This window comes from Ursus americanus, chromosome 24 (genome assembly GCF_024610735.1).
Source record: "Ursus americanus isolate L20-20 chromosome 24, mUrsAme1.1.p, whole genome shotgun sequence".
Classification (NCBI taxonomy): Eukaryota; Metazoa; Chordata; class Mammalia; order Carnivora; family Ursidae; genus Ursus; species Ursus americanus.
The window spans coordinates 23,827,714-24,116,071 of NC_142150.1; the positions used below are offsets into that span (position 1 = coordinate 23,827,714).

Consider the following 288,358-nt stretch of genomic DNA (forward strand, 5'->3'; position numbering starts at 1 on the left):
AGCAACTTCCATTTGATAGTATTTTTAAACATCAATTACTTGCATGTAACATTTATTTATATAATTTTTCAAAAGGAGATATTTCCACTTATTTTGGTAGAGATTCTCTTTCTTAATTACACATAGCTTAGTGTATTATCTATCCTTAATATATTAGCCAACGTGGCTTTTCTATGTATTGCCTGAAAACATACCAGTCAGGCAGTTGGATACATGATCTGAGGTTAAAATGCTTAGTACATGGTTGAGTAAAGTGTTTTTTTTTTTTTTTTTGAGGCTTTATGTCTTAAAAAAAAAAAAGCTCACAAATTGTGTTTTACAGTATAAGAGCTAAAAAGTCCTATTAGTGACACTTGAGGTTTTATAGTAGCTGCTCCTTGCCAGTGATCATTAAGGGAATAAAGCATCCATCAGTGGTATGGAAATCAGCCCTGTTCATAAATCATCCTGCTCAATCTGTTACCAGAGGTGAGCTAAATGAACATTTTAGGAACATCTATAAAAGTTTAAGACCAGGAACAGGAGTGATTTTCTCAATCTATTTAGTAGTCAGTCCTGATAGAAGTCTTACAAGAAAAATTTTGTCAGTTTCTTCATTTTGCATAGCATATGATCTAAACAAGTAAATTTCTTCTTGCAAATGCCATGACTTTAATACAGAGTAAATTTGCTTTCCTTAGACTACTTTCATGAGTGAGAAAAGTGTTCAGTTGGAGACTAAATGGCACATGCCTGTCTCTGTGCTTGGGTTCCTTTTCCTCCTTATTCATCACTTCTACTCTACCCCAACCCCATCCCCAGGACCCCCGTGCCCTCATACACTTTTGATTAGCATAGAAGGCCCTTATCAGGTGCCCAGAAATTTCTGTTTACTTCTAACCCAGAACATTCTTTGTAAGATTTTGAAATTAAGTTCCTCATGCTTGCCTAATCTGGGTGGTACCCTTGTCTAACTTCACAGACGGTGAGAGGAAGACTGTCTGACAATGAGCTAGGTAGGCTTACACTTCCTACTGAGAAGTTTCAAGTCTCCGTTTTGTTTTGCTGGACTTTCCCATCACAAAACATCTGGGTTTCCTTCTTGACTATTTTAAAGACATTCTGAATAGAAACTGGACTAGTCCTAACCATTCTTAGATCATTTATTTAATCTTTCAGAAGTTATAATTTGTTTTCCTTTATTTTCACCAAGTAATCAAAACTTTTTTTTCTTTTTTACATCTCTCTTCTCCTATTTCCCATATTCTGTACCTTTGCTTCCCCCTACAAAATCCCTCATGATCTTCACCTTTTCTGTCCACCAGACTTCAGAAGGAAGGATAGGATATCTTGTCACCAATTCTTAGAGAGTAGAAATCACTGGGTCAGCTAGGTCCTTTCCAATTAACACTCCAAATTACATTTGTGAGGTGTGAGCTTCAGTGCTATGTTCTCTGCTGTCAGACCTGGTAAAAATAGTCCATCAAAAATAGCCTCAGAGATTCACATGACCTTGGGTATCATTGAAGATGTAAATGCTTTTTAAAGTGTTTAGGAAGAAATGACAAAATGCTTCTCTGACTAGAGCTGAAACCAGTAAATCATGATTTTATTTTATTTCATTCCCCTGTTGTGATTTTTTTTTTTTTTAATCTTGGGGTAGGAGGGAGGAAATGGCCCATTCCCAGGACAAGCAAGAAATGACAACTGTGACCAACAGACAGAAATATTCAAGCATGAGGTACCTCCATTTTATAAGAGTAGTTTGGAATCCCAATTTAAAAGTGAAATGTTTTTCTCACAAATAGGCAAAATGTTTTATGGAGTAATGAAGGGAGTAGAGTATCCTGTAGCTGTTGGATTGAATTACATTACTCTGTTGCTTTATTGCTTTGAGGAAGTATTAGCCAGATTTCTTCTGTATGTCCTTGAAAAACAAGCATTTTTTTTTTTCTTACTACTATTGGGGGAAAAAATGAGAGGAGGTTGTGTATCCAAACATAGAAGAATAAAAAAAAAAAATGCATGCATTTATTTAAATCTTACATATCTGCATATATTTGTAACAGGTCCTCAGGTTGATCTGCATGTGATTTTCTATGTGTTTCACTCTTGTGCCCCTCTGTGCCTTTGCAAATGCTATTTTCTTTCTGACATTGCCTCTTTTTCTTTTTTGCCCTGTGTGTTCTTTCTCTTTCTTAGAGACTGCACTCAAGTATTCTAACATCTGTGAAAGCCTCCCTTGCCTCCTTTCCATAAATATCCTGCACATCCTTTTCCTGCACTGCCATAGATTGTTAGGTAAATCACCATCAAAGATTGTTTACTGAATGCTCTAATACTGGTTAATGTATTCATCTTCCCACACTGACACTACACTCCGTAAGGCCAGACTATATATTACTTTCCTTCACATGTTCATCTTTCTAGCACATGTTACACATTTCATAAATACTTCATTGAATGTCTACATATAGACATATAATACAGCTGTATTATGTGACCTTTTATATGCAAGTGTGTGTGTGTGTGTGTATACATACATATAAAAGGCAGTAGAAAGAAGATGCTAAGATAGAGATATAAAAATACAAAAGATATATAGAGATATGGAAGGACAAAAAGAATTCATCTGAATAATTTTAGGTTCATCACTGTTGCTTAACTGTAGCTTGTTAAAATCTATCACAGCTCAGAGAGAATGCTGTAGTTCAAAAACATTGCAGCATCAGGCTCATATTCTGTTGCTTAGAGAATTAAATTTCTCGACATCAAGTCAAGGAGCTAAATACTTGGTTTTCCCACTCAAACATACATTTTTTTTCAAGTGCTGCTACAATTTGTTACCACTATCTCTTCATTAACTTATCTGAGAAAAAAAAAACACGTGTCTAATAATCTCCTTAGTAATCAAATCAGTAGACAGAAGGACAAAGAAGGAGCCTACTTGGTTACTACTGATCCACATTTTTTCCTCTTAAATTCCACCTACTCTGTAGCCCACTGTTAATTTTATATTTGGTTGTATGCTCTGCTCTCTCAAGATGCCTTTATCCTGTTTCCTCTGATGTTAATAGTTAGGGCTCCTCGTCTATCCCGTAAGGCATACACCTTACGTAGAGTCCGTACTACAAAGTTAATATGCAATATGTCATATTTCATTCTGAACTAGGAAAAAGACCATTGACCCTTGTTCCTATGTAGCACCTAGGCCATTTATATTAGTTTAATAATTGGTGATTTTTTCCTACCTTTGTTCAAATGATTGTGAAGCAGAATATTTTCATGGAGATATATATTTATCAATTCTAATGGTTGCTCTCATCATGTCTTGATTATAAGACTAATTCTTTAGGAAAAAATGTTTTCAGCTATCCTCTCCTATGATCTTTTTTCTGCTCCTTCAGAGAATGCAGATTGAGCACCTCGTCTGTCGTAGGCTACGTGCTAGGATCTAAGGAAATAGATAGCGATGTCCAGTCCGTACACACCCAAGAGATTGCTCTCCTGACGGTTACAGGCTCACAGGCAAGCAGTTTTATATAAGAAGCATGACATCACCTAGGAGAGAATATCAGTCAAGACTTCCTAGGGAAATTGATGATTTCGTCCTCATGGTGTTTTTACTTACAGAGCATCTTATATCTTCTAGATGATGTTCTTTCTAGTAGCGTTACCATTCACATTGTGAAGGACAAAAGCTAGTGGAAGAATGAGGAAAAGCTGAAAGCTATACAATTAAAATCAGATGCTCTTTCATGTATTTAGTATCTGACTTTATTATTTAAAATGACTTCCAGGTAAATTCTAAGAGTTTTAGATAAATTGTTGAAAATTTGGAAACTACTTTTAGAACACCGATGAAACTGTTGTATCGATAGCTATCGGTACAATTATAGCCATCTAATATATCTATAGGCACATGTGGATGCCCTTACACACAGATTCATATTTATGCAGAGTGTTATTGATTAGAATATAGAAAATAAAACCAACATGTACTTAGGTAAATATATTGGCACTGGTCCACTTTTTTTTTTTTTTTGAAGACCAAAGGGTAGAAGAGAAAACTAAGACTAGTATGAGCACGTGTGCATATGCACAGACATGTACATCCATGTACACACATGCAGGTCAATACCTAGAAACTTTTATTTCTAGCCCTGGCCATGTATGAGTTTTGTTACTGATTTATAGAAATCATATTCCAATGCTGAAATGCTCTGAACTTCCTTGGCCTAGATTAGTTACTGTCTGATAATAATTTAATCATACCATGGGTTATCTGTGCAGTTTAATTTTGCATGATATTGTTGATTAAAATCAATGTTAAAGAGATCTAAGGGCAAGGAAAATCTCTTACTGATGTTCTTTCCAATATTTAAGAGAACTTGATAGCGAGCTAAAACAATATAGAAAGATTACTGAAATATACGAAGTCATATGGTCCTGGAAAAAGTCAGATTTTCAGGGTATATTGAGTGTATTCTACAAGATACCTTGTGCTGTATTCATAAATTATGTTAAGGACCAGCACTCTGTAAGATATCCTTGTGTAACTTATATTATCTGAGTGTAGAACATTGTTTTAAAGATTTTATTTATTTATTTGAGAGGGAGCATGAGAAAGAGAGAACACAAGCAAGGAGGAGGGGTAGAGGGAGAAGCAGACTCCTTGCTGAGCAGGGAGCCCGATGTGGGACAACATGGGACTCGGTCCCAGGACTGTGGGATCATGACTTGAGCTGAAGACAGATGTTTAACCGCCTGAGTCACCCAGGCATCCCTTAGTGTAGAATATTTTAACTGTAATGTTCTAATCTATGGGTGTTGGTTGGTACATGCTTAATGGTGTTTTAAAAGAAATGGTTTAATGCAGCTCACATATATTTCTTTTTCCATTTTGGTCTCCAATCAGGAAAATAGTCTTCTCACAAATTGAGCCTTAGCGTTGTAATGCTTGCTAAGAGAACAGAAGGTGGCCTAGTTGAAGAATGGACTTCATTGAAAAGTTCACATTTAGAGGCAGATTTATGTCATAAGGCAGACATTATGAGTATTACAGTCAGTGATCAGAGGCTCTAGTTTGAGGCAATGTAAAGATAAAGTCTAAAACATAGCAAGAAGGGCCTGAAATAATATGCTGATATCTCAGTCAGATTACATGGGGCAAAAATAGCATGAGAAACAAATCAGTATCTAGAATGGATCAGAGTTATCACCAGGTACTTGAAATATACACTAGGGAGAATTAACATTGATAAGAAATTCTCTATAGGTCATTATCAATAGCTGTGGACAGTCAAATATATAATAAATTAATTTTTAAATCAAATTCGTGGGTGTTTAACCAAACTTTATACTTACCGTGTCATATAAAAATGTTTGGAATGGATGGTCCCCATTTTCATATTAGAATTAGGATTCTGGTACTCATATAAACAGGTAAGGGGAACCACTTCAGAATTCTGTCTCAGTACACCACATTATTGCATTAGTTGCAATTAAAGCAATGAACAAGAATTCATGTTAAATTTTGGAATCTTTTGTCACAATCCCTTGTGGCCAAGAATCTATTATATAGGAAAGAACAAACTTACTTAATGGCTTAATATGACTAAGAAAGGGTGAAAAGCTAACTAGTCTCTACAGACATCCAAACTAGAACACTTGATTTAATTGCTGTGTAAACTAAGACATCAAAGATAATTAGCAAAACATACATTAAAAATGCAAGATTAATGGTAAAAAAATCACATTTCTTTGGCTTATGACTTGCTTATATTTTGGCTGATAATTGATATGCAAAAATGGGAATACAAAAAAATAGAGGACCAGCATTCAGAGTTTAGGTATCTTCCCTATATTTGGACAGTTCTCGCACTAATGTTTTTGTTCTTTTTTTTTTTTCTCTCATACTAATGTCCATGTGATATTAAAAAAAACTGAAATATTTTAAAATGGGGTAAAAGATTGCCGGGTATCCTATCTAATATTCCAGATTATCTCTACCTTTCATTATATTTGAGCTATAATAAAACTCTATAAGTTGTAGAAAATTGATAGTAATGCCAATGATTAGTTTTCATAAAAATGCAAATGGATGTGTCCAATTGCAGTATGACTGGTCCCCCTCACACCAGGCTTGAATTCATAACCAATTCATTTCTTGTGAAACTATTCCTGGTTTCCTGTGTATGTGTGTTTACTCTGAATTATCTTTCAAACTAGTTTTAACAGTTTAATTTTAACTTGAGCTGCTTTCGTACTGGCTAACTAAAGAGTTAAATAAAATCTTTGAAATATATTCAGTTTATGTTTTGATGAGAGTCATTTTTACCTTTTAAAAATATATATGACCGTGAACAGATAATATTTAAGATCTGTTATGAAATATATACATTTCTTCAACCTTCAACAAATTATGAACAGCTATGTGCCACAAACTTTTAAAATTTTATGCTTTCATGGTGCTTATTTTCTAATGAGAGAGACAGACAATAAAAATGTGAATATATAATATATTTTCATTTAGTAATAATTTCAGTGAAAGAAAGTAAAGGAGGATAAGAAGATAGCAAGTGTCAGTAAACATTATGAAAGACTTTGAAGTGGGGAAAAAAAAAAAAGACTACAGAGAGTCCTATCAGTGCATTCTTCCAGGTAATCTCTTCCTTTCATTGCCTTTTAGCTAACTTGCAACTCTAAAATGTAGAAAGCTGGTAATAATAAAAATTGCATTCATAAAAATGCAAATAAATTGTATGTGGCAGAATGCTATTGATCACTGCCCTGTGGATAGACAGGTAGACTGGTTTGGCATCTATTTATAAATTTATTTCAGAATTACTTATTGTATATATATGTATGATTTAAATTTTTCTTTGAACTACTTATAACATTTTGCTGGTTCCCCCCCCCCAATTAATGAATTAAATGTAATCTTTGACATGTTATTATATTTTATTTTTTTAGGAAAGTCTTGATTTTACCTTTTTTTTTTTTTTAAGGGAAATGGAGAGAGGGAGCCATGTGTTGAGGATATGGCTGAGCAAAGATTTGCAAGAAATGGGTGTGGACTATGTGAATATCGAGGGAAAGAACATTTAAGTAAGAAGGAAGAAAGTGAAAAGACTCTAAAGTAGAAAAAGTTAGGTATGTTTGAGGAGGCATCAAGAAAGAGTCAGTTGGAAGAGATGTAAGCCATAAAAAACAGAGGTAGGAGGTGGCTCAAGAGAGGTGAGCAGCAGGGAGGCCAAATCAGCCATTGGATGCCCACATCAAGAATTGGTATTTTCTACCTGCAATGGAATGGAGCAAGGGAAGAATTAGATTTTACTTGCCTTTGAAAAAGATCACTGAGGATGCTGTGCTGGAAATAGATTTCAGATAAGAATAATGGAAGAAAAAAGCCCCCAGGGAGACTATGTTTGTATTTTGCAAGAACCGTGGTTGCATGGTAGACTAGGGTGGTAACAAATGGAAAGGGATGTTCTGATTTATGGTACATTTTGAAAGAAGAGCCAACAGTGTTAAAAAATTGGATGTGGTATGAGAGGGAAAGAATTAAATGTGACAGTGTTTCCTAAATGTTTAGACTGAGTCACTAGGTGAATGATGGTGATCTTTATTGATTAATAGAAGACCGATGAAGGGGGAAAAAAGTTCGAGGGTGGCTTCAAGAGCTGTTCTGGCACTGTTCAACTTGGGATATGTGTTAGACTTCCAAGGATAGATGATAGGTAAGTAAATAGACACCTGGGTCTGGAGCCCTGGGCAATGACATCCAGGTTAGAGGGGAAAAACTGTGGTAATTAATAGCATATACCAGAAGTGTAACGCCACGGGAATGAAAGAAATGACTCAGGGAGTGAATACAGTCAGTGAAGAGAAAAAGGCAAAAGATCCAGAGACGGAGCTGACAGCACAGAAAGAGGACAGACAGGAGCATGTAGTGTCCAGACCGCTGAGTGAAGCAGGTGTTCTGAGAAGGGGGAGGAAATCAATTGTGTCATCACCGCTGAGAGGTCCAAACATATTGGCAAGATGAAAATTCTTGGCTGCAATCGCAAGAGCTCTCCCCCGCTTCTCAGTAGTGTTATCGGGATGGAAGTATAATGTGACTGACTATTGAGAGCAATGGGGCAGGTCGATGGAAATCACTTTCAGTGAGTTCTGCTACAAAGTGAACTAGATAAGGAGAGGAGATGGGGAGTGGGTGAGAATTAAGAGTGTTTTTCTCCCTTAGATGAGAAATATTGCAGCATGTTTATATGATTACAAGAATAGTCACTGTGGACACATTGATGATACAGAAAGAATGGGGAAATAACTGAATGATAAGCAGAGATGGGGGTGGTGATTTGAGTGGGTGTTTAAAACTGAGATTGTATGAGGAACAGTGCTGTCTCACCTGGGAGCAGGTGGCTGATGAAAGGTGGAGGTAAATATTGTTAAAAGTGGTCAACCGAAGGACCTGAATGACCAAGATGTTGGATGGACGGTACAGTTAAAATTATTAGCCATTAAAATCACAACCAAAATAGTGCTGGAGAAAGAAATAGTGAACTGGGGGCACCTGGGTGGCTCAGTTGGTTAGGCATCTGCTTTTGCTCAGGTCATGATCCCAGGGTCCTGGGATCGAGCCCCACGTCCAGCTCTCTGCTCAGCGGGGAGCCTGCTTCTCCCTCCTCCTCTGTGCTCTCATGCTCTCTCTCTTGCTCTCTCTCTCTCTCAAATAAATAAAATCTTAAAAGTGAACTGGATAATATAATTTTCAAGAAAGGAAAAGCGATGATTGAGAGATTACTAGATAACCACATAAGCGTACAGCATCTCCGTGGTATAGTGTGAGGTTATGCCTTTTAGGAAGGAAATGACATTTTGAAGACCAAGAAAGACACCTGCTTCACCCCAGGCTGCTTGGTAAGAGAAATGGTGGAATAATCCGCACTGGAGGTATTTGCAGCTAGGTTTCAGATGGAACAGAATGGTGAAGGGAGCATGTAGTGTTTGGGGATAGTGTACAGTTCGCTGATGATGGCTCACGTACATTCCAGAGGGCATAACAGAAGGGTTTGAAAAGTTCAGAGGGTGGAGTCCCACATGTATTTAGTTTAGTGGCTGGAGACATAGGAATAAAGACCTGTTTTATGCGGGGCAGTTATTGGTAGAGTGAACATATGCCTGGTCCCATTTGTGCTTGTTGGTTCAGTTTAATTCTTAATAGTGTTTCTTCCACTTTCCACAGTGGCCTGATTTGGAAGATAAAGTATAAGATCACTCTACTTACAAATGACTGAGGTAAACAGGAATAAAGACCAATGGGCTTTGTGCTGATATATGAAATAAGTGGTAATCAGCTCTAATTAATAGATTTCTTTTTATAATTGGTCCTGTAAGTAGTTGGTTTGCAGAGATCGAGCTGGCAGTGCCAACACCAGGGAAGGGGCAGTCCCAGCAAAAGCACATGGAGTCTGGGGTGTCTCTTATGTGCTGCAATAGATAATATGGGTCCTTTGGTGGGAGCATATGAAGTAGTATTACTAGGATTTAGTGACAAATGGAAAACTGAATTAATGTTAGCTTTTAAAATGATTTGCCAGCTTCATTTTCAAGAAGTGTTTTCTTATATATTCTACTTTATAAATGCAGATTATAATGGTTTGAGCAATATCTCCCCAAATTCATGTGACCCACAACCTTAAACTGTGATTTTATTTGGACATTCAGTCCTTGCATATGCGCTTCCTTAAGAGGAGGTCTTATTGGATTCGATGGGCCCTAAACCTATGACAGGATCTTTGTAAGAGAAATGAGAGGGGGATTCAGAGACGGAGACATAGAGAAAAGAAAGCCATATAAAGACATAAAGAGAAAAGAAACCTTGTGAAGACAGAGGCGGAGATTTAGCTTAAAGTGGTTGTAAGCCAGGAAATGCAGGAATTTCTGGGATCTGCCAGAAGCCAGGAAAAGGCAAGTAAACCTTCTTCCCTAGAGCCTTCAGAGGGAACAGGGACTTAGAGATACCTTGATTTGTGCTTCCAGTCTCCAGAGTTGTGAGAGAACAAATTTCCGTGGTTTGAAACTACCCAGTTTGTGTTAATTTGTTATGACATCCCTAGGACACTAGTACAGAGGCCAAGAACTACTTTTTAAAAACAATTTATTTCAATTTGTATCCTTTTTTAGAAATCCTTTTTGTTTCAAGGGGAAAGACTACAATCTTATTTTCATATCTTTAAAGAAATTGCCAAACTGTTATTGTGAATGTAGTTTCCTTATCACTTTGCTTTTCTTCGGGAAAGATGTATGGTGTAAACGTGGCATATGGCGAGGTGAATTCAATGTATTAATTAGGTTTCTTCCCGAGGCACATTTAAAAGTAAAGAAACTAGGGGTGCCTGGGTGGCTCAGTTGGTTAAGCGTCTGCCTTTGGCTCAGAGGATCCCAGGGTCCTGGGATCCAGCCCTATGTCAGGCTCCCTGCTTGTGGAGAAGCCTGCTTCTCCCTCTCTTTCCTGCTCTCACTCTCTCTCTCTCTCTCAAATAAATAAATAAAAGAAACTTATAGTCATTAATTCTTATAGAATAGACAGTACCGTGGAATTTTAGATAAACCGAAAGCTAAATACTATAGAATAGTGATATGTTGTTACTTCACACATCAGACGGAATTATAGTATGTATAAGTCGATAAGTTTTGAAGCTCCAGTCCTAAATTAAAAGCTATTCCTTGACACAGCTAAGTGAGAAAAACAGAGAGGTTTCCTTTAATTACAAGAATATTTGCTTCTAAAAATCAGAGCATACTCACTTATCGGGGGTGGAGATCTTGGGGCTATAATCAAGTATATTCAAGAGCTAAGGCAATTTAGTATGCTACCTGTCAATCAAATTGGGAGAAAACACAGAAATTTAAAATATGCCAATGCTAGAGGTGACATAATGTAGTTGTCAAAAAAAATTAGATCCCTGATGTGTTTCAGTCCCTTTAGCATGCAACCATATGTGTCTGAATTCAAAGGCTATGACAAATTACTGAGGGTGGTAAGATTAAGCAAAATGGAAAAATAATTAATGATATATGAAATGTCAGGAAAGTCACCTTGTTAAAGTAGCAGCAAGTTGGGGTTTAGCTTCAAAAGTATAAGGGAGGAAACTTGCCTCTACAGGGCATTCCAGTGCTTCCTTGGGCAGCAATGACTTATTGATAGGGTATTATTAATAGCACAGGGTGTGAAAATAAGTCTTAGAATGTTCTTTGAAAACGTTAACTACAGTTTTGTTTTTTTTTTGGTCCCTAAACTCCATTTTGAGCTTTCTAATGTATAGCCATGAATAGAAAACAAAACATCTGATGGTTAAGATCGTGATTTCTTGTTAGGTAGTACATTTCTAAAGTCTGGCAAATTTATGTAAAGATAATATTTTATAAACTGGCATGTTTCTTTAAAAATTATAATTAAGTTTACCACAATTAGAAATAAAAGTGAATAGACTCGATTCAACAATGATAAATGACCAGCTAACTGCAACTCATTTTGGATTGTAATAAGCCCAAAATAAATATTACCCAATAATTCTATTAAAAATGTATTGGGTAGTAAACCATGGGTCACAGTTGGAGGAAAAAGTGATAAAGGGGACAGGGAAACAATGGAGAAATTGAGAACTAATAAGATTCATGATATGCTCAGTATCCCCAATTTTTTCTCATCTAACACTCAATTTACTGGTATTTTAGGAAGTTTTCTCACACTCTTAAGAAAACCACCATATATATGTGTCTAGGCATCCTTTCACACTCAGTTAAAGATGCAAATGAATTGTATCCTAAATTAGAAGAAAGTCCTACAACACTTCATCTTAGCATATGTTGATACATTAAACAAACCACATATTATTTTATAAATATCAACTTCCTCAGTAGTACAACTCTACAAACTTTTTCTGTTTTCCTTTACTTTTTATTCACTATTTAATTAATGCAACAAATATTTCTTGAGCACTCACTAAGGGCATTGCATTCTTCTAGGCTGATGGAATACTAATAAAATAAAGATTTCTGCCCTCTGTCCTTGCTCCCTGAGTCACTCTATGGAAAAGGCTCCGATCTGCCTCAGATATGACCAAGAAATAATATTTATTGTGATATTTTTGGGTAGTTTATTATAACAACGTGGTATAGCTTACTCTGGTTAATATAGGGATGAAAAATAATTTGTAATTCTACAATTTTATAACCATCCAGATTTACATTTAAATGTGAGAAGGTAATAAAAAGGCCCTAAGGCATACTAGATGTTTGATGTCTGGCAAACAGAAATCTGTTTTGAAAATACTTTTGAATGAAGTTTTATTTTTTATTTATTTTTTAAAGATTTTATTTATTTGTCAGAGAGAGAGAGAGAGCACAAGCAGGGGGAGCGACAGGCAGAGGGAGAAGCAGGATCCCTGCTGAGCAAGGAGCCCAATGCAGGATTCGATCCCAGGACCCTGGGATCATGACCTGAGCCGAAGGCAGACAGTTAACTGACTGAGCCACCCAGGCATCCCTTGAATGAAGTTTTAAAAATAGATAATTAAATTCAGGTGTGAAAAATGATATAGGATTAAACATCAATCAAATAATTTAAGAAAGTATATTGTTGTCCAAAAGCTTCTTATTCCAAAACAAGAAAGTATATAAATAAAAACTCAGAAAATAAAATTTTAACAATATTTCAGAATGATACTTAAAGGTAAAATGAGAGAATAGTCTAGTAAATATATTATTGCACAATATAAGTATTGATTAAACAAATCAGTGGGTAAAATGACTATAAGTATTAAGAGAGTAACTGAGAGAAAAATAATAAAGATCTTAAGTCAGAAGAAAAACAAAGCAAAACAAACAATAAAACACAAGAAAAGCAAGGAAACAGAAACCAATGTTGAAAGTGAGTTTTGATACACTAGTACTTACATAAATATAGAAAAAATTTCATGAAGTAGAAAACAAGTCTTTCAAATTAATTTTTAAAATTTCAACAATATGTTGTCAAAATATAAAAAAAGAATAAAATTTGAAAAAAACTGAAATTTTAGAAAATAGGATACAGATGGAAAATAAGAAACAAAACAAAGTTGGGTTTCTAATTGTATCATGTAATATTATTTCATTCAGATAAAAAAGGGGAAAAAATCAGGAAAGAATGAAATAGAAACCAATAAAAGAACAACTGAATAAAAAAAAACCATCATAAAAAATGCAAATAACAAAATATTAATATATATATATGAAGCATCAACAGACAAAGCTCCAGAGAAATGTAGATAAATTAAGAAGTTTTTTTAAAATATTTTTTTATTATGTTAGTCACCATACTGTACATCCCTGGTTTTTGATGTAAAGTTCGATGATTCATTAGTTGCGTATAACGCCCAGTGCACCATGCAATACATGCCCTCCCCACCACCCATCACCAGCCTATCCCATTCCCCCACCCCCCTCCCCTCTGAAGCCCTCGGTTTGTTTCTCAGAGTCCGTAGTCTCTCATGCTTCATTCCCTCTTCTGATTACCCCCCCTTTCTTTATCCCTTTCTTCTCCTACCGATCTTCCTAGTTCTTATGTTCCATAGATGAGAGAAACCATATGATAATTGTCTTTCTCTGCTTGACTTATTTCACTTAGCATTATCTCCTCCAATGCTGTCCATGTTGCAGCAAATGTTGAGAAATCATTCTTTTTGATAGCTGAGTAAGAACTTGGAAATACTTTGAAATTTTTAGCACAGCATTCTCAGAAACTAGTGGATAGAGAAGAGAAAGAAAAGTAAGTGGAGAAGCCTAAAGATCTGAATAACGAAATAGCATTAAAATTTTATTTTTATTTAGAATTCCACACTTGATAATATGCACCTTTTGAATATTCATGGAACATGTTAGGGGAAGATCTTATGTTAGTCTCTGATAAAATTTAAAAAATATATAAATAGAAAAAAGATATATGTAAACAGTAAATCAAAAAAGACCTAAAAACCTGGGTTATAAACCAACTATTATGATATAACTTAATTATACAGGAAATAATAAAAGAAATTAAGAAATGCATAGAATGATACATATATTAAATGATAATAAACATTCATGTCAATATATTGTAGGACACAGCTAAATGAGTTAGACATAAATGGTTTATGATCAGAAATAATAGGTTTTTTAATTTATTTTTTAAATAACTTATGCGCTAAAATAAAGGAGCTGAGAAAAAAGCAATAGAACAAAATAAACAAAATAATGAGAAGAAACACCCTTGGTATTATCTATATTATTTATATTAATGAAATAAAGAACCTCCCACACCCAAAAAATAGTGAAGATTAATAAACTAAAATGAATCTGTACAATAGATACTTCAAATACCTTAAATGCTAATAATGAAGAAGAGGAAAACACTCACAAAATATAAAATGAAATTCATTTATTGAGTCACTGAGGAAGGAAGTGTTGAACCACAAAGCCACTGGAAGGGTGTGGATACAGTAAGACCCTGAAAATACCTGGGAACAGGGATGCTACTGGTAACAGCATATTCTTAACTGTTAACATATTCTTACTCCATTATCATATTTTCGGCTCCCCTAATTTAGCATTAAATTATTTTTGTTAATTCTCCGACAGCCTATATATTCAATATGTTTTTTCCCATCCAAGAATCACATACCACAGATAACATTGCCCCCCTTTTCCAATATAAAAAATATAAAGACTGATCACTCTCATTTTAATAATCAGTTCTTGATGACCATGTCCCAGTTTTTATCTGAGTTATTCAGATTAAAAAATAAAGGAGAAGGAATGCCTGGGTGGCTTAGTCCGTTGAGAGTCTGCCTTCGGCTCAGGTCATGATCTTAGGGTCCTGGGATTGAGTCCTGCATCTGGGCTCCTTGTTCAGTGGGGAGCCTGCTTCTCCCTCTACTGCTCCCCCTGCTTGTGCACTCACGGTGCTCTCTCTCTATCTGTCTCTGAAAAACAAACAAACAAACAAACAAACAAACAAACAAACAGACTTGAAAGGATAAAGGAGAAGCTCTCAGAAGTGAATGAGTGGATGCTGGTAAGATAATCCTCAGATGTCTGCTTTAGGGCTTTTCATTTTCTTCTACAGGAATTAAATTGGATGAATCAGAGTATTGTTCTTTGTATAAAACCATTTCAAAATAGCTCTTATTCTAACTCATTCATTCTTTCAAACTGAATACCTATGAAAAGTATATTTTCCAAAATATTCTAAACAACGGTCTTATTTTTTCTCTCTTTCATTGCTTTATAATCATTGAACCGATGTTGCCCTCTAACCTGGGGGTTAGCAATCATCAGAATTTCCTCACCAGGATGTTTACCTGTGCTTGGTCACCCTTAGAAGATTTGTCCTGCTTCCCTTATGACTCTGGAATTATGCAGTCAACACTTTCAAAGATGAAACAGTGCTTTCTACTTTTCTTCAATCTAAATAACTCTAGAAGCCCCATGGTCTCAAGTCCAAAAAGGTATGACACTCAGAAGCTTCAGTCTCTTTGGTATGGCCGGTGACCTCCTCGGCTTAAGAAGCGAAGCAAACCAAATGAAATCACAACAAAACTCTAAACATAAGATCAATTCATATCCGAACTCAGATTTACACGATGATTTATCGGATTGGTATCTCTGAAACCAAATGCTCACTTTATCGTTATTCAACATGAGAATTCTAAAGAGAACTGTAACACACTTACCAAATGAGAGAACAATCATGAAAAAATTACAAAAAGTCCACTATTTTTTTTCAAAATCCTGTCTTCCTCTAAGCAAATTTGCTTTATATTTTTGATTATGCAAAGCTAAATTTTAAAACACAGAAATTTTTAGGAAATTATGTGGAGCTAAGTTTCAAACAAAAACTAAGTTTAAAACAAATGAAAATGAAATCCTGCTTTTATCTCCATCAACAAACTGAAATGTCTTAAAAGCAGCTAGACATAGATGGGAGGCTACAGTGTCTCACAGTGAACTAAAGCTGTGGTTGATTTTCCCAGTCTGGCCAGTTGAGGTAGCTTCCTTTCCTCCCCCCAGTCGTGATTCATGGTCCTTCAGAATCTAATGCTCTTACATGGTAAGAAAAACCCTTCTAAAAGAAAAAGAAAAAAAACGTGAACATTTTTTAGACTTTATGTGGCTATGCTTCTAAAATACATATTGTTAAAATATGCTAGAAAGAGTGGAAAAGTAAAATACATCCTAGAGAAGCAGTAAGAATGAAAAAAAAAAAAAACACCTACATTTCACACATCTCTTTTGTCTCCACAGAGGAAAAAAATTACCATTCACATCTGGTTTATCTCCAGGTTTGTCACAATTTCATTTCTGTGCTTGTTTTTCCAAATTGAAATGAGGCCCCAGAGTACCCACCCTGTTTAAGACAAACACACGTGAACACACCCAGAAACAATTAGAAATTTATTTACCGTATCTGCATCTGCTACCACACTGGCCGGTTACAGATATCCCAGACTGTCAGAGCTGACAAGCGAGCTCTGTAGGTAGGGCTGAGGATGGGCTGCAGGTGGGGGAAATACTAAAAAGGGAATAAATTTGGGTCACTACAAAGCATACATGTAGGGGTTTTGCCTAGTTCCTTCACAGGGACGATCACTATGTGTGATTATTTTCTTCATTTATTGGCTTAATGGCTTTTTATCCCACCGTCCCACTAGAACTGTTTAAGCTGCAGGAAGATGAGGACCACCGTGCTCGCTGCACAGGTGCGGTCGCAAAGGAAGGCAGTCAGTAAATCATCTTTGAATTCAAGTCTCTCAGTTTATGCTGCAGTATATCTCTCTTAAGATGCTTCATTCCCAGTCTCCTCCTTTTAGTTTCTCTTAAATGCCATTTTTAATATAACATATAGGACAGTTTTATAGTTTTACAGAATTATCATAAAGATAGTACAGAGAGTTTGTGCATACCTCACACCCGTTTCCTCTATTATTATCTGGCACTAATATGGCACAACTGTCACAATTAATGGACCAATATTGATATACTGTTATCAACTAAAGTCCCTATTCTATTAAAAATTCCTCAGTTTCCCCCTCATGTCCTTTTTCTCTTCTAAGGATGCCATCCAGGGTAACACATTGCATTAATAGTCATATCTACCAAGAACTCCTTGGCTGACACAGTTTGTCAGACTTTCCTTGACAGTTTTGAGGCGTACTGGTCAGATATTTTATAGAATATCCTTAAATTTGGTTTGTTTAATGTTTTTGTTATGGTCAGTCTGGAACTATGGGTTTTTGGGGAGGAAGACCACAGAGGAAAGTACCATATTCTTCACATCACATCAAGAGTGCAAACTATCAGTATAACATACGGGTGCAGATTTAAACCCGATCAGCTGGCTTGAGATAGTGTTAGTCATGTTTTTGCACTGTAGGTTGTCTCTCTTTTTTTTCCTGTCTCTGTCCGTACTGTAATCTTTAGAAAGAGGTCACTACACACAGCCTGCACTTAAGTAATGGAGAGCTATGCTTCACCTTGTTAAAAGCAAAGTATTGACAAAAATTATTCAGAATTCTTCTGCATCAGAGATTTGTCATTATTTATATATCTAATCATTTATATCTATCACTATAGACTAATGGATTTTTTTTTTTTTTACTTTGGGTTTAAATGCCCATCATATATATATATATTTTTTTCTTCTTGTCTCTGGAACTTTATATAGCCTTTTGCTTTTGCCTAAATATCCTGCCCACCCTCCCCAATTAACATGCATGTTTGAATTCTCTGACTTTGGCTTTCATCTCCTCACAGAGATATTGTCTTGATTGTAGGACTGCTGAAGAGCCTAAGCTTCAAAATGAATTTGAATTTCAAAATTTTAGAGTCAAAACTGTTATTTGAGCCATATTGCACTAAGATATGTAGACCTGAAAAATGTTTGGACCTTTTAGACTAACTGATATATAGGGCAATGGATAAATTCACAAAGGACTAAGGGATTCACATGTAACTTAAGTAAATGTATCCTTTTCCCAAAACAATTATGTTAACAACTAAATGAGCGATGTAATTTGTGGTTTTGAAATGCTCTGGTATGTATATAGGCATTCCTAGGATGATAAAAAAAACTTTGTAATTAACAATTTTTTTATATTGACATAGACACTTTGGAGACTTAAATGAGACCTTTAGTATAGAGGGCCATAGAATATAAATATTCTCCAAACTTTTCTTACTGAAAAAAAATAATAATTCCCACCTTATACTGAATTCTTAGTATCATTTTAACCAACAATGCTCTCTGGATCTACTATAATTTTTAGAAGCCCAGTTGTTGGCTTTTTTTTTTTTTTTTTGCTCTAATTAAGGTGTGATTAACATCCTTATACCTACATTATGTGCAAAGCTTATACCTTTGTTTCAGAATTTTTAAAAATGAAATTTCTTGGGCAAAGGTTTATTTATTTATGCTTATGTTCACCATTGCAAATTTTCAACCAGAAGTTTTCATGCCTAGCTACATTGTTTGATAACGTCCTCCACTTTGAATTGTGTACTTATATGAATTCTGGGGCTTCAGAGTAAACACATTTTGGGGGTTTCCTTCCAGCTTACAATGCCCCCTTCCATATTTTCTTATCTTGACTGATCTCCTGTCAGGTATGATGGTACAGTTGACTAAGCCCAGTATTGACATTGGGCACAAGCTGGGCAAATGAAATAATCAATTTTGGATATCTGGAATTAAGATGAGGAAATTCTCATTTAGTGTGAATGGTTTCTTGAGGAAAGATGGGTAGCCTTCTTTTACCTGCTGTGTATAAGAGCAAGGAATGGTCATGTTCTGGAAGAGATGTTGGTAGCACTGCAGAGAGAAAGAGGTAGAGTCAAAGGTTGAAGAGTTCAGCCAATGTTTCGGTTTTCATTTCTGGTCCCTTGCTAAGGTTCTACTGCCATCCTATTGTTAGACACTAGGAATCAGCCTCCAAATCCTTAAAATAAATTCTGCTTTTCTGTTTACACATCGTCAAGTTGGTTTGAATACTTGCATCCAGAGAATCCCATTGAATGTAGACAACTAGTTCCTCTTATATCTGGACTGAATTTGTAGTATTCAAAACCCTTATAAATAACCCAAAAGGGGTACCTGGGTGGCTCAGTTGGTTAAGCATCTACCTTCAGATCAGGTCATAATCTCAGCATCAGGCTCCCTGCTCAGAGGGGGGTCTGCTTCTCCCTCTTCTCCTCTGCTCGTGCTCTCTATCGCTATCTTTGTCTTTCTCCCAAACAAACAGACAAACAAATAGATAAATAAATAAATAAATAAATAAATAAATAAATAAATAAATAAATAAAATCTTAAAAAAAAATAACCCAAGACATCTTGGCTTGTGTTTAAAATTCTGCCTTCTGAATATTACTATATACACTTATGGGTATTTTAAGAAATGACTTTTGATCCATGATGAAGAGCTATTTCTATTTCTGATTCTCTTTAGTTGCACTCTCCAGTTGACCTTGTCTTGTCCTTTGCTGCCCTTAATGCCTCTTTCCCCAAGCATGTGTGCCTAAAACACACTAGACATGAAAAGAAATCTCATTTTCACATGACTAGCAAAAACAAAGCTTTACGTAAATGCAGTTGCATTTTCATAATAGTAAAGAGCTATATAAGAACTAGGGTTATTTTTAGGAAAAGAAAAAATAAATGAAGAAAAGAAAAGATAAATGACAGAATTTCTGAAAGAAAGCAAGCTATGGGAATTAATCATTGCCATCAAAGGATTGTAAGTCCTTGACTTTCATGATGTTCTTTTAATTTATCCTTTTTTGGGTAAATTGAGTCTTTCTTACTGAGTTAAAAATTGAGAAAGAACTGATTAATTTGTTGGTGGGTAAAGATATGACATTGGAAAGAATAAGCTAGTATTTATTTGATAATTTACATTTTTCTATGGTCTACTTTCATATTCCCAAAAAAGAATACAACTCTCTATGATAATATTGAAATGCAAATAAAATACCCATTTAACAGCTTAGATGTCGTTAGAAGACAAACATCCATGTTTATTTAAAATGCTCTTTATATGTTTACACAATGCTTTATTTTGAATTCATTAGAGAAATTAAATGATTTAATAAAACTAGTGGGCCACTTTGAATAAATGACAAGAATTTCTTACTCAAACATATGGTGTCAGTTGCCCAAGATTCTCAGCCAATTTTGGAAGTTTTCAATATGGGTAGGCTATGTTGTTAAATTAATATGGCAATAAAAATTAAATGACTTGTGGTTTACTTGAAATGTTCTAGCCAAATTGATCCCATGACACTGACCTTAAATCTTTTTCCTTTCCTTTCCAAATGTAAGTGCTTATTCAGGCATTCATCCACTGGATAACTGCTTACTGAACGTTTCATGCAAAGCACTATGCTGGTCAATTTAAGGGACCAAAAATCTGAAATCCTCTTATTTGAGTGCATGTTTATAAACAATTATAATGCAGAACAGAAACTAAGAGTGTCCTAAGGAATCTGCAGATACACAGTTTAAAGAGATAAGAGGAAGAATGACACAGAGAAGATGGAGGCAAGTTTAGAGATAGTCTTTAAAGTATGAATGAAATTTCCAGGTAGAGATATGTTAAGACGGGAATTTCTGGGAGGATCGCCGTTCTAGATGCCAGAAAATGCAGGCAATACAAGGATGACTCCAGGAGCATCCTATGACTAGTAAATACTAGGAATGCAAGAAGGAAAAAAATAATGCATTTAAACAGGCAATCTTTCATCCTAAGAACGCTCTTCAATTTATGACCCAAGTTTAAATATATGTTATAGACTAAGGGTTAATAAAGTATGGCCCAACCAAATCTGCCCCGCTGCCTGCTTTTGTAAATTAAGTTTTATTGGAACACAGTGCTGCCAATTAATTTACATGTTATTCATGGCTGGTTTGGCACTTTAATGCCAAAGTTAAATGGTTGCAACACAGACAAAATGGCCTGCAAGGCTTAAAATATTTATAAACTGGCCTTTTATGTAGATACCTGGGTGGATCAGTCAGTTAAGCATCTACCTTCAGCTCAAGTCAGGATCCCAGGGTCCTGGAATCAAGTCCCACATCAGGCTCTTGCTCAGTGGGAAGTCTGCTTCTCTCTCTCCTTTTGCCTGCCACTCCCCCTGTTTGTGCTCTTTCTCTCTCTCTCTGACAAATAAATGAAATCTTAAAAAAAAGAAAAGAAAAGAAACTGGCCTTTTAAAGAAAAAGGTTGCTGAACACTGTCCTGGATTTCTGTGCAAATATCAATGAGGGACTTGGTATTGGCAAAATAGCTACATGGTATGCTGAAGTTGTGGCATATTTCATTCACTGTAATAGTATCATAGATCCCTTGGGCAATTTCTTCATTTTTCAGCACCAAATGCAAAGGATGATTTAGAAGAAGAATCACATAATTGTATTCTAATGCATCGTTAGTCATATTTGAAGTCTGAAAAGATGTCTTCTAAATGAGAGAATGTTTTTACATTCTGGACTTTAGAAATCACAGAAATGCTATTTTTTCCAATTATTTTCTGATGTTATTAATTCAAATATTATAACTGAGTATGTGAAAAAAAAATAGCCTCTAGAACTCCTCTCTGTCTCTTCACTCACAGTTTAGGTTAGGACTGTTTTTGAGCTCTGGATCCTCTAAGGTATAATTTGCACTGGTCGCTTTTACCTACTTTGAAAGTATATCCTTTCCCCAGTGCCATCAACTCTCTTTTATCAGCAATTCTCACACTTCTGAGAGCGCTCATTCTCACCATGTGGCTGTGAATCTTCTATGTGTATCACATAGTTTGGGGGCAGCTAGCAGTGATGCCCTGGGGTTATTTTCTTTGTGATAGAGAGTTAGGACTCCTCGGAGTCTATTTCCAAGGTGAACTTGGTTCCTGTGGTTATCCACCTGCCTCCTTTAGAATTGCTTCTAAGTCATATATACGATTGCTTCTGAATCCTTCAGAAGACCACTGTGGGTTCTGCAAAGAAGGTTTGAAAACTTCTTAAAAAATGTTATTGGTAAATGTTTTTTTAGGAAATTTATATATATTATATAGTTAGCAATGGATAATAATATTAAAAACAAAACCAAATGATAATCAAGTACAAGTATCTGAGAATGACATGATACTAGAGAGAAATTATTCTCTGAAAGCTTAACGTAACACAATTAAATGATCCCGTTGTTTCACAAGACTGATTTTAAGTTTTGAAAATTGTTCCTTTGGCAATTTGTAGACTGCTGGCAAAGGCTATTAGACGAATATTAGAGCCATATACACGTCTTCCTCAACTTATGATGGGGTTACATCTGATAAATCCATCATAAAATGAAAATAACCTAAGTTGAAAATTCCTAACCTGAGCATAATTGCCTAGCCTAGTCCACCTTAAACATGCTTAGAACACTTACATTCACCTATAGTTGAGCAAAATCATTTAATACAAAGCTTATTTTATAAATTCGTGTTGACTATATCATGTAATTTATGAGTACTGTACTGAAAGTGAAAAGAGAAAGTTGTATGGGTACAGGATAGTTTTAAGTATATCTGCCTTTGGCTCAGGTCATGATCCCAGGGTCCTGGCATCGAGCCCTTCATCGGGTTCTCTGCTCAGCGGGAAGCCTGCTTCTCCCTCTTCCACTCCCCCTGCTTGTGTTCCCCCTCTCTCTGTCTCTCTCTCTCTATCAAATAAATAAATACAATCTTAAAAAGAAATGGACAGAAGATCTGAATAGACATTTTTCCAAAGAAGATGTACAAATGGCCAACAGGTACATGAAAAATATTCTACATTGCTACTCATCAGGGAAATGAAATAAAATTTTTGCCTAGAGAGTGGCCAGGATCCAAATTTTGCTCTGCTAGAAACTTTGCTGTAAATGTCCCAAGTGCTCCACATCCATGAAGCTGGTGAGTAGACAACAGAATGTGGAAACTAGGCCACTGCCAACATCTACACGCCGTGGAGGCCACTAGTCTACTGATACCGCTGGAGAAGGGTGGCATCAACCTCCACATCCACCTTTCAGAACTTATGCTTTCTAACTAATAGGTACAACCCCATTCATGTTAAGAGAAGGGAGAAATTTAGATTTTTTATCTTCCCAACCACTCTGAACAGGAGAGTAAAATAAAGATTGAGAAAGCCTTTGTAAGCATGTGAGACTAAGAAGTTGCTAAAGAAGATATATGAATGGTACATTCTTATGAGAAAAAAAATGTTTAATTTTACTTCTCATTAAAGAAATATAAATTAAAGCCAAAATAAAAATAATTTTCTTCTAATATTTAACGATGAATTCTGAGAAGAATCCAGTGAGATGACAATTCCCATGCACTACAAAAGAAGAGTAAATTGGTAACAGTGTATTGAGTGGTGATTTGACAATGTATTGGATGGCCTTAAAAATGAGTCCTTCCTTTGATACAGCAATCTACTTCTAGGTATCTAGCTTAGGAAATAATGTGGTCTCCAGCTTATGATTAGGAATATTGGTAGTGGCAGCTTTTTTTTTTAATAAGTGTGAAAAATAAGAAAATAACTAGTGCCCAACAAAAAGGGAATAGTTAAATAAGTTATATTACTTCTACATAATCACTTATAGTAAAGCTTTGTAATGACATTGGAAAATGTTCATGCTAAGTGAAATCAAATGGGACACAAAAATATAAAATATGGAGCTAAGTTTACTGGCAAAGAAAGAATAATAATATTGTCTGCTTCTGTTCTCGAACACTTTTTATAGACTTTTTATAAATGTCAGTATCAAAAATAATTTATTTTTTTAACTCATCATTGTTTGTAGCTGGAGGTTTATTTTATTTTATTTAGCCACTGATAGGTTAATAGATTGGGGAAAAGGGAAGTTTTCTATACCAATAAAACCATTAATTGGATCTAAAGCAAAGCATTTATTTATAGGGATATGAACAGAAACAGGATAAAAAAGCTAGTTCATAATCAACATAGACTATGTTAATTCTCATCTTTTTCTCAGGTATTGGTGTTTGCAAGTTCTGCAGGTTACTGTAATAGTAAATTGTTACTCGCTTTTTCATTAAATCATTAGGTTCAATGACCATTTTAGAAAAAGTTGTATGATTTTAGTATTTTAATTTTATTTATGGACTTTTCTAGAAAGCCTAGAGAGACTTTCCTTTCTTTTTCCTTCCCCAGCTTTATTGAGGTATAATTGATAAATAAAATTGTAAGATACATTTAAACTGTATAGTGTGATAATATGGTTTGATACACAGTGAAAGGATTCCCATCCACCCCTCATTGAGTTAACATATCTTCACCTATTTATATTTATTTATTTATTTATTTAGTATTGGTTAGAACATTTAAATTCTATTTAGAATTTGCTAGCTACTTTTTTAAACCTGATTTTTTTTTTTCCCAAATAGAATGCTAGTGATGTTGGAGCTGGTAGTAGGAAGAAAAAGAAAAATCACTGGGCTGAGTGATTTTTCAAAGTTACAGTTATGGTAGGTAGTGTGACATTCACCTGTGTCATTCCTGGTACCTTAATTTTGATCTTTATCTAGAAGAAAGGAGAAATAATGAAGCACAGATCCAAAAATGCAGGGGGAATTCAACTTCCCAAATGTCAGAGAGAATTGAGATTTAGTAACTCAGGTATCCATGGATTCCATTTGACCAATAGGAGATTCTCATTTGTAGAAGGGCCTGCAGTATCTGGGTGAACCAGCATCAGAGAATTTCATTTTGTCTAATAGCCTGTTTTTATTTATTTTATGGACAAGAGCAGTCCTCTCAGAATATATCTTAGTTATGTGGGAAATGTATTTTGTACCTTTGGATTCTGACTGGCTGAAATGAGCTGGTTACCCAAAGCGACCTCATCACACATCAGGGTGGGTAGAAAGATTTCCCTCATAGTGTGTGTCCTGTGGTATATCAAATCTATCCCCTGCCACAGACACCTTCGGGGTGTAAGAGATGCTTAAAACTACCCATGACAACAAAAAGACAAGCCAGTGTTTCTTAGCAGTGAAATGCAATGTCACAGGTGAGAATCAAGACTATAGATTCTTAGTGTGGTTTTAAAGGACATTCTAATGCTGTGCTATGAAGAACTCAATAATAGCAAACTCAGGAGGGGGCAGGATGGCAGTATCAGTAATCGTAAAAATAATGTCTTGGAGACACTGTTTCCTTTGCAAAGAAGTTTAGAATAAAAAATAAAAAACAGATACTGAGTTTGGAAATGTGTTTTGTGATGAGACACATACTTCCAATGGTTCTCTTATATTTCTGCACATGATTTTGCAAAGAGGCATTGATGATTTTCTCCAAACTATCTTTTTAAGGATATTTTTATAGCAAACAGCTTTCAAAGATAGAGATAGTATCTCCCTCTGGGGCAGAGGGCAGATCTCTTCCCTGAAGGGTATGATAAAAATAATGTCTCCCTTTGGAAACACATTTTGGGCAGTTTTGCTAGAAGCCCCCAAAGATATCAGTTTTGTGAACTCTGGGTCCCAGGGCCAAAACTGCATTCTCTGCCTCACCTCTGTGGGACTCTGCGGGACAAGGGGACTAATGTGAATATGAAGCTTATGCTGTCTGCTGGGTCATGAGTAATAAAGATCTTTGCTTCTGACCCACAATCATGTGTCTTCTGACAACATTTGTGAAGCTGTGGCAGGCTAATGGCTTAGCTTACAAGTAGAGAAAAATTTTAGTCTCAACAATTTATAGCTATTAATTTTTAAAGATTTTTTTCTGATGATAAAAACAATATTTTTTGTGCCAGGAATTTGAAAAGTAGAGAAGATACTTAAGAAGGAAAAGAAAAATCCGTAATCTCCACACCTAGAGAAGGGTTATATTTTGATCTTAGCACAAATCTCAATATTGCTCTATATGTACAGACATCATATTATGTATACTTGCAAATAGCATAAATTGCCTTCTGCCTGCTCCTTTTGTCCCCTAAAGTTAGGATGAATATTTCATTAATTTTTTAAACATGATTTTGAATATCTGCCTAGTATTCTCTTTTATTACAACTAAATCATTATTTATATAATCATTCTCTTATTGAATATTTAGGTAATTTAGAGCTTTTAGTTATTAAGAATAATAATTCTACAGTAAGCATCTTTTCATACTCATAGTGTACTTCTCATTTCCATGTAAAAAAGTCTACAAGATAAAATTGCTAGGTCTCAGCAATTTTTCATTTAATATTTCTTCACATGTGCTTTGGTTCTCTCAGGGTTGAGCCAGAAGTTTCACATAATCCGAATCGGCACAGGAGGTGGTTTCTCTAATCCTTAACTTTGTTAGGCTCTTTCTGGGTAAATGGCTTTTGTGGTTTCCTTCTTTCTGGTGGTTTGTTCCAGACGCGTTGATCTGTTTCGTAGGTTCCACTGAAGTCATACTTTTCACCCTTTTCACCAATCACACATCAAGGCTCATCCAATTTCTCTCCATTTCTCTGGCCTCTGTTGAAGATTTCCCTTCAGCCTTTCAAAATAGAGGCACGTGGATATGGGGCAGTAGATTTACTACAGGATCCTGTCAAGATCTACTCTTTAGTTCCTTGAGCTCTTAACATTTTTAGATAGCTATCACTGATAGGAGTTTGTCTCCTCATGGCTTTAGAATGGATAAGTTGTTTCTTATTCTAGAACTAAGGTCATAGTGAATATGCTTTACCAAATTATTCATTCTAGATAATACCATCTTCGGTAAAAAACTACCTGGAGAGTACTCTCATTTTCTATACCTCTCTGATGGCTGTCACATCATCTAAAGTAACAAATGTGACTTCTCTAAGAAAGTTGACTTATCATTTTGCTAATGGGTGGTACATCATGATAGCTTAGGTCATATATCCTAGAGGTCAAGTTTAGGCTCTAATAGACAGGATCTAATTTTACAGTTGTATCAAATTCAAAATAACGGTGACTTTGCCTCTTCCCAAATCAGTATGAATGGCCATAGGGTCGTGTGGCTGACATCATTTGGGGGTAGCACACTGCTGTTCCATCAGCAACGTCCACATAAAGCTTAAATTAGATTTCCCTCTCCACGAAGTGATGAACAGAAAGACAAACCACCTATTCAGCTTTGTGTTTGCATGCTCATATCTGAAAGGAATATAAATGAAGCAAATAATTAAATGACTACAAAAAAAGTAAATAAAAGCTCTTCTCTTCTCCTGACACGAAAATCATCATAAAAAAAAAACAGCCTTCTGAAATTTCTGTTTGCAGCTTTGAGAAGAGGGTTTGGACCCTTTTCAGGCATCCAGCTTAAACAAGCAAAACAAGCAAAAACAAACAAATGAACAAGATAAATAAATCAAAATAAACAAATGAAAAACTCTTGAGTAAATCATGAGGCTCCAGATTGTGTAGTCTTTGTCTCCCAAAGGAATCTTTACTTCCCACGTGTACTTTATAAATACAATTTAAAGATTTCAGGCTATTAAAATATAAAGAGCAAGAATATTTCATCATTTAATCCCAGCACTCCAAAGGCTCTTGTGTGTGCCAGACATCAAACACACATTTATGGGATTAATGAAAAAATTAGAGTTCTGAATCAAGGAATGATGAATGAATGATGGCTGTGTTTTCTTATAAAGATGCAAAATGTGGATGCATGTGTCAAGGGAAACACTACACTGGACAAAGTTAAATAGCCAAGGAAGGCTTTATTCAAGAATATTGCAATAGAGGGGCACCCGGGTGGCTCAGCTGCTAAGCGTCTGCCTTCAGCTCAGGTCATGATCCCAGTGTCCTGGGATCTAGCCCCGCGTGGGCTCCCTGCTCGGTGGCTCCCTGCTCGGTGGGAAGCCTGCTTCTCCCGCTCACACTCCCCTTGCTTGTGGTCCATCTCTTGCTGTCTCTCTCTGTCAAATAAATTTTAAAAATCTTAAAAAAAAACAAACAAAAAACTCCCCAGAATATTGCAATAGAGGAAAGAGGCCAGAACTCAGTCTGGCTCAGTTCCACTGAAACAAAAGGTAACGGGTTTGTCTTCTCTCCACCCCCTGTCTCTGTATCTGTGTGTGTGTGTGCCTCTCTCTCTCTCTGTCTTCTCTCTCCCTCTCTCTCCTCTCTCCCTCTTCTCTCTCTCCTTAACACTAGGGGGAGCTAGTGTAAAGGATAGGAGAGGTTGACTAGTGGAATGTGTCCACCATGTTGAATTTTTCCTGAGTTTGCAAAATGATTTTCTGTATGAGTAGGCTTGCTCACTGGCACCCACAGAAATTAGGCTCCTACTTTTTTTTTTTTTTGAAGATTTCATTTATTTATTTGACAGAAAGAGACAGCAAGAGAGGGGCCACAAGCAAGGGGGGTGTGAGAGGGAGAAGCAGACTTCCCACCAAGCAGGGAGCCCAGGCGGGGTTCGATCCCAGGACCCTGGGATCATGACCTGAGCCGAAGGCAGATACTTAACAGCTGAGCCACCCAGGCGCCCCTAGGCTCCTCCTTTCTTAACAGAGATGTGGAATACATGTTCTAATCTTCCTTGGTGATTACATTTCAAAGGAATTGCTCCCAAATTCTTGATAAAGACAGTCCTGGGTCACAATACTGGCAAGATGATTTTTAAAAATCTGCGTATACCTCAAAGGGGCAAAGAAGAATTTACAAGTTTTCCAAAATAAATGCTCTACAAAAAGGGACGTTTCTTTGGTTGGGAAGAAGACTGTCTAAAGTTTAGTCAAGCTGAGGAGAATGTTAAGGGTTTCTTTGCCACGTGCATCTTCTTCATTTGATAGAAATTGATTACAAGGGAAAATTTCTTCTTCTCCCAGTGTATGAGAACTGGTAACTATTTCCATTATATGAATATTCTGGGAAGGTCAAATATGAGAATATCATTACATGAATTCAGTGAGAATTAAAATACAACTGTTACTTTTTCTCAATGGATTTGCCGCCAGAACACAGGTGTCAGGAAAACCACCTCTAAACCTACACCAGAATGGGAAAGGAAAAGACTCATATCAACATCATTGTCATTGGACACAGATTCGGGCAAGTCTACCACTACTGGTCCTCTGACCTACAACTGTGGTGGGATTGACAAACTATCGAATAATTTGAGAAGATGGCTGCTGAGATGGGAAAGGGCTCCTTCAAATATGCCTGGGTCTTGGGTAAACTGAAAGCAGAGTGTGAATGTGGTATCACCACTGCTATCTCTGTGTCACATTTCAAGACCAGAAAGTATTATGTCACCATCACTGATGCCCCAGGATACAGAGAGTTTATCAAAAACATGATTCCAGGCACGTCTCAGGCCGACTGTGCTGCCCTGATTGTTGCTGCTGATGTTGGTGAATTTGAAGCAGTTATCTCCCAAAATGGGCAGACCTGTGAGCATGCCCTTGTGGCTTACACACCAAGTATGAAACAACTAATTGTTAGTGTTAACCAAATGGATTCCACTGAACCACCCTACAGCCCGAAGAGATAGGAGAAAATCATTAAGGAAGTCGGCACCTACATTAAGAAAATTGGCTACAACCCTGACACGGTAACATTCGTGCCACTTTCTGGCTGGAATGGTGATACATGCTAGAGCAAAGTGCTAACATAACCTTGGTTCAAGGGATGGAAAGTCACCCATAAATATGGCAAAGCCAGTGCAACCACGCTACTTGAAGCTCTGGATTGCCTTCTGTTGCCAACTGGTTCAAATAACAAGCCATTGCGTCTGCCCCTCTAAGACATCTACAAAATTGGTGGTTTTGATACTGCCCGTGTGGGCCAAGTAGAGACTGGTATTCTTAAACCCAGTATGGTGGTCACCTTTTCTCCAGTCAATATTACAACTGAAGTAAAGTCTATTGAAATATACCATGATACCTTGAGTGAGGCTCTTCCTGGAGATAGTGTGAGCTTCAATGTCAAGAATGTATCTGTCAATGATGTTCGTTGTCACAATGTGGCTGGTGACAGCAAAAATGACCACCAGTGGAAGCAGGTGGCTTCGTGGCTCAGGTGATTATCCTGAATCATCCAGGCCAAATCAGTGCTGGATATGCACCTGTGCTGGACGGTCACACAGCTCACATTGCTTGCAAGTGTGCTGAGCTGAAGGAGAAGATTGATCATTGCTCTGGAAAAAAGCTGGAAGATGGCCCCAAGTTCTTGAAATCTGGTGATGCTGTCATCATCGATAGGTTTCCGGGCAAGCCTATGTGTGTTGAGAGCTTCTCTGACTAGCTGGGCCGTGTTGCTATTGGTGACATGAGCCAGGTGGTTGCTGTCGGCGTCATCAAAGCAGTGGACAAGAAGGTAGCTGGAGCTGGCAAGGTCCCCAGGTCTCCCAGAAGTTCAGAAGGCTAAATGAGCATTATCCCCAATACCGGCCACCCCAGTCTTATCCGTGGTGGAAGAACGGTCTCAGAACTCTTTGTGTCAATTGGTCATTTAAGTTTAATAGTACAAGACTGGTTAATGTTAACAGTGCATCATAAAACCTTCAGAAGGAAAGGAGAATGTTCTGTGGGCCATTTGGGTTTTTTGGTGTGTATGTGGCAGTTTTAAATTATCAGTTTTCAAAATCAGTACTTTCTAATGGAAACAATTTGACTAAAAATCTCTCACAAAATTTTGAGACCCATTAAAACAAAAGTTTAATTAGAAAAAAATGTATAACTATCGAATAACAAATCACTTATGTGTTATTTAATAGAAAAAGTTTTGTGCGTGAAGTATTTCTGTCTTTAATCAGCTGGTATTAAATACTAATCCCTTAATCTTTTTTAATTTTTTTTTTTTTTATCCCATTGCTTCTGTTGGTGATAGCCATGCTGGATTGCAGCCCCTGCTGAGTCTCCATGCTACAAAACCTTTCCTCTGATTTGAAGCCTGAGGCATCAGAGGTAAGTGAGAAGTGGGTTGTCATTTATGTCAAAACTTTTCATCTTTGTCATTGTTAGATTTCACACGTTGTCAGTTCATGTCTCAGCTTTTCTTGCCATGCCTCTTGTATGGCTCTTCCTCTTTTCTTTTTAACAGGAACCAACTTGTTCCTGCATCTTCTTCTTGGCCATAAGCAGACATGCTTAAATATATCATGGATGAAGGTGAAACTAAAATTTCTGATCATCCCAGATTGGTTACACATTGTGTCAAATATAAGAAAAGTACTTGAAGGACAATATACTTTCTAAGATGATGACAGTTCATTGTATGGATGAGATTTCCATTTGAGTTGAGTAGAATGTTCTTTACACATGTGAAATTAACTTAATTAGCATATGGTTTTGTTTTAAAACTATAAATGATATAAATTTAAAATGCTCATTTTGAAATAAAATGAGCACACCTTTTAAATTTATGAGACAACATATTGTCATTGAGTAAGGTTTATTTTTTCAAAGGAAGTTTCCAAAGCCTCAGTTTTACCTTCTGTATAATAGAAATAATGTTTGATGATAAATGTTGTATTAGAACAGAGTGGATGCCTTGCATTAGGAAAATGCAAGAGTATATGAGAAAGAGACCGTGATGAAATCTTAGAAAGATAAGGATTTTTATTTAAATGTGAAGTTTTCACAGTGATATCTCTAAAAAATAAAAAAAAATGGTATCTAAGAGTAACTTATTTTCAAATGCACTTAAATCATTAGTCAGGTGGCACTGCGTTTATCGCATGATTATAGATGCTACATCAGAGGAAAAACAGCTTGCCTCCCTCAGATAAAGATATGTGCTCTCTCCGTTCCATGAAGACAATTGCTTCTGGCTTTGTTGTAAATAATCCTATGTTACTTGTTTCTTATAATTCTAAAACATAAGTAATTTTTTACTTTAATATAACTACAAACATATAACCCTAATTAAATTGATTTGCAGATATAAGGTAAAACTTGAGTATTTATAGAAAGATTTTCAGGACAGTTCTATATGGATAATCGAACTGAGCTGGAGATGTGCATTACCAAGTGCAACATAAAGTGGGAATTTTGATAGAGTCATAGGTGCCACAATGTGGCCATAATTTCCTCAACACATATCCTTACACTGGGTCGGAGAAAATGCATGCCTCCTAACATAGCTAAAAAGCATCTACCTGATAGGAATTCAAATAAGAACTAGACTGTTGTACTACATCCAAAATCAAATTTCTATCAAATCAATTACAAACTAAGTTGAAATTACTTAGAATGTTTAATTTGCTCTTTTCAAAATTTCATTCAATTTTCTTCATTTTTTTATTCAGCCAACAAACATAGAACTGAGTTAGAGTTCAAATAGAATTAAGGTATCATTGGGGTACCTGGGTGGCTCAGTTGGTGAAGTGTCTGCCTTCCGCTCAGGTCATGATCCCAGGGTCCTGGGATCAAGCCCCTAAGTCCGTGTCAGGCTCTCTCAGCGGGGAGCCTGCTTCTCCCTCTTCCTCTGCCTGCTGCTTGTGCGCTCCCTCTCTCGCGCTCTCTCTGTCAAATAAATAAATAAATAAATAAATAAATAAATAAATAAATAAATAAAATCTTAAAAGAATTAAAGATATCATCATATGAAATTAGAAAGTTCTACATTTGAATTATAGCTCTGTATTCTATAAATTATGCTACTGTTTTTTGTGGTAATTAGATGACCATTAATTGTCCACTGTTATCTGCTGAGATGTTTTATTTGAATATGAGTAAGTCAAGGCTTACATGTGATTGACTCTAGGATACAGTTCAGTCTTTAGTATGTCTTGTGTTTTCCTTGGTAGCTGGAGTCTATTCTACTGTGCCTTGGCACCTGGTATTCCCAGTATTGTGATAACCCTTTGTCATTTCATGCTGTCTTTTGGAACACAGAAATTATTCTACTCTCTCCACATCTTGCTAGAGTCATAGGGGAACCTCAATAAAATCAAACCAGGACCATATAGCCATTCCAACTATGGGTGTTTTGCTTCCTTCCTGGGCTTTACCTGAGAGAAGCAGCAAAAATCCCCTGTCCTTGGATTTTAAAAACACTAGTTTTGATCATTACCTTACTCTAAGCTGAGTCAGGGTGGAAAGGGGCATGGGGAGAATAGATGTAGAGTGGAGGACAGTTCCTTTTTAGAAACCTGTAAGCATTTATTCACTCCATATTTCAAGTTGTAGAAGGAGAACTAGTAGTTCTTCACTAGTCCTCCAAGTCATAGTGTAAATAGTGAAAAACTAAGGAGCATAACCCATTAATAGGTTTGTGTTTATGACTGTGTCACAGGTAACACAGAATTAATTGAAGAATCATTTTAACTGCTTAGTCATGAATTATTCTTCTGGTGGCAAAATCACCAAAGACCAGGAGATGCTGGTTAACCTAATTTCTGCAGCTTGTGATTGATCTGATGGTTACAATGTGATTCTTAAAAAAATTATTTAGCTTCTCGTTAAAGACAGTACTGAACAAAATTAATTGCTACTTTGAGGAATTACTGTAACCTAGCATAATATTCTTAATTTCAATAAGATACCTTGTTTCTTTGTATATAATAAAACAAAGGCTTTAATATCTCTCTCTGTGTGTGTAAGAAATGGATAACCCATAGTAATTTCTAATAACTTGTAAAGTTTAGTTTTGTTGAGCATTGTTCTGAATCTTAGAAGATTTTTGGTATTTGACTAAATGAATTCTTTCAAGTAGCAAGTAGTCTTCCCCTGACACTAGGCAGAAAGATAGACATTTATGTCAGAATAGCCAGGGGGAGGAAAAAAAAAAAAAAAGAGGTAAGGTTAAAATAAATAAATAAATAAATAAATAAATAAATAAATAAATAAATAAATAAATAAATTTAAAAAAAAGGAAGAGGGTTATAGAGACCTCTGGAGTAGAAGTTGTCTATGGCATTGTTCCATTCTGTTGGAGGTTCCTTTAAGCTAATTATGCCACCGATTAGAGAGCCAAGTAGCAGAACAACCACCGTCACCTCACCCCACACCTACTCCATCTACTTTGTTGGGTTACATTACCCAGACCCTTCACTGCCCACTCCTACTTATTCACTGAGTCACCGCAAACGTTGCATCTTTGAACACAAAGCACAAGGGGTAGTGTTAATATGTTTAAGAATTTGAGGTGGCGGGGCGCCTGGGTGGCACGGCGGTTAAGCGTCTGCCTTCGGCTCAGGGTGTGATCCCGGCGTTATGGGATCGAGCCCCACATCAGGCTCCTCCGCTGTGAGCGTGCTTCTTCCTCTCCCACTCCCCCTTCTTGTGTTCCCTCTCTCGCTGGCTGTCTCTATCTCTGTCAAATAAATAAAATCTTTAAAAAAAAAAAAAAAAGAATTTGAGGTGGCAAGATTTTGAATTGACATTCTCTCTCCTCATCTCCAACGCCCAAAAGAGCTAAGCAACTAGACATAAGTTCTAAGGAATACAGGACGCAATTATAAAACACCTAACACATTTCTACTTTTAAAGTTGAAAGGTAGTTTGTTCCTCAAATACTCATCAATATGTCTCTTTTTCTATGCATTTCTACTTGCAGCATTTGATAATGTTATTCTGACTTGATTTTGAATGCCCCGTCTTCTTTCTTTTTATCTTCTTCTTGTATTATCATTTTTATATTATATGATTTATTTCCTCAGGTTGCATACACATTTTGACATAAAAAAGATTAGAAAAACAATAATCAAATAAAAAATCTTTTGAATCTTGGAATGTGACTCAGCATATTTTCCAAAACCTTAAGGGTTTTATCATATTAGATTTTGGAAGTCAGTTTGTGAGATAGGAAAGTAATTATTGGTGTACCTGTGTATTTCTTCTTCCGTTTATATAGGACCCTCGAGGCCATCCTGAAGGTGCTAAGTAGTTTGAAGTATGATGAAAGACATAGGGAACAGCATCTTTTTATCTGCAGGGATACCCTTGTCATAATGTTGTACAGACTTTGAAAAGTCAAGGTTAAAGCCAATTTAGTTAACATTGGGGAGTGTAGCTTTCATTAAGTCTTGAATTTTCATTCATACCATTTTACAAGTGGGACAGATAGCTCTGTGACAATTAGGCAAGCAAAATGGATGTGTTTTTGAGTGAGCTACTTATCAGAAGACAGTAAGCATTTGTTTTATGAAGGACACATTGCTGTCAACCTAACATTTAAAAAGAATAAGTTTATGAGTGTCTCTTTTTTTCAACAATGATGTAAACAGTGTCTAATTTCTTTCAACCCAAGGGTCTGATTTATCAGCATTGCACTCATTAGTTGTTGCTGTTGTTGTTTTTTCTTTAATAGTTTTGCTTGGTACAGCTTTCCAACAGCATTTAGGGAACTCTAACAAAGACAGTGTCTCCAGAAGAATCGTTTGCGGGCATTTCTGCTGTCGCAGAGTTAGGCAAAGCTTCCATATATTTGCTGCTAACAATTAGTACTTATCCTGGTAAAATCACAAAACCTATTTGCTAACCTGATATTTACTATAAAGTTTCCACTCCAGTAAGGAACACACCTGGTATTGTTTATGTTCCATGGTTCTATCCTCACCCTCCCCACAAAACGCTCCCAAATCAACTTCAGAATAATTCTGCAAGAAAAGAGTTATATGGGGATTCTATAAGCCCCATGACTTCCATCCATGAAAAAAAAAAAATACACATGCTCTTTATACTTCTATCATGTTAAAGGAAATGGACTGAAAATAAAAGCATTGAGTATTTGTAAGGTTTGTTTTCCTGAATTATGTTAACTGTCAGCTTCAATTTTTATTTGTTTTTAAGACACAATTTGGAAAGTATTCAAGGCCTATAATTTTCTCCCAGAACACCTTTCTTTAAACACATTGTATTTATTTCATTTTATATTTGTGGAGGTAAGATGCATGGTAAAACGAAGAATGGTATAAAACAACTTTTCAAGAAAAAATACTTAAAAATAATTCTCTAATATAAACGAATTACATATAATCAAAGTTTCCTAATGATAATATAAATTAAGTTTCATTTATAATGTATCCAAAGTAAAGAAATTTACTTTTAAAATGTAAATTGGGGCACCTGGGTGGCTCAGTCAGTTAAGCATTGGACTCTTGATTTTGGCTCAGGTCATGGTCTTAGGGTCCTGGGATCAAGCCATGAGTTGGGCTCTGTACTCAGTGGAGAGTCTGCTTGAGGATTCTCTCTCCCTCTGCCCCTTCCCCTCCCCCTGCTCATGTGTGCTCTCTCTCTCACTCTCCCTCTCAAATAAATAAATAAATCTTTAAAAAATTAAAATGTAAATTAAATCTGAATTAAATCTTTCAGAAGACAGAAATATTAAAATTCGAACAATAAAACTTTTGGACATGGCTGGCCATTGACACATTAAAAAGGCACAGTATAAAAATTTGTTAAGTGTTATTGATAGGGAATTGTAAGTATATACTTTTCACTTTCCAAGTAAGTGTGACACTGAAAAGTTTCTCATATAGGATGTAAAACAGTCTACTTATTACAGATTTGATTAGAGTTACAGTTTATATGATACATTTTAAAATATTTTGTTTCTGGTAAGTTTTATTTCTTTCCACACCCCATATGCTGTAGGACATAGGATAAGGTATATGTCTTACCTGATTCTCATTTTCATATCCAAATTATTGCCACCACCACCTCCCCCCCCACTCCTCAAATAAATGAATAATGATTTATTTGAATCCCGTGGCATAAAATTATCCAGTCAACTTACCTCTCAGTCACTCTTTCAATCCCTGAAAACTTTAATATGTTTCACTGTCTTTACCTCAATCACTACTTCTGTCATTCTTGTGGAGTTCACTATCCACAGAATCCACCCACTTTCTCTGAGTTTTTATTAATGTTTTTACCTCCAATCTGATTATCATTTTTACCCTAGTGACTGTTCCCACAAGAGTATTTTCCAAATATTGCCATTACCAACAACCATGCCATTTCCAGTCTCTGAATTTTTCATTATCTTATTCTTTGACTTCACCTTATCTTTGAGGCTTACTTCCTCAAATACACCAGTCTCATATTGTGACTACACTACTCTCTTTTTGTCCCACTGTAATGTGTCCTCCCTCTTATCCCTACTTCTCTTCTTACCTAATTTACAATCCAGTGTTTATCACTTTACCCCCTTCTTCACCAACCTTGCCCTACCCTGTTGTTCCACTGCCTAGCCAAATACCTGTGAAATTCAGGTATGTCTCCACATGTACATCCAAGCAGTTCAATGTAGCTGGAGGGAAAAAATATATATATGGGAACCTACTGAGTGACATCTCTTTATTTAAGATCACAGTACATCTGACACCCAACTACATTTTGCTGCTTTACTTACTTTTTCTGTTATCCCCAAGAATATTCCCAAACCTTCTATCTCCCCCTTAATCCATTCTAAATCTGTTTTTCTATGTGTTTCTTATTCCCTTGATAAATAGTTCTAAGACTATCTTCCCATCTACCCATTACCTAAATCTAACAACTCACCAGAGTTTATACCCATTACTTTTTTTTTTCTTGTTGTAGTGCACTGACAAACTATTCAATACAGTGGCAAATGGAAGTGATCACAGCATTTATCCTTGTCTTGCTCCTAATTTTAAAAAAGGCAAAAGTCTATGTCTAATTTGTCTCCTTTGAGATTTTTATCTTCCATAGTCTTTGTGTAAATATTGGTAATTCAATGAAGGGAATCATTTGAAGGTGACTCATAATCATATCTGACTGGTTGATTTCCTTCTTTGAACCTCAGTCAGGCCCTACTTGAGTCAATCATGATCATTGTTTCCTAATGTATTCACTTCATTAGTTCACATATGTCCTGTTTTTGTTTATTTATCCAGCTACTTAATTATTATATGTTTGGATCAGTAAGAACATAGGAGCTCCTGCAAGTATTATGGAAATAAGGATTGCATATAGGAACGAGAGGTTACACATAGGTGTGTAGAGTTGGGTGAGAAAATGCCTGGATCTGTGGCCAAAAGATCAGAAACTGCTTAGTGTGGTTTTGATCTGAAGTGCTGGAGAGGAGAAAGAAAACAGACAATTTGGGAAATCTGAGACTCTACTTCCACAAATAAAAAAGGGGGTAATGGCCAGGTCTAAATAGCTGCCAGCCTTTGTAGAAGTTTCTGTTATCTTTGCAAGTTGACAAGTCACTCACCACTTCTGACCACAACAACATCTGACAGCTACAAACAGTTTAGAATATTAATGGCCTCAATTTCATGACTGCCTTTAAACTTTAGGCAGGTACCTCTTGTGAGCAAACTAATCAAGATCCATATTGGGAGGGGAATTCTGGAAAATACTGGCAAAAGTGATGACGCTTGGTTGAACCAAATAATTTATTACAGTGTATCTCTTTGCCAATGCAGCACTCACACATGTCCCTCATAAATATATGTAATTTCTGAGTAAAGACACTGATTAAACACATTTTCAGTTTAACTGAGTGGAAAGAACTAAAACTAAAGACATGCCAACACTCTCCCCAAAAAGGAAGTGCAACGACTCATAGAATCTCCAGATGATACTTGTTCTTTTTCTTGTTAAGTTACACTTTCCCTTTGATACCCTTTAATTTAAATATTATTTTCAGATTTAACCTCTAATAACACATATTAGAGTTAAGAGAAGAGAAAAATAATTTGTTAATATATACAAATAATATCAAAGCAAAGAAGTAAATGCATAAATAATATAGCAATCAATAAAGCGGTAGCAGATAGTAATTACAAGTTTCTTATTCTGGTATCTATTCTATATCTGTAATCTGGTTACAGTGTCTAACCTGTTAGGGCAATTCAAACTTCTTTATTAAAGTGTCTACACTATTAGTTGTCTCTCTTGTGTTTGGTTACTGTAGTTTTCAACTCACTATAAGCATAAGACATGGGATACTTGAGAATTCCCAGAAAAATCTCATGGTCACAGTCATATTCTAACTTATTCTTTCTCCTCGTGCAATAACAACCTAATTTCCCCATCACAGATAGGATTAATCGTCATGGTCAGCCCAGCAATCCTTTTCTTTGTGCTGCTCTGCTTCCGGTCAAATGGACCACCCGTTTTACTTGTTTGAAGTATTTCTTCCTTAGATCATAATAGGTAATAAACAAAGCAAATGTGATTTCCTTGTTTTGTTTCCTGTAATTATGTATCATGGCTATGGTATAAAGGATACTATTATATATCAGGGCATATACAGTATCTGGCAGAACACTACTGCAGGGGCGCCTGGGTGGCTCAGTTGTTAGGCGTCTGCCTTCGGCTCAGGGTGTGATCCCAGAGTCCTGGGATCGAGCCCCACATCAGGCTCCTCCGGTGGGAGCCTGCTTCTTCCTCTCCCACTCCCCCTGCCTGTGTTCCCTCTCTCGCTGGCTGTCTCTCTCTCTGTGTCAAATAAATAAATAAAAATCTTTTAAAAAAATAACACTACTGAAATACCTCAAGGTGTTGTCATTTAGCTGCTGCCATGACAGTCTTCCAAAAGGCTATAGCATCTTTTTATCAAGACAGCTGCTTCAAAGATATGGGCAAAAATACTAAGATCTGCGAACATGTCAAGCATGAGAACCTTGTTTTTGAATTTCTGTAAAATTAATTTCCTAGAGATACGTTTTGGGGTCTGGAATATCATGAACAAAACTAGGGCATTCTGTTAGCTCTCCAGGTGAGAGTTTGGGCAGAAGCATTAGTAATATTGCTCGTGAGTTTATACCCAGATCTATTCCTGTTCCAGAAAGTACAGACAGTTCCCCTTCAGCCAGGTAGCTGCACGGTCTACTGGGAAATGATGCGATATCAGGGTTATTCTCTGCTGATGATAAATTGTCACTGAAGACCATGTGGGCTGATCGACTATATAGTTGGTAGTAAGTCACCTGCCATCTAGTTTGCCCATGATAATTTCTGTACTTGCCACAGTGAGTCAGTTGGTTTAAGGCAAAGGTGCCTGGGGAAAGAGGCTCACCAACACCAGCAGAAATCAGTCATTTTGTCCACATGATTTTTGACCACCTCCTGTACTGAAGATGTTGTTGGTGAATACATTTACCTTAGATATAAATGTCATCACACTTTATGCCCATTCAGGGAGTTTCAGCCAACATCTCTTCCCTACATCTTGATGCTTTTCAACTTTATTCTTTTGAACTTTTTAATCTCCAGACCAAGCACTAGACACTGTTTATGAATCAATGTATATCAGTATCTCTAGCCATTTCCCTTTAAGAAGTGAACAACCGTGTACTCTCCTTAAAGTTCTGCCACCGAGAGGTGTTCTCTTCACTTCACAGGGCTACTCCCCAGTGGGGCTACAGTGCTGTATCCATTCACTTTGAAAGGTGCAAATGTCTTATTAGGTCCCTCAGGGCCTGCCGAACTCTCCATTCCAACATTTCTACTGTCACAGATACTTTATGCACCATGCAACTGACTGAGTCATATGGCTGAAGTGACAAAGCAGCTTCTACAGCAACCTGAATTTGTTGAAAAGCTTCCTTTTCCTCTTGGCCCTTTTCAAGTGATCAGTAAATGTGTTTAAGGAGCATGCAACAATGAAATATATATTGCCTCTGAAACCCAAAGATGCCCAGCGGTACCTGTGTTTCTTTTGTTAGTGGTAGGGGATGTCACATGTATCAATTTGTCCTTTCATTTGGAGAGACTATCTTACTCTGCTCCAGACTACTAGACCCTTGGCATTGCAGTGAAATGGCAAGTTCTTTAATTGTGTAGAATTTTCTTTCCACACTTCGGCACACATGTATGTTTCACGAATGTCTAATCAATATGGTGTCATCAACATAGAAGACCTACGCTTTGTCCTGTGGAATGAAAGATGGTCAGTATTCCTGTAGGCTACATTATGACAAAATGCTGGAGAGTTGATATGTCCCTACAGTAATGCAGTAAGTATTTTCATAGACAGGTGAGAGAAAAGTGAGTCCAGTGGTCTTTACTAAGAGGTAGAACTAAGCCACTCATAAGATCATTGGTTGAATACCAGATGAGGTTGGTAGAAAAACCAATTCTGGAATAGCAGATGGAATAGAATAAACATCTGATTAAGTTCATGTTAATCCACTATTGGTCTCCAAAATACATTTGTTTTTGTACAGACCACATAGAGGTATTAAAGAAAGATATAATAAAGATCCCTATCTTTGTAATTTTTAGTTGAAGGGGCATTCAGCTCTGAAATTCCTCCAGAATATATTATTGCTACATTGGTTAGTAGACTACTATACTTTGATTTCCACAGTACATTCTGGACTCTGGAAAATAAGCATAGAATGGGCAATGATATAACAAGGTTCTTCCTCAAGAGAACCTGTTTTTTTCTCCTGTGTTCACAGGGCCCTGGATCTTTGAATTTGTTAAATCTGAAAATTTTGTGAGGGGTCATAATCTTCAATTGTAGTGATTCGAGTTCGCCAGACCTGCAAACGTTGCAGGATTTCTTTTCCTTTTGTGCCCACAGTTCTTGGTCACGCCACTTTGAAGAATGAAGAGGGGAGACCAGACGAAGAGTGGTGGGCAGCAAAGTAAAGTTTATTGAGCGGTAGTACAAAGCTCCCAAAGAGGGAGGGGACGTGAGAGGGTTGCCACCAGAGTTTCTGAGTCTAGGGGGTTTTTATGGGCTTGTTGGCAGGCTTTTAATCTAATTAACCCTACCTGCACCTGTCATCCAATCAGGTTTTTGTCAGTACCTATCCCATGGGAAAGGGTGGAGGGCTCCTTCCAAGGTGGTATAAAATCCTTTTAAGGGTGGTTTCTTGGGGGGAGGGGGGCTTGTCCCTGCCTGCCTGCCTTCCTGCCTGCCTTCCAACAATCCTTCATCACTGCCAATATTTCTCTGTCCAGATTAATAATTTTGTAAGCAGTCACTTAACTTTACCTTATGATATTTATGAGTCTGTAATTTCAGTTTTTCTTCACAATCCAGTCACCTGAAAGTAGAGTTTGAGGTTTGTTTTTCAGAAATTTCAACCTTGTGGCTATAGGAGATCAGTGTTCATTTTTTTTCTGTTTATATCTGGATTCTCTATAGTTTGTTTATTTACTTATTTATTTTGAAGAAAAACTTTATAGAGGTTGACAGTCTTCCAGCAGGGGTTCATCCTTTGCTATAGAGAAGGAAAGGTGACTGATCATTTTAAAGCAAAAAGAGAAAGAACCCAGTTGAAAATGGATGGCCAGTTTGGTAAGGATCAGTCTAATTCTGTTTTTTTCTCCACTTCTTAGAGCATAAGTCTCCAGGGCTTCCAACCAAGAATCTAGTTTATATATTATGGCCTCTCCTTCTGGCCTGTCCTGAGCATTAATCTCTTATCTTCCTAGCAGGGCGAGACTATCACAATCTGTCTTTGCTTTTTCACCTGCCTTTACCTTCACATTCCAACTCCCTTCCTATACCGCTGCAGATTTCATTCAATGCCTTGAGGGGAGAATTGCCAGGTGTCAGGCCCAGTTAATCCACTCTTCTTTTTTCTCTTGGATGTTGACCACTGATGTTTTCACAAAAAAAAAAAAAAAAAAAAAAAATGCTAATCGGGTCACCAAAATTTTAGCTGGTTTCCCTGTGCCCCTGAAGTAGCCCTCTCTCAAGGGCCAGACCCAGATTCTCAACCTGTTGAGTGATGCCAGAATCAGAAAAACATCTTCAGGCAAAATGTTCCATGATTATCCCTTTCTGTAATCTTGGTCTGTCTAACCCATTGTTTTGTCAGCTCTCTGATGAATTTATATAGATTTTTGTCATTGCATGTTTTGATATCGCTTTACGAGTTGAATTCTTTTGGAAGAATTATTTGTCTACTGCAAGCTACTTTAGGAAAAAGACAAGCTTTATATTCATCTTTCATTTTTGGTCAATACTTTCATCATATTTTCCCCAAGTAGAGTCTATATTCATATCCCACCAGGATTACATGAAAGTACCCATTTTCCCCTCAACTGTCAGCTCTAGATCTTATTAAAAGATTGTTTACTATTTGCCAAACAAAAGAATGGAAAATTGTCTTATAATGCTTTCCATTTGTCTTTTATATATTCAAGTGAAATTGAACATCTTATAATATTATTTACTTTTCATTTTTTTCTCCCCTCCTTACATCCTTCCCATCCTCCCTCCTTTTCTTTCTTTCTTTCTTTCTTTCTTTCTTTCTTTCTTTCTTTCTTTCTTTCTTTCTTTCTTTCTTTCTTTCTTTCCCTTTTGTATTTACATTTCTTTGAAAGCTTATGCTCTTTGCCCCAAATTCTTCATTTGGATTGTTTGTTTGTTTCTTTTGTTTTGGATTTAATTTTTGCTTTTTAATATCAATATGCTATAGTTTCTTTATATTACATATGTTAACAGTTTTCCATATTTATTTATTTTTATTTTAGATTTCCTCCTGCTTTGTCTTTGGATTTTGAACTTGTCAGTGGTATCCTTTCACTCAGAAAATGTAATTTTTATGTTTTTTAAATCTGGCATTTTTTTCAATTATAGCTTGACATTTTTATGTCCTTTAATTCATCAATAATATTTCATTACTATGAGCTGCATTATATATTTTTACCTACTGTGTAATGATTTCTGAAGTAGAGAATCATGATGCATAGATGTGATCAATATTTCATGGATATTACATGGGTGCTGCACAAAAGCAATGTAAATTGAGACAAATGTTTTTTGTTTGTTTTTAGTTTAGAGAACTGAGTGTATGCAAGAAATCACTGTGGTGTTACTGCAAAGAAGTATATGGCCAAAAGATGTCATATTTTCCTACGTCAATTTAACACATGCTAGTCTTATGAAATAAAATTAGTCAAGAAAAAGCATCCACCAGTTATGATCTTTGTGAAACATCCCTTATTCATTTATTACTTGGAAATGGAATCTGGCAATCTCTCATCATCAGTTTTCCTATAAATAATTGGTAAGGGATTACACTGAAAATAATATCAATGAAAGATAAATTTCAAGAAAGTGCTTCTCTATACTGGGCCAGTATTTTAGATCTAGATTCTGTATTTTGACTCATTTTTTTAAACTTGGAAATATATGAGTTCGTGTAAGGCAACATCAGCTTATATTCATATAGGTTCTGCACAGTTAAAATAGCTTAAACTTAATTTAGGATAATATACCTGCTTTTATGTGATTATTGTTTTAGAGAGACCTCCCTTGAATCTTGAACTGGAGTTGGCCATAGGCTTTTAGTGCACATGATGCGAGTTGTGGCAGAATGAGTGTTCGTACCTTCGGGTTCGCTCTCTTGCTGGTTGTAGAGAACTCCACGTGAACACACCAAACTCGCCAGAATTATAATGGGACATACGTGGGCAAGTTACCTCATCACTTAGCTGACACTGAGCCAGCTACCAGCCTTGCGTGAGGCTGCTTTGACCAGGCAGACCCAAGCTGGCCTAGAGGAAGAACATCTTGGACCTAGTGAGCAATCATAAATATTTGTTAAGTCACTAAGTTCTGGGTGGGCTGGTTTGCATCAAAAGCTGATACAGTGTTCTTGCTAGGCAAACGCTTACTAGGTTTCAGACACTATGCAATGTGCACATAGCATTAGAAAAATTATTCACATATGTTAGGTTTTGCCTAGTTTAAGATTTCTTTCCTTTGAAAGAAAAAAGCCATTTTGCTCTGCATGTAAGATTCTTGTTAATCTCCAAAGCTGATACTTTTCCTTTTATACTCAAAAAATGGACTCACTTCATACTTCACTTATAAAACAGAAAATACCTCACAGAAACTAGTTTTAGTATACTTCATTAAAAAAGCCTTTGTACTTTTCATCCCTTCACATGCGATTAGGTGACAACCTCTGGTTAGACACATACAGTGTACGATCACATTTATGGGATCTTTAGGACAAGTTAGTAGTGATTGTCTTCATGTATTAGTACTTAAGTGTTTTTTTAATGTTTTAATTTTTAAATAAGATTTTTTTTCATCGCACAAATAATTAAACTCTTAGAATTTTGAAAAACCAAAAAGCTGGTCATGGATTACAAGTGACTATTTAAAATTACACAAAGTCCCACATAAAGTAACTCTAACACCTATAGCGAGAATAATAATTTATATTTGATCTTTAAAGTGACCCTTTGTTTGAAATTCTGGTGAGGTGCTTAGAGTAAAGAGGAGACTGTATTGTCACAAAGTTTCAGATAGCTCAGGTTTCACTTGTTTGCTTATGAGTAAAACTCTTCTCTTTCAGCACTTAAAAAAATAAAGTATATTTATTGACCTATCTAGTGGCTTTATAAGAAAAGTAAATAGCAGCCTTCCCTTTCCTTCATGATCTTTTTCACTTTTGCATTTCCTGTGATTATGCCTCTCAAGGACCACAGATTTCCATCACTGTCACTGACCAGCCTTATGGCGTGCTGCTTATGGATTAATTTGCCAGGCCATCTGTCTGACTTCCATAGTCTAAGTATTGCTACATCATATGCCCTAGCAAAAAACTGCATTCACTCAGTCAGGAGCATTAGTTTAACGTGTGAAAGATGCAGCAATTTGTGTGGAAATTCCAGCTGGTGTAATGCAAACATCAGCACCAGGCAGATGATTTTTGATCCACATAGATGAAAGTAATTCTCTTTTTATTATACTTATTTGTGCTTTTCCTCTATATTTTATTGCTTTATTACTACTATTCTTTGTTCTGCTTTTTTTTTTTTTTTTGATAATGCCATAGCGTGGTAAAACCTTTTATCTAGTGAAATTATTAGCTGTTACCTCTGATAGAAAGTCACTATTTTGATGGGCTGATAAAGCTGTGGAAAAATTTCTGACTTAAACTCCTGTCCAGTGGCTTTGAATATTGAGATTTTCATGATAAATTCAATAATTCAATGGATTTGGAGCTTTAATAAGCATTACTATTAAACACTGTTCTCAAGTGCCAACTATTCTCTTTCCTTCTCAAATTATTTTCAACACAAGGCCATTTATTCCATGGGGATATGGTTGAAACCCAAGAAAATTCATTACTAGGCCACTCACTATTCATCATCCTCAGAAATATTGAGATTCGGAGCGGGAAAATTTTTTGTCACAGTGACATTGTCCTTTGCATTGCAGAATGTTTAGAAGCTCCCCTGACATTTATCCACTGCATGCCAATAGCACCAACAACCCAGTGTGATAAAAACGTCTGAGTTACTGCCAATTGTCCTTTAGCAGAGCAACAAAATCACCCTAGTTGAGAGCTTGTGCTCCATAGGGTTAAAATCTGGTATAATGATAGTGAAAGAAGGTAACATTAAATGGGTAAGGGATAGAGGAACACTGAAAAAAAGCAGAAAGGTTGTATCCTTTTAGCTGAGTATAAGAATGTGAAAATGCACTGGGGATTCCTGTTGCATTTAACTCACTACAGTTACTCTGTGCATGAGATTTAAAGCTACGTGTTTGTATGTTCTCAAGATCCCTTTTGAGGGCCTACTTTTTCTTTCTTTCTTTCTTTCTTTCTTTCTTTCTTTCTTTCTTTCTTTTTTTCTTTCTTTCTTTTTCTTTTTCATTTCTTTTCTTTTCTTCTTTTTCTTCTTCTTCTTTTTTTTTTTTTTTGTCCATTTTATTCGGCACATCTGTGCCCATATTCCTTTAGGTAAATACTCATAAATCCCAGGCCCCACTGTGTATCCTGGTGCTACTCATTACAGTTTCTCCTTTATCTTCTCCAAATGACTCTGTCTTTATAATCTGCTTCCAACTTTCCCATCAATAGCTGAGGAATCTGCAGTTGTATCCCCCAGTGGTTGGATTCCTAGAACCTGCCATCAGAATTTCCCTGAATGCCTATTAAAAATTCCAGTAAATAGTATTTGCTAATCAGCTAATGTTTTCTCAGTCTTATATAAAGTTTCACGTGAAAACTGTTTGCAGGGGCCATGGCACACTCTATCACAAGCAACTGATGCAACCAAGCCAAGAATTCATTGTCTAGTAATTTTTACCAGATAGATTTTCTTTGGAAAACCCCAAAGTCAATATGCTTCCCATGAAGCTGCTGCATTTCTCTGGACATGTCTGATGCCAGGTGCCAGCTTTCACTCATCTGTCAGATCGCCATGTACTTCACTCATTCATGGCTGCCTGTGTCTGAAAGTTTATATGAAACATATAAACAATTAGATGTTTTGTGAAAATGCTGTTCTAGTTACAAAATCAACTTTCTGCTGCAATAACTGCTAGATGTCTCTTCCCTCATGTATTTATGTAAGCATTTCCTCCGTTTCTGACTTACTCAAAACTGATTTATTTAATCTTTCCATGTTTCAGGCACCCTTGAATACGGTAGAGTTAAATGGGGAACCAAAAAGACATTCATCTTGCTGTCATAAAGCTTTCAAGGAAGATGCAAGTAAATAAGCATTATGGTACAGGATGACGCGGGAGCTAGTAGTGGGAGTATACAGTGTCAGAGAAGTCGATAAGGGCAGAAGAACAAAACTGGGGGAAGGGAGAGCACTTCTTTTCCTTTCTTCCCTCTGTTGATATCTTATTTCAAAACAAAATTGATGTCTAAGCTTGGCAAGAAGGATGAATAGACTGTAGCCGAATAAAGAAACCAGAAAACATCATTCTCTCTCTCAAGGAATAGTGTACCCAAAGGCTTGAAAGTTATAAAGGGCACAACAGGCTGTTTTTAAAAATGAAAGAACTTCTGTATGGCTGGAGTTTAAAGGGCATAGAAGGAAGTGTGAGAAGGAGTGCATGGAAAGGCTAAACCACCAAATCATGGAGACTTTTATATTTTATGGAGGAGAATTTGGATTTTATCTTGAGGAGGACGGTGAGCCATGTAACTGAAATGGGGACAGAATATTTTAGAACTCTAACTCTGACTGTTATTGACGGTGGATTGTGGAGCTTATAAAACTGGAGGCAGGAAAACCACTAAAAATACTGTTTCAGTCTTCCTCATTATAGAGCAGTCCCAAAAATCTTCTTGCACGAAGTTCACATTTTCACAAATGACGTTCACCTACTGCCTGAGGTAAACGCTATTTTCTCCCAACTTTAGACATGTCTTGGAATCCTCATTGTTAAACTTAATCATTTTAAATGTATCATGTTTGCAAGGGTGTGAGGTCTTTTTTCACAGTCCTGTCTTTTCCTCCCATCTGTGGGAAGCCCCACCATTATATGACTTCTGGCCCATTCGTTGCCTCCCATGTTGTGTCTGCTCCTTGCTATGAATGGAAAAGGTCAGCTATGTAAGCAAGAGGGGTCATATTGTGGACTTCTGTGTTAGACAGCACATTTTCCTCAGATTTAATCCAAGTTCCCAAATACCAGATTCAGAAGAAATGAAAGTGGCATTTCTCTTTCGCATGATTTTCTCTAGGTTTTCAATCAGGCTCATTTATTACTTGTTTCAAAACTCAGATGGTGTACTTTCAGACTCCCCATGTTCATACTTTCCAATAAAATCTAAGATAGGATCTTGTTGGATGTTAAGTACTCAAATAGTTGACTTTACTTTCATTGTGTGTTTGTTTGTGAATTAAGCACATGACTGAAAAGCTTTACTTACATCACCCCCTCTCACCAATCCCAGACTGTCCAACAGAAAAAAGAAAAGTCACCAGACTTATTTCTTCTTATTTGTTTTGTAAATGTGCATGAAATTTAGACTTATAAAATAAAGTGTTTATTTATAAAATATAAAATACAAAATGTTTGTGAATCCTTAAATTAATATGCAGGTTTGTGAACTATGTTTTCCTTAATCATTTTCATGGAAACTTTTGACTTTAATGTTCAATATAAACAGTCCACTTTTTTTTCAGGATGGAACAAAGACACTTTTACTATCCAAATAAGATGGCAGGCCCCTCACATAAATATACTTAATCCTGAAAATGTAATTATGAGAACTTAATGAGAAGAAAGTCAAATTAATTGCTTTACTATTTCTTTTTTCCCCCCCTGATGTCCTTGAGAGGCCTTATTTTGATATCGATGACATTCAGTAAGAGACTAATTAGTACAATTTTAAGTTGTTATTTATTTTTTTGAAGCAAAAGCATTGCTATTTAAATTCACATTTTTTTTCCTGTTTGAAATACATGACCAACATCCTAAACTTCTTATATGTGAACCGAAGCTTGATCTGTACGTATTTACTACATTATATCTTGATAGATTCGTCTTCTAGAATGTTGTGTTTCTTTTGTAAAAGTTGTATGGTGAACAGCATTGGAGAAAGTTGTGTTCCTTTTATCCTTACAACTACAGTCTTCCTTGCTGTGATTACTTGCTCCCCCTATGAATTAGGGTGCCATCATGTGCCTCTCAAACATTCTTTGCCGTAATAATTAAAAATACGTAACATATGTGCTAAAGTTACAATACAAACTTTCAAGTATCATGATCATCCTTAAGATTCATAACAGAGACTTCATGGTTGTGCTTTTCTTCCGCTCCTTTTCCTTGTTTTAATACAAGTTGTCTACTTTTAGGTGCTCAGTGATCCACATTCTCATTACGTTTGTCATGAACTATGATGAACCCAGCAGAACTTTCCAGTTTGACCATTCATCATTTCATCTAAAAAGAGCATCCCTAGGATGTTTGGATCTCTTTCCTCTGTTAGGAATACCCTTTTCCAAATCTTGTGTTCCAGGCTTGTGTTTACTTATTTTTTTTTTCCATGTCTCAGCAAAAATGTTAACTCCTTTGTGAATTTGTACTAGAGTTTTAGCCCTACACTTACTATGGCTTTTCTTCTGCAGTTTCTACCTTGCTAATGATAGTGCTTTCACAATACAATGCAATGACTTCCTTGCAAGTCTATCTTTTATAGATAGGTAATTTTGTAGAGTATGGATAATTCCATATTCTATTTTGAATTCAAAAGAAGGTATATAAAATGTGTAGACACTGTCTGTTGCGGGGGGGGGGGGGGGGGGAAGTACCTAGCCTTCTATTACTTTCTACCAGATGTCTAGTATTAGGCATCATGTGCCTCAAAATGAATGTGCCACCATTCTTAGGGATATTTGCATTTGAAACCATAGCTCTAAACATATTTAATGTTACCATCTAGTCTTAGAAATAACATTCTTGGGGCGCCTGGGTAGCGCAGTCGTTAAAGCGTCTGCCTTCGGCTCAGGGCGTGATCCTGGCGTTCCGGGATCGAGTCCCACATCGGGCTCCTCCGCTGGGAGCCTGCTTCTTCCTCTCCCACTCCCCTGCTGTGTTCCCTCTCTCGCTGGCTGTCTCTGTCAAATAAATAAATAAAATCTTAAAAAAAAAAAGAAATAACATTCTTAATGATTGTCTTGTAACCTTTACAATTATTTTAAATGTCTATAATAAACTTAGAGTGACTTTATAATTGGTCCTTGTGAGCAGGTCTCATTGACAGTAAATCCTTTCCTTCATATTTAATCCTTTGTGATACAGCTTTTAAAAATGTTGTTTAGGGGCACCTGGGTGGCTTAGTCAGCTCCAGCTCTTGATTTCAGCTCAGGTCATGATCTCAGGGTCCTGAAATGGGCCCTGGGTTGGGCTCTGTGCTCTGCGGGGAGTCTGCTTGAGATTCTCTCTCACCCTCTCCTTCTCCCTCAGTCCTTCCCTCTCACTCTAGAATAAATAAACTTTTTTAAAAAATGAAAAAAAAAAGTTTTATCATTTAACACTGAGTAGCAAACATTCCCCAAACCAAATGTTATCATTAAAGGCAAATGCCTTTAGAACCTGTTTTTTTTCCCCCTCCAGTGTTGTCACTGAAATAACTTATTCTTCTATCAGTTAGGATGAGTAGAAATCAGCAGTTCTCAATCCCTGTACATTGTGCACCATATGCAGTGTGATGAGTTCACTCTCTGCGGACCACCGGTCAGCCGGAACCCATCTCATCATCTGCTGCTGTGCTGAGATCATAGGTCCTCATGTGAGCTACTTCAATCCCAACCCTAGTTCTGTCGCTTATAGGGGGTCTGAACAAGGAAATCACTTAACATCTTGTGCAATTACCTGAACAATCAAGTGGGGACACAGAGGGTACTTCTCCTGTGTAAGTGTTGTAAGAATTAAACAAGGAGGGGCGCCTGGGTGGCTTAGTCTGTTGTGTCCAAGTCTTGATTTTGGCTCAAGTCATGATCTCAGGGTCATGGAATTGGGCCCTGTACCTGGCCCTGCACTCTGCTTGAGATTTTCTCTCTCCCTTTCCCTCTGCTGCTCCTCCCCTCACTTGTGTCCTCTCTTTCTCTCTCAATAAAATAAACAAAATCTTAAAAAAAAAAAGAATTAAACAAGGAAATGGATGCATTCTGCCTAAATAGTTAATTATGTGTATCTGTCATGACCATTATTTTTGTATGAGTATTTTATTATTTTCATTATTATTATTAAATTAACATTTTACATGGAGAGAATGAAGCCAAAATTTAGGTTGGAAACCACTGAACAAAATCATAATTTAACCTATTTTTTTCCAGAGTAAACCATCCTACTTGAATTTTTACAGTAAGAGGTATGTTTCACATAATTAAATGAATGGTTTTAGAATTTTAAAATATATTTTTATAATAAAACTCATGAAAATATATATATTTACAATACAGAAAGTGGATATTTTAAAATAAAATTAATGTAGTATGCATTCCCACCACTTTTTAAACTATTTTACTGTGGTTCAGTCTATTTCTATACATAGACATAATTAATTATTTTTGTTTCAGTAAATTAAGATCGTATATAGTGATTTTGCCTCTTGTATATGTTTTTGGAGAATGTAATTTTTCAAATATTTGCTTATATTTTTATCATATGGCTTAAATATAATCTGTTGGGGTCAAGGTACTTGAGTTGCTTTTAAACATTTTATTATTACAAAGATTATGAGAGTGAGCATACCTGTACATGAATGTTTGTGTATTTTTAATTTTTGCTAATTTTTAAAGAATTTTTGCTTATGTTAAGGTAAAGGAAAATTATATTCAAAAGGTATTTTGGGGGGTCAATTTTATATTGCTAAATTGCTCTTCAAAATATTGTGTATTTTAACTCCTGTTTTCAATATTATAAGATGGACATGCCTTTATTTTCACACACCATCCAACATTTGATGCTACCAAAGGGGGGAAAAAAAGGAGGGGTTCTTTGGATCCTACAGATGGAAAGAACAATTTAAAATAAAAACAAATTGGGACACCTGGCTGGCTCAGTTGGTTAATCATTTGCCTTTGGCTGAGGTCATGATCTCAGGGTCCGGGGATGGAATCCCCATCAGGCTCCTTGTTGAGCAGGGAGCCTGCTTCTCCTTCTGCCTGTTGCTCCCCCTGCTTGTGCGTGTGCACGTGCACACTCTTTCTCTCTGAGACAAATAAATAGATAAAATCTTTATAAAAAATAGAATAGCAAATTAATTAAAATAGAGTATCGGCAAGCATGCTGCAGCAAGTATGATACAACAGTTTTATCACAGAACAGTTTATATGTGAAATAGCCATTACCTCAATGGAGAAAACTATAGTCAAGAGCTTTTTAGAGTGGATAAATTAAGAAAAGTGTCAGATTGTCCTCTGAATGTCAGTAGGTATAGAACGTAGAAGTATATAGAATGTATCAGGTACCAAACAGGATAAGGTTGAGGTAAAGATCAGGAAATGTTGATGTTAATTGGGAGTTTACATGTAGGAAACACTGGCTCCATCTTTTTCTTCTTCAGCTTTGCACACCTAATAGCTGGGTAGTTATCCACGAGGCATAGGATGAGAAGGATCATCTCTAGAAAGTCAGACTCAACCAGAGAAGTACCTTTTTATGATGATATTGAGTGCCCCAGTGAAATGGTTGCCTCCCTGAACAAGCTTTTAAATAATCATGGCACCCATCGATTGACATAGCTCCAAGTAGGTAACTTAGTCCTCGTCCTTAAGTTTAAAATATTAGTAGATAATCAAAATAAAGACTCGCAGAGGAAAATCCAGTATCAGGTTCATAACAGGAGAGGAGAAACTGAAAAATGGGTTGTGCGGGTTCTACAAAGTACTGGAAGGGCCCAAAGGAAACACTGATGTAATACAGGTCACAGTGACAGAAACAGCTACCACTTCAAGGGCTGGAGTAAAAAGAAAGATGTTGGGGTTATGAGTACCTAGAATTTTGGAGGAGGCACTCTGAAGACTGAAGAGAGGCTGTTCCCAGTAGATGTTAACTCAAGAGCTCAGAGAAAGTGCTGCTTAGAACTGGGATTCAGGATTCCAAGGAGGAAGTGCTGTCTGGCTACTAGGAAGGAGCAGAATGAGGATGCGTCTAATGTGTGAAAACAAAACAATAAAGGAAACCTGGACCAACTGTAATTTCTAGAGTGAGGAGACATTGCCAAGGTGATGCTCAAAGGAACATCCAGGGACCAAGGATAGTTTCAGTTTCTTCTTTTGTGTGCAGGTCCAGTTCCCTCTAGCGCCCTATAGTGGTAGGTCAAAGAACAAACCAGAGTTGAATCAGAAATAGAACGTAAAGGGTTCTGGAGCTGGGTGTTGGGGGGGGAAAGCCTAATAACTGGTACAAGATGGAACATGGCAGAAAGAAAAGTAATCCAGAAGGATTGGGGGGGGGGGCGGGGAAGGAACTGGAAGATGCTGAAACAGAGCCAGGAAACAAACGGCTTTCAAAATACTTTCACAGAGCAAAAAGAGTTGTTATGACTACATAAATAAGAAGATGCTAATAAAGTTAGTGAAGGGGAGCAGAATTTGCCACCTTAAAATATGTCTCTTTGGCTTAAGGATTGTTTTAGGCTGATTATTTTTAAGGCATACCAGACACAGTCTCCCTTTTTGTACCGGGAAGAGAAAGATGGCAATCAGTAGAAACTCCTATCAGTGGAAAAGGCAGAGATCTAAATCTGCATAACAACCTGCCCATGTTTACAGTGCTTTTCCTAATAGCCTCCCATAACTGCCCCCCATCATCTTCTTTTGTCTTTAGCTGGAAATGATATTTAAGGTGGTGGCTTGGGGCACTTAGGGGAGTTACTTAGTTTTCCTGAGTCTCTCCTATATAAACAGAAGTATATTTTTGTCCTGCTAATCTGTTTTTCTCCTGCTAATCTGTCTTTTATTACTGGGAGGTCTCAGCCAAGAAGAACCTGGAAGGGTTCAGAGAATATTATTTTTTTATCTGCTACATTACTATGTATAAACAGAATTTGCTATCCAAAATGCATTAAATGTTTTTGTTTATTTTTAATGCTTAAGTTGAAGAAGTTTCCCAGAAAGAATAATGAAGCAACAGAAGGAAAAGAACAAAAAGCAAGCAAGCAAATAAACAAACAAAATCATAGGACTTAGAAAATAAATCCAAGAGGGGCGCCTGGGTGGCACAGCGGTTAAGCCTCTGCCTTCAGCTCAGGGTGTGATCCCGGCGTTATGGGATCAAGCCCCACATCAGGCTCCTCTGCTAGGAGCCTGCTTCTTCCTCTCCCACTCCTCCTGCTTGTGTTCCCTCTCTCGCTGGCTGTCTCTATCTCTGTCAAATAAATAAATAAAATCTTAAAAAAAAAAAAGAAAGTAAATCCAAGAGATGCAAAATTAAATTGAGTTACTAAAGAAATTAGAGGTTGAATTTATCAAAGAAATAATAAGAGAAAATGTCCCCAAATAATCTGTTCTTGGTAGTTTTCTGAAAGATGACTAGTTTCTTCCATTCTTCTTTGAGTACTCTTTCTGACCTCCAAGGTTGTTTAATCAGTGTTATCTATCTATCATCTATCTATCTATCTATCTATCTATCTATCTATCTATATTATTAAGCATTTTCTAATGAATACCTTGATATGCTTTCAAACTGGCATATCTTATCAGTTAATTTGTATATTTTATAATTCCTGCCTTTTTACATGATATAATGTAAATCATATCTGCTTTATTCTCTGTCTTCTCCCCAACTTTATTGAGGTATAATTGACCAAAAATCTGTATATGTTTAAGGTGTATGTCTTGATGATTTGAATTACATATATATTGTAAAATCATCAACACAATCTACTCTATTCTTATGTATTTCTTCAAAACTTCCTCTAAGCCATCTTGATTACCTTGTATTCAGACCATAGATAGTATTAAAAAGATTTTGAAACTTGGCTAATGCTTTGGAGTACCCCTTCCGGTTGTTTTTCCTCTAAATTTCATCCTGGCTTGATTGTTTTGTTGTGACCTTGGGGAAAACAGTTAACTCTCTAAGCTTCATCCTTGTCTGCAAAATTTGAAACTGAAACTGGGTCTCTACTGTTCCTTTAACCTCTAACAGATTTCTTTTGTTAGTGCATCATGTGTAGGTCACGTTCTCTAAGGAGTGCAAAAATATATCCAGGGAAGTTAATAAAATATGGAATCAGAAATAACTGATGAAAGGCAAAGTGAATTATTCATCAAGTTTAACTCTGCAATGTACAGAGAGATGTCACTCACAAACGAATGATCCCTTGTGGCAAATTATTAACTCCTATGGAAGGAGAGGAGTACATTAATTGTTGAAACACATTTAATCAAATTGGAAACAAAATTACATGAAAATTAACATATGTACAAGTAATAACATATTTTAATAGATAAATGGAATATATTTAACTAAAAGTTGTTATTCTCTGGCTCACTAAGATTAAAAGGCACATTCCATTGTGCATTTATCTCATTTGAATTTTGGGACAAAGATAGTTGTTTACACTGGGGAATTGTTTTAGTCTCTTACATTGAAGCAAATTTTCAACATAACTATTATAAATGAATTGCTTTTTCCCTTTTATATCTGACAATATGTTTTCTCCACAATTAAATCTGATTTTGATTTGTTTTTGAACAAAATTTTCATTGAAAGTTTATTTCTTTTTTTTTCCCTTTATCACTTGGAGAAGAAAGATAAGCAAGGAGAAGGAGGGGAGGGCCAGACAGAGGGAAAGAGGGGAGAGAGAGAGAGAGAGAGAAACACCTTGATGAGAGACGTGGACATAAGCCTTTGATTCAATTAGGATCTTCTGTATTTTAAACTAAAAAAAAAAAAAGGAAAAAGAAAAAGAAAAAAATCATTTCTAATAATAAAGAATTTTATTGATCTTTAAAAATACAAATATGCAGTGGCCTTTAGGTGGTCTTCTTTCAGGGGAGATATAAAGGATGACAGGTATCAGAAGGTGGTAGCCAAAGAAGAAAGCACTTTGCTCATTACATTAAGGATATGGATTAGGAGGGGAGCTGTGAGGTTGGAGAAGATTCACATTAGACTAAAGATATCTGTCAGGTAGAATTTTTTGCTAATTAGGAAATGAACTCTTTCCATTCTTCATCTCTACTTTGCTTTTAGAGAGACCATGTCTTTGCACTTTGGCCAATCCGGAACAAATATCTCATTAGTGAAGAAGCAGACAACTCACTTTCACGTATGTTCTCCTCTAACTGAAAGTTGATTACTTGCAATTTATTAAAAATATTAACCAAATAGAAGAAAACATGTTTCAGCTAATTAGTTAAAAAGGAATATGCTTAATGTGCAACTAAGGATTTTCCCCTTGAACCCAACACTGTCTTATGGTGCAGAGCCACATTTGAAGTTGACTTAATTACCTGTCTTATTAAAACTAGAAAGCTGTATTTCAAGGTCATCAGCAAACACAGAACTGGTATCGAGGTAAAGAGAAAAATTCACTTGGAGTTTCTGTGTGCGTTAGTAAAACTGTTAGTCTCGGTGAATTCAACACCTGCTTTTCTATAATGTGAATGAGAAATAATTGTTACTATTTTAAAAAGAATATGTTTACATTTTCTTTTATTCCTAACATATCCACTAATATTTATTAGCACTCTTCTGGGTACTATATTATAAAAGCAATATAAAAATAACCTTTACACAGTATTCTAGCTGGGAAGGCAATGCACCCCCCATAGGTATATTATATAAAAAAATAAAATTCTCTTTAAATTGAAGTCAGACAGGAAGATCCTCCTGGAGGTGACAAGATTTGTTCTGTGTAGCAAAGAAAACACAAAGCTTAGCTCAGATGAATGATGGTGAAACAAATACAGAAATAAATTCAGTATATGCGATAGGAGTGCTGTGGAAGAACTAAGAAATCAATTTGTCTTAATGTATCCAGCAGCAGGCCACCTTGAAACTTAGTGAAAGAGAATTTGAAAATTTTCCCACAATTAAGTAAAGTTCCTATTATTTAAGCACATATACACACACTCGCCCAAATATGCACGCACACAGCAGTGTACATAACCCATGTAATAAAGTACTTTAAAGTACTTCCTAACTGCATGGACATAAAGCAGTTAGATAGTAAGATTCCATAAGGCCGCATCTGATGACAAACGTACATTGTTTGCTCCAGTCACTGCACAGGTGAGCGTTTAGAGTAACGTATTTTTTTTTTTTTAAGATTTTATTTACTTAGAGCATGAGCAGGGGGAAGGGGCAGAGGGAGAGGGAGAAGCAGACTCCCCACTGAACAGGCCAACGCAAGGCTCCATCCCAGGACCCCGGGATCATGACCTGAGCTGAAGGCAGATGCTTAACCAACCGAGCCACCCAGGCTCCCTGGAGTAATGTAATTTAAAACTACGGTAGAAAAGGTGAATCTCTCATAGACGAAGAAATGTATAACCGTTGTTTATAAAAGTAATTTCAATACAGTATAAAATAGCCCTAGAATGATAAACACTTACCAGAGTCTTACAAAAGAGGAATTTCTTACTTCCCTAACATCACTGGTCTTCAGAAATAACATGTGTATTTATATGAAAAGAATCATTTAGAGATAAGTTTCTAATTCTGTCTTTAAGTTTTACTCTTTTTTTCTTTCTTTTTTTTTTTTTTTTTTTGGTTGTTAAGAAAGGAATTAAAGGCGAGTTGGAAGGGGAAGTCTGAGTACGAATAGAAAAGAAACTTCAAGCAGGTGAATTCAACTAACATAATGTCACTACCAAATAGTGTTCATAAAGTTGAAGCAGCATTCCTTACAAAATAGAATCAGAAGAGATGCTGGTTTAAATGAGGTTTAAATACAATCATGTACATACATTTCTTTCCATGCACTTTGAATTCAGAAGTTTGTATTTTATATGTTAACTCTTGCCTTACTAAGTACAATACTCTAATTTCCTATACACATATTCAACAGAATAAAAGGCTTTATGCATTAATAATGTAGTCTGTAAAGTATTATTATCATATGGAATTTAAATGCCAAGCTCCTAATTTCTAATCTTGCAATGTAACAAAAAGCTGAATTTGGTAAATACATTAGTTTTCTCCAAATGATGTAATTAGTCAAAATCTCCTTCTCCCTAAGTATTTCTTTTGAATGTCATGCACCTTTTACTTGTCACATACATATTTGGATTCCAGAAATGCAGCAGAATTCATGAAATTGTACCATATGCCCAAGAGAGTCCATAAGTAGCTTTTTGGGATTTCATCCACTGAGGAAAACAAAACAAAACAAAACAAAAAAACAAAACAAAAAACCACCAACCTGGCAAATCATTTAGACTTTTACTTCCACTCTTAATAAAGACTCCAACGAAAGATCAAAACCATAGCCCATGATTTCAGTTATTAAATTTTAGATGACACAGGTGATAATTAGAGGGTTGGGACATTACAGACAAATTGAATTAATAGAAACAGATGGAGCAACTGAGTACAGATATGCTGACAGTTCATACTCTTCACAAGTATTAACAGGGCTGCAGTTTCTTTCATAAATGTCACCTGAGGGAACAGATTTCCATGAGAAGTAAGAAATGGTAAGGAGAACACTTCCCTTTCTGTTAACCTTCTATGTAGCAACAAGAAATGATATTCCAAGGAGCGGCTGATTTATAACTGTGGTGACTAGCTGTGTTATAGCTCATCTGCAACCACAGCATGCATATTCATAGATTCGACAGTGACAAATGCCTTTGCAAAGGCTTTGAAAAGACACAAAGAGTAGGTGATCTTCTCTCTGTATCCATAAGCCACGGTCTCAGTAACATTATAGTCTATTCCAGAATCCTTGACTTAGCAACCTAGCAGATGCAGGGTATGTGTCTATATATATTTTCCTGAGGAATGCCATTTAATTTGATTTAATTTTTGTGACATTTTCTTCATCAAATTATAATCAGTAGAAAATTTGGTTGTGTAAAAAGTTCATAATCATCAAGGTGAAATGAGGAAATGAGCCCTCGCTTCATTCATAGAGAAAGCAAATGTTTCAGGTGGATAGTGAATGCAAAGTAGGTTACATTACTTCCTCCCCTTCCCCCTGCATCATTTCAATACAGGTTATCTAAGTCCAGTGTTTTAATTTTCAAAGGTATAGGATGGAAAGACAGGTTGTCTTTTCTGTTCAAATATGCTGTTAAAATAAAGCCACCCTAGGTGGCTATGCTATGGGTGATTATCAATAGAAAACTGCTTCAGTTTTCTAAATAGAACTTTAAAGAAATATAAAGATCACTAAGAATTGGAAGAAAATTCACTTGCTGCAGAGTGGATAATGATATGATTTGCCTGTACAAAAGAGAACCAGGCCAATAGAGAAAAAATATATATGTATATTTTAAATTGTGCTCTTCTCCCAGTTAATTTTATACGTACTCATAAGAAAATGCAATAGGCAGAAAAGAAATGGTGATTTTCTCCGATCAGTTCAACCCTGAAATTTCATCAAATGGACTCTATTCACAACTCTTTGCTTGTTGATAAAGGTAATCCATAGCATAGAGTGTTTCCAGATCAGATAATGTAACTTTGTTGGTGCTGTACTTAGGGTATAAGAATATGAATTTGGTAGTCAGAATTAAGGCTGTCTTATCACAACATAGCAGTACACTGGCATTTAACTAAAGATAATATTGGGAGTGTATACAAGTTTGAACATTAACAATACACAAATGCCTCCTCTCTTTCGGGTGCCTAGTATGGAAGGTCAGGTTGATCTACTACCTGAAATACAATTAGAGGTTTCAGTACTTCTCATATTAAGGCCAGAGCGTTACTTCAAATTACTTTCCTAAACACATTTGGTATCTCATAAATTTCACAGACAGGGAAAATAGAAAAAGTTTTATAAAGTGTAAGCTCAACTGTCATTGATAATGAAATTATTTCCCTTGAAGTTCCTGCCTATAAAGTTGTCTTGGGGAGAGAAATAAAAATAACAGGGACTTGGGCTCACTGTATGTGGTTATTATTCCAATATTTATTAAGTTTCCCAGATTTACCAGACTATACAGGAAACAGAGTACGCTGCACAATCCTCAAAAGAGAGAGAGAGAGAGAAATGGATAAAGCTTGAAAATAAGCATTACCAGTCAAGAGTATAGATTGATACATGAGAAAAGGGGAATTAAAATTTAATAATCATCAAAATTATGTCATCAAAATGCATATCTTCTACCAAATGCCATGGATGTTCTAGCTCTTTGTGTAGATTATGAGAATATGAAGTTAAGTTTGCCAGTTTCTATTCTCAATAGCTTGTGATAGGTAAACATAATAGATAAACATAATAAAATGGATTTATTGATAGAAATCTCTGAAGGAATATGGAAGTATGACTGACATTATCCAAGGCAATCAAAGAAGGTGTCCTACATAAGATGAGATCATACAGAACTAGTTATGAAAAGGTATTTACCAGTAGGAAAAGACTATGGAGACAGAGGCTACATCACAAAGGAATGGGACAGCAAAGTGGGTTTCAGCAGATACTCATATTTCAATATTCTGGAGGAAAAAGTGTCACAGAGAGAAAATAAATATAAGATTGCAGGAATACTATTATAGAGTCATGGAAGTATCCTTCAATAGATTATGGCAGCTCAGCCATTGCATTAAAAAAATCGAATATACTTGCTCAGAGTAAAGAGGTGATCCTATTTTAGATGGATGGGTACATGGATAGATGAATGGAGCAATGACTAGATTGATACATGGATATTTAGAAATAAACAGATGAAGTAGAAATTGGATATTATCAATTAATGAGTAATTGAATTATTTAAGGAGGGCAGATATGTGAACAGACATGTAATTTTGGGAAGGGTCACTCCATTTATCTGTGAGGGACTTAAAAAAAGAGAAGAAGAGAAAAGAAAAGATGAGAGAGGAGCTAGGAACACCAAAATTAAAGCCATAGAGATTCAGGTTAGAGATTACAGAAGCCTGAACATAGAGGGCATTAGGAAATAGAGAAGTCATTTGTAGGATCTTAGGACATACCATGCGGTGGAATTGGCGGTCAAATTGAAATGAAAAATGAGGAAAAGGCTGACTAGCTGATTTCTGGCCTTAGAAATTAGGAAATAAGTAGTAATGACATTAACAAATATATATATATATTTTTAAAGATTTTATTTATTTATTTGACAGAGATAGAGACAGCCAGCGAGAGAAGGAACACAAGCACGGGGAGTGGGAGAGGAAGAAGCAGGCTCCCAGCGGAGAAGCCCGATGTGGGGCTCGATCCCAGAACGCTGGGATCATGCCCTGAGCTGAAGGCAGATGCTTAACAACTGCGCTACCCAGGCGCCCCGACATTAACAAATATTAAGAATAAGAACAGGTATGTTTGGGAAGATAACAAAATACAAACATTTTAGATAATCTCATTTAATCTTGACCATGGTCCTCTGCCTCTTTACTTATTTATTTGTTAAAAGATTTAATTTATTGGGACGCCTGGGTGGCTCAGTCGGTTAAGTATCTGCCTTCAGCTCGGGTCATGATCCCGGAGTCCTGGGATCGAGTCCCACATTGGGCTCCTTGCTCAACAGGGAGCCTGCTTCTCCCCCTGCTTGTGCTCTTTCTCTCCCTCTTTCTCTGTCAAATAAATAAATAAATACAGACAGACAGAGCATGGGTTGGGGGAGGGTCCTAGGGGTAGCGAGAGGTGGAGAATCGTGAAGCGGACTCCCCTCTGAGCACCAAGTCCAGTCTCATGACCCATGACCTGAGCCAAAAACAAGAGTCTGATGTTTAACCAACTGAGCCAACTGAGCCACCTAGGTGTCCCATATGTCCCTTTTATAGCTAGGGAAGTCTAATGCCCTCCAGGTTTCATGCTTAGATAGTAATAGAAAATGATTTGATCTAGCTCCACATTTGTATTCTTTTCCTAATGTCTTGTATGATGCACATAGAATAGGTAACAATCTTTATAATTTTTAAGTTCTTTACAATTTGTAACTTTACAAATTTACCATAAATATCAAAAAGTCTATGAAACCTATAGGTGCAGATGAAGGAGTTTTATGTAGTAAAAACTCAGATAATACTCTGGTTTGTAATAGATTATTGCCAATACCTTAGAAGCCCAGTCTGCCTTTTCCAAACGACGTGTTCCCCATGCAAAGTAAGGTAACTGCCATCCTAACTTTTGTGAAAATAGTAAAAATGTGTTATTTATTATTGCCTGTTTTTGAACTTTGTACAAATTAAACCATTACTGCTTATTCAATTTATTATTATCACACCTGTAGGATTCATCTGTGTTGTACGAAATTCTAAGTTATGAACATAACCAACAATCTACCACTGATTGATATTTGGATCACTATGGATGCTTTGTACTGTTCTTGTGGGAGAGATATGCAAGACATCCATAAGTGGGCACTGAGGAATGAAATTACTGAGTGATAGGATACATGCATATTTAATTTTATTAGGAGTTGTCTTAGTAGTTTTCACAGTAGTATACAAATTTATCCCCTTAACAATTAATTATCAAGGAAGTTTTTGTTGATCTGTGATCTCACTAGCACTTGTCATCTTATGCTTTTAAATTATATTTTGGCTAAATTGTGCAATAGTATCTCATTTTTATTTTAATTTGTATATACATGGTTATTGATATATTGGAATATCTTTTAACTTCTCCATAGACCACATAGGTTTCCTTTTTGCTGAGAAGCTTGTGTGAACTTTTTACTTTCTTTATTTTTTGTTTCAAGTTATTTGTTTTTTCTTACTGATTCTTGGTAGTTTGAATATTTTAGATATTGCTAATTCTGTGTTCTGCAAATATTGTCTCTCATTTCATGGTTTACCTTTTTTCAAAAATTTTTTGTAGCATTTACTGAACAGAATTTCTTAATATGGTTAAATTTATCAATCATTTTGTTTTTAGTAGTGTTTTTCTTAAAGTTTGATTTAAGAATTTCTTCTTTACTGGAGAACATTTATTGAAAAAGATATTCTTCTGTTACTTTTTTCAAAGATTTTAAGATTTCTTCATTTACATGTTAGTCTTAAATCCAACAGAAACTGGATAGTGTGAGGAAAGAATTTCCTTTTCCATATAGACAGCCATTTTTTTCCCCACGTGGATCGATTTTGCTAGGAGTATTTATTGAAAATTCCAAATTCTCATGTTGACCTGCAGTTCCCCCACTTTTATGTATTTCCGTATTTGGACACTTTCTGACCTCTTAATATTTAGTACTTTTTTATTTTCTGGTTTGCAAAAATTGCTTTTTGTTTTCCACTATAATTGCTTATTTGATGAATCAGTTATTTTTCTTTTTATTAGGCATGGCAATTTTCTCCTTATATTTCATTATTTGCTTCTTATTTATTTATTTATTTTTTGCTTTGCGGTCAGATTATGAGCTATAATATTTCGTCCTTTGTAATTTGTTATCACAGGTTTTAAATTTTGTGGTTCAATTTATATAAACTTTCTATGTGTGTGACATAAAGCATATATTCTGAGATTTTTGTTTCTGATAGTCCATAGGTTTGCATTTTTTTATTTTGTCAAGCATTTTGTTCTAAGTTTCTCTTTATTGCTATTTTATAGGCTTATTCTATCAATTACTGAGAAAGTTAGGTGAAAATCTCCTATCATTTTTTTTTGTCTCTATTTCTCCTAGTAATTCCATTAATTTTTACTGTACATGTTGTGGAGCTATTAGGTGCACACACATGTAAAATTATAATGTATTCTGATTTAATCAACCATGTGGAAGTAATGCTCGTTATGCTTATAATAGCTGTTATAGGAAAGTCTGTTTTGCCTGGTATTATTATAGTTACATTTATTGTGTTTAGTTAGAATTTGCCTAGTATTTTTGTTTGTTTTTATTCTTTTAATTTTATCCTTTGAAGGTCCTTATGCTTTGAATGAGTCATTTGTAAGCAGTGTAGAATTAAGTTTTATTTACTCTCTTTTCCTTTCTTTTAAATCTATCTTGATGACACTTTTACAAAATTGCTTGTCCAAGTATATCACACATAGTTATTGCATTTGAATTTCATATTTATGATGATAATTTTTTTTATTCTTTATTTTATTTTACTCTATGTGGTTCAGTTATTTATTTATTTATTTCACCTCCTTTCTGGCCTTCACTTAAAAAAATTGGTTATATATTTTTTTCTATATATTTTTTTTCTTATTCCATTTTTCTTCTGTTTAAAATCAATAGGCCTTACAAAATCAAATTTGTAAGTACTAGATAAAAGAAGTTTGCATTTATTGAGAAATATAATGTTTATTAAAATGCAGTCAAGGAAAATAAGTTTTCATTTGCTACAAAACTTCTGCCTCTTAAATGTATCTTTCTGCATTGAATACAGACATGACCATAGGGCAGTTATTATAGGCCATGATGAGATAGGCATAAATATAAAAGTCATATTTTAAGAAAAGTTTTTAAAAGCCTGTGTCTTTGATAGCAACATGGAACTACTGTGTCAGACATGGGACTATCTGTTTAGAAATTCTGTATAGGAGGGGCACCTGGGTGTCTCAGTCATTAAGCATCTGCCTTCAGCCCAGGGCGTGATTCCAGCGTCCTGGGAGACCGAGCCTCCCTGCTCTGCGGGGAGCCTGCTTCTTCCTCTCCCACTCCCCCTGCTTGTGTTCCCTCTCTCAACTGGCTGTCTCTCTCTCTGTCAAATAAATAAATAAATAAATAAATAAATAAATAAATAAATAAATAAATAAAATCTTTAAAAAAAAGATTCTTTGTAGGAAAGTAAAACTCCCACTTATTCACCAAAAAAATATGTAGCTGATACCACTCCTAATTGATACGCTAAGGAAGACATTTGCATACTGAATTAATACTATTAAAGGTAGTTATTCAATTTTATGTTATAAGTTTCTTTTGTTTTATTTTCTAAGTGATGAATCATAACAACACTTAATTTGAAATCAGCTTACAATCAAATAGTGCTTCCTTAAAATCTTGGGTAAGCCCTAATACCTGGTGTAGAGTATATCATTGTCTCAATAATTTCTGCCCCTCACTCTTGGTTCTTCCCTACTGAACCATGGTCTGTGGGTGGGTTAAAAGTCCCTCACATTTACAACAGATGCTTATATGATTTGACTTTGCCAATGCAAAATGAGGGGAAAGTGGCATAGGCTCTTTCTCCAAAAGAGCTTTAAGAAGCATCACATACTTCTGTCAATGCTTCTTTTTTTTCCCCCCACTACCAAGACCAAAGCAATGTCCTAGATGTTCTTGCAGCTAGTTTCTTAGAATTAAAGGGTCAAACCCACACACTTGATTAACCCGGAACCTAGGAAAAAATGAACCTGTGCTGTTGTAATCACTAAGGTTTGCATGCTCTTTGTTATCACAGCTTGACTTTGCTTTATGCGGACTGATAGAACTTCTAAACCCTGCTTTGTGCAAGGACAATAATAATGCCTGATGTTCTACTTTCCAGGTCTGTGGTTAGGGCCTAATGGAATAAGATAAGGAACAACATATTGTAAACTCCAAAATACTATTAAAATGTTAGGCAACATCATTTTCTGCATATCTTATTTCATTTTCAAGGCATCATTATGCAAATGTTCACAACTAATTTAGAGATAAAAAGTTATGCCTGCAAGATCTTAGACTTCACTAACCTTTTGAGTTCTCACATTTCTGCTTACATTACCCATCTGTTGCTGAATGTTGTCTACTATTTCCACTGGGCCTTTAACATATTAACCATAGTCATTTTTAATTCCCCCTCAGATAATTCCAACATCTGTGTCATATCTCTGGAGTTTGGTTCTAAGTCTTCTTTTGTTTCTTCAATGTTTTTTTCTTACAATTTGGTATGCCTCTTCATTTTTTGCTGATAGCTGGAATATTGTATCAGATAATAAGAACTGTGGCAAATAGGCCTTTAATGTGAGAATTTATGTAAATCTGACTATGAGTTGAGCTATGTGCAAATATTCGTTGTAGCTGTAGGTCCCAGAGGCTTCAAATTTCTCTAGTGTCCTTGTTTTTGTTTCTCCTGTTGACTTTGGGTTTTGCTGTATACTCTTCCAGGGAAAGAGTCTATGTCTTGCCACTCTTTATTGATAATCCACTGTTATTAGACCAAAGCCTTTTTTGTGTGGCGCTCAGGTATTGAGGAGAAGTGTTCTATCATATGATGATTATATCATTGTCTTTAGTGGATTTTGTCTCTGGCTTGTGACAGCAAAAGTATTTGTTTCTTCACTAGTAGAGCATTTCTTTTTCCACTGTGGTGAGACAGAGAGACTACAGGGGAGCTGAAGTGAGAGCAGTTCCTCTTCAGCTGGGACAAGGCTTTGATGAAGACTTTAACCCTGGAGAGCAGACCTTTGTTACGGAGAAGGCTTTGTGCCTATTTCACAAAGATTGTTCTTTCTTTTCTCCTGCCAGGGTCTAAGGGGATCTTTCTCTGGGAAAGATTTTGGGAACCTGGTAAAGATCCTTGAAGGTAAAGCCCTTGGAAGGATGGGACCCTCCTTATACTGTGGCCCCACAAGTTTCTTACTCTCAGGGTCCTCAACATTCAATCTCCAGCACTTTGTTTCGTTACCATACAAGTGGTCCCATCAGTTTTTGACTCCCTCAGCTTCTGCTCTGGTTACATACACTGTGACCCTGACCCTGGATTTTCCCCTCTCCCGATTTTAGGGTGACAGTTTGCCCTGAAGGCTCAGTTCTTGATGAATCCAAGAAAAGTCATTGGTTTTCAGTTTCTTCATCTTTTTTTTTCTTTTTTAATTTAATTTAACTTTTAATTTTTTAATTTTTTTAAAAGATTTTTTAAATTTATTCATTTGAGAGAGAGAGAGCATAAGCAGGGGGCAGGCGGAGAGGGAGAGGGAGAAGCAGACTCCCCGCTGAGGAGGGAGCCTGGTGCCAAGTGGGGCTGGATCCCAGGACCCTGAAATCATGACCTGAGCCTAAGGGAGACACTTAACCGACGGAGTTGCCAAGCGCCCCTCTTCATCTTTTTCTTATGAGAGGAGAATGATGACTTCTAAGTTCTTTACAGGGTGTAGCTGAAACCAGAAGTCTGTCCCTAAACTTTGGAAGGCCTATATTTTAAGTGGCCATCTGGAACTTTTCTTTACATGCTCGGGTTTGCCTAATTATTAGATGAGAATATTTCTTACTTTTCCCTGTTTGAGGCATTTAGCAAGTTTTCTGAAGATCTTGGATACACATCTATAATATAACTATCCATGTTAGACTTTGCTTGCATTTAGAAGGCTCATTTTGGCACACCGAAACTTTGAAGTGTAATTAGGTTCATATTAATTGTGAAAGCATAAAATATGTTAATTTTCATTTAGAAATGTCAATTATGCCTTTATTTACTTATTTATTGACGTTTTGTTTAGGACTAGACTTCCCCATACCACGTACATGTTATGGAATTGGGAAACTAAACAATAATACTTCTAAAAAGTAGCATCCAAACAATTATACTTTTAAAAAGAACATCCAAGTTAGTTCATTCCTGTGACAGATACAAGTTATTACACATATTCTCTTCTCCACACCACCCCCCCCCGAAGATTACTTACCTTGAATTTGAAAAGCAGTATGGATGTTTTCTAGAATGTTCCATGCCCTGACTCTTCTCCCCGTTTTCTTAGCATACCATCCATTCAGTCCAGCAATGAAACATTGGTTTAATTTGTTATTCCCTTCAGAACTACAACCTGTTTTTGTCCTGGTCTCATTCCATCTTATTGTTTCAGGGAAAATGCCCTACCTTGTAGTTAATCAGTAAATATTCTCAGCTATTGAATTAATAATTTTTTAAAAACAAGCAAACAACTCTTCTCAAATCTCTGAAACACACTTGTAGGGCTTTTTTGTGTTTTTTTTTTTATTTTGCTATTTTTACGGAAAATTTATTTTTTGATATCTTCCTTTGGATTCATGTAATTTGATCCTCTTGGATGTCCTGAAAATAATACATACTGAATAGTGATATTTAAAATCCCAAATGATATAAGGTGCATCTCTTTAGTACAGTCCTTTCTATTTGTAGAAGCCACTAGCAATATACATATGTTTAAATTTTAAATTACTTAAGATTAAATAACACTTAAATGAATCCCTCATGTTACTTGACACAACCCAAGTGTTCATGTTACCAGTAGTTACCATCTTGGACAGTCTAGAGAACATTCCATTATCCCATAAATTAAACAGCTCTGCTCTAGATGAACCAGTTGATCTATAAATGAAACAATGTCAACTAAGTGAGAGATTTATAATTTACATGGAGAACTCAGACCCATTTTCTGGAAAATGAAACATCAGAACTTCCCTTTGAGAAGGAGAAAATGTGAAGAAAACAAATCACTTCTCATTGACAAATTCCAACCAACAGGAGCATAATATATTATAGCCATAGGACAAAGTTATTTTAAATAGGGTATGAATCTCTAGCACTTTCTCTAGGGAATTTCAAGAAGCCCACAAAAAAACAGCATGAGCAAAGATAAGATTCTGTGTCAGTGCCTTCAATTTTCAGTTCATTTTTCTTGCACCAGAATTTAAGAGGTCATGCTTATCTTTTTAATGATTATACAAATCTAAAATTTTGCCATTATTTTTGAGGCACATAATGTTGAGTAAATGGCTATGAAGTCAAGTATGATTAAAACTTTTTACTGTAAATAAAGTGAAAGGCTACCATTTTACTCATCTGAATCAAATTGGGAGGCTGCTCACCATTTGACTTTTCTTTAATCCTATGAAAGGAAATTTAGAATTACATTAGAAGTAGAATAATATCTTTACCAATGATTAACCAGTATGAAATTTAGCCACATGTACTAATTGAAACACAGTATAGGATAGAGGAGATCAACTCAACATTGTAAATGAAGAAAAGATGTATTATACAAATCCTGTAATAGCAGAATTTATGACTAAAGTAACAGATGAATTTAGCAAGAAAAATGCACTCAAACCACTGTTAAAAAGTTGGTAAAGCTAAGACTAAAACTCTGAAAATATTGTTTCACTGAACAGAATGGTAAGTAGATGCCAAGAGGCGTAAACTGAGGTTAAGCGATTTTCTCTAGAAGAAATTGTGTGTGCGCACGTGTGTGTGTGTGCGCACACTGGACAAGTATAAATGAAAAGGAAGTATATGAAATCAGGGAAACACTATATTGTAAAATAATATTAGCAGAACCAGAGCCTTAGAAAATCAAATTGAGGATAATATAAACAGATGAGAAATGAATAAAAACGGTAATTGAATTCAAGATATCAGGAAATAAAAGAAAACAATTATAATTGGACACACAATGACTAGTGCCTGCTTTAAAATGATATAAAATAGATTTGAGATGATGAAAATGTAGCCTGTAATGACCAAAATGAAGTGAAAGAGAATATAAAATGATGTTGTGGTATCATAATATTATAAGTGAATCAAAATATTATTAACTAAGATAAAGACGTGGAAATGAAGTAAATTGGGCAATGAACCAATGCAGAAAGCTTTAAAAAAAAGGGGGGGGAGAAGGGGAGAGTTTGAACGTAATACTTGAGAATGAATCCATATTGAAATAACAGAAATAGATGATATATTCTTAGAATTACATACATAGAGACTGTGTTATGTCTAAATAATGGGAACTCTGATGGTAAAACTGTGCCTGATGGCAATAAAGCGAGAATAAAATATTATTTACCCCAGAATAAACTATTCTCACAATTCGCTAAATATAAAATGTGATAAACCAAACACAAGGACAAAGAGCATTCAGTTTAAAATGACTGGTGTTGGCATAGTCAAAGCCTTACTTGAATATAGTAAATTGCCTTGGGAAAATATGAATTATTATATTAAAATATCTGCTAGAACAATCTAGTAAAACAAGGAAAATTGTAGTAAACCACAGAAAGTGAAGTTTTAGTATTTTATAGAGATATTATACAGCTGAAAATGTAATTTTTGTTTTGTTAATCAGGCAAGTATGTATATTTTTGGTTAATCTGAATTAGTTTTGAATTTAGGATATCTTAATTTTCATTTACAGTTTAAACCGAAAAACAAAGAGAAGAAGAGGAGTGAAAAAGAATGAGAGAGAGAAAAAACAAGGGAGGGAGGGAAGAAAAGAGGAAGGAAATAAAGGAGGGATGGTGGAAGGAAGGAGAAAGGATGGGAGGGAGGGAAGAAGGAAGTTAGTTTCCTTTCCACCTGGTCAAATCTGTCACAATTGATGTTACAAATTTAAATCTGCACCCCTCACACCCCACCCCCCTGAGATATCCCTCCTGGATCCTTCTGGCCAATTTCTAGATTTTTCACATGGCCATGTTATCAAGATTCTCCTTTGCCTCTGTTCTGTGAATTAGCTTACATCTTTCCTCTATTGGCTGCCTTAGTTTTTGGCCTTGTTAATTCACCTTTTAGTCTCCTCTCTTTATTGCTGTCATATTATTGCTGTTGAACACCCTCCAGTACCTTCCTGAGAGTGTCTACACAGGAAATCATTTTTGGCATTTATAATACTTATTTTCTGAAATATCAGATTCTCCCACACATTATTTTTGCATTTGTAAACTAAGCTCATATTAAGTTTGCATATTGAGTAATGAAATATTTTTAAAAATTTAATATTTAATATTTTAAAATTATTCTTGACTTCTGAATCTGCCTTTAATCTTAGGCTCTCTGGAGTGCACAAACACTTAGAAATCTCATAGTACTAGTCCATCATTAAAAAATAAAAATTAAAAATAAATAAAAAGACTTGCAAGAGAAAAAGAGGATACTTTTGAAAAAGCCTTGCTATTTTTTTTCAGTTATTGCTAAATAGGGTGCAAGTGTATTATTGATGATAATATAGGGTACTGTTGCTCGGATTATGTGATGTGTTGGGCAGAGCCCACGCTGTTTCTGTATATCACTGCCTCTCTGTCACTCGGCCTCTCTTTTAAATAACTGCAAATAATTCCAAGCAACTTCTCGAAGTGGCTCACTATCACCAGAAGCAACCTTCAATTTGGCCAGGATCAACATGGAAGTGTGCCTAGTAGGAGTGGGTCTAGTTAACATGGGTGTGAAACAAATATAAATATGTTTTGCTGCAGGAGGGTGAATAAATTGGCTTATAAAACCCGTAGTTATCAGAGAAGCTTAGGATCATCACAGGAATAGGGCCTGAGCTCTAAAGTTAAAAACAAAATGAGGATCTTAAACCCAATTTTCTTTAAAAAATAGGCTTTACAGGATTTTTCTGGGGAGATAAATATAGTGGAGTGGAGTGTCCATTTTGGATGGACATTTGTTTGAATTGGGAGTACTGAAGGAATGACAGCCTTTCTAACACCCAGACCTGGTTTCTCCAACTGAAAAATGTACGTAATATATATTTGTTTCAAGCGCCATTTAAAAACAGCAGTACATGTTACTAATTATTATTTGACTGATCTGTTTTATACCTTGATTTCTTTTGATTGTAGGCTGTATTTGTAACTTTAATATATGATTCAAAATTTAATAAACAGTTGCCTCTAAGTTCAGAATACCAAATTCGTAGTATCCAAGATATGCATTTTATTGGAAAAAAAAAGAGGGCCTTAGCAATTATAATTTTATACTCATCTAAAGTTTACTCAATATTTTAGAGCTTGTTTAGATGGAAATGATTTTTTAAATTACTTTCATAACTTAGAATGTTTTTTATGAATTATCTCTAACAATGTAAATAAGTGGTAAAAATCTCTTGTTTTTCTAAGTCCTACAGTGAATACATAACACACATGTATATAAATACATGTATCAATACATATACAAATATATGTGTGAATGAATTTTTTATCCTATAAACTGAATCAATAATAGGGAATGTGGACTAATTTTGTGTGTATATTCTTTATGAAGAAAGTGATTTTTAATTCAGTTGTATACATCTAATAATGAAAAGAATTACCTATTTTCAAAGAAAATATGGTGTTGTAACTATTTGCAAGTATTTTAGAAAAAAATTATTAAAAAAATAAATTATTCAGATAACAGTTTGTAAAGTCCCCTCTTAGAGCCTTATCTTGCTTGGAATTACTTTATATCATAAGCAGTGCAATACATCTGCACTTCATGTTCTCTACTTGAGCATTTCACTAGTGTAGATATTCTTTTAGTAAAAAAAAATAAACGATAAGATTTAACGAATGCTAAAAAAACAAATGACAATATCTGGAGGCCATTTTAAAACCTGAGCACTTTCGAGGTACAAATGGACTGAAATACAACGAAAGCCACATGTTCCTGGGATATTTGTCTGATACTTCAGTACCTGAGCACCATGCTGTAAGGCACAGCTCCCTGCCACCTTGTTTTCATGTGCTTTGCACCATTGCAATGTATCACGATCCTGCCATCAGCGGTGATCAGGGAGCGGTCAGCCTATGGAAGGCTCCTCTTGTCCCAAATGAGAAAATGCTTATTTGAGAAGATTACTGTTATCCTGATACTTTACCTCTGTTATTTTGAGCTTTTGCCACCTAGGAACAATCTATATGACATTTTTCTATTTTGGTATTTTCTAGTGTCCGTTATCAAAAGGTCAGACAAATGTTTATAATTTGTATAAATCTAACAACACAGGAGAAGTAGAAATATATATGACGGCATTGTTCTCATTTGACGCTGTTTATTGCGGTTTTAAACATGTTTCATCCTTTGCCATTCTTCCTTTTGAGATCTAGTGTAATTCCTGTCCTCTCACATCTGATTGTCTATTCCTTCTCCCCTTGACCATCCTAACACCTAGCTTCTAATAAATAGAACATTTTAGAAGTGATACTTTAATTTCCAGGGTAAGATACTACATGGTCATACATCTTCCCCCTGACTCTCAGGATTCCTGTCCATGGAATCCAGCTGCTATATTATGATAATGCTTATTTCACCTATAAAGTCTGAATATAGCTGCTTTGACCAACAGATTCAGCCAAAGCCCAGCTGAGAACCAGCATCAAAAGCCTTCTTTAAATGAGGAAACCTTTGAAACTGTACAGCCCCAGTTACTGTCTGACTATAATTACATGAAGGGCTTCTGAACTAAAACTGACTAGATGGACGCAGTCCACCCTCAAAACCATGAGAGAGAATAATTTAAAATTCACCGATATTGTTGTATTCCACCAAGTTCTGCATGGTGATGTTTCCTTTTTAACTCATTAAAACCTGGCCACTGTTCCATAGATATAAAATACAGGGGAATATCAAATGCTAAGTGAAATAAAACAGTCACCAAAAGAAAAATGCTCTATGATCTTATTTATATATGATGTGTCTAGAGTAGTTAAACTCCTAGAAATAAAAAGTAGAATGACATGCACACTCCCATGTCCATTACACCATCATTCACAATAGCTAAGATATGGACACAAGCTAAAAGTCTGGTGACAGGTAATGGATAAAGAAAATATGTTATATACATACAATGGAATATTATTCACCCTTAAAAAAGAAGGAAACCATGTCATGTCCAACAACATAGATGAACCCGGAGGATATTATACTAAGTAAAATAAGCCAGTCATGATGGGGCACCTGGGTGGCACAGTGGTTAAGCGTCTGCCTTCGGCTCAGGGCGTGATCCCGGCGTTCTGGGATCGAGCCCCACATCAGGCTCCTCCGCTATGAGCCTACTTCTTCCTCTCCCACTCCCCCTGCTTGTGTTCCCTCTCTCGCTGGCTGTCTCTCTCTCTGTCGAATAAATAAATAAAATCTTTAAAAAAAAAAATAAGCCAGTCATGAGACTAGATATCATGTTAAGTGTTCTTACAATAACAACAACAACAACAATAACAAGTAGATAATGGTTTCCAGGGACTAGAAAAAGAAGGAAATGTGAAGTTGTTATTTAATGAGTATAAAATTTCAGTTTTGTAAGATAAAAAATTCTGGAGATTAATTGAACAACAATGTGAATATAGTTAACATTTCTGAACTATATGCTTAAAAATGATTTAGATGATAAATTTGTATTATGTGTATTTACCAAAATTAAAACAGTAATATTTTTTATTGAAGTATAGTCGACACACAATGTTACATTTGTTTCAGGTATGCAACATAGTGATTTTTTTTTTTTAAGATTTATTTATTTGATGGAGAGAGAGACAGCAAAAGAGAGCACAAGCAGGGGGAGTGGTAGAGGGAGAAGCAGGCTCCCACTGAGCAGGGAGCCTGAGGGAGGGCATGATCTCAGGACCCTGGGGTGATGACCTGAGCTGAAGGCAGACGCTTAACAGCTGAGCCACCCAGGTGCCCCACAACATAGTGATTTGACAACTCTGTATAGCAGGCCGTGCTCATCACAAGTGTAGCTGCCATCTGTCACCATACAGTGTTATTACAATACCATTGACTATATTCCCTAGGCTGTACTTTTATCCCTGGGACTTATTCATTCCATTACTGGAAGCCTGGGCCTCCCACTGCCCTTCAACCATTTTCCTCCCCTTCCCCCTCCCCCAGGCAACCATCAGTGTCTTCTCTGTTATTTTTAGGTCTATTTCTGCTTTATTGTTGTTCATTTGTTTTGTTTATTAGATTCCACATGTGAGTGAAATCATATGGTATTTGTCTTTCTCAGTTTGAATTTTCACTTACTGTCTAGATCCATCCATGTTGTTGCAGGTGGAAAGATCTTATTCTTTTTTTTTTTTTTTTCTGGCTGAGTAATGTTCCATTGTATATATATGTACCACCTTCTTTATTCATTTGTCTATCAATGGACCCTTGGGTTGCTTCCATATCCTGGCTGTTACATATAATGGTGCAATAAACATGGGGATACATGCATCTTTTCAAATTAGTGTTTTTTTGTTTTGTTTTGTTTTGTTTTGTTTTGTTTTGTTTGGATAAATACTTAGCAGTGGAATTACTGGATCATACAGTATTTTTATTTTTAATTTTTTTAAGAAAGCTGTATACTATTTTCTGCAGTAGCTGCACCAATTTATATTCTCACCAACAGTGCACAAGGGTTTCTTTTTTTCCACATTCTCACCGACATCATTACTTCTTGTCTTTTTGATTCTGGGCATTTTGACAGGTGTAAGGTAATATCTCATTATGGTTTTGGTTTGCATGTCCCTGATAATTGGTGACGTTGAACATCTTGTCATGTGTCTGTTGACCATCTGTGTATCTTCTTTGGAAAAATGACTGTGTCCTCTGCCCATTTTTAATCAGATTCTTCATTTGTGTGTGTGTGTGTGTGTGTGTGTGTGTGTGTGTGTGTGTGTGTGTATGTTGCATTATATATGTTCTTTATATATTTTGGATATTAACTCCTTATGGATATATCATTTGTAAATATCTCCTCCCATTCAGTAGATTGTCTTTTCACTTTATCAGTGGTTTCCTTCGCTGTGCAAAAGTTTTTAAAAAATAAGAATTTAGAAAGAGGGTTTTGATATTACTTAATCTGAGAGAACAATGGTGTAGGAATAAGAATAACTCATCAAATTCTGATGGATCCATCCATTAGAATTTGGTATTTACATACAAGAAAACTATATAGAAACTTAGGATATTAGAACTGGAGGGAATCTTAGGGATTGGGCCCCCATTTTATATATTTAAGGAAAATTACATCCAGAGTGAGTTAAGGAGCTTGCTAGAGACTAAGTCTGACTCCAAGATCTATTTTTTTTTCAATAAATATTAACATGGAGCACATCTATGATATATTTAACAGATGGCTTTACCTACAAGTGCAAACTACTGATTGCTATTCAGAACAGTAAACAGCCCAAAACAAATTTTTCTGCTCTTTACATCAATGAGACCGTGAAACTGCTTGCTTTGAATCATATTCTGCTGCCACTTTCCCCCATGATACAGCAAAGCAGTCAGACCATATTTCAGCAGCAAGACTGTGGAAGGAATGAAAAATAAACCTTGATGAAGTCGTTGACGTGATGTCTCTTTTCCCACTCTATTTGAATCATTCCACTGCTGCTGACTCCAGTAAAATGAAAGCTTCGGTTCCAGGCTTTACTGATAACTCGTAACAAAATAGCGCTGCAAGAGAAAAATGGGAACAGTAACAAGAGTCTCAGACCATGTTGTTACAACCTTGATTTATCATGGGAGGTGGGGCTGCTTAAACCATTACCTAATATTTTTTGCAGGTACTATTAGCAAAAGATTAAGGATATAGATATATCATGAAAAACAATGAATTTCAATAATCATTCTAGTAGCTCTTGGTATGGTAATGATCTCAAAGAATTTCTCCAGTCTCATAGGATGCTACCTATTTCAGATAAACTTAGTTTCTCTTTTTCTTTTCCAACATACTAAATTAATCCTTTAAATAAAGATACTTGAGGAGTTCCATTTCAAGTTACAGTTAACCCTGTGATTTTCCCAGTTATGCTTCTGTGAGTTTTCTAGTTTACAAGCTGTTGATGCAGGAATCCTGTATTTATGATTCCTCAGGTTATGCAAGTGAAGCTTGTCCTTGAAAGCATATTTCAGGTGTTTCTGATAAACATCAAGGACACTAAAACGAACTTAAAACAAAATAAATGGTAGTTAATATTAGATAAATAGTGGAATTTAGTCAGGATCATTTCAAAATAACTAAGAAAGCCCCTTTGGAGTAACAACTCTTAGATGTGGAACGTTCTTTTAGCTGCATGTGCCTACAATTAGAGTATCTGCCAGCAGATGGATTTCCAGATTCTGTGAGTAGATTATAAATTCTCTTGATAGAGACATTGATGGGTGAGGGGATTATGGACCAAGATAAACTCTCAAAAATATGTGTTCACTTGTGTGTTTGTTTGTTTCAAATATGCATTATGTGTGTGTATACACACACTACAATATTACTCAGCCATAAAAAATAATAAAATCTTGCCATTTGTGACAACATGGATGGACCTAGATGGTATTATGCTAAGTGCAAATAAATTAGACAAATACTGGATGATTTCACTTATATGTGGAATCTAAAAACAACAACAACAACAACCAATGAACAAAACAACACAGAAGTAGACTCATAGATACAAGAAACAAAATGTTGGTTACCAGAATCGGGGGGAGGGCAAAAGAAATAAGCGAAGGGGATTAAGAGGTTCAGAGTTCCAATTATAGAGTAAATAAGTTATATGGATGCAAGGTATAGCATAAGGAACATAGTCAATAACATTGCATAGTGATGGATGATAATTAGACTTACGAGGATCATTTCATAATGTATAAAAATACCAAATCACTATGATGATGTACACCTGAAACTAATAGGATATTGTATGTCAATTATATTTCAATGTAAAAAAACACTTCATGCATGTATTTACAATGGAGTGTTTGTTAATTATTTTGAAGTGATTCTCACTAAATTCTACTATTTGTCTATTAACTACCATTTCTTTTGTTTTAAGGTTGATTTAGTGTCCAATGTATTTAAGGAACATCTGGAATATGCATTCAATGGACAGGCTTGAGGCCTATAACCCGAGTAATCATAAGTACATGTACTGGCATTGATTACTTGCAAACTAGAAGAGAACGCTCACAGAGGTAGAATTGACACATAGTCAGTAGACTTGACTATAAAATGCACCTCTCATACATATCTGTTAGATTTTTCTTGGCTAATGATATAAAGCTCTTAGCCTCAATAACTCCACTTTTTAAATGTTGGTAACTATTCTACCTGACATGTTTGTGATAAATAAAATGTCTGTAAATATGCATTTAACTCATAAAAGATACCACGAAGATGTAAATGCATTATTATATACCAAATGCCAGGGATATTCTTCCTTATTTCATGGATTTATGGAGAGTATAGTAGACATTATCTCTAAGTGCTTTCCTTTTTAGAACAAGTGACTTCCACTCCTCAAGCTGTCATTATAGTTTTTCTTAATTGTGCAGGAAAATATCATCTGAGTTGTGTCTGATGTTACTTCTATTACCTTTTGTAAAACTAGAGAAAAACATATGTTGTTAGGTGTGAGACTGTTTCGATCCCCTCGTGTGCCCAAGATGGCGTCCATGTCTCTGCTTCTTTCTTAACACTCAGTATTTCTATAAATTCTGTGATAACTTTGCTGTCAGCAGGTGTTTGTACACAGGAACCACTTCTAAGGCAACCCATGTTTAAAATGGCATCTTTTTCTTAACCATGAAGCATTTAAACTTTCAACAGAGGCCACGAAGGTTTTTTCATTTAATATCTTAGTGAAATAACCAATTTCCTATCCCATGTGACTTGAATCACTCTGAACATTTTGGGAAATGTCTCTGATATCGTTCCAAGCCCTACCAGTGGCTTTATTATGTTCATTCATTAAATAAATATTTGCAGGATTCCTAACATGTCCAGTTGTTGTTATGGCCCTTAGAAACTGAGCAGTGAACCAGACAATTCTCTGCCTTCTTGAAACCTTTATTCTAAGTGAGGATATGAGCAATGTATGAAGGTTAATGAAATACGTTTTTGAAGTTGCAAGAATGTAGATATTGTAGCACTCGATATATTTGAAATATAGAAACAAAATGAAAACCAAAACAAATTCAACAAACTCCAGACAATAAAATCTGGCAAAAGTGTATGAATAACAAAGATCTTAACAATCAAGTCATCAAGGTAAAGGGATAACTTGAGTAATCTTATCCATAGAATGTAAAATTGAAATTAAACAACTGGGGGATTATGGTTACAAAAGCACAAACAGAACACACAGTAAAATTACTTAGCAGGAAATGGATAGAAGAGGGGGAAGATAGACATTAATATCTAAAATTTAAAACTACAGGGGGCACCTGGGTGGCTCCGTCGTTAAGCATCTGCCTTCGGCTCAGGGCGTGATTCCGGCGTTCCGCGTTCCGGGATGGAGTCCCATATCAGGCTCCTCCTCTGGGAGCCTGCTTCTTCCTCTCGCACTCCCCTGCTGTGTTCCCTCTCTCGCTGGCTGTCTCTCTGTCACGTAAATAAGTAAAATCTTAAAAAAAAAAACAAAAACAACAACAACAAAAAAAAACTACAGTGTAAAATCTTTGATGACAGCCGTATCTTTAGGAAAATTTCTTAGTATCTCAGATCTCATTCAAATTCATTAAATGTCCTTCATCTTTGGTTAAAATCGTATCTACTTAAGTTTGATGATATTATCTAAAATGTAGTATGTAGCACTTTTTTTTCCTAGTACTACTAGAAAAGTCGTACTTTCTAAAGTTATTTCTATGATATGAATTTATATATCTATATATCATCTATCTGTGTTATATACCCACTGGGTGGTGACTATCAGAAAATATTAGTTGTGTTTATTTTTATGACTGGTTTTTCTGTAGAATGAAGTAGTATTAGCACATAATCTGAGAGCATATCTGAAGTTCATAATTATGAATTTATAGTAACAAATTGTGACTTCTCCAGTAGCTCCTGCTATTGAAACATATACATGAAGAAAGAGTATAAAATAGTTGAGTCTTGGTTCAGTATTTTGCTAGGTGGGTACAAAAATTAAAAATATCAAGAAGAGTCATAGTATTGGCAGAAGTCTTAATGAAATAACAGGTTGTGGGATCTTAGCTGAAAAAAAAAAATAAGGCAGTAAACAAAGGCAAGGAATCATGGAATACAAGGGAACAGCCTTCAAAAGACTATGAGTTCTGTAGATAGGGACTGACAGCCAAAATAATGTGGAAGAAATACAGTGCGTGGCCAGAATGTTACATGATTTAATCAGTGATTATTGAGGTTAAAAAAATTCAGATGATGACAAGATCCGGGATGAGGACAAAAGGAAATGTAGCTGACCTGGAGTGACAAAGAAAGCATTTGCTACTGATGTGGGAAGCAGGAATCCGGTTTAAGATGACTGTAGTAGAAGCTGACGTCACTGAGGATGATGGGTGTACTTAGTGGGGACACAAAGTTGAGCAGGCACTTATACGTGCAATGAAAGAACACCGTGAGGAAGTTAGAAGAGGTGTCATTACCATTTCTAATTTGCAGATAAGCAAGTTGAAGTTCAAAGCAGATATGTAACTTACTCTGAGTAGCTTAGCTTGTAACTAGCTAACCCAGGATGAAAGCTCTCATTTTCTCATTTCTACTATCTCATATACCCAGCAAACTTAGAACTTCATTACTTTCTTGGACTTATTATGTGAAAAGATCTTTATACATTTAAAAGTTGATTACATATGTGGAATAGGCTGTTGCTCCCATAGAGTGATTCAGGGCGTTGGAGGGACTGGAGAGCAAATATAGCATATTATCTTCTCTGTGACTCTTTGTGCCCCGCCCCCCATAACAAATAGCAATGAATTCAAAGTTCACTTTATAAAGCTATATTTATTGTATAGCTGCTTAATATTACAGTGTAATCTCTCTTTAGTTCAGGACAAGCAACAGGGCTCTGAAGACTAGGAGCATAGAACAAGGACTTTGAATACATGTGCCTGCCTTGTAGAGGAGTGATGTTGAGCAGAGAGTTTATGAAATATGGTGGCAATGCATTAGAACAAAATTCACAAATTAGATTCTCAGGCCCAGCCATAGGCCTTGGGGCTCTAGAAATAGATGTCAGAAAGATCTCAGGGTATAGTGGGCCAATTACATACAACCATACCACGGAAATATCATGGGTTCATTTCCAGACCACCCCAATAAAGCAAATAGCGTAAAAAAACAGCTCAAATGATTTTTTTTGGAGGGGGGTTTCCCAGTGCATATAAAAATTATGTTTACATTATACTGTAATCTTTTACTTTGCAATAGCATGACATCTAAAACAATGTACATGCCTTAAGTTAAAAATACTTTCTAGCTAAAATATGCTAACCATCATCCGATTTCAGCAAATAGTAATTTTTTTTTTTTTTTTTTTTTTTTTTTTTTTTTTTTTTTTTTTTTTTGCTAGTGGATGGTCTTGCTTCCATGTTGATGGCTACTGACTAATCTGGGTGATGGTTACTGAAGGTTGGGGAGGCTGTGGAAATTTCTTAAAATAAGACAACAGTGAGGTTTGCTGTATTGACTGACTCTTTCTTTTATAAACAATTTCTCTGTAGCATGTGATGCTGTTTGATGGCATTTTAGCCACAGATTAACTTCTTTCAATACTGGAGTCCATCTTCTAGAGCCCTAACACTGGTTTATCAACTAAGTTTATGTAACACTCTAAATCCTTTGTTGTTATTTTAACAGTCTTCACAGCATCTTCATCAGGAATAGATTCCATCTCAAGAAATCACTTTCTTTGCTCACCTGTAAGAAGCAATTCCTCATCTGTTCACATGTTATCATGAGATTGTGGCAATTCATTCACATCTTCAGGCCCCACTCCTAATTTCAGTTCTTTTGCTATTTCCACCACATCTGCAGTTGCTACCTCCCCTGAAGTCTTGAAACTTGGATTTGTAAAAAAAAAAAAGCAACATCTGTGAAGTGCAATAAAGCAAAGCATAGTAAAATGAGGGGTACCTGTATTATACTCTATAAAGTCTGCAGGAGACTAATAGGAAAGAATGAAAGAGAAGATTAACAGCTAACATTTATTAAGACTACTCATTCTCAGGCCGGGCACCATCCTAACTACTTCATCAATTATTATTTAATTTTCAAACATTTTAAGATGTAGTTATTATCCCACAGATAAAGAAACTGACACTCAGATAGTCAAGGACCTTCTGCAATCACCCACCTAGCCAGAGCCAGAGTCAGGCCATCAGGGTGGAGGTGTGCACAGCTCAACACTGAGTAATCCTGTGGACTAGAGGCTTCATACCAATATGACATGATTTCAGCTCCTTCAGCTCCCAACAGCTTAGATATTACAATCTTCATTTTATATTTGAAGAAATGGAGGTTCACAAAACTAATAACTGGTTAAGTCAGAATTCAAGATAGACAGAAAATGTCATTGTTGCCACCGTTTATGGGCTAAGGGATGTCATGATTCATTTAAATTTTAACACTGTTCACAGTAATTAAGCATAGTCATCTATCAGAAGAATGTTCTATCACATCCCTCTTGAATGCAAATGTAATTTGCATTAGAATATACTACTGTCGGCTCCACTTAGGTCTCTGGATAGCCTTCTAGTTGCTGCATGCTTACACTGAGTTTGACAGTATACATCAAAGGCAATGGTAAGATAAATGGCTGCAAGGGATTACTTCATTTTGGGGCATATAAAAGTAAAATGGAATGTCAGGATAATTTGGGTTATCAAACAGCGGGAATCTCACTCACCACAGCCAGAATAAAAAGAAAGCAATCGGCTGAGTATGGGGGGAAAAAAAAGAATGTTCATGCTTTAATTATTGTTTAGGCTTATGTATTATATGTTTAAAAAGGAAAAGAAACGATGAAACCACTATGCTATTCACTGCGTTCGCTGCCTGCCCAGGGTATCACTCAGACACAATAAAGGATGGGGGCAAAAGTTAATAGCAGACCTGGCTTTCAGAATTGATAGTATTTTTCCCTTAGATTTTGTGATTTGAATTGAGAGATTCCAAATGCAATAGCGATATACCTTGCCTTTTCTCTGCCTTGGGAAGATGCAACCGGGCATCCACAGCAGCAGAGACACATATGCTCAGCAGCTCCCTGCAATGTTTAGAAAGAAAGGTCAGAAGTTCGATAACGGAGCATATTGGACTTTTCCAAGGAAATAAATACCACCTTCAGAAATGGCCCACCAAATCTAATAACAGGTTGTGTTTTTTTGTTTTTCCCAACACTTCTTATCTCCCAACTCCATCAAAACAACTGCTGCATTTTTAATCTTTTTCTATGCCAGTTCTGCCAAACGTCTTTTTTTCCCCATTATTTTCTTGTCAGTTCTCTTCTTTTTCTTAACAACAAAAACTCCAACAGAGTGCATTTCATTATGATCTGTGTAAAAGGCAACGCATGCCTTTTAAATCATTTTTCAAAGTTAATTTTGCTTAACTTAACATTTTCAGATGAGAGCTCAGGGGTTTGGTGCATTCTCTGTGCTTCCTTTAGAACCGCCGAGAGGGTTAGAAACATAAGCTCGGTACTTAGGAGACAGAGCGGATTCTGCAGCTAAAGCATTTCCCGGTTATGATGGCTACAGCCACATTTGTCTATGTAAAAGCAAACAATCTGACTCATCACATCTGCTCCCTATTTGTCTTCAAGTCACATCTGCTGACTTTACCAACAAAAACAAGTTGTGCTTTTTTTTCTTTGCAGTTGGCATAGCAGAGTTGGTGGGGACCTGGAAGGCTCTGAGACTGTTGCTTTGTCTCTTCCTTCCCAGATCATCAGCAACATTGTCACATAAATTCAGTTGCAGCTCCTCATTATGAGAACAGAGGGACGAGGAAAGGAGAAGGGGAAGTTACATTTTAAATGGTATTCTGTTTTGGGGGAATTATTGCTATTTTTTTTTTAAGAGATCACTATTACTTCTGAAACTGCTGATAAATTTACAATTACACATATAGTTAAATAACTCTGGGGCATGGCTTGCCTTTAATCTTCTCCAACATGTAAAATGTCAAATTAAAGAGAACATTACTCTGAGGGGTATTCCTAGATAATTACTCTGAGATTAAAAACAAACAAAAAAATTTCCTAAGGGGGTTTCTTTGTACATATTTTCTCTAAAACAGAATTGCTAAAAATACTACTACTTAAATAGGAAAAGTGGTATATTGATTTGTAGACTCTCCTGTTTTGGAAATATTGTTTATTTTTATTTCTACCAATATTCTTTGAATTATTGATATTCATATTTCATTTTTATAGTGTCTGTCCTGTATAAATTGTACAAATGCACACACAGAATTTTAACTGAATTTTCAAAACAGTATTGAAAGGTAAATATTATTTTCTGCATGTACCATGGAAAAATAGCAGGCTTAAAAGATAAAGTATACAGACAAAGATTATATAGTTAATGGTAAAGCTGGCCTTTTGCTTCAGTTTTCTAAATCGAAGTCAGTGTTCTTTTTGTCTTTGCCATGATTTTTTAGGTTTAATTTTGTAGTTACCTTTTTGTGCCTAATATGAAATGGTGCTATCAAGTGAAAATATAGCTGTGTTTTGTTTGTTGTGTTGAGAAAATAGGTACTACATTTAATTTAGGAATATAATTTTTTTATATATCTTAATGTAATTAGATTTAACCTGAAATATTTTTATTTAGGGGCATTTTATGATTATGGCATAACTAAGAGAAACAGAAATGATATCAAATAGAATGTTTGATACAGCAAAGCAATGAATAGAGTCTGCTGCTACTACAACAGGAAATGGGTAGACTTTAAAAATATGGACTATCTTGCTATTTGTCGACTTTTTCTTTAGTCAGTAGTCTTTCAGTTTTGTACACAAAATGCTATGCTATAAACAGAAAAACTGATAAAATACGAACTCCATAGATGTCAGTAATAATAAGAAAGCCAACTAAACCTCAGTTCTATCTTGTTTCATCCTACACACATACATATACCACAGAAGAAACTTGCTCCAGTGCCTGACTTCTGTTTTTTTCCTTTTTAAAAAAAAATATCTTGTATTTTTTTTTACTTATTTTATTTTAGTACTGAGCATATTTTGGGAAATGATATGTCATTATGTATATTTTTTAAGATTTATTTATTTGAAAGAGAGAGAGCAAGGACGTAGGGGAAGGGGCAGAGGAAGAGAGAGCGAATCTCAAACAGACTCCCCACCGAGCTGGGAGCCTGATTTAGGGCTCGATCCTATGACCCTGAGATCATGACCTGAGCTGAAATCAAGAGACTTAACCAACTGTGCCACGCAGGTGCTCCTATATCATTATATTTTTAAAGTGAATGAACAAACATGTAAACTTGAGTGAATGTATGTATGGAGCGTTGGACCTTGTATACTATCTTAACTTATGAGAGATTTATTTGTTCTCTTGAGTAAATGGTCAGCACGGAGATCTAAGCAGGTCTTTTATAAAAGTTCATTATTAGAATCAATGGCCTCATTTTATATAATGATAAGCATATGTATAATTATAAAAATAATATATAATTATAAAATGGTATTTCATTTAATTATATAAAAAGAATTCAAAATAGATGTAACACAAAATTTGACTCAAAATACTGTCAATGAACAATATTTAGAACCATACAATTTATTATCCATACTTGGACATTTTTTAACGTGAAAAAACTTAGTTTTAAATAAAATAATATAATGTTTGAAAAAAGCTATTTATTGAACAACAAAATATTTTTATTATGTTGATGGCTTCCTAGAATAGTTCTTTTCAAAAATTATTTTCCAAATGATACATGCATTTAAAATATGACATCCATATATCATAGTATCATAAACACAAAAAATTATTAATTACTAAATGTTTAAAATAGGAAAATATTATTTTTTATAATTTTTCTTATAATTCAAATAATTTTAGTTATTATTTCTACCTCTGCTTTTTTTTTTTTTTTTTTTTTTTTTTTTTTAGCTGTGTCATCTAGTATTGAGCCACTGGTGTTTTTATTAAGGATGTATTTTTTAGTTTCTGTTATTAATTTTTAAATTTGTTGTGAAAAGTTGTATTTTATAGCTAGCCAGTTTGAAATGCTTGATACTTAATTGCTTCTCCTCTGTGGATGATAATATTTGACTTAAGGAAATATTCCTTCAACAGATATGGAGGTCTTGCTACCTTCAACACTAACACAAACGTAGGAAATACATATTCCAATTTATTTGCATCTTGGAATATACATGTATATTATGCACACCTACATATTACTTTATATATATATATACATAGACATGTAATTGTAAGCTTTGTCAACTGTAGCTACTATATAAACACATTGTAGCACCCCATTATGAGATTGTTTTTCTGTCCTCTGTCGGAGCTAGATTTGGCTTAGCGACTATGTTCTGGCAAATGAAATATAAGCAGAAGGGTTTTTTGTTTGTTTGTTTATGATTTCCAACAAGAGATTCCTTAGAGAGAGCACATGATTCCTCATCTCTCTCTCTCTCTCTTTTTTTTTTTTTTTTTTGCTATCATTTCAAAAGCCATATTTCATTATGAGATGGCTTCCAGGATAGCAGAGCACAATTATTTAAAAAAATGTCCCTGTTACTATTACTGAACTGCTATGCCAACCCCTGACTGCCTATCACCTCTGAGAGAGAAATAAAATTTCATTTTGTTTATTTTGGAGTTTTCTAATACATGTAGTCAAGCCTGATTTTTGTTTACATACATAACAAATGCATAAATCCCCTTTCTCAAGTAAAAAGAAATCAAAGTTAAACAAAATACACATATACACAGGAATAAAATGGTGCAAGTGGGAAGGGAAGTAGATCATTAGTGTCAAATTTTCAGAGATGAAACCTGTTATTTTGGCAGAAGTAGCAATAAGAGGAAGGTATACCACCATTGGTGCCAGGTTGGCAAATAATAGCCAAGTCTTATTCCAATAGCTGGACACATATGGAGAAGTCAAGTGCAACCCCAGCTGCCTAATGTAGCAAGTTCAGTTCTTACTCTCATCTCTCTTATATTCCAGAACTGAGTTGGCCTTTGCATCAACAATGAGATCAGGATAGGACCAAAATTCCTGTATATCTTCTTGTGCAACCAAGCAGAGAAATACCGATTTCTTTCTGGTTTGGTAACCCTAATAAAGTTATATCCTGAAAATACTTGAGACAATTGCTGTTGGCCAGCTGTTCTTATCTCAAATGCTTATTTCTCAATGACTTGAGAAAAAAAGAGGGAAAGATTGCAGGTGGAAGGAGAGTGAGCAATAGGGGAGGAAGGGAAAAGTAGGAAGGGAGACTGTAGACAGTAAGAAAGTACACAGGTCAGCTGTTGGATGTCTAATGAAGTTCACCGTTGATTCTGTTATTTCAAAAGCAATGGTTTGGTTTCTCCTTACTTCCTGAGTGAGGAATATAACTGTAAGTAAGTATTCTCCAGAATGCGATGTAGTGCTGAACAAGTGGAAATACTATAATAGGGTTTAATTAAAAGTTTACCTTGAGCTGAAATCTTTGCCATATACTAGCCTTGTGACCTTTTACATGTAATCTGTTTTCTCAGCTGTAGGATACACATAATAATAACGTGAAACAGCAATAAATTGATTTCTTTCCTTTTTTTGTTTTTGGGGGCAAAAATCACACTGTGATAGACAAACTCGGAGTATAGAGCTATAAGAATTTAAAAAATGAATTGAATCAAATTACATATTGACATTTCTTTTTTTTTTAAACCATGCAACTATACAGAGTTTATTCTAAGAATGCAAGAGTTATATATCATCTGAAAATTTTTTTTTATAATGATTTTTTATTATATTATGTTAGTCACCATACAGTACATCCCCGGTTTTCGATGTAAGGCTCGATGATTCATTAGTTGTGTATAACACCCAGTGCACCATGCAATACGTGCCCTCCTTACTACCCATCACCGGCCTATCCCATTCCCCCACCCCCCTCCCCTCTGTAGCCCTCAGTTTGTTTCTCATAGTCCATAGTCTCTCATGGTTCATTCCCCCTTCTGATTACCCCCCCTTTATTTATCCCTTTCTTCCCCTACATATTGACATTTCTAACTCTTTCTGGGGCTGAATGCGCAACTGAGAACATAACAAAATTTCATAAGATTATTGAGAAATAATCAAAAATACATTTGTAAATTGTATAAGATTTACCTAAATACCCATTATCATTTTTCCTTATTATTCTTTATTAGTCACTCTTGCTGTATCTCAGGAAATTTTGTTTACTAAAAGTATGGTTCTGTTTTATGCCAAATCATTGTAATATATTCATGCAGGCTCTAGCAGGCTTGTAAGGGAATGTTTAAGTCATTTCAAATGTCTTTAAACGTTTTATAAAAGTTTCTCAGAATTATCGATATATGATATTGATAAACGGGGCTATTTCTCTTTCTATTTGGAAAAATACAGCATGTGTACTAATCAAGGTAGTCGAGTACTGAAATAAAATTAGTACAAAATACCTGCATCTTTAAAAGAGCTATTAGTCCTTTTTTTATGAGAGATTGTTATGCTTTTATGTATATGTGTTTTGTGTCATGCTTAAAATGTAAATGGTTGAAATAAATTTACCGTATAATAAAAGCATGCAACACCTAAACAATCCCAAATCCCATTGTATTCAATGCTATTCATTTTGACTCTGTACGACAAATCTTCTGGGAAAGATCTGACTTCCTCTGGGACCTGTAAATGGGACTTCAGAATGTGATTAATACAAAAGTAGTCCCATGTGCTGAATCACTGCAAAGTGTTTATAAGAATTCCCTTTTTCACTGATGTTTTTGCACAGCCATAATTCAGCCATGTGGAACACTGGTATTAAAAAAAAATTCACTACAGAAACTCTGTACCCTCTTGCTCATATCAGAATGGTTAAAATTAAATAGAAAAAGTGAAGTGTTGGTGAAATTACGAAATAACGAAAACTCTCATTTAGTATTGGATAACCTGCGAATTGTTACATGCTCTGACATAAAATTGAGAAACAAACTTTATGCTATTGGAAGACAGTACAGGGGTTACACTGGGAAGAAGAGGAAAAGGAGCTCTCTGGAGGAATTATAAGGCACACGTGTAGGCTGCTGGTATGTTGTTCTATTTTTTGACCTGAGTGGTAGTTTATGAATGTGCTCACTTTATGGTGATTTACTGAAATCTATATATACAATTTCTATACTTCCTTAAATATACATCTCTCCATAGGAAAGTGTATAAAAATGCTTTTCTGATTGTCACTATGTTGTTATTTACAAATATTTAGGATACGATTTTTTTATTTGTTATTTTGAAATAATTTGATATTTATAGAATCTTACAGATTATTACAAGGTCATACAGAGTTTCCATATACCATTCTTCTAGGGTCCCTAACATTTATATATATATATATATAACTATAATATAATCACTAGAACCATAAAATCAATATTTGTACAATCATATTACTTAAACTACTTGTCCTATTCACATTTTAGTAGTTTTTCTACCAATGTCCTTTTCTGCTAATATCTTATTCACATTTATATTTTTTCTGTTAATGTCCTTCTTTTTCTCTAAGATTTATTTCAGAATCCTACATTGCACTTCATTACCGCAACTTCTTTGTTTCCTCTTCTCTAGGACAGGCTCTCAGTTCTTTTTGTTTTTCATGACTATAACACTTTTGAATAGTACTGGTCAGGTATTGTGTAGAAAATGGATTTGTCTGATTTTCTCATGATTAGATTGAATACCATAGAAGTATTATGCCCTTCTCAGCTCTTCAGGGACACATGATATCTATATATCTTCTACTGAGGGTATTAACCTTGATCACTTGGTTAAAATGGTGACCGTTGGCTTTCTCTACCATAAAGTTGCCAGTTTTTTCTTTGCAATTAATATGTATCTCAGAGGAGATACTATGATAATATGTAATTGTTGCTTTTCTATCAGAACTTTCATCAATAGATTTGAACTTCCATTAATCTTGCCTGCATTGATCTTGCCAGATCAATATTGCCTATAATAATCATTACTTTGGTGTTTGTGTAATGGAGATTTTGTATTTCCATCAATATTATGAGATTTCAAAATGAGATGGAAAGAAAAAAAAAACATGAAAAATATGTGCTAGGTTTTTTTTTGTTGTTGGAAATAACACACTCCATATATTTCTAACTCTATCTACCTGTGAGTTCAAAATATGGAGCTTTTATTTTTAGACCTGCCTGCCTTTTTATGGTATGAACCCCATGGTACTCATTACTAGAAATGAATCACCTCCGGGTGATTTGGAGATATATCAGAGGGTCCCATGGCACATTGCTATATGTGTGCCCTAGAACAAGCCATCTATCCTTTGTCCTCATTTTTACATGTCTACATCTGGAAACCCAGCTGTGTCGGCTAAATGATGATCCTCATGAAATTCCCTTTCATTTGAACACTCTTGGTTTTCAATTTTAATGTCTACTGATAAACTTTCCCCAATATAGCATACACCTTCCAAAGTATGGGAATGGGTTTGTGACTGCTACCAGAGACTGAAATAAAAAAGTGAATAGACTGTCATGAGTGGATCTTGAGTAGTTTTGTTGTCAAAGGGAGGATGAAGAAAGAAATGCCTTTAAGATGCAAAGTAATTTAATTTGATCTTGAGACGTCTGAGATATAAGGGAAACTATGGTAAGAGTATGTGGTTATGTGTTTGGTTTAATGTGTGCTGGGGTCTGTATGTGCAAACTTTTGTCCTTTTATATCTGTGGTTCTCTTTGGTGAGGACTTGCAAGGAGTGAGGGGGAAAAATTGCAGAGTTGACTAAAAGACTAGCATAGGGGTAGGGGCACCTGAGTGGCTCAGTTTGTTGAGTGTCTGACTCTTGGTTTTGGCCAGGTCATGATATCGGCGTCGTGAGCTCGAGTCCCGTGTCAGGCTCTGTGTTCATGGGGGCGTCTGCTTGAGATTCTCTGTCTCTCTCCCCCTCTGCCCCTGCCTAGCTTGCACTTGCTCGCTCTCTCTCTCTCTCTATCAATCAATCAATCTTAAAAAAATAAAAGACTAGCATAAGATTATTTTTCCTATGAGCCTTTTTAATTCTTTTTAAAGTTCCCTAGCACATGGTATTTTCTAACAAGAGTTGGAATCTATAGAAAAATATAAAATACATAAAGGGCAGTAGCAACCCACCTTCATGTACCTTTGAATTTTACACCACCTCAGAACCATAAGTATAGTCATCATTTTCAAACCCAATACCAGAACTTCTAGACCCACCTGTTTTCAGTTAAGCATAGATTATTCAAGTTGACTTTAAAGAATTTGTGGACAAGTACTAAGCATGCCTTATAAATTTATGTATAGTCAGATTAATGAATGAGGAAAATATATAAATGACTAAATTTTCTTTAACAGAAGGAGAAACCTGAGGTGCTGAGGCCACTGCTGGTTAGAATTTGGCTTGCTGGAAGTCTGCTTCAGGCAAGGGTTTAGGCTATTACTGTACTGGTCCATGGGTTGAAATGGGTGGAGCTAAAGAAGAAATTTAAAAAACAGCAATCCAAATTAAATGTCAGTGAAGATAATCCAGGTAAAAATGCACCTTGCAAGCAGAGGGGAGAATAATAAGTTAAGCTAAAATAGTTAAAAATGCTTTTGCCTCTGAAGAACAAAGCTGGTATGAGGGAGTGTCAAGGGATCATAATTTTCAACATTAAGACTTTTTGGTGCTTTTTGATTGATATTTTTAACCTTGACTTTGAAAATACTTGCTATTTTAGAATTTAATTTATTGAAAAAATCACTATGTATTTAAGTTTGTATATGTGTTCAACAGTACAAATCAATAAGGAGTTAAATGCAATTATTTAATGTGAATTATCAGAATACAGTTACCATTTTCTCTTGAGATAGAGAAATAGAAGAGATTAGAATAGCCTGAGATTTGAACCCAAAGGATACAGGTTCAAGTTCAAATTCTGTCATCAACCAGCTCTAGATATTCTTTTATGAAAATGGTGATAAGAAGCTGCCGAGCTGTCATTGGACAATGTAGCATCATTATGTGGATCAAATGTGATAATGCAGATTTGTATTTGGAAAGTGTAATAACTACTGTGAATTATCACTCTAGCCAGTACTCCATAGATATTTTAAGTTATGCAAATGTTAAGTTATAATGACAGCCATTGCTGGAAGTCATTCCTGTCTCTTGCTAAGTTCATTCATGCTGTCTATGTGATTGATGTCCAGATTGTCCTTTCCTTGAATAAAACCAGTAATTCTATGCTACTTTATTTTCAAGGTTTTAAATGTTTCAAAATATGGTACTAGCTCATTATACGTGCTTGTCTTCATTTTTTAAGATAATTATATATATATATAATTTGGGGGGGATAGTATATGTGTATGCTAATGCATTTTGGTCAGTTTCTTTTAATTTGCAAATGATGCCTACTATCTTTAGTTTCTGGAAAATTTCCCTGAAATAGTGATCCAAAATAAAGAGTGTCTTTTTCCTTAAATGTTTAAAAGCCAACATTGTATCAAAATCCTATAAAAGGCTCATAATGGTATGCCACACTTTACCTTCCAAAAAATTCTCTCTTCTGCCAATGAAGTGATTAGCTGCCTTTATAGAAAATGTGATTTGCTAGTCCATGATTTGGTTTGCAAATCCAGGTTTGCATGCCTAGCTCCTATCCCTCACTTATCAGAACTTACATAGAAGTAGCATATTGATAAGTGTTAAATCTAAATTTTATACATTACTAAGTACAAATCACATAAAAATGCCACAGAATGGAATAGCAGACCCTGGAAACCATGAGAAAAAGTGAGCAGGAAATGAATCTGTAATTCCTGACTTTGTTATGTTCTACAGGCATGTGGCAAAAATAGGCACAACAAAGCCACTTGAAATCTTAGTAAATTAAAACCGTCACACCACAAGAGGTAAATTTAAATGTTCTTAGGAATTCTGAGTCTGAAGTAAGCTCATGGGTCAAAAATATAATAGGCATTCTTTGAGAGCCTTTCTTTCTTGCCCAGTTCCCACAGATTTTGGCATAATAACAACCAAGGCATTGTAAAATGGGAAAGTGTTGCTAGACTTTGAAATGAGAAAGACTGCTTTTACTTTAGGAAAGTATGACTGACCTACACTAGAATCTCAACAGCAAAACAAACCAAAAAGTATAAAATAAGCTTAAAGAACTCGTCTTTCATATTTATTGTGATAGCTGTCTAGATCAATGCCACATCTTATTGACAGCTTATATTTCCTTTGGATTTTAGAAATATGTTTTAAGGGACTCCTGGGTGGCTCAGTCAGTTAAGCGTCAGACTCTTGGTTTCAGCTCAGGTCATGATCTCAGGGTCGTGAGATCGAGCCCCCAGCTCCACACTCTGTGGAGCCTGCTTTAGATGTTATCTCTCCCTCTGCCTTTTCCTCTCCCCCTCAAAAATATGTTTTAATCACCATCATGTACAATTAAAAGTTGTCATTAGATAGAGTTTCTGACACTGGAAAATGTTATTAGACATAAGATAACACAGAAATTACCTAGAATTATTTAAAATCTATTAGCTCAATTTTCATATTTGCTTATAACTAGTTGTATAACTGTGTAAGTCAATTAACTTGTCTGTTTCCTCATGACTATAATGAGAAAGTTGGATGAGCTAATTCTTGGGAGATCTCCAAGTGTCAGCATGTGCCCTCGCTTGAGTAAAAAATATGTCTATTTTACTGCAATGATGGCATAAGTAATAAATGTCTCACCTTTACTGTACCAACCTTCCAAACTAAGTGGTATGTCGGTTACAACTAAAAAAATAAGGAAAGCAACATCAAAAGCATATTAATAGCAAAATTGTATGCCTCAAAGACTATGTTGTAAACTTTATGCTCTTGGCCTATATAGGAATATTTAAACTCAGAATCCATATAATATATTCTAGGCAATAGTTTCAAGATTGATAATCTTGTATGTGTAGAGAAGATTAGAAGAAATAATTGATCATGAAAAGCAAAGACTGAAATATGCAGGTGTATCAATACCATTGAAGTAACAGCATATGGTCAGAGAAAAGACAGGAGTAAAAGAAAAGCAGGCAAAAGGAATCAAAGAGTTCAGTGAGCATGGAGACATTAAACATATTAAGAAAAAAACAGACTTTCACAAAAGACTGGAAGAATTCCGAAGGGGATTCACTAAGTCTAATGTACTCTATATAAGAAAGCAGGAAAATGCTTAATATCTTTTAGCAACTTTAAGATGGTTAAAATTTTAAAATTTATGGTACTTAATTTAAAAGTAAAGAAGTAAATCCCTACTGAAAAAGTTGCTCCAGCCCTCAAGCAATTTACAGACCAGTAGAGGAGAAATATAAGTGAACAATTGCAACGCCATGTAATAATTGACAGAGGTGATATGATATTAGTTGTTATATATTTCATGCATATGTTGTGCTGGCCTCCATGTTCATTGTTTTATTCATTATAACATCCTCTGAACGGCCTTGTAAGATGGATGCAATTTTTTTTTTTTGTTATAAACGTAAGGAGCCAGGCTGAAAAAGGTTAAATATTCTGCCATATATCACACAAACAGTCACAGTTAAAGTAGTCTTTGTTCTTCTTTTCTTTCAAATCCAACAGTCCTTGTATTAGGAAAGTCACCTATTCATGATTCAAGAAGCATAGAATATGCAGATTTAAGAAAAAATGTCCAGAAAAACATCCTCCAAATTTTGACAACTGAAATCATGTGAATGTGAACTGTGTTATACTCCGGAATTGAGAACTCACTAATGTTTCAGACAACCGTACAAATCATAAGAGGAGGACTAACAGTGTGTGTGGTTGCTTATAGGAAGTTTGTAATTTGATGATTTGCATGTCTGTAAACTAATTTAAAAACTTACCCAGATTACAAAGCCTACATTTGTTTTCGGCATACTATAATATGATTACCTTTAATAATGAATGTTCTGTGTTTTCTTCAAAATATTTTGTTTCATCAATTGCCTGAATACTTGTGTTTGTTCCTAGTTCCATTTGTATTTAGAATGTCCCTAACCTACCATCTAAATACACCTTCCAATATAATTCTTCTTCATAACACTTGGGTCTTTCTCAAACAGCACATATCACATTTGTAATTATGAACTTATAATTATACACTTAATTGTGAGTTTCTCTTTCATATTCTGTACTATAAGCTACATGGGGGCTGGTTTGTTCCCTTCTGCATTCATGTATTCTTTGTATTCTTATATTAAATTTACCACAAAATTCATGCTTAACAATATTTGTTGAGTGAAAGAATGCTGAACACATGAATGAATGAATGAATGAATGAATGAATGAATGAATGAATGAGTTAAAGGTTCAGGAAATTAAGAATTCTAGGATTTTTAGGGAAAGAAGAACAAAACCCAACTCTAAAAAGTTCTTTGTAACAGAGAATTCTTAGCAATGTGTGAAGTAGAGATGATTGATTTTGTGCTTTTCTAAACCCTGATATTCTTAACCTCAGTGTTACAGTATCAAAGGGGCAGCTGCTCAAAACCCGGAAGGAATGGCAGCTAGTGAAGTAGAAGAAAGTAAATATATTTTTGGACCTGTCTCTTTCCCAAAGATGATCCTATGTTCTCCAACTCCAAAGAGACCTCTCTTAGCCCCTAAGAGATAATTGGCTATAGCAAGGATTATAACTCTAATTAAGCAACAGTATCACCAAAAGACAGACGGTCTCAGTACAAATGGCTGCTCCATCAGAAGCATACGCATGCTGGGTCCCATCCGCTTGTACACTACAGGGGTTCCAGTCTGGAGACCTGAGTTCAAGTTCCACAGCGATTCTACAGCTAGCTGTATGACCTTGAAAAAAATGGACTTAACCTTCGCAAACTTCGGTTTTTCTTCTGTAAAATTGAGATTAGATGGACTGCAAATTTCTTTTTATCTTAAAAAACACTCAGATGCTATTTTTCCCCCCAAACACAACAACCATATTCAGTTAAAATCTGTTATAACACATTGATCTGCTAACAAGGTTGGCTCCTGCTACTTATCTGGCTGGAACATCCTTACCTCAAGCACTAGCATTATAAAGGGATTTATATACAGTATTATTCCTGAGAAGTGTGCCTTTGGCAGAGGCAAATAGAAATTGCAAAGCAAAATTAGGTTTATGCATATTTTTCTAGAGAAAGAACACCTTCCTTCCCCTGTCTCCTAGCTTTTAAAATTTCAATTTTTGCCTCCACTAGCCAAAGGAAACTAAACACTGTGCAATTATTCAGTGAAAATGCAAGTGTTGAATAGAAAAATCTGGACAGTGCCATGATTTCATAAAATGTAAGGTTGTTTTTTTTTTTCCTTAAAGTAATGTGGTTTAAACTTAGGATTGTATCTGTTTGTAGCATTTGAACACCAGTAAAAGACAAACATAAGCTGAATTAAAGGGTGTTTTATCATAAGCACATATACAGAAGCATTCTGTACCTGGATGAAACAATAAGACGTAGAATTTAAACTATTTTCAAGCACTTTACATTGAGTTGCTGAGTATCATCGTGTGCCTTTCTTTTTCTACCCCTTCTCAAAGTGATCTCATCTGCTCATGAATGAATATCTCTTTAACTCATGTTACTCAACTTTATAACTGAGTTACAAAGATATGCAACTCTATGCTATTCTAGTTGACGTTTCAGAGTTGTCTCAAAATTAAATGGACTGTAAAATGACTTTGATTCCTACTGGCTCTGCTTTAAGCTTTCCAACCCTGGGAAATGGTGCCACATAGCTGGACGGCATATGCCAGAAATCTAGACATTGCTAGAATTAAATGCAGAATGGAGACTGGACTTGAGAATTCCCTGAGGAGACAAAGCCATCCAAGCCATATAAGCAATCTAGATTATTTCATGAACCTAGTCAGAACTTAACTTAGGTCATCTATAAATGCCCCTGATAATCATAAAAGAAACTGAAGTCATCTTCCTAAAGATATTAGAAGATAATCACTTTTAACCAGTGCCCTGCCATCTGGAAAGACTGTAACCAATCACTGTGAAAGTTAAAGCCCCATTCAATAACCAATCACTGTAAGTTTAAACATCTTCATTTAATCTTCTAAGCCATTCTGTAAAGTCCTGCTGGTGAGCTTCCTATCTCTTCTAAACTGCTAAATTCCTAGTTCACAAACTGTTCTTATATACACGATACACTCTTACTAAATAATCTTTATTGATTTGTGGGATTTTATTTATTTATTTATTTCAGTCATCTCTACACCCAGCGTGGGGCTCAAACCCACTACCCCGAGATCGAGAGTTGCATGCTTCTCTTGCTGAGCCCGGTAGGCACTGGATTTGGTAGTTTCGATTTTGCTATTTTTGGATTTTTGTTCAAATTTTATCGTTTTATCTACTTATGTATGTATTTATTTAGTATTTATCACATTATTTTCCTCATTTTTTACATCCAACCCAGCAGCAAATTGTATCAATTCACTTTCCAAAGTAGGTCTTGAATGGGTCTTCCTCTTTGTACCTCCACGAAGATCATAATGTAAGCTGGCATTTTCTCACACTTGAACTACTCTTTTCCAGATCTTACCCTAATCTACTTGCCATGCAGTAGCAAGAAAGAATTTTTAAAAATCTAAATGGAAGTGTCACTTCCTGTTTAAATATTTCCTTTGTCAACCAGCATAATGAGTATGAAACTTTGTTCCTAAACCTTCAAGTTGCTGGCCCTTTGTGAAATGAGGGCCACTGGTTAGTTTTTCAACCTTGTGGTGCATAATTTCCCTACTCACTCATGAACTACAGCCTTATTGGCCTTTTTTATTTTATTTTATTTTTTCAGTTTTTGAAATATACTAAGCTCTTTCCTGATTCAGCACTTGTTTACCTGATGTTACATCAGCTTGGAAGGATTTCCCACTACCTTCTCTGTCAGCCCGCTTTGCTCTTTCTTCTCTATCTGCTTAAACATTACCTTTAACAAACTTTTAGAGCCCCTACATGAATCAAATCTTGTCCAGTTCAAGCCATTGTCGTCTACTCTAGTGCTTTGTTTTCTTCTCTGTAGTATTTGTGAAATATGTAATCATTCTATCAATCTATTCATTTATCATCTATTTTTGTCTCTAGAATAGTAAACTTTACAGGGTTAGATCGTATTTACTTTATTCATTTTTATAGCTCTTATGCTGACCTCATTGATTATCTGGTAGTTGTACAAAAAAAAAAAAATTGGGGGTGGTTGTAGTGTGGCTGGGTAGCACAGACAGTTGTGTGGAACTCTTGGTTTGGGCTCAGGATTCCCCCGGTGTGAGGTCAGGCCCTGCGCTGAGCCTGGAGTCGGCTTCAAATTCTCTCTCCCTCACCTCTCCCCCCCTATACACTCTCCCTTCACTCGCACGTGTTCTCTTTCTCTCTAAAACAAATAAATAAAATCTTTTAAAAAACTGTTTTTTGAGTGTTGAAAAAAACTAATGGGTCTCGCAAAGTGTGTGGAGTATTCATCCTGAAGTGAAGTCCTGTAATGTTTTTATCTGAATATGTGGGGCTAGGGGACAGTGAGAGAAGAGATCTACACGGATGGAGTATGAAATAAAATAAACAATTGGATTTACAAATGAAAGGGCTGCTGTTTAACATCCTAGAAGACAGAGGGCTAGGCCTTGCAGTACCATCAAGCTATTTACAAATCTAGTGTCCATGCCCAGTTAAAAATGAAAAACTGACCTCTCCTATAAAACACGCCAGCAACTGCTATCATTTTTCACAGACCGTGCTTTTAAAAGTAGATGCCAGTAATAACAGTGGAGAGAGGAAAATGACAAAGAAGACACATCAGTTTCCTCATCAATATAAACAGACTAAAATTATTTGCCGTTTGTAGTGTCAGAACAAATTTCCTTGTAAGTTTCCATTTACACATTTTTACTGACAGCACCACAATATCAACATTATTTCCATGAAGAGTAGAAAATGAAAGTGGATATTAGACGCACAAGGCATCGGAATTTAAAAAATCAACTGGCTCAAGGAGTCGATGGCTATCAACAGTTCACATGCCTTTTGGAGAGGATTCAGTCTATGAAAAGAAGCTTATCTAGATTGCAAAATCTTTTTATACTATTCCCGGAAATGAAAGTGTTTGACCACCGCTGGGTAGATCTTCGCCTCTCACATGCCTTCAGTCCCCCTCGGCACTCACCCCTCCATTTCTCTGAAGCGCCTGTGAGTTGAAGAATGGCAGGAGCTGATTTCACTATTTTCACACCTAGTGGAGCTGTGAGGTGTTTTGCATTTTCAGAACACCTGGCTTACAACCTCCTGCTACAGCTGATTGTCTAAGAACTGAGAGCTTTCTGAGTCTAACTAACAGAAATTTCATATTGAGCCGATTCCCACTTTAAAGACTGTGGTTTTTTTTCCCCCTAACCACAGTGCTGAAACTGTAGGAAACAGAAGTTTGGATTTGGGTGTGAAAGTGCACGTTTGTGTGTGTGAATATACAGAGGAGGAGGGAAAGGAAGCAAGACTGATCACCTTACCACATACTATTCGGATACATTGTTTCTCCTTTTTTCATTAAGGTGACTCTTCAGTAGGTATTATCTCCTTAGAAAACTGAAGCATAAAGGATGTTATATATTTACATAATAAAAGATCTTTGCTCGTACCTGATAAATTATGAACATTTTATATTTTTTAAACAAAGTAGTAGTCTCTGTAAAAAATAATTTCAAGTTTGAATTTTCATAATTCAGAAAACAACTAACATATTAAGTACTTTTTAAAAAAGATTTATTATTTATTTATTTATTTAATCATAATGTAAGAGTATGTTTAATTTGGTAAGAAACTGTCAAACTGGGGGTGCCTGGGTGGCTCAGTTGGCTAGCTTCTGCGTTCAGCTCAGGTCATGATCCCAGTCCTAGGATCCAGCCCCGTGTCGGGCTCCCTGCTGAACAGGAAGCATGCTTCTCCCTCTCCCTTTGCCCCCGCCCCCGCCACTTGTGCTCTTTCTCTCTCTCTCAAATAAATAAATACAATCTTAGAAAGAAAGAAAGAAAGAAAGAAAGAAAGAAAGAAAGAAAGAAAGAAAGAAAGAAAGAAAAAGAAAGAAAGAAAGAAAGAAAGAAAGAAAGAAAGAAAGAAAGAAAGAAAGAAAGAAAAAGAGAGAAAGAAACTATCAAACTGTCTTCCAAAGTGGCTGTACCATTTGGCATTCCCACAAGCTATTGGGTTAGTATTGCCAGAATTTTGGCTTTTAGCCATTGTAATAGGTGTGCAATGGTATGTCATTATTGTATCTATTTGCAGTTCCCTGGTGACATGTGATATTGAATATCTTATCATATACTTTATTTGCCATCTAAGTATCTTCAGTGGTGAAGTGTCCAGACATTTTGCCTAATTTTTAATTGGTTTGTCTTTTTATTTTTAAATTTTGAGTAGTTTGTGTATTTCAAATACCAGTCCTTTATCAGATATGTGTTTTGCAAAGATTTTTCTCCCAGTCCGTAGCTTGTCTTTTTGTTCTCTTACCATTGGCTTTCATGGATCAGAAGTTTCTAACTATGATGGCGTCCAACTTATTTTTTTTTTTTCTTTCATGGGTCATGTCTTTGGTGTTGTACCTAAAAGTTAATTACCAAACCCAAGGTCACCTAAATTTCTTCTTATGTTATATTCTGGAATTTTAAAGTTTTGCATTAGAGTTAATTTTGTGAAGAATCTAAGGTCAATGTCTAGATTCATAGTTTTTTGTTTGTTTTTTTAACATGCGAATGTCCATTTGTTTCAGTAGCATTTATCGAGAAGATTATTCTTCTGTGTTGGATTGCTTTTGCTCCTTTGTCAAAGATCATTTGACCTCATTTGTGTGGGTCTACTTCTGGGTCTCTATTCTGTCCCATTGACTTGTCTGTTTTTTCAACAACACCACATTGTTTTGATTACTGTAGATTTATAGTTAAGTCTTGAATTTAGGTAATGGCAGTCCTCTGTTCTCCTTTAACTTCATATTGGCTATCCTGGGTTTTTACTTTTCCATGTAGATTTTAGAATCTGTTTAGTAACTTACTGTGTTTTTCTATTAGCAATGCATTGAATCTATAGATCAAGGTGATAAAAACTACATGCTCACAATATTGTTATTTCCTATCCATAAACATGGAATATCTCCCCATTTACTTAGTTCTTCTTTGATTCCTTCATCAATGTTTTGTATTTTTCCTTATATAGATCTTATACATATTTTGTTTGATTTTTATGTGAGTTTTTAATTTTTGGATTGCTAGGGTAAATGGTATTGTGTTTTATTTTTTATTTCAAATCCCAATTGTTCATTGCTGGTATGCAGGAGAGCATTTTTTTTTCTATATTAACCTTATATCCTACAAACTTGCTCTTATTACATATTAGTTCCAAAAGTGTGGTTTTGTGTTCTGGTTTTGTTTTGTTTTGTTTTTGATTCCTTGGATTTTGCCACATAGGCAATTATGTCATCTGCAGATAAGACATGTTATTTCTTTCCTTCCAGTCAGTGTAATTTTCTTTTCTTAGCGAGAATTTTTAGTACAAAGTTGAATAGGAGTGGTGAGAGTGATAATCCCTGTTTTCCCAGTTTCAGCAGAAGAGCATCTACTTTCTCACCATTAAGTTTGATGTTAGTATCATTTTGGTTTCTGTTTCTACAGATGTCCTATATGTAGTTGAGGAAGTTTGTCGCTAGTTTGTTGGGAGATTTTGATATAATTTAGTACCCATTCATGACAAAAACATCTATTAATATTATAAGATTGTTCTTCTAGAGCCTGTTGATGTGATGGATTACATTAATTGATTTTCAAATGTTGAACCAGCTTTGCATACCTGGAACAAATACCACTTGGTCACTGAGTATAATTATTTTTGTACATTGTGGGACTCAGTTATGTTAATATTTTTTGAGGATTTTTACGTCTATATCCATGAGAGATATTGGTCTGTAGTCTTCCTTTCTTGTAGTATTTTGCCTTGTTTGGGTGTTAGGATAATGTTGGCTTTATAGAATGAGTTCAAAGTGTTCCCTCTGGTTCCATTTTCTGTAAAAAATTGATATTGCCTTCCTTAAATGATAAAATTCACCTTTGAAACCATATGGGACTGGTGCTTTGTGTTTTGGCAAGTCATTATATATTGATTCATATTGTTACAAATTCGTATTTTTGAAATGTATCACACTTTCAAAAGCTTTTCTAATAGGAAAGCAATTATAATGGAGTTTTAAAGTGAACAGAAACCAAAAAAATTCATTGTTCTTGAATGTATTAGAAAGAACCGTATCCCCCCATTGAAACAGAAATATCTTTTGCATAAAACAAATACATGGACACATACAAATACGTATGCACATATAAATCTTCCCAACTGGACCCTCTGATTCAAACCTCTCAATACCTTCTCATTACTTATAGGATAAACACAGTATCCTTGCCATGGCCTATCAGGTCCTATGTTATTGGCTTTCTGTTACCTTCTCAAATTCCATTATAGGTAGTCTTCCTGTCTCTCAAGCCCCGTGCTAGCCATCTGTCATTCTTTCAAACCTATCAATACTCTTCCACAGGACATTTAAAAATACAAATCTATAGGAGTTCTGCACATGGAATGTAATCTTCCTGTTCTTCTGACTAGCGTCTACTTCTATCCTTTGATATTCCTTGTTTTTCTTCTCATGCCCTAGGCAGGCTCCTTTCCTAAATCCTGTACAACTGACTACCCCTCCTTCACAGCATTTTCTACCATTTGTACTTATATATATCTATGATTACTAGATGAATATTTGTATACCTTACCAAAGAATAAGACCTCAGGAGAATATGAAGAATATTTCCCTTATTGCTTCTTACCTGTGCTCAGCATCTTGTGTTGCACCTAACGCAGATTAGGCATTGAGCAAGTAATTATTAAGTGAAAAAATGAGTGAAACAATGAGTAGACATTTCAAGGGGAAATTCAGGCAGAGATAATGATAATATTAATCAGCAGTAGCTTTCACATTTGTATCATAGTAATATCACCTTCTTAATATCATAGTTTGCATAAATAGTGAAGCTTTTAAGTCCATGAAGGTATCTGTAGAAGATTGAACACCCAATGATGTTGAAGAGTAGGGTTTATCAGTTGTTCTGTATGAACAGATGTTTTTGTGATTTGTTCCACAAAACTGACCACCTGGGTCTGCATGTGCACAGGCAGGCTAAATGTGAGACGCGTGCTGTGTGAATGAGTAACCTTGGGAGCATAATTGTTTGAAGTATATCGTCTGGCCTCCAGGTCAGAACTGTCCCTTCTGGTCTGGACGCCAAGAGCTACAAATCTTGTCTGACACCCCTTCCTGCTCCAGGCTGGGCTGGGCCCCGGGAATGGAATCTGGGAGGGGAAGCAGATACACATAGCCCAAGCTCCTTGAAAATATAGAAACATGATAACATGGAAGTGTGTCTTGCTCCAAACTGCACATAGGCAAACAGATGTTCAATTTCAAAACCTGATTATTTGCCCTATAAATATGGCCCTTATGGGATTGGTCAGTTGGAAGTCTCACCTGAGGGGAGAATGCTCTGCCCAGGCCTCTCAGTTGGGACTCCAACCTAGCTATTCCCACAAGAATTCTCCAGCTGATGAGGTTGGATGGTATAAGTATCCGATTTGATGTAACTTTGCCTGATTCTCATTTATTGCCTACTTTTACCTTCATCTATGTGTAGATTCCTTTTCTGTTTCTATTCGGTTTCTGTAATGATAATAATAATTATTATTATTATAATTAATTTTCTTTCCCTTTTGAAACTGAAACACGGCTGTTGTGAATCTTTCGTGGAGAACATCAATAAAGCAAAAAATTACATGTTGTGTGCGTGTGTGGGGGGCTGTGCCTAACTTTAGTTATTATTACCCTTTCCTTGAATTTCCCATTTTTTCCTCTGAAAGATTCAGTTCTTTTGAGGAATATTTTGAATCACTTGCTAGTAGAGTGTAGGTAAAAATACAGCTGCATTTGGAGGGGGAAACAATCAAAATCCCTTTTTGTTAAAGGCCAAAAAATGAAATAAAACTTATGAGGCATGCATCAGTAGAAAAGTGAATCATAACAGACACAAAGAATTCAATATTGCCTCATTCAATAATAAGCTGCAGTGTTTCTCCCATTGTGTCGCGGTTTAAGATACTGCCATAATGTAGTAAACCTGCTGTATAGGTATTCTTGGCAGAAGCTGATATAAAACAGACAGTAAAAGCATTTTCAGAATTGCAGTGATGTTTGTTAAGCACTCTTAGACCCATCTTCGGGTATTTTTCTTTTCTAAATCATACAGTGCAGTTGGCTGAATCAGTAAATTTAAAATGAGAAAGAAATAGATAGTGGTTTGCCACAGCTGCTCTCACCAACCTGATATTTCCACTGTGGGTATGGTATCAGTGCACTACATCAAGAAGAAAAAAAAATGGGGAGATATTGATTGCTTAATGAATATGTAAAAAATGTGGAGACACACTAAAAAATCTGTCAAAATATATGTCTGGCCTGAAGTTATAGAAAAAAATATATTGTTAAATATATTGTTAAAAGACTGAGTAACTTCCAAATCAATTGGGTTTTGTTTGTTTGTTTTGTTTTGTTTTGTTTTGCCATTTGGTTGATTCGGCCTTATGTTACCTGTTTTTTTTTTTTTTTAATTTTAAATTCAATTAGCCAACACACAGTACATCACTCATTTCAGGTGTAGCATTCAACAATTCATCAGTTGCATATAACACTCAGTGCTGTTGTTTTTTATCTGAAGGCTTCAGAAATCATGGTGCTATACTCAATAGGTATTTTGAATAAGTTAGGTTTCATTCATCTGGAGAATGAAACTTCAGGGAGAGTTAAATCAGGCTGGATCTGCAAAATTCTCTGGAGAGTCTAGCAAAGCTGAAACATACATATATATATATATACACACACTACACACACACACATATATATATATTGGTAGAGCAGCTGCTAAATGAGGTATAATGCTGATATTGTCCTCTTGTTAACACTTTCTATATGCTAAATGACTAATTAGTTATGTTTTAAATCTAAGAATCCAGAGTGTTTTTATAGTGAACAATGATATTGGAAAGTTATAGTCCATTTGCTCTAAAGTGGAGTTGTTGGTGGAAAATCATTATATCAATTGTTGTATAGCCCATTTCAGTTTAGTAAGTTTAATCATTCTCATTTGCAGATTAAGAAACAATATCAGAATTACTAGATATTTTGTCCCAAAATACATTGCTCATGACAGATCTAAATGATTTTAGCCTCCTGACTATGGCAGTGCAGGCTCTTTTCAAAAACTCAGTGGCTCTAGCATGGAATGAAATGCTGCCAATGTGCTATGATTCATGTTCAAACATTCAGTAACATACCATGCTTTGTCAAGATTGATGGAATGATCACTTTGAGTAAGCACAGAGGATTAGAGCCAAATGCCATCTGTGTTATATCTAGATTGCCATTATTGGGTGGTGCATTATTGGAGGGCAGGTTATAATAGCCACTCTTGAGGATGTGTACTGCATTAATATCTTATGCCTAGTTTGCCATATAGACTTCACAGAACATTTTACGAAGTTGATATAATTATCACCATGTACAGAAACAACAACAACTAATAAGAGGAATGTTTGAGTAACTAGTTCAATCATACTATTAATAAGTAATAGAGCAGAAGTTAGAACCTACACATATCTAACTTCAAAGCTCGAACTAATTACTAATATCTTGCTATCGTGCTTCTCATTTACCATTCCTTTTCTTTATCTTCTTTTCTTTTTGCAGTAGTGTTAAGATAGTCACTACTCAATAGATCTTGATCGCATATTTACTGTGATTTATTTTCACCATTCCACTAAGAAAAATGTATCATAATTGCAAAGACAAGACATAGTAAGTACAGGTGATTGTAAGGTAGATAGTTCAATTGCCCTGAACAAAAACAACAACATAAAACCTAATAAACTATGCTTTAAGCAAAACACAATAATTATGAAGATTTTAATCCTTTGGCTTTGTGAATTCAATGGGTAAAATTGGATACAGAGACCTAAAAATGACTAGATAAAAAATGTGGATAGCTTCGCCCTAGCCCAGTCCAACATAGTTTATCATGGTTAAGTCTAAGCATAATTATATGAATACATACATTTTAGAAAATGTATTTAAAATATTGCCTAAGTGATTTTTAAATTACCTCTCCACTGAGAACTCCTGGCTTATATTCTTAATGTTTTAAAGCCTGAACTCCTGTTGCTCAAGCAGTTACTGCTCCATATTTTAATATGTGATTAGTTTTTGGCAGTGATATAACTCACTCATACCCCTGAACTAATTTAACTGGTTTAGAAATATGCTTCTTTCTCTGCAACAAACACTATAATACTCAGGCTCCTCTACCCTTTCTTCTCACTCCTGCATGTTTCGTGTTGATAGACATGGTAGAAATCATTTGTCTAAATTATAGATGGCTTAATATTTAGGACAGTTTTCGGAATAGTAGACAAGTCACACAGATACCCACTATCATGGCACTGATGGGAATTCTAGTATCTGTCTTCTAAGTATCCTTCTACTTCACATTTTTGATAATTCAATGCTATACCATATGGTGGAAGAAAAATGCCTGCAGTGTAACAGATTGGTGCACATGACTGTTTATGATTAGAAATAAAAACAAAACAAGATGAATCTTTGAAGAAAGGAAAAATCATGGTTACTTGAAAAAAAAAATATGGCTAACTCTTTGGAAGCCATGTAGTCATTCTTTATGTGTCTCTCCACTTCTCTCACCACTAGTCTCTAAGTTCCTTGAAACAAGGGGACATTACCAACTTTTCTCCTTCTCTTTCTCTCCCTCCTTCTCTTCCTCCTTCTTCTTATCCTAGTACCCTGCATATTTTGCATCGATAATTGGTTTTAAGTAAATGTTCACTAAATGAACAGGGTTTACTAGAACGAGGCAAGTTTCGTAGAATTAGATGTATATTTTAAATTAGAAGATTCCTTCAATCCTATCCCAGGAAAGAAAATGAGTTTTGTTTAGATTGCCTATTTTAATTGATTTGCCGTGAATACTTGGGGCAGAACAGTTTGAAACACTGTAAGACTATCTCTGGTCTCAGAGGGAAAACCTTCTGAAGTTTGGCTGAACTGCTACTTTTGCTCTGAAATTCCAAGCTTTCATTTTACAAGTGAAGAAATGGAGATCCATTGGGGTTAAATGAGTCGTACAAAGTCTCACAGCCCTAGGACCAGTCCTTTTATGGAAACTCAGCTCCCCTAATTACTTATAAAATATCATTTAATTCGTGATATAACATTATTTCCCCTCTATTTATGAACCCAAATGGATTCACTTGGAATCCTTCTCCTCTTGATGACACTTTCACACTTTCCTTTTGAATCATCATAATTTAGTCCCAAAAGAATATGGAGACCAAAATTAAAAGGGATTTTAATTTACCAGAAAAAAACAATATGTACCTACAATAACACTTCTACACTCTAAGGATATCTACCTTATTTGGCAAAGGAATATTGATTAAATAATTATACACTGAATATGGGAAGAGATAGTAACATAATATCCAGTTTCATCCTTTTCAGTATACAGAAGATATTGGATACAGTGGGGTATAAGCTAGAATTTTTGAAAATCCCTTATAGTAAGCACTCCTACAGACTTATATTCCTAACTAGATGCGACTTAATTAAAATGGCATGAAGGTGAAAGTTTTATACCTCTTGTTTTAAATGTTTCCTTTCTAGGGGCGCCTGGGTGGCTCAGTCGTTAAGCGTCTGCCTTCGGCTCAGGGCGTGATCCCAGGGTCCTGAGATCGAGCCCCACATCAGGCTCTCCCGCTGGGAGCCTGCTTCTTCCTCTCCCACTCCCCCTGTCTTTGTTCCCTCTCTCGCTGGCTGTCTCTCTCTCCGTCAAATAAATAAAATCTTTAAATAAATAAATAAATAAATAAATAAATAAATAAATAAATAAATAAATGTTTCCTTTCTAGAACAATGGATTTCTAAAGAAGATTCATTGTGGAAAATCACCTAACAGATATTCCAACCTTCAAACACCAGAGACATTCTAAACCATCCTCCACATTGCTTTGGGAGATGGCATTCAAAACTCCAAATTGGATTATATTATCTCCCAAATTAAAATCTTCTGAGTGTAGATGATTTTTCATTATCACCAAGAAAATAATTTTTAAAAATTTCAAAATATTTTCTCATTGCCTTCAGCATTTATTCCCAGTGTTTTCTATCATCTTTGTTTTTGTTGCTGTTGTTATTTTATTTTTTTCCTTAGGAAAAATAAATACAATCTTTCTATCCCCATGGGACTGAGCCATAGCCATATTTTAAAATTTTTGGCTATATAATTTGTGTGTGTGTGTGTGTGTGTGTATATATATATATATACACATATATATATTTTTATACATATATGTATATGTATGTATATGTATGTACATATATGTATGTATATGTGTGTACATACACACACACATATATAATATGTAATTCTGTGTTATGTAATATATCTAACCTAATTTCATAAATGATGAAAGCACACAAAATTGTCCACTTATCTGAGAGAAGAGTGTGGTAGTAAAATGCATTAGCATGGCGTGAAATTGCATTACTATCTGGAGCAGACCTTCCCATCCTGACTTTTCTTCACATCCTTCAAATTTTCCATCCTAAACCCTCCTAGTCACTGTTTCCTAGAACTTTTTGACCCGGTCACACAGAGTTTTGTCCTCATCCTTTAAATCTCCTAATCCAATGTGCCTTTAGTTCAGAATATCCTTACACCTTTTGTGTGTGTGTGGTAAGACACTTAACATGAAATCTATTTTGTTAATAATTTTTAAAACTTTACTGTGATAAAAGTACTTATTATGAAATCTACCTCCTTAAATTTTTAAAAATGTGTATAATACAGTATTACTAATATAAGCATGATGTTGTATAGAAGATCTTTAAAAATACCCATTGTGTATGAATGAAACTTTAACAGCAGCTCCTCTCTTCTCTTTCCCCTAGCCCCTAACAAACACTATTGTAATCTCTGCTTCTTTGAATTTAACTATCTTAGATATTTCAAATAAGTGAAATGATGCAGAAATTGTCCTTCTGTGGCTGGCTTATTTCACTTAGAATAATGTCCTCCAGGTTCATCCATGTTGTTTCATATAGTATAGTTTCCTTTTTTAAAAAAGTTTTTATTTTAAAGATTTTATTTATTTATTTGTTTGTTTGTTTGTTTGTTTATTATTGGGGAGGAGGGACCAAAGGAGAGAATGCCAAGCAGACTCCAAGCTGAGTGCAGAGCCTGACCCAGGGCTCTATTTCATGACCCTGAGATCATGACCTGAGCCGAAATCAAGAGTCAGACGCTTAACCAACTGAGCCACCCAGGTGCCCCTTAAGTTTTTATTTTAATTTTTTAGTTAGCATACAGTGTTATATAGTGTCACCTGTACCATTTAGTGATTCAAGAGTTCCATATATCACCTAGTGCTCTTCATGACAAGTGCATGCCTTAAACCCCTTCACCTATTTAATCCATCCCCAGCCCCGATGTCCTTCTTTTTAAAGGCTGAATAATATTCCATTGTGCGCATTCACTATATATTTTTTTAAATGTTTTTCTAGTACATTATGTTAGTCACCATACAGTACATCCCTGGTTTCTGATGCAAGGTTCGATGATTCATTAGTTGCGTATAACACCCAGTGCACCATGCAATATGTGCCCTCTTTACTACCCATCATCAGTCTATCCCATTCCCCCACCCCCTCCCCTCTGAAGCCCTCAGTTTGTTTCTCAGAGTCCATATCTCCCATGCTTCACTCCCCCTTCTGATTACCCCCTTTCTTTATCCCTTTCTTCCCCTACCGATTTTCCTAGTTCTTACGTTCAATAGATGAGAGAAATCATATGATAATTGTCTTTCTCTGCTTGACTTATTTCACCTAGCATTATCTCCTCCAGTGCCATCCATGTTGCAGTAAATGTTGAGAATTCATTCTTTCTGATAGCTGCATAATATTCCATTATATATATGGACCACAACTTCTTAATCCAGTCATCTGTTGAAGGGCATCTCGGTTCCTTCCACGATTTAGCTATTGTGGATAATGCTACTATGAACATTGCGGTGCATATGGCCCTTCTCTTCACTACGTCTATATCTTTGGGGTGAATACCCAGTAGTGCAATGGCTGGATCATAGGGTAGCTCAATTTTTAATTTTTTAAGGGACCTCCACACTGTTTTCCAGAGTGGCTGTACCAACTTGCATTCCCACCAACAATGTAGGAGGGATCCCCTTTCTCCACATCCTCTCCAGCAATTGTTTCCTGCCTTGTCGATTTTTGCCATTCTAACTGGCGTAAGGTGGTATCTTAGTGTGGTTTTGATTTGAATTTCCCTGATGGCTAATGATTTTGAACATTTTTTCATGTGTCTGTTAGCCATCTGTATGTCATCATTGGAAAAGTGTCTGTTCATATCTTCTGCCCATTTTATGATTTGTTTATTTGTTTCTTGCGTATTGAGTTTGAGAAGTTCTTTGTAGATCTTGGATACCAGTCTTTTATCTGTAGCATCATTTGCAAATATATTCTCCCATTCCGTGGGCTGCCTCTTAGGTTTTTTGACTGTTTCCTTGGCTGTGCGGAAGCTTTTTATCTTGATGAAGTCCCACAAGTTCATTTTATCTTTTGTTTCTCTTGCCTTTGGAGATGTGTCATGAAAAAGGTTGCTTTGGCCAATGTTGTAGAGGTTGTTGCCAATGTTGTCCTCCAGGATTTTGATGGATTCCTATCTCACATCGAGGTCTTTCATCCATTTGGAGTTTATCTTTGTGTATGGTGTGAGAGAGTGGTCAAGTTTCATTCTGTTGCATGGAGCTGTCCAATTTTCCCAGCACCATTTATTGAAGAGACTGTCTTTTTTCCACTGGATGTTTTTTCCTGATTTATCAAAGATTAGTTGCCCAAAGAGCCGAGGGTCCATTTCTGGGTCCTCTATTCTGTCCCATTGGTCTATGTGTCTGTATTTGTGCCAGTACCATGCTGTCTTTGTGATCACAGCTTTGTAGTACAGCTCGAAATCCGGCATTGTGATGCCCCCAGCTTTGTTTTTCCTTTTCAGCAGTTCCTTGGCAATTCGGGGCCTTTTCTGGTTCCATACAAATTTAAGGACTATTTGTTCCAGTTCTTTGAAAAATGTGCTCGGTATTTTGATCGGGATAGCATTGAAAGTGTAGATTGCTCTGGGTAGCATGGACATCTTAACTATGTTAATTCTTCCGATCCATGAGCATGGAATATCTTTCCATCTTTTTATGTCTTCCTCAATGTCTTTCAAGAGTGATTTATAGTTTCTAGAATATAGGTCCTTTACGTCTCTGGTTAAGTTAATTCCAAGGTAACGTATGGTTTTTGGTGCTATTGTAAATGGGATGGATTCCCTAATTTCTCTTTCTTCAGTCTCATTATTCATGTATAGAAATGCAACTGATTTCTGAGCATTGATTTTGTATCCTACCACATTACTGAATTGCCCTATAACTTCTAATAGTTTGGGAGTGGATTCTTTTGGGTTTTCCATATAGAGTATCATGTCATCTGCGAAGAGAGACAGTTTGACTTCTTCTTTGCCAATTAGGATACGTTTTATCCCTTTTTGTTGTCTGATTGCTGTTGCAAGGACTTCTAGTACTATGTTGAATAATAGTGGCGAGAGTGGGCATCCTTGTCGTGTTCCTGATCTTAAGGGAAAGGCTTCCAGCTTTTCCCCGTTGAGAATAATATTTGCTGTAGGCTTTTCATAGATGGCTTTTATGAGCTTGAGAAATGAACCCTCTATTCCTACACTCTGAAGGGTTTTAATCAGAAAAGGATGCTGTATTTTGTCAAATGCTTTTTCTGCATCTATTGAGAGAATCATATGATTTCTGATTTTTTGTTTCTGAATAAAATCTAAGACACTGATAGATTTGCGAATGTTGTAACACCCCTGCATTCCAGGGATGAATCCCACTTGGTCATGATGGATAATCCTTTTAACGTACAGTTGGAATCTATTTGCCAGGATCTTTTTGAGGATTTTGGCATCCATATTCATTAGGGAAATCAGTCTGTAATTCTCCTTTTTGTTGGGGTCTTTGCCTGGTTTGGGGATCAAGGTAATATTGGCCTCATAGAATGTATTTGGTAGCTTTCCTTCTGTTTCTATTTTTTGAAATAGCTTTAGGAGAATAGGTATTATTTCTTCTTTGAATGTTTGGTAGAATTCCCCAGGAAAACCATCCAGGCCTAGAGTTTTATTTTTTGGAAGATTGTTTATCACTGACTCAATCTGTTCATAATTAATTGGCCTGTTTAAAAAATCAATTTCTTCCTGTTTCAGTCTTGGTAGTTTATGGGTTTCCAGGAAGGCCTCCATCTCTTCCAGATTGCTTAATTTATTGGCATAAAGCTGTTGATAAAAGTTTCTAATAATCCTTCTAATTTCATTGTGTTGGTTGTGACCTCTCCTTTTTCATTCATAATTTTATTAATTTGGGTCCTTTCTCTATGCTTTTGGATAACTCTTGCCAGTGGTCTATCAATTTTATTAATTCTCTCAAAGAACCAGCTTCTAGTTCTGTTGATCTGCTCTACTGTACTCCTGGTTTCTAATTTGTTGATTTCTGCTCTGATCTTGGTCAGCTGCTTCCTCGTGCGTGGATTAGGCCTGTCCCTCTGTTGCTGTTCCAGCTTCTTGAGGTGAGTATATAAAAACTGCATTTTAGGGGCGCCTGGGTGGCGCAGTCGTTAAAGCGTCTGCCTTCGGCTCAGGGCGTGATCCTGGCGATCCGGGATCGAGTCCCACATCAGGCTCTTCCGCTGTGAGCCTGCTTCTTCCTCTCCCACTCCCCCTGCTGTGTTCCCTCTCTCGCTGGCTGTCTCTCTGTCACATAAATAAATAAAATGTTTAAAAAAAAAAAAAAACTGCATTTTAGATTTTTCTATTCTTTTGAGTGAGGCTTGGATGGCTATGTATTTCCCCCTTAGGACTGCCTTTGCAGTATCCCATAGGTTTTGGACCGTTGTGTTTTCATTCTCGTTGGTCTCCATAAATTGTTTAATTTGATTTTTGATTTCCTGGTTTATCAAATCATTCCTGAGCAGGATGGTTCTTAGTCTCCAAGTGTTTGAGTTTCTTCCAAATTTTTCCTTGTGGTTGAGTTCCACTTTCAAAGCGTTGCGGTCTGAGAATATGCAGGGAATAATTTCAGTCTTTTGGTATCGGTTGAGACCTGTTTTGTGTCCCAGAACATGGTCTGTTCTTGAGAATGTTCCATGGGCATTAGAATAGAATGAGTATTCTTTGGTTCTGGGGTGTAGTGTTCTATATATATCTATGAGGTCCAACTCGTCGAGTATGGCATTCAAAGCCTTTGATTCTTTGCTTAGTTTTTGCAAGGGTGTTCTGTCTATTTCTGATAGTGGGGTGTTGAGGTCCCTACTATTAATGTATTTTTATCTATATGTCTCTTTATTCTGGTTAAGAGTTGGCTTGTGTATCTTGCTGCTCCCCTGTTGGGGGCATATATATTTATAATTGTCATATCCACTTGTTGGATACATCCTTTAAGAATAATATAATGCCCTTCTGTGTCTCTAACTACAGTCTTTAGTTTAAAATCCAATCTGTCTGATATGAGAATTGCTACCCCAGCTTTCTTTTGAGGTCATTTGCATGAAAGATGGTATTCCATCCCTTTACTTTCAGTCTGAATGTATCTTTGAGTTCAAAATGAGTCTCTTGTAGACAGCAAATGGATGGGTCATTTCTTTTTATCCAATCTGCAACCCTGTGGCGTTTTATGGGAGCATTTAAGCCATTCAAATTGAGACTGATTATTGAGAGATATGATTTTGATGATGCCATGTTGCCAGTTAAGTCTTTGTTTGTATCGATTGTGACTTTCTGTTCTGTATCACTCTTGGGGCCTTTTTACCTTTATAGAACCCCCCTTCATATCTCCTGTAGAGCTGGTTTCATGGTTATGAAATTGGTTAATGATTGGCGATTCCGGAAGGTCTTTATTTCTCCATCAATTCTGAATGACACCCTTGCTGGATAAAGGATCCTTGGCTGCATGTTTTTCTCTGAAAGAGCTTTAAAAATGCCCCCCCCCAACCCTTTCTCTCATTCCAGGTCTGTGTAGACAGGTCTGACGTAATTCTGATACCTTTGCCTTGGTACCTGAGAGATTTCTTTGCCCTGGCTGCTTTCAATACTGTATCCTTGGATCTAATATTTGCGAAATGCACTATGACGTGACGTGGCGTAGGTTTGTCATGGTTGAGCTTGGGAGGGCTCCTCTCTGCCTCTTGGACACGAATGTTTGTTTCCTTTGCTAGATTAGGGAAGTTTTCAGCTACAATTTGTTTAACTCTCTCTCCTAGACCTCTGTTTTTCTCCACCCCCTTGGGGATGCCGATGATTCTGACATTGGATCGTTTCATTGAGTCAGTAATCTCCCGTAACCTACATTCGTGGGTGTGGATTCTTTTAAGTCCAGATTCTATTTTCGCTTTTTCTTCTACTAACCCATCCTCCAATTCGCTAATACGTTCCTCTGCCTCATTTACCCTGGCCACCAGAGCCTCTACTTTTGACTGCATTTGGCTCATAAAATTTTTAATTTCTGCCAGATTCGCTCTCATTTCCACCCTTAGAGTTTCTATATTCTCATTAACATTGTTGTTAATACTTTTTTCAAGTCTACACATCATCTTGACCATTGTTACTCTGAATTCCATTTCTGATCATTTGGTTGTATCCATATCCATTAGTTCTGTGGCAGAGGCCACAGACTCATTGTCTTTTCTTTGCTGGGGGGGATTTCTCCTTCTCGTCATTCTGATGAGGAGAGGTTGCGGGGTTGTCCAGAGCCCAGATTATTGACCGGGACCCAGGCCGTGCGCTCTTGTTTTATAGGGATCTTAGGGATGTGGGCTTCTTGATTTTTCAGCCTGCCTTCTAGGGGAGGGGCCTGCCGTGATGATACTCAGCCAACCCTGTTTGGGTAGAGTCTCCGTGTCTCCTGTGAGGGGGGATGGGGATGGGCACCCTGTGAGCCGGTGTTTCCAGGCTTTTATTCTCTGGTGGTTTTCCCTGGCAGTTTGCTGTGCCTTTTCTGAGAGACAGAGCAGCAGTGGCCAAATCTCAGCCTCTGTCACAGAACAGAGGGGATCGCGGGCTGTTCTCCACTGATTATCTGGTCACTTTAACTCTGTTTCTGTTGGTGCTGCTCAACCCTGCAGCGTCCCGGGATGTGCGCCCCACACCCGGCGTCCCAACCCTCACTTTCAGGGCCGGCGCTTCTCTGTCCTTTGTGTTTCTAACACCACCAGCCGCCCCCACGCGCTCCCGGAGCTCCCGGTCTCAGTCTGGATCCAGTGAGCACACTGGAGTTCCATGAGAAGTCTGGTGGCACGCACTCCGGGCTCATGGTCCCAGTCTGCTCTCTAATGGGTGCTGGTCTGCGAGTCTGCCCGCTCCCCCGTGCAGGTGGCTACCGCTTTCCGGCTCCCGAATGCGGCGGCTCTCTCCCCCTTCTGTTTATCTTCCGATACCTGTGCGCGGTTTCAGGGTTCCCTGCTTCGTACCTCAATACTCAGCGCTGGGGATGTTCATTTGTAGAGATCCAGATGCATCTTCCTGCGTCTCAGGCTGATTCCGTGGATGTTCAGGCTGGTCTGGTACCTATCCAGCTCAACTCGGGGGACTGGCTGAAAAAGGGGTCCCCTACTCTTCCACCATCGTAACCCTCCTCCAGCCCATATACTATATTTTTATCCATTCATCTGTTGATGGACATTAAGGCTGTTTCCACATCTTAGCTATTGTGAATAGTGCTGTAATGAACATGGGAGTGCTAATAGCTCTTCAAGATTCTAAACTCAATTCTTCTGGATAAATATCTAGAATTAAGATTGCTGGATTATATATTAGCCCTATTTTTAATTTTTCGAGGAATCTCTGTACTGTTTTCCATAATAAATGCACCATTTTGCATTCCCACCAATTATGTACAGGAGTTCCAATTTCTCCACATTCTCAACACTTGTCATTTTTTTTTTTTATAATAGCCGTCCTAGCAGATGTAAGATGATATCCCTTTGTGATTTTGATTTGCATTTCTCTGATGATTAGTGACATTAAGCACCTTTTCAAGTACTCTTTGCCCATTTCTATGTCTTTGGAGAAGTATCTAATAAAGTCTTATCTCATTTTTATATCAAGTTATTAATATATACACATGCACATATATGTATATATATTTGCTATCGAGTTGTATGAATTTCTTATATATTCTGGAGTCTAAATCTCTATTAGATAGATAATTTGCAATTTCCTCCCATTCTGTAGGTTTCCTTTTCATTTGGTGATTTTTTTTTTCTGTGCAGAGCTTTTTAGTTTGAAGTAGTCCTGCTTATTTATTTTTGCTTTTCTTTTTTTTTTTTTTTTAAGATTTTATTTATTTATTTATTCGACAGAGATAGAGACAGCCAGCGAGAGAGGGAACACAAGCAGGGGGAGTGGGAGAGGAAGAAGCAGGCTCATAGCAGAAGAGCCTGATGTAGGGCTCGATCCCATAATGCTGGGATCACGCCCTGAGCCAAAGGCAGACGCTTAACCGCTATGCCACCCAGGCGCCCCTATTTTTGCTTTTCTTGCTTATGATTTTGGTGTCATACCAAAGGAATCATTTCTGAGACCAATATTTTCTTCTAGGAGTTGTACAGTTTGAGGTCTTTAAATATTTAGTACATTTTGAATTGATTCTTGTGTATTGTGTAAAATAAGGGTCTTTATTTCATTCTTTTGCGTGTGGATATCCAGGTTTCCCAGCACCATCTGCTGAAGAGACTAACCTTTCTTCATGGTGTATTCTTACCATCCTTTTGAAGATCAGTTTACTGTATATATATATGGATTTTATTTCTGGACTCCATTGTTTTGTTCCATTGGTGTGCATATCTGACTTTATGTCAGTTTCATACTTGTTTCAACACTATAGCTTTGTAAAATAATTTGAGATCAGGAGGTGAGAAACCTCCAGCTCTGTTCTTCCTTCTCAAGATTGTTTTGAATATTTGAGTTTCTCTGTGCTTCCATATTAATTTTAGGATTGCATTTTCTATTTCTATCAGACATGTTATTGGGATTTTGATAAGAATTGCATTAAAAAAAGAATTGCATTGAATCTAAATTGCTTTGGGTCCACACCAAGTCTACCAATTCATGAATGCAGGGTATCTTTTCACTTGGTGATTTTAATTTCTTTCATCAATGTTTTATAGTTTTCAGTGTACAAGTCTTCCTTACCTCCTTAATTAAGTATATATCTAAGTATTTTATTATTTTTGATGTCATATTAGATGGGATTGTTTTCTTAATTTCCCTTTTAGATAGTTTTTTGTTAGTGTATAGACAATAAATTTTTGTGCGCTCATTTTGTAAACTGCAACCTTACTGAATTTATTGATTAGTTCAACATTGTGTGTGTGTGTGTGTGTGTGTGTGTGTGTGTGTAGTCATTAGGAAGGATCATGTCATCTGCAAATAGATGATTTTATTTCTTCCTTCCTAATATAAATGTCTTTTATTTATTTTCTTGCCTAATTGCTCTGGCTAGAACTTCAGTACTATGTTGTTTAGAAGTGGCAAGAGTGGGCATCTTTGTCTTATTTCTGACCTGAGAGGAAAAGCTTTCAGCTTTTTACTCTTGAGTATAATGCTAACTACGGGCTTGCCATACATAGTTTTCATCATGTTGAAGTAATTTCCTTCTATCCTTGTGGAGAATTTTTAATCCCCAAAGGACGTTGAATTTTGTCATTTTTTTTTTTGCATCTGTTGAGATGATCATGTGATTTTTATCTTTTATTTTGCTAATGTGATAATATCACATTAATTGATTTTCATGTGATATCATCCTTTCATCCTAGAGATAAATCTCCCTTGGTCATGGTATATGATCATTTTACTCTGCTGTTGAATTTGTCCTGCTAGTATTTTACTGAGGATTTTTGCATCTGTGCTCATCAGGGATAATGGACTGTAGTTGTCTTTTCTTGTGGCGTCTTCATCTGGCTTTGTTGTCAGGGTAATGCTGGGTTCATAAAATGAGTTTGGAAGTGTTCCTCCCTCTTCAGCTTTTAGAAGAGTTTGAAAAGGATTGGCATTAATTCTTTAACATTTGGTAGATTTCACCAGTGAAGCCATCTAGTCGTGGGCTTTTCTTTGTTATTAGGTGTCTGATTAGAGCTTGGACCTCTTTATTATTTAGAGGTCTGTTCAAATTTTCTGTTTCTTCATAATTCAGTCTTTGCAGGTTGTATCTTTCTAAAACTTATTTATTTCCTGGAGGTTGTCCAGTTCGTTGGGATATAATTGTTCATCATATGGTCCTTTTTATTTCAGTGGTATCGGTTGTAATATCCTCTTCTTTCACTTCTGATTTTGAGTCTGCTCCCTCTTTATCCTCATCTAGTGAAGGTTTTGTCCATTTTGTTTATCTTTTCAGAAACCAACTCAGACTCTTTGATTTTCTCTATTGTTTCAGTATTCTCTCTTCAAGTATTTCTATAATCTTTATTATTTCCTTCCTTTTGCTAAATTTGAACTTAGTTTGCTCTCCTTTTTCTAGCTTGTTGATGTGTAAAATTAGGTTGTTCAAGCTCTTCCTTTTTAAGGCAAGCATTTATAGCTATAATCTTCCTTCTTTTGCTACTTGCCATTAGTTTTGGTAAATTGTATTTTCATTTTCATTAGTTTCAATATATTTTTAAAATTCCTTTTTGTTTTCCTCTTTGATCCAGTGTTTGTTCAAGAGTCCGTTGTTTAATTTCTATATATTTGTGAATTTTTCAGTTTTCTATTGTCACTGTTCTCCAGTTTTATTCCACTGTGGTCTGAAAAGATTTTTGATTATTATTTCAGTCTTCTTAAATATGTTAAAGTTGGTTTTGAAGCCTAATACATGATCTATCCTGGATATTATTCCATGGCACGTGAGAAGACTCTACTCTGCTGCTTTCAGGTAGAATGATCTGTATATGTCTGTTAGGTCCATTTGTCTACAGTTATGTTTCCTTATCGATTTTCTGTCTAGATGTTCAATCCATTATTGAAAGTAGTTATTATTGTTATAGGACTGTCTATTTCTTTCTTCAGATCTGTCAATATTTGTTTTATGTGCTTAAATGCTCTGATGCTGAGTATATATATATTTATAGTTTTTATATCTTTCTGATGAAGTGACTCTGTTATCATTATATAACATCCTTCTTTGGATCCTGAGACAGTTTGTGACTTAATATCTATTTCGAATGATACAATTATAACTACCTTTGCTCTCTCTTGGTTACCATTTGCATGGCATATCTTCTTCTATCCCTTCACTCTCAGCCTGTGTGTGCCATTAAATCTAAAATAAGTTTCTTATAGATAGCATACAGCTGGATCTTTTAATTTTTTTTTCCCTTCAGCAACATTATGTCTTCTAGTTAGAGAGTGTAATCCATTTATATTTAAAGTTGTTATTGATAGGTAAGCATCTATTATTGCCATTTTGTTAATTGTTTTCTATCTAGTTCTTTTGTGGCTCTTTTCCTGTCTTGCTGTTTTCCGTTCTGAATTATTGATTTTTTTTCCTCTTTTTTTGACTATCATCTGTGGGTATTTTTTTGTGGTTACCATAAGACTTACATAAAACATGTTATAATCATAATCTCTTTTATGATGATAACAACTTAAATTCAATTGCATAAAAATTTTTACACATTTACTTCTCTCCCATCACACTTTATGTTATTATGTCTTCTGTACTCATTGATTATAATGTACAATATATACTGTATGGTAAAATTTATATCTTTTTATTACGTATTCATTAAAATGTGTTTATAATTGTAGTTATTCATAACACTTTTGTCTTTTCACTTATATGCTAAAATTAAAGGTGACTTACATACTACCAATACAATATTAGAGTATTCTGTATTTGTCTATTATTTACTTTTACTAGTAAATTTTATACTGTTTAGTATCTTTTCATTTTAACTTGAAGAACACTACTTTGAATGTATTATCCCATGCCTGCAAGGTCTCTGCTGAGAAATTTACTTATAGTCTTATGATGGCTCCCTAGTACATGATGATTGCTTTTTTCTTGCTGGTTTCAAACTTATCTCTTTGTCTTTGACTTTTGACAATTTCATTATAATATAAATCAGTGTAAATTTCTTCTGTTTATCTTTTGGAGGGATACTCTGGAATTCATGAATCTGGATGTTCTTTTTCCTCCCCAGATTTGAGAAATTTGGGACCATTATTTATTTAATTAAGTTTTCTGACCTGCTGTCTCTCTTTTCTCTCTCTGGGACTCATATATGCACATATTAATTTGCTTGATAGTGTCCTGTAAGTCTCTTAGACTTTCTTCATGTTCTTTTATTCTTTTTGCTTCTCTAACTGGATAATTTCAAAGGCTTGTCTTCATGTTGGCTGATTTTCCCTTCTGCTTGATCAAGTATGTTGTTAAACCTCTGAAGAATTTTTCACTCATATTCTTCAGGTCCAGAATTATTTTTATTTGTTGTTTGTTACAGTTTTTATTTCTTTGTTGGTATTCTCACTTTGTTCATATTTCATTTTCTGGATTTTGTTTAGTTGTTTATCTGTATTCTCTTCTAGCTCACTGAGCTTCTTTGAGACAATTATTTTGAATTCTTTGTCATGCAGTTCATATATCTCCATTTCTTTAGGGTCAGTTTCTGGAGATTTCTTTTGTTTCTTTGATCATGTCGTCTTTTCCTTTTTCTTCATGTTCCTTGAAACTTTGCATTTATATCCAAGCATCTGAAGAAACAATCACTCTTCTGAGTCTTTAAGGACTGGCTTTGACAGGGTAATATCTTCCCCATTTAGCCTGGCTGGAGATGCTGAGAGCCTTTCAAGCATTTCCTATGAACTTGATTTCTCTGAACTTTTGCATATACATCCCTAATTAGTGGATCAACTGGTTGAGTTAATTTAGACTGACAACGGTGAAGTGAAATTGCTCTTCCTATTCATTTTCTCAGTTTTGTGCTTGCCTAGGTTACTGCATCTCCTTAACTTGATTATGAACTTCTCATAAAGGTGTTTTGATTTGTTTATGGTTATTAGATTGGCATTTCTGTGAGGGTAATGATAACTGGGACTTCCTGTTTCACCATCTTGCTAATATCACTCCTCTCCTCTCCTTTAATTAAAAAACTATTTCTTTTTTTAATACTTAGATTCTAGTTTTCTTCCAAGATTCAGTTCAAGTGCACTCTCCATTATGAATGATCCCTTTCCTCTCCTAGGCATATTTACTCATTATGTCTTCTGTTTTCCCATCCTAGCTTGTTCACAATGCTAATCTAACCTATCATCTCCCTAAACTGTAATTATTTCTGTGTGAGTCTGCCTCCTGCTTAAGAGTTTGAAATACTTGTCCTTCACCTATCACAATTTCTAGCCTGGCACAAAAAAAAAACAAACTTTCTTTTTGGATGAATGAACTCTCCTTTCCAACTGGGCTTACTGTACCTTTTGCCAGTTGGCTTTTAAGTATGAAAAGGAATCCCATTGTGGACACTTGTAATGAGCCAGGCTTAAATTATCATAAGGCCAAGATAACAGATCTTCTACACAAGCTCAGAAAGAAAACTAAATTCGTTAGAACAAATCTTTCTCAGGGTGTCATAAGGTAGGCTATGATTGTGTCACTGTGTGAATGGATATCACTACCTAGATCGTGTGTTTGTGTGTGTGTTTGTGTGTGTGTGTGTGTATTATCAGAAAAGCCGCCTACCTTTCTTAATAGAGCCGGAAGGAATAAACAGGTCTTTGTAAAACGATCATGTATGTACACTCAGCTGCGAGCCTGACTGTTAGAGAAAATGGTTGGCAATTGCAGTGCAAGGTTGTAGTTGACCAACCTCTGAGCCAAATTTCCTTTGTATCCTTGGAATAATAGGGCTATGATAGCAGAAACTACTTTGTTATCCGATTGAAACAAAGATCTGCTATTTGAACACAATGTTTATATGCCAGTTTTCCTTATGCATATGAATAATACCTCTGAGATGCAGAATATATTTTTACTTTTGTTGATGGAAAGTTAATCCTGTTTTATTGCTGACTCAACCTAAATTCAACCCTTTCTCCTTAGTCATATTCATTTTGGCATAGTCAGTTGGGACATGAGCTTGAAGGTACAGCAGCAAATGGGGGAACATGAGGATAAATACACATGGGAAGAATAAAACATAGAAGGATCCTATATCACAATCCAGATCATTGAACCAGGGCATCAGCATTGTTATGCTTACTTTTAGGCTTCTCATTACATGGGCAGAAGACACCCGGTCCAAGGTCTAGTTCCTAAAGCTTCTAAACCAGATATATTCTGATCAACAACTTATTCTAGATTAAAATTTAGAAAATTGTAACATACATATTGGGTTCTATGAATTTTTTTTTTTTTTACGGTAGATCCAGGCACTTTCCCTTTGATATGAAAATGTTGTATTTCCATCACTGTAAGAGAATTCTGTGACCATGCATAATGGAAAAGGTGGGTCAGCTGGTTGCCTTTCATAAAGCAATAGCACCTCCAAGGCTTCAAAATGTTTGCTTTATAAACTACCCTCAGCCTGTCACTTACAATTTCCGTTTTCATTATAAATAAGCAGCAAAATGTGCAGACTGCCTGTGTTGCAGTAAAACACAGCTGTTTCCATTTGCTTTCCCATCAGTTTCATTTTCACATCATTCTGCAGTGGAATGGAATTGAATCATTTCATCTCTAGTACAAGGAGTGTTCTGCAGTTTAGCAAGCATGCAGCCCTTAATCCTTAATTTCACTTCCTTTTGTTTCCCAATAGCCTGGAGTTGAGACTTTAGTTTCCAACTGTGGCATTGATAATATGGAATTTGGTGGTCTTGGATGCTAATAAATAATTGACCCCACCTTATTCCCACACAAAATTAAAACAACTTTTGCTGAGTATCAAAATCTAGTAAGATTCTTCCAATTTCAGGTAATTAGGAAGAGAGTGTGAGTTCACTAGGAGAAAATGAAGTTTGTATGCGTATTATACAGATTAAGAAAGACAAAGATTGAATGTGGGTTGTTTGTATGCAATGACAGACCTGGCTATTATTATTTAATAATAACTATCATGTTCATGATATGTATTTTTCAAATATTGACAACATATTTCATCACTTAATTTTTTCAACTATACCTATTAAAGCATGTAGCTATTATTAACACCTTCTTATAAACTGTGGTTTAGAAATATTATTGATATTAGCTCAAAGTCATATAATCCCGTGGCTAGGATATTCAACACACCTTCTAGACTTAGTGAATAAATAGAGACATCAATTAATAAGTCTTGGAGCTGGAATTCTAGTCCATATACGGTACTCCTTTCCCAAAGAACACATTTTCTTACTTCATGTTTACACCATGAGTTTTTGGAGTTAGTTCCTGCCCCATGCAAAGTTGGCTATGTTATGTGAACTCTCATCTAGGTTCTGTGCTGTTTATTCACCTGGTTTCTGTATTCATACTGACAGTATAAAATTCTCTTGAATTCTCAGGTGAGCGCCCACTGACAGTTATAGGCTCTGTCACTTAGTATTCATGGATGCCCTTGATCTTACACTTGACAGGAGGACACTAAGGAACATTGTTTCTCAGGGGTTGGCAGACAGTTACAAAGTAAGGCCATTGGACATGAATCACACTCCCAGGTAAACCAATGATCAGGTGAGAGCTCTGGGTACTGTAAGATGCCCTAGTTTACGTATTGGACAGGTGGCTAGTGAGGACTTCCATTTTACCACACCTTGGCCCTATTAAATATTGCTGTACATGGTAATATTTTAGTATTCTTACTACGCCCTGCTTAGGCAAAGATTTTTTGCTTGAATAATCTTCTTGCTCAGAAACCATTGCTCTTTGTTCCCTCCACTTTCTCTCTGTCCTCCCTTGGCTTCCCATTCACGTTATTCCTCATATCAAATATTTATGGCACTCTTCTACATTTTTTGTCACACTAACACTTAAAGGCATATCAGCAAAAGGCCAATTGCCCATTCCAACCATACAAATAAAAATCAACAGAAAATTCATAATGCATTTTTGATATTAGAGATGGCAAAGTTTTCCTAAACTTAGACGATCCATGTCTATGGTCTTTTTCAGAGAAAATCAGAATCTCTTACTTCCTACCAATAAATGAGCCGAAAAATACCTTCTAGTGGAAAGTTTCTATATATCCACATAAAAACAGAGAATCTTCATATACCCCTTGTCCTCATATATACATAGCCTTCCCCCCTGTCAATATCCTGTACCAAAGTGGTACATTCATTACAATCAGTGAACCTACATTGATTCATCATTGTTACTCAAAGTCCATAGTTTAAAGTTCATTCTTGGTACATTCTATGAGTTTTGACAAATGTATCTTGACATGTATCCACTATTATAATGTCACATAGCATAGTTTCACTTAGCAACCACCAATCTTTTTATGGTCTCCATAGTTTAGCCTTTTCTAGAATATCATATAGTTAGTATCATACAGTATACAGCCTTTTCAGATTGACTTCTTTCACTTAGTGATGTGCATTAATGGTTCCTCATGTCTTTTCATGGCTTGATGGCTCATTGCTTTTTTAGCACTGTTTACTATTCAAGTGTCTGGATGTACTACAGTTTATTTATCCATTCACCTACTGAAGTATATCTTGGATTCTGAGTTTTGGCAATCACTAGTAAAGGTGCTATAAATGTTTGTGTGTAGGTTTTTGTGTGGACATAGTTTTCAGCTCATTTAGGTACATACCGAGGAGCATGATTGCTGGATTGTTTGGTAAGCATATATTTAGCTTTGTAGGGAACTGCAAGCTATCTTCCAAAATGTCTGTGCTATATTTTGTATTTTGCCGTCAGTGAATTACCGTTCCTGTTGTTCCACGTCCTCATCTACACTTGGTGCTGCCAGCGATTTATATTTTGGCCATTCTATTAAGTGCGTAGTGTAATGTCATTGCTGTTTTAATTTTCAAATCCTTAATGACATATGATGTGAAGTATCTTTTCATGTGCATATTTGTCACCAGAATATCTTCTTTGGTGAGATGTCTATTCAGATATTTTGCCCATTTAAAAAATTTTTATTTATTCTTATTAATTTTTTAAAAAGATTTATTTATTTGTTTGAGAGAGAGATTGACCAAAGTGTGTGAGCAGGGGGAGGGACAGAGGGAGAGGGAGAGAGAGAATCCTTAAGAAGACTCCCCACTGAGCAGGGTGCCCAATGCAGAACTCCATCCCAGGACCCTGAGATCACAACCTGAGCTGAAATCAAGAGTCAGATGCTCAACTGACTGAGGCAGTTGAGCCTTAGTCAGATGCTCAACTGACTGGGCACCCAGGCACCCCCAGCCATTTTTTTAAAAATTAAGTTGTTTGTTTTCCTGTTGTTAATAGTTCTTTGTATATTTTAGATAGTAGTCCTTTATTAGCTTTGTCTCTTGCAAATATTTTTTCCCAGTCTGTGGCTTATCTTCTCATTTTCTTGACAGTGTCTTTTATAGAACAGAAGTTCTTAATTTTAATGACATCAGTTTATAAATTATTTCATAAATCATGACTTTGATGTGTATTTAAAAATTATTTGCCAAACTCAAGGTCATCTATATTTTCTCCTGTGATATTCTAGGAGTTTTATAGCTTTGCATTTTGCATTTAGGTCTATGGTCCATTTTGAGCAAATTTTATGAAACGTATAGTCAATGTCCAGACTTTTTTTTTTCCCCCAGTGGATGTCCAGTTGTTCCAGTACCATTTGTTGAGAAGACTATCTTTTGTCCATTTCATTTCCTTTATGTTTCCTTTATGTTTGTTAAACATCAGTTGGCTATATTATGTGGCTCTATCTCTGGGCTCTTTATTCTATTCCGTTAATCTTATTACAGGAGTATTATGCTTATTTCATTCCATGTTAATTGTAAATATATAAAATAGCCATGTTACATTCATTTTGTAGATGAGGAAACGTAGGTTTTTAGAGGGTAATTACTTTCCTCAGTATCTGCCAAACTGTGTTCAAATTCAGCTCCACATTGTTCCATAGCCTTTGCTCATTCCATGAAACAAAATACAACACACATAAGAGTTTGGGTAGAATACACAGAAAAATGATGACTAGAATGAGTTCAACATTATTTAGTATCAGTGCAGTTGTTCTTCCTTTCTCTCTTAATTTCTTTTTTTAAAATTTTGTTATTTGTTTATTTATTTATTTATTTATTTATGAGAGAGAGAAAGTGTGTGCAGGAGTAGGGGGGAAAGGCAGAGGCAGAGGGAGAAGCAGGCTCCCTACTGAGCAGGGATCCTGATTCAGGACTTGATCCTGATCCGAAGACCCTGAACCGAAGGCAGCTGCTTACCCTACTGAGCCACAGAGGCATCCCATCTTCTTTATTTTCTTGTGCTCCTTTATGCTCTCTTATTTTAAATCTTTATCTGGGTCTGGATCAATGCAAAAAAAAAAAAAGTCAAGAACTTTAATGCATACCCTTAGTATTTAAATCATAAAAGTGGTCATACCTGAAATTATTCTGTATTTAGGGCAAAAATTATGTGTATAACTTGACTTATTTTTACATTAGAATGGTTTTATACCCAAGTCTTATGTATGAGCCTAAATAGAGATATTAATGCTCTTAAGAAATCTCAAAAAGTATAAGACCAGTTATTTGCTTTTATAAAGCTTTTTAAAAGCCACAACATCAAGAAAGGAAGAAAAGTTAGTTAAAAGGAACCCAGTTTGCAAAAAGGCATTGCATGTGATTTTACTTCTGGTCTATTTTTAAGGTATTCAGTGTACATGCCATCACTGGGGATACTGCTTGACAGATGAATCTGTCACTAAGAAAAAAGATAATCATGGTTTTTAAAACTATCCTAAGAGAAATCAGAAAACTCTTTGCAAGTAATGGGAATTTATCTGAAATAAGATCTAGTAGAGACCCATTAATATTTTTTGAGATAAAGTTCTTTATTTCCTTATCCTAAATTGCATAGCAATAGAGGTTTAAAGGACATGCTATTTATTTGCAAATAGTATTTTCCCAGTGTGATGGGAGTAATCTCAACAGGAAAAAATGGTGTTAATGGCTTAGAAAAAAATGTCAAATGGTGAGATGGCTTTATTATTCACACTCACTTATATGAATTGAAGACTATAATGATTGCAGGGAAATTAAAACATTTAATAATCATTTAATTGGGCATTTAAAAAAAATGTCTTCCTTCAGCAGATTAGCTTCTCTTTTGTGCAATTTGCAGGTCTATTTCAGCTTATTTAGAAATATTGCAAGTGAATCAAGGACTAAATACATCAAAATAGAAGTGATTGTTGACTACTAAACTTGAATAGAATATTAATGAATCTTAATTGAAGTCTTTTATTTTTTTTCAAATTTTGTTTTCCTTAAGTGTGATTGTAGTTTGAAAAGTGATTTTAAAGTAGTATACTAGAATTTTAAAGTGATCTTTCTCAAGTGTCTCTGACATTATATTTACTCCCCTCTAAAGTAAATGGATACTTTTCCTGCATTGCTAATGTTGAAAATTCCACTTGGACTTTAAAGCAATTTTGATGGCCTTCTTAAAAATAAATAGGCATTCTTTAGGGGGAAAAAAGTGTTATTCTTTTTCTTCTTGTCAGTGTAAAGTGGAAAATTCTCAGTGAGTTTTCTCTGTCAACATACAAAGTATAGTAGCTTTTTTCCCCATTTAAATTATTATTATTACTCTTACTACTAATAGTACACTACTTACTACATTATTGCTTTATTTTAGGCCTTTTGCTAAGCCACTTTTTATGGGTTATTTCCTTCTTTGCTTGGTTCAGCAATTTTCAAAGTCATCCTATCTGGAATATACTTATATACGTATATATAGATGACTATAAAAGAAAATAATAATAGACAAATGTTTTGTGATAATTCACTTAATTAAATGTACACTGTTTTTTCAAATATATTTTTTTAAATCTTAAAGTATATGGATAAAGTTAAAAATTCAATAATGTTAAGAAGGAGCATACAGAATATTTGTGGGCAAATAATGGACCTGAAGTAGGTTATAATCCAGGCAACATGGATTATCCAATGCAGATTATGAGAACTGGCTGGATTTTGAAATACAGCCTTATGTGTTGGGATAGCTAATTTTGTGTCCACTTGACTGGACTTAGTAATGCTCAGATAGCTGGTAAAACATTATTTCTGGGTATGTTTGTGAGGATGTTTCTGGAAGAGATTAGGATTTAAATAGAACACAAAGGTGGAGGAAGAGTGTATTTGCTCTTGTGTGAGCTGGGACATCCTTCTTATTATTCTCGGACATCAGCACTCATGGTAAGGTATTAGACCTTCACCATGGATTTGGACTTATACCATTGGGCTCTCCTCATCTTTTGGCCTTTGGACTCAGAATGTATTATACCCCTGGTTTTCCTGGTTCTCTTGCTTCTAGATATGGAACTTTTTGGCCTCCATCATGAATAGGCCTGAGTAGTCTCTAAAGGTACAAGTTTAGTTACATGAAAAAGTGGTCCATATGCTTATGTTCCCCACTCCTGCTTCTCTCTCCCAGCTTGCATCTATTGTCTTATGGGAAATTCCCTATGATCACTTGACAGAGGAAGAGAAGGCCTGGTTTATAAATGGTTCTGTAGAACATGTATGTACCACCCAAAAGTATACAGCTGTACCACTACAACCCCTCTCTGGGACGTCCCTGAAGGACAGTGATTTGGAGCAGAATTTTGGGACCTGCACTTGGTTCACTTTGCCTGGAAGGCAGAATATGGCCAAATATATGATTATATACTGATTCACGGGCTGTAGCCACTGTTTAGCTGTTGGCCAGGAGCTTGCAAAGAACATGATTAGAAAACTGGTAATAAAGAAATGTAAGGAAGAGATATATAGATAGACCTCCCTGAATGGGCAAAAAACATGAAGATATTTGTGTGACATGTCAGTGTTCACCAAAGGATGACCTCACCAGAGGAGGGTTTTAATAACCAAGTGACTAGGATGACCTGCTTTATGGATACCAGTCTTTCCTCACTTACCCCTGTTATTATCTAATGTGTTCATGAACAAAGTGGCCATAGAAACAGGGATGGAAGCTATACACGGACTTAGCAATATGGACTTCTGGTCAACAAGACTGAACTAGCTATAGCCACCACTTAATGCCCAGTCTACTATCAGCAGAGATAAACATTCAGCCCCCAATATGGCATCATTCCCTTGGATAATCAGTCAGCTACCCAGTGGCCAGTTGATTAGATTGGACAGCTTCTATCATAGAAGGGGCAGCATTTGTCCTTACTAGAATAGTCACTTACTCTCGATATGGTTTGCATTCTTTGCATGCAATGCTTCTGTCACAACTCCTATATGTGACTTATAGAATGTCTTACTCATTGCTATGGTTTCCCACATTGCATTCCTCATGGCAAGGAACTCACTTCCCAGCAAAAAAGATGCAACAATGGATTTATGCTCATATTTTCACTGGTGTTACTATGTTCTTCATCATCTTGAAGCAGCTGGCTGGACAACGTGGTGGAATGGCCTTTGAAGAGTCAGTTACAGTATGAGCTAGGCAGTAATACCTTGTAGGGCTGGGGCAAGGTTTTCCAGAAGGCTGTATACGCTTTGAATTAGCATCCAGCATGGTGCTCTTTCTCTGGTAGCTGAGATTCATGGTTTAAGAGATGAAAATGGAAGTGGTACCATTCACTATTACCCTAGTGATCCACTGGCACAGTTTGTGCTTTCTGTTTTCTTGACTTTATGCTTTGCTACCTAGAGTTCTTAGCTGCAGTGGAAGGAATGCTTATGCCCAGGAGACACAACAATGATTTTATTGGGGTGGAATTTAGAACTGTCACCCATTTACTTCCTCTTGCCCCTTAATCAACAGGCAAATAAGGGAGTTACAGTGTTGGCTGAGGTGAGTGATGCTGAGTACCAAGAGGAAATTGAAATACTACTCCACAATGGGGGTAAGGAAGGGTATGTCTAGAATATAGGAGATTCCTTAGGTAATCTCTTTGTAACACATGTCCAGTGATTAAGGTTAACGGGAAACTGTAATAATCCAATCCAAACAGGATTAGTAATGGCCCAGACCCTTCAAGAAGAAGGATTTGGGTCATGCTACGATGTAAAGGACCGTGAGCAGTTTAGGTGCTTGCTGAAGGTTAAGGGAAAACAGAATGAGTAGTAGAATGTAGTTATAAATACCATCTATGATTGTGTGACCAATTACAGAAAAAAAAAAGGACTGTAATTGCCATGAATATTTCCTCATTTTCTTTATGACTACATTTGTGTATCTATATGAATATGTACATATAATAAGTAAATGTCTTTGTTTTCTTGCCTTTCTTATTCCCTTACCATGTAACATAAGATTAATTGACTTTATATCAGTACTAAGTGTTGATAATTTTACATCATAGTTTTTAGATTAGAAGATATTAAGAGAAGAGTAAACATCACTCAGGGATGTTACCTTCTCTCCTTAGGAAAAGAGTAGTGTGTTTGCAGGACAGTGGTATCATTTTAAGTGAAATTATGACCTTGTTATTGTATTTATTTGAAGATTATGGATTAAGGAGATACATAGGTAGACAAGGGGAGGACATGTGATAATCAGTTTTTTGTGTCTACTGGACTGAGCTAACATATGACCAGATAGCTGGCAAATATTATTTCTGGGTGTGTCTGGAGGAGATTAGCATTTGAATTTGTAAACTGAATAAAAGAGATCACCCTCAGCGTGAGTTGGCATCATCTAATCATTTGAGGCCCTACACTGAGCAAAAAGGCAGAGCAAAGGCAAGTTTGCTCTCTCCTTGAGCTGGGATATTTATCTTCTCCTGCACTCAGACATCAGTGCTCCTGGTTCTTGGGCTTAAGACTTGGCCTCGGACTTATACTGTAGGACTCCTGGTTCTTGGGCCTTTGGACTCCATCTGGGAATTATGTCATTGGTTCCTCTGGTTCTCAGGCCTTTGGACCTGGACTAAATTATACCACTGGCTTTCCTCCTTCTCCAGCTTGCAGATCATGGGACTTCTTAGCCTCTATTATCACATGAGCCAATTCCTATAGTAAATTCCCATATATATTTTTTTCATATGAATGTAAATAAATATGCACATATATGCATATATGTACATATATACATATATATGTGAAAATTATGAAAACATGGAAAAATTGTACATGTGTGTATGTGTGTGTGTGTGTGTGAATTTTCTTTTCAAAAGCCTAGGCCCTTTGGAGAATGAAAAGTGTCACAGAAGACACAAGTAATATTAGAGAATCAAGTCTTCATTACTATCTATTACCTACACTCAGGCTAGAATATAGATCACTTGTTGGGAGTAAACTAGAGATGGAAATAGAGACTAAGTGGAAGTGATAAATATGTAAGAAAAATGTATCTATCTACAGATATAGATGTAGATAAATAGATATATCTGGCTTTGTTTCTTTGAAGAACCCTAATACATGTGTGTGGTAGGATTTAAATAGGATGATGAAACCAACAATCTATCTGAAATAAAAAGGCAAAGCTGATTTTATTGTTCACTATAATAAGGGAGATTCATGCTGGTCAGGCACAGTCTTTCTGAGCAGAGCAGACAATCTTATACAAGGATTCAGGAAAGCATGGTGTTTAGCAATGTTGTTGACTAGTTGAAATTCAGGGACATATTGTTTAGAGCTAGTTGATTGTTGATTGTCTGACTTTCAGAACTGAGGGGCTAAAATCAATTGATTGGATGAAAAATGTGTTTATTGAATAAATTATATTTATCAGAGTTCAACCAGAGAAGCGGAATTTGTATGTATGTGTATATATATGTGTGTGTATATATATGTATATATATCCCATATCTATAGCTATGTATCTATATCTATATCTCTGTATATCTATCTGTGTACCCATCCATCCTTCCATCCATACATCCATCCTGATTCTGCTTCATAAGTGGAAGTCTCTCTTTCTCTCTAGGGAATGCTTAAGCCCTCTTTTCAGAATTTCTAATTCAGTCATTCCCACCCAGAATAACCTCTCAAATTTAATGTCAATTGATTATGGATTTTTTTGTTGTTCTTTTATGTTAAGTCTAATATATTTAACATAAGTTGTTATATTAGTTAAATGATTATAGATTGTAATTAAATCTGCAAAACCCCTTCACATCAACACCTAGATTAGTGTTTGATTGGATAAGGGGAAACGTATGTGTATGGTATAAAATATCTGTCTCTTCTCTTCCCTCTTCCAACTTCCATGAAAGATACTATAATTTATAGCCCACACTATCCAGAAACATAATAGGAAGGGAATTCTGGGGAAAGAAGTTTGGTCTACGCAAGATAAACCAACATTAATTTATCACACAGATTTGCTATGATGATAGAAAAAAATATTTTCATTTGTGGGAACTTTTATTGTTCTCATCAATCTTTTCCACTATTTCCTTTCTCTCACTGTCCCCTTTCCTTATTCCTCACAGTTTTGTTATTTTTCGCTTACTGTATCAAGGAAAGTATGTGACATAGAATAAAGTCAAAGGAAAAAGCACTTTTTTCCTCGTCTTTCTTTTCAAAACCCTAGGCCCTTTGGAGAATGAAAAGCATCACAAAAGACACAAGTAATATTAGAGAAGATATCATGTGTATGATCAAGTCTTCATTACTGTCCATTACCTCTATCTTCAGCCTAGATCATTTGTTGGGGGTAAACCAGAGATGGAAAAAGAGACTAAGTGGAAGTGATGGATGTGTAAGCAAGGTAACTGCAGGACAGCAGGCAGGCTGGATAGTGCACTGAAGAGCTGGCCTAACCCCATATGAGTTTAAAATGACATCTAGCTTCAAATTGGGATAATACTATACAGAAGAATGGAAACATCTGGGATGGGAAAGTACTCGATTGTATATCTATTTCAGTAGATATGTTTTTTTATAATCAAAGATATTTCCTGTTCCTGGTTAGAGATAAGTAGATGACCCCATGCACCTGAACAATACAGAAGTAGCAGACGACATTCTTGGACCTGAAAGAATATCTCAGGTGTGACCCTTGTGGACCTACACCTGACGTCTGCATGGATTAAAGATATCTTACTGGAAGTTCGAGTTAATCTTTGGCTTTGAGAATGATACCCAACCCACAGCCCCAAATCACACAATCTCCCAGAAGAGTGTAGGAATGACTGTCAAAATGATTAATACCAAATTTCTTCCACCCTGATAGAGAGGTGGTTCAGAATAGAAATGAGTAGAATTTATAGAAAATAAACTTATATAAATTAAAATTCAAATACATAGTCTCTTTGATTTTGCATTTAATAATTATCATTATGAATTATGATCCTACATATCATCCCAATATTTTAAATACTTTTTATTTGGTATTTGAATGTGGCTTTGGTCTTGATTTTTCCCTTCTTAGCTAAACTATCATCAATGGGGTCTAAAAAGTTGCCTAAAACAGCTCCCCTGCTCTCACTTTTTTGAATAATTTACTTCTTATGGATCATAAGAATAAGAATTTAGAAACTTTACCCTTCCACATTCTGCTGGTCAATGAGTATGTACTACAGTATGTAATAATACCACAGTCATTCCTCCACTCTGAACCCAGTCCAATTCTATTATTTGATTTTGGAAATGGATTTTGAACATGGGCCTGTTTGACTAATCAGATGATCATTTTCCTATTCTTTTCTATTTAAATGCTGAGTGGCAGAGCTGTATTTGGGAGGGCAATGATTTCATTATACCAACCAGGGGAACTGCCATTCCAGCAAAATGACAAAAGCCAAGTTGGTTGGCTAAGGGAAAATGTTCCCTATCACACTGAAGGAGCCACAAGAGAAATGCCAACAAAATGTCACCTCAGACACAATGACTACAGGATTACAGAAATCTAATTAGCCATTTCATTAACTGAGTCTTGTCTGTGGAGATGGCAAACAATGGGAATTCGGAAGCATCCATTCATAGGAAATATACAGAATCGTCAAGGAGATTGTTCAATAATTTGCTCCCTGTATCTTTTCAGGTGGTAGAGGTGGAGTGGGCAAGGTTGAGTGACTGATTTAAAAGGAGGCATTTCAGAAGGTTTTTGTTTTTTGTTTTTTGTTTTAACTGAGAGTACTTTATTACCTGATGAGGTTAAAACTCTTTGAAGGCAGGTGCCTGACCTTATTAGTTCTTATATCCATAGGTTTTAGTATCTGATACATTTTAAAAATAACAGATAAGTGAATGAAACAATTTCAAAAAGAAACAATTTTAACTTCAAAATTACAAAGCAGAAAAAAAAAAAAGGCAGAATGAATCCAAGAGAAATGGAAAGAAATTGGTGGCACTGTTACAATTTCTGATTTATTGAAACAAATTACCTGGTCTTCAATTTAATTCCCTAGTAAAATGTTAAGAATTGACATTGAATTGTTATGAGGTTGTTACTGTAGATGAAAACCACTGAAATAGACAGCAGTCTAGCTTCTGTCAATTGTTCCTTTTTATACTGCAGGGCTGGTCAATGTATCCTCAATGGTTCCTGCACATTAGCAAAGCACACAGTGCATGATCATTCAGTTACCACTTCTCTGGTGTAATTGGCAGCTGTTGCTTTGTGACTTTGCCTCTCTCACTTGATAGTTCAAAATTTTACATTGGTTAATGGTGAGATCTTAAGGCTTTATCCAAGCTGCCTTCCAAGTGTGGTTTCCAATGCTTCAGAGAAAGAGACCTTTGTATTGTTCCTACAGAAAGATGCATAGAGAAAAGTGAGGGAACATTCTTTCTATTAACAACAAAACAAAACAAACAAAACAAAACCTGTTAGTTAAAGGCAATGGTAAGAAAAGGAATACCTAGACAGAACTTGAAGGATGTTGGGACTGGCCTTTCAAGATAAGTAAGACTAGTCAACAGAAAGGGCTTTTAAGCAGTCTAATGTTCTTTGTATACTTGAAAGCCCACTCTCAGTACATTAGAGAACAATTTGTTTCCATAAAGTTGTGAGGAGATTCTGAATTTTAGAACAGCTTAATGTTCACATGAATGCCAGCGTTCTGATTACGCTTTAATTCAAGGGTGACTCTACATATAAAGTGTGTGGGCTGTTTCAGTAACTGCCAAGACAACAATTATGCAATGAGTTGTTCAGACAAGCAGGTTGGCTGTTTTATTCATAGGATGTCCTATAGCCCATGTGACTGATTTTGGGGGGCAATAGTTCAGGCATCAAGAGTGTAATGCAAAAGTTTCTTCTCTTTAAGAACTAAACTTTTAGTTTTTCCATCCTATGCTTGCATTTCAGAATATAACACAGGACAAAACAAAAGGCCAAAATTCTAACCAATGAAGAAACACTCATATTTCTATGAACTATCACTTTCCAGTTGAAGAGTTTATGATTCAACCCCCCTACATTCAGGACATTGACACTTAAAAAATTCATCTGCAGAAGAAAAAAATTCTGCAAGAATAACCCAGTGGTGATTCATGACATTTAATTTTTTTCCAGATATATTGAATTTGTTCAAAAACTAATTTTCTACCCAAAGCAGGCACCAGAGCAAACAAACAAACCTAATAATAGAATATTGGTTTAGAATACTAAACAATGAGATTAATGAAGTAATGCATTGTATTAGAGAAAACCATGTTAAAGAAACTAACAGAATTGGTTACATTAAGTTTAAAAGTAAAGAAAAATACTTTTCAAAGCTTTCCTGTCTGGTCCGTATAGATTTTCAGGAGAAAATGCCGTTTCAAAGACTGAATTTGAGTTGGTTATCTTTAAAAAGGGCTAATGCCGCAGTTTCATTGACTAGATTAACTATAACCTCCCTCAGTTAAATGGAGTTAGTTGTTTGTTTGAACTGAGGTCTCTTAGATATTTTACTGACATCAGTGTTGATCAGTAAAAGATAGTGAGTTGATAAATGTAAATGCTATATTTCATAGTGAAAATAGGCCTAAGACAATGTATTCCCTGAGTTTCAATTCCCATGTGAGACTAAAATATTTTTTAAAAATTCTAGTCATAGGGGCGCCTGGGTGGCACAGCAGTTAAAGCATCTGCCTTCGGCTCAGGGCGTGATCCCGGCGTTATGGGATCGAGCCCCACGTCAGGATCGTCCACTATGAGCCTGCTTCTTCCTCTCCCACTCCCCCTGCTTATGTTCCCTCTCTCACTGGCTGTCTCTATCTCTGTCAAATAAATAAATAAATAAAATCTTAAAAAAATTCTAGTCATATGAACTGAAGTCTATTATGTCTCCACCAAATATAGTCTCAGTTTCTTAATCTGTGAAGTGAGGTTAATAACACTTACCTTTTAAACTGTTATACAAATGCTACAGAGAATTAATAATGAATTTGTAAATAATCACACTTAAGAAAAAAATATACTTTTCTATATTAACGCTATAAGTAGGAGAGACTCTCTTAACCTAAGTCTAGTTGGAAAATAAGGGCTTATGGCAAGTTACATGTTGATTACCCTTTAGAACAGTGATTCTCAGACTGTGGTCTAGGAAGCTTTGGACATCCTTCGCACACTTGCAGAGTTTCTGTGAGGTCAAACTATTTTCATAATAATACTAAGACATTAATGTCCTTTTTTCACTGTGTTGGCATTTATACTGATGTTACAAAAGCAAATGTAATAAAATTCTTAGTGCCATAGAAAGAATCAAGGCAGTGACACCAGCATGCACCAAGTAATCATTGTGTCCTTCACCATCACACACTAACAGTAAAAACAATGCCAGTTATACGCAAGAATGTCCTTGATGAAATAGTGGATAATATTAACTTTATTAGCTTTCCATCCCTTAGTACACTTTTACTTCACATTCTGTGTTACAAAATGGGAAACACTCATCCTGCAAACGAGAGTAAATTTTTGTCTCTAGGAAAAAAGCTTGTATAATTGGTTGATTTGTGCTCAATTAGCTGCTTTTTTTTCATGCAATACCATTTTTACTTGAAAGAGTGTCTGTCAGATGAACTATGATATTAAGACAGGCATTTGTGGACCTTCCCCCCAAAAGAAACAATGTAAGCTTATCACTGTAAGGAAGAGTAGACAATTTGTTACTAATGATAGAATTTGATAATCTCAAGTGAGAATTAGGATTTTGGAAGACCTATAACTGCCCTGAGAGATTGGCAACTCAGTTAAATATGTGTCTGACAGTATCCGTGGGCTTTTAAACAAATGCAGTTTTTGATGTAATGAATTGGATCTGCATTTGAAAGTTCTGCATAACTTAATGAACTAATATTTTTCAGTTGATGAATTCATGTTGATACAGATCCATTCAGGAGTAAGAGATCTGTTTGATAGATTCTAATGTAAAATGGTAAGAAAGGGTCATTGATGTGAACTGAGATTCCACATTGAAATGAACCTTAAGAAACTATCCCTTGGTGTGTTTTCTTATAACATGAAAAATGACATACAAAATTATATTAACAGCTTTTCAAGTACTTTCCAACTATATATCTGCGTGTAAAGCTGGATTTTTGTTTTTTTTGACCTCAAGCAAAGTAGCACAACACAAGAGATTGCATGCATAGGTAAATATGAAAATCTAGCTATTCTCTGTTAAGTAAGTCCTTAAAGACACTTGTAAAAAAGGAAGAAAAAAGAAATAAAAGAATGCCTCTCTTCTCACTAATTATTTTTGTTTTGAAAATGCAAGTATTTTTCATAATATATTTATGTTAAAATCATGGTTTATTATTTTAGATAAATCAATTAGTATTTCAAAAATTCTGTTTTGATTTCAAATACAGACAATATTGGTAGATATAACCACATAAAACAAGGTCTTTGGGATCCTTAATTTTAAGACTGTAAAGGATCTTGAGACTGAAATGTATGAAACCTGGAATTCTAGTACACATATGTACTTTTGTTTCCTCCAAAAAAAGAACTCCATTAATTTCTAAACAAGTTAATGTATGTTGTACTTTTCATTATAATTAGGTAATTAGTAAAATATTACTCACAGTGTTGAATTAAATCTGTCAAGAGTTTAAATTTCTGTTCTTTCTATGAAAACCAAATTAAAAGTAAAGAGCTTTTTTTTAAAGAAGAGCTTACAAATTAGATGTGGGTGAAATAAATATAAAATACTGACGGGAAATATTGTAAAAATTTGGGAGGATTCTGTCAATAGTTTTAACATACCTAAATTCTTACTACCTTTTGAAAAAAGTGAAATTAATAATCTTATGATACAATACAAATTTATACCATGCAAGAAATTGAAGTCAAACTTAAGTCAGAAGTACCATGTGCACCAGAAAGGTCTTGTCCCAACAATAAAAAATACTGTCTGATAAAAGACTCTTTATGTATTTTAAGTAACAAGATATTTGAAGTCTATATGCATCGTTTTTAGTGATAGCATATTTTGATCCCTTTTGAAATCAAATGAGCAAATACTAGCTGTGCTAATATTAGTTTTAGTTTTAGTTTTGTTATAGTTCTCAGAATTCAATACTCTTCTGGGACAGGTCTTGTGATTAATATAACTTACATAAAACAGTTTCTTCTTGCTATTTATACCAACTTAATTGAGAGGTGATTTACATAAAAGAAAATCCATTCATTTTTAGTGTATGTTAAGTTTTTGATAATTATTCCCAGGCATAACTATCCTCCCATCTTGAAATAGAACATACCCATTACCTAAGAATAATCCTCTATGTATAAATCCCTTTTTATTCCCACCACATAGGAAACCAGCATTCTGATTTCTACTGATACAGATTAATTTTGCCTTATAGTGAATTCCATATCAGTAGAATCATACAACATGTACTATTTTATGTCTCATGTCTTTCATTCAGCAGCTCCTTTTGTGTAATTAATAGTTTATCCTTTTTATTGCTGGATAGTACACGTTGTATGAATGTACCTGTTGATTTGCTTACCCATTTACTTTTTGGTAGACATTGAGTACCTCCAGTTTGGATCTACTAAGAATAAAGCTGCTATGAACATTCATGAACAAGTCTTTTATGCACATATTATTTTTTTCATTTCTCTTTGGGTATACCTGGGAGTGAAATTGTTGGGTCTCTGATAAATGTATAATTAGCTTAAAAGAAAATGGTAAACTTTGAAACAAAATGACTGTACAATTGTACACTCCCACCAGCAATGAATAAAAGTTCTAGTTGTTCAGTGTTCTTACCTAAATTTAATATCAACAACTTTTAAAAGAAATTTTATCTTTTATGTAAGTGGTCTTATCTTTTTGGGTTTTTAATTACCATCTCCCTGATGATTAATGATGTTTAGCATCTTTTCATGACCTCTTTGATATTATTATATTTTAAAATCCCGTAACCAGTTTTATTATTTTCTTCTTATTATTAAGTTTTAAAAGTTCTTTGCTTACATATTATGGATGTGTCTTTGTCATGTATCTCTCATATATACATATGTATTTTTTGTGGATTGCCTTTTCATTTTATTAATAGCATTTTATTAATGATATTTTATTTATCACATCCTATAAAAACCAGAGTTTTATTTTGATGAAGTCCAAACTATTTTATTTTCATTATCTTAGGTTTGTTGTGTTATGTTCTTTAAGCAGTCTTTGCCTATCCCAAATTTATAGCATTCTTTTCATATTTTTTTTTGCAAAAATCATATTGCTATACTTTTTGACGTTTAGGTTCATGATCCATTTTCTGTTAATTTCTGGATATACTACACCATACTATACTATACTACAACATAACATAATAATTTGGTTTGAGTTACCTTGGCACCATTGTTTACGGGCCATCTGTGTGTAGAACTCTCTCTCTGGACTCTCCATTCTTTTCTATTATTCAATATATCTACCTTTACCTCAAATAATATCTTCTTCGCTGTTCTTTCTATAGCACTGCTTGTTCACAAGCAATAACAGCAACAACAAAAAACAAAAAACCTATCCTGTCCCCATTAAATTCCTTGAAATGTTTGCCAGAAATGAATTTAGTATATATGTGTGAGTTGATCTCTAGAAACTTTAAAATCTATTCCACTGACTGCACTACTATATTTTAAAAAACCTCACACTTTATTACTATAGCTTTCTAGTAAATCTTGAAATCCAGTAGTTTAAGTTATTTGCATCTGTTGTCTTTGCAAATTTGTTTTGGCTATTACAGAGGGTTTTTTTTAAGACAGTTTTGGTTTTTTTTTTAGAACAAGTGTAGGTTTATAACAAAATTGAGAGGAAGGTACAGAGATTTCATATATATATCTCACATATATATTTTATAAATAGGTTGCCAATTTCTACAAATAAGCGTGCTGGAATATTAAAAGAGAACACTATTTCTTGGCTCATAGAACTCAGGGAGACACTTAGGTGTACCCGTTTATTATAAAAGATAATGAAGGATGCAGGGGAACAGCCAGAAGAAGAGTTACATAGGGAGAAAACTGGAAGGATTCTAAGTGCAGAATCTTCAGTCCCTGTGAAGCTGGAATGTGTCACCCTCCTGGCATCAACCCAGAAACTTCCAAACCCTATAATTTATGGATTTTTATGGAGGCTTCAGCATGCAGGTATGGTCAGTTATTAGCTCAATCTCTAGCCTCTTTCCCCTTCCTGGAGGATGAGGCGTAGAGATGAAATTTCTAAGTTTCTAATAATGACTTGTTCTTGTGACCAGCCTCCATCCAGAAGTCCACCTAGAGATGCCTCATTAGCATAAAAGATACTCCTGTCATTCAGGAAATTACAAGCATTTTAGGAGCTTTGTGTCAGGAATCCAGGGCACCCCTATCATTCAAGAAATCACAACAGTTTAGGAGCAGTGTGTCAGTAACCTGGGGACAGAGACCAAAAATGTATTTCTATTATGTAACAAGTGTTAATGAGAGTTACATTATGTCTATAGATCAATTTAGGAATAATAGACATCTTTACTGAGTCACCGTTTTGTCAAAAATACTTTCTCATCTTTTGAAAATCATGTACCGTTTCTCCTTTATATTTTTGATATATAAACTACACAGATATATGAATTTAAAGTCAATTTTGCATATCAGGAATACACCTCTATTAGTCATGAAACATTTATTTTCATAGAGAGATGATTACACTTTTACAAAAGAATTTTGTATCTATTTTCTTGAGGAATATTGGTCTCCAGCTTTCTTTTATAGTTTCTGTGTGGTTTTGTTATCAAGGTTGTACTTGTAGAATATGTTTTGTGTTATTTCAAGCATTTCAATATTTTGGAACTTGTTTTATGGCTCACAATATGATCTATTGTTGAATGTTCATATGCACTTGAAAAGATAAGTTATTATGCCATTTTTAGGTATCCGTTACCTCAAGTTACTTGTTAGAGGTTTTCAAGTATTGTATATTCTTACAAATGGTCTGTGGACTTGCTATTTGCTCTATCAGTCAATGGAAGCAAATTTTAAAATTACCAGCTGTGGTTCTCTTTCTCCTTATAGTTTTGTCCGTTTTGTTTCATGTATTTTGCAACTTTGTTACTAGGTGCATACACATTTAAAATTGTTAATTATTTTTTGTAAATTGACCCATTTATCATTGTAAAGTGTTTGTCCTTATTATTATGATCCCTCTTAATCTTATGGTACATATTTTTCCTTCATATTCTCTTTCAGTATTTTTATTTGACATCCTAGATACCTGCATAAAGCATTAAAACAGCATTCTTAATTAAATTAGGTGATGATTACTTAATTCAGCTGAGTGTCTCTGTGGACATCTGATGGCCAAGAAAGTATACCTCTCTGACTGAAATTATCATTGTGTTTCCTGATGTATGCAACTGTTTGAAACAGTTAAAATTCTCGTATCCTATGTTAAAGGAACTTACATGTTCTTTGGTGGTGTTTAATCACATTGTTCTGTCAATAACTATACGGTGACACTTAAGGTTTTTCATTTTTAGTTCGTTGTTTGAATAATTGTTTTGGTAAGCACTTTTGACTACCACTAGTTCACTTTCAGCCAAAGCTTAGTTTTCTTTCCCTATTTTATCCATTGTTATATTATCCTTTCTTGATTTATTTCGAACATTCATAATAATTATCTTAAGTTTTTAAAAGGCAATATCGTATATTTTCTGTGCTTACTAATTTCCTAAGTTCCAGTAACAGCTCTAGTAACCTTTGCTCAGTCACAGTTTCCAAAGGTTTTTTAAGTCTTTAATTCACTCTATTAAAGAATTTGCTATAATATATACATTTGTTTGTTTTTCTGACTGATTAAAGACTGATAGTATATTTGCTACTAGAAATGGTTTTAGAAAATATATTCTTAACAGTGGGAATCTGAGGTTAGTTTTATATCAATGAGAACATGTGATACCAGTAGTATCTTGTAACACACAGTTGTTTAGAATGGCATACCTATTGAAGATGAAATTTGGGAAACCAAGGTGCTGACCAACAGAGTTTTAGGTTAGAAATGAGACCAAATGACAGCTGACTGAATGGCTGCCTCTGGCTTCACTAAAGATATTGCAGATATAAAATAATAATTTTAGAGCTTAAAAATCTTGGCTGCATCCCCATTAGAGAATCAGCAAACTATTCTAAAATAACTGCTTATCTTATAGAAACAGTGTCAATTATCTGTAAGCCATAAGCAAATAGTTCTTTTGCTTAAATTAAAATGTAAGTTAAATTCATAACTTCATTAAGAATGATATGTGAAAGTGAGAGCAGAATTCAGGACATTGTAATGGGGATATTTGAGTGAATGAAGATGAATGAAAAATCATAAACTCACAGTACTTTGAGACTTCTTACTAGCTGGGCAACCTTTCATTATATCTTTGAGTTTCTATGTGTGTAGAGACTATAATGTTTTCATCTGAGGCAGAAACTTTTCAGGAGGATACTGTTCTTCATAAGATCCACAACCAAATCCAGATAGATAAATAAATAAATAAATAAATAAATAAATAAATAAATAAATAAATAATTTAAGGGTTTATATTAAGGAATAAGTGGCATCACAAATTAATCAATGTGGGTACACTTATCGGATAGTTTGGATTCAGTGTGTTAGTTTGAGCAGCTGTCAGTGGCTTTCGTAATTTATCTGTGGGTTGACTCTAAACCAGACTCAGTGGCAACCTCTAATAAATTCTGCTGTGTCTAACCCATCAGATAGGTTTCTGAGTTCAGATATTTTACTTTTCAATTTCTTGCATTCCTGTTTAATTTAATTTTATAGCTTCCAATCCTCCTGTGAAATTCTTCAGTTAGCATCACTATTCTTTGTGTTTTCCTCTCTTTCTTGAACATAATAATCATAAATGTCTAATGTCCTTGTCAGTTCATTCAATGTCTGGACCATTTGTAGGGCACTTTCTATTTTCCCTTCTGTTTTGACTTTTTTTCTTATTTTTCACTTTTGGTCAGGGTGGTTTTTTTGTTTGTTTGTTTTGCTTTTCATATGTAATAATTTTTAAAGGAATTCCAGATATTGAGTGTGAATAGGATAAGTCACTCCAGATGATTTAATTCCTCTAAAAAGAATTCATCTTACTGGCCACTAACAAAATGTAGTAGTGGACAATTCAAGAAGGAGCTATGCTAAGTCACTAGGGTATAGCTCTGGTTAGGCTCTGTTCATTCAGTTTGCCTCTGCATTACTCTGGCATTCCAGGGTTTCCAATAACAGTCTGATGTATTATTCATCAGGGTTCTTCTTCCTAACGGATCCTAAATTCTAAATCAGTAAATTTCATTTATATTTGATAGATGTCCTAACCTGGAAACCTGTTATGTAATTGAAACTACTCCAAATTTATTCAAAAAACTCTCCTGGTTTCTCTGTCCTCATAATTCCCTGGGAATTTTCTTCAGGTTTTACATGCAGTTCTCAGAATTTTGTCCAAGCCCAGCCCCAACGAATGTCCTAAGTGTAGAAGGTGCTGCGGACTGCTCTCCCCTCTCAGATTCTGAGTTGCTGAGGCCTTTCCCGTTCCAGTGTCTTAAGCCCTTTAGTTGTCTCTGAAGCTTCTCATTGGCCTCAAGTAGATCATTGGTGTAATTTGTCCTATGTTCTACGAGGATGCACTGGTCTGCTAGCTAACACTTCCTAACTGAAAGTGGAATTTGGAAATATGTATTTAATTTCAATATATCTGAAGGGAATTACAAGTGAATTAAAGTAAATTAGTATCAAAAAGATGAATATAATGACTTTATGCTTCTTTTTGCAGAGAGAAAGTGAGCACATCTAAGTATAAGAGACAGTTACATCATGTTTGATGGAAGTATGATGCTGTTCTTGTGTTGTTCAAAAGTTGATTACAGTTAGACCCAGCACAGATGATTGTAGGAGCAGGCACCTCTACTTGTTTTGCTCTCCATAATAATTTCCTCTTGTTTGTTGAACTTCCTTTTTTTGCACTCATCAGAATCATAGGTGCTAGAAACTATATTACCCAGACTCTTCTGCCAGCAGATTCAAATTTAGGTTATACAAATTCAGGTGCTCACAGAATAAGAGAAAAGTAGAACAGAAGCAGATATAGTTATTTGAAGGATTATCTACTTCATGTTTATCAAACATTATGTTTTGATGGAAACATGTGGATGTCCTCTTGAAAATCACATAATTGTTCCCAGAGGACCAGAGATCACTGTGTTGTAGTTTCCTGAATTTCTTTTATTAATTTGCTCAGGCTGCCATAACAAAGTGTCAGAGACAGGATGTCTTAAACAACAGAAATTTAATTTCTCACAGTTCTGAAGGCTGGAAGTCCAAGATCAAGGTTTTGGCAAGTTTGGTGTCTCCTAAGATCTCTGTCCCTTTTTTTTTTTTTAATAATAATTTTTTATTATATTGTTAGTTACCATACAGTACATCCCTAGTTTTTGATGTAAAGTTCCATGATTCATTACTTGTGTATAACACCCAGTGCACCATGCAATATGTGCCCTCCTTAAGACCCATCGCCAGCCTATCCCATTCCCCCACCCCCGCCCCTCTGAAGCCCTCAGTTTGTTTCCCAGAATCCATAGTCTCTCATGGTTCATTCCCCCTTCTGTTTACCCCCCCTTTCTTCTTGACTTGCAAATGCCTACCTTCTCGCTGTGTATTCACATGGTCTTTCTTCTGTGTATGCACACCCCTGGTGTCTCTCTCTTCATGCCCTGATTTTTTTTCCCTATTAAGGACAACAGTCAAATCGTATTAGAACCCACCCTAAGCACCTAATTTCAATTTAATCATGTCTACAGGCCCTATCTCCAAATGTAGTCACAGTCTAAGTTTCAGTATATGAATATATGAAATTCAAATATTTGGGTGGGATACAACTAAGACCATAACTTTGGGTTTCTGATAATCAGAATGCTGCCAGCTTTACTGACCTGGAAACCCAAATCTTTTCACACTTTCATAAAACTCTATTCCTTCTATTAGCTGGCTTCCAATTGGAAACACTTAGAGATTTTGTTTTGTTTTGTTTTACTTAATCCTGTCTGATAATGAATTGAATAGATCTTTATTTAGGGTCAAATACTCTTAATCAAGAAAACATTTTAGGAATTATCTAGATTAGGTTAGCAAACACTTCTCAAAGTTAGTCTTAAGTTTTATGGGCCTGGAGGTAAAATCAAGGATATCATTTAAGTATATAGTCATTTAAAATGAACACTTTATTCTGTTCAGTTAGCCTAATTTTAAAAAAATAAAAATAAAATGAAAAATAATAAAAATGAAATAAAATAAAATGAACAATTTAAGAATGTAAATAACATTCTTAGTGTGGCCAGATTTGGCTCCTGGACCATATCGTTTGCTAGTCTTTGATCTAGATTATTCGTTTGTTACTAGGTACAAAATACTGAAGCACAAAGAAAAAAAAAAGTGTTCAAGTCACATATAAACTATTGGAAAACACAAGAACCAAACATAGATCAGTTTGCATGCTGCTTCCTAGTTGAGTGCTTTGTCTTCTCAAAGAAATAGTATTATATAATAGCCACTATTTCCACATTAATTTTCTAATTAAGCTGTATCATCTCTGGCTTCTTGAATTAGCCAAGGCTGAATTCAATAATAGGGGATTTATAATTTTCTATATGCCCACTAATATAAGGTATATGTCAGGAAGGGAGAACCCAAGGTAAATGTTGGGTTTTAAAGAAAACTATTTAAAAAACTAAAGAAAAGGATTTGTTGGAAAGATAATAGTTCTCTTCATTTGTGGGGTTTTTTGGCTTTGCTCAGTAAATTACACCAACATAAAAATCTTCATAAAATTTTAACAATTTAGATTTAAAAGACTTTTTACCTATACAGGTCACTGTGTCAATGTTTCCATCTTCAAAAAGTAGATATAATTAACAGGATTTTTAAAATTATTTTTCTTAAAGATTTTTAAAGGCTCAGATTTTATTCTTTCTTCCTTGTGGGGAAAGCCATGTTCTCTCATGCTTTAAAAAAACAAATATTAGCTGAAACTTTTTCTATATTTTATACAACAGCAACAAACATGCAATGAATATATAAACTGACAAAGACTAGAGCACTAGCTAAATCATGTTTTCTGTGTGAGATACACTATTTACTACTGGGTTTCCACGGGTACATTCTTTAAATTCTCCAATATTCAGTTTTATTTTATTTTTAAAATTGGAGTATGATGGCAACATTACTGATTTTTAAAAAATAAACATCCTGTGAGATTACATATATATCATACATATTATATGTATAAATATCTTTGGGATGGTCATATTTCCTATTATGTAGAAAGTACTCCCTGAAGGTTGACCATTTCCTGGTTGTTTTTGATTCAACCATTTACAGACTGAATGGTTGATAGGTAGAAGAGAGACAGTCAAACAATGAGAAGATAGAGGGGTATATGCCTAATACCTTAGTACAGAAAACTATATTAAGTGAACACCATTAGAGAAAAGGTAATAGACCTATTTTATAATATAAATTAGTTTTTTTAATTGAGTAAAGAAAAACAATAATTTTAAATGCTTCTGTTGATATCAAGTTGGATTAGAAGTTTGAGGTGTTTTTGTAAAAGAGAAACTCATAATCATTCATATCTGCTTCTGATAGAATAAATAATCTCTCCTTTCAATATTGTCTGATCCAGGAAAAAAGAAATATAAGCTAAAACAATCAGAAAAGAATAGATATTTTACATGACTGAACATGCAGAATATGTAGAAAATCCAAAAGAATCTGCATATACATATTTATAAGTGAATTAGACAAGGTAGAGCGATACAAAGGTAGTGAAAAAATCTAGTATTTCCATAAAATAATAACAGCAATTAAAAATCATAGTACATAAAACCACTTATAAAAACACCAAGATAATCAGGTAGAGAGGAATAAATCTAACAAACTTTACATAAGACTTCTGTTTGGGGAAAAATATGGGGAATAATTAAAGAAGATAGATGGATAAATAGATAGCAGGTATTACATTGTCATGGATTGCAAGATTGACCAGTATAAGCATTTCACTTCTTTCTAAATTAATTTATAGACAAAATTCAATCTTAATAATTCCCAACCCTTTTGTTTTTCATTTGTAAAAGCTGATGAGTTGATTCTAAAATATACATTGAGGTGTATGAAGGTCCAGGAATAGATAAGATATCTTTCAAGAAGAACATCATTGGAATATCTGGTCTACTACTTAGCAGGAATTATTTTAAAAGCTGTAATAATTAAGAGAGTGTGATACTGTTTCTAGATTAGGCAAATTCAGAGAGCAGTATAGAAAATTCAGAAATAGACTCACTCATATATAGAAATTTGATATACAGTAATGTATATCACAGTAATGTGGCAATATAGAGCACTGTATTTAAAAAAGTCAAGGTGCTTGCTGTATAGATACCAATACATAAAAAAAGACCCCTTCAACACATGAATATCAAGCCCAGATTAATTTTAAATTCAAATATAAAAGGGAAAAAAAGTAAGATTTTTAAAGAATTTTATAGGAAAACGTTTAACTCCTAAAGGATGGAAATAATTTAACAAGAGAAAGCACTGTTCATAATGGGAAAGATTAAGAAATAAGACTGTATACAATAATCTTGTCCACTAGATATCTTTTACCTAATAAGAATGTTTTAGTTACATTTTGTAAATTAGTTCTGACCTTTTAGAAATGGAAGCTGACATTTTTTACAAGTGAAAAATATATAAATATGTATCTTGGAATTTCTACTACAAAATGATCCAGTTGTGTGTGAAAATGGTTGAGTTAGAGATGAAACTAGATTGTCCATGGAGCGATAATTCTTGGGATAATGATAGACATAGGTTCATTATGCTCTTTTTGCAAATTTTCACAATGAAATACTTAAATCAACAAAGTAGGATAAATCATTTGCCACACACGTAGTTGCCAATGAGCTCATATCCTGAATTGGTAAAGAATCCCTATAAACCAGCGGGACAAAAAGGTAACAGAACAATGGCTAAGAGACTTGAACAGTTACTAGACAAAAGAAGACGTTCAGATTTCCACTAATCATAGGAAAGGGGATCAATATCAGTCATAAAGGAAGTGTAAATTAAAATTGTAGTGATATACCACTGGACACCCACAGAATGGCTAAAATAAAACAAACAAAAAAAGGATTGACCATACGAAGTGCTGGCAAGGATGTGGCACAAACAGAACTCTTAGATATTAAAGATTAAAGTATAAATTATTACCAACAGTCTTTGAGGTCTCAGCCGAGCTTCTCAGACCCACAAACCAGAAAGGTGCCATAGACTGGATCACAGATCTTATAAGACAGAAAGCCAGAATGCCAAACCCAGTGACTGTGTGTGTAATTCTTTTTCCCCCTGGAGGAACTCTCCTTGCATCTTCAGGAAATAGAGATCATATTGACCAACGGTGTCAGGATTTAAAAATTATCTACCTTCAAGATAATCCCATTGGGAAACTTTAAAATGTTAGCAAACTCAAGAAACATGAATATTTCTATTTAGCTTTTAACAACCCTGAAAAAATGGAAAAGCTGGAAGAATCTGAAGGGTTGAAAATTTAACTGAAAATTTAACTTGACTGTAGATTTCACTGGAGGGCTGCGCAGCAGTAAACCCCACAACACAGCATCTATCTGAAGGAGCGCCTTGCATGGCTAATCCAAGTGCTGACTTTGAATGGTACAGAAGGTTGGTGGTGGCAATTCTTCAACAGTTAAAGTGTGGGATGATAAAGAAAGGGAGTTCAGAAGGGATTCAAGAATCGCAGAATTAGTAATTAGGCAGAAAAAACATATTGTCTCAAATGTGCCAAAGACAGAAACATGTGGCTCAGAGGAGACTTCAATAACAGCATAAAAACAGACAAGAAAAGTTACCCAGGCTTTGCCAAACATTTTTACACACATATCACTATTATACTATCATCTTTAGAGAACAAAGACCACCAGATGCTAGAAATACTAGAAATGGAACTCAATCAAAAGAAGTCAGATGAAAGCAAATAAGACCTAGCATTCTGGTATAACCTCTCTGAGTTTACTCCTGAATCTACATTGGAAAGTCTTAGACAGATGGAAAAATAATGGAAAGACCAGGAAAGATTAAGTGCTACAAAGAAGAAAAGGAAACTACCGGAACTTTGATCAGTGAAGATGGAAAAGCCCTGAGAATAAATGAACCCAAACTTGACTTCTCTGTGAAAGATGATGAAAGACATGACCAGACCATCCTGGATCTTGCTGTCTGTAGGTATAGGGACTTGATGTCGATGTGCAGTCAACTTATATATGAATAGTGGCCAAAGAAAAGTCATTCTGGCTTGCACTTCCTTAAGAAGTCAAAGCTTAAAGCAGCTATGCTAGAAAATCTCAGACAACAGGGTGTTTAGTAATTTACATGCCCCAAATAGAAATAATTCCAGGTGGCAGAAAAGCACCCAGGTCTGTGAAAACTACCTTGAACAACAGCAAAGAGCAAACAAAAGAAGCAAACAAACAGAAACTAGAAGTAGATTCTAACAAACACACGGTCCCTCTGTGGCTAATATAATTCAAAGGAAAAATATGCACCCAGAAGCGTTGGATCTGAACAAAAATTATACCCATTGAAAAAGATCCACACTTGGAAGATAACCCTGGAATGACTCCATTGATTTGAAACATCAGACTGTGATCCATGATACTTAGTTGTACTCAGTGCAAAGAGTGTGTATCTAACACTTACGGAGAAAGTGGAGTTATTTATCAACATTGCTATGCTAATGTTTCCACTCCCCTACTTTGTGTTGTATCACTTAAACTAGTTGAAAGTTAGAAGGAGTACCTAAATATTCTATAGCTGATTATTTGTCTATGTAAAGTTTGGCTAGTGAAAATACTCACAAAATTACTACCACTACTTTGTAGGACATTTTGGAGTCATCTACCATATTTGAACCTATGCATATCCTGAGGGGAGACTTTTTGCGTGTACTTGAGAGAAAAGCATAACAGAAAAGTTAATTGTGGAAGAATTGTCCAAGACACTATTTCTATAGGATAAATAAGGAAAAATGTAAACCTGAATATAAATAATATATATAAATAAATATACATAATATAAAATCTATCCTCTATCTATCATCTATCTGTCAAGAATCTCTCTATGTAAAGTTTCACTTAAAACTGGTAAGTTAATCTACAGTGTTAAAATTTAGGACCTTGTGTACCTATTGGAAGAAGGAGAGGTAGTAAATGAGGTAAGACCAGGACATCGGGTACCTCTGGGATGCTGACCGTGTTTTATTTATTGCCCTCTTTTGAGGTTTCACAAGTGTCCATGTTTTGATAATTTATGGGTGTTTATAGTTAAGTTTTGTGTTCTTTTTATGTGTGGCATACTTTCATATATGCTTGGGGCAAGGAAGTTAGCTTAAAGAGAAATATTTGGCAATGCATTTGGAAAGTGCAGGATATATGAAATGTCAAGAAATACAAATAAGAAGTGATTGGTCTTTAAGGTGTCACTGTTGGAGAATGACAGCAGAAATCTTTAAATGCCAATTTGCCTGGATTCTAATAGACTCTTGGAGTTCCTTTAGTTTGGGCCTTTAATAATTCATTCATAAGTTAAGAGCCAAAGCTTTGCTTAATATCGAAGAGGGTTATTCTACTTAAAGCGTAAAGCAGCCTTGTAATGTTTTTCCTTAGCAATTTATGCTAAGACAATGCAAACCTACTTTTCAGATAGGAATTATTCTAATGCTTATCCCATGCATATCTCAAAAACTTCTTTGACCTTATTAACATCTTTTCTGGAGATCCAAAATCCCTAATCTAAACCAATTGATTATTTCACTTTAATGAATATCCGTCTTTTATGTGTATTTGTAGCATTTACCACTTGATACTCTTTTTTAAAATCTAATCATTGACTCTAACATTTGAGCTCCTCTTGTCATTAGGTAAGCCTGGTTTGTCTGTGTCAACATAGTACCTAACATTCTTGAAGCAAAAAACCACTATTTTTTAAAAAACTTTCAAGGTTGAATGCTGTCTGATTGGATTGGAATCAGGTTGATAACATTCTTATAACTCCGAAGTTACTGTCTTTGATAATAAAGACTTAAAATCCCTTCCACTAACTTAAAAACCAAAGCAAAAAAATGCCTCCATTTTGCCAGGACAGACAGTTCTCCTTTAATATTCTTATAGCAACAGGACACTGCTCTTCTTTTTTTAATACGCTTCCGAATGAAGTTGAAGAGACTACTTGTGAATCGCGTGTTCTAGAGTCAGAGGTGCTGCAGTTCACACCTAGAAAGGAATGGAAGTATCATCCCCTTCTTCATTAGAAAAATACATCCCGCAAGTGCCATTTTTAAAGAAGCAGGAAAACTAGTTTAGTATCTATCAGCTCAATATTTAATACTTATTTAGAAAAAATAATATAAAAGATGAAGGATTAGTTATACTACTACTAAACTGAAAACTATAAAGTATTTTAAAAAAGAGTATCACATGGATTATGCATGTGTATTGTACATAAGTGTGTATACACATACACACGCAAACACATATATGTACATTATGCATCATCAGGAATTCCATATACATTATGACAAGTACTCCTCATTTCAACACAGAAAAGTGTATTGCTCCATTTCTGGAGATAAAAAAATTTAAGACCCAGATGGATAGTGTGTGTGCAAGATTCTCTGGAGAGATGCCAGTGGGGGTGGGGTACCTCGTCTGTGCCTGAAACTGCACTGTGGGGTTTCATACACTGTTTTATCTAATTACATATTCTTAGCCTCCCACACATACATACACATACACACACCTGCAAGTCCATTATTATTCCAGTTTTGCTGATGAGAAAACAAGGACTTTCAAAAGTTACATCACTTAAAAATTTAAGGTGAATTTTTAAGGCTGTAGATTTATAATAAGACCAGTCTGAGTTTACATTCCTATCCATCACCAGGTACTTGAACTCATACATTTATTACTTTACAAATATGGCAATATATTTAATCAGTAGGACTTTTTGTGATTATTAAATAAAATAATATATTTTTAAAAGGACAAACTTAAAAGAGAAGAAACAGGGCTACTGGAGGGGGTGGGTGGGGGGATGGGCTAAACGGGTAATGGAGGTTAAGGAGGGCACTTGTGATGAACACTGGGTGTTGTATATAAATGATGAACCACTAAATTCTATACCTGAAACTAGTATTACCCCGTATATTAACTAACTGGAATTTAAATAAAAACTTGGGGGGAAAAAAGAGGCATTTAACATAAAAAAAAAACCCACATGTAACTTTAAAAATATTACAAGTTGTAAATGATGTACTTCTAAAGGAGAAGAAATGAGAATATTGCATAATAAACAACTGCAGGTCATCAAAAACTATCGCACCTTACAAGAGCCAAAATGTTTTTAAGAAAAAAGAAATACCCTTTAAAATAAGTAAGCATTTACTGTATCTCTGCAAGGATATGTGCATAGTGTGCTTTTCTGGTATTTTTCTGGTAAAATCAATCTTTTTTCTAAATTATGACAGTGATTGTTGACAACATGCATGAATAAAAATAGTTTAGCCATTGTTGCTTTCCTTTTAATGGAATTTAAATAGAGTTTAGTAAAGCTTAAAGTATCTCTCAATTATAGCATATGTTCCCCTGTCTTCTGAATAAAACTTTTAAAATGTAACTCCATAGCTGTATGTGTACTTTGGCTAAAGCAATAAGTAAAAAAGAACATATTTTTATAGAAACTAAGTAAAATAATAACAAGTACTTAAAAGATCCATATCTCAAAGGCTCCTTAGTATTAGTGTTTTATTCTGATTGGAAGCATGAGGATTATTATTCTTTAATGAATGGCATTATTAAACACTCAGTCGTGTATTCTGTTTTTTCTCCATGTTCATCTCTTTTGTTTCTTAAATTCCACATATAAGTGAAATCATATGTTATTTGCTTTTCTTTGACTTATTTCGCTCAGCTTAATACTCTCTAGCTCCATCCACTTTATTGCAAATGGCAACATTTCATTCTTTTTGATGGCTGAGTAATATTTCATATATTACTCAAATATAAAAATAGCACATCTTCTTTATCCATTCATCTGTTGATAAACATTTGGGCTCTTTCCATAATTTGGCTATTGTTGATAAAAGCTGCTGTAAACATTAGGGTGCATGTATCGCTTCAAATCACTACTTTTGTATCCTTTGGGTAAATACCTAGTAGTGCAATTGCTGAATCATAGGGTAGTTGTATTTTTAACTTTCTGAGGAACCTCCATATTGTTTTCCAGAGTGGATGCACCAGTTTGCATTCCCACAAACAGTGTAAGAGGCTTCCTCTTTCTCCACATCCTCACCAACACCTGTCGTTTCCTGCATTGTTAATTTTAGCCATTCTGACTGGTATGAGGTGATATCTCATTGTAGGTTTTGGTTTGCATTTCCCTGCTAGTGAGTGACGTTGAGCATCTTTGCATGTGTCTGTTGGCCATTTGTATATCTTCTTTGGAAAAATGTCCACTCATAAAGCTACATGTGATTTTGACATAGACTATTTAGGTACTGTATCTCCTATCCACCCTTCCCCAATCCCACCATCTGGTCCACCTAATAAAGCAAATGTTTTTCATCGTTATGAATAGTTGCCCACCAAAGTTTGGGTCAATACGGAAGAGGATTATTTTATCATAAATAGTTCTTGCCTGAGTATTCTTGAGACCACTAGATAGTTCCATGAAATTAATAGCTTTTGGTCACTAATGAACTCCTAAGTAAGAGAGAATTTTCTTGCCTGACTTGCCTTGAGCTGGGACATTGGTCTTTTCCTGCCTTTGGACTCAAATTAAAACATAAGTTTTTATTGGATCTTTAGCCTGACTGCTTTTGGATTGGAACTTAATACCATTAGCTCTCCTGGTTCTCAGGCTTTTGAACTCAGACTGGATTTACACCATTGGTTTTCCTGGATGTCCAGCAGGCTCACTATAGATCTTGGGACTTCTCTCTGTCCATAATCACACACACACAATATACCTGTTATATATATATTTATAAATATATATATATATATCCTATTGGTGCTGTTTCTCTGGGGAACCTTAACCAATACTGTGGCCATGTCAAAATTTGTTTCATTCTTCTAGTTATGTATTTGCAATCTTCAAAATACACTGGCTTAGTTATAAAACTCTTATGGTACTTTGTTAAATATATTCTCTCCATATATATTCTCTATATATTTTTATATAAATATACACATATTTATATAAATTATATGGTATGCTGATGTGTATAAATGGGCAGGTATAAGTATATGTATTTATAAAGTGATGAAGCAGCCTGGCATAAAGTAGGTAGGCAGGAAATATTTTTGAATATTGTTAAGTGAATCATGCACATGAACATTTATTTGATACTAAAAATATCCTTGATTATATCTTCTATATTAAAAAATTAGTAAAGAAAGGATAGTTGGCTTATTTTGAAAGTGATCTCAGCCAGTTCCCAGAGAATAGCTAGAAGGGTTCAACTTCATTTTAGAGATAAGGAAAAACGTGATGCTTGGGTAACTTGCCCAAGGTCACAAGCCTATTGTGGAGTAGAGTCGAGATCAGTATCCAGATGGTCTAAGGTAACTCCTTGCTCCCTTTGATTACACCATGCTGCCTCTGAATTTTACAAGTTCAAGATCTCAGAGGGTTTCTATTTGCTCATTTGTTTTGTTTCTTTTTCAGTCACCATCATAGGATTTGGGGCCATGGCAACAGCTGCTACACTGATGCTCCTTGCTTGCCAGTTCTCTGGGATGGCTGGCCATGTAAATGATGGTTGATTATCCTGTTGGCACAATTTTGTGCCTCTAACATCTCTGCCATATGGTCGTGTTTTCCCATTGGAAAATCTGACTAGTTTGTAAACTTTTTTCCTCAAGAGCAGAGACCATGACTCCTACTTCTTCGAAAATTTATTTTGGGCTGGGTATAGTACACATGAGAGCAAGAGCTTGATAAACAAAATGGAGATTCAAGCCCTTCCTCTTATCTTTCTGTCTAGCTAGGACATATGATTCCTCTATTAGTTTTCTATTGCTGCTGTACCACAAACGTAGTAGCTTTTTAAAGCAATACAAATATATTATCTGACAGCTCTGGAGGTCAGAAGTCTGCAATGGATCACCCCAGGCTAAAATGAAGGGACCAGCATGGCTACATTCCTCTCTGTAGGCTCTAGAGGGGAATCCTGTTCTTTCTTTACCAGCTTCTAGAGGCTGTGCGTAATCCTTTAGTTCTTCCATCTTCAAGCCAGCAATGGTAGATTGAATCTTTCTCGGATCACATCACTCTGATGTTCTGTTTCCAACATGTGTCTCCTAGTCTCACTCAGACTCTTCTGCTTCTCTCACTTACAAAGGACCCTCATAATTACATCAGTTGACCTGTATAACCCAGGATACTCTCCTTATTTTATCACCTGGATAGCAACCTTAACTCCATCTGTAACCTTAACTCATCCATGTAGCAAACCGTATTCACAAATTCTGGGCATTAGTGTGTGGATGTCTCTGAAGGTCTGTTCCACCTACCACAGTTCCTTTTTATCACTTGGCTATTATCTCCTTACATGTGTCTTCATTATCCAATTGTGAACTTTTTGAACATAATGTTCTAGCCTACCCATTTTTATACTCATCAGTCCTAACATGGTTCCTACAGTGTAGAAGAGGCCAAATACATATTTGATGAAAAAATGGAAGCATGAAGAAATATGCTGTTTAAAAAATATCCTACCTAGAAACAGAGCTATACAATCTACATGTGTACATGTGAACATTGCTTTATTCATTCAACAAACATTTTGGGTTGTTACCTTACACTGAGAGCTATTCTAGGCACTTTGAACAAAAGCAACAGACATTCTTGAATTTAGATTCTAGCAGTTGGTGAAAGTCAACAAATAATTAACAGGAAATGATAGTACATTCGTGCCATGTAAGAAGGTAATGGATGATGTTAAATTGGAGTAGGAGAAAAATGAATGTGTATGCCCACACCAAAACTTGTACATCACTGTTCATAACATCACATAATAGCCAATAAGGGAATCAACCCAAATTCCATCAATTGGTGAATGGATAAAAAAATATGTAGTAGAGGGACGCCTGGGTGGCTCAGTTGGTTAAACATCTGACTCTTGATTTTGGCTCAGGTCATGATCTCAGGGTGGTGAGATCGAGCCCCGTGTCAGATTCCACACTGGTGTGGAGTCTGCTTGAGATTCTCTCTCCTTCTGCCCCCACCCCCACTCTCTATCTTTCTCACACACATAAAAAAAGATAAAAAGTTTAAAAAAAATTAAATATAATATATAGGGCTGGGTTTGGAATAGGAAATGACTGCAAGTGGACTGCAAGATTTCTTTTTGGGTTATAAAAATGTTTTTAAAATTAAATTGTGGTTATGCACACATCTGTAAATATGCTAAAAATTACTGAATTATAAACCACAGCAGAAAAAATTTTATGGTTTTTAATTGCATCTCAATAAACCTGTTAATTAAAACAATAAAGAAAAGCAAATATGGAAAGGTAATGGTGATCTGGAGGATCGCCTGGGTGCAGCTATAATTCTCATTAAGGTGTTCATTGCAGTTGGGTCTCACTAAGAAGGAGATATTTTGTCAAAGACTATATGGAAGTGATCAAAGTGCAGATGTATGGGGGACATGGGTTCAAGCCTGAAACAGAGACCTGTGAACCTGGAAATGTCTCTGACGCAGGAGGGTAGGTGGTATGTTGCATGGATAGCAAGGGAGCAAGTGTGACAGAAGCAGAACGAGGTGATCTGGTGAAAAGAAGTTAGAGAGATAAAGGGTGGTAACCAGAACGGACAGGGCTCTCTAGGCCACTGTACGGAATCTGACTCCACCTTTAGTGAAATGGGAGAAAATGGAAGATTTTGAGCAGAAGAGTGAGATATTTTCACTTATATTTTTTTAAATGATCCTCAGGCTACTTTGTAGGTAATTATTGCAGGAGGACCAGGGCGGACACAGTTGAAGCAGGTTGCTCAGGAAGGAGGCTCCTGTAGGGATCTTATTAAGAGAAGCTACTGGCTAGAATCAGACAAGCAGGAGTACATGTGGACTCACGTGATCTGAATGTGTGTGTGAGAGTGTGTGTGTGTGTGTGTGTGTGTGTGTGTGTGTGTGTGTTGTAATGCTAAGGAAGAATTTTCCTTTAGCTTTATAAAAATAATATGATACCATGTTTTTTAATCTAAAATGCTGGATATAATCTTGTTGGTCTGCTGTAGACTTTCAGACACCCTAGCTGTCTGTCATCGGGCAATTCCCTTACCCTGGCTTGTTCTGCTTCTATAAAGCAGTAGAGGTGCAAACTTACAGAATCATCATAATGATAAGGAAATAGATATGAAAACATAAATTTTACCAACCTTCGTAAAATGTAATTTAGTTTAGCTAGTAGATCAAACAATCAGATTCTTAGGACTATATTAAAAAAAAACAACAGAATAAATCAAAGACTTTTAGATCTAAAATAGTAATTATCTGAAATCTGTTGCGAGAAAAATAATGTTTGGTTTCCACTTATTTTTTTTAAAGATTTTATTTATTTATTTGACAGAGTGAGAGAGAGAGAGAGAGCACAAGCAGGGGGAGCAGCAGAGGGAGAGGGAGAAGCAGGCTCCCTGCTGAGCAGAGCCCAGTGTGGAACTTGATCCAGGACCCTGGGATCATGACCTGGGCCGAAGGCAGATGCTCAGCCAACTGAGCCACCCAGGTGCCCTGTTTGGTTTCTACTTGAAAGAATTGTTCAAATTTACATCTTAAAATTATTTACAATTTCTAAAATGTCATTTATTTCATTATTTTCTGTGGAGAAAATTTAGAGAAAGATAAGTAGGTTCACATCTTAGAAAAATTCTAATTACTTGTTAGAATTTTTTGAAGGAAGTTATTTTCAAACATTATACATAAATACTATTTTTATGGAAAAAGACACTATAGGGAGCAAATGAAAAAATTCTCCTTTGAATCACCCTGCTAATATTCTAAAGAAAAGGACGTTTTACATTACATGTGAGGTTTATATATATGTATACACATGTGAATACCTCAAAATGAAAGTATTCAATCTTCTAAATCATTGTGTATGAGTTACTAGCACATACATCATCTTCCACGTCATACCTAACAATAGAGAACAAAAAGACCAGAGAAAGAAGCAGGGATATATTGATTATCAGTAATCTAGCATATTAGTGTTATCTTTGATCCCAATTCTTAACTTTACCTCAACCATATAATATTTTCTATGATCTATAGGTAACACATACTCATTGAACATTTGTTCAAATAAAATATTGAAAATATCATAGTCTTTCAAAAAATATTTAAAATGCTCTTGGTCAAAAAAATCTTGTTTACCTTGATCACATTTGTAAATTTATTTTCAGATCCTACAGTGTTGTTTTAATTCAAGTACAGCCATTTTGTGATGATGTTTTAAATTTAGAGTTAAATTTAATCCAACCGGCTAGAATGATACTTGATATTTGGTAGTTTATAAATATGTAAATATGGACAATAGCTCAGGATCATTTTCTAATTATACTGGAGTTTTGTAACATTGTATTTGGCTTTAATAACCATAGTAACCCTACATGGAAGTGACAGCTTTTGAGATGAATTTATTTATAATGCATACTAGGCTATATTAAATTACATCATAAAAAGGGTTAATGAGTTCATCAGTAAGAAAGGATATTTTTCCTGATTTCTCTTTCCTCCTATAATGTGACTGGACATGCAGTATTGATGGTATAACTAGTGAGCTGAACAATGTAATAGAACATAATTCACTCTGTGAATATAAAGTTGTAAAACTATTTAGAAAGAAAAATACATTGTTCTTCCCCACGTTGTGGAGGGAACTTAGTTTATGGCAGCGTATGATTTTAGTTTTCTGTTAAGTTGCGATTACACAGTTAGGCAAAGATGTGGAAAAGTCTGATGGCAATATTCCCCAAATAAGTCATCAAACAGATGTAATCAGCAGAAGCCAGTTTAACTATCTGGTGTCACAAAAAACCAGGAATCTGTTTTACTGTCATAGAAAACCAGTTCATTATAGAAGTGTTCCACTGTGCACCCAGAACAAAGTAAAATATGTTACCTAACTTCAAATCATTTTTATTGGTCAGGTATGTAGAGAGCTGCAATAAATGTGCCAAAACTTCAATGCTTTAACACAATGCAATCAAACAACATGGTGACGTGGTGTGCCCATTCCACTAGATCTCCTGGGCATTTCCATTAAGTGGTGATTCCAGAGCCCTGCATCTTCCTAAATCCTGGCTCCATCATCTCCTTGGTTTTTGGAGTCCTCTGCTGGATTTTCTGCATTCAGACAGCCAATGGGAAAAAGAAAGCATAACGGAGCTGAGGAATTTGTTCAGATGTATGATCTGGAAGTGAACTACATATCACTTTTTATCACCTTGGCTCACATTCCATTGATGAGAGCTCAGCCACCGGGACTATTGTAACTGCAGGGAAGGCTAGGAAATTAGGTCTAGCTCTGTGTCCAGTGTCAAAGATGTGGTGAGCTTATTGGTGCCTCTGCCACATGGTTTAATTCCCTAGGGTGAGAAGAGGCAACAAACAAGATGTGAATTCAGGAATACAGATCTTCTTTGATTTACAGTGGACTTACCTCCCCAATAAATCCATCATAAACTGAAAATATCATAAGTCAATATATCTTAAGTCAATATCATAAGTCAAAAATGAATTTAATACACCTAACTTATCAAACATCATAGCTTAGCCTTGCCCCCCATAAACGTGTACAGAACACATAGTTTAGCCCCCAGTTGGGCAAAACCACCTAACACAAAGTCTATTCTATAACCAACTGTCGAATATCTCATGTAATTTATGAACACTACTAAAAATAAAAAGCAAAATGGTTGTAAGCCTATCGGTTGTTTACCCTTGTGGCTGACTAGAAGCTGAGGCTCGCCGCCACTCCCCAGCATCATGAGAGGGGTCGTACTGCATATCACTAGCCTGCGAAAACACCAAAATCAAAGTTAGAAGTATGATTTCTAGGGAATGCCTGTTGCTTGTGCACCGAGACTATGGACTATGAGAAACAAACTGAGGGCTTCAGAGGGGAGGGGGTTGGGGGAATGGGATAGACTGGTGATGGGTAGTAAGGAAGGCACGTATTGCATGGTGCACTGGGTGTTATACGCAACTAATGAATCATGGAACTTTACATCAGAAACCAGGGATGTACTGTATGGTGACTAACATAATATAATAAAAAAACATTAAAATAAAAAAAAATCCTAAGTTGAACCGTCATGAGTCAGGGACCTTCTGTAAAAAAGATTAGAATGTATATGAAAACTACTATCTTAATAAATCATGCCCAAGTCCACAGTGTTGTCAATAGAGAGAAATATGTATATATTTATACAGGATAACATTAGACTCTATGTTTTAACAAAATTCCCCACTGATTCATAGGCAAATTAAAGTTTGAGAAGCACTGCTGTATATAACATCCTCACTTGAAGAATTTACAATGTACCATATATTAAAAAAAAAAAGTTTGAGAATTTGTGCTGCAAAGAAACTTGCTTTCATTATTATTATTAATAATCAGAATATTCCAATTGAACTTGATTGTCATCACTTCTTAACAAAACACCGATCAACATCCCATAGGAAGATAGTTTTCTGTGAAACTCAGGGAAATGGATTTAAATGCACAAAATGGGGAAAAACTAAAGTCAGAAATTTAGATGTTAGTTTTGGTTAGTTATGGTGTCTCCTCCATAAGCCACCTCTGATTTGGAAGATTCGTTCCTGTATTCCCGGTTAGGTAGTCTGATTCTGACATGAAGAATTTTAGCTGCCCATTCATTTATTAATTCTGCATACTGTTTTTCAGACATTTACTTAAGGTCTGTGAAAGCAAGAATGATCCAAGATTTCAGCAGAGGAGGAGGACAAATAAATTAAAGTAGGATATAAATGTAAAATATTTACAATGGGTAGACATATCCATTTGGATGGACTATAAGTGAGTTTGCCTTCAAATGAATATAATAAAAAAATTATTCACAACAAACCCAATAATTTTACCCAAAAAATGAACCCTAGCTTGTTGCAAACTCTATCAAAACATTGTAATGTTGGGGTGCCTGAGTGCCTCAGTTGGTTAAGCATCTGCCTTGAGCTCAGGTCATGATCCCAGGGTTTTGAGATCGAGTCCCGCATCTGACTCCCTGCTCAATGGGAGCCTGCTTCTCCCTCTCCTCTACCTCTGTTACTCCCCCTACTTGTGCTCTCTCACTCTTTCTCTCTATCAAATAAATAAATAAAATCTTAAGAAAAAAATTGTAGTGTTAGAATTAGCCTATTGAAAACCAAGGTCCTCATTGATACACTGTGTAATACCTCACTTTCCCCTTCCTTACAAAAGGCCCATAAAAAAAAAGAGAGAGAGAGAAAGTTAGGGGTGCCTCAATGGCTCAGTGGGTGAAGCATCTGCCTTTGGCTCAGGTCATGATCCTAGGGTCCTGGGATAGAGGCCTGCATCTCGCTCCCTGCTTAGGGGAGAGTCTGTTTCTCCCTCTCCTTCTGCCCCTTCCCCCCATGCTCTTTCTCTGTCAAATAAATAAAGTCTTTTTTTTTTTTTTTTAAAAAGAGAAAATTAGCCTGTAATGATACAGTTTTTCATTATATTTCTTCCACTAAAATTTTAGTCATTATTTCTCTCCCCTCCCACCCTTTTGCCTGTATAGTAGCTTCCCATTCCTTTCATTTTAAGAAAATAAACTCCTTAAAAGTGTAACATTAGCAGAAATGAGTTAAACATAAGGCTATCGATACATTTTAAGGGGGAAAAAAAGCAATATGTCTCAAACTAAAGTGAAAGATAACCAAAATTATAATGTGAGAGTTTGATGACTATACCCTATGTATTTCAGAGACATGAAAAAAAATATATATATGTATATCCCATATATACATATATATATAAATATATATATCCCTTATATATATATATATATCCCTTATATAAGGGATATAATCTTGGCTGAAACACAAGCAGCTGAGTGTATCACCCAGCTTTTATTTCTGTTAATCCTGTTCCGGGGCACTACAATGTTCTCGAAGAACTGTTTTGATGAATAAGTTAATCCTGTTCTTAAAGATTAATAAGAATATTTAATTCATTTTAAGTTTCCTCTCTTGTCTTTAAGAGCCAAATAAACTAGGGGGGTGGGGAAGGCTGTGGCTTAATTTTCCATCTGCACAATCTGGCTTAACTAAATATGCCTTAATGAGTTAAATGGGTGTGATATATCAAATTGCACTGCTTGCAGAGAAAAGCAAGTGCAGTGATGTGATTTTTCTCCTTCACTAAGGGAACTGAAGTATTTCTTAAATCAGCTGTTAAATACCTAAGTGACATGCTTTCTGTTTACATCCCGTGTTATTAGTATTTATTTTTAATCAACTGTTTTTCAGATACAATTGAAGAAAAACAACATACATCCATTTTTAAGAATGTTAACAAATATATACACTTGTGTAACAACCACTATACACCGAAATACAGAACATTTCTCCCATGCTAAAAGTTTGTCTGAATTTCCCACTCAGTGTCCATCCCCTTCCCTGCAAATCATACCCTATCCCAGCAACCACAGATCTACTTATGTCATTATGAATTTGATTTGTATCTGTCTTCTTTTGGTCATCATAGTGATATTGGGATCCATCCGTATAGTTGCACATATCATAGTCCATTTCTTTTGGGGTGCATAGAATATTCTTACATGGATATACCACAGTTCTTTTAGCCTTTCCCTTGTTAATGGATGTAGGGTTGTTCCTAGATTTTGGTTATCATGAAGAAAGGTGCTTATATACAGGTCTTCAAGTAGACATATTTGTTTGTGTGTTTGTTTCTCTTGGGTAAACACTTAGGAGTAGAATTGCTGGTAGTTACATGTCTAATTTTATAAGAAACTGTCAAACTGTATTAAAAAGTGATTGAACTATTTTTCATCCCCCCAAGAGGTACATAAGAGATACGGTTGTACCACTCCCCCTCTCAGTTTTGTCATTCTTTTCAATTTTAGCAATTCTAGTGAGTGCTTGCTGATATTACTTTGTGGTTTTAATTTGAATTTATTTGGTGACTAAAGGTGTTGAACATCTTTTCAAGTACTTATTTGCTCGTTCTTTGGTTTAGTGTCCATTCAAATCATTTTGCCTGTTTGTATCTAGTTATTTGCCTTATTGAGTTGTAAGAATTCATTATATATTCAGGATATAGTCCTTCATCAGATTTAGGTTTTACAGAAGTCCCCCACCCCCATTGTGTGCTTTAAATTGTTGGTTTCTTTGCAGTGTTTCACAAAGTGTGCAAGTTACCAGTTTGGATGAAATTCAAGTTAAATTATTTTTTTCTTTAGGGTTTGTTCTTTCGGTGCTCTAAGTATTTTTGGCTAACCCAAGATCACTAGAGTGTCCTATAAGGTTTTCTTTTAGACTTTGCTAGTTTTAACTTTCACATTTAGATTTATAGTTCAATAAATTGAAGTTTATTGAAATAATTTTATAATTCCTGTGAGTTGGACAGCACATTGTTCCAGTGACGTTGTTTGAAGACTGTTGTTTCCTCATTAAAGTGTCTTAAAAGATTTGTCACAAATAAATTGACTAGATAGATAGATAGAATAGATAATGTTGAATTTGTAGATCACTTTAGAGAGAATTGATATCTTACAATATTTGGTGTTGTAATATATAAACACTGTATATTCCTCCATATATTTAGGCTTTCTGTAAATTCTCCCAGAAATGACGTGCAGTATATAATCTTCCATGTATTTTCTTAAACTTACCTGTATTTCATTATTTTGATACCATTGCCAGTAGTATTTGATGCTTTTGTAAATGACATCAACTTTTCTTTTTCTATTTCAGCTTCGTCATGTCAATTGCTTACCATATATAAATAATATTGATTTTTTAAGTGTTGACCTTGCATCCTGAAATGGTAAGTACATATTTTAGTTCTGATAAGATTTTTGTAGTTTCATTGGTAGTTCTGCATAAACAATCCTACCATCTATAAATTTAAAAAGGATTTATTTTTTCTCCGATTTGTATACATTTTGTCTATGCTAGGACCTCCTGTACATTTTGAAGAGAAGTGGTTGATAGTGGCATGCACGCGCTCATATTCTTTGTCTATTTGTGTATCAGTTAATGAAAACAGTTTTGACATCTCAGAATATTGTACAGGTTTTTTTTTCTCATTTTTCCTCAGTTTCATATTTTCTTTTATGTGTCTTGACGCTCTGTTATTAAATGCACACACATTTAGAATTGTAATGTTCTTAGATGAGTTGATTCTTTTTATCATTGTGAAGTGTCTCTCTTTCCCACTTACTTACAATGATCCTTATTCAGAAGTGTACTTCAATATTAATATACACAATCCAGTTTTTTTTTTAAATCAGTATTTGCATGGTGTATGTTTTCCAACTTTACTTTTATATGCATTTTTCTTTAGTGTTTCTTGTAACAGAATACAGATTGATTTGTTTATCAATATGCTTTGGTTCAAGTATACCACTTTAAACCAAAGTTTGTTCATTTATTTATGCTATATGCTCTATGCCTTTTTTCTTCTTTCCTGCTTTATTTGCTTATTTTTTGCCATTAATATTTGCTTTCTCTTACTTCTGGGATTCCGATTACATTTATTTTATTCCCATTGATATTGGCTCACAGGTCATTGATACTCAGTTTAATTTTTTATAGTCCATGTATTTCATTTTAAATAATTTTTCCTGCTGTATATTCAAGTTCACTAATCTTTTCTTGTGCTATTTCTAGTCAGTTGTTAAATCTCACTTGGCATATTTTTTATTTTAAATATATATTTTACATCTCTAGATATTCTGTTTGGGTCTGTTTTAATAATTCTACCGAACTCCTCACTGTGTTCACATTTTATTAAACATTTAGAATGTGCTTTTGTATGTATAATTTTAATGTCCATATTTCATAGTTGAGTAATTGCTAGAGGGAGTTGAATGATTCCCAGATGTGTGCAAGTGCTAAAATTTATTCAACTTACAGCTCTTCTGTAACTGTTATTTCCTTGGCTTTTTTTTTTTTTTCTTATCCAACTTGTGTCCTTTCTGACACACGTGTATATTGATTTTCAATCAAAGACTCCTCTCTATAATAGTCTACCTGTATTGTTCTCCCTGACCTATCTATGTACCCTTATCTTAATGAGTCTTCTTGTCTCTCCTTGGCTTCCTCCATGTTTTGCTGAAGCTGGAAAGTGCTTCCAGGCAGTAAACTAGAGAAATTGTATGGTTCACCTGATTTGTTGATTTTCCCTTTGAGGTTGTTGTCTTGCGCTGGCTGTTATCCAGTGTCCCAAAACAGCTGTTTCATACATTTTGTTCAGTCTCTGTTTGTTAGAGCAGGAGGGTACTTATCATTACAGATGATCTTTCATGAATAGAAATGGAAATCCCCCGCACTTTATTTTAAATGCAAAAAATTGGTGAGATGAAATTGATGTGTACTTTGCCAGTATGTTTCTAATTCATATGACACATATTAAATGCATCTAATAAAACCAAATAATACACAATAATATGCTTAAAATATTGAGGTAGACATATAATGAAGCAAAACACTCTGAATTATCTGAATTAATTGTAAATTTTATTTTTGAACACCAACTACTCTGGTTCTTTTTTGAAGTGCCCCTGTCTGAGAGAAGATTACAGTGTTTGATCCTGAATAACTCAAAATCAGCTGTGAGATTGATATGGGTAGGAGAATGTGGGCAGAGATGCCATGTGCTATTTCTGAATAAGGGCTTTTTCACATTCTATTCCTTCTCCTCATTCACCAGCTTAGTCCATGTAGGAGTTGCTCTGTCAGAGTGGGATCCCAACTAAAGATGATACAGAGTAGACTATAGTTAACCCAAGACAAATGTGTAACTCAAAGAAGAAAGGAACTTTAGTTGTTTTGCACCACTCACATTTTGTGACCCTTTGTTACTTTAACATAAGCCTATTTTAACTGATGAATCATGCAGTTTTATCAACCTAATAAGGCCTGTAATCTCAGATTCATCAATTATAAATTTTAAATAATACCTAGAGTATATTACATAAAATATTATTGTGATAATTTAGTTCATGTGTAGATTCAAGAACAATTGCTAATTAAGGACTGTGCATAAATATAAAGAACTCATCGTAAGCCATATTTAGTTCTTAAATATAGCATTTTAATCTATGCTGTTAACTTTATGAGAATATAAATTTAATTTTAAAAGACCTTACTCTTTAATGGACTAAAATTTCTGCCTAGTAAGTGCCTTAAATTTTTAAAGCAATCTTTTCTTTCAAAATTTTTGCTCCAAATACCTATCATCTGTCAACCATAAAATACCCTGAATGATTAAGTATTCATTATATACTTTTTGTCTATTTTATTTAGTGAAATTTTCTGTGCCTCTTCAAAAACTGTAAACCCTATTTTAAAAAAAGAAAGATTGTTTTGTTCTTTGATGTTTTATTCTCTAACAATCTTATGCTGCAAAATAAATTCAAATTTAATTATTCCCTTAAAAGATATAAAATTTAATTCACTTTAACCCTCCAGTACATTTTATAGCTCATAACAAACATTTTGCTTCCCTTTTTGAAAATATTTTTTTCTTATGCTTTTAATCCCAATCTCTCTTTTGAGAGACAGGGATGATCCTTCTAGGTAAATTACTATATTCCAAACAGGCACATTTTCTAGCTATAATACAAAGATTCCCTAAAGTAATAGAAACCACTAACATGACTTTTTGACAAGAGAGATAAATATGAAGTGTTGGTAAGACATTTATTTCATCGTCCCAGTTCCTTATTTTGATCTCCAGTATCTTTTATCATAGCATCATACACATGTCAGTTCTTTACACATTCTTGGAGCTTTAAAGAAAGGGAAGACATTTTTCACTTCATGTTCAAATCTATTCAAGGTTTATTTAGGCATTCTTTTGTGTTCTATCTAATCTTATTTTCTGAAATAAAAGGGGCTTGTGCTGAAACTGTGTTATGGACCAAACGTAAGAAAATACTTTTAGAACTATGTTCTTTGGATTAATATCTTATACAACCTCTTACATAGACACATTTACTATAAGACATTTTAGAACATTTAGGCTTTATGATTTCCCAAATAGAAGGTACAGTATGCAATAGTTTCTGAAATCATTTGACCACGGTAGAAATCTTCCAGAATGTCACTGGTCTGGATCTTCTTTTACAAACAAAGGAAGAGAGCGATGAAATCATGTTTCTTAAAGAAGCTAGTACTTGTTTACCATCGGACAAATAAGGTTCTTTCTTACCTGGGAGGAACATCCTCTTTAACAGAGATAGTTACCTCGGGAGTGACATGTGATTAGACCTGACATTTGAAGATCCAGTAAGATTTATATAATATTCTCTGTCTAAACTCTAACAAACCATTCAAAAGCTATATCCCTGCAGCTTGCTCTGAATTAAGCTATTTCATCCACACTTGTCACACAATGAAGAAGAAATCACCCCACTTGTTTCAAAAAGTATTTACCTGCAATAGTGGTGTTTATTTCATTTTTCCGAAAAGAGTCATGTTTTCTTAAATCTTTGTTCAAAAATCTACCATCATGCCAAAGTCTGTCTTATCAATGGTTAAGTGCAGTTTTCTTTTTGTATGCAAACTTGGCATCTAGGATTTTCCTTTTATTATTCACATCAGATAAACAAAAATCCCATCAGTATATAACTTCTGCCTAAAATATCTCTGGCTTATCGAGCAATTGAGATAAATGAGTTTCATTCTTTGTCTTCTGAGTCAGGTGGGTGGACATTTATAATATTGTTCTTCCTTTCAGACACAATTTATTAAGGAGGCACACCCAAATCAGAACAAAAAACATAATAATAAAAAGTTTTTCTGACTATTTCTTTTACCTTTTCCTTGGTTTATGTTATAAACCAATCTAATAATACTGGTTTTGAGTTTGGGGATTGAAGGTGTCTGATATAAAATATTTGTTATCTCTTCTGCCTTGACAAAGCCAACATTTAATAGCTTTCTTGAAAGTGAGTGCAACATCAAACCCCATGTGCTTTCCCCAAATTCATGTTTATTCTGGCATTGCTAGGCATTTCCTAGCCTTTCAGCAACCACAAATGTTAGATTTTTTTTTTCTTTTTCACAGTCACATCACTGTCTTCAACCATTCCCCCAAACTTGTGTCTTTTGCACTTTGTTAAAACATTAGCAAAGGAAAATTGCTAAACTTCCACAGGCAGTGGAACTCTAAGGTCTGCCTCATATTAGATTACATTATTTTGACCTCTTGCCACCAACACCAATTCCTTCTGTGGTTTGCCTGACATTGAACCAAAAAAAAAAAAAGAAAAAAGAAAAGAAAACAGAAAATGTAGGGGAGACTGATTCCTGGTTCAAACTAGGCATTTGCTACTAACTAGTGAAGAGTTTATAAAAAGAATAGGGAGCAGTTATCCCTCTTTTACTCCATGCTTTAGTGGGTATGTTGTTGTCTATTCCAGAATGGGTCAAAAGAAATCCAAGATAAGCATTCCATTTTTAAATGTTTATTTTCCTTTCTTTCTTTTATTTAATCCTAATTTCCCCCTTTGCATCCAACAGCAGCAATTTTCAGAAAGTTGTTTTTCTGTTATATGCCAGGCAAGGAACCAATCACTCTATCCCATCATTGATATTCTGAGCATCCAGTTTTACAGAATGGGACATTAGGACCCAGAGAAGTCATAGGACTTCTCTAACCTCAGTAAATGAATCAGGATCAGATCTTTCACACTGAAGAATGCATTATTTCCACGTAATAATTCTATCCCTTTATAAAAGAGAAAGTAATGTATTTGGCACCAGTTCTTCATGACTCATCTGCTAAGAAACACTATGTTTGCAATGGAAGATCTTCTTATCAGTCTAAAATTACTGAGTCAAATGGCCCATTTGACTGTCCTGGGATTACTAATCATTTGGGTCTTTGTGTGTGAAAACACAAACTGGCCCAACCCAAGCTGAATGAAGACTGCATGATTCATCTGTGAAAGGGGTACTGTCAGGGAGCAGTCCAATTTCATGGATTTGTGTTTTATTCGAGGCAAGTTATGCTCAGAAGCTGAGACTGTCCTTGCCAATAATTTATTTAACACAGGTTCACTGCAGGAATTGTAATTTATAATAATAATATTTCACAAACCAATTGCATACAGGATAATATCTCTTAAAAGCTAATGAAGAAGTGGCATATGCCAAACCAATGTTTCCCCAAACAAAGGGGAAATGAAAGAAATAAAGTCCAAATTTAGATGAAGTATACCTTTCTAGGGGCTCATATATTCAGAAGCATTGGCTTGGCCAATTAAAAGCTTATGTCCACAGCTGTCAACCCAAAGCGAAAGTCCCTTATTGCTAGAGCACATTGCGAGGGGAACGGAAGTGCTGGTGGTAGTAGGCAAAATGATCTCCTTTATGTGTAGGGCCACTTTGTGGTTTTCAGCACTGTTGGCAGAGATGGCTCGCACAGCAGAAGTTAACGCCCAAGGTCCTCAGAGAGCTATTAAGATCAACAAAAGGTAGCCTTGTACAAACTGAACACTCTTGCTAAGTCCTCACAAATTCTTGATATTTAAAGTTTAAATGTCCAGGGGTATCCCGGTGGCCCAGTAGGTTAAGCGTCTGACTTTGGCTCAGGTCATGATCTCAGGATCTGGGATAGAGCCCAGTGTCCGCCTCCAACCTCAGCGGGGAATCTGCTTCTCCCTCTCCCTATGCCCCACACCCTTTCAAATAAATAAATAAATAAAATCTTAAGAACAAAATAAAAAAATAAAGTTTAAATGTCCATTACTTTATAGCCATTCTTCCTTACATTTATCGATAAGTCCCCAGTGGCAACTGTCATCAGTGGAGCTACTAAGTGCTTATTGCCAATAACAGAGGTCAATGACAGCATCCTGACACAGTTTCCTGAATGTAAACAGATTTAACCCTAGATCAGAATAACTTTAAGTGATATACAAGTAAATCAAAACCACTTCACTTAAGTCATGAACAAGTGGATTTGAAATCATAACACAAGCAATATAGAAACTATGGGGTAATATCCCAAATCTTTGTTTTGTTATTTTTGGGTTTTGGCTGTTGTCTTATTAAATCTCACACAGATAAAGTGAAGTAATTAAAAAAAAAAAAGAAAAGAGGAAATTATCAGTAAGTATCAAAGCCTAGAGCAGGCCATGTATATCTAACCTTTCTTTTTACACACAAGAAAACTATTTGTGAGGTTAGGAACTAATCACTTCTCAATGGCCCCACCTCACAGTACCATCACATTAGGGATTTGGGTTTCAACATATGAATCTCTGGGCACACATTCAGACCACAGTAACATCAGAGACACAGACACACAGAGAGATACAGGGAAGTAGGAGAGGGCAGAGAGACTGAGAGAGAGAGGGGAGAAATTTAAGGAATTGACTTAAGTCATTGTAGAGAGGCTACTGAATCCAAAATCTGCAGGTAGACCAGCTGGCTGGAGACCCAGGCAAAAAACTGTTGTTGCAGCCTGAGTCCAAAGCAGACAGGAGTCTGAATTCCCTCTCTTGAGAAGGACTTAAGTCTTTTTTTCTTTTTAAGCCTTCCACTGATAGGATGAGGCCATTGCATTATGGAGAGTAATTTTCTTTACTCACAGTCTACCTATTGAAATACTAATCTCATCCAAAAAAATCTTTACAGCAACACGTAGATTCGTGTTTGACCAAACATCGGGGCACTGAGACCTAGCTAATAAAATTAACCACCACATTTCCACTGAGCCAGGAACAAGGCAAGGATTCCACTATGTCCACTAAAATTTAATACCATGTTGTATATTAACCAATGTGATAATCTAAGAGAAAAAAATAGGAATGCACATTAATTTAAAAATGAATAAGACTATCTTTATTTGCCTATTGTAAGTACGGATATCTGGAAAAGTCAAAAGAATAAATGATAAAAGTAACACAAACAATACAAGCATTCAGTGAAGCAGAAGAACTTAAAATTAATACACAAAATACTTGCTTATACAAACAACTAATTATATATGAATTGGACAAAAATTGCAGTACAAATGTGTAAAAATACTTAGTAATAGACTCAATATGATATGTACAAAACCCTTGTCTATGGCCATACCACCCTGAACGCACCCGATCTTGTCTGATATGTACAAAACCCATAGGATAAATCTTTAAAGTGCAGCGTAACTTAGCCTACCATTTCTTAAATAAGACCCAGAATTGTAAGCATCGAGAATTAGCCTTGTAGTATTATTTTCCCTAAAGATAAGAAAAATACTGTATGAGTCAAAAAAAAAAAAAAAGCAAACACAAAAAGACAAAAAAAAAAGGGGAGTGGAGGGGAGGGGAGGGGAGAGAAGGGAAGGGAAGGGAAGGGATCCCAGGATGCCTGGTTGTCTCATTTAGTTAAGTGTCTGACTCTTGATTTCGGCTCAGGTTATGATCTCAGCGTTCTGGGATCGAGACCCATGTCCAGCTCTGTGCTCAGCAGGGAGTCTGCTTGAGGATTCTCTCTCTTCCTCTCCCTCTCTCTCTCAAATAAATAAATCTTTTTAAAAAATCCTTTTGGCAAAATAAGTAAATTATAAATAGCATGACCATATTATTTATTATCTAATTAGGAAACTTTTAATAGTAAAATGTTGTGTTACTAATAATTATGGTGACACAGGCATAGAACAGAATGTGTCATGGCTTGACTTTTAAAAATAACTCAAGTTAATATCACACTCCCTGAACCATACTGAAACACCAGAAAGATGAACAAAAAAGACTGTGTGAGTCAGGGATTTTATATCAAAGAAAATTAACCTTCAAGTAAAAAGGCTACTGACAAATCATTTTTAAAATAGAAGAGCTTTGGGAATATCATTCTCATGAGTCATAGTTAATGAAACTACCGAAGGACAAATTTCAAGTTAACAAATATGACAGAGGAAACCTTTTTAAAAAGTATTGGTGATAAACAATGGATATATTTAAAGGTAAATCTAAGGCATCAAATAATGCCTATAGATGGAATACAAATGTTATGTTATGCGGTCTACAATGGAGGAATAATATAACTTACAAAATAGAAGAGATGAGAGAGAGATAGTGGGAAGTAGAATAGCTCACAAATCATCTCTCATAACTGAAAATTAAGTATATTTTAAGCTGAAAGAAAAAAAATCTAAGAAAATTTGACTATTGAATTAGTAGAAAGGTGAAATCTAAGATAATGATACTTTAAAAAATTGAGTGGGGGAGAACTTAGAGGAGGAAAAAACCAAGAAAGTAATTATATTTGGATACATGGTAGGGTAAATATAAATTGTAAGTTGTCCAAAGAAAAGAGGAGGAGAATGTTTTACTATAGTAAGTTCTAAATTAAATAACTCTGGTAAAGTAGAAAGGATTGAAGAAAATATACTGCTGTATGTTACTTTAAGAATCGTCAGCTTTAAGAGATTGATACTAAGCAGAAATCATAGAAAGTAGATGTGGTAGAGTGCCCTCAAGAGCTTGAAGATGCTTAGGGATGTTGATAGGGAGACAACAGCACTTGGCTGACACAAAGTCATTTATGAAGACCAGTGCATCCTCCCCTGAGAAATCAGATATTTTTGAAGAAAGGTCTGTCGTTGTGCAGTAAGGCAGAGGGTTTCCAACACATCTAAAATTGAATTATGATTCCAAATTTGACCCGTGTGTATCCATGAGCTGATAGATTTGTAGATTTGGAAGTATTTCAGTTAAATATCTATAACATAACATAAACATAAACACATAAACATATACATTCATAATATATATATATCCATATATGTGTATAGTTATATAATTATTGTACATACATGTATAGGAGAGATTCAAGGTCACTCACATATTAATTGAGGAGCAGTTTTAGTCTATATCTAGAAAGTTGTATTTCTATACTTTATGTGTCATATAATAAAGGTGCTATTAGGTTTAATTTAAAAGCTACTGATTTGCAATGGAACCCTGAAATTCCACTATCTGTGTGACAACAGTAAGTAACTGTGGACTTTAGGGCCTCAGTTTCTTTCCTCCACATTGATACTAATAATACTGACAATGCTGATAGTTACTTCAGTGTGATGATTAACTGAAATCATATATAGAAAACTATGGAGCAAAAATGCTTGGCACATCGTTGGTGTTTGCTCTCTGGCTATTTAATTAAAGTGCCTACAATGTAATGTACTGAAGATAAAAAATATTGCTTTAATACTATTTCAGCTTCTTTTACCTAGAACAACACTTATTTCCTTGGCCTGTATCCTATGATTTTAAGGCATTCTGCAACCCACTGGCGACTTACCAAACATTATTCATGAAATAAATAATTGTCCTCTGTAGATTCAATGTTCTATGGTAGTAAAAAAAAAAAAAAAAAAAAAAGTGTCATATTGTGTCCTCTTCTTTTGCACATCTATCAAAAACATTATTTTGTTTTACTGTGTTTAGCCATGTGTGGAAATATGAGTAACAATTTTAGCAACTTTGGCCTTGCTTTCTCACTCTTTCACTGTTTTGGTTTCAATCATCTGACCTAGTGGCAGCTGACAGTTTACAGTTGCTGAATGAATGGTTTCTCATCATGAAATGCCTTCTGAGAAGCCCAAGCTGAAATGCTCTCAGCTGGGTTGATTATGAAAATTGTACAATTTTGACAAGATTAAAAACAGCATGCCTTGTCTAAAGCAAATGTGGGAATGAAATATCTGTTTTGGCCAGTTAGTTCTACTTAGAAAACCTACTAGCCAGGGGCACCTGGGTGGCGCAGTCATTAAGCCTCTGCCTTCGGCTCAGGGCGTGATCCCGGCATTCTGGGATCAAGCCCCACATCAGGCTCCTCCGCTATGAGCCTGCTTCTTCCTCTCCCACTCCCCCAGCTTGTGTTCCCTCTCTCACTGGCTGTCTATCTCTGTCAAATAAATAAATAAATAAATAAAATCTTTAAAAAAAAAAAAAAAGAAAGAAAGAAAACCTACTAGCCAAATGATAATTGGTAGAAGAGGAAAGGCAAGAAGGCAACCTCGTCTTATTAGTAATAAAATGGGTGAAATTTAATATGAAGCCAATTTTATTAACAACTATAATTTAGCTATAATATTTGGAAAGAGTAATACAATTATAATGTTTAATGTAATGAGGACATAGTAAGCAGTCATTAGATTACTGTAAGAGAATGCAAATTCATGAACTTTTATAGAAAACAATTTAGCAATGTGTAACAATATGTATCAATACACTTTTTCCATAATTGTATCTTTAATCCAGAAGTTCCCCTTTTATGGCTATATTCTATGAAAAACATTGCACATAAATGGACAAACACCTTCCTATAAGACTTATTTATATTAATCAAATGTAAGAAATTATTCAAAAATTGGAGAAAATTTAAATATGTATGTCTCTGAACATCTAGCTTTCGACAAGTGCTTTACATCAGATTCACACGCCTGCCTGTAACAAATATAAGCTTTGGGAAAGAATCAAACAAGCAAACTGTTTGAAGGCACTGGAAAGCACACAAATGCAAACAAAAACTACAAGTGAAACAGCTCTTAAATGAGGGAAACACAGGAGGTTAGATCGACATTGATCTGACTTTTCCCTGAAGGAACTCGGCCATCCACGAGTCTAATGAGGAATAGAGCTCAAGAAGAAAGGGGCAAACTTAATGGACTGAGGACTGAGAGGTCAGACTTTCCACATGGATGAAAATGTCAGAAGATTAATGGAAACTCTAAAATAATGTATAAAATAAAAATTCCAAACCTGGGAGCACCTGACAGTCTCAGTCAGTAGAACATATGAATCTTGATCTTGGGGTCGTGAGTTTGAGTCCCAAATTTAGGATAGAGTTTACTTTAAGAAAAAAAAATTGAACTCGGGCCACCTGAATGACTCATTCAGTTAAGTGTCTGATTCTTGACTGTGGCTCCGTGAGATCCAGCCCCACGTCAGGATTCCTGCTGAGCGTGTAGCCTGCTTAAGATTCTCTCTCCCACACCCTCTGCCCCTCTCTTCTGCTCCCTCAGCCCTGGGCTTGGGCTCTGTCTCTAAAAAAATAAAATAAAAATAAATTTAAAAAAATAAAAGATAAAAAAAAATTGAACTCCTTTAAAAGGAATTCTACCTAAAAAACACAATACTCAAAAATTTCGATGGTTGGACTTGATAGGAGATTGGAAAATGCAGAGTAAAAGGTCTGTGAACTCAAGGACAGGACAATAGAAATTATCCAAATTGATTTACAAACAGTAGATTGGAAATATTGAGAACAACAACCTGGTCATGGTATTAAGCCATCTAACATATGTCTGAATGAAATAGTGGATGATATTAGAGAAAAAACTAGGACAGTCAACATTAAAGAAACAATGGCTGATAATTCTATATATTCCATAAAATATTAAATATAAATGTAAAATATTAAATCCACAGATTCAAGAAGCTCAGCAAACATTAATTAGGATTAAAACAGAGAAAACCATAGCTAGACACATGATAGTCAAAATGCTGAAATACAAAAAGAGTGATAAAATCTTGAAATCGACCATAGTAAAATGGCATTCTTCATGTAAATAATGATAAAATATTGGCTTTTGGCAGTGAAAAATATTTGTCAAAATGTTTGCCTTAAGGAATTTTAAAGATAGACCGTGTACTTAATATACTTGTAAACCTTGGTAAGATGATTTCCAGGTAGAAGGTTGAAAGTATCAGACAGGACATTCTGGTTAAAAAAGAAAATGAGAGGCATCTGGGTGGCTCAATCCGTTAAGTGTCTGCCTTCAGCTTAGGTCATGATCCCAGGGATCCAGTCCCACATTGGGCTCCTAACTGAGCGGAGAGCCTGCTTCTCCCTCTGCCTGCTGCTCCCACTGCGTGTGCTCTCTCTCTCTGACAAATAAATATATAAAATCTTTAAAAAGAAAAGAAAAGATTTCTCATCCCACTCTTCCCATCTAATCTTCTTCCTGCTCTTAGAAATTTGGGGGCCTGGTAGCATTTTTTACTTTTTTTTTATTATGTTTAGTTAGCCACCATGTAGTATATCGTTAGTTTTTGTTGTAGTGGTCAGTGATTCATTAGTTGCGTATAACACCCAGTACTCATCACAACACGGGGCCTCCTTAATACCCATCACCCAGTTACCCCTTTCCCCCATCCCCCTCCCTTCTGAAACCCTCAGTTTGTTTTCCAGAGTCCATAATCTCTCATGGTTTGTCTCCCTCTCCTTCAGTTTTCTCTCCCTTCCCCTATGGTAGCATTTTTTAAATTTGAAAGGTTTCAGCCCCCTCTCATCCGTGCTAATGGAGCTTTGCTAGTATGACACTCTTAAAATATGGGGTTTCTACTTACCAAATAATAGTTCACTCCACTTAACAAAAAACATCCCCACAGTTCTCTTGAGACAAGCTTATATCTCTATGTCAGCATAACAGGCTGCTGTGAGACCTCCTTTAAGATTTTTAGGAGAGAGAGAGAGTGTGTGTGTCTGTGTGTTTGCGCATGTGCAAGCGAGCACGTGCGCCTACAATGCAAAGCTTTAAGTCTTTAAGGTTCTTAACAAAGACTCTTATCACCACGTTTCATTTGATCTTTGGCATTAAGCCTCTTTTCATTTTGAAGCACTTATGTCCAATATTAGTGTTAATTTTGAACACTTGGTAATTTGGAACCCTTTATCACTTGGAACCTTTGTTACTTTGAGAGAGAAAAGTGTTTAGAAACCAATATCTAGGTATTGGCTTTGCTCCTCCCTGCCAAGGGGTCAGCGTTTGGGATGTTCTCAGCAGGTAGAGCTGGGATGAGCTGGCGGAAGCAGGGAGAGGATGAATCATGAGCACAATATATATGTTAACAATGGTATTTGGCTTAAGTAAATGGGGAGTCAGTAAAGAATTTTCATTAGGGTAGTAAACTAATTTGTAGTTTAGAAAAATTACTCTGGCAATACTGTCATGGGTGTACGGAATGTACAAAATATATAAATTATTTAAATATAACTATAATCAAAACATAGGTTTTCTTGTACTAAGTTCCACATATCTGCCATGTGTACCTCTGTAAGAGACATGGTTTATATACATTTAAGTTCTCTAATATGACTAAGTCCTTAAACGTATTATTCCATTGAAGCAAAAGGAAAATAATGATATAGTGTATGTTTATAATATATAATAGAGGCTTCAGGTAAATCACGCACCAACACACACACGCGCATGTGCACGTTGATTTTGTGAGTTTGAGGAGTGGTGATTAGCCCTACATGCAAAACCGCAAAGTGGATAGCTACGTTCAAGAAACTGGTATCAACTCCGGAAATGCTGAAGAAATCGTTTTCAGGGAACTGGCGGCCCATTGACTGAGCTGCTTACACACATTTGCCTACAGAATCAGTTGTTGAATGTTGAAAAGCTAATGTGGCAAATCACAGCTACTTTTCTACATTTTTATGATTGTTTGTTCGTCTTCCCTAAATTATATTAGAGGCAATAAAAATTGATTCTAAGTAAAGTCATTATCCTTTTAAATGAGAGTTACATAGCTCAGGCGTTAAGATATTTGCAAGACAAGGCAATTGTTTTAAAAAGGTGCACTTTTTACTAAATAAAGCTAAAAGAGAAATTGCATATAGCCTCAAAACTGCAATAAGCTAATATCTCCCTAGAAGTGAGTAAGTACATGGGAAAAATGAAATTTATTTTTATAGTAATTTTGCTAATTATTGAATGCTTATAAAAATAAATATTTGATGCTTCTAAAAATAGCAAGAAAATAAACTAATTTTTACTTACCAATTCAAATAAGAAATGGAACAATGCAGTTTACCTACAGAAAAAAATCACTGTTCTGATTTGTATATATTATCCATAAATAATAAATCTTATACTAATAGACATTCAAGGAACAAAGCATTCCAGTGTTGCACACACAATGCTAAAGTGGGCTGCATTCCTAATCCTGAGCTCAGACTCTAAAATCTTTTATAATTGGCTGCAGGCAAACCTGCCCATCTGCCCAAATTTTGCCAAAAATGGAGAACATATATATATTCCAAATAGAGAATATATGTATATATTCCAAATAGAGACACTATTTTTATCTTCCAAGGCTATTTGCTGTACAATCATCCTTGAAAAGATTAGCCGGAACAAAAGGCTGTCAGTGCCTGTGATCCCAGAACATGAAGAAATGTGACTGACACGTGCTGTATCGTGTCCCAGTATATAAGAAGTACTCATGGCGTGGTAATTATTGGTTTCACTATAATATCAAGCATGAGGTTCAGTTATGGAAATCCACTTCATCTGAGATAATAACCATGCTGAAATATTATAGGTTGTCTTGTTATTATCATTTAAGGTTGAGATCATTAACCCAATTTAAAACATAGCCAAACACGGTATAAAATTAATTTCAAATCAAACAACAAAATTTAGGGGCGCCTGGGCGGCTCAGTCAGTTAAATGTCTGACTCTTGGTTTCGGCTCAGGTCCTGACCTCATGGGTCGTGAGATCGAGCCCCACTTGGGACTCTGCACTCTGGGGAATCTGCTTGAAGATCATCCCTCTCCCTTTGCCCCTCCCCCTACTTGCATGCTCTCTCTCTCTCTCAAATAAATAAATACATCTTTAAAAAAATTCAATAAGCATTTTTCTCTTTCTGAATGTGCATTTTTCTTTAAAACCAGGTACTTTTGTTGACAGATAGTTAAATCCAAGATCTATCTTAACTCTGAAGACCTTTGAACATAACCTGGAAATGACAGAATGAAGGCACACACAATGGATAAGAAAATATGAAAACTAAAGCAAAGCTCCAGAGATATCTGAAACAACCTTCCTTTATTCAGATAAAATTACTAAATGGTTAGCTCAAATAACTCTAGTTACATTATTTTAACTGGGTCATCAGAGGGCAGGAGAAATAAACTTCTCTCTATCAAATTCAACCTTGTGAAAATAATCTCAGTAACACAATCTAAATGCTCAGAATTTGGGGTTTCAATAAAACTAGAGTGAGACAGTTCCCTTTCTGAACATATATGCATTATTATACTTAGGCCCCCTTTTTTCTCTGATGAAATCACCCTTTTAAAGCTTTATATCCTCTCCTTTGCTGCCCCCATCAATAGATTTATTGATGTCAGTTAACTGGCTACTCAGTCCTGTCCTTGCACACACCCATTCTTTATGCCCATAGAATCAGTTATAAAGCAAAAATTTCAGTTTATGAACCACAGTTTGCTAGATAGTTTGAGTGGGCTTTGAGTGCTCTGAGTGGATCACCCTGAAGATGACACAGTATCCAGTAATTACATAAGAGCAAAGGAACTGGTAGAAATGGTTGACCTTATCATATCCTTTTTAGTTAGCCACATGGTATCCCCACAGGAAAAGTAAGGAGATTGGACATGCAGAAAGTCTGGGTTATAGTTCAAACTTCTTGTGGTGGCTTTAGTGGATATATCTCTTAAATCCTTAAGAAGAAGGGCATGTTATAAATTATGTGTTTTAGCTTTCACTGCTATATCAAAATACCATAAACTGGGTGATTTATAAACGACAAACACTTATTTCTCACGTTTGTGGAGGCTGGGAAGCACATGATCGAGGGCTGGCAGATTGGTATCTGGTGGGCTCCTGCTTCCGGTTCCGAGACAGCTCTCTTATCACTGAGTCCTTACTAGGCAGAAAGGGAGAACGGAGCTCTTTAGAGTCTCTTTTATAAGGGCACTAATCTCATTTGAGTGCTCCACCCTCGGATCTAATCACCTCCCAAAGGCCCCACCTCCAAATATCATTTGCTGGGGATTAGATTTCAACCTAGGAATTTGTGGGGGACACAAACATTCAGTCTACAGTACGTCGTTTACTGACATATTCTTACTTAGTAGAATGCGTGGCTTATCCTCTGTATTCTGTAACTGTTTTAGGATTTGAGTTGAGTAGAACTGAGGCAAAGTCAAAGAACTTCACTAAGATCGGTATCTGTAGTCCCTGATCTCCCGTTGTAGGTAAATGATTGTAATTATCTGACATGATATGCTTTAAAAATAAGTTAAGTAATGATTTTGGGGTATATCTTTATGTGTATGTGTGAATAAAACCTAGATTTATCAGTTAACATATATGATACCTTAATCAGGAATCTGTAGAGGTAACAAAAATTATATATCATAAGTCATTAAGCAGTGCAAATTAAAAACAAGATGAGATACCATTGCATGCCCATTATAATGGCTAAAATTAAAAGATTGGTCATCCAAAATGTTGGCAAGGATGCAGGGCAAATACATCTTGCCTAGATTATGTATGGGAATGAAAAATGCAGCAACCACTTCAGAAAACTGTCAGTTTCATAAAAATTTAAGATATACTTTTTAACCAAACCATTGTAATCCTAGGTATAGACAAATAGAAACATTTGTCCAAACAGAGAACTTATATCAATGTCAATAGCAACTCTATTTGTGATAACAAAAACTAGAAACAATACTGATATCCATCAACAAGTAAATGTTTTACACAAAATATGAGATATCCATATAATCAAATACTATTGGACAATAAAGAGAAAAAACAAAGTTGCTAATATATGCACCATGATATTTGATTCTCAAAATCATTAAGTTGATGGAAGAAATCAGACAGAAATAAACATGCACACAATCAGAAAATAAATGTATAATTTTATTTATAACAAATTTAAACTATCATGGTATAAAGCAGAGTCATAGTTCTTTAAAGAACAAGGGTGGAGTGAAAGCTGGACTACAAAGAAACACAGTGGACATTGTGCGTTTTGGGATGTGCCATTGGGGAATTTCAATTTTCAGAAATCTGTCATGTCCAAACATCCTGTAATAATAGGAAAAATTTACATACATTATACTTAGTATCACATTTAACTTTACAGGAAACAAACAAACAAAAAGAAACAAATAGGAAAACTCTGTATGAACTAAAAACTAGAACAAGTCCTTATTGTACCCCCACTTTGGGGCAGAAAGGTCTTTATAAATAATCAAACTGTAAACCCTTGAATAAAAGGAATTAAAATGGACTACGTAAGAATGAATATTGTTTATGGCAAAAGTTACCAGGCAAGTAGGTGGCATAGAACTTTTGCTTCCTGTTGTGATGGTGATAAGAATTACATCTATCCTTCTACTGTAAACACGTATAAAACTGTAAGGCAATTGTTTTCAGGGTGGAACCACAGTTAACACTGAAATGTGATACTTGAGTGAAAGGAAATCCATACTTACATTGGACTCCTGCCTAGTGGTAACTTCGTAGTAATGACATAAGGAAGTAGAGTCTAAGAAGAAAGCAGTGTTCTTGCTGAACAAAAGGGGGACATATTGAAGTTTGAGCTGCTGTCGTGGATAGTGTTTGTGAGGTAATGTACCAGGGAAGAATGAGCTGTAGGGTGAAAGGACCAGAGGTCTGAGTGGAGTTCACCTACAAAACTTATCTAAGTGTGTAGTTGCATATAACCAGAGCAAGACTGAAAGGTCAAGTAAAGAGCAGGTGTCCTGACACTAAGAGCTCAAGAGAACTATCAGAGATCACTAAGACGTGGGAACGTTGGTGATCTACCTTAAAAGGAGTATAAAGATCTCACTGTGATCCCTGGGTTTATAATTGATAATCCAGAAATGATATAACTTTGGAGTAGAAATTACATCCTAGTGTAAGAACATTATGAGAATAAATTTTACTTAACACACTGTGAAGCCAAGTTTGACAAGACCAAGACAACTTGCAGGCAGTAATTTAGATGCCTGCCAGAATAAAACACAATATTCCTTAAAGGAAGATGACATGTTTTGGGCTCCTTGTAACTTGTCTCCTACAATATCCAGCATTTTATAACAACACACAACAAAACATTAGACTTGTACTTAAAATCAAAGGAAGGGGAGACATTCAATGGAAATTGAATGTAATATGTTACAGATATTGCAGGTGCAGACAAGGAGTTAATTAGCTATCCAAAATATAAATGTATCTTGGAGGCATTGTGAGTTTGGTTCCAGAACACCACAATAATAGAAATATCAGAATAAAGCCAGTCAAATGAATTTTTTGGTTGCCAGTAGAGGGTCTCACCTCGATGTTGATGGCTGCTGACTGATCAGAGTGGTGGTTGCTGAAGACGGGGTTGGGTATGGCAATTTTTAATGTAACACTGAAGTTTGCTCCATTGGTTGACTCTTCCTTTCATGAATGATTTCTCTGTAGCATGCAATGCTCTTTGATAGCATTTTGCACACAGAACTTCAAAATCAGAGTCAGTATTCTCAAATTCTGTCAATGCTTTATCAACCAAGTGTATGTAGTATTCTAAGTTCTTTGTTGTCATTTCAACAATCTTCACAACATCTTCACTGGGAGTAAATTTCATCTCAAGAAATCACCTTCTTGCTCATTTATAAGAAGCAAATCTTCATCTATTGAAGTTTTATCATGAGCTATATCATGAGTTTGTCACATCTTCAGGCTCCACTTCAAGTTCTAGTTCTCTTGCCATTTCTACCATATGACTCCACTGAGTGGAGTCCACTGAGTCTTGAACCCCTCAAAGTCATCCATGATGGTTGGAATTAACTTATTCCAAACTCTTGTTCATGTTGATCTTTTGACCACTTTTCATGAATCACAAGTGTTCTTAGTGACATCTAGAATGGTGAATTCTTCCCATGTTTATACTTTGCTCAGATCCATCAAAAGGATCACTGTCTATGTAAGCTATAACCTTTCTACATGCATTTCTTAAATAATAACATGTGAATGTCGAAATTATTCTTTGATCCAGGGGCTGCAGAATGGATGTTATATTAGCAGGCATGAAAACAATGTTAATTTCATTGTACATCTCCATCAGAACTCTTGATTTGACTAGGTGCTTTGTCAATGAGCAGTGATATTTTGAAAAAATATTTTTTGTTTTTTTTGTTAGTTTGTTTTCTCAGCACTAGGTCTCAACAGTGGGCTTGAAATATTCAGTAAACCATGTTTACTACAAACTGTTGGCAGCAATGCGCTGCCATCCAGGCATTGCTGTTCCGTTTATACAGCACAGGCAGAATAGATGTACTGTAATTCTTAAGAGCCCCAGAATTTTTAGAATTGTCGATGAGCACTGGCTTTAACTGAAAGTCACCAGCTACATAGTCCCTAACAGGAGAGTTAGCCTCTCCTTTCAAGTTTGGAAATCAGGTACTGATTTCTCTTATGTAGCTATGGAAGTCCTAAATGGCATCTTCTTCCCATAGAAGGCTGTTTCATCTATGTTGAAACTCTGTTGTTTAGTGTAACCACCTTCATTAATTACCTTAATTTATCAAAAAGATAACTTTATGATTCATGTAATAATTGAAACAATGTATTGGATGATTATAGCATGTGGATGAGGGGAATGAATGACAGCTTTACCAAAGGGGATGGGAAGGAAAATTTTAGACTACTATGTTATAAGATTTCTATACTACACATGAAGCAATACATGTGGAAAATGTTGCTAAATTAGTTAAAATATATGATATATGCTATAGGATTACCACTAAAATTATTTTTAAAGAAATATAATTTAGACTTCTGCTTACCCCCCACCCCTACCCCCTCTGGACCAGAAGCACTGTGCTCTAACACCAACCTACTCAACTAGGTTGAAGCCCAGCTGGCACCAAAATGCCGGCTTACCACTCTTCTCTCATGAACTCTGACACCAAACTCATTGGAAACATGGCACTATTGCCTAACATAGGTCAGTTCAAAGGCCCTGCCCCTAGAGAGACAAAAAATACAGCTATTGTAAATGAGGCCAATCTGTTATTTCAAGGCCAATGTTTTCTTCAAGAACTATGAGATTAAGAATGAAGCTGATAGAACCTTGATATATATATAACTCTCTACATTTCTGAGTGCTAAAACAAAACAAAACAAAAACAAAATAAAACTCCAAAAAGTGCAATTCCAAAAGACAAAGTGAGAAAGAAATGTATATATGGGGAATCACTAATGTTCCCATTCCTAGAGAGCCTAATTTTCCACTTACAGCAATTGATACTAAACCTGCAAACAAGAAGATGAGATGATGGGGGCCTACTTACAGAAACAGATAAGAGACTGGACTGACTTTGTGAGAAAGTTTTTCACCCTCAGAATGTTAAACCCAGCAAGTGCTGGACTTGTTTTATGAAGAGACAGTTCATGAACAAGAGTGCCTCAGGACCTGGACAGTAAAAGGAGCCGGGGCAGACACTGTTTGCACAGCGACAGCAGCATTTTATAGCAAGATGCACACAGTTCTTTCCCTTTATTTGATAAAGTTTTATACAGAAGAGAGCATGTCTTCACTTAAAGAAATCTTTACCAAGAATTTGGGTTGGGGAGGGAAGAGTGGGTTGTCAAAGTGTGATTTTAAATTTCCTGCAGTTTGAAGCTGGTGCTTAATAACAGTAAGTAATAATAAAGAAATTTCTAACATTAAAAAGCAGAAATATAATTTATACTTTAAAGGGGAAATAAATTAAATGAAAATGTCCAATTAAAAACAGATAAAAACAGGAGAAACGGAATAACAAAGTTATTTAAAAAAACCCAAATCAATGAGTATAAAACATTGTAAACATGAGAGATAGTAATCCAACTATATCAGTACTTAATTTAAATGTGACTTGACTAAATACACCAATTAAAAGACAGGAATCATCAGAGCAGATTAGAAAATAGTACCCAACTCTATTTTGTCTGCAAGGAACACCCTTTAAATATAAAGACTGACCTAGGTTAAAAGTAAGGAGATGGTGGAAGACATACCATGCTACAACTAATAATAATAAAAAATAATAATAGTATCTGGAATAGCCTTTTTAATTTCAGACAAAACAGATTTGAGAAAAGAAAGGTTATCAGGGATAAAGAGGGGCATTGTGTAATGATAAAGGAGTCAATTCTTCAAGTTAAAACAGAACTCTTTCATGTGTATGTACCTAACAAGAAAGCACCAAGACACAGGAGGCAAAAACTGACAGACCTGAAAGGAAATATAGACAAATCTACTATTATAGAGACACGAAATCCACTCTGTTAGTAATTAATATATCATGTAGTCAGAAAATTGATAAAGATATAAATTGCCTGAACAGAGCTATCAATTAAATTGATCTAATTGTCATTTATACAATACTCCTTCCAACTGTAGCAAAATACGCATGCTTCTTAAATTCGTATGGGACATCCATCAAAGTAGACTACATAAGGGGTCATTCAACACCCTTAGTGCATTTAAAAGAATAATGTTAAGGGTTGAAAAGATATGATGAAGCTCTAACCCCTGGAACCTCTGAATTTGACCTTATTTGGAAATAGTGATATGCAGATGCAATCAAGTCAAGATGAGGACATTAGGGTGAGCCCTAATCTAATATAACTGGTGTCCTTGTAAAAAGGGAACAAGATAGGGACATATAGGGAGTAAACAGCCATGTGAAGATGAAGGCAGAGATGGCAGTTATGTTACCACAAGCCAAAGGACACCAGGGGCTGCGGGAGGCTGGGAGGTGTAAGGGAGACTCCTTGCCTTGAGTCTTAAAAGGGAGCATGGCTTGGCTTTGAACTTCTAGCCTCCCAAAATGTGAATGAATAATTTTTTGTTGTTTAAAGCCATTTAGATTGTGGTACCTTGTTAAAGCAGCCCTAGGAAACAAATACAAATGGAAATCATACAAGGTGTGTTCTCTGGCCACCATGGAATTAGACTAGAAAGTAAGAAGAGAAGGACTGCCAGAATATACACAAATATCTGGAAATTCAATGATACATTTCTAAATAACCCAAGGATCAAAGAAGAAGTCTCAATAGAAATTTAAAAAGTATATTTTGAACTAAATGAAAATGAATACACAACTTATCAGAATCTGTGGAATGAGGTAAAAGCTTTGTTTCAGAGAGAAATCTTTTCCTTTAAATGAATACTTAAGAAAATAAAGATGGAATGCATAAATCAATAACCTAAGTTTCCATCACAGGAAAGTAGAAAAAGAAGGGCAATTTAAGTAGGAAGAACAAGATACTAAAATTGGAGGAAAAATCAATGAAATTTAAAACAAGACAACCATAGAGAAAATCAACAAAATGTCAAACTAGTTCCTGGAGAAGATCAATAATATTGATAAATCTGTACTCAAGTTAACCAATTGGGAAAAGGAGAAGAGAGAGACAGAAAGTCAAGAGAGAGAGTGAAGAAAAAACAAGACAAAACACAGATTATCACAAATGAAAAGGGGTCATCACTAATGACCCCACAGACATGAAAACAATAATAAAAGAATGTTTTCTGTAAATATATACCTACACATTTGTAATTTAGATGAAATGGAACAATTCTTGAAAGACACAAACTACCAAAACTCAAATAAGGGAAAATAGATAACCAGAAAGATCCTACATCTATCACAGTAATTGAATAAAAAAATTAATAACCTTCCAATAAAGAAAGTACAAAGCACAGATGGCTTGACAAGCAAATTCCACTAAATATTTAAATAAGAAATCATTCTAATTGTCCATACTTTGTTCCAGAAGATAGAAGCAACAGGATCATGTCTTACCTTGTTCTTATGAGGTCAGAATTAACCTAATCCAAAATCAGATTAAAAAAATAAATTTCAAAAGCGAAAATCTAAAGACCAATATCTCTAATAAATATAATTGCATAAATTCTTAACCAATATTACCATATCAAATCCAGTAATATAGAGAAATAATTATATACCACAACCAAGTTGGTAATTCCAGATATGGAAGGCAGGTTTCACATTCAAAAATCAATTAATGTAATCTACCACATCAAAAAGTTAAGAAAAAAAGCATTTAATTTTATTATGTTTTAATTTCAATTCTAGTATAGTTAATATACAATGTTATTTTATTTTCAGGTATACAGTATAGTGATTCAACACTTCCATACATTACTCAGTGCTCATCATGAGTGTCCTCTTCAGTTCCACATGTTTTTGAGTTTTGCATAAAGTTGATAGTTAATTGTCTTGAATTTTTGTCATTCAACATTATGTTCATGAGATTCATCATGATTTTGCTTAAAGCTATTCTTGGTTTTCATTCTACTTCTGATGGATATTAAATTTGAAACTTTCACAGACAGAGCTGCTATGGAAATTATGCATCTGGTTTCTTTGAGGAGTACATTGCTAAACCTTCATCTTTATTGGATAATGTCAAATTCTTTTCCAATGCGCATGCCAATTTATACTCCCACCCACAGGGTATAAGTGTTTTCGTTGCTCTGTTTCAGCAGTACTAAATTGTGTTTGTTTGTTTGTTTTTTACTAATCGTGAGTTGTTAAGTGTTATCTCTGGTTTTAATTATTCCCTTAATCTCTAATAGAGTATATTTTTATAGTTTGAAAGAAGATAAAGAAAAATCATGATTATATAAATTGACAAGCACTTGGAAAAAATCCATCATCTGTTCTTGATAAAAACTCTCAGAAAACTAGGAAGACTGAAGAAGTTCCTCAACTTGGTAAGGAACATACACAACAAAACAAAACTTAACGGCTAGCATCATAATTCAATGTGAGAAACTGGATGCTTTTCTTCCAAGGGGAGGATATCCTCTCTCCCTACTTGTATTCAACCTCATACTGGAGGTCCTAGCTAATATAATAAGAAAAGCAAAGGAAAGCTGTACATATTAGGATGGAAGAAATAAAATCATCTTTGTTTGCATCTAGCAGGGATCCTATACTGGAATAAAGGACATGAGATAAAAACTAAAGAAATATGAATAATGTATAGACTTCAGTTAATAATAATGTATCAATATTGGTTCATGCAGTATGACAAATGTATCACAGTAATGTAAGATGTTAATAAAGGAAACTGGGCAACAGATATATGGAAACCTTCTCTGCACATCTTTGTAATTTTTCTGTAAATCTAAAACTCTTCTAAAATAAAAATTTTGTTTAAAACATTTTAGGAAAAATATATGGTATGCAGTGCTTTATTTAAAAAGACCAGGCAAAATCAATACTTAATCTTTTTATTGAACACAGCTGTGTGTTTCTGTGCACACCTACTTGTGTGTATGTGTGTTTAAATGTGGAAAAAATTATTCTGAAAGATAGACAAAAACGCACGGATGCATTTATTTGTATAGAACATTTGGGATTGAGGATATGATTTAAATCCCATCTTTATATTATCTGTAATATTTCAAAATGTATAAGGAAAATTATACACTTAAGGCATGGATTACTTAAGGCGTTATTTCTTTGAAAAAATAAAGGGCCAGGGTACTTAGAACCAAACTCTGTGGGCATAAACTGCCACACCATTCTCTATTAGCGGTGTGGTTTGGAACAATTCTTGAATAACCGTTCCCTCCTACGAAAAAATACAAGCACTTATATTTACCTTAATATTGCAGCAGTTCCTTTACTTTGCAACCTTAATCTCCTCCCGAGAAGTCTGCACACGTAAAATTATTTCTCAGATCTCAATGCTCTCTCAAATTACTTTCTGATTGGGTCATCTATAGCAGAACAATGAATTCACCATCTTAAGGTGATGGCTGGTAGGTGTAGAAGTTGAGGTGAGAGTTTAGTTGGAAAACTTAAAAGTAACTTTAGACCCCAAGTAATGTTTCTCAGAATTGATACAATTCCCTAGTGCATAGTTTGAGAACTTAGTCTCTAAGGCAAAATCAGATTGCTTTGTAAGAATAAACAATCTCAGCCATTATGTAAGTATATTGTATACTTATATACAACTATCCAGAGTATATTGTAATTGAACATTATATACAAAGTCTCTGTTTTGCATATTTTTCTTATGTAAATTATTCCTCTATAAATGATATCTGTCTAGTCACACATATCTGGGTGTATCACATATATAATGTGTTAAAGGCTTATTAAGTAGACCAAAACACAAATCTCAGGAAGTGTTGCATGTAGTTTTTGTCAAGTTACTGAAAGTTTCCCTTTTAGTTCCCTGAGAAATCCTAAGAGTACTGCTTCCAACAAAGGGGCTATAGAAATCCAATACCATCACAGAGGATTTTGGAAAATGGCTCAAGAGCTTTGAATATTTGTGTTAGATTCATTCACCATCTAAATCTTGAGAGGGCTGGAATAGAGCAGCTCTAAAACCTATTCTTATGCATTCTCCGTGAAAGAAGATTCCAGAATTGAAGTAGGCATCACTAAGAATGTCCTTCAAATAGGGTCAAAAGATATTGAAGAAGCAGGGCTTATGTTTCAATTCTTGGGACACCATGAGTTCTTGACTTTGGTCAGTTGCAACTTGCCAGTTGCACCTGGCCCAGGTCCTGACCAAAATCAAGATAATGTAACATCTGTTAGCTGAATAGCCAATCCTGTATCAGATAGTTTAACTCTGTCTGCACCACTCAAAATTGTTTCAAAACAAGTTATGTAACCTGTGGTTTTGCCTTTGAATTTCAGTCAACTATGTGCTTCCCAGATTGTATCCCTCGCACCCTAAATAAATGTTTTTAGTTGCTTTTCAGCCTCCTCTTAGTCAATCTCTGATTCCAAAAGATATAAAGTGTTACATTAATTAAACAAGGAATCCATTAGACTGAGGTGGTGCTCTATATAAGCAAACCAAAATGTAAGCCTGTAAATGTCTCAAGGTTCTAAAATCAAAACACTAAGGATAACCAATCATAAATAGCCAACTCGTCTTTAAGCTATGGCCAATCAAATACTTTCTTTCGTTGCATGGTTTTTGTTTTTTTCTTAATTATGTCTTTCCCCAGTCTCCTTGTAGGTGGAGCATTCCTAAACACTTCCAGCTTGGCATGGCCCAATTTCAATAGATTTTTGTTCAAATAAACTCTTAACATTTCTAATATGCTGCAGTTTATCTTTTTAATTTTATCTTTTTTTTTTCTTGCCTTGGTGTATCTGTTAACAGTTCACAGGACAAAAAGAAAAGAAGGGGACTTCCCCAAACAGCAATACTATCATTCCTCAAATCACACACCTCAGCTTCAAAATGATGCTGAAGATCCAAATTTCTTTACTCCAAGTTCAAGGCTTTACCAAGCATGTTGCAGGTTGGATTGTTATGACTTGAGTCATCAATGGTCCTCAGAGATTCTAGAATAACCATGAAAGCAAAATCCTGTGAAGATTTATATAGATCACAGGACTCTCTCTTTTCTCCAAGCAGGGAAGGATAGAAATATTTGCTGTCCATGCTTTTCTGGCAGGCAGTGCTCTTCATGTCACGTTTAGCAAGCAGAACCTGATGTTCTGATTATCTCAAGATTTCTGAAGCTCAAACCAACAACTTCATTTTGAGAGTCCTAAGTTGCGTAATACTATAATACCAGAAGGAAATGTAGACCAGTATTAACTTCATAAAATGCCAAGAATGAGAAATGTGAGTGATAAGTAGAAACTAAAAGAATGAATTAAACTAATTAGGAGAAGATATGGAAATTCTATAGACAGATATATGTAGGGAGACAAAGAATTCTCCGTAGGTAATTCTTAGATCACTAGTAATAGATGTGAGTGTTAGCATATTATAAAGTGTTTGTGCTTACTTTAGTATTTGATTGTCTCTATTCAGTATGCACCAATATACCTTACAGCTAGAAACTAATAGGGTCATACAATATTCCTGATTTTAGGATAATAGAATGTACAACCCTTGCTGAAAATTGCTGTGAAAGATAGACAGATGAAGCCAACATGATCTTGCATACTTTCAAGGCCGGCTGTCAAAATCTTTATTTACCCCTTTATGATATCTCTGGATATCAACTGTCTCCCAAAACAGTTCTCAAGGTGTGGGTGTTCTTTAAAACTACTTCAAATTATTTCAGTGTTTTCTCCTGAATTCTCCTAAGGCAGAGGGAAAACCAGAGTCTAATTTATAACTCTGAAGACCGGGACCTAATTTATAACTCTGAAGTTCGCTGGAGATTTTGAGACAGTAGTCTCAGCTCACTGGCTACTGAATGAAAGGTCCTTTTTTATTTTTTAGAAACAAACATTATATTACAGTCGTGTTTAGCCCAGCTGGGGAAGCCTAATGTAGCTTGAAATAAGTTTTATTATGAAGTAATGATTCTGAGTTGGAATGCCTAGTCTTGCTGGCCAGGGGTGTTTACAGAGCCTAGCACCATCTTGGGAGAAAAAAATTGAAATAAAGGCATGTATTGTAAGGGATTGTAAATAACGGCTTCAGCTGCAACCACAGGGTTTGGCTTAATTTGTTTGCAGCTCTTTCTGTGTGGTACTATCCCTTCCTCTGCACTGCTAACTTGAGCTTCTTTGGTTTCCATAGTGATACCCCCAGGGAATGTCTTTTCTACTTGGTGTTTGGCTTCTGATTGTTGATTTCTGGTCTTAACTCTGTGTCATAAGCCCATTTTATGCTGAATATCACTGAAAGGTATTAGAGAATCCATTTGAAGAATCGGTTTGTCAGCCTTCTCTTTTTCCCCCAAACTGGATAACGCTTGAGCTTCTAAAATGTAACAATTCTCCTAAAGGAATCAGAATAAATCCTTAAGAGCAAACAGTCTCAGATACTTTCCAAATAAATGCTAAAAAAGTACATTTAACTTGACATTTTAAAATCACCTCAAAAGCAATGAAAAAACAAATCTGAATATAATGATTAGCTAAACTTTTAAATTAGGGATTGCTGATGAGTTTACTATATAATTTAAAATAGTATTTAAAAAAATAATGTTGGGGTGCCTGGGTGGTTCAGTTGGTTAAGCATCAGACTCTTGGTTTTGGCTCAGGTCATGATCTCAGGGTTGTGGGATCAAGCCCCATGATGAGCTCTGCACTCAGCGTGGAGTCTGCTTCAGATTCTCTCTCTCTCTCCCTCCCACTCACTCTGTCTCTCCCTCTCTCTGTCTCAAATAAATAAGTAAAATATTTAAAAACAATAGTGTTAATAAGTTTTAGAGACGAAAATTAGCATATGAACTATTGTGTGAGACACTATGGGTACTGCATGGAATAGAATGGAATGGACTAGAAGTTAACAGTTTGCCATCTAGTCCTAAGATTTAATCAGATGCTGTGTGACCTTGGGCAAATCAGTTCATCTTTCTGGGTAAATACTTTCTTAACAGCATTTTAATGAGTGCTCTAACATATTACATGTATTTGATAGGCACTAGCATTTTCCCTATTTTTAAATGAGAAAACTGAGGCACAGAGGGTCTAAGTGATATAAACAGGATCACACAATTAGTAGGAGAATTAATCCTATTATTCAGCTTTTAAACAAGTCCAAAATCAGCACCTGCTCTCTTAACCAAGATAGGGTATGTCATTTGAACCAAATAATCTACATATTTGGAAAAGTAGACTGAGGTTAAGTAACTCACTGAGGGACACTTAACTAGTTGGTAGCATCATTAAGACCTATATCTTGTGTTCTTTTCTCAAATACAACAAAACTATAAAAATGTCTATATTTTTATGACTCAACTACACTTTGTTCTTTCAGGAAGAGAAGTTAATAAAAGCAAATGTGATAAACTCTCACAAAAAATAAGTATAAAATTTGTAATGTGCACTTCAGATTTTCTCAAACAACTTGAAAATATTAATGAGGAAATCTTATTCTCAGTGTTTATTGTCAATAGTGTTGATTGTTCATTTAGGATAAAGAGTATATAAAAAAATCAACCCTTTGCTTATAAGAATTAATGTGAGTTACTAAATGGTAATCTTATGTATTTACAGATGCATCACACAGCTCTTGTGCCCTGTCCTCCTCCCCACCCCCATCCCCACAAGATTCCACAGTATTTGCCTTTTTCTTTGGCCATTTTTGTTGTAACCAGCTTCATTCAGCTGTGACCCCATCTTGCCTCAGCTGAACCTCCTTTTTCGGTCCCAGCTTATTTCAGAAGCTTTAGTCTAGGAGAGGCATCTTTTGGGAACTGCTGACATTCACACGTCTATAATTTGGAAAGGCAGTACTTGTCCAGTGGGGGAATGATGCTCATCTGTGGTGGAATCATCTCACCAAATAAACTTCATGCATATGATTCTTTGACTTGATTTCCTCTTTGTGAGGAAATCCAAGCATATACATGTGGTTAGAGGGTCTAGATGCTTTTTTTTTTTTTTTTTATGAATTTGCCCTCAATTCTACCTATATCAGGAAGGGAACATGCTATAGTTTCAAAGTTTGTATGGACAGTTTTATCCTTGAATGAGTTTAATTCTAAAGGTCTTTACAAATAATCAGTTGAAAGTACTGTTTGTCAAACTCTTTATAATTTTTTGATGCTGTGCATTTATTTTATATATAGACATACACACACACACCATTTTTAAAACATATCAAGACATATAAAATATAAGTTAAATATGTATCAAAATATAATTACTCAATTTTACAACATATATATCTGTGTACATATCATGCATACACAGAGTATATAATAACATATTTTATACATGGAAAATAATGCCTTAGAGTTTGTTAAACCTATTCTTTTGAGACTATATTACATCAAAAATTAAGGATGCCATGATACCAGTCAATGGGTTTTATAAACAGTTTCTTCCATATTTGTTTCAGGGCTGAGCAATATCCAGATCTCATGGCCTTGCTTCCAGACATTTGTGGGCCCTTTCGTCTGCTGAATGGTTTTCAGGGCATCTCTCTTTTGGTGACTAAAGGCAGATGAGAAAGGCCTCATGCTTACTGTTCAAAGCTAAGATGGTAATGTTCAGAGTTAGAGGTACTGAAAAGCAGGCAATGATCTATCTCTCTTTATTCCTCTTCTCAAAGAAGAAAGTGAGAGTCCATGATAACCTACAAACAATTTTAATTTTCCTGATTTTGCACATTGAAAGCCTGGTTTCTCCCTATTATTTAATATTGAATTATTTAAATATTCTAATGATTTAAATATGAAGAAGAGTATGAATAATTTCTAAAGAAATGTGCCTAAAGCACAAGATATTTAGAGATCTCATGTTCACTGTTTTTGAAGATAAGCAGACTCTTGGTAAATGTATACTGATTATGGTAGAACTTCAATAATATTAATATTAATGACAGTAATTAGCATAACAAAAATAGTACGACATTTTAAGAACATTTATGGGACATAACACTATACTAAGCTTTCATATAAACTCTTAACATCTAATTTCTAATTAATCCTCACACATCCTATTTGTTATATTCCCTGTTTTTATGTTATTATCCCTGTTTTGAACACTATATTATGTACTTGGCATCCTTACAAAATTCTAATATTGAATTTCTAGGGATTGCATATACACTATCCGTTAGGCGTATTATTACCATTGTTCTCAAAATGAGAAAAATGAAGCATAAAAGATTAAATTGTATGCCTAAAGTCATATAGCTAGTGATGTAAGCATGATGGAAGGCGGGTGGTCCGACTACAGACTACAGCATTATGCACTGAATTACAGGGATCAGGACTATTTGTGTCACTTCTTAAGAAGTTTACACTGTTACATTTTGGGTAATGGAATCTTGGGCTTAGGACAGAATTGTTTTCCCAAGGGTCTCCCAAAAAAATTGCACACCAAATGCAGATAGTGATAGAAATTCATGATTGTTTTTATTTTGTGTTCTTTGCTTTTTGCATTTCCAAATTCTCTATAACGAACATGCAATAAAACCAATCACTGGAATATATCTAAGTGTCAGGCGCCTGGGTGGCTCAGTCGGGTGGGCGTCCAACTCTTAATTTCAGCTTAGGTCATGATCTCAAGGTGGTGGGATCAAGCCCCAAGTGGGGCTCCCTGCCCAGGGGAGAGTCTGCTTCTGTCCTTCTCCCCCTGCCCCTGCCCCTGCTTGACCACGGTCTCTCTCTCTGAAATGAATAAACAAATCTTTAAAAAAATAATGTATTTAAGTATCATGGAGCTATGGTAAAAATCTAACCTATAAAATAAATCTGCAAAATACACCACAGTTAAAGTTTGCATCCTTGTGATCATATTTTAATTATAATTTTTATAATACATAAATTGCTATGTTATACATGCCAACCAATTGTGTATGTGTTGATGGAATATTAAAATACTAAACTTATGAATTTAATGTTTGCCATACTATTTAATTTTATTATGAAAATTATTTGATCTACAACCTTTTGCTGTTATTTTTCTGTCATAATTGACATCTCATATTGTAAAAGTTATCAACAAAATGGTATGTTTAAATTTTATAACACAATTATATATGCAATGGTTATTTAAATGCCTCTAAAACAAAATCTCTTATTATATACAATAATTTTTATATATTTATAAATCTATTTATAAATCTCTTTTGACAAAGTTATGTAAATGAATGTGGTATACTTACATCTTAAGAACATATTTTGATCTTAATAATGATTAAAAGACTGTCGAGAATTTTTTTACACCATGAAGTCCTAGTGGTATCTTTCCCTTATGAATTAATGATGCATATATTAACTATTTCATTTTCCCCCAATTATTTAACTGTGGATAGGAGAAAATCTCAAAGTACATATCCCTTCAGTTCAGTTCAATTAGTATAATCATTTTTATTTTTAGCTAACTGAAGTACTTTTTATATAAAGTTTCCATTGCAATATGTGGCAAGATTTACATGTCAATTCAGTTAGCATTCTTTCTACCATCTTTGGGTTCTATCTATACCCCATTGTGCAGGGTTGTGGCAGAAATATGGCTTAGATGGTCTATGTGTCTCCTTGCTGGTACCTAGTTTTATGTCTCCAGGTTTTGGTCAGTAAATGTTACTGCTTCATCCCTCTCTGCCTTACCTCTATGTCTATCCAGGCCAGTTCATTTTTTCAAGTGGCTTATATGTTTCTCTTTGGCTACTAGAAACTCAGTGAGGCTATTTATGGGGCTTCACAACTTACTCAACACATAAGAAATTATTACACTACTTTCTGATCATTGTTGGGAAAAGTAGGACTTCTGCAAGCCCATTTTCAAATTCATCTGCCTAAAGATATTACTTAGCCATTTTTAACTGGCTCCATGATATACTGCACTAAAAAAATGTGAGACCATTTTACAGACCTGGGACACACACATGCAGAGATTTATGATCTCTCCTTTTAGTTCCTTAAATTCAATCTGGGGATTCTGCTTGTCATACTAACATTGGGCCAGTAGAAATAATTGTCACCATGACTTATTGCTGGAATAATGCAGCATATATATGAAATGAATTAATTATTTAACTAACATATAGACATATAACACTTTCTTTATATTCTTTCCCATTTAATGAGATATAGGCATCTTCTATCCTTAAATGTTTTGTCATATAGCATCATCAAAAGCATAGCAAGGATAAGACTAAGTTTCTTTGAAATGACATCGATAAGGTGAAATCATATGAAAATGTGTTTTCTTGACTGATAAGCCAGAGTTTTATAATTTTTTGAATCAATGTATTAATGAATTTAATGTACCAACCTTAAAATTTCAGGGATTTAAATATATAACTTTTTTTCTCATTCTATCACAAATTAATGACTATGTTTCTAATGAGATGTTTGAGTCCCTCGATATGAAACAGTGCAATTTCAAGATGTTTAAAGCTAAAAGGGCAGAATAGTTCATTATCTGATAAAGTAGACTGAAGAATGGCAGCAAGAATTCAGTGTATGAAATAAAAGCGATTATACTTACTGAAAGGTTTAAATTATATTCATAAAATAATAGCCTCTGAGCTTAGTTATAACCCATGAAAGGGAACTAAGGATCATGTGTGCCACTATGGATTAAAAGAATTATCCAGTGCTGGATAATGTGTGATTTGTAAAAACAGTGTGTGTATTCAGACTTCTGTATGATGCTCTAAGTTTCAAGACTGTATTTTCTCTTATGCCTAAGTGGGAGAAAAATGCAGTGAACAGCTAAAGAAATAATCAAAAGTCCTTCTACATGATTAAACCGAAAAAGAGAATCCCTTATTTATAAGTCTTTAGAGATGAATGCTAAAAGGGAATATGATCACCAAAGGAATGGAGTGGATGAATATCAAATGCTCCAATCCCTAGCCATTAGTATGTGAGAGAATCCTTTGAGGCAGTGTAAAAATGAAGACAGATCAAAATAAAATAAAACAACTGTCCTAAAACACAAAAGATTGAGTGAGGGTGAACGAAAAATGGATTCAATTAAATTTAAGCTATATTTGAAGTGGGTATTTAAGAAATGAGCCTTTTTAGATTGTCATAAAAAGGTAGTGATGTTTGAAGTTCAATCTGAAGTGTGTGTCTGTCTACATCTACTCACATGTACATACATGCACACATACTCCATTTGCACATTACCTGGACTTTAATTACTGTGATTACTATTAAGTTTGGTGAATATGCACCATATTTGTTTTGTGTAGTTTTATCAGTTTTGTGTTTCTTTGCTTCTGCTCTCTTGCCTTCTCTTAGATTATCAAAACTTTCCATGATTTCCCCCCTTTCTTTGTTGCGATACATTCTTTTACTATCCTTTTAATGGTAACCCTACAGAGTAGCATATACATTCTTGACTTCCTATTTTCTGATAGAAAGAATTTAGTTTACCATCTCTAGTCTGCTCAAATACTAGAACCTTTAAAATGCATTAACCACTATTTTGAATCATTTTGTCATGCATTTTAATTTTCTATACATAATTTAAATTTTAAAAGACATTACACTTGTGTTGTACAGACAAGTTATATGTATGCACTGATGTACTGTTTATGTTGTTCTTGGTTACTATTTGAAATCAATTTCCATCTTTTACTACAGAGCTACTGGCGGCACATTCTCTCTGTATTGGTTTATCTGAAAACATCTTTATTTTACCTTCCTCTCTGAAGGATACATTCTCTAGGTATACAATTCTAGGTTGGCAGTTACATTCTTTCTGCAGTTTAAAAATGTCATTACATTTCCTTTCATCTTTCCTCATTTCTATTAAAATGTCATCTGCCAATCTTATTCTTTGTTTTATTGAAAGCATTGTGTTTTATTTCTCTAGTGGCTTTTGGATTTTTTCCCCCTCGTTTTTGGTTTTCAGCATTTATTCTATAATGTGATTAGAAGAGGTTATGTTTGGATTTATTGTTTGTGCTTTGCTGTACATTGGACCTGTGGATTGGTATTTTCTCTTTTCTCTGTATCCCCCATGTCTATTAAACTCTGGTCTGTTCTTTTCTTTTTATTGCATCTCTATTCCTCTGTCTCTCTCTCTCTCTCTCTCTCTCTCTCTCTCTCTCTCTCTCTCCATGTACCCATGTTTCATCTTGTGTATTTTCTATTAATCTATATTGAATTTTATTAATTTAGTTCTGTTGTATCCAATATATAAACATGTATAATATTAATTTCAGACACTGCATTTTTTTCAATTCCATAAAGTTCATTTTATTATTTTTAAAAATAAAATCTCTAGTGAAACTCTGTATCTTTACATTGATATTCTCCTTTGTTCTTATGTTGTGTTTAACATGTTCATCGAAGTTAAAGTCTTTTTCTCCAGTATCTGAATCATATATTCTTCGCTTTTTCTTTTGTTTGCAAATCATGTATGTCTGCTTCTTTACATGTCTATTGTTTTTTATTGTATATTGAACATTGTGTACAAAAAAACTATAGTGGCACCAACTGATGTTATCTTTTCCTTGAGGCAAATCAGGAGATTTTAACAACCCCATTCTGATCAGAAACTAAAGTGAAACTCCTTTAAATTGCAGACTTAGTATACCTCAATCTATGTAGAATTTTCCTCCTGCTCTGGGGTGATACCTCTTCTAGAAATGTGTTTGTGAGTGTGGTGGGTCACCCGAAAACATGTGAAAAACCCAACCCAGAGATCCCACCTCACACTATCACTGCAAACAGATTCAAGATCAGGAAAAAAAAAATCAGTGGCCATCCATGGTGTGGTTGATGTGGACTCACTTCCCAGCAGGATCTTGTTTCCTGTGCGTTGGGAATCTATGAGAGATTTAACTCGATCTAGAAGCTTTTAAATCCTATCCCATGTTTCCTGAAAAGCCCTGAACTCACCACGAGTTTTGGAATTGTTTGCGGCCTCTCTAGTTTCCAACTTTCACTCCAGCCCCAAATGTTCGCTGGGTTTTTTGTTTGTTTGTTTTTGCTTTTGTTTTGCTTCTAGGAGACTCTAACACAGAAGACCAGGTTCTTACCCCACAGTGATTTGGAAAATGTGTCCTCAGGAAAAAAACAAAACCTGCAGATCGTTAGCCAGACTTGAAATGCTTTCCATTCTCTGAATTTCATTTCAGCTAATCCTCATCCATGCCTCAGCTATTTGATATCTGTGATCATAAAACTTTGGTAATTTGTCCTGTTCTTCCAATTAGTTGCTGCAGGATTCCTGACTTGCTGAGAATTGCTACTGAGATCATTCACTATTTTTACTTGAAAAAATGCTGTCTGTTCTGTTGCTGTGGTACCTTGTAAACACAGATTAGGTTTTGCTAACAGGAAGATATATTCAATTTTACTTTCTTTTACACTGAAATGTGTAAATATTTTAACACAAATATTTTCATTGACTTATACCACAGGCCCTCACCTGCCAAGACTTTAGTCTTGGGATGGGATTTATACTATTGGCTCCTCCGGTTCTCAGGTCTTCAGACTCAGACTAAATTATGCCATCAACTGCCCTGGTTCTCCAGTTTGCAGACAGCAGATTGTGGGATTTCTCAGCCTCCATAATGCAATGATCCAAGGCCTATAATAAATCTCTCTCTCTCTCCACACACACACACACACACACACACACACACACACATACACACATCCCATTGGTTCTGTTTCTCTGGTACCCAGAACCCTGAGTAATACACCGTACAACTACATATATTTTAAATTTTCAAAATAAAAAGTATAATCATTCCAATTTTCTATAATTTAATTTTTTGCCTCCTAAATTGACTGTGAGCATAAATTTTAATGACATACTGTTTGAATTCCCTTTAATTAAATCTTCAAAGCTTAAGCTTTTTTTTTTTTTTTAAGATTTTATTTATTTATGTGACAGAGAGACAGCCAGCAAGAGAGGGAACACAGCAGGGGGAGTGGGAGAGGAAGAAGCAGGCTCCCAGCGGAGGAGCCTGATGTGGGACTCGATCCCAGAACGCCAGGATCACGCCCTGAGCAGAAGGCAGATGCTTTAACGACTGCGCTACCCAGGCGCCCCAAAAGCTTAAGCTTTTTATACTCTTTCTTGAACACTTAAGCTTAAGATTTCTAATGGATTTTGAATTAGAATTAGAAAGAGAAGTCCTTACAAGGAAGACTTCTTGCAAAACTGCTGCAGTAGGGACGAGAGGCCAGAAGTGAGTGTGAACTCAACTCCACCGAAACAAAGTGAGTTTTTAAGAGCTGGGGTGAGGAGTGAGGGAATCACGAACTGCCATGTTTGCTATTCAGCCTCACCCAAAGGAGAAGTGAAGTTTCTTAAATCATATCTTCATGAATGGAAATAATTGTACTGCATGGATCAGGGCACACTCTGAAGTCAGGCTCCTAGCCTCCCACAGAGATGGGGAGATAGGGGTGCTATCTTCTTTGATGATTACATTTCAAAGGGATGGCTCTCAGGCCCTAGAGAAAGGCAGTCCTGGTTGCAAAACTGGTGAAAGGATTTTTTTTTTTTTAATTTACATCTCAAAGTGGAAGAGAAAGAATTTGCAATTACAAGTTTCCTAAAGTAAACGCTCTGAGGAAATGGAGATCAGGGGCCTACAGGCAGGAGGAAGCCTACCTAAAAAGTGCTTAAACTGAGGGAAACTTTAAAACCATCTTGGTACCTCTCCTAGTCAAATTGAGATTTTAGATGATCCTAGCCACAAGTAATTTTCTATGTTCCTTCATAGTCTTTATAATTACTCTTCATTGCTACTAAATATTTTTCTATCATGTATTGGTAGCATAATTTTTTTTGAACAATTCCTTACTGTTGGACCATTTGCTTGATTTTTGACCTTTGTTTAAAAAAAAAATCCTAGATGTTCATTGAACTTATGTCCATTTCTTAGAGAATTCATCTTTGTAAGTACTCCTGCTTAATGTATGCCTCCGTATATTGGAGCCTGCGCAAAATGATCCCACGTCTAGCTTAAGGGTGATTGGATAGAATGAATCTGACTGGAAAGAATTTCATCCAGAGGCTGTAAGAAAACTGTGATTTCTTAATCTAGACTGAATGATGGACTGCTCCAGATGGATTCCTCTCCTGAACTAGAATTGGGATGATGGAAAGGTGTTGACAGTTAATTGTGAGGATCTATCGTAGACTCAAAAGTTACGGTAACCATTTTAAGCCATGAGAGAAATCCTAGAATATTTATATTAGAGAAAAAGTATATGCGCTTAAATAATATACTAGAAAAGAGGGGAAAAATTAGAAAAGAAAATTTGGTTTATTTTGAATTCCTCCTGAAGCCTGGTGTTTTTGCATATTTGGTTTTATATTATTTTATTTTTTAATTTAATTTAATTTTACAAATTATTTTATTCCATTTGCTTGCTAGTGCAAGTTATCTATTCAATAAAGCAAATTTTGCCCAAACACCTACTGTATAATAATCGAAGTAGTATTCTGCCCTTTGCAAATATAAGAGTCATAAATGGGACATCAGTTTAAAATAGCTTCCCCCCCATGTTTTATATTACTTGACCATGAGAACAGTTCTTTAAAGTGTGTTTTAAACAAAAGGAGATATATTTTCCCACAAAATGATTCCGAATCTTCTTTTTTTTCCCGAGAGATAACAATGAAGTTAATGGTGAACTATATGTCCTAAAATGACTAAAAATAATTCTTGGTTTACCTTGATTATTTTAAAAACAAATAAATTTTCCAGGGCCTATAATTTATGTTTAGTGAGAGACTTGCTTAAAATTAAAGGCACTTTCCAAGTTTACTATTTTAAAAAATAATAATACAATTTATTTTCAGAGCTAATTCCTATAGCTGCATGCACTCTTAATAATTATGGCTTTCATCTGGAGCAGAAAACTATATTCAATTTAACACATCTTTAGAGTGCATCAAATGATAGCAACTACCTCAAGTATATCTAATTCTATTTGACTTGTGCAAATTTTATTTACAGAGGAAATTGAAAGCAAATTTTAAACCCATTAGAAAAATAGAAACACAGTTGCAGATTGATCGGCAAGAATGAATGCAAAATATATGCTCCCAAGGATATAATCCCACGTGTAGTTCTCAAAGTGTTTATTGCGGTTAAAAAATAAAGCATATTCACAAAGTTAAATGGTCTTCTACAACTCTTATCCTTGAAGATGAAATTTCTTGTGGTTTTAATTTGGGAATGAGAAGAGCCCCCTCAAAGAACATTGTCAAATTCACTGTGATGGGCTCCGGCAACCTGTCATCTTTAGTTGTACCTCAATACTCTACTTCTACTAATTTAACGAGGTGTTTGAAGTGAAGCACACTTTCAAATTGGCAGGATGTCAAGCAGGTTTGAAAATAACTCTTATTAGCACAGACAGCCTAAGCTGGCCAGCAGGTGTTGTTATCAGTGTCCTACGATTTTGCCATGTTTATTAGATTATTACTGAGAGATGGGGCTAAACAAAATTTAACATTGCAAATTTCAGCATCTTTTAAAACACTTAATTGAAAAGGGTCTAAAGGTTCATAGAAACAAATGTGCTCTTGCTAATAATCTCCTTACAATATACTCATTAGTGTTCTAGGAATACAAATTCTGCCTGATACATGTTTGCTCTCCCACCAAATGGTGAAAATGACAGTCAGCCACTGATTAGAAAATCGCATTTGGAGTACCAAAAGCAAACTGCCTGAAATCTCCACAGTTTTACGGTTTTTGCAATGGAAAATATGTTCTGTAGTCAGGGTCATGACTGAAGTCAAGTACTTGAGGTGCTAGTTATTGATTCTAAAGAGGTTTCTGGTTTTTCTACTGACTTTTTTATGGCTTGACAACTCATACAAAAGCACCCAATGAACCAATTTGGCCTTTTTCCAGGTACTTCCATTCATTGCTCTGCATAACAAGCCTTCCTTATGGAACAACCTTAGAGTATTGAGTTGTTAGCAATAAGAAGAAATCAATTTTTTTTTTTTTTACATATGTGTATACTACAAGTCATAGCTATGTCTGGAAAAAGCTGATTTTCTAAATCATTTTGTTTATTCCCCTCCTATTTGATAATATGAAGAACATTGTTCCTGGCATTTTTCCAAACAAGGTGAAATGTCATTAACAAACAATTGGAGGCTTTTTCAAGTATTTCAATTGAGGTAAAGTTTTATGAAATTCACAGCTGTAAATGGTCATAAATGATATGATTTATTGAGACTTTGTTACATGGGAGAAAATGAACAACAACAACAATAATTGAACTATATTTTCACAGTTATCCTAAGGATCGGGATTAACTGTCAACATTACAGAGAGATAACTATTATTTAGAAAGGTTGAATAATTTCTCAATGTCACACAATTGATAAAATATGTAATGTTGATTCTAATCTTTATCTGACTTGAAAACTTTTAATTTTAATCACTGTGCTATGTGCTATGTGTGTCCAGATATTTTTGGGAAAATGAAAGGTAGTTTTGGGATGATGGACAGTGCTGGAACAGATTTCACCAAAACTAGAACAAGTAGATACTATCATATTCTCATATTTCCTGTTCTATCTTAAGTATCAGATATGGCATCGAGGGATAGGAATTTAGACATTAGAATTTTAAAATGGAATTGTTCTTAGGAATCAACCATTATAACTGCCTTTTCACAGATAAAGTAATGGTCTGGTAAGATTATGACCAGATGACCAACATTGAGTTTTCAGTTATGCCACATAATTTATAATGAGATGTGTAAAAAGAATTTTCTGAGAATAAAGAGGTAAGAAAGATGATTTCTTCAATAGATGGCTAAATTTCATTGAGGGGGTATGATCATACCTTAGCTGGAATTATAAATGTAGTTCTATATGGAGAAACAGGGTCCAAAGGAAAAATTATTATTCCACAAAAAAGAAAAAAAAGTATCTGTTCTTGGACTAGTTCTCCCACATTAACTAACTTTAAATTTGGACACAACATATAAAATAAATGTTTTCAGGTATTGGACAACAGCATGTACAGGATTGTCATCTCAGAGAAAAAGGAAACAAGTAAGGCCATCCTCCCACCCTGACTGCTCTGACATAGTACCTGGTAGTGCTTTCTAGATCATAGTTTGGCAGATGAGGAAACTTAAGCAGACAATATTGGTAGCACTGAACTGAGAAGAAAAGTTGGTACTTTCGAATTTATGAGACAGAATACCAAAAAACAAACAACAGGCAAACAAAACCACAGCTGTGCAGAAAAGAAGTTCCTGAAATGCAACCAGAGAGTCCTTTAAGTCTTTAGTTAAACACCTGTATGCAAATGCATACGGCAAGACTGTAGGGTTAGGCAAAGTATGATCACCAACGTGATACATTGAGATTCCAGATACTGTACAAGGTTGAGATCAGATTTCTGAAAACAATTGTGGAGATAGCTCACTGAATGTACTGTGGACATTTAGGAGGGAACAGATTAACTAAATGTTATTTCTGAATATATCTGTGAGGGTGTTTCAGGATGAGATTAACATTTGAATTGGTGGACTCCATAGAGGAAATTCTCCTTCCCAATGTGTTGGGCATCATCTAATCTACTGAAAGCCTGAATAGAACAAAAGGCAGAAGAAAGAGGAATTTGTCCCATTTTTCCTGCCTCCATGCTACACCTGTACATCTTATTTCATCTTCTGCCCTTGGACTGGAATGTAATCATTAGATCTCTTGATTCTCAGGCCTTCAGACTTGAACCAAATTGCTCCACTGCCTTTCCTGGGTCTTCAACTTGCAGACAGCAGATTGTGGAATTTCTAAGCCTACACAGTCAGGTGAACCAATTTCTCATAATATTCCTCACCTCAATAGCTAGCTAGCTAGCTAGCTAGATAAATAGGTAGACAGACATCTCCAATTGGTTCTGTTTACCTGGAGAACCCTGATTAATCAATACAACAGCTTTATTCATAATTACTCAGACTTGGAAGCAACCAAGACGTCCTTCAGTAGAAGAATGGACAAATGAACTGTGGTACATTCAGTCAATGGAACATTATTCAGCACTGAAAAGAATTGAGTTATCAAACTATGAAAAGACATGAAGGAAACTTAAATGCACATTCCTAAGTGAAAGAAGCCAATCTTAAAGGCTAGATACTGTTTGATTCCACCTATGTGACATTGTGGAAAGGGCAACACTATGGAGGCAAAAGATTTGTGGTTGCCAGGGATTACGGTGGAGGGAGGAATGAATAGATGGGGCACAGAGTATTTTTAGAGCAATAAGACTACCTTGTCTGATTCTATAATGGTGGATACATTTGTCCAATCCCATAGAATGTATAAAACCAAGAGTGAACCCTAATGCAACTATGGACTTTGGTTGACAATTATGAGTCCATATAGGTTTATTAGCTGTAGCAAATGTCTCACTCTGATGGAGGATGTTGATAATGGGGGAGGCTATGCATATGTGGGGGCAGAGGATATATGAGAAATATATCTGTACCTTCTCAATTTTGTTGTGAACCTAAAACTACTCTAAAAGATAAAGTCAAATAAATAAATAAATAGATTCATAAATATTTAAATATGTATTTGAATCTCCAATTCTCTGTAGGTACCTCGGGGTCAGGAGATATATTGCTCTCAAGTCTGAAACTGTTGTTGCTTGACTTAGTGTTTGGCACATAGCTAGCTAGCTTTCGGCAATTTTTTTGTGAACTGATTCAATGATATATTCTGTGGTCCTGAAAATACAGGATAGGAGAAGGCTAAATTAAAGACAGCAATGTGGGATGGATTTCAGGAAAAGCTGCAAATAGGGGATAAGTCTTGAGCTAGGTCATGAGGGCAATTAGATGAATATATCCCCAAATCTTATTTTACCCCAGAATTTCACAATGTAAAAATACTCTCTTCCGTTGGATTCACTGAAACCACACTCCCCTGATTTTTGTACCATAATTAGGAACACTTCTTCTTAGTCATTTTAACTTTCACGTGCTTCTCTCTTTAGACTTTAAATATGTAGATTTTCAATACTCATTCCAAGGTCCTCTCTTCTCAAGTTCTTCACACTCAGTTTTCTCAGCCATGGCCAAGGTTTGATTCTTAATTAGTCCCTCTGTCTCCTCTCTAGTTACTAAAGTAATCTGCACTTCAGTCAGAGCAATCTTCTTAAATTTCAACTTTGATTAGTCTTACCCCCGTTTAAAAATATTTAATAACTTCCGTTTGCCCTTTCCATCAAGGTAAAGGTATGACAATTGTCAGAATACTCTAGCATAATCTCTCTCTTAAACCTCATTTGATTCCACTCCCTGCCCCACCTCTGTGCCATAGACTCTCCTTTTATCCTGTACATCTCTATAAATTTCCTTAATAGAATGCATTGCAGGTTGGTATTAAAAACTATATGGGAATTTGGTTTAAAAAGGCAAATAAACCTTCTTTGACTAGGACTTTACTGCTGTAAATATGATAATATGCATGCAATTTGGATCTTCAAGAAAGAGTAAGATTGCATAGTGTTTCCGATGGAAACATTTTGGAATATTAGAAAATGGATTAAAATGACTAATGTAATTCTAGGGTACAGTGCCTGTGATTGAAACTCTTAGTTTGTTACTTTATAAAAACCCTGATGGTTTTTATTTTCTTCCCAATCTCTCAACACCATTCCATGATATGAGCTAAATATTAAAATACAAGCAATGAAACAGTCTCTTCTCTACTCCTGCAAGCAATGACCCTTCCCCCCTGCCCAGTGAATGTCACTTTTAATAGTTAGAAACCCACTGCTTTTTTTCTCATTAAATTATTCCTCAACCAGAAACTTTTTTGAGGTACATAGGAGGTCTCTATGGGAGCCAACAGGAGAGCTTTTAATTGGCTTTCAAGAATTGCAATAAACAGCCTTTAAGATATTTCAGATACTAAGGGAAAATGCTAAAGACATTTAGAAAAAGCTTTGAATTTAGTTAAAGTCAGACCTGAATTTCTTAGCTAGATGAAAACATTGATATGTGGTGCATTGCAAAGAAAGTATTCACAGAATCTATAAACAAGGCATTTCCTTTCCTTTCAAGAGGTAATTAGGCAATTCTCAAGTAATGCTATGAAAGCAAAACCTACTATAAAGTAGGTGTTCAATTCATGTTTGAATAAATACAACATGGATATTCTTATTTCCATTTCTCTTACTCACACTTTTCCCATTCATGGATAATCTTGGTGCTTTGATTTCAACATATCCAACATATCGAATGTTGTAGTAGGTACAGTATTGCCCCCTCACCCCCAGGAACAAATATCTTTACATATGGTAAACAGAGTAGATAGAAACCCTCTTCAGATTTTAAATGGCACAAGGTCATTATGGTCCCCTTCCCTCATCTGGGTTGTAAAGCCTATTCTCAAGTTCTTTGTTTACATCAAATATATTATAACACACACACACACACACACACACACACACACACACATATACATACATTAAAGTGTGTGTGTGTGTGTATACATATTAAAAATAACATCTTATGTTACTATTCTCTATGTGGTATTTGTGCAAAATGAATATTTGAGCAGTTCCCTCTAGCCCCGATTCCCCATGGCTTGTTGTAGGCTCACTGTATAGGCCTCCAAGCCAAAGCCTCTGCTACTTACTAAGTATGAGCATAGGCTATAGGTCCCGTGTTTAGAGAACTCACAGACCACTACTGTCCTCCTGGTCTTGGTGGTTTTCACCCATCCTTCTCCCTATTCTCGTCTATACATGGCCTTCGTTCCCAAAAGTTTCTCATACTTCTTAAACTCAATTATAGTGGAAAAAAAAAAACCACTGTCTCTGCTCTGGCTGCCTTTTGTAATCCCTGACTAGGAGCCTGAAAACAATTTGACAGGACTGTAGGGGTGGTTTTCTTTAGACCATGGGTTGGCAAACTAGGGCCTCTCAAATCTAACCCACTTTCTGTTTTTGTATAGCCTATGAGGTTAGAATATTGTTTTTACCTGTTTAAATGGTTGGAAAAAAATCAAAGAATGATATTTTGTGAAATTGTATGAACTTCAAATTTTAATCCTTTCAGTTCCCTTTTGTAGGGAGGAAGAAGTCAATCTGTAAGGGCAGCCTGTCCAGGTGAAATTTTGTTTGGCCCCCTATCTCCTGCTACGTTTAGGGATCACAGCCAGCCACAGAATAGTGCTGGGAGGAGGGTGAAACCACCTTCTATAGAGTAGGGGTCCAGCTCTTGACGGCATTGAGATGTAAACTCAGCATTACACAGTTCTGAATATTAGGAAAGCGTTTTCAGACGTTGTGTTTGCTTTCTGCTGAGATAGGGAATATTTCACTGTGCCAGCATATGACTTCTTACAGATTATTAATAAAGCTATATGTGTTTCATTGTTAAAAGAAATGCTTCACAGTTTTGCATTTTATATTTCGATCTATGATCTATTTTAAGTTATTTTTTGTGAAATATGTAAGATCTATGTCTAGGTACCTTGATTTTTGTTGCATATCAATATCAAATCGTCCTAGAACCATTTGCTAAAAAGACTGTTCTTTCTTTGTCGAAAGGCCTTTATGCCTCTGTCAATAATCAGCTGATTATATTTGTGCAAATCTACGTCTGAACTCTCTATACTGTTCCATCGATCTATACTTCTTTTGCTACTACTGCACTGCCTTGATCACCGTAGCTTTATAATTAGTCTTAAAATTGATAGTGTGAGTCCTCCAACACTGATCTTCTTCATTATTTTGCTGGTAATTTTAGGTTCTTTGCATTTCCATTTAAACTTTGGTATCAGTTTATCAATATCAATAAAACACCTTGCTAGTATTTTGATTTGAATTGTATTGAATCCATAGATCAAGTTGGGAGGCACTGGCATTTTAACAGTACCAAGCCTTCCAATCTATGAACAAAAACGATCTTTCCGTTTATTTAGATCTTCTTTAATGATTTACATCCATGTTTTATTATTTTCTACATACAGATCTTATACATATTTCGTTATACCCAAGAACATTTTTTTTATTGCTACAGGAAATTGTATTTCTGGACAATTAAGTCAATTTTTACATAGAGAATCATGTCATCTGTGAAGAAGGAAATTTGTTATTTCATTATTTTTATATTTCTATCTGCATACATTTTTCTTTTCTTGTATGATTGAACTAAATAGGGCTTCCCTGGGTGATGTTGAATAAAAGTAGTGAGAGAAGATGGCTTGGAGTGTAGGGAGGGAGCTCCCAGTGTCTCACCATTATGAATTATGTTAGCTGTTGGTCTCTCATAGATGTTTTTATGAAGTTGAGAAATTTCCTATTTTTTTCTAGTTTATTTTATCATCAGTTGCAATTATATTTTGTCAAATGAGTTTTCCACATTAATTAATGTGATCATATGATTTTTCTATTTAGCATGTTGATATGCTGGGTTACATTAATTGATTTTTCAAGTATTGAACCAGCTTAAATACCTGGAATAAATTGTTTTTTTAGAAGTTTGAAACTAACTGAACATTCTCACATTTGTATCTATTAAAATTTATCATATTGGAAGCCTAAACTCCTAAAATATTTTAGTTCTTTATACATTTTTTGAGATTTTATTTATTTATTTGAGAGAGAGCAGGAGCATGCAACAAGAGGGGGAGTGTCAGAGGGTGGATGGACCGAGGGGGAAGGGAAAGGGAGGACTCCCTGCTGAGCATGGAGCCCTAAGTGGGGCTCCATCTCAGGACCCTGAGCTCATGATCTGAGCTGAAACCAAGAGTCAAACACTTAACCAACTGAGCCACCCAGGTGCCCCTAGTTCTTTATACATTTTTACTATCAAATGCATATCATGTCTCATAGAGCTTTATGTATATGTCCTCTATATCCCACTAAGTTATTTTGAGTTGGAGAGATGCTAGGAAAAACTTGGATCTCATGTCCAGAAATTCTTCTTCAGGATATCAATGAGTAAGATTCTTTTTTGTTTGTTTTTTCTTTTTGAGGGGTACAATTTTTGTTAATTGTTAGGTATGTGGACTTAAACAAGAATTTTGCCCTCTCTAAACTCCAATACATGTAAAAATGTATTTGGTACATATTAAGGGTTGTATTAATAGTAACTACAGATACTAATATTTATAAATAGGCATATACATATATATATATTTATATATATTTTAAGATTTTATTTATTTATTTGACAGAGAAAGACACACCAAGAGAGGGACACAAGCAGAGGAAATGGGAGAGGGAGAAGCAGGCTCCCCACTGAGCAGAGAGCCTGACATTGGGCTTGATTCCAGGACCCTGAGATCATGACCTAAGCTGAAAGCAGACACTTAACCAACTGAACCACCCGGGTCCCCCACAGCTTATAATTTTTTAATAGTTCTTAGACATAACCCCACCACACACTTTGTTGGGTTTATTCACAATGATACCTCAATAGAACTTCATGATTCTTTGATGTCATTGTGTACTATCTAGGCCATTTCTTTAATCTCTCAATGAAAGAAAGATTAATTTTACAAGATGTATTCTTTAGAATGCTTGAGAATCCTTATGAACCTTGTATCTCTGATATGGTATTTAATGTTTTCTGAACTGTGTCTTTGGTAATCCATCTGTAAGACTGAAGTTAAAATCACCAGTCTAATGAGGTCAGTGTGTCCTTGCACGGGAGGGAGTTTTATATGCCCAAGTCTTTTGAGGTTCTGAACATCGGTTGCTAACATTTTGCTGAGTCTGCTCTAGTGAATCAAGGAGAGAACTCTGTAAAGAGATATTTGTTATGAATGACAAACACAGTATGGGAGAGGGACCATCTCGGATGCCAGGGCAAGAAATTAGTAAAACAGTAAAACAGTAAAAAAAAAAGAGTAAAATTTCTCTTTTGAATGTTTTAACTATTCTTGCAGGGAGATCATTGTTATCATCAACAATATAATGTTCAAGGCATCATTAAAGTTACTAGAAAAGGGTAAAGATTCTCACATTTCACCTTTATTAACCTTTTTTTTTCCTTTTCTATCTCTTGAGAAATCACATAGTTTAATGAGTGCTATTTTTACTATTGATTATTATCACGGCAATAAAATTCTCTTTTATTTCAGATTCATGCTCAAAACATTAACTAGATTTTTCTTTTTTCTTACTCTGTATTTTCAAGTCCCATATGGGATGCTTTCTTTTGCTTCTGACCCCACTGGGCAGTCGACCACTATCTTCTCCTTCATATTGCACTAAAAGCGATACAAAATATTTTGATTTTTCATCCCAAATAGTCATATTGGTGATATGGCACTGCTTTGCTAACTAATAAATTATTCTGTATCTCAAACCATGTGGCCAAAAGACAAAAAAAGTCCAAGAGCAATAAGTAGAAAGGGGCTTATACTTGGAGCAGCTGGATTTGTGTGTTATTCTGCTTCTATGGATTCCACTCTGTAGTAGTTTCTATGTGACTGTGTATTAAAAAAAAAAAGATGAAATCAAGAAATTTGGAAAAGGTTATATAATTGCATCTAATCATTTACTTTCAAAAATTATTAAGATAACTATAGAATGGAATATGCAAATACCCCATGTTACTATTTAAATTATTGTGTAGGAAAAATACATTATGTATGAAGAAAGAGATTTACTACCTTCTTATCCATTCCCTGCTGCAGTAATATCCTCATTCTTTTACATTTTTAAGGGATAACACTCTAAGAATAGTGGGGGGAGGGGAAAGAAAGAAAAGAACGGTCGTGAGTTTTCCTCCCTTCAGTAAGATCTCCTTGTGACAGGGTTTTCCAGGGATGTAATACGTGAAATATTTAAGATTTGAAGTAGATATTTTTTTGTTTAATCTAACACTGTTTTAAGAATAGGCAAAGGATTTAAACTATTTGAATGAAATTGTGTCTAATACACTACATCTTTCCTATAAAAGTCTCATTTTTGTTCACATAATATGCCCAGCGTGTCACTACGCTGCACTTGGTATCTGTGAAATGTCATTTCTTGTCAATTTTGGCTTCTTTGCCAGAGGAGAAATTACTATTTTCTTATCCTGGGGCTAGATGTCATTTTGACATATTTTTAATGTAAACGCCATTTATCTACTCCCATATATTTGAAAATAAGAAATTATAAAAGAAAACCTCTCCAAACATCCCACTTCATCACACTCCTATTCCTAAGCCAACCTTGCACTTTCTACTGTGCCAGAAGTTATTCTTTGAAACTGAATTCCAGTTTCAACCAAGTCATTCATGCAGCATTCTTTCATTGTATGTTTGGCTCATTTATTTTTGTCTGTTGGGAAAACCTGAAACTGTATCATAATTGCTTTACATTTCCTCAATCTACTCCTCTAAAATTTTCTCTCCTTTTTTGCTTTGTCTTTCCTTTTCTTTGCTTATCTCAGGCATACTTTGATAACTCTTTTCTGCACTGATGTGGAGGTAATTGTAGTAGACTTCTAAAAAGACAATGTCATATAATTTTTATTGTAGATGTTAGTTATCTACTATATTTATAGTGACAAGTGCCTATGATTTGTGATACCGTTTTTATAATGGTCATCTGAAAGTTGATCTCAGGTTCTAGATTGACAACATGGATAATGGTAAATCACTTTTTTTTTTTTTTTTAATTTCAGGCAGTGATATAAGCATTCAAGGTAAAGGAACACTGGCCTGGCGTAGCCTCTTTTCTTTTTCTATTCATTTTTCTTGCCCATCGGTATTTCTCAAAATTGCCTCTGAAAACACCATCCCTCATTGATTTTCTCTCTTCTGATAGTTTTTGCATTGTCGAATGTCAGAAAGATTGCCGTCTTTGTATGAGGACGTTAGCTTTTTGATTGCACCTTCAGGTTGCAACCCATTGTATATTTTTTAGGCATGTATTATTCCTTAATTTCCCTACCTAATCTGTAGAGATTTGATGGATTCTGTCATCCTGTATAATTCTGACGTCCTACTATTATGCTTGGATACTAAAGGAGTCTTCAGTTATTCCCTTGAATAGTGTGCCACAGACAAATAAAAACTAATACTTTAGCTATTACAAATACTACCAGAAATTTCCTAAACCAGCTTCTAATAGTGCTTATTTTTCTTTCTTTCTTTCTTTTTTTTTTAATAGCGTTTACTTCTTTCTATTACCGGACCATCTACTGCAACCTAGCCGGATCTTTATGCCTCTTACTCTCAGCATTCAAGACACTAAGTATGGACATCCTCTACCCTTCCATTTTTAACCTCAAATGTAAAAGATTATGTGGTTTCATCTCTTTTAACCCCAATAAATCCTAAAATAAATTAACTTTTTGCCAGATTTTCTCTAATATTCTTTCTTCCCATGAACCGCAATAAAATTAAGCAGGAATTTAATCATCTTTGTTCCATTACCAAAGGGAAAAAACATAATGCTTATTTCTCCGCAATGTGGCAGAAGAAATTTTATTAGATTTTGTTTGTTTTACAGCAAACAAATAAACATTTACCAAAATTTATTTCAGAAAATACAGATTATGGTGCTTTGAAATGTGCAAGAATTTGCTTTCATACTCTTGATCTTGACTCCAAGGTTCTCCACCTTATAGTTTTGTAAAAATGGGCAGTCACTTCACTACTCTTACCGTGGTTTGAGTCCCACTGTTAACATAGAAAAACTGAAAATAAAATTGGTACATTATAAACTATTGTGAGAATTAAATGAAAATAGGTGCAAGCAATTATTCTCCATAGATGGTAGGAGAGGGAAATGTGCTTTGCTTTCTATTATCTTCTATTTTTGTATCTAGAATTATTTTATAATCATGGAGAAAATGGGAAATAAGAAAATTAAATGAAAAATGTGAAATATGATCAAATAATATTACCTTATAAAATGAATTATGGGAAAACAAATTTTAAAGACTTTATATTTGATATTCAGTGTTACAAAATATTGATATCATTAAAACATTTGCCACAAGTCAAGAATAAGAGGTAAGAGTTTTGCCATTTAATAACTTTCCTTAAGGATTCCAAGGTTCAACAGTTTGCTACCAGTCAAATTTGAATTTTCATGTTTCTGAAAACATCAAAAGCTAACCATTTTATAGAATAACAATTCATTGAATATCTCACAAAAGAATATGCTTAGAGGTCAAGAATTGAAAAAGATATTGTAGGAAAACTCTAACATTTCATCACTTACTATTGCTCATTTTGAAGGCAACAAACCATGTGTTGTTATTACAAGTACTTTGATGATTAAACCTAGCATTTTTGTTTTATTTTTTATTTTATTTTTATTTAAGTAGACCAGATTTAAATTTTCAAGTGGTTATTGATAGCTGTATTAGAGAAAGGAAAAACATGCAGAGTCAACTTTGCCAAAAGGCTTTTTTTTTTTTTCAGGGTTCTTTTTCATTATTTCAGTCTTTCCTAGCTGGCTGCAATCTGATGAATTCACAGCCTGAGATATTTGGCTGGAGTCTTTTTACGATGGTATTTCAGAGTTCTTTCACCGAAGTTCTTTCTTTAACCTATTAGCAGCATGCTATCCAAAACTGTCTGTAGGGAAATAATTATGAGTTTTGATCTCTGCAAGAGCTTTCTATGTTTATTTTTCTTCTCTTGTGGATATGTTATGTATGTGTTTTCTTAACTTTGGAAGTTCATCCAACTCCATCATCAAGGCCATTCCCAGGCTTATAAACAGTAAATTATTAATGTAAGTATAAACCCAAAGCGGTATTGTATTTTTACCTTTTTAATGGAAGTCTAAGAATTATTTGATCATTTTAAAGAATTAAATTAATAAAACTTGTAAAGTATTACTATTGATAAATTCCAATGTTATGTAAATTCTTTAAAAAGTTACAATGTTAGTCTTATGTATACAGAAAAATGCATTCACCTTATTGATGATAATATAAGAAATCTAGCTAAGGAAATGACAGCTGAAGATTTTCTTAAGACTTCATCTGTCCTGCTTAGAATTACCTAAAGTATTTATAGCATAAAGACCTACCGGCCCTCAAAAGATAGCAATTTGGGTTTCAAAAGACCTTTAGAACTCTAATACCAGGATTAAAATAAATGAACAGAAATCTGTACAAGGTATCCTAGGTACTATTAAATAGCTGGCAAATTTTATTACAGATACCTGGAGGGAAATAGGAATTTAAGTACCGATTAGAGAAAACACACAAAATCAAACAGCCCTTTGCTTGTGGCTCAAGACAGGCAACGGGCTTTAATCAATCAAACTTACTCTGTCTTCATAGTTCAAGATATTAAAGCCAATACAAATACAACTGAGGTTGCAGTGGAATCCATGAGGTTATCCCAGAAATATACACTGAGGACTCTCAAGCCCAGCAGAGACCCAACAAACACCAACAAAATCTTAAAAGACTAGCAAGTTATAGCCTGTTTGGTTTATGGCAGAATTTCCACTTTCTTTCTGACAGTAAAGTGATATAAATGGTATTGGAGTGAGGACCTGCCCTCACAACAAGGGCCAGGGTCTTACAAAATTTTCTAGAGAACTAGCCAGCCAGATCAGTTACTCTTTCCTTAAATTAAACTGAAACTTCTCTATATAATAAAAATATTTTAATATACTTTTAGCATCCACCATGTCTTTAAACACATACCTTGTTTCTTTGACTAAATCAAGCCATGTGTTATACAATCCAATGTTAAACTAATGTTGGACCCTGTCCTGTCCTGTTGTAATACAGATGGAAAGTCTTTGCTTACGAAATAGTTTTCATTACCCTCTGAACATTTCCTTCTGTTACATTTTCAGTATGGTTTCTAATTGTTGTTTTCAAGGTCCTCTAAGTTTTCACTTCCCTTTCCTGCTTTGTGTTTCTTCTGCTTTAGTAAATATTCTAATAACTGTTTCAAAGAAGATCCTTTGGTTGATAACTTTCTCAGGCCTCACTTTTATTAGTTTCCCACATGTAATTTTTTAAAAAGATTTTATTTATTCATTTGAGAGAGAAAGATAGAGAGCATGAGTGGGGAGAGGGGCAGAGGGAGAGGGAGAAGCAGACCCCCGCTGAGCAGGGAGCTGGATGTTGGGCTCCAACCCAGGACCCCAGGATCATGACCTGAGTGGGAGGCAGACACGTGAGTGACTGAGACACCCAGGTGCCCTCTCACTCGTAATTTTAAGTAACTTTTTTGCTGAAGCCATGTGGGAAAATGCACATATCATAAAAATAAAATTCTATGAATTTTTCCACAGATCCACTATGCATATGAAGAAAAAGAATATTTTGAGTATTCTATAACTTGCCTCATGCTTCCTTCTAGTTATAACATTACCTGGGGCAATTGTTTCCCTGACATGTAAGACCATATAATAGGTTTTGAAATTTCTATAAATAAAATGATAAACGTACTACTTTATGCATGGAGTTTCTTACTCAACGTGTTTCCATAGTTTCATCTTCTGTATTTAAATACGTGTATGTACAAAAGTTATTCCCCGTGTGATTAAGGTCTTTTCTTTCTACTATTTTGACTCTCAGATTTGTGAGGCATGTGTGTGTATGTGTGACATTAATCTTAACATTGTAAACACTATTTGAAATGTTTTTACTTTTTCCTATTCCTTCTGCATTGAGAAGTACCTGAGCCTTGAATATGGAAGAAAAAGAAAACAATGTCATTTGCTTGGGAACAAAAGAAACATACAAAGAAGATATAGTTTAAGAGGATGATGATGATGATTATGATAGTAATTATCATTATAATGATGATTATTATAACAAAAGTGATAACCACAGCAGCAGCAATATGTTTATTATTTATTTTGCACAGAGACTCCAGTAAATGTATGATATATATCATTTTTGACTTCACAAATATTTATAAAGTGTGTGCTATTTTTCCAATTTATTGATGAGTAAACTGAGATTTAGACTCCAACCTAACAGAGTTGTAAAATGTCAGAGCCAAAATCTAGGCTCATTACTCTGTATCCTATTTTCCCTCTTACTTTAACATTTGTTCAGAACTAAGAAGATCACACCCATCAGAGCACAGAAAGACTTGCCAATTTCTTCTCCTGTATAAAATGGGTAAATTTAATCTTTTAGGTCCCTTTTCAGTTTTGATACCTTCTTTTTTTAAGAGACAAATCACTTTGTAATTAACATGATTTTACTCCACTTTAAGTCTAAATTATCAAAATGTAGCTTTATTGCTTCTTTATATAGTCTCCTTGATTTTTTAATCTAATAATTAAGGTTATTTTGGTCAAATCATCGTGGTCTCTACAAGGATCTCACATTGCCCAGAGTTATTACAATATCCCATTTCTTAGAGTCAGATAAACTTTTCTCAAACATTGCTTGCAAACATTCTGCTTGCCTAATAAAATGTATTGAGGCAAAGGTTTTAATTAAAATGCTGTATCCAACAGCTGTTAGCTTGTGAGACTTATAAGCCAAATGTATCCTTTTAGGAGAATGAGGCATAATTGAAATATGAGACTAACAACAGAAGATTTAAAATCAAGTGTGAAATACAGCTTTATTCACAGCTTAGATAGATGTGTCACTTGGAAGTTAAATAGCATTTCATCAATACTTTTTCTTTTTTGTCATGATCACTATCTACTTATAATGGCCCTAGAAAATGACAAGTATCAAGCCTGAAGCATACATGTCTCCATATTTATAGGAAGGGTAAGAATGAAAGTTTTTTCCATGTACTCTTTTTTATCATCTACCAAATTATGAATAAGAATGGCTAGATAATGTATTTTTTTTCCTCTTCTCTACCATAAGATCTTGGTCTTTGATCAATTATAGATGATTGACAGGGAAGAGGAGATCCACAAAAAGGTTTCACAAACACAGAATTCAGCATAGCCCTATGTTCACTGAGACCAGGTGTATCTCAAGAGAACTGGAACAAATCTGCATTAGCCATCCCATTGTGCAGCGTCATGAATATAACCTAGACTGCAAGAAACAACTATAATTTGAAGTGAAAGGAAAACGTGTGTATGTGAAATCAAGCATCAGGAGACATCTTGCGTCATACCTTGTTTTATAGAATAAGCCCTATAGGTTAAAAAATCATAAAAGGAGATGACTAATTTTAAACCAAGGTGTATTTAATAATTAGTAGGTGTTGTACTTGTTATAGTGGAAACTTTGAAGTAAATGGACAATTCTTCTCCAAACCCATAATATTCTGCTTTCATGCCTAGGGTCAGATATGGTGTGATAGTGTGGAAATGGAAGAAAATGTCTACTATATAATAATTAAAATAATATTAATAAAATAAGAATAATAACTAGGACAATGAAGATAATGATAGTGATGATGACATGGTAATTTAAATTTCCTATACAACACATATCAGGAAACATACCCAGTGCTTTACATGGGTCATTTAATTTCATGACTAGCTAATTCTCTATAAAATGGGAATAATAGTAACATGATAGTCGTAGAATTGGAACATTCATACATGTAAAACACTTTGAGAATGCCTGGAATATGTAATTATTTAATTATTATTGTTAATTTTTTGTAGTTATTTGTCATATCACAAGAAATAGTAACTAATACTTTAATTTTGTTGATGAGGCTCACAGATCTTCAGTAATTTACCCAGTGTCCCACAGTGAATAAATTGGAGAATAGGGATATAACTCTTTCTCACTCTGATCCCAAAGTTCATGCTCCTTTACTGTGCTACACTATCTCATTGATATCATATACCTACAAAGCTCTTATACTTATTGCTTCCTACATATTGAGCTATCTGTAAGTCAGTTTTCTTCTCTGTAAAATGATGGGTTAGACAAAGAAATTATTTTTCCCTATGTCATGGCATTTGTCTAAGTAACTCTAATTAGTCAAAGTTCATTCCATATGCACACTTTTAAGCAGCTTAAAGCTACCTCTAAAAACTCTTAGCAGTAGGCAAGTATTTTATCAAAGATCTTCACTTGATCCATCTATACTGCCTTGAAATACTGTGCAGCAGTGCAGGGAAAGAGGAATATAGCTCACTTCTCTGGAAATCACTCAAGCAACTTGTAATAGGCGTACAAATTGGGTAATTCTCACCCATTCAATGTAAAGAAAGGAAAAAATTAAGGAGAATTGTTGCCACTTGGCATTTATTTCTTTCGTGAGCTGAGAGCAGTGAGAAAAGATTCTCACTCATTTTTTTTTTTTAAATATAGAACCCAAATTAGACTTAAAAAGAAAAGTGCTTCTTTTCTCTGTGGGTAGCTTCTTGATTTTGTTAAGTTGACACTTGTTCTCCCTTTTTCTATTAAGTCACTCATCAGTTGGTGAACTAGGGCTTATTAGTCACATATCAAGTGAGAACAGAAATCCAAAGCAATCAGCTATGAATCTGAACATACCAATGTATCAAGTGACTTTGTTGAACCATGCCCCACAGGCAAAGGGAGCCTGACTAAGGAACACACAGATGGAATTACAATTCTGAATTTATTTTTCCTCTTTGCCCTTTCTAAATAATTTTAAGGTACCTCAAATCACCCTGGGTCTGAGAGCATACTTATTATCTCATTTTCAATTTGAGAGAAAGAGAAAGGTAAGAGGTTAAACTCGGGAGCTCTGACAAAGAGCCATGGTCAGGTACCAACATAGGATATAAGTAAGGATGTTCATTATTACATGGAAACTAGATGGCACTCCTAACTTTTCTGTAAAGCAAATTTCTATTCACACAATTTCCAAGGTATTAAATATAAAAGTCAGCGATATGGTTTTGATAAGCCATGACAAGGGCAAGGGCTGCCACAGAGAAGGCTTGAGCAAGAATAAATGCAAAAGGAGAACATAGCTTTCAAAAGGAAGAAATTATTTTTATGGAAGTAGTGAGTGCCAAAGCCATCCTTTTATCCCAGCCTACACCAGTATAAAAGCTATATCACCCTCTTTTATCACTATCCTTCATCATACACCCTTCCTTCTTTTTCCAGATACAAACAGAAACAAAAAATGTTTTGTGTACTAAGGGATTTGACATTGGGAAAAAAAAATATCAAAGCATGTTCTTCATTAGGATTCTAGACCCTAACATAGAAAATCATTACACACTACATTCATGTGTGCAACAAACATTTTTGATCATCTCTCTGCCAGACAGTGTTCTAGGGCCCCACGATATATTACCAAACAAAATGAGCAAAAATAATTATCATACTAGAACTTAGAGAGCAGAGGCTGATAATAAATAATAAAGATAATAAATTATACCATATGTTGGTATGGGAAAACCACCATAGGAAAAATGGAATCAAGAGTGGGTGTCAATACTATGAAAGTAGTAGTCAATCACAATATAAGATCTGGAAACACCACAAATACATGGAGGTTAAACAACATGCTACCGAGCAATGAATGGGTCCAACAGGAAATCAAAGAAGAAATTAAAAAGTATGTGGAAAAAAATGAAAATAAAAACACAATGGTCCAAAACCTTTGAGATGCAGCAAAATGGCTGTAAGAGGGAAGTTTATAGCAATACAGACCTACGTCAAGAAGCAAGAAAAATCTCAAACAACCTAACCTTACATTTAAAAGAGTTAGAAAAGAACAACAGACAAGACCTAAAACCAGCAGATGGAAGGAAATAATAAAGATTAGAGCAGAAATAAATGAAAGAGAAATGAAAAAAAAAATTGAACAGATCAATGACACCAGGAGCTGGTTCTTTGAAAAAATCAATAACATTGATAAACCTCTAGCCAGACTTATCAAGAAAAAAAGAGAAAGGACTCAAACACATAAAATCACAAATGAGAGAGGAGAAATAACCAACACCATAGAAATACAAACAATTATAGGAGAATATTATGAAAAACTATATGCCAACAAAATGGACAACCTAGAAGAAATGCATAAATTCCTAGAAACACATAATCTACCAAAACTAAAACAGGAAGAACTAGAAAATCTGAAAAGACCAATAATCAAGAAGTCGAATCAATAGTCAAGAAACTCCCAACAAACATAAGTCTAGCACCAGGGGCCTCACAGGTGAATTCTATCAAACATTTAAAGAGGAGTTAATACCTATTCTTCTCAAACTATTCCAAAAACCTTTTTAAAAAGGAAGGAAAATTTCCAAATTCATTCTATGAAGTGAGAATTACTGTGATATTAAAACTGGATAAAGACACCACTAAAAAAGAACTATAGGTCGATATCCCTAATGAACATAGATGCAAAAATCCTCAATAAAGTACTAGCAACCTTAATTCAACAACACATTAAAAAAAAAATCATTCACCATGATCGAGTGGAATTTTTTCCTGAGTTGCAGGGTGGTTCAATAGTCACAAGTCAATGAATGTGATACATCACATCAATAAGAGAAAGGATAAGAACCATATGATCATTTCAATAGACACAAAAAAAGCATTTGACAAGTATAACATCCATTCGTGATAAGAACCCTCAACAAAGTAGGTTTAGAGGGAATATACAACAACATCATAAAGGCCATATATGAAAAACCCACAGCTAACATCATCTTCAATGGGGAAAAATGAGATCTTTTCCCCTAAAGTCAGGAATAAGACAAGGATGTTGACTTTCATCACTTTTATTCAAAAAAGTACTGGAAGTCCTAGCCACAGCAGTCAGACAACAAAAATAAATAAAATTCATCCAGATCTGTAAGGAGGAAGTAAAAGTTTCATTATCTTTAGATGACATGACATCATGAAAAATTACCCCCCAAAACTGCTAGAACTGATAAACAAATTCTATAAAGTCATTGGATGCAAAGTCAACATACAGAAATCTGTTTCATTTATATATACAAATAATGAAGCAACAGGAAGAGAAATTAACAAAACATTGCCATTTACAATTGTACCAAAAATAAAAAGATACTTAGGAATGAGTCTAACCAAAGACCTGTAATCTGAAAACTATAGAACACCGATGAAAGGAATTGAAGTTGACACAAAGAAATAGAAAAACATCCCATGCTCATGGATTAGAAGAACAAATGTTGTTAAAATGTCTATACTACCAAAGCCATCTATACATTTAATGCATTCCGTATCAAAATACCAATAGCATTTTTCACAGAACTAGAACAAACAATTCTAAAATTTGTATGGAACCACAAAAGACCCTGAATAGCCAAAACAATCTTGAAACAGAAGAGCAAAGCTGGAGGCATCACAATTCTGGACTTCAAGTTATATTACAAAGCTGTAGTGATCAAGACAGTATGGTATTGGCACAAAAATGGACAGATAGATCAATAGAACAGAATAGAAAACCCAGAAATAAACCCACAACTATACGGTCAATTCATCTTTGACAAAGCAGGAACAGATATCCAATGGGAAAAGGACAGTCTCTTCCGAGAGATCATCTCTTCAGATGATGTTGGAAGAATTGGACAGCAACATAAAAAAAAAAGAAACTGCACCACTTTCTTACACCATACACAAAAATAAGTTGAAATGGATTAAAGCCTAAATGTGAGACCTGAAACCGTAAAAACCCTTGAAGAGAACACAGGCGGTAACCTCTTTGACATCAGCTGTAGCAAGTTTTTTCTAGATAAGTCTCCTGAGGCAGAGGAAAGAAAAACAAAAATAAGCTATTGGGACTACATCAAAATGAAATCTTCTACACAACGAGGGAAACAACCAATAAAACTAAAAAGCAACCTACGGAATGAAGGAAAATACTTGCAAATGACATATTTAAGAAAGGATTAGTGTCCAAGATATATAAAGAACTTATAAAACTCAACACCCAAAAAACAAATAATCCAATTAGAAAATGGGCAGAAGACATGGATAGACATTTCTCCAGAAAAGACATACAAATGGCCAACAGATACACAAAATATGTTTGTCATCGTTTACCATTAGGGAAGTAAAAATCAAAACTACGATGCGATATCACCTCACACCCATCAGAATGGCTAAAATCAACAACATAAGAAACTACAGGTGTTGCTGAGGCTGTGGAGAAAAAGGAACAGTTGTGCATTGTTGACAGGAATGTAAACTGGTGCAGCCACTGTGGAAAATAGTATGGAGGAGCCTCAGAAAGTTAAAAATAGAACTACCCTATGATCCAACAACCAAACTACTGGGTATTTATCCAAAGAATACAAAAACAGTAATTCAAAGGCATACATGCACCCCCATGTTTATAGCAGCATTATTTATAATAGCCCAGATATGGAAGCAGCCCAAGTGTCCAACTATTGATGAACAGATAAAGAAGAGGTGGTATATATACATAAAATGGTATATTATTCAGCCATAAAAAGGAATGAAATCTTGCCATTTGCAGCCACATGGATGGACCTAGAGAGTATAATGCTGAACGAAATAAGTCAGTCAGAGAAAAACAAATACCATATGATTACACTCATGTGGAATTTAAGAAACAAAACAAATGAGCAAAAATGGAGAGAGAGAGAAACAAATCAAGAAGCAGACTCTTAATTAGAGAGAACAAACTGATGGTTACCAGAAGGGGGGGAGGTGGGAGGTTGGGTTAAATTGGTGTTGGGGATGAAGGAGTGCCCTTGTCATGATGAGCACTGGGCGATGTACAGGATTGTTGAATCACTGTATTGTACACCTAAAACTAATATAACACAGTATGTTAATTAACTGGAATTAAAATAATAACTTCTTAAAAAGCACGTGGTGTGTGTGTGTGTGTGTGTGTGTATTGGTTGGGGGCAGGGGGTGCAAAATGGTGGAAAGTCAGAAAGTCCTCATTAATAAGGTAGTATTTGAATACAGACTTGAAGTATATGTGTGTGTTGGGGTCAGTGTTAGTCCTGAAACTATCTGAGAAATATAAACTGTTAAAGATAGAGGGACAACCAACACAGAAAAACCCAAATAGTACACGTCCTGTTCAAGGAACATCAAAGTGGCTAGTGTTGCTGGTGCTCAGCTTCAAGATAAAAATAAAATAGTAATAATAAACTTTAAAAATTTTTAAGAAGCAGTACAACAAAGTAGAGGAGAAAAAGAGAGAGACAATGCAATGCAGATGAAATGAAGCTATCTGGCTAATATGGTCATTTTGACTTTGACTATGAAATGAGGCACCATTGCCGTATTGTGAGGAGTGGAATGATAACACAACCTACATTTTCAAAGTTACTTGGGATGCTATGTGTGAAGGAGTGGATGGTATTGGTAGAATCTAGGAAACTCACCAAGAAGCTAGGGATAGAAAGTCAAAGTCAGAATTTATTTTGAAGGAAGAGCCAGCAGGAGTTTTCCAGACATTAGATGGGGTGCCATCAGATGGTTTGGGAAGGCTGAGGGTAGACATGTTTTGCAGGGGAGCAAGTCAGGAGTTAAATTTGAAATGCCTGGTTGACATCTCAGTGGAAAAATCAAATAGGCAGTTTGATACATGACTTTGAAGTTTAGGAGGGAGCTAAGATATATATGCTTAGGATTTTAGCACATGGATGGTATTTTAACATGGGATAATGAATTAGGTCAATGGGAGAGTGAGTAAAGATGGACAAGATACCAAACACTAAGGTCTGTGTTACTGTAATTTAAGATGTTAGGGAGAAATGGGGGAACCAGCAAAGGATACTGACAATAGCAGTCAGGAGGAAGGAGAAGAACCAAACCTGAATGCTGACCTGTGTGGTCAGGAAAGACAGACTATCAAGGCGGAGGTAGTGAGCAATTATGTCACAAGATACTGATCAGTCAACTAAGATAAGGCTTGTGAATGGACTAAACATCCAGAAAGATCTGCTCTATAAACTCCAATAAACCAAATAAAAACATGACCACCAAATACTTTCACCAGTATAACATATGAATGAGAAATATGGAAAAAAAATTGTTGACATACAATATGTGAATTATTTTCCTTATTTTTCTTACTAAATTTTCTCCATTATCATTATAGTAATTTTGATAAAAGGAAATTATTGAGCATCAAGTTAAAATGCCCATGGTGTTGGATGTGTCTGTGCTAGCCATTTTGAAAACTGCCTTCATACTTTCTTGCTTCAATGGCTCTGTTTTCAGGGTGTTTTCCAAATCCTTTAGCAGTGCTCATGATCCCCTCCATGATTCTAGCCACTCAGCTCTCACCACTGCCTTTGTCACATTTTATGGATGAAGATACAAAAAAACCTCTATTTTGCTAGCTGAATTTGCCTTGTTCTTTCTCTAAATTCCTTCACAAAAACTTCTGCTTTCACAATTGGCTCAATATCTCCCTGTTACCAGTTTTGTTATCACTTCCTCCTGGAAGACTCCTTTGAACTGCAAAATTAGTTTAGGCTTTGTCACGGGTTCAAAAGTGGGGAAATCTTTCCTTCTCCGGGAATCCTTGCGGGTAACAGCATTTCTTCCCAAACTCTCAAAATACAAACATTCTGACTGCATTTCATTTATTGGACTATGGGCGACTCAGCAATCCTGCTACGGGAAAATCCCTTCTTTGCCTTCAGATAACCCCAATGCAGTGGCTACTTTTAAGGAGACCCAGAGTAACTTACTTTTCTAAAGGAAAGTGCAGAGATGATTCTAATGAGAGTATCTTTTTCCCCACCTCTCTCATTAGGGAGATGGACAGGAAAAAGCATGGCCACTCCACTAAGAAGAGCCATGCACCCACCCACAGAATCAAGAAGGAGCTATCAATCCAATCAGTGTCTGGGCCAGGTAGGGTGTCCTGGGTTGGAGGTTTCTGTCAAAAACAGCAATGCAGATGGGATCACAGGAGAAACTCCCTTCTACTAGAACATCCAATCATACCCATTTCATTCACTCTAAGTATGACAACAAAAGGGTATATTTTTCTTGTTCATCTTTATATCTTGAGACATCAACACCTTAAACATTAGAAGCATTAAACACAGAAGCAGCTCAATAGACATCTCTTGAGTGAATGACTGGGTCTATCATCAATACATCTGGAATGCTGTTAAGCTCATTCATTCCAAAGAAGTTTTTAGACAAACCCAATTTCACATCCAAGTCCTATAATTCATGTTGGTGACCACATCTGGGCCAGGGAGGAACACTGCCGCCCATGATGGAGTTCTGGCATCAGGAATGCCTCCCTGGGCCACCCTGGGACTGCTCTTAAGTGAAACGAGCATTGCAAGCAGGCAGGTTTGCATTGTGCTGGCAGCGCTGCACAGGGAAAAATTACACAGCCCATTACCAACCAATTCCAGGTGCTCGCCGAAGTTGTTTTTGCCTCTTTCTTTCCTTAGCATCAGTACACAATAAAACTCGTACTACCCCTTTTTTAAATCCCAGGGATTAAGTGCGTGGGAAATTGTCTCTCAACCACCATTGGGAAAATCAGCAGTATTTATTTTCTTGTCTGTATATGGGTAACTGCAATATGGAATGTTTATGCGAGGACTCTTAGAACCTGGACTTTGAGAATAAACATTCATTTGTAAGTAATAAGTTTTTCGGTGATACAGTTGTTATTTCAATTGTAATTAAATCTGAATATGGAACCCTGTTCCTGAAAAATACTGAAAATTTTAAAAGCATTTAAATTTAATGTATATTTAATTTACAATTTATGTAAAGCTTAGGGATTATAAATTCTGCCTATTGAGTGATCACCATTTTTATTCTAAAGAAAAAATATCCTATCTACCTTAAGAAAAAAACAGCCAACAGTAAACACAATAAAATATATACTTTGACTTTGGGTAATAATTGTAGAACTATAGTTATTTTTTATGGTTGTAGAACTATGGTTATTTTTATCCAACTTTTCGTATTTATTTATTTTCCAATTGTTCTGTAATAAAAATGCATTACTTTCAATGTTACTGCAAAATTCTCCTGAAGTTGACATTTGAGGTATCTTCACTTTGAATTGTTTAAAATGTTGCAAAGTTTTTATTAGAGATTTTAAGAGACTATCTCCCTTTCTGCCTTCAAGCAGTAATTTTTAAAGAAAGTAATTATGTAGAAATAAAGGAAGTAATTATATGGATTAAAAAAAAAGACATCTTGCTTTCACTTCTATCTCTGTATAAGACTGAATACCAAAATGGCTTTATGAGTTAACATAAATTGCTACAAATTTCAGAAATGCCTTTTCTCATTATCTTCCTGAGACATCTGTCAATATTTATCTGTTAACAGACTAACCAAATCAGCCTCAGTAAACAAAATATCAGATCCAAATACATATACCCTTTCAATAATTAAAGGGATGCTTAGGGATAGGATATTTGCAAAACAGTTATGTCAGATGTCCTACACATACCGATTTTTCCTTCACAAAAATTATTAGATAGTGAAAGTGGCAGAAGAGTAATGATATTCTGTAGGGTTCCCCCAACCTGCCATTGTCCAACCACTGCATTGTTGTTATCCGTGAGGTACTTAAGTAGGAACAAATGCCAGAACAAAAAGGGCTCCAGTTTATAAAAGTAAGACAAAAGTCAAGGTCATTTGCTGATAATCTACTAAAGTAATGCTGTTATTCACATGGAAGCAAAAATTGCTGAAATGACTGCTTTGTTGCTAGTTATTAAGTGAGTTACAGAGCCTAATAGCCTTTGACTTACTAGTTGTATAAACTTGAGGGCGTTACTTGAATTCTTTGAGGCACATGAAAAGCATCTATCGAATGGGGTTATGTAATATACTTCATTTAAATTGGCTTGAGAATTTTGAGATGAAATATGTAAATTAGTCTGCATAATATGCAACACTAAATAGACTTTGAATGCATCTTAGAACAGTTATGAGTAGTTAGAGAAACTTAAACAAATGGAGGGCACTCAGTAAATAACCAGGTTCTTAAAAGCAATAGTTTTTGTGTTGATATTATAGCACAATGATTATTTTAATCAAATTCTGAAATGACCTCCGCATTTCGGACAAACCTGTAGGTACACACAGCTGTGAATTTGGACATGTTCATTTTAGCCCTGACTACTCCTGAATGATGTGAAGTTTCCGAAATGTTTTTCCTCCTCTAGGAAGGAAAAAAAAATACATATATATACATATTTTTTCCACCACAGGAAAAAATAGTGGTGAGGGAGGACACAGAATACAAAATGCAGTACAATAAAAAGAGAATGACTCTACAATAAAATAATTGTGATAAAATTCTACCTACCAGCTTATATTACTCTTTTGAGTATCCAAACTTCATCTGAAAATTAAGAATAGTAGTATCAACTTCAAATAGTTTTTGAGAAGTAAACTAATGGACAACAATTAGTCGTAGCTTCTATGATGAAACACGGTATATAAGGACTCTGTAAATGTGACTAGCGGTAGGTTCAACTCAAGGTCATTTCTTGGGAGAACTTGTGCAGAGCTTTTACTGTAAAATAAAATGTCAATACTTTCCACCGGGAACAACAAAAACTTTTCAGATTGTTAAATATGAAGGATCTTTCTCATATACTAGATGAAGAAATGGTTAATAGTGACAGAAAGACTAAATTTAGTACATTGTTAAAAAAAATCAAGAATACTAGAAAAATTTTTCTGTCTTGTTGCTTTGGTATCACCAATTACATATAAATAGGACAATTTAAAGAAAGATCAGGATGGTACTAAGTCCTAGCTTTTTATAGTGTGAATAATATGTAGGTAATTGTCATTAGAATAGATAGAGTAAGATTATGCACTTGGATTCTAAAGTCTGAGGTCATATTCTATCCCTTCTATTAATTATGTTTGATTTCTTCGTATTTTCTCAAGTATACGAGGAAGCTCTTTTCTAGTTCCCATTATCCTGAATCCTGTACTTCACAGAAGTCAGGGAGCAGCAGTCATGTGAAACCAACTATTAGACTATTCTTCTCAGGCAGAGAACCTCAACACAGGGTTGAGTTACAAATTCCTCATGGACATGTCATCAATTTGGGATAAAACTATAACATTTAGTTTCGCTACATGTTCAGTTATCAGATCTCTATCAGATTATGCGGTGTATTGGAGCCTAGGAAGCAATTTTTTGACAAAAAGTAAGAAGGCTAGAATCAGTTCAATAGTAAAGATTGAGCACAAACTCAGAGTGTCATCATGTTCATTAATCACATTTAATGGCTGTGCTAAAGGTAACGTCTCATCAGAAATACTGACTAATATGTGTTTTAGTAACTTAGAATCTTGTTAAAACATAGATTCTTCTTCAGTAGGAGTGGGTTCTATGTGTCTAGCAAATGCCAGGTAGTGTCCAAGCCAGAAAACACGTTGAGTAGGATGAGTCTAGCTTAGCACTCTCTGTGAAGTGGAACTGTCCGTATTTGTACTGTATTTGTGCAATATGGTAACCACCAGCACATGGCTGTTCACCTTTTGAAAAGGTGATCGAAGAACTGAATTTAAATTTATTTTAATCTAAATTTAAAAAGCCACACAAGGTGGTGGTTATTGGTTATTGGGCATCATTGGTCTAAATAATTCAAGTAATTTGTCTTGATGATATAAGAAGCCATATTCAAGGCAATAAAAGTATCTTCCCAAACAGTAACTCAGGGTCATAATTATTGACTTAGTGTTGATTTGTGTATATCGGTCCCTCACATACAAGACAAAAACTGTGCTAAGCAAAAAGGTAAGACAGTACTGGAAATCAGTATGGGGCAATCATTAGCTTTTGTGGTTTCAAATCTACTATGCCACGTACTAGCTGTGTGATCTTAGTATTTAACTGCTTTCTGCCTCAACTCCCTCATTTGTGAATGGGGGTAATCACGGTAACGTTGTGAGTTGAATTAGTTAATATTTATGAAGCATGACAACAATGTCTGACACAAACCTATACAACACACTTGTTATAAATCGTGCTCCACATTTTATACAAAAATATCAGTTTCAGAGAAATTAAACATTTAAATGTCAAAGTGAATTTGTTTTATTTCATTTGACATCATTTGTACGCTGCATAGATGCATAGATCTTAAATGTATAGTTAGATAAATTTTGACGAATATAGCACCCCGGAAAGTTCCTTCAGGTGTGTTCCCAGACTAAACCTCCTACCAGCCACAACCTTTATTTCTATTACTAGAGATTAGTTTTGCACATTCTAGAAGTACATATAAATGAAATTATATGTGCTCATTCTTGCTTTTGACTCCAAAGAATATAATTAAGGTCCACCCCCTGCTGGGTAGTACTCTATTATATGACTATACCGCAGTCTGTTTATCCATTCTCCTGTTGATGTACAGTTGAGATGTTTGGTTAATAATGAATAAATCTGCTATAACCATTTGGTATAAGCCTTTTATAGGCATTAATTTTCATTTCCTTTGGATAAATACCTAAGAGTAGAATTGCTCAGTTATAGGGGGAGATATATGTTTAACTGAGTTTTAGATTGGCCGAAGTGTCTATCAAAGTGCTGGGTGAAATTTCCCACAGACGTCTTACCATATTTTGAGAACAGAGGTCTCAAAAGCAGACTGCCTTTGTTCTTTTTAAAAATATTTTATTTATTTATTTGAGATAGCTGAGAGAGCATGAGTAGGGGAAGAGGTATAGGGAGAGGGAGAAGCAGACTCCCCACTGAGCAGGAAGCCTGATGCTGGGCTCGATCCCAGGACTGAGATCATGACTTGAGGTGAAGGCAGAAGCTTTACTAACTGGGCCACCTGGGAGCCCCTGACTGCTTTTGTTCTGGATTACTGTGTTAATACTGCATATTGAAAAGCTTGGAAAATAGAGGTAGTGTTCACCTCTGGACCAAAGGATAGGTTTGCTTCCTGTCCAGTATAATAAAGAAAATGTCTCCCTCCAGAGCAAATATCTTACTCCCCATTATTTAAGATTCAGGTTCTCTAAGCTCAGGGTTTCTTTCTTCCAACATAACCTGCATGTGAAGGTATCACCTGACTCTTCATCCTGGAAACTGGGGCTTAGAACATTGGCACAAATCCTAATATGCTGGCTCATTGATTTGACCTGGGAGACTTGTGTTTTCTTCTAGTGTCTATGAAACCATGGCAGACTTAGCTGTGACCTCGTGAGTAGGGTAAAATCTCCAATCCTTCACAGTTCTCAGTAGTTTGGTAGCAAAGATGAGATGTTGACAAGACGTACATTGCTGGAAAAGGAAAGATGAAGTGCTTCATGAAGTTTTAGGGAGGTACAATGGAATCAGCGGCAAACGCATTGATCATATTGTATGGTTATCGGGTGTGTTTAAATGGAGGCATTGGTGAGATGTTTGCAGGCTGAGTTCCAGAAAATAGGCTAAAGACAACTACCTAAATGGTGCCCTGATTCCTGCTAACGCTCCTGCAGGTAGGGTGACTTCTCACCAAGCTGGCAATCATTCTCAGGTCCATCCATTATAATAGTACAAAGATTTGTGTTAGATGATGGAAACCCTCACCTGCCCACCTCCACGTCAGGCTATATTTACAAAGACCCACACCTGTGTGGTTAGTGGAAGGCGGGCTATTCAGAGCTGCTCTGGGTGTAAACCAGGACAGTTATTAAATCTTCGGCTGGTTCCTTGGAAGATGAGGGGGTTGGAGGTGCATGCTGCTTGTTCAGAAAAAATGGCAAGAGCTGAGCATCCTCTGCAGGCTACCATGCCAACTGGAGAGCCGCTCAGACATGAATCAGAAAGGTCTCGGAGATGTTGTTTGTTTTTGCAGTGGGTCCTGGCTGCTATAGCAAAGCTTTGGCTCCCTGAGAGATTTCCCTGAGACAGGGAAAAACAAAACAAAAAACAAAACAAAACAAAAAAACAACCTGGGAAACCATAAATGAGGCATTGACAAGTATACAAGCTTAAACTGTCCTGGATTGGATTTATAAGGCTGATAAAATGACCCATTGGCAAATGGGCCAATGTTGTTTGTGGTTCCACTGCTCGTATACTATTTCTGTTGTTTTACAATTGTGCTATGCTTGTAAAGTCGCGGGGGAATTTGTTTGTTCAGGGACTGTGGCATGTAGCGAAGTGCTAGTGAGGGACATAAGTCACTCCTCAGCCTGTCTCCGTGTCCTCATGCAACTGGAGCAATGGAAACAATGCAGTAACTGAGGAAGAGAAAGAGAAATCATACCCTTGATTAAGGACTTAGTGCATCCCAGGTAGTAGGAGATGCAAGACCTCAATACTACACCCTGGACAGTCCATTGTAAGGCCCATAGGAGTTGGCATTTTCCACAACAGAACCAATCCATTCCATTCTTGCTCCTGTATTCCCAGCTTTTGTAGATTTTGTGACTGTTACTGAATCGACTGCATGATCTAATGTCCTTGGTATGTTGCCTTAGGCATTGCTAACACTTTTTTTCTATCCTAAAGGAACCCAAGAACCAAGACTAATTTGCATTCATGTGGCAAAGCTTCTGATATGCCTTTGCAGTACTCTACAGGGTTAAGTAAACTGCCATTCCCACCTGTGGCTGGGTCAGGATTTAGTGTGAATGTCTACATTCTGTGGTGCAAAAACTTTCACTATATGCCCTGTTTATTGGCAAATCAGGACCCTCATGCTGAAAGGTCCTCACTGCAGTCCTCCATCAGCAGGAGTGGTTGATAAACCCTGACCAAATTCAGGGACCCACTTGCCAAGTGAAGTCTCTTGGTACTGTGTGGGTAGAGTCACAACTTTCAGGGGAAACTTGCTTTCTGTTCATCCAATGATACTACCAAAAAGGAGACCCAAGACTTCATTGTACTTTCAGGTTTTAGAGACAGTATGCCTCATGTGGGCATTCTACTTGGTCTCCTATATATTGGTTACCTTCAAATCATCATCCTTTGAGTCGGGACCAAACCAAAGTCTTCATCAGAAAATGTTTAACAAGCTATTTACATGCTGTTTACCTTTGGAGCCCACAACCCAAATAATCACTTTGAGCAGCATGGTTCCATGGCAGATGATTCTGCAAAGGGTGTCATCCTCTATTGTGAGACCTCCCTCGGGCTCTTGACTCATCACCTCCATGACTGCTACAGGGTGATCCCTTTTGGAAACTAGCCATTAGATGGCTCCTATGCTTTTGTTGACATGAATGCTTGATGCAAGTGGCCTTGTGACTCTTCAGCCTGATAATCCCTTTTTGGTGTGGCTTACCTCAGACTTAATGACTATCAGGATGGAAGGGTCCACTGAAACTCACATGTAAAGTAGAAATGGCAAATTCATGAGTATAATTGTTTTGGCCCCTTCAGCATCTTGGCTTTACATGAAAAAGAAAAAATAGCAGCTATTCCTTTTGGGGGAGCTTTGTCCTCCTTTCTACTGCCTGAAGCAAATCTGCGGGCTCAGTGGGGCCCTGGGTTTGCAGAGGTTCTGCTAAATGCCTGAGCCTGTTTCATGGATAGCTCATCTAAACTGAAATACAGTGGCATCCACTGGGATATTGCACCTGTTCAGACTCAGCACCAGCTATGCAGAACTGAAAACGGACACGGTTGCTCTGCTCAGTGGACAGACCTCAAGGTCATATATCTGACCAGTACTCCCCTTGACGAACTTTGTTACATTTTTACCTACACTTGGACTATTGCTAGTTGCTTAGCATAGACTAGCAAATTAGAAACACTATGCTTTATACGACTTTATTATTTTTATCATTATTTAATCATTATCATTTTAACATTACCTTTTTTCTGTAGTTAGTACTTTATGAGTTTTAAGAAATTTTTGTTTACTCCCAAATTTTGAAGATATTATCATGTATTCTTCTAGAAGCCAGATAGCCTTAGGTTTTAGGTTTATATCTGCGACGCATCTCAAAATAATTATGTCTTACAATGTAAGGCATTACATAGGGGTCAGAGTTTTTGTTTTTATTATTTATTTTTTAATATGACATCATCCCAACACAATTGGTTGAAGAGATTTCTTTTCCCCATTGAATCACTGTACTGACCTTGATGAAAACCAAATAACAGTTAATTTTTAAAGAATGTATTATTATATTTTTGTAAGTAGGATTTCTTAAGATACAAAAGGATCTAACCACAAAAAGAAAATGCTCATGTACTTAAAAAAATAAACTTAAAACTTTCATTTGTCATAAGTGCATTAAAGAAAATATAAACCATTAATCAGAGAAGATGGCCGTGGTACATAGAACTGATATAGCTACAGATCTAGAGATGGGTATATGCTTCCTCAAGTAAATAAGAATGGTATAAACAACTCAACAAAAATGCACTCAGATATTAGCAAGCCATTTATAGAAGAGAAAATATTAATGGCCAATGAACATATTTAATAACCATTTTATATCCATTCAATTGGAAAACTTAAGAAAGTGCAAAATATTAGTGAGCATATGGATTTATTAAAAACTGACAGTTGATGCAACAATTTAGAAGACAAGTTGGCATTCTTTTCAATGTAAATATTCAAACGTCCTCTGGCCTTGTTACTTTGCTCCCAAGTATATATGCAAAGACATTTTGGTACTTGTGTCCTATGAGATATATATAAAAATATCCATAACATAATTGATCATAATAGCAATACATATGGAAATGGCACAAATGTCTTTTGACAGGAGAAATAATGAATTGTGATACATTCTTAATAGAATATTACACAGCAGTGAATATTCTTGAATTAATGTTCCATGCAAAATATGAATGAATTTTAATGTCATAAGGCAATATTAAAAAAGCAGGTTACATAAGACTGCATAGTTAAAAAAAAAAGCAAAACCAAGAATATATGTGTACAAAAAAATACATTAAAAAGCAAGCTAATGTCAAACAAATTAAGGACACATGTTACCACTTGGTAGTGGCAAGTGGATAAAAGAGACATAAATATCTAGACTCATGTTGCTGGTAATGTTTTAACTTGAGGCACAATAATTTCACCAATATCTGTGCTTGCTTCAGCAGCACATATGCTAAAATTGGAATGATCCAGAGAAGATTAGCAAGACCCCTGTGCAAGAAAAAATTCACAAATATCCATTATATTATTTAAAATAGTTATGCAAATAAACGTATATTGAAATATATAAATGTAAATTAATATTTGAATAAATATACATGCAAATTAAAAATTAAAAAGATATGCATGTGATTTAATTTTGATAGTGCTTTATGATCTGAAGATAATAGTTAATTGAATTCTGCGTTCATGTTCCCTCTATGAAAACACAAAAAACATAACAAGCACGTGGTGAATACACAGGTTGAAGCCACTGTGAAAACAAAAGTCAAAATCTAATCCTTGTATCATATTCTGTGTTCTTCATTATTGAAATACTTAAAGTGACCTGTAAATGACCTGCATGTTGAACATCAATAGGAGTGTGGTTACTAAGTTTCCGCAACTAATCTTTAAAGCAGCACGTAGGCGGCAAGGCTTTGGGTTTGTGCTCCCATGTAGATGATCCCCTTAATGAAACATTCTACTGCAGCATGGCCAAGACTTCCCAAGAGAGTAAAGAATATTTTTATTTTATCAGCCAGAGTGTGCTCTTCTTAATCCTGGCTGTTTGAACACTATGAATCATCGCATGTTCAGCACAGATGATTTCAGACATTAGTAAATCATAATTACCCGGTTGGATCTCAAACTTGCCATAGATGCTGTTGCTTTTGACCTGCGAGAGAAGCAAGGGCAGCAGAGAGGTTTATTGCAACATAAAAGTAGATGCCTTGTGTTGTTTCTATTTGTAGCACATCCTGACTAGTAAATAACAGGAAAAAAGATGAATATCCAAATAGATAGTGACAACTTGATCAAAAGAAGAAAAAAAATGGAGTCATGTACAACAGGCTTAATCAGGTTAATTAGAATCTGGGTTGCATCTTGGACCTGGGAATACTCATCAACGGGCTGTCATTTTAAGAAGGATTATCCTCACTTTGTCTAAGGAGTGTGGCAGGTGTGTTGCATGTGGATAGATTGTCTCACACCAGCTCTCTGGGAAGAAGCTCTGTCACCGAGTTGCAATTTAGCAGCCTGCCACTGCACACGCTGAAAAATGCTTGGTGTCACTGTTACTCCAAGGTCCAGAAGCATGATTATGCGGTGAAAGTGTTGGTGAGGATGCAAAGGAAGGAGGAGAAAGAAGTAAATGAGGAGAAAAGGGAGAATAACAGCTAGGAGAAAATGTAGAGGAAGGAAACAGAAGAAATGAGGGGAGCTAAAGAGCAATGGTAATAAAGACAGCAAAGGAAAACAACAGACATTGTGGAAAGAATTTATTCCAAATCAAAACAATGCATAAATGAACAACGTATGAGTGCAGCACTAGCCTCGCTTTAAGGAATGCCATCTCGTTAAGGGACTTTTGATATAATTTGAATTGAAAATGTTGCCATAGGTTCTTTTTTTTTTCCTCTTTATTTCTTCCCTCTCCTCTTCACTTTCTCTTTCCCTTCATCGACTTCTCCTTCTCCAAACCTCGGCTTCTTCTTCTTCCTCCTCCTCCTAAATATGTGCACTATTTGTAAGTGTCTTTGAACCAAAAACCCTTCCTTAAGCTTCAAAAACCACACATTTCAACTTGCCATAGACAAATGACGGGAAAAATGGAATGGCACGAAATACATTGATTCTTTGCAAGTATCACGTATCCCTTTGGAGGAAAGGAGGTGGTTCAGTTTCTGTGTCTGCCTCACCTTAAGATGCATAATGGGTGCAGGAATAAGAGTCTTTAAGGGAGACATGCGACTTATAAAAAAATAGAAAAGGTAATAGAAAAACATGTTTCAGTTGTATTGAGCACCAGAGGCAGGATGAGGAAAAGATATTTTTGCTTAAAGAGACACTGAGGGTATTGGTTTTTGTTTTGTTTTGTTTTGTTTTTATTGCTGTGGATTTATGACATTGTCCTTCTCTAAGTTATGCATTTCTTTTTGCTTTTTAATTTGGTTAGATATTTACATCCTTATACACTTCCACTAACACAAAATACACTCAACAAACACACACACACACTTCTAATAGAAAGCGCCCATAGAGGAAAATTCTATTTTTTGACTTATCTTCTAATTTCCCATTACATGGACTATAATAGATATATACACACTAGATACCAGAAATTAGAGGTGTAAGTCTGGATATCTCCCAAATAACTCAGCTTACTTATCTTGTACAACTAAAATGTTTTGAACTAAAATCTAAAATATTTTAAGTCATGAACAATAGATGACTGTTGTTAATTAAAACATAAATTAATGCAAATTGACTATTTTAATTTTCATATATTTTAAAAGAGTTTTGATAAATTTGTTGTTCCTTCTCATTTCATTTTAGTGCCTTAATTCACATCCTCCAGACATCCTTTCTGGATACATGTTTAATTTTTTTAAGTATTTTAAGCATATTTTTTTGGGTACCAACAATTTCATTTCTAAATATGATGCTTAAATATGTGTTTACTGTCTTTTCAGAGTTTTAGACATTATCTCTAAATTTCTTTCTTCATTAGTTTTTTAAGAATTTATTTCTTTTATTTCCACTCCCATATTATATCTCATTCTCTCCCATATAGTTATATTACATATTTTGGTAAACTAAATATTCAGTATTTTTATTAAATATATATTAAAATAGAAAATTTATTAAGTATTAGAGTTATTAAAGTGGCTGTTTTCAAGTGAGTTGAATATTATGATTATCATTTCCCTTATAAGTCTTTGCTTATTTAATTTTTTGTTATTCATGTACTTACTTTTTTAGATCTCATTAGCGATTTTTCCCTAAACTCTTCAATAAATCTGAAAAAAAATCAGAATATGGTTGATTATACAATTGAATAGATAGCTTCCTATTTATTTAATTCATGCTGTTTCTCATAGAATTCACAATTCACCAGTTCCAATCTCTATGTTCATTTCAAAGATAAAGCCAAAGGTATTGTACTAAAAAAAATGAGAACATAATGTTATAACAAAAGGAATAATCAGAAGATATGAATGAACTCGTGGGAGAAAGATATGAAACATTCACTAGGAGAGCTGGAATAGACCAGCTCTTAAATATAGATTTAAGCATCGTATTTAGAAATGAAATTATTGAGATCAGAAAATAGTACTTAGTGGGACACCTGAGTGGTTCAGTCAGTTAAACATCTGCCTTCAGCTCAGGTCATGATCCCAGGGTCCTGGCATCAAGTCCTGCATTGGGCTCTTGCTCAGTAAGGAGCCTGCTTCTCCCTCTGCCTGCCATTCCCCCTGCTTGTGCTCATTCTCTCTCTCTCTCTCCCTCTCTCTCTTTCTCCCTCTGACAAATAAATAAATACAATCTTCAAGAAAAAGTACTTAAATTCTACCAGAAGATAAAGAAAAACACTAAATGAAAAACAGTAAGTAATCAATGAGCATCTTCCCTAGACCATGTATTAAACAATTTGCTGGTTTATCAATTAATTCAGTCACTCCCAGAAACCAACAGAATGGATGTGAAGAAGCCTCCATTCTAATAAAACATAGTTTGAAATATGTGACTCTTTTATACCTTCAATGATTTCCTTTTTTTACATATAGAACCAAAGCTTCTCAGTGAGTTTGCAGTTTAGTTTTGGGAGACAGACATGTTATCACACTCTGTGAGTGCTAACCTGGGTGTGTACACAGAGTGCTCAGGGGCAGAAATGAAAACCAGTTATTCTCAGTCTGAGTGCATGGGTGGGATGTGGATACACAAAGAGAGAAGGGTTTCCTGGATGGGCTGATCCCTATGTTGAAATCGAAAGAATGAGCAACCGTTAACCTAGTGGAACAGTGGGAGAAGGTTTTTCGAGGCATTGACGTTTCCATCTGCACCTCTCACTGAGTTGCAATGGTAGATGGAGGGCAATAGATGTATCCATGGAAAGATGCTGAAAAATCAGTGGGGCTCATCACAAGTTTGGACAATATAAACTGTCACATACTTGATAAAAATTGTTTATTTGATGAATCTGACCAGACAAGGGTGTGTGACTGATGTGATGCCAGGAGATTGGCAGGAAAATAAGACATCTACCCTAGGAAAGAGGCGGGAAATGACTTTCCATCATTTTCAGAAATATGACATGCCTTCTCAAGTCGCTGAATTCTCATTATCCACCTGACAGTCTTCCAGCACTAATGCACCTGTTGGAAGAACGTGGATGAGGACTTTTTCTAAGGACAAAAAGAGACTGTCACTTATCAAAGAGAAGCTCAACAAATGGTCTGAAACCATTAGAGAAAGTTGTGCATTCCTATATAAATACTTGCTGGAGACAGACTGCATTTTTACAAAATATCTATACACAGAGGGCCTTGTGTTTCATTTTACAGTGATATAAAACAAATAATTTATCGTTTTAGGAAGCTTCATGGAGACTGCAACATTGTAATCCATTGCCTACATACCCGGGACTTTGTAAAATTAGAAATAATGGCACAGAAGTCTATGTAAATGGAAAAATCTTCCACTGGATTGTTTTGTATATTCCCTACATGTTTGACCTAAGCACTGAATTAACCAGGATCTCAGAAATGGCATTTTGTAACTGACTCAAAAACTGGGGCTAAGAAGTGGAAAAGTTATATTAATTACCATTCCTGGTTAAGAGTGACTTTGAGGAAATGCTTATACTTGACAGAATGAGAGGTGAGTGTTCTGACCTGCAGAGAGATTAGAGATGTGCTCAAGAATAGACAAAAGGAATTTCAATGTCAAAAAACCTCAAATTCAATACAAAGTGAGCACACAGAAAATCATTACAACTATGAACAAAAGGCACAGCTATTAATGTAACGAGTTGCAAAATAAATATAAGATTATGCACCCAAACCTGCCATCACCAGGAGCACTAGCAGCTGTCAGATAACTAGAGGCAGAAAGGTCAAATAATTATATATCTTCATAAAGTGAGATTTCAAGTGCACTTTGAATTCACAATGGAGCATCCTCAATCAATAACAATATCAAATTCTAAGAAAGGTGCAAAAGGAGCAATACCATAATTACAGTATAAGTGATATAATTATTTCAAATATTTCAATAGTCTTTGCCAAATGAGAACAGGAAAAATAACATTTCCTTAGAGTAGAAACTAGGATATATGAAAAAGTTCCCAAGCGTGTAATTCGCAATAAGATTCAGATACTATTGGCAACATTTTTAAGCCTTATTTATTTTATTAATTTTATTCAAATAAAATTCCATGTTATGTTGAAGGCTTTGTTTTGTGTTTGTTTGTGTGTTTTAAGAACACCCTCAAGGTCAGAATGCTAATTTTACTCCAACTCTAAAAAAAAAATATTCTAAATTTATAAATGCTAAGCCAGCATAGCCTTCTTCACAGAAAGAAATGCCATTTATTTTTTAAAGTTTTTATTTAAATTCCAGGTAGTTAACATACAGTGTGTGTTAGTTTCAGGTGTACAGTTTAGTGAATCAACAGTCACATGCAAAACCCAGTGCTTTTTGTGAAGAAACGTCATTTAAAGGTACTCAGGGGCCCTTTTGAATTGCAGATGCTTAGTGAATTTTGTGCTTGTGTCTAGAGTTTTTATCATTGGTGGAAAGACTTGGGGAAGGAATTAATAGTTTGAGTGCCTTCACGTGCCTATTGTTTTATGCACATTATCCATTAACATTTTGACAAGGTGGTCATCCTTGTCCTGTTTTACATGTAAGAACCTGAACACAGATTAATTACAACTAAAATCAAGAAAGAGAGATAACAAAGGCTGCTTTGGATTCAGGAGACCGGGGCTTCATTGCGCTTCTGTCACCCTCTAGCTGTGTCACCCTGTGCAAGTTACTGAAAGTTTTTCTGTGACCAAGTTTTCTCAGGGACAGTAGCACCTGGATTTAATGTCCAGCTAGACTTAATTTATAGAAGGTACCTAAGATGGCCCAGGCATTAGTATTCAATAAAAATTGGCTATTTCTTTAAATTCCAATTTTTTTTAAAGATTTTATTTATTTATTTGATAAAGAGAGACAGCCAGCAAGAGAGGGAATACAACCACGGAGAGTGGGAGAGGAAGAGGCAGGCTCCCAGCAGAGGAGTCCAATGTGGGGCTCGATCCCAGAACGCCAGGATCATGCCCTGAGCCGAAGGCAGACGCTTAACAACTGCGCTACCTAGGCGCCCCAATTTTTCTAATTTTGTTATAAATAGCAAGAAGTAAAAATCTCATGCTTTCTTTCTTATTTTGTTACCAGATTCCAAAATAAGGTGGTTTTTTTTTTTTTAAGCCTTATTTATTTATTTGAGGAGCGTTGGAAGGGGCAGAGGGAGAGAATCTCAAGCAGACTTCCCACTGAGCAGGGAGCCCAAGGTGGGGCTTGATCTCATGAACCATGAGATCATGACCTGAGTGGAAACCAAGAGTCGGAGGCTTAATCGACTGAGCCATCCAGGCACTCCCCAAAACAAGGTTTTTAACATACACAAGGTTGAAAAGTAGCCTGTATACTTATAATCTACAAAAATTGGACATAGGAGTCAGTAAGAGAAAATTAATTTGATATCTGTGGTATCTATCATATTTTGAATTAATGAAATCACTAGCATTTTAAGAAAATTTCCTTGAAGAGGGAGGCTTGAAGATACTGTTTTGAAAAAGACACCAATATTGCTAAATAGTGTCATTGGAACAGATGAGTTTTAAATATTAGACAGACTTTCTTGTGGGTGTCATTAAATAATAATACAAATAATAGTACAAATAATCCCTATGTCCAGTTCAATTGTAGATGTGTTCACCATAAAATAGTATTTCTCCCAAAAAGTCTTCCTTATGAAGATAAAGTATCATATTGTTTTTTGTTTTGTTTTGTTTTTATTTTAATTCCAGTTAGCATAGTGTTATATTAGTTTCAGGTGTATAATACAGTAATACAACAATTCCAAATATTATCCCGTGCTCATCACAAGTGACATATTATTTTAAACAACTTTTAGAGACACACTTAATATTCTTCAAGATCTTGTCCTGAAATGGTTCATTAGACATCTGTATTATAAATTGGAAGCAAGAAAATGTGAATGATTTTTTTTCAAAATGTTGACTTTACCACGGCATTCAAAGCTTCCCAAAGACTATCTCCTTCAGCCTACCCACCCATTGCTTCTCTCTTGCCTTCCCTGATAAAGCTCTTTGTTCCTCTAATATATTTTGTTCATTAACTACTAAATATGCCTTTTGCCCGCCTAACCTTATCTCCTCTTCTTTCCTGGAATGATCTGTTCCTTCCTCATTCTCTACCCTGATGTACAAACTTAGACCTGATCCTGCTAGCTCCTGATTATGTTAGCCTGATTCCTCCACCCTGCTCTATAGACTATCTTTGGAAAATGTCATATCTCCTTCCCCCCAAATCACCTTAATGTCCAGCAGACTCTTATGCTGAAAATTTTTTAAGGTACATTTAACACTTCCCATGAACTTTTTCATAGCCATCATTGGAATTTATGTTAACACCTTATGTTCCTAGAAATGATAGCCTTTTTTTCCAACCTTATCAGAATAAAAGAAGAAAATGAGGTTTGAACAAATCAGTTTACCTGTTTAATTCCACACAGGTAGGTTGCAACAAACTCGGAATAAGAAACTTTCCTGGAGATTAATTGTCCATTTCTACTCCCAGTGATGAGACATTCCTCTGTCTTATGGTGTCACCCCAAATAGATTATAATGTATCACCTTTTTTTGTTTGGATTCTCTACAAGACTGGCTCATTTATTGCATTTATGTCAATTAGTGGTTGATCGAACTGAACACAAGATTTGTGCAACAGCTGTAAAATCCACTTGTGCTGTGATTTTGAATAATATGTAGGTGTACTTCCTGGAAATACTGAGGCAACGTTTTCTAGGCCTACAGATAGAAAGAAATGGAATTGCTTCAGAATTCTATTTATATCTCGATCACATGTTTTCCCAAGACAACTGGGAGCTATAAAACAAATTGGACAAGTATAGATGTAAAACCTTGAGTAAGTTTCTGGTTTCCCAAAACCTAGGGGATGTCGTAGCACAAAATTGTTCTGTTTTCTAATAAAAAATACGATACTCTGAAAGGGGAATGTGTGGGGCTTCTCATATCTTTCTTTGCTCAGACCTAATCACATTACAAAAATGAGCATCTGCCTATTGAAATTGTAGTCTGCAAATATACAGGCAGGCTTTTTTTTTTCCACTCAGAGTTTTTCATAAGCATTTGAGATTACATTATCCTTTTTGCATGAAGTCTGTGTTAGGTAGGAAGAATGAATCAAATAATAAAAACGCAATGTGGAATCTATCCTTTTATGTTTTCAAAAGTGGTGTTCCTTCACAGCCTCAGGAGAGAGGTATTATTTTATAGATGTCAATGCCTTATGCATTGGAAACCTCTGTGAGTAAAGTAGCATCTATGTAAACAGTATGATACTAAGATTTAGCTCCCTTAAATCAAGTAGTTACCCGAGTATATAAGCTGATACTGCTCAATGAATCAATGCAAAAATCAATTAAAACTAAAATTTTAGGGGTGCCTGGGTGACTTAGTCAGTTAAGCATCTGCCTCCAGCTCAGGCCATGATCCTGGGGTCCTGGGATCCAGCCGAACATTGGGCTCCCTGCTCAGTGGGGAGTCTGCTTCTCCCCCTCTCTCTGCCCATCCTCCTGCTTGTGCTATCTCTCTCTCTCAAATAAATAAAATCTTAAAAAAAAAACAAAAAAAGACCCCTAAAATTTGAGTAGGGGAAACTAAAATTTTGGCTTTAAAAAAATTTCTGTTTCTCTTAGCCTTATTAACTTGTGCAAGACAGCCAGTATCAGGATTCAAAAATCCAAATATTTGCATAAGATAAATAATTATCAGATTATTTTTTGGAATAACAGCAAAATGGGAGATGGGGAAACTTGATGGTGAAAATTTCCCCTACAAATTTCACAGATCTGAAAATTTTAGACAACTTAAGTAAATGGAGATGAACATTGAGTAAATAATATATTTACTCAATACATTAGAACTTTCTGCTGTTTTTTACTCTTACGATCTTTATAATTATTCATATTTCAATAATGGTATAAGATAAATGTGAAAAGCTTTCTCTCGGGGCGCCTGGGTGGCTCAGTTGGTTAAGCGTCTGCCTTTGGCTCAGGTCATGATCCCAGGGTCCTGAGATCGAGCCCCACATCAGGCTCCCTACTCTGTGGGGAGCCTGTTTCTCCCTCTGCTGCTCCCCCTGCTTGTGCTCTCTCTTGTTCTCTCTCTCTCTCTCAAATAAATAAATAAAATCTTAAAAAAATATATTTAAAAAAAAAAAAAAAAGCTTTCTCTCTGTTTGTTGTTTTTCAAATGTTTTCTTTTCCCCTCAGGAATTTTTGAAGTATATACACTTGCTAAATATGACAATCTGCAATTACTTGCACGTAATTAATTTGGAGAGATTTTTATTAGGAAGCTATTAATGCATTGCCTATTTTTACAGAGGCTCAGTTTGTAGGAAAGAAAAACTTCTCAATTAAAATGCCATCCTTTTAGCATATGTATATAGACAGATGATGATAGATAGATGATAGATAGATAAATAGATAGATAGATAGATAGATAGATAGATAGATAGATATAGATACCGTGGATTCCTAATTTTCTGGGATTTCTGAATGTAGCTAGCATCTGTTCCTAGAGATAGTGAGGTGAAAGTATATTGTTTACTAAAACCGAAAATGTCAGATTTATATCCAATATTTGCTTTTAATCCTGTTACAAATTAGGAATGATTTAGCTGTAATTAACAGAATATCTAAAGAACAATATACAGGCAGGTTTATAAATACAAGCAATTAATTATCTAATCTAATTATATGATTTATTATCTAACTTAATTAGACAATTCATAATCTAATGTAACAAAAAAATCCGAAATATCAGATCACTTGCTCAATCTCTCTTTGAACACTTCAACCTTGTTTTAATACTTGATCTAGTGGGTATGGGCCATGTAGAAATGATACATACTTACGTAACTGTATGGGCAGGAAGCAGTGAGAAACTCAGGAAAGGGGTAGAGAGAGAGAGGAGAAAAGGAAGGGAAGGCATAGGATCTCTTCATGTATGTTTTCTCCTTTACCAAAGAAAAGTAAATCCTTTTACAGAAGGTTTTCCCTTACATCTCATTGTCCATTAAAGTGAAATGGGCACTTTAAGGACTAAGAAGAATGGGGAAGCAAATTTTGTTTTCTCTTGCTTTTTTTTTGTGAAGGGAATACAGAAGAAGCATTTTGGGGAATGCTATTGGATATAAACCAAAGGTTTCTGCCAAGAACATTTCAGTGGAAAATATTTCAAAAGCCTGTACCAATTTGAGTTCTTTCTTATCATTGCTTAGGTATTTGGATAATGTCCACTAAAAGTCATCTTCAGGTTTATTTTTAACATACAATAATATTTTAGGGGAGTTTTTATGTAGTCGGCATTAAAGTAAGTATTTTCACATAAGTTCAAATTTTAGGTTGTTTGAAATTTATATTTTACATTAAGAGAGGTCTGGGGTTTTGTTGTTGTTTTTAAGACATATTTCTCAATCAATTTTGATTGAAATTTCCAATTTCCTAATAAGGAAAAATAAAAGTTTAACATTATCATGACTGGATTAGCACTTAACACTCAAAACTGCCTGAGTTTTGTTAAGCAGCATTATTTTTTACTAAGACTGATTAGTAAGTAATTAGTACATTTTATTAATTCCTAGAATTAATAATTAATAAACCTAACTAAGGCTGATCAAATTCTATGCTGACCACCTAAAATCAACCTAAGAATTATTTCATTAAAGCATTATTAAATTATAGTTCCTTTATCATTTAGTATTACTGAAGAAAGCACGTTTCACTATGGCTTAATTTAATAGCAAACTGAAGCATACCATTTAATTCACCAAATATATACCTTTAAATAATTGATGGGTTAACTTTTAAATTTTAAATCCTAAAGTCATCTACATTTTTAAAATGAAGATTCTACAGAATTTAAAACCTTTTTCCCGAATGAGGTCAATTGTTTTGTTGTTTGGGTTTTTTTGTTTTGTTTTGTTTCATTGTTGTTGTTTTTCTTAAGTAAACTCTACACCCAATATGAGGCTTGACCTTACCACCCTGAGATCAGGAGTTTCATGCTGTACTAACTGAGCCAGGCAGGAGCTCCAAGGTCAGTTGCTTTTGTGCTTTATTACTTCCGCATTTCCAGTCATCCCCAAGTCATCTCTTATTACTGTCTCCCACACAACGTACTCCTTTGAAACTGAGAAACATATAATTGTTGTCAAGTTCAGTTCTCCAACACTGCACCATGTTCATCCTGTCACTCTTTCTGGGCAAAATCTAGGATGATAGCTCTTTACTTTGTGCCAAATAATTACTCCTATTCTTGATTTTGACTGTATTAAACATGCTTCTCTTGGTAATCTGGTAAGCTAGTTCAAGTGAAATTTGGAATTATTTATGCAAATCATTTAGCCTTTTTGATATTTAATCAAGTTTAACACATTATTTTTTAAAAGATTTTATTTATTTATTTGAGAGAGAGAGAGCACGTAAGAGAGCATAAGCAAAGGGAGGGACAGAGGGAGTGGGAGAAGAAGTCTCCCCACTCAGGAGGGAGCCTGATGTGGGCTTAATCCCAGGACCCCAGAATCTTGTCCTGACCCGAAGACAGATGCTTAACCTACTGAGCCATCTATGCGCCCATAACACATTATTTTTGAATAAATTTTTTAAATCCCATATAATACATAAAATGGGACCTAAGCCTTTGAAAATTTACCAACAAACCTCTAGCCTAAAACAAAATGACAAAACAAAAAACAGGAACAGGAAATTTTCTGCAAGTCCCTATTTTTAGTTTTGATGAACAATATAGTCCTACAGCAGAGTCTTCAGGAATATACGTGGCATTCAGAATGCCTGAGAAATTAAAGGGAATATCGATCTCTCTATCCAGCTATCTATTTATTTGTATTGATTTTTCTGTTTTTATACAGACACACGCACACACACACCTATTTATAATTTCACATGTTGTAACTATGTTGTAACTGCATCACACAGTCACATAAAATAGAAATGTCATATTAGTTAACATTTCTGGTAGTTATTATCCTAATATACATTGAATGAACAATGTTAAATACATCCCCTTTATAATTATGCAACAGTTCTGTTTCACTGCGAGAATTCTTCTTGACTACAAAGGACTCAAAGAATTGAAACATTAGAGAATAAAAGACAAATGTAACTTTGAAACAATAAAAGTTTGAGTGTCTGTTTAACTGACAAGGGTTTGTAAATGTCAACATGACTTTCAGATAGATCAGTTCCAGTTCAAAGAGCTTGACAATATTTTTGACTTTGACATAAGTAGTGGAGATTCTGTGGAGCTGCTGCTGTGATTCTGGAGAATACGCTGTGGGGGAGGTAATGAGAGAATTGCGTGTGCATAGAAAAGTGGCTTCCGTATGTGTCAATTTAAAAAATAAAACTTCTTTTGGGGAGTCTTTGCTCTGGTTTTATATTGTAATAAATAGTGTCTCTGCTAGAGGTGACATTTATAGCTCCTCAGAGGTCTGCCACCATGGAAGAATGCTATTGTTTCCTGAGTGGTTCTTGTTCCCTCTATATGTCATTTTCCATCTTGCCTTCATAGTGGCTTTGAGACCAATTTAATCTGACTGAAAACAAAATCATAGAAGGAAGTCATAAAAATATCTGTTGGAGAACAAGATGTGTTTGTGTTGTAGTAGTTCAGAATACTCCATTCCATATTTGCATTCGGATCAGATCCAGAGTGAACTTGAAGCCTCAGTTAAGAAAGATGCCCAAATCAATTTTAAAACATTAAGAATTTAGTTGGGATGCAACTTTCAATGGAAGCTATAAAATCATTGCGGCTGATGTATTCTGATTAATTCTGGTTACCGATGTTTTGGTTGAAGAAAACTCAAAATGCATTTACATTTGTAGCATTTTCTTCAAAATGGTTCTTTAAACCTAAAAAGTCTTACTCATCATTAAGATATAAGCATTTCCTCCTGTATTCTGTAACTTGTCTTGGCTTTCTCTTCTGAAGTAGCAAACTTAGACAGATCTCTTATTATTCCCTGAACCGTCCTTTGATATGTTTCTAATCTGAGATATTGTAACTGAGGAAATGATCTTTGAGAGAGAGAGAGAGTGCGCGCGCGCAGAGGGGGGAAGGGCAGAGGGAGAGGGAAAAGCAGACTCCCCACTGAGCGGAGAGCCCAATGCGGGGCTCGCTCGCAGGACCGTGAGATCATGACCTGAGCCGAAATCAAGAGTTGGTTGCTCTACTGACTGAGCCACCCGGGTGCCCCTAGGAAATGATCTTTGCTTGATAAATCTTCCATAGTATTACTCCTATTCTTGATTTTGACTGTATTAAACATGCTTCTCTTGGGTTCCTGAATTTAACATCTCTCCAAACAAAAGTTTCCTGAAAAATATAAATGAAGATTATAATATGTATATAGTGGTAGAGAAATATTCATAACACCTGACATAGATATGAGATACATTTTTTATTTCTTTGCAAGCAAAACAACTTTAAGATTGCATTATTGTATCATCCTTGCTCTCACAACTTTAAGAGATGATGTTTTTGGCTAAAGAAAATAAGTATTTTATTTAAGGTATATTATTCACTATATAAATTTCATTATTTACCTTCTAATTACAGGGCAGGGAGTGAAGTTAATTTCCAGATAAAGTCAATATATGTAATACTGGCATTTTATTTACTCTGGGTTACTTTAGCAGATATGTAGATTGCCCACATTATGAGTGCTTTTTAGTGGGATTTAAGTATTGAGATGACCTACCTAATTTAAATGAAAGATGCTTTAGGAGCAAATCATTTACATTTCTATATAAGGCAAGGTATAAAATTAGCTTCCTGCTTTTTAAATTAATATATCATCTTAAAATATGTATTTTATAATAACAGCAAATAATGATTTACATGCTTTTATAAAACAGTGTAATAGTCCATGAGCAAAATAAATTATTTTAGTTCTTTTTACTAGGGCTGCCAATATTTTTACCTTCTCCTTCTCTTAAAATGACTTTCTTTCTTTCTTTCTTTCTTTCTTTCTTTCTTTCTTTCTTTCTTTCTTTCTTTTTTTTTTTTTTTTTTTTGTGAGGGATAACCTATAGGGTAGAGCCAGGAGCTGGAAAGGAAGCACTTAGTCTTCAACAAAAAATCATAAATGTCATATACAACCCTTATATATGAGGCAAGAAATAATGAAGCAGACAAATCCAGCAATGATTCACTTATTACATGGAGACATATTTTAACCTCTGTTATAAATCAAGTTGTATGCCCCCAAAATGTGTATGTTGAATCCCTTACCCTCAATGTAACTATATTTGTAAATAAGGCCTTTAAGGAGGTAATTAAGGTTAAATTATATCATAAGAGTGGGTCCTAATCCAATAGGACTGGTGTCCTTCTAAAAAGAGGAAGAGACACCAAGGATGCATGCACCCAGAATAAAGGTCATTTGAGGACATAGTGAGAAGGTGGCCAACCGCAAGCCAGAGAGAGAGACTTCAGGAGAATCAAACCTGCTGACACCTTATATTCGACTTTCAACCTCAAGAACTGTGAGAAAATAAATTTCAGATGCTTAAGCCAGTCTGTGGTATTTTGTTATGGCCGCCCAGACAGAAAAAGAAAAGTGACATAACCACAAATTGGTAATCCAGTGGGGGAGAGTTTCAGAATAGAATAGAAAAAAAAATAGCTGAAAATAAAATGAATCTTTGAGTAAGTAGGAAGACGTGATTTTCCAGACAAAGCTAAAATTGAAAGTCATATATTTTCCATGTTAGACTGTAGAGTGACTTCAGTTTTAAGTTATACATTTTCTGAAATGTATTCATTAGCTCTAGCAAAAAAAAAAAAGTAATCTGATAATTTTGTTGATTGTTGAAAACCAGCAATTTGAAGAGTACTAAAAAGTTGAAAAAGGAAAAGAAAATAATTCAGATTAAAAATACATGAAGACATTAACCATCAACTCGAGGGTAAAGTTTTAACAGGACTATAGAGAAGAGGATGGGTGATAAACATTAAAACCACATAGTAGTTGGGCATTTATTGTAATGCACTATCCATATTATTGTATATTTGAATAGACAGTAGATGGTTGATTCTGCTTAAATTCATTTGTTTTCACCTATTCCTCTCTGCTGTTGTTGTTATAAATTCAAAATAATTATCTTATGGCAGCGATCAGGACACTGTAGACTATGGGTCACATCTAGTCCACTGCCTGTTTGAGTAAATAAAATTTCATGGGCACACAACTACATCTATTTTCTACATACTGTCTTTGCTGTTTTTACAATAACAGTAGTGTTGAATAATTGTAATGCAGACCATTTGGACACAAAACCTAAATTATTTATACTATAGTCTTTAAAATATTATTGACCTTAATTTATAGCAACGTGGACTTTCTGTGCATAGTAGCTGCTACTACTTGAATTACATATTTACTTGTATGTTAGTTTAACGTCTTTATCACCACAAAAACATTACTGCCATAAGGACCTTGACCACGCTTATTCTGTTCAGTACTATATATAGTATCCCCATAATAGCTAGTATGCAATAGGCACACTATTCTTTATTCAATAAAGGCATTTAGTTTTGAATTTCAAGTTGGTTATAAACTGATAGAAATGCTTGAATGGGTAGCATGATCATTATTTATTATCACTCCACATGGCTTAATGAACTTAGCCAATTATGAGCCATATCTGATTCTATAACTTGGGATTTTCCATTCTCTTTCTTTCTGTAACTGGAACCAAACTGCATCAAGTGTATCAATTTCCCACAGGTAACAGGATTGTCATAGCTCACCCCATGTCCATTATCTCTGTCTTCTTTAACAGAAGCCCAATATCTGGGCATGTAATGTCTTCAACTAAAGACTCTCCTTCCAACCATTCCTTGTATCTAGAAATTGCCAGTGAAAGGAAATTAGCAGTGATTAATTGTCTGGACTTTTCTGAAACTCTTGAGGAGTAGTGAATCATTCAGGAAGCATGTTTGAGCTTTTTGCTTTTTCTATCTTCATTTTGCCAGGAATATGATTGTCATTACTACAGTTCCAGTGCCTTTTTATTAGCATGTGAGATGAAATCCAACTCTAATGAAGGCAGATGAGAAAAATAGTGAGCCTGACTCTGTGATGATCATTCTTGCACATGAATAACTACTCCTGTTCGTGGGAGGTGAAAGAGAAAACCAGCATCTTTATTGTGTTTATGTCACTGAACTTGGAATTCCTGTATTGTTAGGTGAACCTGCCTAACTCATACACCCTGTAGTTCTTCCGAAGGCAACTTCTTTTTCTTTTACCTGTTATAAATCTTAGGTTCAGGAAGTAGACCTGGTAGCCCCTTTCGGCCATATTGCCAATCCCAAACCATTACTATTTTTCCATGCTTCTCATCTGAGCATTACAACATCTCCTCCTAGTTGACATTTATTAGCCTCCCTGCATCTTTTTCATTCAAGACATTTGTCCCATTTGCATTTCTCTTTTCTCCTGTTTCTCATCATTCCCAGTGACTTCCATATCCACAAAGATTAAACACCAAGAGTCTAACCTCTCAGTTACATCAAATGTTCCTTTCCAGTGACTTTTTTGGCTGTAACACTTGAAAATTGTTCTAAAATATTACATAATATAAAATCTACTATGTTAATTAATTATTTTTAAGTGTGTAGGTCAGTCACTAAGTATATTCACATCGTTGTGCAACCGTCACCACCATCCATCTCCAGAATTTTTTATCCTCCCAACTGAAACTCTCTACACTCTAAACAATAACTTTCTATTCCCCCCAAGACCAAAGCCCCTAGCAACCACAAATCTACTTTTCATCTCTACGAAGTTGACTACACTAGGTACCTCATATAAAATGGAATCAAACACTGTATGTCCTTTTATGACTGACATTTCATTTAGCAAAATGTTTTCAAGGTTCATTTGTGTTGTAGCAAGTGTGAGAAGTTCTTTTCTTTTTCAGGCAGAATAATATTCTTCTGGTGTGCCACATCTTGTTTATCCACTCATCTGTTGACAGACAGCTGGGCTGCTTCTACTTTTTGGCTATTATGAACAATATTGCTGTGAACATGGGTGTACAAATATCTGTTGGAGTCCCTGCTTTTGATTCTTTGGGATATATATCAAGAAGTAGAAATCTGGATCATACGGTAATTCTGTTTTTAATTTTTTTTTTTTTTTTGAGGAATTACCGTGATGTTTCCCATAGTACCTGCAGCATTTTACATTCCCACCAACAGTTCACAAGCACTTCAGTTTCTCCACATCTATTCTAAAACTTGTTCTTTTCATTTCTTTCCTTTTTTATAGTAACTATACTATTGGTTGTGAAGTGATATTTGCATGTGGTTCTGATTTGCAATTTCCTAATAATTACTGATATTGAACATCTTTTCATATGCCTATTGGACATTCATACATCATCTTTGGAGAAATGTCAATTCAAGTCTTTTGCTCACTTTTAACTTTTTTTTTTTTTTTTTAACTGCGCTGTGGCAGTTCTTTATATAATCTGGATATTAACTAACCCGTCATTAGACATGTGATTTGCAAATATTTTCTCCCATTCCATGTGTTGTCTTTTCACTCTGTTAATAGTGTCCTTTGATACTCAAGGTTTTAAATTTTGATGTTTATCTATTTTTTTCCTTTGATTGCCTGTGTTTTTGGTGTTGTATCTAAGAAATTATTACCATAACCAATGTCATGAAGTTTCCCCACAATGTTTTCTTCTAAGAATTTTATAGTTTTAGCTCTTCTATTTAAGTCTTTGATCAATTCTGAGTTAATTTTGTATATAGCGTTTCTTTAGGACTGGTTTCTAAAGATTTATCTTGTTCCTTTGAATGGGCCATGTTTCCCTGTTCCTTAAATGCCTTGCAATCTTTTGTGGAAAATTGGGCATTGAAAAAATAGCCATTTCTCCCAGTCTTTTCAGATTGACTTCAAACAGGAAAAAATCTTCACTAATCAGTCCATTTTAAAGGCTTAAGATCTGCTCAGGCTTTTTCTGGGTGAGTGTTTTCCCTGGGGGCACGTGTGTGAGTTTCTATTTCTATATGGCTATATTTAAATACCTTAATTTCCCTGTTTCCCCACTGTTTCTTTCTGGGCTTTATTTCTCTGCCTGCATTCTTTTATCTGAGACCATCCGTGAATCTGAAGTTTTCATGAACCTTGCTGCCTCTGCCTGCTTTCTGCAGCTCCCAACCTCAGAGGCAAACCATGCTGCCACTGCAGGCTGAGCTGAGACCATCCGTGAATCTGAAGTTTTCATGAACCTTGCTGCCTCTGCCTGCTTTCTGCAGCTCCCAACCTCAGAGGCAAACCATGCTGCCACTGCAGGCTGAGCTGAGACCATCCGTGAATCTGAAGTTTTCATGAACCTTGCTGCCTGTGCCTGCTTTCTGCAGCTCCCAACCTCAGAGGCAAACCATGCTGCCTCTGCAGGCTGAGCTGAGCCAGGCTTTCCAGAAACCATTCCCTTGGGCAGTCCACAGACAAGTCAGAACATCGAAAATGACTTCCACTTTCTTCCCAAGGGAGGAAACTGGGGACTGGGGGCCTTCCTCCTGACTTCACTGTACCATGCCAGGGAGGGAGTGGGAAAAGTGTGACCAAAAACACCACAAAATTCTTCATCATATTATGTGTGGATTTTTCTTGATTGGACATTTGCTTGGTTGCTGCAGATCCTCCACTCGTTTCCAAAGCTCCCACAAAGCTTTTTAGTTGAATCTGTATTGTTCATTTAAGTTTTCTGTGGGGGAATGGGAGGTTCTTACTCTACCATCTTGCTGACCAACACTCTATTGATATATATCCACTTCACTGCAGACATTGACTACATTAGCCACAACCTCAACTTTGTTATCATCAGGCCACTTCTGATAGTTCAACTTAATTTGTCTTTTTTTTAATTTTCAGACTTACCATTTTTATCATTCCAGTTCTTGTTCTTTTTTTTTTTTTTAAGATTTTATTTGTTTTGGGGTGCCTGGGTGGCACTGTTGGTTAAGTATCTGCCTTCGGCTCAGGTCATGATCCCAGGGTACTGGGATTGAGCCCCGCATGGGGCTACCTGTTCAGCGGGGAATCTGCTTCCCTCTCCCTCTGACCTTCCCCCCTGCTCATGCTCTCTCTCTCACTTTCTTTCAAATAAATAAAACAAGATTTTGCAAGAGAGAGAGCATGAGCAGGGGGGAGAGGGAAAAGCAGGATCCTTGCTGAGCAGAGAGCTGACATGAGGCTCAATCCCAGGACCCCGGGATCATGACCTGAGCTGAAGGCAGACACTTAAGCAACTGAATCACTCGGGTGCCTCTTTATCATTCCAGTTCTTGTGCCCAAGTTCTCCAACTATCAACCTTACCAAGATCTTTAAGCCCATGTATTATCTTCCACCTGCTTCCTCTGTGATCCTTGTCTAGGTTTTCTCATGGTGCTTCACCATGGTTCTTGCTTTCGGGGAGTTTAGCTACTAGCAAAACTAAAAATTGTTCCGTTGTTCCTTAATATTTCTTCTTGGAAGTAAAACTTTAAATGAGATCACATGCTGCATCTCATATATTTTCTGTGCCTAGAGTTGCACCCAATAAATATTTGATGAATGAATGAATGGATAAGCTTTGAATAAAATCAGTGAGATGGTATATCCAGCTTGGAGATTCAATATCCTATCAATAATGTGAAAAATAAGACTCAGTGTTTTTCCCATAAAAATAACATTCAAATAATCATAAAAAGTATTTGCCATGGCAAATACCTATGTACAATCTATCTACAGAAAAGCAAATATTAAGGAAAATAAAAAGTCTACCTAATCCTCAAAAAAAGTGAAGTCTTTTTATTGTTTTGTTTAGGGGATGCTATTTTTCCTGGAGAGAAATGAGTCAGAAAGAAAGACAGCAAGTCACACATTCAATACCACGATTTTTATCTGGTATTTGTTATTTTTGCTTTCTCTCTGAACAGAATGACTGCGAATGTATCCCCACCAAGATCTGGTTTCAGACACAATTCAATCAAGTCTAAGTTCAGGGGGATCGTCTTAGAAAAATAATAGAAGTTGAATTTGAAAAAGCAGAAAGAAGAGTGTGTGGAGGGTTTTAAACAAAAAGACAACTAAATCAGTGAAGTTTCTGACTAAACCAGCAAGAAGCAGATTCAATTTACATGTCACCAATGAAAGAAAATTTTGCATTGATGCTAATACTGGTTCCTCGTTAAAGTGGTTTTTTAAGATAATATCCCTCAGATAAGAAAGACAACAGGAGTTGTCACTAATAGTCAGTTTCTATAAAATTCTAACATAGGGTCATGTCATCTAAAACACATGGTGTTTATTACAAATTTAGAGATAAAATGAAGGAATATACCATCCACACCCAATCAACTGCAAGGGACCTCTTTGTTCTCCCAGAATGTTGTTTCCATCAATTACCTTATTTTTTCTCACGTTGGTACCAAACTAATGTATGGCTTCTTATATCTGAGCTCTTAAGATTTCCCAAACAATTCATATCTCCAAAATCGCTCACTTCCCATTTATTTGGGAAAATATTGCCAGAGTAATTATCCCTAAATGATTATTTTATTGCACCACTATTACATTCAAAACCCTCTACAGAGCTCTATTATTTTTATTTGACGTTGTTCCAACAATATTTTTAATGTGGGCTAAGTGCTAAGCATCACGCTAGGTGTGTGAAAATAACTGTGAACAAACAGAGCTAAGAATATTCAGAATTTTCTCTTTCTACTCTTTCATTGTTATCCCATGACTATATCTAAAACACACATTGGCAAACTTTTATTGTAAAGGGCCAGATAGTAAATGTTTTTGTTTTTGTAGGCTAAGGGCAGATTACACTGCTCTGTCATTGTTTCTTGAAAACTGCCATGCGTTGCATGTCTGTAAATGACTGTGGCCATGTTCCAATAAAAGTTTACTTGCAAAAATAGGCAGTGTATTGGATTTGCCTAGGAGACAAGTCCGCATGACTCGTGTTTCCCGTCAGGAAGGCCACAGGTGTAAATGCTGGTTGTAAGATATATTAATGTAGCATAGATTGGTTACTAAACATTACTGTGCCTCAGTTTCTCACATGTAACAGAAATACGTGTGATAATGCAAGGATTTAATTACATGAAGTATCTTAATCAGTAGGCCAGATCTGCTTAAAAGCACTTTTCTCATCTCCAAATCAAAGCTGGCAGGCTTCCTTGTATCTTGGTAAATGTGGCACATGCTACTTCCAGGAACCAGAGAGGCCTGCCAGGGGTGGTGCTTTCTTTCCAGTGATAAGATGGAGCATGCAGTAATTTTCTTACTTTGCACGGAGTAGTTCAGCATGACTCACACCACTGGAAACGTAAAATTTCATTGAGGTGGTAGCTCCTTAAGCTTTATAGTGTTTATCTATACCTTCTGAACATTTACATCTTACCAAGGCCTTAGACATAGACTCTGCTTGTTTTTCATGTAGTCTGATTAACATGAAGTCATTGATCATAGCTGATGGATGTGGTATTCTATGGGCTGACCAGACAGTCTGGCTTCCGCCAATATGTAGTGGCTAGCTCCTGCAGTATTTTGATTTATAATATCTTTTTAAAAAAGATTTTATCTATTTATTTGAGAGAGAGCACAAGCAGGGGGAGCAGTAGACAGAGGGAGAGGGAGAAGCAGGCTCCCTGTTGAGCAGGGAGCCTGACGTGAGGCTGGATCCCAGGACCCTGGGATAATGACCTGAGCCAAAGGCAGACACTTAACTGACTGAGCCACCCAGGCAGCCTCTCTAATCTCTTTCTTTCCTTCACAGGACCAGTGTTTCCTCTGCTGAGTTACAGTATGGCTTGACCCTAGTTGTATGTCTGTTGAAATCGAGGGGAGACAAAGCTGGGTCCTGAATGCAACACGTGCTATTCTGTAAGTCATAGCTTTTGCTTTATTTTCAAGTGGGTGAATCCTTTAGCTTTAATAAGGGGGAGCAGGAAACTTCTGTAGTTCCAGAAGATTCAAGGGAAACAGGTTTAAACATGTTTAAGCTCATCAGTCTAGATTCTTCATACATTTCAGGTGTCCATGCTTTCTTAATCAGGTTCCTTATCTTGGTATAGGACAATGGCCAGGGTTGTCAGCATGACTTTTCCTAGAGATATCTTCATTTATAATACGTTCTAGTCCAGATTCTCACTCTCTTTCTGCCCTTTACTTCTTTATATACTGCCAAGAGTCCTGCTGGATTTTACAGTCTCCTTTATATTAATCACCCTCAGCCTGTAGGTTTTTCTTTTTTTCTGCAGTTTGTCAATAGTCCTTAGAAAGAGTCAGAAAAGGAAAAGAAAGAGAAAGGAAGAAAGAAAAGGGGAGAGGAGGAGAGAGGAGGAGAGAGGAGGGGAAGGGAGGAGAGATGGGGGGAGGGGAGGGGGGGAGGGGAGGAGAGGAGAGGAGAGGAGAGGAGAGGAGAGGAGAGGAGAGGAGAGGAGAGGAGAGGAGAGGAGAGGAGAGGAATGGAAAGAAAGGCCATCCAATCCATAGGTCTCTTTATTACTACAAGTTTCTCTTGAAAATTATCCCAGCTGTGCCTTCCTTTCCACTAGTATCCATCTTGACTCATCAGCAGTGAAAGTTTAGTACAGCTCTAACATTACGTGCTGGGACCCATTGGTTCTCCACTTACTAGCCATGATGAGCTCTTCACTGCCAGCTGGAAGGTGAGGAATCTATCTCAGAATTCCCCGTGTAGAATCAGCTTCCAAGGGCCCTTCCTAGGAATACCTGTTGTTGACTTGGTTCCCTAATAAACAGACTCTGTGCCTCTGGAATTTGTATTCAAGACTTCTATTGGAGATTGATTTGAGAAAAAATATCTGTGAGCAGTGAGGGAAACAATGTTGGGAAGAAAGATAAATTGGTCTGAGGTGCAATTGCAACAGAAGCCTCACCAATCCCACCCAGAACAGAATCCTCCAGTTAAGGCAGGGAGGCTGGGTCTTTATGCCAACATAAACAGTCATCATGTGTGGGCTGACCCCAGTGACCACATAATCTTGGGTGACGCAGTTTTGTTTCTTTGTTTGTTTGTTTGTTTTCATTTAAGAAAAATGCCTGAGGGTCTCAAGTTGGAGCAAATATATTTGCAGAAGCTGGGAGAGTGAGGGCCTTCATCTTGAAGATATCCATAATATCTAATTCAGGCCTTAAGAGCTTCAGTAACTAATTGAAACATTTTGAGTGGTTCCTTTGGTCTACATTATTGACAACCTCCATTGTTTCTAAAAATGAATGCCAGTTTATATTGTTTGCCATTTTTGATGGAACCAACAGCAGATAATCTAGTCACTTTCAAACCTAATACGTGGTTAACATACTGTTTGAGATAACATGCCGTTTGGCAGAGCGAATGCTAGCTTTGTGCAATTACATAGTAGAACATGGACATCTCTACCTTGTATAATTCAGGTTATGAAAAAAAAATCACCACACACTTGTGATTCACCTGGCTGTGCATTTGTAGGTAGGTGTTTCACAGCATTGTGAGGAAATCCTATAAGCGTTGGCTCCTAGGATTTTCCAGGCTAGTTGCAAGTGGGTAAAATGGAAAAGTTGATTCACATTTCTCCTGGAATATAAACAGGTGGTTTGAACTATTAAGGTATGTTTCTTAGAATTCCTCTCTTTCTTGACCATTCTGCTTACTAAGTCATGGCAAGTTGCTTTTCTCCTTAACCGGTGCTTGTACTCGTGAAGTGTCTCATCATCATTAACCAAAACCAATGAAGCATCTACATGAACATGGCCCTTCTCCTGGGCCCTGGCTAATTTACACATGATCTTGTGTCTCTGTGTTAGGGATTCAGCCCTTTTGGCAGTCCCACTCTTTGAGAAGATTTTATTTCCAAAGTTAGACTTCTGGTTCCTGAGAAGAAATTTAGGGAAGCAGATAATTATTAAGCAGATTGAAGATGCCATTGAAGAAACACAGTTGATCAAGACATTGTCATAGCTATTCATGAGTAGAACAAAAATAGAGCCACTGCATAAGGTATTCATTAATATTAACTTGGGGAGGTTATCTTCCATATAGTGGAATGTGCAGGGTAGTTTCTATTCCACATAGATTGACCCTCCTCAGTGACAGTTTGGCTCTGATCCTGTAGCTGCTGGGATTTAGAGCAGAAACATTTTACCCAGCACGGAGACTACTTAGCTGTGAGGCTTAGACTTGGAGAAAGGGATGTATGAGGACAGAAGCCATGTTCCAGCTGAGGAAAGTCTGGAGAATTGAAATGACTTAAGAGGTACAGCCTGATGGGATGCCTGGATGGCTCAGTTAGTTAAGTGTCTGCCTTCAGCTCAGGGTCCTGGGATCAAGTCCTGTGTTGGGCTTCTTGCTCAGTGGGAAGCCTGCTTCTCCTTCTGCTTCTGCCTGCTGTTCCCCCTGCTTGTGCTTTTTTCTCTTTCTCTCTCTCTGACAAATAAAAAAGTAAAATATTAAAAAAAAAAAAAAAGAGGTACAGCCTGACGTATGGATCCTAACCCAAGTTTTCGGGTTCTCATTTTGAATCTTTCAAATTTGAATTTTTCAAATGCCAATATCCATTATGCGAGGGAAATGATGTGTTGAGCATTTTGAGTCATTTGCTACAGATTTCATGGCCAGCAAATAGCTTGGATTTAAACCCTACCAGCTGATTGCAGAGCCTATGTAAAATAACTTAATAAGAAATGGAATAAAATAATTAAATACACAAATAAAATTTCAGATATTTAGAAATGATCATGAGATCACTTGGGATAACTTGTAAACCTGGGGGGGGGGGGGAGGAGAGATCAGTATTTTCCCTCCCATACCTCTTCACCCTTCAGGGGTCTGCCTGAGATAAAAATGAAAGAAATCCGAAAGAGGACTCATAAGTGTGAGGCTAGCAGCAGCCTGTGGTAGTAGGGGGGAGAATGGGTTAGATGTGTGTACGAAGGGGTAACATGGGAAGATTATTGTGGTAGTGGTGTAGTTGTGTATTTTGATTGCGACGGCGGCCACACAAATCTACACATGTGGTAAAATAGCACAGATCTATATGCACACAGTTACCAGTATCAATTTTCTGACTTCTATATTGGACTGTATTTACATAAGTTGTAAGCACTGGGGATAACTAGGTAATGAATATTTGAGACCTCTCTGTACTCTTTGCAACTTCCTGTAAGTCTATAATTATTTTAAAATAACATGTTAAAAATACCATTTATAAGAAAATTGAAAACATGTTATATTTAGGAATAGATTCAACCCAAAAGATAGAAAGACATCTACACTAAAACTATAGATTATTGCGTAGAGAGATTAAAGAAAAGGATAGATAAATGGAAAGATGAACTATGTACATAGAATCAAAACTGAATAATTTTAAGATGTGACTTTCCTCTAAATTTTTCTGTGTATTCAATAACTAATTCCTGCAACACAACATTAGAAACACAAAATTATCCTATAGATAAAATGGTCAAAAGATTTGTGCAGAACTCACACAAAAATAAAAGATATATAAATGGCACATGAAATGATGCTCAAAATCCTTTGACATTAGAGAAATGTAACTTAAGCCACGTACAATACCATCACATCATTAGACTGATTATAATTAAATAAGGCTTATATTAAGTGTTGGTAATGACGTGGAGCAACAGAAACTCTCATATACATTGCTAGTTGGAATTTAAAACGATACAACCACTTTCAAAAGGATTTTGGAAATTCTTCTAAATTTAAGTGTATCTTTTCTATGACCAAGTTATTCTATCTATTGCTATTTACCCAATATAAATGAAAATATATATCCATAAAAATATTTTTTACAACAATGTTCATAGCAGCTTTATTCATGATAGACAAACACTGGAAACAATCCACGTATTTATCTCCAGGTGGAAAAATGTTATTTATGCCATGGAATGCCAGTCAGCAGTACCCAAGCACTAACTACTGTTACATCCATTAACACAGGTGAACCTCAGATCCTTTTGTTGTGCAAAAGAAGACAGAAATAAAAGATCACATATAATATGATTATTTTTTTAAAGATTTTATTTATTTATTTGAGAGAGAGAGTGAGAGAGAGCACGAGTCAGGGGAAGAGGCAGAGGGAGAGGGAAAAGCAGGCTCCCCACTGAGCAGGGAGCCCAGTATAATATGATTTCTTGACATGAAGTTCTAGAACAGGTAAAATTTTTCAAAACAGATGATAGGATTCAGAATAGTACTTGGGTTAGGGGCTTCTAGAAAGGGTCCTGAGATGGAACTATTCTAAATCTTGACCAGTAGGTTGGTTACATGGGTATATGCATTTGTCAAAACTCATCAAACTGTACCTTTAAAATCTTTGTATTTATTGTGTGTAAATAATACTTTAATCAAAAAATAAGCGGTTTGAGTTTGACGATATGTTTGATATGACTATCAGCAAAACAATTGAAGATGTCAGCCAGACAGATTTATGGGTCTGTATTTCTAGGGAGAGTTCTGTGCCACAGGAAACACTTGAGAGTTATTCACATGGAACAAGAAATCGTGATATTTCCTCTTTCTCAACTCCTTTCTTCCTTACTACTATAAAAGCACTGTAAGTTCCAAGCATTCTTTTTTCTTAAGCTCATTGCAAGCTGCCCTTTGCCACCGAGATTGATGTGGTATAATAACCACCATCAGATACATGCGGTGGGTCATTTTAGGATAACACTTTTGTTTTTGAAGGAAGAAACTGGTCATTTTGAGCTTCCTCAATTTTTCTAATGGGATTGTCTTTCTTTCTGAACACACAGTCTCTAATCTTCTCTTGGACATGGAGTTATGTTAGAATAAAAGATTCTGCCTCTGTACTTTGACTAGTAAGAGGATAGATTTCAAGTTAAAAAACTCAGTTCATCTTTATTTTCTTATATTCACCAGTACCAATCTATCAGAATAAAGATAAAGATAATATGTTGATACTTATTTGTTCAATTTAGGAACTTTTAATAGATTCCAAACTTGATACAGCATATAAAGTGTACACTTGTGAGACCCTAAAACCTCAAGAGAGTTTCTATTCCCAGTCCCCGATTCTCTATTTTTACCAATTCTAAATATTAAGTAGTTGCTCATTTGAAACACTTTGCTATTCAATTTAACAATGAGCATTTGGGAGTAATCTAGGAAACAACCCTTTCTTCTAAACCAGAATCAAGTTTATTTATTTTTTTTTAAATTTAAATTTAATTAGCCAAGGTATAGTACATCATTGGATTTTGATACAATGTTCAATGATTCACCAGTTCAATATAACCCCCAGTGCTCATCATGTCACATGCCCTCGGGACCTCATTTCATCTGGTCCCTTGAATTTAGCAGAATCAAATTTTCTATGTGAGTGAGATGTTTAGGAAGACTCCTGAAAAAAGGTCCTATGGGAGGATGGAGGAAATCACTGTACTTCAATTCTTCCATTTTGAAATCCATTCACTTCAGAAGATGCATTAATGTTTGTGACTATTGTTATTGCTAAAGAAAGACATATTCCATGGCCTCAAAGCTAAAAGAACATAGGTTCGTTCCAGGTGGGCAAAAGATGGAAGAAGTGAATATGCAGCATTCTAGAACTATACTAGTTTGTTTGGGTAGCGTTGATGACATTCAATGCCAATGATTTTTGCTCCTACTGAAGGTGACAGGTCAGAAAGGCACAAGTCTCTTTTTATATTTAAACATAAGACACCACTTTATGATGAACATGGCATAACTGCAATTTAAAATATCCCTTCTGGTTTTAAAAAAAAGAAAAGACAAAGCGAAGACACAATGTAAGTACCTAGCAATGTGGTATAAATAGAAAATTTATGGAAGTTCTTAATACAAGACACAATACCAGGATTGTGTCCCTAAAGACTAGTATTGTTTCTTCTAAAAATTAATTGTGTGCTTTCCCCATGACTATCTCTTTCAAATGTTTTATAAATTTGGTAAAGCTGCTTAGTCCTGTGTACTGATTCCTTGGTCAACATTGTTCTGAATATATGAACTAATGTTCTAAGTAGGAATTTCCTTTCACAAGTTTATAGATAAAAATCTATGTTTTCCCTGAGCTTTTGAATATATATTTTTTTTCCATCTCAAAAGTATAGAAGACAGACTGTGGTATGAGATGTTGGTAGTGGGGGAACTTGTGCGGGCATTGGGGATAGGGGTTATATCAGCACGCTGTATTTTCCACTCAATTTTGCAGCGAACCTAAAACTGCTTTAAATAATAGTTTATTAATTTTTTTAAAGTATAGGAAAACATATTTAAGGCACTTGTATAATTAATGTTAGGGAAAATTGGCAATAATGGCTTATAAATCAGTTGTAAAATTTTCTCATGGAAAAAATAACATCACACAATGATATTTTGTGAACTATATCTATTAGCATTTACAAAGATTTAAGTGTTAACCCCCAAATCTAAGTGAACTAAAAATACTGATACTTTTATTAAAGACAATTTAAATAGAGCATAAGAACAGTGAAGAAATGCTCAGGAATTTTCTATTTGTGATATGACCTAAATAATTTGCTGGAAAATATAGACTGAGTATTTTCATATCCTATAATAGGTTGTATCAACTTTTACAGTATGTTAATAGGTATTGAGAAATTGGATTATAGTCATGTAATCTATAGACATGTCTAGAGTTTCATTATAACTAAGAAGAGAAATTGGAGTGAAATTGAGGGACTCTAGCTCTTCGATTAGCCTCTGTGCCTCTAAGGGATTTTAGTCAAGTCACTTAGTCACTTCACATCTATAGTCCTCAATTTCTCTTCTATGTAAAGATCTGACTTTTTTTTTTCTTTAAGATCTGACCTTAATTGTGGGATCCATGGATGAGTGACAGACAATTAATGGAAATCCTGTAATTAAATGTAAAAATCAAAGACAATGTATATTTTACAAGAGAGTCTCTACACTTATGTTCAATGGCAGTTATAGAATTTCTGTATGACAGATGGGGAGTGTGTATTTAATTAGACGGAATATTTAACTCCCAGATAGCTGTGAAACCATTTGGATGGCCAGTATTTGGTGTCCAGTGTCTGCCACCCAAGTCCCTTGGCAGTGCACCTCAGTCAACTGATTTTCAAAAAGGTTATTGAGAGAACAGTTAAAAACCACTAGTCTAGATGGACCCCAAAGCCTGCAGACCAAATATATAATATTTCCAGTTTTTAAATGAATGGGCCTGCCACGCTCTAGGAAAGTGGAGTAAATGCCACACAGGAAGTCAGAGGCCAAATTAGGATTGCGGTGACTAACCTCAAGGTGAAACTTAGAAAATTTTGGAGTTCTCATGATACCTGTTGGCACCACGTGAAAAAAGTCATACACAAAAAACATCAAAGAGGGATAATTCTACCAAATTCACAGAAAATAGGCACTTTTGTCATCTCATTATCTTTTCTCATCCCCTCTGTGCTTCCACACCAGTCTTATTTTCTTCTTGTAACAGCCCTAATGACTATTAAACAAGTACAATCATTATTGAGAGTGGGGGAAAAAGCCATTTTTAACGTATCACTTTCAGGATCCCTGTCGATTTCATATTCTAGGTTATAATCTTTGAATATTTTGAATGACAATATCCCAATTAGCACAATGGAAAAAAAAATCCAAGAATTGTGACTGTTCTATACACTTCAGCACCAACATAGATAAATCTTACATAAGAACAGAGCTAAGGTTAAGTAATGCTCGTGATCCTTTTTATGCTTGAATGGCAAAGTTGAATTAGCTTCAACTAAAGAGAAGTAGGAACCGCTTCCAGGAGGTCACCCTTTAATGGGGAAATCAGGTATTAGAATATTGCAAAACTTCTAAAGCTGAGGGAAAGAAAATAAATATTTAGCCAAGGCAGATCCTTCGACTATTGTTTTCAATAGCTTGTACCGCAAACACATCAACTCTGCTTTTAATTCTCACTCACCTCTAAGGTTTAAAATGTTAAAAATTATAATATAAAACCCCAAGTTAGCTAAGTTCACACCAAAAAGCATAACAGTGTTTCTGCCTCAGATCTTTTGTAGGTTTAGATAAAGAGCAAATATATAAGCGAAATGAACAAAAATGGTGCAAAAAAGGAGTTATTTTCACATTGAGTGATATTGTTTGTTTCGTTTTACTTAGGCCCATATGGACAGAGATTATCTTGTTCAATTTCTTTTTACCGCCTCTCACTTTGTATTAACTTCAGTCTCAGACTGGCTCTAGCCTGTTAGTCTTCAGATGACTGACAGCCGTTCCAGGGACTACCTTTACCCAAACGGACACATATGCTGATAGATCTAGTTTGCGCTGATCTCTTAACCAACCTCTGAATATAAGGGATACAATGTACTGTTTGGTTTAGGCCTAAATCATATGCTCTGCTCCTGAAAGCAATAGTGGTTAAAGAAATACAAATTCCCCCAAGATGCCAATTTTGCCTACTGAGTTAGAAAAAAAAAATGAAATAAATGCTAATAACCGTCCCTCCAGATAGCTATCTAATGTTGATCCAGGCATTAAATTACAGCAAAGCAATTGTAGTTGGCATCGTACTTGTAGACAACATTATAGCTCAAATATAAAGAAAAAAGGCAAATAAAACTCGCTTTTTTTGAACCAGCATTTTAACACCAAGGAATTTATTCTCAGAAGTTAAACCCCGAATTTAAAATATGCATTAAAGTATGTGGCTTTTATCTATTTAAACAGAAAACTTTAAAATAGTAAAATTTTGGAAGCCAATATCCACTATAGGACATTTTGGTACATTCTTACACTCATTGGCAGAGAAGTGGTTAGAAAAGTACTCATTATGAAACAGTGTATCAAAATAAACTGCGATGCTATTTTTACCAAGTTATATGCCATCTTTGACTTCTACACCTCATCTCCTACCCTAAAAAATTGCAGATGTAATGAACCCCTGTGATGCGGGTCGTACGTCATATCTGTCATTTCTATGAGTCATGTAATTATAGGAAAATGTTGATAACCCGGTCATTCATATGGCAATTTTGAAAACTAGTAAGTGAGAAATATTTTATAATATAATGTTAAATTTAAAAAAAAAAGGCTAGTACATCATAGGCATACCTTGATTGCAATCATAAAAACATGAAACTCTGGAAGTTAATTCAGGTTCGATTAAAGAAATTAAGAGTTATTTAATATGGGTTTAATAATAAATCAGCATTATAGTTTTAATATTATTATTTTTACTGCATATACATTGATGATTATATTTTCTCTTTTCCACATAAATGCTCATATTCATAAAAGAGAAAAATAAGTTTATATACACACAAATTGCAGACTGCCTTGTTTATCTAAGTTGTATTTAAAGGTCATACAGGAAAAGTCAATCCCATAATGATACCATAATACTTAAGAGAACTCATTGCTTAAAATTCTTTAAGAGATAGCAAAGTTTTTTTTTTTTTAATCTAGACCTATTAGCAGAAGGCTATTTTATCATGTTCAATCACTAAAGAAGAGTCTTATCCTGTAAAGTATGGTTTCCAAAATGAAAGCAGGAAATTAGAATGACTACTTTTCTGGTAAAATGCCTGCTGGCTCTTAATGCACACTATCAGAAAGGTGATCAGTTCGCAATCACTCAAACCTGATTGTCTGCTTTTCATTAAAATTATTGCTGCTAGGAAACTACCACATTGCAATCATGCCTTGAATTTCTGAACATGGAAATTCCTGGAACCTGATAACTTGGTGAAGTTGGTAGAGGGATAAGGTGTGAATTTAAGGAGAATTTCTTTCTTTCAAATTCCCATCACATTTGGCATACAGGGAGGCTAGACAATACCAAAATATTTGAACTTCAAAGGGTGTAAGAAGTGTCCCGATGAGGTCTTGTATTTGGGTATTAATATATGTATGTGGGTATTAGTATATATGGGTATCCATGAGGCAAGAAATCCCTACAGTTCTTTACTTCTTAGGGGGCAAATTTGGATAAGGAATTGTGTGTTGCTGCCATCGTCCAGACCAGATGGACAAATCATTTCTAATTGCCCAAGTCTGTAAAAATGCGTAAATGTGCAGAGTATCTAGTACCAACTCCTACTCTTCCTGGAGTTGGTCAGTTGTGTTAACTCTTGTAGCTTTATTGCATCAGAACCATGGGTAACTTAGGGCCATCATAGGTGGTCCAGAGCCTCTAGTAAGATTGAAAGGAGCTGACTACAACTCTGTAGGGAAAGTTTCCGGGGTCACTAACAGAAGTACTTAACAGTATCGCAGTTGAGTGCCTACTGTATTATAATTTGGACAGATTCTAGAGGTTTTTGTTGTAGGGAGCTCTTTTCATAGTGGGCTGGTTTGTAACAGAATAAATGAAATTAAGTAAAATTTATAGATGAGGAATGCGTTGCCTCCAGAATCCAAAAATTCCCAGAAAATAATTGGGTTTATTTTAATGTGGATGCTGAAAATGTCAATAACTATTTCTTGACATTTTCAAAGATGGAATGGCCCTTGACTGATCAAATGATGCCCAGAAATTTAGTTGAGGTCATGGGATCTTATATTTTGGATGAAACAATACCCCATTCCCTTTTTGTGAGATCATTTATGAATATTTATATGTCTTGAATGAGTGTGTCAAATGAATCACCATGGAGGAGGATACCATGAATGTAGTGCCCTACCTGTTTTCCTGGAGAATGTTGGATGAGGTGAAGATCTTGCATGCAAAAACAGTTGAGTTTCCTCATGGAGTTTGGGAAAGGCAAACTTCAGGAAAAGAAAAAAATCACTGAAATAAGCACAGAAACAACATATTAGCCAAATCTATTATAGCAAAGTAATTACCAGTCAGTGATCAGATGGAATCATTAATTCCAATAATGGTGGATGTGGAAAAACTGGTGGATAGGACTATGGCTCCAACGTTACAGTAATCCACTATGAGGTTCCATTTATTCTTTCTAGGTTTAAGAGAAGGGCAAAAGGGGCTCTTCAGTGGAAAAGCAGTAGGGGTAACCATCCCTTTTCTAAATAGGTCTTATATGAGTTCTTGACAGCCGTATTTTGATTTAATTTTGAGCCATGTATTAGTATTCTTTGGCTGCCATGACAAATGACCACAAATTTAGTGGATTAACACAATACAAACTTATCTTATAATTTGATAGTTCAGGAATCCAAATGGACATCACTAGACTGAAGCCAAGGTGCTGAAAGGATTATAATATTTTCTGGAGACTCTAAGGAAGAAATGTTTTCCTTGCTTTTTCCAGGTTCCAGAGGTTTCCCACATTCCTTAGCTCATGGCCATCTTAGGACCTAGATTGATCTTCATTCAAAGCCAGCAAATGTGGGTCAAGTTCTCACATTACATTGATCTGACCTCCCCTTCTAATACTCTACCTCATTTAAGGACACTTGTGATTATATTGACCCACACAGATAATCCAGACTAATCTCCCTATCTAAATGTCAACTGATTTGCAACCTTAATTCTATCTGATACCTTAATTCCATAACCCCATAACATAATATATTCACAGGGTCTAGGATTAAGACATGAAATCTTTAGGGTACCATTATTCTGCCTCTCACAGATCATAGTAACTATTTTAACAAAGTTATGGAAACCCATTTTACAGAGTCAATGTTAAATCACAAAGACTCATTATTATGGCAATGGGTTCCATGAATATAGAGAATTTAGGCAGAGCAATATTTCAGATGGTTGGTGTGAGGCATTCCCATTTGTTCTCTATTTTATGCATGGTAACTTCCCTAAGAGTATAACGGATTTAATATTTAAATGTAGTGATATTTCCAGGTTAAAATGTAATGTGAGATCAAGTGTCCATTAAAACAATGAAGGTTTGCCAAATAGTACATTTCAGCAGATGTTAAAGTAAATTCAGAACCTATGTTTTGAAATGCAAAAGTGAATTAGTGCCCATTTATCTTTTTGTTGTGTAAATGATTTTATTATATATTTCGATTTCCATTTGGATCGAATTGTTGGCCTTTTTTTTTACAGAAGTATTTTTTCTTTCACTATATACGCAGTTATCTATCTATGTATCTATTGATTGATTTTTTGTGGTCACTGGATATGCTTCAGGAGATGATTCCACTCTACCTTGCTAATATTTACAAGTTCCTTCCTCCAAAGAGACTCAAATCACTGTGTCACGGTTAGGGGTCTCCTCCATGGCAACAGCTGTTCATTGGGTTTAAGGACCCTGAACTTAACACAAATTTGAATTAACCCCTAATCCCTTTGCGATGTCATGAGGGTGTCCTGGGCATTTTTTCCTTAAGTCTGTGCAGCAGGAGCATCAAAGACATTTTATAGGGTCTTAAGGAGACATCTGCTTTAAAGGATGTGAACTCCAGCATGCCATTTGATGACTATATTTCCTTAGTACTAGTGACGACCTGATGAGTCTTTGTTTTATATATATATTTGCTAATATATGACAAAGGTTATCAGTCTTTCTCTTGAGTGCTCTATAGAATAGGGGGTCAATGCCTGATTGAGATAACACCCAGTATTCACAGGGCAAGAATTATTCCCTTGAGCCTAACACCAGTCACAGCTGGAAACCAAGACACACAGTTCAATCTGAGACACACATATAGGACTAGGCCAAGACACAACCAGAGGCATATCCAAGGATGGCCCCAGGATCATATTCCCGTTCCTTAAATACCAATTATAGAAGCTTCCAAGTTAGGTCCGTTAAATTTATAACAGAGGTTTTGTGAGACTCAGAAAATAAGCACAGCTCAAATCACAAACTCTCCAGCAGGCAGCGATGCAGCTCAAAGAGCACACGAGTCAGTAGGCAGCACCTCAAAGTACGCGTCGACCAGCAGGCTGGAGAGTCAGTTAGCAAGATGAACGAACGAACGAACGAACGAAGAAAGAAAGAAAGAAAGAAAGAAAGAAAGAAAGAAAGAAAGAAAGAAAAAGGAAGGAAGGAAGGAAGGAAGGAAGGAAGGAAGGAAGAGAAAGAAAGAAAAAGAGAGAGAGAGAGAGAAAGAAAGAAAGAAAGAAAGAAAGAAAGAAAGAAAGAAAGAAAGAAAGAAAGAAAGAAAGAAAGACCCTCAGTGGCGGTAGTCATCACCTAGATAAGCTGCTCACCTTGTCACTTGTTTTCAGTACCCCATGAAGAGAGGACAGGCCCTCCACCCAAAATTTTGTTTTAATGTTGAAACTGACAATGTTACATGAATTCCTCTGTTCATCTGCTTGGGCTTCCATAACAAAATTCCGAGACGGGTGGTTTAATAAACAGAAACTGAATAACAGAAATTTAAATAACAGAAATTTACAGAAATTTAATAAGAAATTAACAGAAAATAACAGAAATATAAAGAACAGATATTGATTTCTTGTAGTTCTGTAGGCTAGGAAATCCAAGCACAAGGGGCCAGCAATGCAAATTTGCTCTGCAGCCTCCGTGCTTGGCTTGTAGGTGAGCACAGTCTCATTGTGTGCTCATGGGCTTCTTTGCACAGGCACAAGGGGGAGAGAGAACAGAAGCTTTCTCTTTTTTGTCTCTTTTCATAAAGACACTAATCCTGTTTTGGCAAGGCCCCGTCCTTATGACGTTATTTAATCGTAATTTCTTCCCTGGAGGTCCCATCTCTACACTGGCACAATAAATAATTGCCAGTCCAGGTAAAGGACACAAAGAATTGTTCGTATTCTTTTTATGTTTCTGTAACTTTGAGGTGATTCCAGGTAGATGTTAAAATATAATGAATCTAAAGCATCGTGTACTTGATATGCTTTAATATTTTGTGAAAATAGCTGGCACACTCACAAAGGTGGATAGCGGTTTCTCACTCTAACTTTGTAGTCTAAGTGTATCTTCTTCTAACGGCCTGCACTTATTTTAATTGTTATGATTACTATCATGTAAAATGTATACAAACCCCATAGAAAATTTAGGACCCCAGATTTAAAAGAGGGAAAACATAATTCAACATAAATATCTGTACAGCATCATAATCAATTTATTCTCCTACTGAAATACCTTCACAACTTAAGCATGGCTTTGCAAAAGGGATCCAGAAAATTGCATGTCAAAATGATAAATTTGTCAATTTGTCCAACTGCTTATTGTTATGGGCATGACACTGATGATAAAATGAAGGAGGGAAGGAAAAGAAAAAAAAAACCACCTTTATTTCTGAAAGTCTCATCTAGGAGGATATGGTGCATCTGTTCTTCACATACATTACCCAGGTGATTTCCTGAATTTAGCAGTTTTCTTTCTGGCCTTCAAACTTAATACTCCTTCTTCTTTTCCTTCCTCCCTCCCACCATCTTCTTTCCTCCCTCCCTCCCTCCCTCCCTTCTTCCCTTTCTTCTGTCTGATCTTCTTTCTGTCTTTCCTTGCATCTTTCCTCTGTCCCTCTTTTTTTCTTTCTGTTCTTATATTTCATGGTATTAGTTCATGAACAAAATTTCTACTTATCTCAAACTGATTCAATTATGCCTTTTTTTTTATAGAGCTCATGGGACCCATTGTCAGAGCTCTTAGAGGGTACCTAAATATCTTTCTTGATTGTAATGAATTTTAATTTCAGTAAGACAAGAATGCTCTAATTTTAAACTAAGAAAGTTTATTATTGAATGGGAAAATTTAATTTGATGAAAAGTAGACGTAGGTTATTTCTTCAAAAATGGAATGAAAATTCACCCAGTTTTACAGTTACATGTGTGGAGTTTATTTTCCAGCCTTATTAGAAAAGTTGTCATGTTTTTTTAAATTTTAATTTATTTAACGGAGATTTGTTAAACAGTTACTTACATATTCTGTACGAAGTACTGGTGATACAGAGATTAAAAACAAAACTAAAGCAAAACATCCCTCTTGTTCCCCCTTGGAAATCAGAGTAGATTAGTAGAGAACACCTCAGTTGTAAGTACTAGGATAGAGAGGACCAGAGAGTGATACAGGAGCGAAACAGAGAAAGCACGAACTTTGACTTAGAGACATAAGCTGTGGTATTCGGAGAAGTCGCCATTATTGTGAATTGTGCTCCTTGGCAAACCCAGAGCTGGCAGTAGTTGAAGGTAGACACAGAATTAGACGGAGGTTCTTCTGTGCCTGGGACTTTAACAAGTGATAAAGAATATTCTAGAGAGCCCTGCTTTCATGCTGTCAAAGGTAATAATTGTCTTTCCAGGGCCATTAAGTAGAGCTGTCTGTTGGAATAGCCAGAAGAGACCTAGACTAAGTATCGTGGAATATATAAAATAAGGCAAAGCTCCTGAGGAACTAGAGTTATAAACCCTAATTCCTAATACTGTATCTCATTTGGGTGCATTAGGCCTTTTAAAAACTTAACTCATTTTCTGTATTGAATAATAGTTCACATCATTCTTCAAATGGAATTCAATGATACAACCAGGTTAACATTACTCTTGGAGCATATTAATTGGGGCCTGGAAAATGGAGTGGTGATGATCCACTGAGATTCTTAACACCATACCAGATAAGTCTCCTACCCCCCTCCAGGAGAAAGAGAATGGTAGGACTCCAGAGTTCTCCATTCTGGCTGTAGCATAGAGCGAATGCAGGTATGTACTTAGGAAATTAGTACAGAGCTGTCACATTTTATTATTTGTGGGTTTTTTTTTTGTTTTAAATATTCCACCTTTTTTGTATTAAAATTCAGAAAGATTGCATATTTCAGTTGAAACATGGGTGGGCCAGAAGGAATGGAAATCAACTAGCTGTAAAAAGCTGAAAATACCCATTTCCATAATAAGTTCCCAATGTATTTATTATACACAAGGTAATGCTATGAGTACGATGAGAAATGATACAAATTAATTTTAAAGACCACAACTAAAACTTTCATTTGTCATTCTTGAGCCTAAGTCTCCCAAATATTTTAGAATTCCAATTGGACACAGGAATTTTACTATCTTGGTAACAAGTGTTTTTACGACTCTCTGAATTCAGATGCACTAATGTTTCTTTCATTTAACTTTCATGTAACTTTCATTTAACATTAACAGATATCACTGCCAACTTAAGAAACTTTTCTATAAACTTGATAATGCATAATGTAACTATCACCTATTATGATACTAAACATGTTAGAATCAATTCACAAAATCAATACTGTCTTCCTAGCATGATATGGTAGCATTATATAGAGGTAAAACTCCCTTGAGCTTTTACATACAAGCAATTCAAGCTGTATTACACATAGTAGATGAGAACCTCTACTAACTAGTGATTTTTACAGGTTACCTCTGTGTTATTATCCATGAAAGAGGAATAGGAGGATTCTGCAGTTCAGTAAAACTTCTGAATAACACAGCATTACAGTATTTACAATAAGTAGATTGTAACTTAAAATTTTGAACAGAGTGCAATAGAACTGAACAAAGCTTTGTTTATACTGGACAAAACATAAAATGTGACAAAATCATCATCTTGAATAATCACTTTGTCACCACTGTGCCATAAAAACACATTTAGTAACATTTGTAAAGAGGGAATATTCTTATGCCCTAATAAACACCTCTTTATGAAAGGCTGACTGTGATGCCTGTGTCTCCATTCTGTTTGGAGAATTTACAATAAAATATTTTGTTTCAAAGTATTTACAAAAAGACCAGAATGATTCTTTAATTACTATGCAATACTGATCCCAGCCAGTTGTTGAACTCAATTACTGAAATTTAATAATTTCTGAAGATAATGTTCAAGTTCAGGAGCTTAGATGAACTTAGGTCATCCTTCCTTGGGGGGGTGGAGAGAACTTATCACTCTTCTCTGTATTTGTGAGAGTTCTTTAAAAAGTGACTATTGCTGTTTCCAGAGTAGTTTTTATTTTCAGGCATTTATAGTCAGGGAGCCATTGATTAAATTGTGAAATATTGATAGCCTTCTTTGGCAATAAATGAGAATAAAATTCATATACTTTCTCGGGAATGCCAAAGCTACATTTTCTCAGATTCTTCACTTGTTGGAAACCCAGTATTTTCATATTGAGCTGCCATGACCACCGCAGATTTGTAAGTTAATTACCACATCATCCTTAACTATGATTGCTGAAATATTCCCTAATGCAGTAGAGAGTAGGTGCTGCCATATTTTTCTGGCTAGCTAGAGGGCGTAAAGAATGTGGGTGTTGGGGATATTCTCTACGATAGTATGCCTGACAGTGGTAGAAAACAATTCTACCAGACATGCTATACGGAGAGGAAAAGATAGCCCATCTGACTGAGGGAGTAAATTTTCTTTTATTATGTTTTAGACTAACAATTTTTGCAACTTTAGAATTTTATTCCTACAAAAAATTATGTTTATTTTAATCAATTTCCAGCTGAATTACTTACTTTTCTTTCTTTCTTTTTTCTTAGTTATCTTTTACAGATAATATATTAACATTCTCTTTCTGAACAGATGGATTTTTTTTCATCTTTGGTTTGGTATGCTACCAGCACACTGCAGCATTGCTTCGTTTGAAAAGCATAACAAAATGCCACACTGAAAAGGATACATAAAACTTCCTACTCACCAGTTAAAATCACAAAAAATATTACATAAAGATAACTAATTAAATGTGTTTTTAATAATTTTAAGAGCAAGTTTTATATAGAAAAAATAGCTCTTTATTTTATGTTTATGTATGACCTGACCCATTTTCAAAGAGAAATGAGATTGAAACCATTTTTTTTTAAAAGCTAGAATACAGTTACTTCAGAGAAATATGTCTCCTTTGCTAGAGATTGGCTAATTGTTTGTTCGTTTTCTGGTGGCCAAATTAAAGAGGGAAACACAATCAAGTGTTGCAATCAATAACATATCCATAAAATTAAAACAAACAAGTTGCACTAAATGTTTTATATCTGGATTTTTTTAAGAGTGGGTAATATAACATGGAGAAAGATTTTATGATTACAAAATTACTTTAATTTTGCTTTTTTTCTATGATGTATAGTTTAAACCCTTAAAAACCAATCTATGTTCTATTTCATATTCACTAAAATGTTTTATATATTGTTCCAAGAGCCTCAACACAGAAATCATTCCATTTGTTAGTTCACTCTGTGGATTGTATTAGTTCTGATCGGTAATAAAGAAAGGGAAACGGAATGAAACATAAAATATACTTTCTGTAGCAACTAAGTAGCAACAAGTCATAAAAGTCCTTTCCTTCAATTTCAGAGTTAAGTAGAAATAGAGTAGGCAATTTAATATCACTTTCATTCAAAAAAATAAAAAATAAAAAGATGGCACTTTCATTCATTTTTATTGAGCGATTACCATGTTCTAGATGACTCTTCAAGGAACTGTGGAAATAACAGTACACATATGTTCTTATGGGGATTAGATGCTACATTAAACATACATATATAGCATGTCATATGCTGATAAGTACTGCACAGAAAAATAAAGCAAGATGATAAGGAGAGCAAGTGCCAACAAGTGAAGTAGGGCTATTTTATACGGAATATTTATTTATTTATTTCAATTGCACTGGATGGGTTAAATTGGCAAGGGAAACTTTATTCAAGACTGTTCCAATAGGGAGCAATACTACTGGAATAGGAGAGAGATTGAACTCAACTGCCCTGAAACAAAGGGAAGGAAAGTTTTAAACTCTGGACTGAGCTGGTAGAAAAGCGACTGGAGGAATTAAAGGGGAGGTGGGTCACTGTGATTAGGCCATTTGTGTTTACTATCTGGTGATTATGGAAGTGAAACGCCTACTCCCTCACAGAAACTGAGAGATGGGGTTCTGTCTTTCTAGAGGATTCTATTTCAGAGAGATGAGTAGTGGCTATCATCAGGTCTTTGAGAAAGACATTCCAGGGTTGTAGAGAGGCTGTAGAGAGGCAAGAGGCAGTTCTTTCCATGAAAGAACTTACAAATGAAAGGTTTTGTTTTTGTTTTTGTTTTTGTCTTGTTGTTTTTAAAGTAAATGCTCTAAGAAAAGGGAGTTAAGGGATCTGTAGTCAGGAGGAAGCCTGTCTGAAGTTTAGTTAAAATTAGGGCAATGTTAAGACCATTGTGATTTTGTTGGTTTGTTTTTAAGATTTTATTTTTAAATAATCTCTACTTCTAATGTGGAGCTTGAACTCAAAACCCCAAGATCAAGAGTTGCATGTTCACCAACCAAGGAGCCAGCCAGGCACCCCCAAAGCTATTTTGATTTGGAGGCTTTAGTGATAATCCACTTAAGAGATAAAGGTGACTTGGACCAGGTACAGAGGGGTGAACATAGTGCTGAGTAGCCAGATTCAGGATATATTCAGAAGATAGAACTGATGGGACTTGTTTCTAGATAGCACGTGGAATACGAGTAGGGGAAAAGTAAAGAATGCTTCCAACTATTTTGACTAAGAAAATAAGCTTGCTTTTATGGAAAATGTAAACATATTCATTGATAAAATTCTGTGAAGAATCAGAAAGAAACACAGAACATGCATATCAATCATAGAGGAAAAAAAATGACACTAGGAAATTTCCAGCAGATTTTCTCTTTGACCCCTTATCTCTTGTCCATTACATTTTTTATATGTAAATGATGTATTTTTCGTTCATTTCTCCTTAAGCAAAAGTTCAATTCAATGACTCTCAGTATCTAGCATTTATTCGAAATCTGTACCCCTCATTCTGAGAGCCAACCAGAACATCTATTATAGATTAATTATAGAGTGTAAAATTTCCACAGAAATATACCATGAGGAATTTGTTTTGTTCAGACTGTGGAAAGAATTGTGCCTTCAGGAATGAAGTGGACTTTACATTATTGCATTTGTTATATAGATTATTATATTAGTTTTGGAGGTTATTTATATTTAAAAAAAAGAAAAAAAGAAAGGAAGCACAAGTGAGATAAGATGGAAGGAGGAAACCTTCACTGATAAGATGACATTTCTTTGAACCAAAGTTCTAAGTGTACATTTTCATAAGACAATCTTATGAACTACTTCACTTCTTCATCACTTAATATTTTTAATAGCTAAGAAAGTCACCTCTCTTGAAGGATAAAAACACTATTACAATATGTATCTTATAATTACTTTTTTTAAAAAAGATTTTATTTATTTATTTGACAGAGATAGAGACAGCCAGCGAGAGAGGGAACACAAGCAGGGGGAGTGGGAGAGGAAGAAGCAGGCTCATAGCAGAAGAGCCTGATGTGGGGCTCGATCCCAGATCGCCGGGATCACGCCCTGAGCTGAAGGCAGACGCTTAACCGCTATGCCACCCAGGCGCCCCTCTTATAATTACTTTTAAATGAAGAAACTATTTTTCTCTTTCTGTAGATGATGGATAGATAGATGATAGACAGATAGTAGAGATAGAAATAGAGATATATAGGATAACACTTTTGCATGCCGAGCATATTGTTGAGATCCGAGGGAATTCAGTGTATTTAGAGGAGGATACTTCCCACTAAATAGGACATCCAAATCCATCCAGTTTCTAATCACTGCTAGACATTAGCAAATAATGATTAGTTTTTTTAATCTAGATTTTGGTCCTCTGTTGTCTGGTGGACTTCTGAGTTTTATAATTTAGTTTAGTTTTATAATTTTGCTAGTGTTGTTATTTATAATAATCACATGTATTTTTAAAAATAATCTCAGTGAGGGGTGCCTGGGTGTCTCAGCTGGTTAAGTGTCCAACTCTTGATTTTGGCTCAGGTCAGGGTCTCAGGGTTGTGAGATGGAGCCCCACATTGGGCTCCATGTTGGGCGTGGAGCCTGCTTAAGATTCTTTCTGTCCCTCTCCCTCCACCCTCTCCCCTCTCTAAAAAAATGAATATGAAAAACAGAATAATCTCAGTGAATAAACAGAATGAATGTTCCCAAGAAAACACAATTTTCAGTGGAGGTCCACAACAAAAGAAAACCACGCTCAATATTTTTGTGTATTTCTTAATTTTTTTATACTTTGTGTTGTCTGCTCTGTATTTTTAAATTTGATTGCATATTCAAAGTTGCTGTATTTCTTTCTTTGTTTCTTTTTTCTTTTTCTTTTTCTTCCCCCTCTGCTGCTGCTAGATCACAGCGTCCTACAAACTGTGAACTCATATAGAACAGCAAGGTCTTGCATGTATTCTCCATCCCTTTGTGTTCACTTCGGCATCAGGCTCAAGAAATCTATTCAGTAATTCCTTCTCAGTTACTGACTTGAGTAATTCCTAAGAATGTTTACTAGTGACTTGGTCTTCCTGACATCTTAATTAGAATGTTTTCTACTTTTAAAGTAATATGTATTATTGTTGTCGACTTCTGTCAAAGACTGTAAGTATGTATGAACTTATGTTTCTCAAATTACAAGCTTATCTCTTCTGAGTTCAATTTCATGTGAAAAACTTGACATACCATTGCTTCCTTTAAATACTCTCCACCTTAATTACTGGTTCTGATTTACTTCATATGCAAGTTACACTCAGATTACTATAATTGAATTATGTATTTAATATGTTTTATTTTTTATAACTTCTCACCAACATCCTATTTTGGCTACATTTAAAATACTGCTAATTGGGGCGCCTGGGTGGCACAGAGGTTAAGCGTCTGCCTTCGGCTCAGGGTGTGATCCCAGCGTTGTGGGATCGAGCCCCACATCAGGCTCCTCCACTGTGAGCCTGCTTCTTCCTCTCCCACTCCCCCTGCTTGTGTTCCCTCTCTTGCTGGCTCTCTCTCTCTGTCAAATAAATAAATAAAATCTTTAATAAATAAATAAATAAAATCTTTAATAAATAAATAAATAAATAAATAAATAAATAAAATACTGCTAAATTAAATTCCACATTGTTCCTTTTTTTCAAAGCTTAATAATGATCACTTTATGCCAGCTTACAAAAGTTATCCTAATTTACCTCTTAATGTGCTGTGACATATGTCTTCAAATATTTGAGGCATTTATATATTATAAAATCATTACCACCATAGTGTTAGTTAGCACCTGCATCACATCACATAATTACCATTTCTTTTTTTGTGGTGAGAACATTTCATATCAACTCCCTTAGCAACTTTCTAGTACATAATACAGTATCATTAACTAGGTTTACCATGCTGTACATTTGATCCCCAGAACTCACTCGTTTTATAGCTGGAAGTTTGTACACTGACCAACATCTCTTTCCTCCTACCTCCAACCCTGTTAACTACCATTCTAGTCTGTATGAGGTCGGCTTTTTTAGATTGTACATATAAGTGATGTCATACAGTATCTGTCTTTGTTTGACTTATTTCACTTAGCATAATGCCCTCGAGTTCTATCTCCCTCGTTATTATGAACACTGTTAAATTTACTCCAACGTGGATCCTGGATTGCATATGCCATCAAAATTATTGTGCTAAAGCCAGTGATTTCCATGTTGAAAAATCTAAGAGACACTTAGCTCTCTGTAGCCCACGTGATGACCCGCCACCTTATTCACCTTACCACGGTACAGGCATTTGGCGTCTGTGGCATCAAAACCTCCCTTGAGTTACACTTACTTCTCTGTCCACTTTTTTTTTTTTCACTTTCTTCTTCTACCGTTCTAATCAAATATCAGATTTCTCAGCACTTATTTTATGCTGTAATTATTCTACTCAATTAGTATTTTCTCTCTAGACTTCTAGTATTAATTAAACATAATTTAGCTAAGACCTGTTTTCTGAGATCTCTCAGAATTTAACATGTCCAAAATTACATTTGATTTCTGCCAAGCTTTAAGCTCCCACAACATGTGTACTGCAATAAATAGCACCTACGTATCCAGCTACAAAATCTAGACATATGAGAGACATCTTTAACTATTTGTTCTTCTTTACTTCCCACTCAAATTAATTCTCTTTACCTGAAAATAACTCCCTTAACACTCTTGTAGATGAATAATTTCCCTTTTTTTCTTAAAGTTGCAGCTTATTGATTTTTTAAAGATTTTATTTATTTATTTATTTATTTATTTATTAGAGAGAGAGAGAGGGAGAGAGAGAGCGCACAGAGCAAGAGCAATTGGGGGAAGGGAAAGGGACAAGCAGACTCTGAACTGAGTGTGGAGCCCTATGTGGGGCTCCATCCCAGGATCCTGAGATCATGACCTGAGCCAAAACCAAGTTAGACACTTAACTGACTGAACCACCCAGGTTCCCCTTAAGTTGAAATTTAAATATTCCTCCCTCTAGCTCTATGCTAAATACTATAAGAAAGTATCAGATATGCTTGGCTCATAGTTGGTGTTCAACATATGTTTGAGTTTATCTGTACTTTTTAGTATGATAAAAATCCAAAGGGTAGAAACTCATAAAGAGCTTATGGCTTTTAGAACAACTTAATTATTCAAATATAGAATGAATCAATCTTATCCTTAAAAGGCTTAGAATTTAGAAGAGAATGGCATGGTCAAATCCATGTAAATATAAAGAAAAGGAACATAAAATGTGATATACAAATCCTGCTTCTTGTTGTTCTCTCTGTGCAATGTTCATCATGAAGTCATGTTTACTTTTTATGTTGGGTAGGAAGGATATGAATTCTGATACAAAGGAAGAAATTCCTAGAACTCATATTTATTAAATGTCTCCTATATCTTTGTTCAAGACACTATAAGTAAACTAACCACATTAGTTCTCATAGAAAGATTTTTGGATATATAATATGAATCATTTTATCCAAATTGGGAAATTTGGTTTCAGAAATATTAATTAACATTCTCAAATATATATCCATTTACCAAATTTAAGATATAAATCAAAACACATCTAATCATGAAAGGCATGATCTTTATGTTGTATTAGTCTATACTTGACTCTAATTCTTTTAACTTCCAGGGTTATTATTAAATTTTGGTTGACATGGTATATATGGTATTGAGAAAAGTGATTCATTTCCTGCATTCAATAGGCAAAAATTTCAATATATGCTGTGTGTCTTTACATATTTTACAAACCTTAGTTGAGTTCCTTCCTTCTTCTATGTCATCTAATCAAAGTGGATATTTCATAAATTAAATCTGGAGACAGAACTTTAAATATATATCAAACCAGAGACACCAATTACAATATTAAACAGATGAATGAATAAGAAGTAAATGCAACATAAATAATTCAATGTTCATTTTTTATAATATTTCAACAATGAACAGGGAAAAACACTTAAAAATGCAGGGTACATAATGAATTGAAGAAAAATCAATGTTATAGTTTATTAATGGGTTTGGTAAATTACACTTCTAAGGAAAGTGGAAGAGGAAAGATTGAATTTGAATTAGTATTTCATTATGACATATTTCACTAAACTTATTCATCTCTCAAGATTTTCTATTTCATCAGCTGATTTGAATTTTGTGTACTAATTTGAGAACTGTGACAAATCAGAATTTAATATTTACAAAGTGTTTTACAATTAGTAATAACCCAGTATGCCAAGTCAGTGTTATTTTACTTGATTTTAAGTTTGGGGGAAAAATGTATGAGTAATGCATCATGATAACTAGTTTATTATGACAGAATAGCTGTGTAGTAGCTACCGAACCTTAACTCTTACTTATTTAATTTATTCTGTCAAATTAGATAACATGATAGGAAAAAGTAGCTGTCAAGCTATTTAGCAATAATTAGACAATTGACACCCTTCAAAGAAAATGGAAGTTGTGAATGATTCTTGTCATACTTTTCAAATATCTATATTGGTGTTGACTAGACCAAAAAGTACTTAAAAACATGGGTATCTAAATTGTAAAATTAAGTTGTTGTTGTTTCAGTTAACTGGTAAGCCTCCAGAAAAATTAAGTACAGGAATGACCTTAAACAGATCACTGTCTTCCCTTAGACCTCAGCTTGTCATGTTAAAATCAAATGGTTTGATGTGACCAGCATTTCTCAAAATAGCCTGTGCATACTAGTCATGGGGAAAACTAATGCAAAAAGAATTTCCTGGTCAAATTAGTTTTAAAAGTATTTGTTTCAGTTCCCCTTTTAGAGAATCGTAATTCATATTAGTATTATTTTATGCAGTTTATGTTTCATTGAATAAATAATTATTGGCTGCTAACTATTTGCTAGGCACTGTGATTTACATTATTTTTATAAAAAGGTCTGAGAAATACTAAAGCATAAAACAAAATACAAAACAAAATTAAATGCCTTTTAAACTATGCTTTATCCAACACTTTTCAAGGTAATTTTGTCATAGAGAATATTTTTAATCATGAAACACTTCTCATTCCCTCCATCCCTTGATGGACCATACAGTCAGAAATACTGGATAATCAGTAAACCCCATCCTAGTTCAAAATGTTATGCTAACTAATCCTAAAAGTCATCTCTATATCATTATATTTGTAACATGAATATGAAGATTAATATATAACTGTTTTACCCTCTCCTTCAGAAAAAGTGGCCCATACCAATCATGGAATTTTCAAATCTTTGGAATGTACTTATCCCAGATGTACATTTCTGGGATAACTTATTCCATTCTAACTCATCTAGTTGTTTATGCATTGCCATCAAATTCTGTATCACTCTTCATAGACTCATGTCATTATTCATAAGAGAGTACAGTCATAGGCATACATATGTACTTTGAGTCCCTGAGCTTTAACTTTTTCCACATAGTTTATGGTCTATTTGGTGGTGGTTGTTTAAAATTTATTTCTTACATATTTCTTTATTTCTTCCTTTATACCCTGTTCATCAAAAGATCATATTCACACTTAAAATTCCACTAGTAGTTCTCTGAGCTTCAGTACTCATCCATAATTCTGGAGAGTGATAAAAACAGATCACATATGTCATGGCTGCACTAAGAAAGTCAAAGGTATTAACTCATTTAATCTTCATAATAACTCTTAAGAGTCAGGTTTTGTATCAAACTTATTTATTTACTTATCTTGGAGAATTGTTATAATTGTTATAAGAATTTGTGGGGAGTACATAAACCAGCTTCCATATAAAAATTCATAGCACATGGCAGGTATTCCCGTGGTGATGATGATGATGATGATGTTGATGATTGTGAACGACTTGACATAAGTCATTCTTACTCAGACTCTATTGATTCTAAAAGGGCAGTTAGTTCAAAATAAGATACTAATCTTGGTCAGACCTATGCCAAAGGTACTTTGGCAGGGGATTTCATTATTTTATTTCTTTATTTCCAATGCTACTCTCCCCAAATTTAAAGAGATTCGTCTGTGGGAAGGTATTGACTTCAGAACCAATATTTAATTAACATTAATTCCTCAGTAGCATCTTAATTAAGACAATTTCTAGAATCCTGAGAATTTTTATAAGTTCATATATTTTTTTTTATTTTTCATTTTTAAAGATTTTATTTATTTATTAGACAGAGAGAGAGAGAGAGAGCAAGAGCACACAAGCAGGGGGAGCAGCAGGCAGAGGGACAGGGAGAAGCAGGTTCCCCGCTGAGCAGGGAGCCTGATGCAGGGATTGATGCCAGGGTCCTGGGATCATGACCTGAGCCAAAGGCAGACAACTAACAGACTGAGCCACCCAGGTGCCCCCAAGTTCAAGTTCATGTATGTTAGGGTAAAAACAAACAAATGAAAAGCAAGCAAACAAACAACAAAAACTATAGATTCCAAATCTGGTTAGAGGAAAAATTCATTGATCATAGGAGATAAGTCAAATACATTAGACTATGAAGGCATTTCTTGACTTAGTATTCTATATCTGACTCAAGCCAGCCAAAGGCATTACTTTTGCTCATTGTTTTCTCTCTCATTACTCCCCTGCTAGAATCTTCACTAGTGCACCTCCATTCTATTCCATCTTGAAAGTTGAAGTATAGTCCAGGCAGCAGAAAGTTCTCAGTTCTTAAAATTGCCAATATTTAAATTGACCCTTTGTGGGGTGCTTGGGTAGCTCAGTTGGTTAAGCATCTGACTCTAGATTTCAGCTCAGGTTGTGGGATTGTGGGATCGAGCCCCATGTCAGGCTCTGCAATCAGTGCAGAGTCTGCTTGTCCCTCTCCCTCTGCTTCTCCCACTCCCGCGCTCTCCTTCTCCCTCTCTATCTCTAAAATAAATAACTAAAATCTTTAAAAAAAATAAATAAATTGACCATTTGTATAGCACCCATCCTTTTCCACCCAACTTCTATTTAGGTCTCTTATTCTTTTTGCATCCATCTATTCTAAAATTTGCTACTATATGTTTTTTGTTAAATGCTATATAGCTAGGAGAAACAAAAACTAAATACTGCCTACAGAAAAAAAAAAAGATTTATCAATGCATATTTGATAAGATAAACTGCCATAGGAGGTCAGCTAGCTTCAGTGCAAAACTATTCAAGGAGCACAGCAATGCCTAAAAAGTAATACAACTTTTCGTTGTTCAACTCAACTCAACTCAACTCAAAAGTTGAGTTCAACTTTTAAAGGGGTAGAATCTTTTGTACTTTACAAGGAAACTGATGCCCGATTTTGTATTTACTTGAGACAGTACACATTTGATATTGTATTGTCCCACAAATCAAGTTTAAGCATTGTTCTACGCATGTCAAAGATAATACGTAATTTGTGGAGGCTGAAACTACCAAGAAGAAAAGGACAATCGATCAAATAATTATAATGTATTATGATGTAGTTAGGCATAAAAAGTAGTATGGAAGCTAAACAGAGTATTTAGTTTATTTTTTATATTAAAAGCAAAAGGATAAGATAGATAAGAATTTTTTATCAAGTGACCATTTGGGCTGTATTAAAATATCGTAGAACTTCACCAAGAAGGAAAGAGGGATGAATATAATAGGAAGATTATTTAAGTAGGAAATTTCTCGCTATGTTTAGAAAAAGGTACACAGGGTTTAAGAACAAGCTTAAAGTAAGAAATTCATGTACTGTTTTTGTTGAGTAGGCATAATGAGATGAAAACTATTTAATATTATTATTTCATTGTGCTTGAGTTAATATATGTGAACATTAAATTCATTAATATATGAATGTTAATATGAATGTTCTTAGAGCAGTGGCTGTCACCAAGAATTACATAAATGTCATTGCTATCGTTATTAATGTTATTATTCTTATGAGTAATGGACTTCTTTTTTTGGTTCATAATCTTGAATAATAATCAAATTTTTCCAACTATTCATATTCTAGCATAACTAATTCAGATTGACCTCTTATTCCTATTTTTCTAAAGCAATGAAGAAAGAATATATCTGTTCATGAAATTTTTAAAAATCTGCCCATTTATTTATCTAAGTTCCTACTGCATAAATTCCATATAATGTGTTAACGTTTCCATTTTAAGTTTCCTGAAACTATCAAATATGCCATTTGAATATCATTTTCAAATCCTTTTTGAAACCCCTTGGGGAAGGGCAGTGAAAACTTAAATTGAAATTAAATTGAAAACTGAAATTAAATATTCAGTTTTAAAGATTATGGAAGATGACCCTAATAAAGATGACAAATGCATGACCAACACTATCCTGGGGTGTGCTTTTGAATTTCATGCATTACTGCAGTATCCAGAAGAGAATGTTTCTATTTTCTTCTGCGCTTCATGTCATACACAAAGGAGCATAGCTTTTGCTTATATTAACATGGGTAAAGGGGAGTAAGATCATATTCTACACAGTTGGTTAAAGAAACCTAAATCGGATTCCTAAGGAATTGAGCTTGCATTTTTCTGTGCTAACATCTTGTTAGCATCTTCATACAGGAATTTCCTCAGACCGTTATTTCTGTGGGTTATTGCCAGAGACACATCCCCTCTTTACCATCTAGGAATATCTGAAAACAAGACAAGTGCAGGCTTGTAGTATGATGTTGGATTAACATATATTATATAATTTTTATATTCAAATGAGACATTGTACTTTGAGAATTCCTGGGACCAATTCTCCACAATATTTGATACTCCGGGGAGAGCTCCTTCTTCACTTAGAATCAATCACTTCCAGGCTCTCACAGACACCCAGAATTTCTGACCAGGTCCTCCACCAGATCTGGTTTGGGGTACATTTAATAGCATTTGCTGCTCACTTCTTCCTCAGTACTAGTCTTTACACACTGTACTTGCTAATTGAGGTAACAAAACAAAAACAAAAGACAAAATAAAATTTATACTAATTGCCTCACTTTTTCAATTTCTCTCTATTCCTATCTGTCCCTCTATTTCTCTCTCACTCCTGATTCCTATTCCCTCACCACAGTTGTCATATTTTTCTCTACTTGGGCCTCGATCCATCAAAATTCATTAGCCTTAGATTATTGAGAATACCCACTCACTGGTTTCAATGAAATGTGATGGAATTTATTGTCACTTCCTGTTGGTCAATATCTTTCTCTCATTCTCCACACTGAGAACTGTAACTCCTTCTTGTTACTTCTGGATTCTTTAGAAATCTTAACTCTCCAACTAAGCCACATTCTCCATATCACTGAAATAGGTCCCCAAACTCATGCCTCTGGGTTTTAAGTTATCCCTTAACTGTTGTGTTATACATTGTTTGTAACTAAATTTGGGAGGAAAATCAAATCCAAAAGTCACGTATTTCTGTCATCAATATCATCATCATCATCATCATCATCATCATCATCATCATCATCACCACTTGTAACATTCATTAACTACGAAAGCCAGATGTAATAAAAAACGCGCATTGAAACATGAGAGACAGCTTACTATTATGCCCATTTTACAAATGTGAAAACTGAGATTTAGCTAAATAATTTGTGTGAGATATCTAACAAAAACCTTAGTTAGCCACAATGTGTATTCGGGTCTATGTGGCATCAGAATCTGAGCTTTTAACAATTATATGATATGGCTTTAGATTAGTTGATTATTTGGTACTACAAGTCTTATCTCAAAAGTTTTAGAAATATCTTGAGGAGAAAAATTCTCATAGGTGAAACATATGCTTTGTTCTGAGGAGAAATAAAGGCTCTAATGCAAAAGGAAACAAAATCAAACATTCATCATGGAAAATGCCTAGTTGTTCTGGAAATATTGTCCCTAGAAAAATATGGTGTATTTCTTAAATACATACAGGTATACCTTGTTTTATTGCTCTTTGCTTTATTGCACAGTGCAGACGAA

General features: G+C 35.4%; 1 long non-coding RNA gene and 4 pseudogenes across 1 annotated transcript; all 5 read left to right on the forward strand.

The window, feature by feature from the left end:
- The first annotated feature begins 1,510 nt into the window (after positions 1–1,510).
- LOC148107859 (uncharacterized) lies at positions 1,511–214,517 on the forward strand. Its single transcript, XR_015721511.1, has 4 exons — positions 1,511–1,720; positions 30,868–30,944; positions 164,746–164,818; positions 214,326–214,517. It is a non-coding gene; the product is annotated as an uncharacterized LOC148107859 (long non-coding RNA).
- Positions 29,036–30,536, forward strand: LOC123799408 (elongation factor 1-alpha 1 pseudogene; annotated as a pseudogene).
- On the forward strand, positions 149,519–150,353 carry LOC123799511 (dynein axonemal assembly factor 11 pseudogene; annotated as a pseudogene).
- Positions 184,692–185,246, forward strand: LOC123799545 (actin-related protein 2/3 complex subunit 3 pseudogene; annotated as a pseudogene).
- Positions 214,518–236,034: 21,517 nt separating the features above from the next.
- On the forward strand, positions 236,035–236,135 carry LOC123799549 (U6 spliceosomal RNA; annotated as a pseudogene).
- Positions 236,136–288,358: the final 52,223 nt, after the last annotated feature.